The following is a 234,210-nucleotide window of genomic DNA, read 5'->3' as shown; positions in this document are numbered from 1 at the left end:
AAATAGCTTATTATTGTACGGGGTCGTGGATGCTAAAATAGTTTGTGTACAACACATTCAACGTGTGCAAAGTTATTGAAGTTTTCCCAATTGATACCGCCATATCTTTGTCATGTACACCTCTTGCCAGGTATGTTATATGTACGATTTTATATCATGTTATCGCCAGAAGCCCATATGTATATTTACGTTCAAGATATCCAGTTTGTGACTGCACATGTTCTAGAATACAATAATACTTTATGTAAACTTATCTCGCTAAACGCGCACATTCTGGCAATGTCTTATGAATATATGTTCATGTAGTGTACACGCATTATCATGACGCTACGGCGATGTAGTAGTAGTCTAGAATAGTTCAAAATGTACAGGCATTTTTCATTAATATCAGTTTAAGTGTGAAATAATCAGACAGTATCCACTTTTCATTGTAAGACATATATTATTGTAATCATTAAGCCGTCACGGACAGGCTCACACACGGGCGTCAGGGCAGTATGTAAATCGTGAGGCTCAGCCTCATCGTCACCATGGCAACTGTAAACTTAAGTCAGTTATTGCCATGTTTACCAGTTATCGTTTCTTTCAAAAATCAAAACTGCGAATATTTCAACTATATTATCACATTGAAGTATTTACATACTATTGATCTCCATTTACTGTATTTACTCTAAATAGTTGACAATGGTAAAATTGCAGTAGTTGTCACGGTTCAAACAAGTATTCGAGTTACCTGTATTCTTAAAAGTGCAAGGTAATGACTGATCCTTTAGGTTCGTCAGTGAATTATAATTAGTCATCTATAGGTATTGCGCCATAACATCTTTTGCTTATTATTCTCGAATATTCAGTGACTGCAACTGGTTGACCTGATTTATTGATTGTTCTGTTTACTGATTGATTGATTGGTTTATCGATTTATTGGTTGTCTAAAGAATAAAGGATTCCTGCTTTGCCTGAGATCCCTCTCTGTTTGTTTTTGAAGGCGTGGAGATCCCCGAGTTAATTCCCCGCGATAGTTCTAGGCATAAACAGGCCCAAAACAAGCCTGTTTCAACAATACAGTCTTCCCTCAGTCTTCCAAATGAACGGCGCAATTCCCCTTCTCTAAGTCCATTCAAGACTGGTTTAAAAACATTCTTATTTAAACAGGCTTTCCCTTAATGTGTACTTTTCCATCCAATTTTTGTGAGAGAAATGCGCAAAGAGTCCTTTCGGAGATTAGCGCTATATAAATGCTATCCATTATTATTATTAATATTATTATAGAGCACTGACTTGTCTGGTTCAGACCCGATTATTTACAGACCGTCACATAGCTGGAATATTGCTGAGTGCGGCGTAAAACTAACCTCACTCCGGGGTAGAATAGGTTTCCAGCAAGCAATGTTTGCCACAAAATGCGACTAAGCTTGTAAGAGGCGACTGACAAGATCGGGTGGCCAGGCTCGCTGACTTGGTTGACACATGTCATCGGTTCCCAGCTGCGCAGATCGATGCTTATGCTGTTGATATTGTCTGGGCCAGACTGCATTATTTAGAGACCGCCGTCATATGGTTGGAATATTGCAGGGTGCGGCGTAAATCTAAACTCACTCACTCATTGCTGCATAACGGGGGATGTATTGAATGCTTTCATGATTCAGGAAGGATAAGAATGGTTGAACAACTTCTTTGCTGCATCATTCCGGTGCAGTAGGTCCTGTGTTCATTACTTGCTTGGTAACGGTTTTAGAACCAACATCGATATGTCGCCCTCACTGCAATAAGAATTAGTTCACGTCTATACTGTTATCCTTCCTTACTGCTCCAAATTCTAAATGCTTCTAAATACCATTTGCGTAGATCTATGGTCAATCTGTTGATCTCTGGATTGTCTGGTCCAGATCCGATTACTTACAGACCGCCATCACATAGCTGGAATATTGCTGAGTGCGACGTAAAACTCACCCACTCATTCATCAGCCACGTGTTAGAGTTTGCACTTCCTACATGTAAACGCGCCAAACAACTATGTGTCATCAGGTATCTTGTTCCTATTTACATTCACAGGGAGACACGTTCCCAATGGGTGAGTGTTCACAAGGGGAACGGATCATCGCCACAAAAACCAAAGGCCGCCTCTGTATCAGCTGTAAGTGGACAAATTAGTAACGCGATAGATCCCAATCAACTTAATGAATCTGGGGCTCCGGGACTTTTTGTTGGTCATGTTAGTGGTGTATGTCATGGATGGTCGGGATTCGGGCTCAATTACAGCACCAAACATAGCTGGCATGTTGCTGCAGTTAAACAGAAAAACAACAGACAACATTACGGCCGTTAATACCATTTAAATGTGGTGAAAGTAAAGGCTGAAATATCAAGTGGTGCAGGGGGGAAATACCAGTTACCGGCTAAGTCTTGGCATATCTCAAGCTGGACGCTCATCACTATTCAATGTCACGCCGAACGTCCATCTTGAATTCCTTATGTGCGTCCTGCATAGAGGAGGAGGCTGGTTTAGCCGTCTGATGATTACAGACTGAAATACATACACAGACAGCCACAATGGTGTATTTTGGAACTGTCTGCATCTGAGTACCGTATCTGCAGATATGTGAAGCTGTTTATGTAGTTTCCATTTTGTATTGTGTAAGTATCATCCGACGGGCAAGCATCTTGATATCTATATCATCATACTTAGGGTTCCAGTATATTGTATTGGGCACTATACGCTGACTTCTGCAAGCTGTCTGTTTGGCAATGACTCGTCGTCTCTCAGTTCCTGAACCGAAACATTTTCCCGTTCATGTAGTCCTTATCTAGAATCCCTCAGCTAACTTTCAATTTCAATGGCTCTATGTCTCTATTAAACTTACATATTTTCAGAGACTAGGGTATTGTGTATGTGGAAAGGTATAAAAAGTCATCCATTAGACATTACATGTATTCATGTTCGTCAAACTTGTAAATGTTTTTCAAGAACGTTAGGACTTTTACTGAAAGTGGTCATATATTTTCCAGTGGGTGAGTTTTTGTGAGGAAATAGGGCTGGTTTTTCTGTTCTGAGAAAAGCAGCAGATTAAGTTGACCATTTGTTTTGCTTTTATCGCTGATTTATATCCTTAGAACTTGATTAATTTACAAACAAAAACTCCCTATATGTATATATATGTACTATACATGTATTTATCGATTTGATCGAAGTAAATAGGGAATTATTTGTGTATATCTTTGTTTTCTAATTCTGAACCATATTGCGTCAACACGAATTTCGAACCCATAGTCAGTTGGCGTGCTGCGCATTAAAAGGCTAGACCTTATAATGAATACAAACCATCGGAACATGCCACTCGTTAGAATAGTCACAAATTTGATATATCTCTTTCAGTCAGATACACCGATGACACACTCTCAGACAATCGAAGTTTCCCACGACTGTTGTTTGGTCTAAAGATGCGGGGTAAGATGTACCAACTCTTTCTTCAGAATTCATCCATAGTGGAGTACCCATATAGACATGGTGGTTATGTGACATCAGTCATCTACATATCAGCAACACAGACTCTACTTGTGGGGCACCGAGGACCTGACAATATTCTTTCCCACACTTTCAATGGAAGTGTGCATAAGATCTTCCTGAAGAAAACCGCTGCAAGCTTCATGACAGTTGATGAAGAAGAAGGTTTAGTTTTTATTGGACATCGCAGGGGTCTCCAAAGAGTGAAAACAAATGGAAAGCACCTCAGAACTATCTACAAGAAAAATATCCCCGTAATGTCAATGGCTGTGTATTCAAAGCTAAAGACTCTATTTGTTTCGGTTAGAAGCCACTGTTTTTCTGTCAGTTATGGCGGGAAAAACTTAAAGGTTGTAGTGGAAGGACGTGACATGTACAGTATTGCTGTTGATGCATTGAATAACCTACTCTATTATAACGAAGGTAAATATATCACTGAAATGTCACTGACTAATACAAGCATTCAACGTAGAATTCACATAGCCTTTACTCCTTGGGATATTCTGTTTCATGGCGAGAATATGTACATTGGCCCTGGAGGAGGAAGTGATGTTATTGGCGTATTACAGGATCGTCATGAATTTGTCGCTATTGCTAATGTAACCGAACTGAAAACTTCCCGATGTTTCATATGTGTTATTCCGTAAATGATTCGTGACAGTCAGCCAGGACAAAGCACCACGTCCTTTCCTGTTCATTATTTATTTCCCATGTTTGACGTAAGAGGCGACTAACGGTGTCTCGTGACTCGCTAATTTGGTTGACACTTGCCATTGTATCCCAGTTGCGCTGACCGATACCCATGCTACTGATCGCTCACGTCTGGATTGTCTTGTCTCGACTTGATTATTTACAATCAGCTGCCATATAGATGGAGTATTGCTGAGTGTGGCACAAAAGTAAACTCACTCACTAATTATTGTTCATCCAAACGTTTTCGGTGTTACATTTGTATTATTCCATATTTTGGCAGCTAACCAAATACACCACTGGTTGGTCTTGTTATTTTGGTACCATGCAATTATCATTCATCAACCAAAATAACATTACCACATGATTGAACGCATGGCATACATACGATACATGTCCACGAATCATTGCCATACCATCGAGACTGTAAACTATACTCATCAAATGGGAAGACTTGACACTGATAAATTTCGACATATTTCTATTTTCTGATTAACCAAATATATTTACAAGTAAAATACACGGTATTACACAAAGTGAATGCTTTCATTCCAGGAAATGGTCAGATCACGTGCAAACCTGGACTTTGTGCGAAATGTGCAGTGAAAAGCTTAGTTGCTTCAGCTGAAAACTGACTGTGACCTGGAAAGACAAATTCAAGTTTTTATCTTAACGGAAAATGACATGCCCTTCAAATAAAAAACGTCAACGTGCTATTGGGAGGCTTGATGGTGGGAGGCGATCGTGGTCGCTTTTGTTTGCTCACGACAAACAATCTTTAATCTTCGAAACTCTCTGTACAGTACAGGGGCAGATTTTGCAACCTGTCACCCTTCCATTTATGTGGAGACATGGCCCTGAACTTCAAGAAGACAACACTATACCGCACAGGGCAATTCTTACACAGAACGTCTACGACAAGCCTTTGATGTTGATGTCAAGAGGTTCTGTAGACGGCCTATAACTGAAAGTATTCGCTTAAACCCTTGTTTTAGAACTCTAGTTGAAAAATTCCTGAATGTTTCCAGTTTTACTCAGTACATTGAACCCTTGCGTCAGTTGCAGGGTTTCAAGACTCTGGAACATTTCCAAGTCCATCGCCAATTTCAACACGGAAAGAAAACCGTTGTCTTTGCTTCCTGCATCTAATTTATATCTTAGTTAGGATTTTGTAACCGGTTTAAGTCTATATTTGAAGATGAGGCAAAACACACTTATGCACAGTAATGAGTATTTTGATATTATCTGGCTTAATCAATAAATAGTTAAGTTTTTTGAACTTGTATTATTTCATTTGCATATTCATTTGCGAATCATTTCCACCATTTTTTGTTCCCACAATAATGTATGTTTCACAAACGCCAATGTTTGCAATGTTTCACTGAAGAGCGAGCCTGTGTTACACTTGAACTAGTGTATACTGTTATGAGCATCGTGTCGTCAGGTTAGGCGAATGAAGCCCACAAACAGAGAGTCTGGTCACCTTATCTAGTCTAGGTTATCACTGAACTCGTTTGCTGGTATTGTTTTCGTTGCTGGTATTGTTTTCATAGTACCAGTATGTTTCCATTATCTAAACAAAAGGAGCCTATTATGACTCAATGCAACTTACTATTTGCATAAATATACCTTCAAGAAATAATTCAATGGAACATTTATATGCAACCCTGCGGGCAGTTGCTATTTTCTTCTAAACAATGAAATCCACAGATTTTACAAATTGTCGAGCTGTAGGAACAGTGTATTTATGTCTGACATTTTGCACAATGACGGTTATTCGTAGTGCTGGTACGAATAATTCTAACACGGATGCATCGTGCCCCTATCTACATAACATATAGTCTATGCACACAAAACTTTTCTGAGCCTGTGTTCATTTCAATACAAAATAACACGGACAGGACAGGACAAGTCTGACACTGAGTGGGCAACTGGAACGATTTAGGCTCGCCTCCATCGGCTAATTTTGGAACTACCACCAACACAAAAGTTACATTTTAAAACGTTTGCGTCAGACTTTCCTTTGCTACATGTTCCAATAAGTTTTAATCCGCCAGAAACTATATGGCGCTGTGAACTCATGTTTGTGTCATGATGTGAAACTACTGAGAGTTGCTGCGGTCACTCCAACGCCTCAAAGCAGTCAGAAAACTGGCAGCAATTTTAGATCTCCAACTTTTTATTTAGTGATGTATGTTGACAGGGCGTGAGATAGATGAACAAATATAAACACAAACAGGTTGTCTACCCTCATAGATCAACAGATAAAAGCCATTATTACTGAACTAGCTATTATCAGTAGGCCTAGACAGCGACCGCTATCTTTTTAAACATGGCGTGGCAGGGACTCGGCTCAACATACAGTTCATTGTTTTAGGAGAATCCTTCAGACACCAGAACACTAAGGTTATATAACTGACAGTGGAGGGATTTATGTGGAAATACAAGATGCGGAAGTCTGCGCATGAAACCTTAGCATCCTTTTATTCGCAGACTGAGTGAGATAGGATCGTCCTAACATACTTCAGTCCAGTTCCTCTCGCAACTTATCTGACAGTGTGATGTTACGTGACCATGTATTCCATTGTAAATTAGCACTTGTAATCAGTGTATTAATGTGTGAAGATTCAGAAGAGAACATGCATACTCTTACTGTTCCGTTTAAACATTGAGCAGTCTCGAAGATTCTAGGACATAGGGTTATTTGTACCGAAACACGTAAGTGTTTACAGGGGCATATGCTTCTTTTAGTTTAAATTTTAATAGCCCAGTGTGTTCTGCTGATGCAACAATAAAGAATATTGTTCCACTAAATGTAATTCCTATTGCACAGGGGAGAATTCAGATGTATGTTTCACATTTTAAATGTGGGACCAAACCAATATTGAACTTCAGACGTATGATCCGTTTTTGTGTAATTCTATATATACTTGGGGTATTCACCATTCCTTTTGGCGAGGTGAACAGCTTGAGCGGAAAAGGACAACGGAGTCAAGTGAACACTCATTCCAAAGAGGGGCCATTTGTATGTGTCCGTCAAACAGATATTGACACTCAGTGAATATTTCATGTCTACGGGGAAAGTTCACATTCTTGAGGAAAGAAAACCTTAGGTCTAGTATGCTGCTCTGAGTGATAGACCCTCAGAGGAGCAAGGGAAAGAAGAGGCCCCCACCTGTGGGTTAGTGGTATGTTTGTCTGAATTGATATTTCACAGCACTAGTCCAATCGGTCAGTTCCCTAAAGTATGCATGTTCATGATTTTTAAATTTTCCACCAAAGCTGAATTCCTAATCTCGAGATCTGGACTTAATGTGCCCTTCTACAAGCTCACTAACATAAATGTCAGCCTCCAAATGTGTGTCGGGAGGTTGCAGTAAGACACTGCACTCAGATATATTTCCAAGAGCTTCTTACATGTCTTGTACCAACACCTAATACAAGAACGTTGTGTTTTAGTAATATTATTTTTTTTAAAAAATGCCACCATCTGACCTTTTTCTAATTCAACACACAGTGTCAGGCGTCAGCGAACTCTTCAGTGCATTTCTAGCAGCAGGGACTCCGGTAAGGAAGTGACGTTTTTACAACAATACTTGATTATTCCATTTTTTAACTGTGAATGCTGTATTTGACACAATGAGGGAAGAACGTGTTGATGAAATATACCTAAGATTGCCAGTGTGTGTTGTTTTACTTACTGATGTTCCAAAGGCATGTGATGAGTTTTCGTTTAGTTTTCTATGAAGATATGGGATAGAATTGGTTTTCAGTAGCCCATGCTTGTGGTAAGGGGCGTGGTCAGACTTGCTGATCACTGGTCCAGACTTGATTATTTACAGCTTGAATATTGCTGATTGTAGCGTTAACGAACAACGTTTGTAGTAGATGTTTAGCAGTCTTTCCAGTGTTCTGCAATTTTGCCAAACAAATCTGTTCTGTTGTACATGAAAACACGGAGTCCAAAAGTGTCATGTTTGTCGCTATTTATATGTATGAGCATAAACTACAACCTGAAAACGAAAAACCAGTTAAGATGTTAGATACAACATGTTTCATTGGAAATTAATTTTGAAATCAAGAGATGAAAATTATATAGCAGTAATGTCGGAATGTATGGTCACCATGGCAACGGAACAAACACGATAGTCACACAATTCTTACATTGTAATTGCTGTCACTGAGGAAAACCCTGTAGGTGCGCCTTGGGCGGATACCGTATTGCAGGCTTTTCCTTATAATCAAGAATCGATCGTATCAAAATTTTGTGCCATTCCTTATGGTACGCCTGCATATTAAACCGCGCAGATTCTGAAAAGGAGGCTGTCAAGCGTGAATTGAGGTTCATATTCGGACCCCTTGCAGGCATTAGTGTTTTGGGTCCGTTGCTCAGCAATTGTGCTGTGGGGCATGCTCATTCAGGAGTATCGAACGCCTGACAGTGGGCTATTTATCAAAATGTTGCATGACGTGCGTATCCATAACGTCCAGTTAATAACAGTGCCCCCTGACTGTTCGAGGTGATATAACAAGGTCCATCTTGCAGTCAACTCAAAAGAGTTGAACTGCAAGAATCACATTCTGGTGACGCCACCATACTCAACAACTGCCGTCAAAAGATAGTGACTTTCATCAAACCAATGAATTAAATACTATGTCCTCAAATTTCGTTTTTCTCGGCTTGGGTTCGCAATGGCGTGGATTACTGGATTTTCTGGTTCTGACTCGATTATTTATAGATCAGCGCCATGCAGCTGGAATATTGCTGAGTGAAGAGTAAAATTAACTCACACTTGTCCCCTAAAGTCTCCACCACCTCGGATGCTCCTGTCTGTTATGTAAGGAAGACAGTCTGATGGGATGAGATACTTCTAAGATTAACCTTCTGCAGCATCCTTCTGATGGAACTGGTTTTAGCGTTGGACTCTCCTTTGCAATTCTCTGACATGGATCATAGGATTACATCTTGCAACGAGAATCACGGCTGTTGGTCTTCGTTGTATTCCAGATCTTGGACCATCGTTTACTTCACCCTAGGTCATGTGTTTCCTCACAGAAGGACTTTATCTAATACATGTTCCCTGAATGGCATGGCTTGACATCACTGCGTGATTCTTTAAAAGAGATCTAATGCATGTTCATTGGCTATCTTGCTTTCCCATTATGTATTTTCTGAACGTCTACGTCTGATCATGTCCGTTTTAAAACCAGTTCTGAATATATCACCTTCTTTGAGACCAATGAATCATGCGCCATGTCCTCAAGGTATTTCCAACATGGTCTGCTTTAAAACGGGTTTAGAAGAAAACTTACAAATGAAACAAATATATGGGCCATAGTTTTGTATATACTGTGTTAACCACTGTGAATATCATGATGCAAGCCTTCACACATGTTTTTAAATTCAGATGGTGGTTAACTATTTCATGAAGTATCTGAGCAGAAACATTATTTTTAAACAATGAATGATTCAGATGGTGGTTAACTACTATATGAAGTTTCTGAGAACATTTTTGTTTATAAACAATGAAGTCAATTATGCGTGTCAGTAAACTTTGAAATGTTCGTGGAAATACCTTATCATCAATTAATCTACATTTTGCTAATAATGTTCCCAGGTTCGTCAGAACAAGTCCGTGCTCGAAAGTTTGAACGTAGGTGAACAGGTAATATTCTACATAACATCACCATGTTGATCTGGTTTCAACTTGTATCAGCAACAGTTACACTGGCAGTGAGCAACACTTACCACATCCGACCATTTGGATTTCACATGTGTCAAAACCTTTGCCAACAAACCAGGGGGTGTTCCATTTTGAACTTTTCAAGTCTTCATCTTGACTGTAGCATACCTGACAAGGGACAGGAAATGGAACTTGGATCAACATGTACACACTGTTTCAGTCAGACAAAGACGTTGAAGGTAATCTTGTTACGTTACATGTCGCCTTACTGGTTATGCACAGGAAATGGATAGATTAGTCAGAACTCCTTTTCTCTTACTTCTTGACTTTGACGTGCCAGATTTGGGATGCTTACTCTTGATTTCAAATCCGACTTAGTATTTATAAAATTAACATGACCACAGATATTCGCAAAATAAGATTCTCAATACATACCCTAGACCATACAAAATGTCATAAAACTGTAAATACCCAGTGTCAGATAAACTGTTTGAGAGGCATTCTAGAAGTTGCTGAGATAAAGATGACAAGAATTTTTTATGGATGATCAACTTCTTTATTGCAGGGTAGCGACGTTTCGGTATAGATTCTTATACCGTTTTCAAGCGTGTGGGGAATGGCAGGGGGAGTACAATATATATACAGCAGAGATGAGCATGTGATGACAATACAACAATAACAGGATTAACAATAACTATTTGAGGTAACAATACATTAGAGAAGTGTTGAGGTAAGCTGATTAAGGACTGAAGCCAGCGGGTGAGTTGACAGAAGCCAGAGTGAGATGAGTGGATTAATTGGTGGAAGCCAGGGTGAGTTGAGTGGATAAATTGAGACTGGGGGCCAGAGTGGGTTGATTAATTAGTGTTAATGATGCAGTTGAATGCCGGAGAGACAAAGACGCCTTGATACCACTCAACATACGCATCAAAGAACACAAAACCTCCACAAACAAAGGTGACACAAAATCAGCCATTTCGGAACACATCACCAAATTTCCTGACCACAACATCAACTGGGACACTGTCACAACACTTGCTAGCAACAAACATGACTTCAAACAACGCAAACTTGCTGAAGCAGTACAAATCCGCAGACACAACCCAACAATCAACAGGGATCAAGGCGTCTTTGTCTCTCCGGCATTCAACTGCATCATTAACACTAATTAATCAACCCACTCTGGCCCCCAGTCTCAATTTATCCACTCAACTCACCCTGGCTTCCACCAATTAATCCACTCATCTCACTCTGGCTTCTGTCAACTCACCCGCTGGCTTCAGTCCTTAATCAGCTTACCTCAACACTTCTCTAATGTATTGTTACCTCAAATAGTTATTGTTAATCCTGTTATTGTTGTATTGTCATCACATGCTCATCTCTGCTGTATATATATTGTACTCCCCCTGCCATTCCCCACACGCTTGAAAACGGTATAAGAATCTATACCGAAACGTCGCTACCCTGCAATAAAGAAGTTGATCATCCATAAAAAATTCTTGTCATCTTCAGTGTCAGATATTCACGCATGAGCATAAACCACATGTTGTAAATAATCTGAAAACTTGTCGTCACTACACCCGTTGATGCATTAATGGGGGAAGACAACTAATGACGTTAGGCGTGAATTGTTGCCATTCCTGTAGGAAACATTGTTCCAGTGGCGCCGGTAGTCTTCCATGTAGTCCCATAAGTGATCTATCGGATTAGGTGATTCAGTGATCATTGATGTAATGGACATTGATCCACACTGCTGAAATGATCAAAAAAGTCTCTGAACAACAGAAAGGTTATGTACAAACCTCTGCCAAACAATTGCAATATTGCTGAATGCAAGCAGCCTTTACAAGTTTTTTTTCTACTACAAGCACTAACATCTGACACAGTGGTGACGGTGATTGGTGGAAGAGGATGCCGAACAAGGCAAAACAACGGTGTTAGCGTTATGCAGAAAAGGTCGTTTGTTCGTATTGCCTTACGAGACGTTGCGTAATTGTTTTGGTTTTGCCACAGGGATCTCGCTGAATAAATCACAATACAACAGGTAGCAAACGTCATCCCTTCATCAGACTGACATGAATAGTCACAAGTCTTATTTTGAGATTGCCGCAGATCACACCCCACACCACCATGCTACCATGCTACCGGCTTGGAACAGTCGGACCTGCTGAAACTTTCACCAACTCGTCTGTACACGAATCCGTCCGTCATTACAAACAAAACCTAATCCGATCGGTGAACATCACACGTCACCAGACATGCACCTGCCAACGTTGCCAGCCCCTGTCTATCGACGACGTTGTTTTCGGAGAGTCAAATGCAGTCTTCAAAGAAGGGTTGACGTGCTTGAATACCATGCAGTCGGAGTCGTGTAAACACTGTATGTCGAATGATACGTGCCTAGGGCCCAACGGGTGATGTCACCATTACAACACGATTTCTCAGTTGAACTATGGTGGTCAGCACCGTTGTAACACACGTTCGACCACATCTTGGCCTCTCTGACGTCTAGCATGTTGGTCCTTACATCTGTCTGACGATAGTTCCTCGGGTATAGACGAAGGGTTTGGCAATGATGTAGGTAGCCTCCCATGGTGCCATTTCCACAGCTCTCTGTCTTCTGCTCACGTGTTCCTTGACTGTTTCATGCCGTAAGCATGCACATGCATTCCGTGTTACATCAGGTAAAAGTACATGCTATCGACGTAGGCGATCTATTCGCTTGCTTTATATCTGTACGTGTGCGATGTGTCTCAGAATGGTTATATAATCCCATTTGTAATTTTGCAAGTGAGTGAGTGAGTTAATATTTAACGTCACATCGGCAATATTTCAGCCATATCGTGACGAGAACAGATTTGAAATTGAAATGGGATATGTGCATATTATGAAAAAAAACTGTCGTCAAAGGACAGTAAAACAACTAGAACATCACAGTTACGGATAAAACTAGTGTGGAACGGTTAAACTGATAGAGCTATTTGGACAAGACAAGATACAACACGGGCTATATACGTCACCAGCAGCTTGTAATTTTGCGAATGTTTATATGATAGTCTTGTGTGTAGTTTCTTTTCAGCAATAGTTTAGTTTCAACATGACGTAATATCGTGTGAACTATGTCGTCCGTGTCCCTGAATAGTCAGGAGGCACAGTTTAACCATAAACATAACGAATATATATCCTCAAAAACTCTTCAATATTTGTTCCCAGGAAAAAACGTCCGGAGTCAGTGGATGTGCACAAGGCGAACGGATCATCCCCACAAGAACTAAAGGCCGCCACTGTGTCAGATGTAAGTGCTGGGAGTAGTAACAAAGGAGATCCGTGAATATTTGAGGGTAGTTTGTTTGTTTGTTTTTGTCTTGTTTACGTGTGCGTTTAGCAATATTGCAGCTGTTTGCCAGCGATTTGTAAATGCCCATGTCTGGACTAGATACGCCAGCGACAGTGTTGCTCAGCGACCCATTTGTTCATCCATTTTAGCGGCGTGGATCAATGTTCATGATATTTATGTCAATCAATGGATAGTCCGTCCAGGAATCCATTATTTTTGGACAACCCCATACATCTAGATGCAAAGTTCATACGAAAAAATAGATAAATACATCAATGAAATGAAATACAATATTCTTCAAGTTAAGAATTCTTAAGAAGTGCTATACATAATGGTGAATCTACCTGTCACTGACCAAGCCATGACATATCTAAAGGTGAGCATGTGTAACCATGAAATAATGGCTGCAGGAAAGAAGTCCCCCTCGACCTGTTTTTGTCACGTTTTGGTGATGCGTATTGACTATCGTGTTATAACCAATCATGGATAGTCCAGTTCAGACTCCTCAATCATGGCTTACCTGTTGATGGATAAGCCATAACACTCACTCAAACACTCAATCATTTGTCTTGTAAAACTGTGATCAGTACAGTGATGCTAAGATCGCAAAGCCACTATCACCGGCTTTTGTAATGCAGTGGCCATGTCCACATATATGACACAGCAATCATCAGACCCTGGGAATCGTTTAAAAAAATCACAATTGCGATATATCTGTTTCAGTCAGATACACCGTTGACATACCATCAGACAAAAGAGGTTCCCCACGACTATTGTTTGGAAAAGTGTGGGAGAGTAAGATGTACCAACTCTTTCTTCAGAATTCATCCATAGTGGAGTATCCATATGGACATGATGTTCGTGTGACATCAATCATCTACATATCAGCAACACAGACCCTACTTGTGGGGCACCACACACCTAACAATATATATTCCCACTCCCTGAGTGGAAGTGAGCATGAGATTTTCCTGGAGCACGCTGCTGCTACCTCTATGGCTGTTGACGAAGAAGAAGGTTTAGTCTTTTATGGAGAAGACAGAAGTGTCAAAAGAGTTACAACAAATAAACTGCAACTCAAAACTATCTGCAGGACAAGGAATATGGTCATGTCAATGACTGTCCACCCGAAGATAAGGACTCTGTACGCTTGTGTTGGTACCCGTTGTTTTTCTGACAGTTACGATGGGGGGCATCATAAGGTTTTAGACGGAGGAAGTCAGATGTACAGTATTGCTGTTGATACATTGAACGATTTACTCTTTTATAACTTAGATGGGCGTATAACTGAAATGTCATTGAGTGATGAGAACATTTCGCGTCACTTTCACATAACATTTACTCCTCGGAGTATTTTGTTTCATGACGGGAACATGTACATTGGTCCTGGAATAGGTAATGATGCTTTTGGTGTATTGAAGGAACATGGTGAATTTGTTGCTATTAGTAATGCAACAGAAATGAATCGTTCCCGATATTACATCTGCGTTATTCCATAGACCGCGCAGTTTGTGAAGGACAGTCAGCCAGGATTATGTAAGAACTTACTGACGAAACTACAGGAATGCTGCGTCACAATCGTACAAGAATCTGAGTCGAAATGTTGCACTCATGAAATAAAGAGGCTATTATCCATATTGTTTTTCATTATCGTACGTCCCAACTTCTAAAATGCCTCTCAAACAAGTTCCTACTACTGCATTTCCTGTTTGTTATTATGGCATCCTCAAATTATAGCCATAAGCTGATGTGATGGAATAGAGAGCTCTATGTGTTGTAGACGACGAAAGACAATCAGCCGGCGTCCACCACCTGCTCTGTTTATTATTTTGGTTTGATTGCATTATTGTTCATCCATTGATACGCTTGTCCACAAAGTATTGTAATATCTTGAGGCATTAAATCATTTAATATACACCCGTGAAGGTCTGTGATTTAATAGGCCTTCAGTAACCCATGCTTGCCATAAAAAGGCGACTATGCTTGTCGTAAGAGGCGACTAACCGGATTGGGTGGTCAGGCTCGCTGACTTGGTTGACACCTGTCATCGGTTCCCAATTGCGCAGATCGATGCTCGTGGTGTCGATCACTGGATTGTCAGATCCAGACTGAATTATTTACAGATCGTCGCCATATAGCTGGAATATTGCTGTGTGCGGCGTAAAACTAAACTCACTCATTCATTTAGCATAGATCCCGTTCAGGAAGCAGTGAGCAGACAAGCATTGAGGTATTTTGGTATTTTTCAAAATGCAATATTCTTTAGACATTAACCATTTCATTACGTCAGGTATTCATGGTTTTTCTAAATTATGCGTTTGAATTTTACAACATGTTTATGTCTGTTAAGCAGTGACACGACATTTCTGTGTACAGTAATGTACGTTTTCACGTTATCTGTTTTATTCAACAATCAGTGTTTTTGAAGTCGTATTATTTGGGTTTTTTTCATATCTGAATCGTATCAAATTTCTTACAGAAGGATTCCATGTCACAAAATGTTTACATCCACAATACTAAATGCTTGCTTTGCAAAATAGACTTCATATTTGCAGCAGTTACAACATGTTTGTAAACTTAAGCATTGTCACAGTTGATAGCATGAGTATCATGCCCACTGTTAGATATAGGAACATCAAGAATATGGACAAGGAAGCATGTCGTTTAGCTCTTATGACATCCCCTCTCCTTCTCGATCTGCCCAACGGTACTGTGCCGAAACTGCTGGACACTACAGGAGACAAAGTTGGTGACTAAAAGATCAGTGTCTTGGACCATGACTACCGAGATTAGCAAGGCACAATTAACAGGATAATTGCAGAGAGAGTTAATTAAATTAAGATAAAAATGAAGGTTCAACTGCAGGTGTACAACAAGTATCGTTCAGGCAGTAGATCTTGCTATCAAACGAGCAAAACAGTGGTATCTGAATGACAACATCAAGAACAGCGTGAGGGTACAAGAAGCATGAAATATAACGCTCATTAGTTTAGTGAGCAATCCTACAGACAACCCTTTCCCAAGTCATGAGGATACAGATACACTATACTTTCGATACTGTTGATCACTGCAAACTGTTCGATCATCTGATGATTACGTTTGGTATTGACCGCTTTAAGATGGTTTCAATCCAGACTCACTTCTGGGTCACTGCTCGAAGACTGTCATGATCCAGTGAGGAGTCCCACAGGGACCTCTGCTTACCACTTCGTATGTGGGGGTTCTACAAACGACCACCATTGATGAAACATTCAAAAAGGCATTGCTGAAATATCAGTGTCTGTTGTTTTATTACATGATGTGGCAATAGAACGTGAAGATCGTTTCTTGGGTTTACTTTTTCTTTCATTGCAGTCCGTGAAAATCCGAGGTAGAACTAGACTTGGGTTGGGTAAGGTTGGGTACTGAAAACATTTCGTATTGCGATATACTGGGATATGTGTTAGCATATTGTAACATGCATTGCAACATATTGTGAAAGTGTAACGCATGGTTACGCTTTGTCAATACCAGCGAATCAGACCCGTGAAGGGCAAGGGGTAGAATTAGGAGATAAACATCATGTGTTGGCCAATTTCCGGGTGTTATTGAAGCACGGGAATGCATTTGGAACCGACGGCGTCAGCCGGAGGTTTCAAATGAAATATTCCCGTGCTTCAAATACAGCCGTCGGTTCCAAATGCATTCCCGTGCTTCAAATACTCAATAACACCCGGAAATTGGCCAACACATGATGTTTATCGACATTGTAAACACAAAAGTAAACCAAAGGGGCTTTACTGTCTGCACTTGTTTACATCGAATACGGACACAGCAGTGAAGTGTCATCAGCTGGCCGTTTCAGCTGGTTCTCATGGTAGCATCTGGAGTTGCTCATTTGTGACGTCATTCTAACTTTACGTCACAATATGATTTGAATGACGTCACCACTGTTGATGACACAACAAAACAATTGTTTACGTGTCAATACGCGGTGAATAGTCTTTCAGTTTCCGGGAATCTAATACCATTTAATCATGTTTTTCAACCAATCAGATTACAGAACACAGTAACTTTTGGTTTACAAGAGACCTTCAGCAATCCAGGCTTGCCAAAAAGGCGACTAGGCTAAAGGGATCGGGTGGTCAGGCACGTCATCGGTTTCAGTTGCGCAGGTCGATGCTCATGCTCTTGATCACTGGATTGTCTGGTCCTGGCTTGATAGGTAGAATATTGTTGAGTGCGATGTAAAACTAAACTCACTCACTCACCCAGCGAAACAGAGGCTGTCACTACCATGACACGAGTTCCCAGAAGTCATAAATGAAGGACAATATAATATAAGCACAATAGTTACTATGCCTCATGATCATTTGAAAGGTCGTATCCTACTATATTTATATATTTGAACGCTATATGGCTTCCATTCGTGACATGTCATTATATCCCCTTACCGTTTTCTTTTATATTTTCATTTTTGCGGAAACTGAAAATTATTAATGCAAGATTTCTGAAATAATATGTATGGCAGTCTATTTCTTGATAAGAATGGCATTCCACTTGTTAACATGAGACAACAGAGGGAAATAGCCCCGTTGTCGAAAGCTTTTATGTACAACACGAAGTAGCAGCAGTTCCAGGCTCATTGGACAAATAGTGGTTTCTCATGACGAGTTTTTGTCACACACTGGTTCGTGATTGGTCAAAACCATGCACGTGATTTGAGGTAATCAATCATATTACAGCAATGGATACCATCCTGTAATCGAATTATTTCAGATTTAGACGAAAGGTTTGGGTAACATCATGCTTTTTCTGTTAGACACAGAATTCCCACTATATTTCGGTTATGAACGTGCTATGTTACAGCCTGTGACAAAAATGCATCATACATATATACATATACGAATTCCGAATTATACCGAGTCCGACGTCTGTATACATTACTTCCTGTTGAGAACATTGACTACTGGTTGTTCCAGGTAGTATAACGAGGTCCAGCTTGCAGTTATATAAAATGCAGGGCTTAGATTTTTGAAGCTCTCTTAGCGCTAAGATAATCGTAAATGACATATATTAACATTAACCTACGGCTATCTTAGCGCTAAGATAATCGTAAGTGACATATATTAACATCAACTTACGGCTATCTTAGCGCTAAGAGAGCTTCGGAAATCTAGGCCCAGGTACACAGTATCTTTGGGCCAACTCCTAAGGGTTCAGCAAGAATCATTTTCTGGCTTTTCTCCATATTCAAAACTGTAAACCTAAAGTCACAGTGATTTGTAATCACTGTAACCTGACTGGTTGAAAAACACGATCAAATGGTATTCGATTCCCGGAAACTGTAAGACTCTTCGCTGCGTATTGACACGTAGAAACATCGCAAACAATTCTTTTGTTGTGTCATCAACAGTGGTGATGACGTTTGCGAGGGACCTATATTCAACGCTGATAACGTCTCCAGAGGAACGGCAGCAGCAAAACGTGGGTCACAATGAATATGTTATCTTCTCTGATCAAAGTCGGTATTGCATTTCAGTGGCTGATGGGAGGGCCAGGGTCTGGCGTCGCTCAAGGGAACGTTACAATGTAACCAATTTTCAAGCGACGTTTCTTTTGCCTTTTAAGTACATACTCTTCAAAAAATTAGGGGATCTTCATTTTTTGTTATTTACGATTAAAAATATTGAGACGATTTATAGGAGTCAATCAATGTTGACATGATATTGTTGAATGTTTTGAGAGTGTAACACCATTTGCACTTCCTTACAATATAGTTATTTGGAACGTAATCGCTTTTGAAAGATGATTGATGTGTGGTATGTAATTTGCATGTATGCGATTTCCATTTTAAACCAAACGACTAGAAACAAACACTAACAAGTGTGCGATGCAACATGCGTGTAAAAATAAATTTTCTAAGTGATTTCTTGACCTCCTTGAGGAAACGTTTAAATAAAGAACGGGACCCCATGCTCGTGTATGGGGCTACCTGCGTTGTGCATGTGCATATCATGCGTTGTGGTTAGGGGTGGCAACAGAGGGAAATGATGGTTCGTTCATAAGATGTCTGGCCTTGAAATGTTTGTTTACACTTCCTATCCAAATTGAAAGTCCATTATCCCCTACAGTCATAGATCGATAAAGTCTTGATCCTTGTAGATGTACTGACTGTTAACAGTTGTTGAAAGTTCAACATAGACGATTCCTCTTGTGTGATCGGTATTGAAACATCAGTGTTAGCAGACAGATGAGCGTAAATCCAAAGTCGTTCCCTGAAACATCTCGACAACCACGCCTTATGTACGTGTCATACAGTTCCAGAGAATTCTGACAAAAGTCGTGCCACACCACCTTATAGCTTCCATAGCCCGAGACACCGGAAGCAACAAACAAAATACAAGTAACTTATCAGGTTACTCTTAACAGGTGAAAATACAACACAGCCAAGTCTAATGCGTGACCCGTGAAGGTCCCAGGGTAAAATAGGCCTTCAGCAACCCATGCTTGCCATAAAAGGCGACTATGCTTGTCACAAGAGGTGACTAACGGGACCAGGTGGTCAGACTTGGTTGGGACATGTCATCGGTTCCCAATTGCGCAGATCGATTATGATGTTGTTGATCACTGGATTACCTGGTCCAGACTCGATTATTTACAGACCGCCGATATATAGCTAGAATATTGCAGAGTGCGGCGTAAAACTAAACTCACTCACTTTAATGCGTGAGTTCAAATCCACACTCACTTTTTGTGAGCTATAACAACAAAGAGTTAATCAGTGAGGAATTATAAGTAACGAACAATGCATCTTCACAACAATACAAATGAGAGGAATCGTTTTAAAAGGTCACATATCTGTTTCACTCAACGACACCGTTGACATACCATCAGGCAAAAGACGTTCTCCACGATTGTTGTTTGGACAGGTATCGAGGAGTAAGATGTACCAACTCTTTCTTCAGAATTCATCTATTGTGGAGTATCCATATGGACATGGTCGTAATGTGACATCAATCATCTACATATCAGCAACACAGACCATACTTGGGGCACCAAACACCTAATCGTATATATTCCCACACTCTGAGTGGAAGTGAGCATGAGATTTTCCGGGAGCATGCTACTGCTACCTCTGTGGCTGTTGATGAGGAAGAAGGCGTAGTCTTTTACGGAAAAGGCAAGAGTGTCAAAAGAGTTACAACAAATAAACTGGAACTCAGAACTATCACTGGAAAAAAAGATCACATTTACAAGCTTGTAAATCTTTTGTAAAGCTGATGTTTACAAATCATTTACAATTATGGAAAGACGATGTTTACAAGACATTTACAATTTGTAAAGATGCACAAGGGGAGATAACTGGTGGGTGATGGTAAAACGGTTCGCAAGGCCTGAAACTCACACCTAATAAATCCCAAAGGCTAATTACAGTTTGACCCCTCGACATAATTAATGAGGTAATTGGGGCGTGAAATAAGAGTGGGACAGACCACTGTTCAGTGGACAGGGGTCACTCTGTTAGGGGTAGGATGCTGATGCTCTTACTACAGTGTTCGGTGGACTGAAGATGCATGGGTGTTTCTTTCACTATGCGCAAGCTCTTTAGAAAAGAATTCTGACTCAGTATCCCACTTATTTTGTGTTTTGGAACAGTGAATAACAATACCATAAACAACATCACCTAAATGATAGAGATTGCGTTGTGATAATATAACACATAACAGTATATGTTGCTATGAATCATGTGGTCGATCCAACCTTTACCAATAGTACCTGTGATACAGATGGGATAGATCACCTTTTGAAATATTTCACAATCATATTTGATTTTTTTTTTCTGTTGATTCTTCCTTTCTGTGGTCAGCCCAGCAACAATCCGCCATTATCTCATAAAATCATTGAGGCATGAAGTCCCATAAGCCGAATGAACTGTACCTAACTGAATAACTTTAGGCTTCGTGGGACTACACCTGTTGTACACGGGCTAGTTGCAGTTAACACATACTGCTATATTTAACATAACTAAACAATAACCTTCAGGAATGGAACCCCATGACAGAAATGTGCCCTGGACAAATAACAGTTTGGAGGCTGGCATGGGAGGTTAAAGTAACTTGTTGGAAAAGCCCATCCCAACGTTTTCTAGATAATAAAGTTCATGTTGGACTGGAGACACAAATTAATAAATTGAACATGGTGCAACATAGTGCTGGCCAGACACTGCTCCCAAAGAAAAAGAAAGATCAAGACCTCCAGAGAGAACTGCCCACCCTGGAACATATGGCATTATTGACACGTTGTATTATTTTTATACGTTATCTCATGGAGCGAAACTTTCTGAAAGGTCACATAAAAAAGGAAAACACAACTTTGCAGATTCCGATACATTTCGGTATGCAGGTACCGAAACAAATCATAAAAAATGCCAATTCAACCTATAAAGAAAAAAACGCGATGGGAAAAAACCGCGAATTCGGATTTCAAGCGATTCACTAAATTTCCCCCAGCGCTGGGGGAAGAAGTTGTTTCAACAGTTGTGCAGCGCTGCGCCCATAACGCATGCGCAGTGAGTTGGTTCGTGGAGCTTGAAACAGTATGCATGCCCAGAGTATGAGGTCGTGAGCAGTAGTCTAATCTTGGTTATGTACACAAACAAGTAAATAATCTACTCGTTACATAAAAAACATGTTGATTGTAATAAGCAGCCTCTATCACAGAGTAAGCTTAATGTCTGGTTTATTGACACTTATATGTATGGCTGTCTGTCTGCTAAAGACAATATGCAATACACAGCTTCAATCATTGACCACGTGCAATTTAAACTGAACACCTATTAGGCTATACGCCATAAACAAAATAAATTGATTGATGACTCATGCACCCGAGTCCTGTCTCAGCCACATTATGTAATTAAGCAGCTGTGATACTTGTACATATGACATGTTTTTATGTCTATGGGTTGCAAAGAAACTACATCCGTTTTTCTCGGATGACTGGATCTCACGGAAACTGGTGCAAACGCTGGTACAATATATTGCACTTCTGAATCGCGATTGTACGCTTGTAATTTTATTTATTTTCTTACAAACAGCAGAACTGATATAATGGAATATATGTTACTTGTACTTATAGTGGTGGAATATTTGACATGTTGATTTTTTCTTGATGGGTTTTCTCGTGATCAATAATGGTAACGCCAAATACTAGTAAGTTCTTATCCACCTTGTGCCTGTAAAAAACACAGAATGGCCTTCGTTCGACTTTGTGCATTGTCATTTTATTCACATGGCATAGGAACCATATTTGAGGTGTGACTTGTCACACTGCTTCCATTTCCCTCGCTACTCTCCTGCATCTTTGTTGGATAAAAAATTGGATAAAAAAAAACGTTTTGAAATTGTTTCTGATGAGTTGTAGGCTGGTTTGACATCTTGCAGTGTCATCATCGCGATAACGCGCCGAGGAGTGGATTGTTTAGGTGGTGAAAGTTGTTATGTGCTGAATTTGGTTTATGACGCGTGAACAAGGAATTTAGCATATCATAACATTGAAATAGATTTGATGTTCGTTTGATAGTGCTCCATGGTCAATACTGCACTGTTGATGGAAATGGTATTCTATAATGCGGAATTTCTTTCACTTTTATAATACTCCCGTCTTTCATGCGAATGAAACTACCCCAAAACAAATGGACAGTGTCAAGCTTACGCTAGATGTTTATTTACCTTCGGGAAGGAATTATCAGATTACAACAAGAAAGAGGAAGATTAAATTTCATACAAAAACATTCCATTTACAAATTTACGGAAAATATGTTACACATTATTATCAAATATACAATGAAAAACAATGGGGTATCATTGTAGTTGTGCGTTCTTTAATACTTTTTGCCTTATGGCTAGGGAGGTCTGCCTGTCGCATCCCTTCGACTCGATTTCTGAAGAAAACAGTCAATATTATTATACTTGCATTAAGTGAATGGTAAACCAATGTGAAAATAGAATCAATGGTTATTCCCATAATCTCATAGCAAGTATTATTGATACTTGTGTATTTAGTGCATTAGAACACAGGTGTTGTATGGTACAACCTTTTTTCTCCTTTGAAAGATCACACGGATTAATACTGTGGGGTGATTGTTACTGTATCTCCCAGCCTTGAACAAAGCCTCAACACATAACAAGGCCTAATCCCTTGTTCATTGATGAGCAAGTCATGTCAGTAAGGGTTCATTAATTAACAAGGCCTAATGCCTTGTTGATTGATATCATCCCAGTTCAGATTCATCAATTAACATGCCTTCTTCCTTGTTAATTGATGGTAAACCAAGTTACGCAGTGCATCCTCTTTAAACAGCTTCATTCTTGATTCCCGAAAACTAGTTAAATTGGTTTTCATGTTTACTTACTGTAGTTTTTCTGGAATATTTTCTCATGACATCATTGTGTTTGTTTTGGTTGTTTTTCTTTCTTGAGACGGTTTCCTTTTTTGTCTGCAAACATCTTGTCATAGCCACTGCAACAAATAAAATACAATACTCTGACAGAAACTTTATGTTTCAATAAAACTGACATATGTTATACAGTGATTACAGAATTATACCATGAAGTCGTCACCAAACACATGCACCCGATTTAAACGGTTGAACAAAATCACCCATGAACATCACATTTTGTTGCATAATTTTACATTGCAACAAAAGTCACGTTTGGAGCTCAAGAAATGAGCAGTCTTATTTATATGACAGTGGGTTGTGCTCATTTTTGTTGTGCACTGATGCATATGGGACAGAGCATTAAGCAGAACTGCAATACCTTGAAACTCAGCGTGCGGAATAACAGGGAGAGCTGCCTTGGTGTCCTTATTCTGTCCTGTTTCCAGCCTGAAAAAAAATACAATTCTAAATTTATTGTCAGCATAATGAAGATAAATTCTTGTCGAGGTTATTGTAGAAAAACCTGAAGTTTTACTTTTTGGATAGTTTAATGCATTGAAACTCTTTCAGTTACTCTATTTAAATCATATTAAAGTATGTTCTTACATCTGTTGTGGATTTAGGGTTATTTCTCTTAAAGACTCAGCATTCCATTGAGCCTGCCTCACAGTTGTCCGTGAAAGTAAATTCATGGGAAAAATGCAATTAGCCTATCTCTTAAAACATAAATGACTAGCAGGTATTACAACTAAAGTCTTAAATAAAGTCGAATTACTGCTACTACCACGTCGTGTAAGAATATCTTGTCTGAAAACGTTACAAATCTTTACAAAGACATAAACAATCAATTTAGTTTTTAAAATATATTAGTGTTAAATTTGAAATGCCATAGCGATTTTGAAAAGGATGTGTTTTGTGAGTAAATGGGTTTATATCTATTAAAGTCACTATTCCATCCATATAATGACGTGTGATATGGGAACCCAAAATACGTATATGCATGAATACTGGGATTAGTCTGTATTGTCCCGTCATTGTTGTATTTGATGAAACCTATCTCTTAAAACATAAAACAGAACATTTTACGTCTGTAAGAATACGTCCAAAATCAGTCTTATACTAATTATACATTATAATTGAAATTACATGCAACAGGTAATCCTTCAGCTCAACCACAAAAAACCCCAACAAAACAGCTGGTGTTATCTGGGGAATATATTCCACCCCCATAGCCTCATTAAGTCCCAGGAAGGATATTTATGACATGTAATAAACCTTTGATCAGCCAATTAGTCGGGCTGTTGTTCTCATATCGTGATTCAATATACTAAACACTGACTGAATGCAGGGATACTCTACGACTCTGTGTATTGAGCTCCCTCCTAAATGATCTGGTAGTCATGAGTGTAAGATTTCTCAACAACCATGCTGCTGAAGGAACACATGGCGTCATCAGGATTGCCTTACTGATTTTACAAATAATATACTTGCGTCATCTGCAATATACTCACCTGAGCTGAATGTGCCCTCTGAAGAAATATCGCTGACAGACATTCTGAACGGCTTTGTAGATGTAAAGTCTCAAATTCACGATAGCAAAAATGTCCGTATGTTGGTGTGCAGTGATTAACTGCATTTGTCCATCGGTAGTTCATACATTTATTTAGACCTCAAAAGGTCATCAAATTACTTTGAGTTACTCCTCCTCTCTGTAACTTCTCCAACCAAGAAATACAATGGACAGTGCACGTGTACACAACGGTTTGTGAAACATGTAAATAAAGGTATGTCACTTCAATATGAATTTTACCAATTGACCATGTTGTTGAAATAGACCATTGTTCATCAAGACTAAGCGTTATCAAAACACTAACTCAAATCAGCCAAATAATCCCACTAGTGGTATCCTCTTTGGACTGAAATTGTTTATTTAAAGAGTAATAGGATTATAAGGCATGCTCAACTGGGTTTGGTCGTTTAACTAATCCCAACACAGCCATCACCAGCAGAGGGAATGATTTACACATGTCATTTTTTGTGCTTAATTATTGTGTTTGTTTTTTATTGATAATAAATGAAATGGGATTGTGAACACCTTTACAGTTTTTATCGACACCGGTACCATACAACATACAATACAAAATCGTACCCTCTTATCCTAATACAAAATGTAAATGCAGCATGTGTTGTCACATATGTATATAAATTTGAATTACAAACATGGGTAAAGCTTGAAGACAATCATCTTATACTGAAATAGTGAATTATCTGATCTTAATAATGTGTCCATCTTAAGATCTTTCTACCTCTTCGTCACTGCTTCTTTTAGATTTGATACTAAATATGATTGAAGAATTAACCTCGTGGTTTGTCATATAATATTCTTGTATTAAAACATTACCTTTGTAAAGTGCATTCCACACATACAAACTAATTGTATGAATATAGAGCTTTTATGAGTATGTTATTGGTAAGATAATTATTTTTGGTGTCTTGATGGTAAAATTTTGGATGCTCACCGAAGTAACCATAGACTTAAGACAAGAAACATCTTCAAGCAGAAAGGAAGACCATGACAGAGTACGGAAAGTTTTTTCCCATCTTGTTGAGTCAGTTGTGTATGAAGTGAACTATCACTGTTGACACTGATGATGTATGATTGTGTAGCACTTTCAGAATTTCTTATATTTACGCAGTTACCAAATGCAAAGCAGAGTGTACAGTTATGTAAGCAATGATGAACACGGAAAGTTCGTGTGCCACAAATTGGCTCTGAAAATGCATTTCTGCAGAATTGCTGGCAGAATTTTTTTCCTGCAGAAATTTCTGGCGAATGTTTTATTTCACTACCAGATTTATCTTAATTGAATATAAATACAGATCTCAGGTATCTTTGGATATCTTATTATGGACTTTCCTTTGATGATGTGTTCATGATAGTACATAGTGATAGTCATAGTCATAAAACTATCCAGACGAATTCTGTGTAAATACCTGTAATGGCTAAATATTTGGAAGATTGTGTAATAGACCGTCCTTTCACTTTTCCTTTCACGGTATGTTTGCATCAGAATACGAATACCTGATTCATCAGCAGGAAACTGAAAATACACAGTATGTACACTTCTGTGTGTATAAAGCATCCTCGTGATGTTTTGTATGTATTTGTAAACTTATGGTAATAAAAAAAGGATGATGATGATGGTGTTGATACCTCCAAGACCGATATGACGAATTTGAACTATTCATATCATTATGTCAATAGATGTTTCGGTTCAATTCTGTGGTAGACTTATTCCATACACTGTTTCTTGGCAAAGGCGCCAGATGAGGCAGACTTTATCAATCAGCACCCATTCGGTAACTACTGTTTTAGTACTTAATGCCTCCTGATTATTTGCTTCACGGCTGCGCTGTTTGTTGTTCTTAGCTCCCACCTGGCCTGATCCAATTATCTACTCCTTGTTATTCAAGTACAAGATGTTTGTCACAGCATTCAATAACTCTAATCACTTGGTTGTTGTCACTGTCAGATTGAACATTGTGTAAGAACCTATACAGAAACGTTGCTATATGCAGTTAACACGGTGTTGATATTAATAAAAACTGATACCGCGTATGCAACTCTTACATTCCTTATGTAAGTTGGAAGAGAAACTTATGAAAGTCTTGCGCCAAGCTTGAGTTGTGAATCGAGGATTAAGTTATCATTACATCGGTGATGTTTAAAATGACCTGCGGAGTAACACGTTACTGTCCGCCGTCTCACTGAATGGACGGACAAAATCCCATAGGAAAAAAATCCTTGGACAAAATCCCTTTCAAGAACATGGTACAATATCCTGTTTATATTTGTTATTGCTACACTTTTCACCAAGACCCCAGTGAGTTAATTATCATCTCATCATGACAGAAGCTAGTGAGATAAGTTGATTGGCATGTTTTCGTAACAAAGTGTTAAGTTGGCTGAAGTGTTAAGTTGAAGTGTTAAGTGTTAAGTTGTATAAATGTGTCTGTGATGATGACAGTTTATATCAGTGTTCTAGTGTATCATCGTCATATTATCAATGCCATGTTTTTCAAACAGGAATAAAAAGAATTATGCTAGTCACTCGTGGATTCTCACGAAATACTGTGTTGAAAATATTCCAATCATTATGATTCATCCATCCACATCTGAACATATACAATGGAAGAAGTTGTTATCCATAAATATTATATGTTGAAATGTCGGGTTTTGTACATACAGAACTCACAATCTGAGTTTACACCCAGTTCATGTCCGGTCAAGTCAACCAGGAAAAATGGAGGCAGTTTGTTTGCAGCCCACAGACGTAATAACATGTCGTGTGCACAGGAATCGCACCTACCTGTCTGTGTAATTACGTAATGTGCCAGAGACAGACTCCAGGTGCACAAGCCATAAATCAATGCAGTTTGTTTATGGTGTATAGCCTGAGAGGTGTTCATTTGATCAATGATTGAAGCTGAGTATTGTACATTGTCATTAGCAGACATGCAGAGAGGCAGGTGTCAATAAACATACACTGAGTTTTGTCTGTGACAGAGACTGCTCGTCATAATCAATATATTTCTCTATGTTTCCATACACATGATTTAAAACATTTCCATGCTGAACGGTGAAATTATCATTTCTAACACTACACACTTTTTCAAACATGGGTTCCAAATATGCAGGTATTGTACCAGTGTATTGTTGTTACTGCCGACTCAAGGTGTAACCACAAGAAAGATCCCTTGTTCTCACACTCCGACAGCAACGAAAATCCTTGCATACGTCACATCTTGTGTTTATACGAGTTGGCTTCCCGGTTCAGCTAATCACTCCACATGTTCTATGGGATGGTGAAACCACTTTCCCCCCCAGCGCTGGGGAAACGTTAGAACTCCGATTTCGTGGGTTTTGTTTATCGCGTTATTTTTCAAGTTTATAAGTTTAATTGCATTTTTGATAATTTGTTACCGAACTGAATCAAAATCTGCAAAGAACTGTTTTGTGTCGCATGTGACCTTGAACCGACACAAGGTACAGGATAGACTCTATAAGACGTCTATTGTCCATGCAGCACTAACTGGCATTGTTTCAGGGCGTTCCCCGAAGAAGTTACAACTGTGTTATAATGAAACGGGTGGGAATAATGCATTAGCTTTTCAAATTGTAAAAGCTATGATGAAATACGGTCAAATTGACATTGTGAAATAATCGGTTGTCTGGTACTAGTAGGCCTTAAACAAGGGAAAAACAGCATCATTTAAAGAACGTGTACATTAAATTATATAACTGTTACAGTGCATATATTTCCTCATATATTTTTATATTTTTCAAAAATAATTCTTAAACTAAGGGAATCCGTATAGAAGCAATTACTATGCATAGTGTATCTTGTTTTGTCAAGCAAAGCGTCAGGCAATTAGCAAACACGTCCATGCCAGCCTTAACTAATTAATCACAGATGAAATTAGTGAGCTGTGTCGGCGCTGGCCTTTCTTCTCGGCTACATCCCATGGTCAAGCGCAGATAGGTAGGCCCATCTCAGCAGGAGCATCTATACCACCAACTAGGCCGTAATCGAAAATCAACTTTACCATCGTACCACCCTCTTTGTCTTGTCGTAAATGCCATGACCACGTACTGACAGATATTTGGATTAGCAGCTGACACAAACCAGCCATGCCTATACCATAAAGAAAATCAAGTCTTGTTAGGTAATCATCTCCTTACCACCTACCGCGTATAGTAAACCTTGTCAGCATAGGGTAGATAACGCATATGGAAAGCTCCAACATCGGAGAAACTTGATAACGACAAACGGGTAGAGCTGTGGGTTATAAAATCCTGGGTTCTCCCATCTCAGGCACACTTGCTTGAATAAACCCAAGGAACTCACAGCTCTCTCCTTTCTTGTTTCAAGGTTCGCTCCCAATAGCTAATTCCCCAAATCGAGGCTTGACAGCCCCTTTAGCCTAGTAAAGTTAAAGGTTGCCCTAACCGGCACAAGCGAGCTGTCTTAACTGGTGGAGACGTTCGATCCTCGATGCCTCGAGCCAACCCTGAAAACTACAAGAGGAGACTGCGAGGATACCATACACCAGAGTCCCCACTAGCAACCCCACCACCACAGTTTGACACAACACTACGCCTGACGACACCATCACCACCTCTATCAACATACGAGACGAGGTCAGACATCACTTCACAGTCCCTCGCCAGCTCCTCTCAGAACACCCAGCAACACTCAACAGCGATGGCTCAAGTACACCTCCCCAAGTACAATGGACAGCAGGATGCTGAAAGTTGGTGGGCAGATTTTGCCAACTTCAACATCCTCCATGGACACTCTGACTACAGATCCTGTAGAATTCTGCCCTTCTACCTGGACGGGGCTGCGAAGGTGTGGTTTCAAGACCTACCTGAAACCACACAACTGGATATGCAGTTGTTGAAGGCAGCCTTCCATCAACGGTTCCGACGTTCCTCGACCTTCGACATGGGTCTTCTCCACATGGCGCAGAAGGAGCATGAAAAGGTTGAAGACTTCATCACCAGGGTGCAGTCATCAACGCTACATTCCAGCTTGCCTCAATCTGTGATAGTAGCTATTGCAATCAATGGGCTACTCCCACAGATTAAGCAGTGGGTGTACACAAAGGAGCCTGCAACCCTGGACGAGGTTCGTCACCAGGCCCAGCTGGCCGTACAGTCGCAGGCCCCCAGCACAGCAGAGGTTAGTTTGGTCCAACAAGTTGAGCAGTTAACTAACTTGGTGGCCACTCTGATCACAACAAACAAGGCCTGTGCTGTACAGTCAGCCATACCTTCAACTGATCCAGAGCAGCAAGAGCCCCGGGAACACCATCAACAGTCACAACCATACCAACCACCACCACCACCGCCACAACCACCACAGTACCAGCCACCACCACATCAGTACCAACCCGCAACAGCACCACAGCAGTTCCATCCAGTACTACCATCACAGCAGTACCAGATGCCACCACAACAGTACCAGCCACCACCACAGCCGTACCACCCAGCACCACCCACACAGCCGTATCCAGCCTCAGCTCTCCATCCTCAGCCATACAGCCCAGCGCAGCAGCAACCCTTCCCTTACCAACCAGGCTCCAGCAAAAGACGACTGTCAACGCCACAGCATCTTCGAGGCAGATGTCGCGGATGTGGTGAGTTTTTACGGTTTCCTCACAATTGCCCTCACAGAAACACAATTTGTAGTTACTGCGGTCTAACGGGTCACCATGCCAAAGTTTGTTTGCGTGCATATTATGCTCAGGGTAGGCACTCACAATAGGGACTCGCGCCTGATTCTCAGCACCCTGGGGTCAGGCAAGAGTCAGATTTTGTTTCACTTGTGGCACCTTTGACAAAGAACACTGTTCATGTTAAGGTGAGACAAGTCAGAACCACAGCTCTGGTTGACACAGGTGCTTCAGTTAGCTGTGTCAGCATGAGCTACTTAGACAAGATAGGTATCAAACCCTTTCATTTAGACCCATCTCGCCTTACTGAAATCATTGGTGTAGGAGGTGAAAAACATTCTGTTCTAGGCTCTATTTCTCTTGACCTCAACATAGGTCACATCTATCTCTCCCAAACCTTTCACGTCTTCCATAACCTACATCACTCTCTCATCTTAGGCATTGATTTCCTTGAGTCCAACAAAGTTACCATAGACCTACCCTCAAAGTGCTTACACATACATGAAGGTCTTGTGTCTGTCTCTTTGGCATCAATCAATGGAGGTTATGTAAGACCATCCAAATCTGTTGTTATTCCTCCACACTCTCAAGCTGACATTCCAATCAAAATTTCTCATTGTCAACAAGGTCATGTTTTTCTCCTGGAACCCATTCCAACACTAAATGACATGCAACTCCAAGGTGCCAAATGTCTCATTACAAACAACCCTAAGTCAGCTTGCATGAGATTACTTAATGCAGGTGACAGTCATGTCACACTATTTTCGAAAACTGTCATTGCTGTTGCCTCAGAGATTGACCCTACATCTGTCCTTGACCTCCCCGACACTTCTGATTCTGACACTCCTTCTTCTACTACAAGTGCTAACATATCACATTCACAAGATATTGATTTCGATCTCAGCGATGCTGATCTCACACAAGAACAACGACATCATTTACACACATTTCTCCAATCACACAGATCAGTTTTTGCCACAGATTGGTCAGACTTAGGACACACTCACTTACATCATCACAAAATAGACACAGGTGATGCCAGACCCATTAGACTCCCCTTTTACAGACAAAATGCAGCCATTAGGAAAGAATGCTCTAGACAAGTACAAGAAATGTTAGAAGCTAATATCATTCAACCTAGTTCTTCAGAGTGGCACTCCCCTGTTGTCATGGTTAAGAAACGTGACTCTTCTTACCGTTTTGCCGTAGATTATAGACGTCTGAATGCGGTCACCAAGCCCATATTTTTCCCTCTACCACGTTTTGAAGATGTTGTTGATGCTGTAGGTGATAGCCATGCCAAAATTTTTAGTGTTCTTGACTGTGCTAGTGGTTTTTGGCAAATACCACTTCACCCCGATACAAAACACAAATCAGCATTCATTACACCTGATGGCGTTTTTGAATGGAATCGCCTCCCTTTTGGTCTCAAAAATGCCCCAATGGCTTTTCAGCAAACAATCTCAGAAGCACTGAAAGAAATGAATTGGCGTTACATATTAATATATGTTGATGACATCATCATATTTTCCAAAACCTTTTCGGAACATTTGAGTCACCTCAGGGCAGTGTTTCAAAAGATTAAAGATGCAGGTCTCACCTTAAAGCCAAACAAGTGCAAATTCGCCACCAAACAAGTTACCTATTTAGGACATATCTTCAGTAAAGATGGCATCCATGTTGATCCCTCAAAAATAGACTCAGTCATGCAAATCCCACCTCCTAAAAATGTTCATGACGTGCGACATTTCCTAGGCTTGGCATCATATTATCGCAAATTTGTAGCCAACTTTTCTGGTATTGCTTCCCCACTGTTTAACCTTCTAAAAAAAGAAGTGTCATTTGAATGGTCCAGCCAGTGTCAACAGGCATTTGAAAAGCTGAAACAAGCTCTAACAACTGCACCTATCCTTGCATACCCTGACCAAACAAAACCATTCATCCTTACAACTGATGCATCGCAAACTGCAATAGGATATATTTTAGGTCAACTTGATTCACAGGGCAGAGAACGTGTCATTTGTTATGGGGGTCGCTCTCTCCATGCTACAGAAAAGAATTGGGGTATAACACATTTAGAATGCCTAGCTGTCCTAGAAGGTATAAAAAACTTCAGGGTATATCTTGCCAATGGTTCATTTTCCGTCTACACAGATCACAAAGCTCTTACTTGGCTAAAGAAAACAAAACATGACTCTGGTCGGCTTAGTAGATGGTCCCTGATGCTGCAAGAATATGACTTTGACATTATACACAGACCGGGCAAAGCTAACATAAATGCAGATGCCCTATCTCGCATCCCACATGCCAAACAGGTACACGAGCCCAACACTGAAGACATACCTTCCCCACCCATTTCAACAAAACCCATCACTCCAGCACGCACATATGCACAAATAGCTGCCACTGCTTCATCACCACTCTTGCCTACTCCAACTTTACATGTCACACCCCAGTCAAGCATCCCTTTCAAGCAAGTGTCATTTCCACACCCCCACGGCAACATGAGGTCTACACCCTCGACTGCCTCCTCTCAACAGTATGCCCATTCAAATGCAGGCAACATGAGGTCTACACCCTCGACTGCCTCCTCTCAACAGTGTGCTCATCCAAATGCAGGCAACATGAGGTCTACACCCTCGACTGCCTCCTCTCAACAGTGTGCTCATCCAAATGCAGGCAACATGAGGTCTACACCCTCGACTGCCTCCTCTCAACAGTATGCTCATCCAATTGCAGGCAACATGAGGTCTACACCCTCGACTGCCACTTCTCAACTCTATGCTCATTCAAATGCAGGCAACATGAGACCTACACACTCGACTGCCTCCACTCGCTCATATGCACATTCTTTGTCAGGCAACAAGAGCTCTACACGCTCAAATGTCACCTTTCATCCACATGCTAATTCAAAACCAGCCAACATGATGTCCACATCCTCCAAAGCCTTATCGCGAAGACATCAACAAAGTCAAAAAGGCATACCTCCATGTTCAGACAAATCACCACTGTCATCAAAAGACACAATTCTACAGCATACCAATCACACAAAGTCTACGACTACACCACTTTCGAAAATTGCCAATTCAAGACTTCCATCACATGATGTTTCCTCAGAAGACACACAAAGAGATGACATATCATCGTCTATATCTGTAGATTTTGTCTACAAATCAAAGCCACCTCCCCCTGGACCTATGGTCTTTACTATAGGAACTGATCTAGATGAGGAAGGCTTGGCAGAAAAACAGCGTAAGTCATTGGACCTTCGTCCTATTATTGACTACATTGAGAAAGGTGAAATTCCTTCCACCTATACAGACGCTCAAGTAAAGGGTCTTACAGGCCTCTCCCAGGAGTATGACATTCGTGACGGTATTCTGTACCATTTCTATCTTGCAAAACATAGAGGTCAGAAAAACAACCGCCCTCCCATGGTCACACAGCTAGCTGTCCCTGTTTGCTGTCGCAAAGAGCTTCTCTTTGCTTACCATGATTCCAAAGCTGGCGGTTGCCACTTTGGACGAGATGCCACACGTCAAACAATACTGACTAAGTATTATTGGCCAGGTCTATACCAGGATATTGAAGAATATATCAAGTCCTGTGATGCCTGTCAACGATCCAAAAGAAGGACAGGTGCCAAGCCAGCTCCAATGGTACCTATGCCCATTGAAGACACATTCTCTCGTGTCCATGTTGACATCCTTGGTCCACTACCTGAGACTAAAGAAGGTTACAAGTATGTTCTCCTTGCCGTGGATTCCTTCTCTCGCTGGACTGAAGGCTTTCCAATGCGCACTCAAGAAGCTTCTGAGGTTGCATCAATCCTGTTTAATGAAGTGTTTTCACGATTTGGTGCCCCTCGTACACTCCTTACTGACCGAGGTAGGCAGTTCACTTCCAAGTTGGTAAATGCCCTCTGTGAACTCTTGGATATCAAGCACTACTACACTTCGTCCTATCACCCCCAAACTAATGGGATGTGTGAACGGAGGAATAGTGTAATAGAACAGGCTCTCCGAACATATGCTGACCCTGATCAAACCAACTGGGCCAAACTCATTCCATGTGTAATGATGGCCATGCGCAATGTACCTTGTCAGTCTACTGGGTATTCGCCACACTACCTCCTGTTTGGAAAGGAAATGCATCTCCCCTTTGACACTACCTTGCTGCCAAAAGCTACTCTTGGCAAAGATGCACAGGGTTATCTCCAAGACCTTTTGTCAAATCTAAATGTTGCTAAATCACTTGCGAAGGACAACATGTCTGCTGCACAGGACAAAAGCAAGGGTCTCCAGGATACCAGAGCCAAGGAACCTTCCTATTCTGTTGGCGATCAGGTTCTAATGACTGATCCCACAGTCAAAACTGGCCTTTCTTCCAAACTATCGAAGAAATGGACAGGGCCTTACAGAATCATTCGGATTGGTCTGAACCACACTTACAAGCTGATGAATGCAAGCACAAACAAAGAACATAAATCCTTCATACATGCCAACAGACTCAAGCTTTATACAACTCCCACCCCACGTATGCAAGTGTCACAACCCACCCAACATCGGGCAACACCTACTCAGTCAACATCCTCCCAGCCTGACAATCCTCATAGACACACTTCACAAACAGTTACTCCAACTCCTTCAACATCTTCACAGCCTCACAATCCTGGCAAACCTCAACACATGTCAAGCCAACAAATAAATTCACCTGATAATACACCAGACGACACTCACTCACCATCTTCTCAACAAGATGATCAACTATATGCAGTGAAGCGCATTCACAAAACCAGAAGGAGATCAGGAGAAACCCATTACCTAATTGAATGGGAAGGTTACCCACAGCGTACCTGGTAGCCAGCCTCTAACCTTAGTCCTGAACTGATAAGTGATTACCACACTTACAGAACCAGATCGGGTCACAGACGAAAACGGAAACACAGATATTTTGCAAAATCATAGGTCGTGATATTCCATGGTATTCCTCCAGACAATATGTCACCTTTGGTCAAGATAGATGAGCTCTGACCAACCTTTACAGGTAATCAAATTGCCTTGTGTCTTATAAGTGCTACGCTGTGAAATGTTGCGGCCACAACTTTCCTGCATCATGGTCATCCCCTCTGACTTGTCCCTTGGTTTCTTTTTGTCGTAGGTCCATCATGGGGAGCCACAATCCTATCGTTACTGCTGCTATTTGTGAATCACTACCCTAACTGACTACCATGTCTCCATCCTTTTAGGAATCCTGACTGTCCTCTTGACAGTACTTCTCACCTTTGTCTTTTATACACAATATTCTCGACCTAACAACTGCCTACTACTAGAACTCACTTCTGGTCCTGATTGTGTCACTATCCCATTCTTTCCACTCACACTGTGTCCTTCCTACTGGCACATCCAACCTCCTTCTGTAATAGAAAATCTTCAAGTCTCAGGATATTTCTTTCCTACCCTGACGCTCCATTGGCCAGATTTCCATGTTACCAATAAACTAACTGACCGTTCACTCAACATCCCCAGATCCATCTCAGTCTCCTATCTCAGTGCCCGCAAATTGCGCAAAGTGTTTCAGCAACCCTTTACCGCATATATTTTAATCGTCCACCATGGGTATTTTCAAGTTTTGGAACCAAATGGCATGTTTTAAATGTCTTTTAGAGGGCAAATTGTTAGGGAACGCTACAAACTACCTCATCATTCAATCTGCTTCCGTTACCTACCATGTAACATTTCATGTTTTCAGGTTCCTTTTTCACGTGTACATATATTTTAAACTTGTCCTTGATTCTTTATCCTGTCGTATGCCTTTATATTTCAGCTCAAACAACTGTGTTTTACTCCTTATACTGTAATGTTTTTTTTTTTAATGTACCAATCTAATGTCCATCGTATTTTTTCTGTATTTCAATCAATTGTACAAATACGTTTGTCAAGAGCTGTCCTGTGCACCTCTTTGATTCTCATTGTACGCCCTAGGTATTTGTAACCCGTTTTCTTTTTATTTGTAAAAGCTTTTGAGGACAAAAGCTCCACGACGCCCAGGGGTATTGTTACAGTGCATATATTTCCTCATATATTTTTATATTTTTCAAAAATAATTCTTAAACTAAGGGAATCCGTATAGAAGCAATTACTATGCATAGTGTATCTTGTTTTGTCAAGCAAAGCGTCAGGCAATTAGCAAACACGTCCATGCCAGCCTTAACTAATTAATCACAGATGAAATTAGTGAGCTGTGTCGGCGCTGGCCTTTCTTCTCGGCTACATCCCATGGTCAAGCGCAGATAGGTAGGCCCATCTCAGCAGGAGCATCTATACCACCAACTAGGCCGTAATCGAAAATCAACTTTACCATCGTACCACCCTCTTTGTCTTGTCGTAAATGCCATGACCACGTACTGACAGATATTTGGATTAGCAGCTGACACAAACCAGCCATGCCTATACCATAAAGAAAATCAAGTCTTGTTAGGTAATCATCTCCTTACCACCTACCGCGTATAGTAAACCTTGTCAGCATAGGGTAGATAACGCATATGGAAAGCTCCAACATCGGAGAAACTTGATAACGACAAACGGGTAGAGCTGTGGGTTATAAAATCCTGGGTTCTCCCATCTCAGGCACACTTGCTTGAATAAACCCAAGGAACTCACAGCTCTCTCCTTTCTTGTTTCAAGGTTCGCTCCCAATAGCTAATTCCCCAAATCGAGGCTTGACAGCCCCTTTAGCCTAGTAAAGTTAAAGGTTGCCCTAACCGGCACAAGCAAGCTGTCTTATAACGATGTGTTTAATATTATTCAACTAAGATAATTCTGGTAGCAAAACAAAAAAATCAGATCAGTTGATCACGCTGAGTGCTTATTACTTGGACTAAACATGAAGCTACCACTCACACAGGAGTGTCATCAATTACAGTCTCTAATTTTATCCAATTAGATAATTCTGGCCTTGAAACAAAACGTTCTGCCAGAAATTTCTGCAGAAATGCATTTTTCAGAGCCAATTTGTGAGCTTGTTTACACGTGAACACACTGGGACATGAACTTTTCGTGTTCATCTCCTCGAGATCTTTCCAATGATATAAAATATGTCTTTGTAGTTTGCTCCTGTCTGTGTGTCAAGTTAGGACTCGCTGGCCATTCCTAAGTTGTCCCGCCCGGCCTTATCGTTAATAATGGAAAGGAGTGTTTAGGAGTGTAAACTTTAGAGGTTTTATTCACTGTTCTCTATACAAATACTTTGTACAAATTACTGCGTTTTGACGTGGCTATAGTATCTGAATTTGAGTAACTTGTGGAAGAGTCCATATATCATTTATCTTATCCGTTGTTATTTAGACATATTCAAATGGTTTATCATTACATTAATGCTATTATACTTTTTGCTTGTATTATTTTGAGCATAACGGGTCTAAAGCATTATTTGCATTATGTTTAGACTATTGTTTCCCACATGGGAGAGTTTAATATTCAATTCGAGGTTCAGTTCAAATCTTGGAGGTCAGGTATGTTTCAGGTGCATATTTGTTTATTATGAAAACATAGTAGAACTATGTACTTATGTGCACAAACAATGTATTTACTTTCTGCATTTCATCCGTGCAGAATATACCTTGAGACTACATTAAAAGGATATTGGAAGACTCTGCATATTTAGTCATTGTTAATTTAAAACACCACGGTAATCCTTGTGATTTCATTTCATCTACAATTCCCTCTTCAGACATTTTTTAGAGACGCCGTGCACGATCATGTACAATGCCTCGATATGAACTGGGCCTTGAGAGTGAGTTTGGTTTTACGCTGCTTTTAGCAATATTCCACCAATATCACGGCGTGGGACAACCAAATTGGGCTTCACACATTGTACCCATGTGGGGAATCGAACCAAGGTCTTTGGCGTGACGAGCGAACGCTTTAACCATTAGGGTACCCCACTGCCCGGCGTGCTTTGAGATTTTTTTGAGATTGCTTCGCCCTTGCACATTCCACAAGCAAGGAAACAGTACTGAGATAAGAAACGTTCCCACAGTTCCACAGTGCCTTCATTTCACTTTGAGGTAATAATTGGATTGATTTTGAGGGGAGCACCCCGGATTTCAGTGACAACCAGACATCGTGTCCAAGAATCAGTATTGTGTCAAGATTCTTCGTCTTTCTTTTTCAAAGCTAAAAACTGCTGTACAACTTTTAAACATCTCAGTGTGGTTTCATATATACCAGTACATTACAATCATAGGAATTTTCATATATATTTTTTAAATGTTTCTTCATTGGAATATGTTGCAGGCTCACGATCAATATGCCTCCTTCATGGTTCTAGGACGTACACCAGTGTGTACTTGTGTAGCCATCACGTAAACGTATATTCAACATCCTTCTCCCCATCCACTGTAGAGAGTCAAGAAGGGTGGAGTAGCAGTGGAAACCGACTACAACATCAGGGCTACAACAATGTTATACTCCAGCAAAAAGGACACAAGTCGCTTTAATAGTAAAAAAATGTAAAAGGTGAAGCTGGTTCGGCCCACGACAGTTACCTGATGACAAATAGAAACAGGAGGTCATTTGTGCCAGACTGGCCTTTGAGCCAACTTCTTGTAGCATGAGACGCAACGTAATATATCAATCATTTGCACATTGAAATCCGAAAAAGCCAAAACCAAATAATCACAGTATTATGCGCAAATGTATTCACTATGTTCTGGAATGACAGTCGATTGATACAATCGGTCACATTGTTGTTGTGGACACATTCTGCTGGATATCTAAATTTAGAACCTCAAACCACAGACTGCCCATTGAGACTGGACGTTGGTACGGTATAGAACGATGTAACAGAACTTGCCAACATTGTGCTTCATCTGTCTGATGAACTTCACTTCCTATTATACTGCCCAGCATCAGAGTCCTCAGACATAAATTTCTTCCTCAATATTTCTGTAAACACCCCACTATTGACAAATTTGTGTATCTAATGAAATGTGACTATTTACCGCTTAATTTAAAAATTGCCAGATTCATCAAAACGGGACTTTGCTCCATGTCGTAATTTGCATAAAATTGCTGTATGTTCTCTGTGTCACCTTATGTGATTTTTGAGAATAAAATTTTGTTCTGTTCTGTTCTGCTCCGGATCCACAGGAGGGCGGACACATGTTAGCGTTACCCAGCACCCACCACAAGTACGTGGGTCTTCACGGGTGTCGGATATTGATGAATACATTCAAGGATATAGACTGGTATTATTACAACAGCTTTGGTCTGTTTTAATTTAATATGTGCATTTTTAAGCCATTTGTTGAAACAATCAGCGTAATTATTTTTTCGTCGTGAAGTGTAACGTGACAGACAACATGCACTTGGTCGCATTTAGGGCGTGTGTCTGAAATATTACTGACCTTGGCAATCTATGTCGATGCATTACACTTATATTATAAATTAACTACACACAGATCGTGTGCTTTTTATGAGGTTGCCAAATGCATACAAATGCAATCATGAATTAATAAGGATTTTATGATAAAATATAAAGACGTACATTGACATCGTTATTTTTCAGTTCTGACATTTGTACCAATGGTTTCAGTTCTTATCAAATTAATGAAGATGGAAACATTAATGAGTAGAAAAGATTTCATCTTCGGTTATAATTCCACTCCATAATCAATATTACCTTCAGCTTCTAATATATATTGCAATCGTAACACTGGAGAGATAAACAAACTTGGAGGAACAATTAAAATGTTAGTCTCTGGATATATACCTGGAATTACCTTTGTTAGAACAATAACGACCGAACTGGGCTTTATGTGGCAATGGAAAAACAATTTCTGTCATGTGATCTTAATAAGAATGAACTGGGGGAAGTAAATTAAAACATCGTTGCACATAAAAGACCTTTATGATTAATGATGACATATAAAAGGAAATAATATGGGTTAGCATATTCCCTTTGTATATCCGATGTGAAAGGTCAAGATGTCTTGTCAAGAAATAAGCTGATTACATTTTTCATGAAATTATCATATCCCATTTTCTATCGTACGAACAAAATGCACAGTGGCTAAAAGTACAGGTGTGGTACAGTTGGTGCAATCCTTATGATTTTTATCTGTAAATTTCGGTACGTAAGTTCCAAGACATTCAAAGCTAAATTTATACATAACACTATATTTAACAGTTGAATACTATTTTAATTTATGGCTTGATTATCTAAACGTGGTAACAGGTGAAACTATGATGTTAATCCAGCTAGGGTTCATGGAGACGCAAATGTACTGTATGTCCCAATGGTCAATAGTATGGTTGATGAGTGAGTGAGTGAGTGAATGCGTGAGTTAATATTTATCGTCACATCGGCATTATTACAGCCATGTCGTGACGAGAACAAGTAATAATGACATTGTAAAATGAGTGAATATAAGAAGCTAAAACCCTGTTGATGAAGAACAGTAAATCCACCAGTAAATATCACAGATATCCATTTATGACTAGTAACTAAATCTAAAACCGTGTAACTATAGAGGACAATACAATATAAAAAGTGGGTTTATAGATGGCCAACAACTGAAGGTAGATCACCGTACTAAGGACTATGGGGACGTACATTACCTTTGCTACCTGCATGGACCCCAGCTGGATTGACACCATCCCCTCAGTCGTTAGCAATTTAGATACATCTAGCCATACATTTAAAAGGACACATGTACTGCGATTAAAGAGGCGTAGAGTTTAAATTTACTTTGAATGTTTGAATGTTTGTGAACTTACGTATCCCCTCAGGGAACCTTACAGCACTTTAACCCCCCCTCGAAGATACAACCACTATCAATCTTAGTTATCAATTTAAACCTCCAATCATAAAATATTTATCTATTTACAAGTCTGTTATCAAATCTAATTCTTTTAGAAATGCTAGAATTAAACGCGAACTTATATTACTGAAAAGATTCTTCAAAGTTCGAGATTTTAGAAATATTTCTCCCTTGTGATGTAATATTCGACACAGTCAAGCATGATATGCTTGACCGTGATTATTTCGTCACAAGGGATGCAGAACGGAGGATCATCACCTTTAAGTAAATATTCATGAGTATGCCTTGTGTGGCCAATGCGACATGGCCGCATGGTGACCTCTACAAATCTGGACTGACAACACAATTACGTATAATCATTGTAAGGTTTTATTTCATGTAATTTACTTATGCTCACTTGGTTATCCCACTTCTTCTGCATCAGATCACGGATATAGGATCTGATGCTATCTTTGTAATCAGTGTATGGAATAGGACGTGCTGCCACAGACTTGTTGAGGGCTGCCTTGACTGCAAGATCAGCTACTGTGTTCCCAGAAATGCCTACAAACCAACAAAAGACGATGTCGTCTTGACCAGTAGAAGATCATTATATAATTCAATAATTTCAATAAAATGTGGATGTTTACATGATAAATTTTTAATCGCGTGAAGACAATGAAGAGAGTCTGAATAGATTATATACAGTTTATGTTTAGGGTGTCTTTGAACATATGTAAGAGCCATAAACATGGCGTTAGCTTTAGCTGTGAAAATAGAGCTGCAATCTGGTAATCTAGAAGATATTGTCCTGGATCCAATGACAGTGGCACAAGGCACTGCGCCACCGTCCGTGGGCCTATCTGTAAATATGGGTTTGTTATTGCTATATTTATTTTTAAATTTGTTATATTCTTGTTTATATTGTAATTCATTAGTTTAAACTGCGTAAGAGTTAAATCGACTTGTGGCCTTACTTTTGCCAAGGAGAAGAAAGCAAACGTGAAGAAGATATACTGTCTAGCTCAATGCCAACACCAGAATGGAATGGTTTAACTCTACGCCCAAGATGTGGAACAAGAGAAGATTTCTTAGTATATAAATCCTCATAGAGGGGATTAAAGTCACAGTTAAAAGCAGGGTTAGACTTGTCAGAAAAAAAGGTTTGTAATATATTGTACAGATAATTTTATACGGCGTTGTGAAAGAGATGGTTCATCTGCCTCGACGTAAAGACTGTCCGCAGGAGAGGTTCTACAGGACAGAGTCTAAGATCTTGGTGGTGGACTGAATCTAATAGTTTTAAGTTGCTTTTACAGGCTCCACCATATACGATGGACCCATAATCAAGCTGTGAAGGTGGGTAGCTTTTACTTTTAGGAACTCCAGCGCCTTCACGCATGTATTTCTAAGATATTCAATGTCTGGATGAAAAGTTAAATGGGAGTCGAAAATAATACACAAGAACTTGGCCTCCTTGACCACTTTGATGGGAATGCCATTTAAAAAGAGTTCTGGGTCCTTATGTGGCTTATATGTTCTTCGGAAGTGTAGGCAATTAGGTTTTGACTGAGAAATTTTAAATCCATTTTCGAGACATCATTTATTTATTTTGTTTAAACACAACTGTAGTTGCCGTTCAATAGTATGCATGTGTTTTTACCGCGACAAGAAATACCGAAATTATCCAGGAAAAGCGATCCATCGATCGAATCACTCAAAACCTTGGACAAACGGTAAATCTTAATGTTAAACAGTGTGACAGACAAAATACTGCCTTGTGGATCACCCTGATCCTGATTGTAGTGTTCAGACAGATCTGAACCCACTCGGACCTGAGATTGTCGGTCATTTAAAATGTTGGATATACATTGAGGTAAACGACCTCGTAATCCAAAGTCATGTTCATCTTTTAAAATTCCATGTTTCCATGTTGTGTCGTCCATATTTTTCTAAATCAAAAAAGATTGAAACTGCATCTTGTTTATTAATAATGACATTTTAAAGAAAATATTCTAAACGCACTAAATGATCGATAGTACTTCTGTTTTTACGGATACCGCATTGTAAACCTGTCTTTAGGTTATTGGTTTCCAAGTACCAAACAAGTCGATTATTGATCATGCGTTCCATGATCTTACGAAAACAGCTAGTTGGTGAAATGGGCCTCTAATTTGAAGGATTAGTATGATCAAGTCCAGGTTTAGGGATGGGAACAAAAATAGTTTCACTCCATGACGAAGGGAATTTTCCACTTGTTAAAATATTATCAATAATAATTCTGGCAAGTGTTTCAGGAATTGATAATGTATACCATCAGCTTCAGAAGCAGTATAGTGAATAGTATGGTGATGGTTTAGATTTACATGCCACTTTTGTATTGTTATCTGTGATATTCTAGTGTTTTTTCTGAACTTCGTTGACTTTCTTGTTGTACTCTATATGCATCTAGGGTGAATCTATAACTTGTTTTAGTCATTAGACGGCCCAAATAGTGAGACTGTAAATCTTAACTCATTTTATACATTTCGAACGGCGCAAGGTAACCTATGTGTGCTTGTGTAGATTACACTACATGTATTTGACAGTATTCAAAGAAATGGCTAATGCTTAATAAATTTAAAATTGGTAGAAAATATGTGTTTTTGTTCCATGTATAATGATTTTGGGTCATTCATTAAGTTTTAATTACATTTTCAATGATGTACTGGTACTGAAGTAGACATTGACGACCTCATATTATTTCTCTTTGTTTTCGCCAACGAGATGGGTTTTTTTAAAAAGACTTGTTAGATTACAGTCACAGCAAACATTTTTCCACGTTACTGTAAAAACACTGTAAACATGCGGAATCGCGATCATAAAATAATCACTGAAAGCAATAACATTATCTGACTAGGCACTGTTTAGGTTGAATAGAAATAAAGTTATATCCGCGTTAACAAACTTACATAAATAAAATGGATGAACAGATAAATGATGAACAAAGAACAAATGCTTGGCGGAGATTAGTTAAGAATTATATAAAAGGTCAACATACCACCACTATTAGCAATTTTCCTTCGATAATCAAATCAATGGCGGCTGATCTGTGTCTAAATAATGATCTAAGTACAAATTCTGAACTCACTATTTCTTTTCATGCTTTCATTTCACTAACATAAGAGTGAGTGAGTGAGTGAGTTCAAATTTTAAGTCACATCGGCAATATTTCAGCCATATCGGTACTAAGCCAAGACAACGATTTATAAAGATAAGAAAAAAAACTATTTTTTTATGCACCTGTCAACGAAGGTCAGTACAACAACTAGATTTCCACATATACATATTTAAACCCAGTAATTAAATCTAAAACAGTTTAACTATGGAGGACGATACAATATCAAAACGGGCTATAGATCGCCAACTGAAGGTAGATCATGATACCAGGGTCCCTGGGGACTTACAGTACCTTTGCTACCAGCATGGAGCCTGAGTAGACACTGACATAAGAAATAATATGTGCTTTTACGCTAAAACATATCACATTAATTCATTACTATGTGACAACTCTAAATGGATCTACGAAAGATAACCTTGAAATATTAGAATCTGTCCATTCTGTCATGATATTTTTCAGGCAGTTTTGTGCTGTAAGTAGTTCTAATGATATAAGCAGAAAGCTATTGTTTGTTTACTAAAGTACTGTTTGAAATAGGACAAAAGTGAATTTTCACGATAGTCTCAGTTTACGTACTTGACATCCGAAAATGTGAAATATCTGTTACAATACGTTCGGCGTAACTACATTCCCAGTGGTATCGAGATAGGAAACGTGAAATTAGGATTTTACTGACGAGAGATTAGTGCAGAAATGAGCAATGTGGATTGTCCAAAGTCCAAAGCCACTTATTCATATTAGGAACAGAACGTGGGCTTATACAAATCATTGTGCAATGATATTGTATTACAAAGGGTATTTTTAAATGCCCATTTTGATATTAGACTTCATTTTGAACGAGAGTTGTCGAAAATATTAATAACAGTCATGCCGAAAGTAATAAGGGTGTAGCTACCGCGGAGTCTCACTATCATTATGAAAAGAAACAGGTAGGCGACGTAGTCTCTGATGCAAACCTAAAACGGGGGAAGCAGAGGACGGTTGGGGTCGGACTGGGGGTAGAAATATCAGCTAAATTGTGATAATCCCACGGGGAAATGATAACTATAAGGCGTGTCCTAACATATATAGCAATATCCAGTCATCGTCCTGTCGATCTTCGGGTGATCATGCCACCTGTCTATTTTGATAGATGTAATACGATGTTTTTCAATGGACATCACACTCTTTTACTTATCTTAACATAAAGGTCGTGAAAAATAAGATGTTAATAAATAGATGAGACATATTCAACTCACATGAAAAAGCGCAAACTATTTTTACATGGCCCCTTGTGTCAGGCAGTGCATGCGACGTGGATGTTTCTGGCTACATATTGATACTGGGACGCATAATGAAAATCCAAATTCCGACAGGATATGTACAAATTGAAAAATCGAAGATCATTTCACCCTTGTATGTTCATCCTTAAAAAACATTCCAAAACAGTACACTCCGAAAGAATGTACTTAATTCGCCTTCATGTACAATAATTTATTCGACGTAAAGAAACCAGAAACTATCAAACTATTAAACCCTGCTGTGTCACACTTCAAATATGCGTCCAAACTCAAACACGAATGGAAATGGGCAATCTTTCTTAACGTGATCCGATACTCTCATCCAATGAACATTTGAATTTCAGTTTTATACTGTATCGTTTTAGGTAGAAGTACTCAAGAGATATATATTTGAAAGATCTTTCGAGTTCTGACGTCATAATCCCTTAAAGGAGAAAACTATATTTCAACTGTTTGTTTGTGGATAAAGTCACACTCTATTTGAAGGAGGATTGTAAGAAATGAATCTAGGCCTTTGACTGAGGACTCGTTCTCATCTTGATGTTCATGGAATGATAACTTCATTAATCATGGGATGATTGATTTGTTTTGTCAGTCAGAAGATAAGTAATGACTGGTGATATGCACCTGCTCTTGTGTTGGTGTTTTTCGCTGAGTGTAAATTAAAAGGTGAAAATGTAAGTTCTCTTCTGATTTGTATATGTGAATAATGTGATACCAATCTGTCCAACCATGTGGGCGGTCAATATTGGTTGCTTACTTATATAGCAGGCGAGAACAAAATTGTCAGTGATTGGTGCAGACAGTTGAGGTGTATACCTCACCTTATCTCAAGACACAGCCTCAGCAGTTGCAGGTAAGATTATCTGTTTAGAACTCCTTCCAGTCATTATATCTTAACGTGTTCTAGTGGTATTTTATGAAGATTTGTGTTAAAGTTTTCATCCGCTCTCCATATATTAGATGCATATAAAATAATCTGCAGGACATGCTGGTAACCTTTCGGGGTTGATGTTTGGTCTGTGATAATTATAACGCCTAGATTATTTTGTCGCTGAATGAGCTTGGGACCGCAATGCCTTAAAATAACCAAGAGACGCATCCATTAGTGGGCAGTCTTTATTCGATGTATTTCATGAGTGCTTTACATTTCTTGATAACACATCATCAAAATTACAAAGTCAGGCATTTAATATATTCTGAGAAACCTGAATTAAAATGGCATAACCCTTACTTACCATGTATCGTACAATAAACAATTGCAAAGGTTGCACGGAAGTGAAAACACTTCATAATATACTGGAAAATAAAATACGCTTGATGTATCGCAGCTGAGAAGAACACACAGAAATTGGGAAGGACCATGCAAAGCTTACAAAACTTAGACAATTAAGATGATCACTAACTAAGACAGCATCTAGTATTCTCGTTATGGGGTAAAATAAACAAGATGTGCTTTTTATTTCTATTATATAAAGTGACAATTATAAGAAGAGGGGAAAATAGTTGTATGAACTGTGTTGCATACATCAATGTCTTAAGCTTAAATGTGTCCGATTCGGTCGATAATGAACAGCTTTGATTCTCTATATGTTAAGCATCCTCCATTTCGTCACAGCGATAACGTCAAGCATAAGTGTCTTTGGACGCACAAAGGGCAATGTCATCCGGGCAGAGTAATAAACTGAAGACACTGTCCAATATTTTCACTCCACACTCAAGATTGTTCATTTCATTAGCAAGATCGTTGATGAAGATTGAAAAAAGTGTAGGGGAGAGCGCGCAACCCTGTCTAACTCTGGAGGGCACACTAAACGGGCTAGTGAGATGGCCATTGATATTCACTTAGATTATTGTTTTTCACACCTTCGTAGAATTTACCTGTTTTACCTAAGAGTTAACGTTTATACCACATACAGTCTATCAAATTTATCAACAGCTTTCATGGCGTCGATCTCGAGGAGATGAACACGAAACGTTCATGTGCCAGTGTGTTCACGTGTTAATAAGCTCACAAAATGGCTCTGATAATGCATTTCTGCAGAAATATCAAACATAATTTTTTTTCAGCAGAAATTTCTGGCAGATTTTTTTCCCTGCAGAAATTTCTGGCAGAATTTTTTTTTCCCTGCAGAAATTTCTGGCAGAATTATTTTTATTTCACTACCATAATTATCTTAATATAACAAAATTAGAGAGTATAAGTAATGATACTGCTGCGCGAGTGGTAGTTTCATGTTTAGCCCAAGTAATAAGCACTTAGCGTGATCAACTGATCTGATATTTTTGTTATTTTTGCTACCAGAATTATCTGATTCGGTTTGGTAACAAATTATCAAAAATGCAAATTAAAGTTATAAAGTTGAAAAATAACGCGATTAAGAAAACGCTTCCCCAGCGAAATCGGAGTTCAAACGTCTCCTCAGCGCTGGGGGGAAAAGTGGTTTCACCACCCACAGCACATGTGCAGTGATTAGCTTGAACCGGGAAGCCAACTCGTATAAACACAAGTGATGTGTGCAAGATTATCGTTGCGGTCGAAGCGGGAGAACAAGGGATGTTTCTTGTGGTTACAAGCATCCTGGTTAGGCAGTAATAACAATACACTGGTACAGTACCTGCATATTTGGAACGCATGTTTTGAAAAAATGTGTAGTATTAGAAATGCTAATTTCATTGTTCAGCCTGAAAACTGAAATGTTTTAACTCCTGTATATGGAAACATAGAAAATATTTTGATTATGACGAGCAGTCTCTGTCACAGATAAAGCGCAATATATGTTTATTGTCACCTGTCACACTGCTTGTCCGCTAATGACAATATGCAAATACTCAACTTCAATCATTTGACAACTTAACACCTATCAGGCTATACACCGTAAACAAACTACACTGATTTATGGCTCGTGCACCTTGGGTCTATCTCTGGCACATTATGTAATTACACAGACAGGCAGGTGCGATTCCTGTACACATGACATGTTATTACGTCTGTGGATTGCAAACAAACTACCTATATTTTTCCCGGATGACTGGGTCGGACGGAACTGGGTGTAAACTCAGATTGTCAGTTTCAAGGTCTGTATGTACAAAACCCAACATTTCAATATATAATATTTATGGATAACAACTTTTTCGATGTGTATGCTTAGACGTGGATGGATGAATCATAATGATTGAAATATTTTCAAACTGTTTAACACTGTATTTTGTACGAATCCACGAGTGACCAACATAATTCTTTCTATTCCTGTTTGAAAAACATATAATTGATAATATGCCGACGGTACAGTAGAACAGTGATATAAACTGTCATCATTACAGAAACATTTATACAAATTAACATTGCAACTACTGGCGTTTTGTTACGAAAACACGCCTATCAACTTATCTCACTAGCTTCTGTCATGATGGGACGATAATTCACTCACTAGGGTCATGGTTACAAAAAGGTAGGAATAGCAAGTAGAAAGGGGATATTGTACCACATTAGTAGTTCTTGAATGGGAGTAACAGGTGTGAAAACTCGGTGGCCCCTTTGGCATACATCATTGTTTCAACGAGGCAGTTACATTTTCGCGGGTATTGTCACTTTGAACACAGATGCATCGTCGCATAGGTATTGTTTATCATCTCATCTGGTACGCTGGTCTTTTCGGGCATGTTGATGAATTCAAATTATGGCTCACGTGTCTTACATTGTTATTATTGTAAGTATGTAGTATATGTCCGGTTTCGTCTCTATTCGCCTTCAACCCATATCGCATACAAAAACAATGTAGGCTTATTGAGATTGGAAAATGCACCCCAATACTGTTACATTAATCCTGCACGACGTCAGTCCACTGAGAACTTACAACTGTGTTATAATGAAACGGATGGGAATAATGCAAAAGCCTTTTAAATTGTAAAGGCTATAGTGAAATTCACACTGTAAAATATTCGGTAGTCTGGTACTAATAGGCTTCAAGAAAGTCTATATTAAATTATATAACGATGGTGTTTAATCTTATTCAACTAAGATAATTCTGGCAGCGAAACAAAAATATCAGATCAGTTGATCACGCTACGTGCTTAAACATGAAACTACCACTCACGCAGCAGTATCGTTACTTATAATCTCTAATTTTGTTAAATTAAGATAATTCTGGTAGTGAAATGAAACAATTCTGCCAGAAAATTCTGCAGGGAAAAAATTTCTGCCAGACATTACTGCAGAAATGCAGTTTCAGAGCCAATGTGTGAGCTTATTAACACGTGAACACATTGACATATGAACTTTTCGTGTTCATCTCGAGAGATCTTTCCAATGATATAAAATATGTCTTTGTAGCTTGCTCCCTTCTGTGTGTCAAGTTAGGACTCACTGACCATTCCTAAGTTGTCCCGCCCGGCCTTTGGACCACTTATACAGAGCTAATTAAAGGTCACATGCAACGTAAAACACAGCTTTGCAGATTCTGATACCTTTCGGTATGCACCTACCGAAACGTACCATTAAACACGTAAATTCAGCCTATAAAGTTGAAAAAAACGCGATGAAAAAAGCCCGGAAAATCGGAGTTCAAACGATTCACTAAACTGAAAGTGGTTTCAGTAGCTATGCTGCGCTGCACCCATAACGTATGCGCGGAGAGTAGGTTCCCGGAGTTTGAAACAGTATGCAAGCCCGGAGTATGAGGTCGTGAGCAGTAATCTTGGTTGTGTACACCAACAAGTAAATAATCTACTCGTTACATTAAAAAAAACCTTGTTGATTGTGGTAAGCAGTCTCTGTCACAGAGGAAACTCAGTGTCTGGTTTATTGACACCTATATGTCTGCCTGCCTGTCTGCTAAAGACCATATGCAATGCACAGCTTCAATCATTGTTTCTCGCCAGCGGTCTAATTTCGAAACCAAGCTGCAAATTGGTCAGCACTTGACAGACACGGGGATTGGGCTCCTGTCCGCATTAGCAGAATTTCTTCACCCTAAACAGCGAGGATGACCATGACATGCCGTTATTTGAAAAAAATCCCTGGTATTCCTTGTCTGTTTGTAATAAAATGTCCCAGTAGTGTAGTTTTTTTCTGATGCCTAAATGGTATAATGACTGATGCAATTTGATCCTATATCTGTGTGTTTGTCCTCGATATTTACTCATGTCATGTAAAAATATATATGATGTTTACAGGCACGTAGCCTGCAAGCCATTTGTTTCACATAAGTCCGATAGATTGCAAAACTTTATATTTAGATATTTTTGAGGACTAGCCCAGTTGTCATAGCAGAAATCATATGTAAATTTTGGTATTATCTATGATATTATCTATGCTAATATAACACATAATTATTAATTAGAATTGGTAGAGAAATCTGAAAATTTCTGAAAAAAATATTATACCCAAGTACACACCCAATGCGTATATGTATTTCTTGTGTAACAACGAAGTTCCGTTGGTATCCTCAAAACAGTTTCGGCGCATAAGTGTTTTCAGGCTGCATGCGATCCAGAGATTACATCTTTCTAGCTGTACCTCGCGGCTGGTGTTATTTACCAGCATTCACTTGATGGTCAGTTAATGAATTTATAACAGGTGTAGTTAGTGGTAACCCTACTTGGATTATCCGACAGGTACCCCTTTGGCATTTCTCTTGTCTATAATAAATAATCAAAATTATACATTAAGGTCTGGTGTGGCAATTTGTATTGCATGTTATGTAATATGTGCATGTAAGTGATGCAAGAGGGTTTATCAGCTGGGTTACAAAAACAAACATCGATCTAAGGATTAACCGATAACACGCTGATAGATTAATTACATCCACAGCGGATTTGTCAAAAGGCAGTGTTTATGTGTGTGAATTTACTAATCTGTACTGTCTACACCCTGTCGTAAAGTGCGAATGTAAAAACAACATCCCTCCTTCAAAGAATAAACCGCCACTACCTTGATTGATTCATTGATTGGTTGCCATCTAATGACGGACATCATGCAATTAGTTGATAGGTGTGCTATCTTATAATTACCAATAAGACTGTAGTGTAAAACATTCTGAAACGATGTGTCACTTTTTCGCATATTAGACTGCTGAAAGACATACAGCAGGATCATACAACAGCTGCAGGTGAAAGGAATGGCGTTCTTCCATGTGGATTTTGATGGATACATTCCTGAACGAGGAAATAGCCTGACATTGTTGCTATAACTTTAGTCTTTTTAAAATTTAACATCTGCATTTTGTTTTAATTTATTCGTCGTAGCATTCAGCAGAATCTGCATTACAGAAAACATGCACTAGGTCGCGAATAGCGGGTGTGTGAAATATGATTCACGTTGGCAATCTATATAATGTTTAGATATTACAGTCACAATATAAATTCACTATAAGTATAAACCGACCGTGTAAGTTTTTTAAATAACTTACAAACTACATGCAGATGGATCAAGTAACTAATTATGGTTATAAGACAAACTATTAATACGTACACCGACTTTTTTTTACCACTGGCAGATGATTAAATTCAAAGTGCTCCATTTGTTTTCATAATAATGACTTTATTTTTCTTGACCAGTCTATATTTAAACTATCAATTGTGCAAATGGGTGGCGCAACAGAGGTCGCGAACCAGTCACGAATTCTGCGACATCATCCGGGTACTCACGGGAGGAAAAGAATAACAAAAGAAACAAGCGGTCCACGGAAATTGCTTCGCATCAGGCCCCCACGAAGAGCCACTTCCTCGTGGTGGGTGCTGGGTAACGCTAAGTGCTCTTCTCCCTTGTGGACACGGAACAGAGTGTGTCCACAGCACCCCACTGCTGATCGTAAGAGGCGACCAAATTGGGCAACCTGTTGGCCGTGGGTTGCGCCCCTGTGTCGGTGGAGGAGGGGTTCCTGGAACCGTGTTCCTAATGCTCAACACACCACTTTGGCCCTTACTTCACGTAGACGGATGGTAGAATGGGCCCGATGCTATCAATCGGCTGGTCGCGCCTTGCCCTGAGCGTGGAGACATTTATGTTTATAACCATTGCTTATTTTGTTATGTCTTGGTCTGTTCTAATATACACTATCAGGTTAGAACTAATTCTGCCTAAAGTCCTATGCCAGACGGCGGTGGCTTATGAACCGATCTGGCATTATTGACCTCCAGGTTCTCTCTGCCTTTGGGTAAATGTCTGGGGCAGAACCAGCCTTTCTTTTACTCTGTTTGACTATTGTAGCTACCTGTGTCTCTCTTGCTGGAGTATAACATCCCGTAACACTAGTGTTTGTAGTCGGTTTCCACTTCAGCACTGTCCTTATTGACACTCCATGGTGGGTGGGAAGCGGGGATGTTGAACGATTTTCCTTATCATGGCAACCGTCCTCACCACTGGTTCTGGATCGAAAAACAAAAGAAGGCATATTTTAGATACAGATGCTATTTCTTCTTCTGAAGATGAAAGTGCCTCTCAATGTAATATTGTCTCATGGCCACGGTTTCTGGTGGTCAATAGAGCTGATGGAGCACCTCTCAAGATTAACCCTTTTGTTGTGTCCAAGGCTGCTGAAGGGATTTGTGGAGATGTCAAGAATATAACGCGTCTCAAAAATGGAACAGTCAATTAATCTCTTCAAAGCAGATCATTTTGAAACTACTGAGATCGCAGTCTCTGTTCATAAATATCTAAATTCGAGCAGGGGTATCATCCGTGATCGTGCCAGATGTCTTTCTGATATGCCCGACGAAGAGATAGCATCAGAGCTCAAATTTCAAGGAGTCACGTCTGTGAAAAGATTCACCAGGAAAGATCAGGACAGAACTGTCCCAACCACTTATCTTCTTACATTTGCACTTCCCACAGTACCATCATCAATTAAGGCTGGTTATTGCAATATCGGAGTGGGTGTATACATACCAAATCCACCCCGATGTTATAATGGTCAGAAGTTTGGGCATGGGGCCAGGTCGTGTACTAAGTTTCCAACTTGCTCCCGTTGCTGTAAAGATCATGAAGGCACTACCTGTACAGATGCCTTTAGGTGTGCTGGCTGCCATGGCGAGCACTTCTCCTCATCAAAATCCTGTCCTGTCTATCAGAAACAATCACAAATACTCAAGCTCAAGTATACCAATAATACTAGTACTTCTTTTTCTGAAGCAGTTAAACAACTGACTCAACAAACCCCTACTCCTCCCTCCACAATCACGCACTCTGCTGCCATTTCCTCCCCAAAGTGCACTTATGACAGAGCATGTCACACTGACATTTGCTGGGCCACAGACAAAGAATCACTGACTGCAGCTGCTAAGCAAGGTAACAAATTTACCACGTCTGCATCACAGACTGACGTTCATATCGAACATGAGACCGCATCCAAACTAGTGCTTGAATTAGAAACTGATACAACAAAGGTATCACCCAAAAAGCAGAGAAAGGAAACAATTAAAGAAGAAAAAGGCAAGGAGCCTCCAACATACAGAGGTACCTTCCCCCTTAACATGTAGTGGTTCATAACAACCTTGAATCTTTAGACATGGAAGTCAGTCCATCTCCACTAACTCGACGGAGAGGATCTTCCTCAGGACCTCTATCTCCATTTCAACCTCCATGAAATGTCCTTTCAATATTCTTCAGTGGAACTGTAGAGGCCTTAGAACCAACTTCAATGACTTACAAGTATTAATTCAAGATTTCAAACAATCAGCATTGTGTTTGCAAGAAACCTATCTCAAGTCCACAGATACATTTGATATCAGACAGTATGATTCCTACAACTGTTTCTCACCTCCAGGTGATAAAGCAACCGGAGGATCTTCAATTTTAGTGAACCGTAGAACTATACACAGTCATGTTCCTCTCAATACCCCTCTTCAGGCAGTTGCCGTCCGTGTTACTCTACACATGGTTGTTCCTTGCAAGTTCCGCCATCATCGGCTCTACAGCAGTCTGATCTTCAGTTGCTTTATGACCAACTCCCAAAACCATGTCTTATTATGGGATACTTCAATGGTCACAATCCGCTTTGGGCAGTAATGATACTAATGCAAAAGGAAAGACTTTTGAGGATTTTTTCATGGACACTGATTTATGTATTTTCAATGACGGTTCTAACACATATGTTCATCCTGCAACTGGTTCATATTCCTCTCTAGATTTATCCATTGCGCATTCCAGTATATACAATGAATGTGCATGGGAAGCACACGATGATCTTTGTGGAAGTGACCACTTCCCTACCATACTTTCAGCCATAAATCGAAGTGATGCTGCACCATCGTCAAGGTGGAACGTTAAAAAGGCAAACTGGTCTTTATTCCAAATTGAATCAGATTAAAATCTGATTTCTTTCTAAATGAGTCCGATCCTATGCAGACGTTGTCTGATGAATTAAACTTGATTGCTGATGCTTGTATTCCAAAGTCCTCAACGGTTCCACACACTCGCAAGCCATGGTTTACTGACTGCAAACAAGCTAGAAAGGCTAGGAGAAATGCTGAAAAGTACTTCCGTTGGCACCCAACAGTGCATAACTTCAACCAATTCAAAATTTCACATGGCAGGGCCCGTCGTACAGTTAAACAAAATAAACGACAGTCGTGGCGAAACTATGTTTCCAAAATTAACACTCGAGCACCTATTTCTAAGATATTGAATGTGGTGAAGAAGATAAAAGGTAAAGGTTCTAAATGTAGTGTTCGTCATCTCAAGGATGGTGACAGTCTTTGAAGAGAAAAATCTGACATTGCTAATAAACTAGGTGAAACATTATTTAAACACTCATCCTCATCAAAGTATTCACCAGCTTTTCAGAAATTTATAAACCAGCAAGAAAAAAAGACAATTAATTTTAATTCAGATTATGGTGAAGATTATAATGAGACCTTTTCCATTCATGAGCTCCATGCTGCCCTTGAGCAAGCTCATGACACTGCCTCTGGACCCGACAATATTCCTTATCAGCTCCTTAAACATTTCCCTGAATCATGTTTAGAAACATTATTGAATATCTTTGATAGTATATGGACATCTGGTAGTTTACCTCCATCATGGCGAAATGCCATAATCATTCCTATTCCTAAACCTGGCGAGGATCACACAGATCCATCTAATTACAGACCAATTTCTTTAACTAGCTGTGTTTGCAAGACAGTGGGACGTATGGTTAATAATCGTCTAGTTTGGCACCTAGAAACAAACAACCTAATCACTGACATTTAATGTCGTATTACGATCGATCATCTGGTACGCTTGGAATCTTTCGTCAAAAATTCCATGCTAAATAAACAACATGCGGTATCGATTTTTTTCAATCCTGAAAAGGCATAAGGCATATGATACGACATGGAAGCATGACGTTTTGAAGGATCTCCGTTGTTGTGGTTTGAGGGGCCTTTTACCCCTCTTTATGTCGCAGTTCTTAGAAGACAGACAATTTCAAGTCCGAGTGGGATGTACCCTGTCTGATCATTACAATCAGGATCAGGGTGTTCCACAAGGAAGTATTTGTCTGTTACACTGTTTAGCATCAAGATAAATAGTTGATCAAAGGTTTTAAACGATTCAATTGATGGATCACTTTGTGTGGATGATTTTAATATTTCTTGTCGCGGTAAGATTATGCATACTATTGAACGGCAAATGCAGTTGTGTTTAAACAAGATAAATCAATGGTGTTTAGAAAACGGCTTTAAATTTTCCAAGTCCATAACTAACTATATACATTTCTGTCGTAAATACAAAGAACTTAAGGACCCTGAACTATATCTAAACGGCACACCTATTTAAGTTGTAAAGGAGGCCAACTTTCTGGGTCTTATATTTGACTCCCACTTGACGTTTTTGCCGCATACTAAATCTCTGAAGGCCCTCGACTTGATAAAAGTTGTTGCCAACTCAAAATAGGGAGGTGATCAAACCACCCTACTTCACTTATACACATAACTCATTCACCAGAAACTTGACTACGGTTCTATTGTATATGGTGGATCCTGTAAAAGCAGCCCCAAACTGTTAGATTCTATCCATCATCAAGGTCTAAGATTATGTCATGCATCTTTTCGAACTTCTCCTGTTGACAGTCTCTACATCGAGGCAGATGAGCCGTCTCTTACTCAGCGACGTATAAATTTATCTTTACAACATGCTACAAACTATACTCTAACAAATCTAACCCTACATTTAACTTTGTCTTTGACCCCCTTCATGAAGATTTATACAATAAGAAACCTTCTCTTATTCCACCTCTTGGGATCCGAATTAAACCTTTCATTTCTGCTGCCGCGCTTTGAGCTGGACATTTTATGTTCTTCCCGTCTTCTTTCTCCTCCTCCTTGGGAATTTGTTAGACCACAAGTCGACCTAACTTTAACATTAAAAAAAAACAAAACAGAAAAGAATGAATTACAATATAGACAAGAATAAAATCAATTAAAACATAAATATAGGAATTACAAATCCTTATTAACAGATGGATACAAGGATGGTGGCGCAGTAGCTTATGCTACTGTCATTGGATCCAGAACAATATCTTCTAGAATACCAGATAACAGCTCTATTTTTATTGCAGAAGCAAACGCCATATTAACAGCTCTTAAATATATTCAAAGACACCATAAAAATAAACAATTAGATTTGTTAAATGAATTGTAAATAGGTAAATATTTTATAATTATAGATTGAATTCAAAACATTAGTGACTGTGCCCTCAAAGTGTCCTCCTGAGTGGGTACTTAAGTCCAAAAACATTTAATGTAAATTTAAGTCTACCAGGTTTTTAATCGTAGTATTCATGTTATTCTAATTTTGGCTAGGATCTCATACACTCTCCAGCGGCTAAAGGGATAATGTAAATCCAACTAGGGTCCATGCAGGTAGCAAAGGTACTGTAAGTCCCCATGGTCCCTAGTATGGTGATCTACCTTCGGTTGTTGGAGATCTATAGCCTGTTTTTTATATTGTTTTGTCTAGATAGTGATATTGCTTTTAACTTTCCATGCTAGTTTTAGTTCAACATGTGATATTCTAGTTCTTTCATTGTCCTTCGTTGACAGCGTTTTACCACATGCATATGTTTCATTTAAATATTAAATGTTCACGTCACGATATGCCTGAGAAATTGCCGATGTGACGTTAAATATTAACTCACTCACTCACTGCTCTGTGTACCAAAGTGGAACCTCAAATCATTTGGCTATAAGTTCTACCGAAACATGGCACCACTCTAATGTAATTCCCTTCGTGATGATCTCAATCTGTCTCGAATCCTCAAAAGATTTAAGCGATATCTCAAAACCTTTCTCTTCCAAAGGGGCACCCGTGAAGTGTCGATGGAAGTGATGGTACACCCCTCAAAGTTAATCATTTCTTTATTTCAAAATTAATTGTTAATAATGTTACACGTCTCTTCTAGTTGAAAGCAAGGAAGCAACAGTCTCAAAATCTTCTCAAGGCTCATCATTTTGCCAAAACTGAGATTGTCGTATCAATCCCAAAGACCCTAAAGTCATGCAGAGGCATTGTACGTGATCGTACAATGTGCCTCTCAGATATGCCTGAAGAAGAGACATGAAATCTCAAGAAGTACTGTCTGTAAAACGGTTTACTAGGAGAGAAGGTGACAAAACCATAAAAACAAACGAGTACCTTTTCACCTTTGCCCTTACGAAGATTCCATCTTCTGTTAAAGCAGGATATTTCAACATCGGTGTGGATGTGTACACACCAAATCAAATCCGTTGTTTCAAATGCCAACAATTTGGTCATGGTGCAAGATCTAGCAAAAACACCCAGGTATGCTTCCGGAGTAGTAAAAACCATGATGGCACAGACTGCACTGATACCATCAAGTGCGCAAATTGTAAGGGTGAGCACATGACCTCTTTAAAGGCGTGTCCATCTTTCGTGAGACAGACACAAATTCTGAAAGCCAAACATACTAATGACATTTCCTTTGCTGATGCAAGGAAACTGGTTGATAATAAATTATTTGCTTCATCCACTACTCTCACATTTTCCACTGCAGTCTCTTCATCTCCGTGGCGGCGGGGTAGCCTAGTGGTTAAAGCGTCCTCCCGTCACGACAAAGACCCGTGTTCGATTCCCCACATGGATACAATGTGTGAAGCCCATTTTCTTGTGTCCCCTGCTGGGACATTGCTGGAATATTGCTAAAGGTGGCGTAAAACTAAACTCACTCAGTCACTCACACTCCTCATCCCCACTCAAAGTTGACTCTGGTTGTCAAACGATATAAACTGGACCTCGTATGACCAAGTTATGTATACCTAGTCAATGCTGAACATACTGTTATGTCACCAGCGTCATCATACACTACTCTAACAACAAATCCTTTACCACTACCTAATACGACATCTGAGCACATGAACCTGAAAGGAAAACAATGTCCAAAAAATACCAGAAAGAGCAAAGACGAAAGGAAGCTTGGGCCCTTAAACATACTGAGGTGCCTTTACCATTAAAAGTACCTGTAGAGGTTCACAACACCTATGAACCGCTAGCTATGGAGACAAGCCCTTCACAGCCATCTCAGCCTATAGGGACTTCGTCTCGTGCACGCTCTCCTATTAAGCCCCCATGAGTTCCTCTCGTAATGTTACCCAGTGGAATTATAGAGGCCGTAGAAACAATTTTAATGATCTTCAACTATTATCACAAGATTTTAAACCATCAGCTTTTAGTTTACAACAGACATACCTGAAAAATACAGATAGTTTTGACTTGTGCCAGTATAACTCATTTCATTCCTTTTCACCCCCAGGTGATAGAGCCACTGGTGGCGCCTCTATTTTGGTGAGACAGGGTGTTATTATTAGCCCTGTCCCCCTAAAAAGCAATCTTCGGGTTGTTGCTGTACGGCTTTCATTACAAATAACTTTCACGCTTTGTTCCTTGAACATTTCACCATCTTCAGCTGTTGAGCAGTCCGATCGTCAGGATCTGTGTGACCACCTTCCCAAAACCTATATTTTCATGGGTGATCTTAACGGACATAACCCTTTATGGGGAAGTACTGATACTAATAATAAAGGGAAAATACTTGAAGACTTCATATGTAATAACAACGTATGCATATGTAATGATGGATCAGCCACTTATTTACATCCTAGTACAGGAACGTATTCTGCACTTGATTTGTCACTCTCAGATCCATATATATACAATGAGTTTGAATGGTCAGTCCATGATGACCTTTGTGGAAGTGACCATTTTCCAACAATTCTCACAGCTATAAATCCGGCTGATAACCCACCTGCAACAAGGTGGAATTTTAGTAAGGCCAACTGGCCATTATTTCGGACACTGTGCACTGAACACTTGAAAACTGACGTTTTTGTCAATACTCTGGATCCGATCCAGGTATTCTCTGATAAACTGAAGAATATAGCTCATGAAACTATACCCAAGTCCTCTGCAACTCCACACGTTCGTAAACCATGGTGTAATGATGAATGTAAACAGGCCAGAAAGAGTAGGAAGAAAGCTGAGAAATATTTTCGGCGGCATCCTACAGTCCATAATTTAGACAAAGTTAAAATTCTAAATGTTAAGACTCGACGCGCCTTCAAGCAGAATAAGCGTCAATCTTGGCGACGTTATGTTTCCAAGATACATTCCCGCACACCAATTTCAAAAGTTTGGAATGTGATTCAACGAATAAAGTGCAAATGTTCCAAATCTACAGTCCACCGTCTGAAGGATGGTGACGATGTAGTGACAGATAAGGGTGACATTGCCGATAAGCTTGGTGAAACTCTCGTCAAACACTCGTCTCCATCAAATTACGTTTCCGAGTTTCAGAAATACCAGGAACAGCAGGAGAAGGAAAAAAAAATCAATTTTAACTCAGACAAAGGTGAAGATTATAATGAACTATCTTCATTCCATGAGCTATATACAGCATTTGAGCAAGCTCGTGATACAGCAACAGGTTCTGATGATATTCATCATCAAGTCAAGAAACATTTACCCGATTCATGCCTAGAAACATTGCTAAATATATTTGATATGATATGGACTGCATATCTGGATATGATATTGCCATCGTAGTTCCCATACCAAAGCCTGGCCGGGGTTCATACTGATCCCTCGAATTACAGGCCAATCTCTCTAACGAGTTTTGTCTGTAAAACCATGGAACGAATGGCAAACAATAGATTTACTTGGTATCTTGAAACCAACAATATTATAACAAATATTCAATGTGTTGACAGTAAACATCGTAGTACCATTTACCATTTGGTACGTCTACAATCCTTTGTTAAAAATGCTATGGTATATAAACAACATGCAGTATCGATAATCTTTGATTTGGAGAAAGCATACGATACCACTTGGAAGAATGACATTTTAAAGGACTTATGTGATTTTGGTTTAAGGGGTCGTTTACTTCTTTTCAGTACACAGTATTTAAGCAACAGGCAATTTCAAGTACGAGTGGGCTCAACACTGTCTGACTATTATAATCAGGGGATCAGGGTGTTCCACAAGGCAGTACTTTGTCTGTCACATTATTTAGTATTAAGATCAACAGTTTATCCAAGGTTTTAAACGATCCCATTGACGGATCACCTTTATCCATCACAAGGGATAAGTATTTCACAGTTAAAACAATCAAGGATCTTTTTGCCAGCGTTGGATTTCATTTAATTAATTTTTTTTAGGAAATTGATTTTTTGGTTGAATTTTGGAAATATTTTGTGTAAATAGATGTATTTTAATTATTGAAAGTTTGGATTAGTAGCTTGAATTGTTGGTGGCTGTACACTCAAAGGTGGTTGAAGTATTGGAAAAGTATTGTCGTGAAGTAAAACATGTACCTAGTGTTGTGGAAGTCTCGATGGATGAGTGAAGTACAACATGTATTTAATACTGTGGACATCTTGGTGGATGAGTGAAGTAAAACATGTACCTAGTGTTTTGGAAGTCTCAATGGATGAGTGAAGAACGACATGTAGTTAGTACTGTGGAAGTCTCGGTGGATGGGTGAAGTAAAACATGCACCTAGTGTTGTGGAAGTCTCGGTGGATGAGTGAAGTAAAACATATACCTAGTGTTGTGGAAGTCTCGGTGGGTGAGAGAAGTATAACATGTATCTAGTGTTGTGAAAGTCTCGGTGGATGAGTGAAGTAAAACATGTACCTAGTGTTGTGGAAGTCTCGGTGGATGAGTGAAGTAAAACATGTACCTAGTGTTGTGGAAGTCTCGATGGATGAGTGAAGTAAAACATGTACCTAGTGTTGTGGAAATCTCGGTGGATGAGTGAAGTAAAACATGTATCTAGTGTTGTGGAAGTCTCGGTGGATGAGTGAAGTAAAACATGTACTTAGTGTTGTGGAAGGCTCGGTGGATGAGAGAAGTAAAACATGTACCTAGTGTTGTGGAAGGCTCGGTGGATGAGAGAAGTAAAACATGTACTTAGTGTTGTGGAAGGCTCGGTGGATGAGAGAAGTAAAACATGTACCTAGTGTTGTGGAAATCTCGGTGGATGAGTGAAGTAAAACATGTATCTAGTGTTGTGGAAGTCTCGGTGGATGAGTGAAGTAAAACATGTACTTAGTGTTGTGGAAGGCTCGATGGATGAGTGAAGTAAAACATGTATCTAGTGTTGTGGAAGTCTCGGTGGATGAGTGAAGTAAAACATGTACCTAGTGTTGTGGAAGTCTCGGTGGATGAGAGAAGTAAAACATGTATCTAGTGTTGTGGTAGTCTCGGTGGATGGATGAAGTACAATATGTAGTTAGTACTATGAAGACTCGCTGAATGGGTAAAGTAAAATGTAGTTAGTATTGTAGCTGTCTCGGTGGATAGGTGAAGTACAACATGTAATTAGTACTGTGGAAGTCTTGGTAGACGGGTGAAGTAAAATAAGCAGTTAGTACTGTAGACGTCTCGGTAGATGAGTGAAGAATAACAAGTACCTCAGTGGAAGTCTCAGTGGGTGCGTGAAGTACGACATGCAGGTATATCTGTACTGGGCGGAGCGTCTATTCGAATCTTGGATGGTACACAATCTCCTTTTCACACACGTGTTAAAACAGTTATGTCACTGTATATTGAAATATAAAAGATTTTACATCAACGGTTTTCACTTTTTAGGAGTGGATATGTCTTGAAACTGTATATTTAAGGCACTTTACTTCAGTTAGGACCATGAATAGTGTATTACGATTGTCCGTAGAATTTAGTTATATGAAATTTACTTTCAGGATGCGCTTCCTTTTGCTCGGTATGATCCTAACTCTGCACACCTTCGTCAGTACACAAGATGATGGTTTCACCACTGAGGCATTGCAGACATCCGATGATAAAGAAACCCCAAGCCTCGTCACCATGAATAAACATAGATCATGCGAGAAAAAGAGCACCGACGCTGGCATGAGTAGTTCACAGGGAGACGAAATCACCACTAGGAATACAAGTTCTTCTACACCGACGTGCAATTGCACTGATAGTGATGTCAATGTTGAATGTTCTAATGCCCCATCGCCATCACCCGAAGGCTCCATAGCAAACACGGTCATCAGATACGTGGGTTACATCACGGTGCCTGTGTTCTTGGTCTTCAGTCTGACAGGCAACTGCATGACAATCATCGTAATGATCAGTAAAAGGTTCTGGAACTCTCCCTGCAGTATCTTGCTGATTGCCCTGGCTATCTCTGACTCTACCTACAGCATCGTATTCCCTTTCAGCAAACTGTTTGTCAGAGAACTGATTGGGTACGATATACGAGCCCTGTCTTGGGTCGGCTGTCACATTTTCTTCATCGTGCACAAAGGATCCAAGATTGCGTCGTCCTGGTTCATCGTTGCTATATGTGCAGAACGCTATATTGCTGTGTGGTTCCCTTTGAAAGCAGGGATAATATGCTCCAAAAGAAACACAATGATCGTCGTCCTCGTCATCTCTGGTGCAATCTTTACCTTCACTGGGTTCTGGACCTTCTCGACAGTAATAATCAACGGCATCTGTATTCCAAACTACGCTACTCCTGACACTGCTGTCCTCGCCCGGGTTTACCTAATGGCAGGGTCAGCTGTGTTCTCTGTGATTCCGGCTGCTATTCTCCTCATCCTGACTCCGGCTATCTGTTACAAGCTCATAATCCAGATGAAACTGCGAAGGCAGCTACTAAACAAGAAAGTTGAAGACAACACCTCTTCGGAGATGGCTCGCACGAATGCCATGTTGCTGGGAGTGACCATCGCCTACATCGTCCTCGTCACCCCAACGGCCATCGCTCATAATGTCTTTTTCTCTCTGAACATAAATTTTTATGAGACTAACGATCTTGCCATGACCATCACAAGAGCTGTGTTACAGGTTTGAACAAATAACATTTAGACCATTTGAAACCTAAAAGTGTACCGGGAAATGCTCAGCAAAGAAAATTAGATATATACACGCGAAATTTTCAAAACGACACAACAAAGAAAACAGTCGCCGAAGATTTGCAAACCTAAGGTCTACAAACCTACGGCTTTACGCTGTATTTAGCATTGTTTCAGTAATATCAAGGCAGGGGACACCAGAAGAGGGCACCTTTTACCTATGTGGGAATCGTGTTCAAGTCTTCAAAGCGACGAGTGAACGCTTTGTCACATTGGCTGCATGGTCCCCAGTGTGGTGATCTACCTTCTGTTGTTGGGGGACCCATGAAAATCCCGGGATAGAATAGGCCTTCAGCAACCCATGCTTGCCATAATTGGCGACTATGCTTGTCGTAAAAGGCGACTAACAGGATCGGGTGGTCAGGCTCCCTTATTTGGTTGACACATGCCATCGGTTCCCAATTGCGCAGATCGATGCTCATGTTGTTGATCACTGGATTGTCTGGTCCAGACTTGATTATTTACAGATCGCCGCCATATAGCTGGAATATTGCTGAGTGTGGCGTAAAACTAAAATCACTCATTCACTCACTCACTTTGTTGTTGGGGATCTCTAATCTGTTTGTATATTGTATTGTCTAAATAGTGATATTAGTTTTAACTTTCTATGCTAGTTTTAACTGAAATTGTGATATTCTAGTTGTTTTGCCATGAATCTAATATATTTCGATATGGTTGAAATATTGCCGATGTGACAATAAATATTAACACACTCAGTCACTATACAGATAATTCATCAATCCACTTAATCCACTCTTTGGTATTTACTGAGATGCGTTTCACATATAACGCAAGTTAAATAGTTTGTAATGGGAACACCTGTATGCAGTATCATATTAGTTGCAGTGTGGTAGATGGCCTTTATTACTGAACACATTTGTCCGCCTGTATTTATTCATGTTTTACACGTTTCAGGTGATGGAACAGTTGAACTTTTCTATCAACTTCTGGATGTACGTGATGTGTAACCGATCGTTCCGAAAGAGAGCAATGGAGGTCCTCAAGTGTGGGAGACAGAAGACGCCACGAACCAGCAACAGCATCCGGACATGTGTTACAGTCGCCACAAGCAGCCACACCTCAAGATTTTAACACGCTATGCGTTATAAACCCAGCTGTACCAGTGGAAGCGTACACCGTCATTACTTACAATGCACTAGATATATAATATCAATATTCGCGACATGTCAGAAGTAAACTTGTATCCATGGCAACCTAAGGCAGTGTTTACAAAGGATTCACCTTTTGTATCAGTTCGAAAGCCTTATGCATGAAATGTATGAGAACTCCCACATTAGAACTAATATACTTTCGTCTTCTGGTATTAAATCAAAATGAGTATGATTTCATTTTTGTTCTTACTCTTCATCTCACTGTGTGCTACTTGTTATCCATTATGTAGTTGATATAAATGTTTGTTACAACAAATATTATGCATAGAGACCTCTATCCTTATTTGATTGTAGCATCTCATGTTTGATAAAGTTGATATCCATAAAGTTGTATGTTTCCAAATATATGGTGCTAAAAAAGCAGGCAAGTGATTAACCCCAGTATAGGGAGATGTGGCTTCACAAATGCATTGGTCATCTTCCTACTGCAATAGGGCCTATGAACAGCAGTCCTGTGAATGCCACACTGTGTCCGAAGTTGTGGTAGAATGTATTTGATTCATTCTATTATGCAGGCAGAAATGCTATGGGCCCGCCACAAACGATTGAGGATCCACGTATTACAAGTTCTAACTGATAATATAATAAAACAGAAAGAGGTATTTAGTGTATGTGGACAATAAACACAGAATAAATGCAATGGTGAACTGAAAACCTACAAAACGAATTGACATCAGAAGCGGTCTCGGTTTACATTTAACATTTAACGTGGAGACAGAAACATTACACCTATGAGACTCGGGAACACGTGTCTATGTGATCTACACACTCAATGTTTTAGCTAACGTTACAAGAAATCTCAAACAAGACGCGCCAAGATTACTATCTTTTGTCGAAGTATGGGATCCTTGAGTGTGGAGACTGTCAGCGACTCATCAAAGGTGACACTTGTTGGTGCTGTGGAGATGATGATTGCGGTGAAGAAAACCTCAACCTAGAGAAAACAGTCGCTGAGCCTGGGGAAAAATAGTCAGTCTCTTTGTATAACCACCACGGACCAGATAAAAGAAAAAGCATCTTTGACCCTTTCGACACTTGCAGAGACAAAAGAAAGGGGGAGATAAATATATGTTGTTTTAAACAGTCCTCTAACACTCCAATAGACTTCGACACACGCGGTCTCACAAGCAAGTCATTCTTTATATACACCTTTTCACTTTTCCAACGACCATGTGGCTTGAACACTCTGTCAGCTGTGTCATCGCTGGCTGCAGCTGTAGCACCCCCTGCCTTAAAACGATGCAGTCCATAGTTGGAAATCTCAGCAGCAAAGGAGCCAGTACTTCATGAAATACCTCTCGGAATCTTGTTAAGACCACGTTTCTGAGAGCAGAAAGCTACAATATGCAATTATAGCAACCACTGTAACAATGTTACTGTCCTTTAAACATGTATTGCAGCTGGAACTGTTACATGTTCACTTGTTACTGGATCGTCCGCAGCTTCCAAGAAAATCAAAACATCATCTCAAGGTGCTAATCCCTCTCCAATAACAAGAGGGTGTAAAATGAAATTACAATGGTGATGACATGTATGACTATGATATGACTGTGATGAGTGAGTAAGTGAGGTTTAACACCGCTGTTAGCACTATTCCGGCAATATGACGGAGGGGTCTCGTGGTGGGCGTCACACAGTGAACCCATGTGGTAAAGTATTGACTCATCCCTATAACAAGACGTAACAGCCAAGTTGCATATGAATTGACAGGCTAAAGAAACATTACCTCTCTGGAAAGGAAATTGGCAAAACATCCTAATCCAAGTGAAATCACAATCCATGAAAACGCAAAAATGAACTGTTTTACTAGGAAATAAGGCATGAAATACATGTTTTCTCGCCACTCTATCCAAACAGGGTTTGCATAATTCACACGCAAAGTGAGAACATTAAATGACAAACGGGTATAAAACGAATACAAACTGGTTCTCAAACATTCACTCTATAAAGGGAAAAAAAGAAAAATTGGGTATAAAACGAATACAAACTGGTTCTCAAATATTCACTCTATAAAGAAAAAAAAAGAAACAAAACACCAAAACACCAAACGTGTGGCTCGATTAACTTTCAGACAACGAGAACGGGTAATCGGAATGATCAAAATGGGAGTCTCACATATCCACGTTGCCAACACGTCACCGTTACCAGGGTCATTGAGCGATACAGTCCGTCAGACGAGAGACTGACCTCAGACGAGATATTATCAAGGCAGTCCTCGAGTCACAACGCCTCAGGAGGACCGGTATTTGCACCAGCTGTATCTTGGAGGGCGTCATCGACGGCGGATGGATTAGGTCACCATGTTAGCCGATGAACAGTAGCCCAACGACGGATGGAATCCGGGCTTACAGACCTTCCGGGAACAGCAGTTGACAGTCGAACATCGTCGCCGGAGACTTAAAAGAGCCCGGATGTTTCTACGTTGACAGCGGGAGTGACAGAGGGTAATAATCTCAGATGAAAGCCATTTCTCTCTGTTCATTTTGTTTTCTCGATCTGTCTTTTGTGGTTATTTCACAACAGGGTTTTTAATCTATGGTAACGTTTCTTTAGCCCGTCAGTATATCTTTGACGAAAATCTCAATATTTTCTGTCTCACTACTAGCGTGTTGTTTCTTTCTGTGAACCAGGAAGACCAGTACATACAGAGGTACCTTCATTTTACCATATTTATTACCCCCAAAAACATGTATACAAGCTAAAATAAAATGTTACAGAGAATCATACTGCCACGTTTAAAAATATGCTATATCTTTTTTTCTTATCAAGATATTCAGAACAGGAATGCCACGCTGAAACATGTTTACATGTGGGTAGAGGAAAACTCTACATGCGAACGGGTACAACACAGAAAAACACGCGAAACAGTAGATGTGTGACATAATCTCAGAGCGTCATATCTAGCGCTTTTCTATCTGTTGAACAACTAACTTGTGTGTGATGGTGCAAACTTCCCCGTAATAGCCGAATAAGGAATTTATCAAATTATCTCTAATCACTGCATGTCAAGTGCTGGTGACTTCAGGAGCTGGTAGACACACCGGTAGTAGTTGGTCTGGCACACATTCCTTCACTGTGCGCGTCTTGTGTAACGTGACTCATCAGCTCATAGAGACGTTGGAATTATGGGTATAAATGTTTCTTTCTAAATAATTAGAGATTGGTCTTAGCCTTGCTCCTCGAAAAGGTGTTGAATGCGGTGTAAAACAACAATCATACAACAGAAAATCTAAATATAAGTACGAGACAATAATATGGAGCAAAGAAATGCGTTATAAGTAGGTAGAGCGTGCGCATCTGTGCTGTCAGTTCCTGGAGACTGTCGATACCGCTGTTTGCATGAATGTCGCTGGACTCTCCGATCTCCGGGCTACGAGGGAATTGCAGCCCCGTATCTGACCCAGTCGGTGTCGGAAGGCCCGGCTGCACATCACATACATGAAGAAGTTGATGGAGTAGTTGATCTGTTCCATCACCTGCAACAAGCCAGTCACCATTGAGGCAGTTTCTATGCTGACAGTGTGCACAAATCATCAAACATTTCAAGGAAATGCTAAAGTAGTATTATGCGTCTACATTATGAGCACTAAGTAGGAAGTGCTTTTACATTATCTGTACTAAGCAGTTTAATGCCTCTACATTATCAGTACTAAGTGAGTGAGTTAATATTTAACGTCACATCGGCAATATTTCAGCCATATCGTGACCTTCGTTATCAGTACTAATCTGCTAAATGTATCTACATTATCAGTACTAACTAGTATAATGCCTCTACATTATCAGTACTAACTAGTACAATGTCTCTACATTATCAGTACTAATCAGTATAATGCTTCTACATTATCAGTACTAACTAGTACAATGTCTCTACATTATCAGTACTAATCAGTGAGTGAGTGAGTTAATATTTAACGTCACATCGGCAATATCTCAGCCATATCGTGACGAGAACGTTAAATACTGAAATGAAATATATGGATACTATAAAAACCTGTCAACGACGGACAGTAAAACAACTAGAATATCACATTTGGGATTAAAACTAGTGTGGAATGTTAAAACTAATATCACTATTCGGACAATACAACACAAAATCAGGCTACAGATTGCCAAGAACTGAAGGTAGATCACCATACTAGGGGCCATGGGGACTTACAGTACCTTTGCTACCTGCATGGACCCTAGTTGGATTTACATCATCCCCTCAGCTGTCAGCAATTTAGTCACATCTAGCCAAAAATTATAAATACACATATACTACGATTAAGAACAGTGGAAAGTTTAAATTTACTGTGAATGCTTTTGGACTTACGTACCCTCTCAGGAGGACAATAATTTTACAATACTTCAACCCCCGTCGAGGGTACAACCACCAACAATTCAAGTTACTAATCCAAACTTCCAATAATCAAAATACATCTATTTATACAACAAGTTTTCAAAATTCAGCCAAAAATTCAATTTCTTTTAAAAAACCAATAATTAAATGAGACCTAATGCTGGTAAAAAGATCCGTGATTGTTTTAACTGTATAATACTTATCCCTTGTGATGGAGAATTCAACACAGTCAAGCAGGATATGCTTGACCGTGACTCTCTCATCACAAGGGATACAAAACGGAGGATCCTCACCTTTCAATAGGTATGCATGTGTATATCGTGTATGGCCAATACGACATCGTCTTAAAATAACCTCTTCAAATCTGGACTGACAGCCCAAGTAGGTGTAACCAATATACGGTTTCATTTCATGTAATTTATTTATACCTACTTGGGTGTCCCACTTCTTCTGCATCAGATCACGGATGTAGGTTCTAATGCTAGCTTTGTAATCAGAGTATGGGATAAGAAGTGGTGTCACGGATTTGTTGAGTGCTGCCTTGGCAGCAAGATCAGCCATTGTGTTACCAGAAATGCCTACGTGGCTGGGTAACCAACAAAAGACGATGTCGTATTGGCCAGTAGCAAGATCATTATACAATTCAATAATGTCAATTAAAAGTGGATGTTTACATGATAAATTTTTAATTGATTGAAGACAAGAAAGAGAGTCTGAATAGATTATATACACCTGGAAATTAATCAAGCAACACCCCAATTTTTTCTATTGGAGCAACTTTGAAGTGTTCTGACAATCAAAATATGCCGGGTTGATATAGTTTGACACTTTTTTATTCAACAGACGATCTCTGACAAACAACTTAAAGGGAAAAAGTATCAAGACTTTGCTTTATTGCAACGAAATCCAAATTCTTAAAACTGTCTTAAATTCATGAAAAAATGGACACAATTTACTATTCATCCACAGACGTTGTTGTCAGGTGTATTAACACAAATGTCACATGGAAAGAAAGAACAGTCATCTGAGAGTCTGCACACCGACTTTCATCAATATCTAGTGTGTCCTCCCTGCGCACGCACCACCGATTCCAGACGCCTCCTCATTCCTTGGATGAGTCTCCGGATCTGATTCTGGGGGATCCTGTTCCACTCCTCATGCAGGGCAGCCGTCAATTCGTTGAGATTATGGACTGGTGGGTCTCTCTGCCTCACACGACGGCCAATAAAGTCCCACAAATGTTCAATGGGGTTGAGGTCAGGGCTCATGGCAGGCCATGGAATTCTGTCAATTGCATTTTGCCGCAAAAAATCATTTACAGCATGCGCCCTGTGAGGTCTAGCATTGTCGTCCATAAATATGGGTCTCGTTGCCAGAGGATGGTTCTCAAAATGAGGTACCACAGCCCTGTCAAGAACCTCCTGTTGGTAACGAACACCGTTAAGGTTGCCACGGATGGTAATGATATCCAACTTGCAGTTCATGGAAATGCACCCCCATACCATAACGGAACCTCCCCCAAAGGCCACAGTCTCCTGGATGTTCCGTGGAGCCATTGCTGTGTTCCTCTGCCTCCAGACCCGAGTACGACCGTCCACCATGTGCAGCAAGAACCGGCTCTCATCTGAGAAATGGACCTTCCTCCAAGAGGCAATGTTCCAGTGCAAACGGTCATTACACCAGGCCAGTCGGGCTGCCTTATGGGCTGGAGACAGTCTGGGTCGCTTGATTGGCCTCCTTGCCCGGTATCCTGCAGCTTTCAGACGATTCCGAACAGTCCTGTTCGAGATGGGTCTCCCTGGAAGCCACTCCTGTCTCAACCGAGAGCTCGAGTCGAAGGACCTGCGCCGTACAAGTCTCAGTAAAGCTCTGTCCTCCCGGACTGTGGTCTTCCTGGGTCTTCCTGGTCTAGGCAGGTCTTTAACTTCATTAGTGGCCCGGTATTTTTTCAAAAGTTTTGAAATTATGGAATGATGTCGTCCGATTTGAGTCCCGATTTGTCTTAGAGACATACCAGCATTCCTCATGCCGATTATTTGCCAACGAGTGGCCTCTGATAATTTCCTACGTGCCATGACATTGAAATGAATGAAAAACCGAATGCAATCGACAACCTGCGCTTGTAAACACCCCAGGGAAAAAGTGCATTTTTCAAAAGTTGAGGTTAAAGCAATGCACGTGCGCTGTGCAAGCTTCACGCGCGTCATATCAACCCATGAAAAGCTCATGCTGTATGTCAATACATCAAAATTGAATAATCAATCATCAAAATTACTTCGTTAAACTTTGTTAAGTTTTTATGTGTCTTTGAATTTGGTGTTGCTTAATTAATTTCCATATGTATATATTGTTTATGTTTAGGGTGTCTTTGAATATATTTAAGAGCTGTTAATATGGCGTTAGCTTCAGCTGCGAAAATAGAACTATTATCTGGTAATCTAGAAGATATTGTTCTGGATCCAGTGACAGTGGCACAAGCTACTGCGCCACCATCCTTGGACCCATCTGTAAATAAGGATTTATAATTGCTATATCTATGTTTTAATTGATTATATTCTTGCTTATATTGTAATTCATTAGTTTCCGATTTTTTTAAATGTGGTCAATGTCAGGTCTACCTGGGGCCTGACCAACTGCCAAGGAGGAGAAGAAATAAGACGGGAGGCAGCTATGTTTTTCAACTGAATGCCGGCAGCAGAAATAAATGGTTTAATTCTGTGTCCTAGAGGCGGGACAAGAGAAGACCTTTTGTTGTATAAATCCTCATAAAGGGGATTGAACACACAGTTATATGCAGGGTTAGATTCATTAGAGTATAATTTAGTAATGTACTGTAAAGCTAACTTTATACGGCGCTCCTCAAGAGATGGTTCATCAGCCTCAACGTAGAGACTGTCAATAGGTGAAGTTCTAAAAGATCCAAGACAAAGTCTTAGACCTTGATGATGGACAGAATCAAGAAGTTTAAGATTGCTTTTGCAGGCTCCACCATAGACGATTGAGCCATAATCGAGTTTGGAACGAACGAGTGATCGATAAAGATGGAGAAGGGTAGCTTGATCCCCTCCCCATTTTGGATTTGAAACCACTTTCAACAAGTCAAGTGCTTTCAGGCATTTAGTTTTAAGTGATTTAATATGTGGTAAAAAGGTTAAATGTGAATCAAAGATAAGACCCAAGAACTTGGCTTCCTTCACAACTCTAATGGGCGCCCCATCTAGAGACAGTTCAGGGTCTTTATGTGGTTTGTATTTTCGACAAAAATGTATGCAGTTAGTTTTTGATTTAGAAAATTTAAAGCCGTTTTCAAGACACCATTTATTTATCTTGTTTAAACACAACTGCAATTGTAACTCTATGGTATGCATATTTTTACCACAACAAGAAATATTAAAATCATCCACAAATAACGATCCATCAATTGAATCATGTAAAACTTTCGATAAACTGTTGATCTTGATGCTAAAAAGAGTAACAGACAAAATACTGCCTTGTGGAACACCCTGATCCTGATTGTAATGATCAGACAGGGTTGAACCCACACGGACCTGGAATTGTCTGTTATTTAAAAATTTGGCTATAAATTCAGGCAAACGACCTCGTAACCCGAAGTCATGTAAATCTCGTAAAATGCCATATTTCCAAGTGGTGTCATATGCCTTCTCAAGATAAAAAAAGACAGACACAGCATGTTGTTTATTTATCAGTGCGTTTTTCACAAATGATTCTAAACGCACTAAGTGATCGACAGTACTCCTGTTTTTCCGGAAACCACACTGTATATCTGTTATAAGGCTATTTGTTTCCAAGTACCAAACAAGTCGATTAATTATCATGCGTTCCATGGTCTTGCAAACACAGCTAGTTAATGAAATCGGACGATAATTGGATGGATCCGTATGATCACGTCCAGGTTTAGGTATTGGTACTACTATGGCATCACGCCAAGAAGAAGGAAATTTCCCGGAAGTCCAAATATCATCAAATATTGCTAAGAGCGTCTCTAAACAGGATTCTGGTAAATGCTTCAGGAGTTGATAATGTATGTTATCAGCTCCTGTAGCAGTGTCATGAGCTTGATCAAGAGCAGTATGGAGTTCATGAATAGAAAACGTTTCGTTATAAGCTTACCCGTTATCAGAATTGAAATTAATAGTTTTCTTTTCTTGTTGTTTTTGATATTGCTGAAATTTAGGTACATAATTAGAAGAGGAAGAATGTTTAGCAAGAGTTTCGCCCAGTTTATTAGCAATATCTGATTTATCAGTAAGTAATTGATCGCCATGTTTAAGATGATGGACAGTAGATTTAGTACCTTTACCCTTAATTTTCTGGACCATGTTCCATACCTTGGACAAGGGTGTCCGAGAATTTATTTTGGATACATAATTTTGCCAAGATTTGTTCTGTTTAAAAGTACGCCGTGCTTTAGCATTTAAAATTTAAAATTTATTTAAATTATGCACCATAGGATGGCGACGGAAATAATATTCTGCTTTTTTCCTTGCATTCCTAGCTTGTTTGCACTCATCGTTGAACCATGGTTTTCTTATGGGTGGAACTGTAGAGGACTTTGGTATACACTCATCAGCTATGGAATTCAGTTCATCAGAAAAGCATTTAATAGCATCGGGAACGTCAATAAAACGTTCAGGTTTAAGTTTTTCAGCACACAGTGTTTCATATAAAGCCCAGTTAGCCTTTTTAAAATTTCGTCTTGATGATGGAGGAACATCGGATGGAGTTACAGCTTTTAACATAGTAGGAAAATGGTCACTTCCACAGAGGTCATCGTGGACTGACCATTCGAATTCATTTAGTAGTTCTGAAGTTGTCAATGATAAGTCAAGAGCAGAATAGGTCCCTGTACCAGGGTGTAAATATGTGTTGGAACCATCATTATAAATACATAAATCATTGTCAGAACAAAAGTCCTCCAACAATTTCCCTTTAGTTTTTGTAGTTACACTATCCCAGAGTGGGTTGTGCCCATTTAAATCTCCCATTATAATACAGGGCTTCGGGAGCTGATCATATAGAGCTTGAAGATCAGTTCTAGCAAACGTCGAAGATGGCGAAATATAAAGAGAGCATAGCGTAAACGCTACATGTAACGTAATTCTCACTGCAACAGCCTGCATATTAGTATTAAGTGAAACAGGGCTTTGAATAACGTTTTGTTTGACTAGAATGGATGATCCGACAAGCTATGTGCCCTAGAATGGACGTTTTCAGACACGTCCATGTCCTCCAAAGATCCATATTTGTTGTATAGCTGAATTTTATTTTCCGACCCTTTCGGGGCTCTTCCACTAAGTTTTTTGAGGCCTCATGCTTCATTTTAGTTTTGCTTGTACTAACTGACTGCGTATCAGATGACGATTGAGATTGTGAACGCGACTGAGAGGGTGGCTTAGGATCAGAAGATGATTCTGACTGCTTTTGTGACTTACTTGGAAGTGATTCCGTAGTTTGAGATGATGTAGTAGGATAGAAAATCTGGGGAGAATCACATTTGACCCAAGTCAAATTTGTTTGACAGCTTGTGGAAGAAGTAGATATTTTATGGCTTGGTTCAGTTGATGTTTTGGTTATAGAAGCATAACTGTCTGGAAGTTCAGATCTCTTTACAAGTTTTTTGGCATCAGAAAAACTGATATTTTGGGTAAATTTGATCTTGTTAATTTCCATGTGTTCTTTCCAAATCGGACACTCTTTCGAAAAAGAGGAGTGGTTTCCTGAACAGTTGGTGCATTTTTTAAAGGTACTTGTGCAATCTTCCGTTGTATGTGTCTTCTCACCACAGTGAGCACACACAACGGACAATGTACAAGTAGTTACACCATGGCCGTACTTCTGGCATTTAAAACATCTCAACGGGTTCGGAATGTCGACGTCAACCTTGATGTTGCAGTAACCAGCCTTCAATGATTTTGGAGCTATCGGAGATGAAAAGGAGAACAGATACGTGTTGGTTTGAACAGTTTCATTGTTTTTACGGGTTGAAAAACGTTTGACGCAGAGCACACCTTGATCTTTCATTTTGTACCCAATATCAAGTTCTGACATTTCAGCAAATAGTCAATCGCGGTCTCTGACGATGCCTTTGCTTGTATTTAAGGTCTTGTGGGCAGTGACAGTAACTGGAACACCGACGAACGATTCAGTGCTCATAAGGTTGGCCGACTGCTGTCTTTTAGCGCATTCGACCAGCAGCGCACCCGACCGTAACTTTCTTATGTTTTTGACTTCTCCAGCAATGCCCTGAATACCTTTAGATATGGCGAAAGGGTTCAGCTTTAAAGGTGTCTTGTCAATAGTTTCAATTACTAAAAAACGTGGCCAAAAATCAATTGATTTGGACGGTCGCAGGTCATCATCAATAGGATCAGTTTCAAGAGGACGTTTGGTTTTCTTAGTTGGGGTTTCATAAGCCATTTTTAATGTATACATTTTCATCATCCAAGCTTCCCACCCACCACGGAGTATCACAAGGACAATGCTAATGACAAGCGGGTCTCCGACTTGCAGCACCAAGGATACCCGGATGATATACTCCAGCAGAAAAATTATAAGTTTAATTATTCCACCAGATTGGCCCATGAGCCACCGCCTTCTGGGCATACGACTCTAGGCAAAAACATAAATTTGTAAAATGGAAATTCATAAGACTTAAAAATCGACCAAGACCTAATAATACACACAGTACAATTGTCAAAATTTTGTGCACCATTACATATAGTGATGCTCAGGGCTTGGCGTGACCAGCCGATTAGTTGAACCGGGCCAATTCAACCACCCGTCTAGGTGAAGTTAGGGCCGAAGTGGTGTGTTGAGCAATAGGAACAGTGGTCTTGCTCCCATTGCCCTCAACCACCAGGATCCCCTCCTCCACCGACACAGGGCCGCAACCCACGGCAAACGGGTTGGTGGACCAAATATCCCCCCGGGTCCACTACGGGGGTGTCGGCGAGCTCTTGGCGTTACCCAGCACCCACCACGAGGAGGTGGCTCGCCACGGGTGCCATCAGTACTAATCAGTATAATGCCTCTACATTATCAGTATTAACTAGTATAATGCCTCTACATTATCAGTACTAACTAGTACAATGTCTCTACATTATCAGTACTAAGCAGTATAATGCCTCTACATTATCAGTACTAACTAGTATAATGCCTTTACATTATCAGTACTAGGCAGTATACTGCCTCTATATTACAAGTACGAAGTAGCATAATGTCTCTACATTGAACAGAAACAGCAACATACAAGTGATAAAACAAAGGATCTGAGGATGATTTGGTATTTTAAACCCAGAATTACACAGCCACAGTGTGTTAGGTTTGTCTGTCTTCATTAACCCTTCAGAAGAGGTGTAAGAGACATCTGTGTTGTGAGAATCGTATTGTTTTGAAACAATAGGATAATACAGTATGGTTCAAAATTATTGAGAATAGCTAAAGCATTTCATATTATTAAACGAGAACAAATCAGATAAAATTGAATGTATTGTGAAAGTGAACTGACCTTTTCATGTTGTGTAGGTAACAATTTAATATTTTATCAAGTTTCCTTGAGCTTCACGGCACAGTCTAAGACGGGTAGGCATACTTCCTATCAGAGAGGTTAGTGTCTCGTGAGTTATGCTGTCCCAGTATCGGACCACTTCTCTCTTCATGTCTTCAATTTTTGTCAACCCCTTTTGATTCACACATTCCTTCATCATCCCCCAAATGTTCTCAATGGGATTTAAGTCAGGACTACATGCAGGAAATGGTAATGCAGTCACATTTTTCTCCTGAAACCACTGCTTGGCATGTTTTGCGGTGTGTTTAGGATCATTATCTTGCTGCAAAATCCAGTCATTTCCATAAAACACATGTGCACTTGGAAGGAGAAAACTATCTAATATGTTAGTGTAGCGTTGACTTGTCAGATTTCCCTCAAACACCCTCAGCGGGGTCGTTCCTAATAAGGATATCCCTCCCCATACATGAAACTTTGGGCTGTATTTAGGTCGTCGATACAACGGTGCTGACGCAGACTTTGTCCATATTTTCACATTATTGGGATATACCCATATTGAGCTTTCATCAGTAAAAATCACATTTTCCGAGTCAAAGTTTTCATGTGCCAAACACCACTCAACACACCTGTCTTTATGTTCTTGTTTCATGAGAGGAGAAGGAATTCCAGTCTTTTTCTCCCATCCAAGATCAATCAAATTTCTTCTAACTGTACATTTTGATACAACTGTTGATCCCCTTTCTATCATTTCATACCTGATGTTGGAGATGCTTGCCCTTTGCTTTTTAGACACTAAAATTCCCAGCCGGACACGATCTGAGAAGTCCAATTTTCTGGGTCTCCCTGCTCCTTTCTGGTGCCCAAAATCCTTTCCCTCTTTAAAATTCTTCCTAATCCTATACACAGTAGAGAGAGGAGTTCCTGTTCTCTCTGCCAATGTATTTACATCATCAATTCCTTGATTACACAACTCAAAAATCAACCTTCTTTTATCTTCAGCAGACATTGTTGACAGTGCCGAGGAAAATGACGTCTGCTACAAATTCAGGGGAGGTAACTCTAATTGTACTATACTCAGTAGGCCAAGATGAGTTACCTCCCTTATACCATTACTTAGTTTTAAGTATCAGTGAATCAGTTGAGGTGTTAGGATAGCTCCAAGTAAGAAGAAAAATTCTCAGTAATTATGAACCAGACTATAAAAAGTCTTCTCTGTCTTACAGCACACACAGACGTTCTCTGTAGAAATGTGCAATATCGCTAGTCTATGAAACTGAAAACCAACATATGATAGCGAATATCATTCGTAGAACGGCGAATATCATTATGTCAATGGTCGTCCACCCGGAGATAAGGACTCTATATGCTTATATTGTTACCCTTTGTTTTTCTGACAGCTATAATGGTTGATACCGGACAGTTCTAAGTCTGATGTACAGTATTGCTGTTGATACGCTAAATGATTTACTCTTGTATAACGTACGCGGCCGTATAACGGAAAGGACATTGACTGGGAATAAATGTCAACACAGCGCGCACATGTCCTTTACCCCACAGAGTATTTTGTTTCATGGCATGACATTCATGACATTGGTCCCTGAGGAGGCAATGATGCCATTGGTGTATTAAAGGACCGTCGTGAATTTGTGGCTATTAGTAATGTACCTCAACTGAAAAGTTCCAGAAATTACATTCGTATTATTCAATAAACGATGCACTTTGTGATGAACAGTCAGTCGGGCTTCCTGATTCTAGAATACATTTAAGCATTGAGATAAGCTGTTATTTCTTTTAAATGCAAAGTTCGTAAAATCACTGTAAGTAACCTATTGCTCCTTGCGTCATGTCAGTATTATAATTTACGGCTTGCGTCAGTTTGTTTTTGAAGTTGTGACTCAGTTCCTATGTAAACAGTAATGTTCCTTTTCCATTTATCTAATATAATCAATAGTCAACGTTTGTAGGGATATGTCAGTTTTTTTGGTTGGTGTTGGATTTTGTGTTGTTTTATGTTTCTCTGAATCATTTCATTTTTATCTATAGAATGATTTCTATTTTACAAACACCGTTTATGTTTGCAATAATAAACACGTGTGTCGTAAAATAAAGTTTTTGGTTCAGTTATTTGCTTTTTATGGGCGCCATCAACATCCCATTATATCCGTTTTGCTTTATTATCATTTTAGAAGGACCCTGATTCACACTAAAACATGTGGCTGATGTGACTGTCAGGACATCAGAGTATGGCGAATGAAGCACTGGAACTGGCCACCTGATCTGATCTACTGTAACGCAAAACTTGAAATTAGGACCTACCTCAATCTTTTTTGCTGGAATGTTTTTTTCCACAGGTCTCATGTAGAGAAATGGATTTCGATAAAATGCTTAATATTTTAAAAAGGAGATCTGAAATATCTGCTGGGTATCTTTCGTGTTTGTAATGACGACTGGATCAGCGAATCGGTACAGCAAGAACTGGTTCAGGGCCTCCAGGGCGGGGATCATTTCGAAAGCTAACCCCAACATTAGTACTGACACACGTACACGCACACGCAAACGCACACGCAAACGCACACGCACACGCACACGCACACGCACACGCACACAAACACACACATCTCCCCGAACCACCAGTCGAAATTCATTATGGAACTTTCTGGAAGGCAAATGAGTTCCTGTTTATCATGCTGAGAATAAAGCATTACATGTGAAGCAAAATATGACGTGTGTCTTTGGTTTATTTGGGTGTTATTTGTTAAATGAGTACGTGGAGTACAGCCTCGTTCTTCCGTGGGTGTCGTTCAGATCTCCATCAGTTGAGAATGTTGAGTTGATCAATAATCTGAAAAACGACAAATTTGGTTAATAATATGGCAAACGTCTTTATGATCAACATATTTTTTATATGAATGAGAACATTTTAGTAACGCATTTGATAGTCTTTATACTACACTTACTTCCTAACCGAAGAAAGGCCGTGGTGGTATTTTTTTGTTTTGTATGACATTTTATCGAGCTTTCAACAGGTGGGAAATTTGACAGAGGACATTCCTTGTGGGACCGAAGTTGGGAACAAGATGACAATTAAAAGAACAAAATAATGAAAACAGCAATGTTTGTTATGACATAATATTTTCTTTGAATGCAATCGAGGCATATATGTCGCACCACACCAGATAAATATTCGATGTCGGGTGAATTGAAAACGTCGATCCGTTTCATGCGAGATCATCTCTTTGGCGTAAATGGCGAAGCTGACAGCACAGCGAGCACGTTATTCGGCACACGTGTGCGAACTAGCCACTAGCCTGATAGCCCCTGGCTAGTAAAAATCGATCTTCACAATCAGGAGAACTTCACAATAATTTCCTCGACATGTGGTCATTTTGTAAATATATCACTCTCCCCGACTCGTTAAATTATAATACACTTTAAATTATGCAAAATCATGGCTTGATAACATCACGTTAGCAGCTTCACTAGTGTCTACATTTAAATATTGGACTAATTGAGTTATTTTGTGGGCTAGTAATTCATTTTCATTCAAGGCAAAATTGGAAACTATTTCGCACACTGTTGTTTACAAGACTTTTGTCGTGGGTTAGGCTAGTGGTAAAACGTTCACTCGTCAAGCCGAAGACCCGAGTTCGATTCCCCACATGGGTTCAGTATGTGAGGACTATCTCTGGTGTCCCCCGCCGTGATATTGCTTGGACCCGTGAAGGTCCCGGGGTAGAATAGGCCTTGACAACCAATACCTGCGACTATGCTTGTCGTAAGAGGCGACTAAGGGATCGGGTGGTCAGGCTCGCTGACTTGGTTGACGTATGTCATCGGTTCCCAAATGCGCAGATCGATGCTCACGTTGCTGATCACTGGATTGTCTGGTAAAGACTCGATTGTTTATAGGCCATGTAGCTGGAATATTGCTAAGTGTGGCCTAAAACTAAACTCACTCACTCACGTGATATTTCTGGACGTGTAGGTGACAAAATGAGCACACAAATAGCGTGATAATATAATCGTAGAAATAACATTACAGAATTGGCATACAAATATCACGATGACATGGATATAGAAGCAACATTGCAGAAATGACATACAAATAACATAATAAAATGACATACAAATAGCATTACAGAACTGGCATGCCGTTGCAGAAATGGTATCCAAATAGCGTTATGAAATTGGCATACAAACAAAGTGACAAAATGAGCATACAAATAACGTGATAAAATGGGCGTACAAATAACGTTACAGAACTGGCATACAAACGACGTCATAAAAAGGGACGTGTAACTAACGTGACGATGTTAACAGAGAAGTATGTATTTCTTTATGTCTTTTTGTAACTGGTTGTCTAATCACTGGTGGTCTTCTTCAGAAGAAAATGTCTATGAATGTGATTCATTAATTTCACATAATATATGGACTCATTCATACCTTGGTAGTCAAGAGAGTCAGCTCTGCGACGAGCAGCCATTTCATCTCTCTTGCTTCGTAACCCTAGAAACAAGACTACAGTCTGTGTGACACACTTAACACATTTATCACAAATTGCATGAATATATAATCCCATATAATGTAGTTCAGCTGTTCATGACGACTTTTACTTACGTTTATTCATTTTTTCTTTCAAGCTCTGTCCACATACATATTCTGTGAGCTACATGGAACTAAAACAGCTAAATCACATACAACATCACAGTTACATGTATAAATAAATCTATACCACTTTTATCAACTGCATAGCGTTAAAAGCCTGTTAAACGGAAAATCCGGCCTGGAATTCAGCAACCCATCCCGTCGTAAGAGGTAACTATCTTGATCGGGTGTTCAGGAGCACTGACTTGGTTGACACGTCATCGGCTCATAATTAGATAGATCGATGCTCATAATGATGTTGATCACTGGATTGCCTGGTCCGGAAATAATCATTTAAAGAAATGCCACCCATATATACCTGGAATATTGCTAAGTGCGACGTTAAAGATCAAACAAACATCAAACAATGCCCTGGCCACCAACGTGTCATAGTTTCCTCCAAACTTTGTCCTGTCACGGTTAATCATTTTCCTTGACAAAAGGTATAAGAAAACCCTACAGAACCAGCAAAATACTGATAAGTGTTAAATATTCAATAATATGTATTGACCAAAGAGCAAAATACAATGATTCACAATGGACGTTTCTAGTACAATGCAACTGAGTCAAATCTAAAGTAATGAGTCACAAATATAGTATCATTTCACCAAAGTTTTGGTTTTCAGTGAGAAACAGTGCTACTAAATCTTTCACCGCGAGTCATCCTGAATGTATGTCAACGTTGTGGAATAAGCAGACAAATGCAGACAGGCCGAATGATGACACAACTCATGTCTTACTCTAAATGTAAGGCCGTGTGTGTGTCCCGTCAACACATCAACCAGCACTGTCACTGATTCTTGAGCATTCCAGCGAAGTATCGAAGCCTCGTGTTTTCCAACAGTCAAAAAACATACTCATATGCAGAAGAGCACCAAAGGGGAGGCAACTCTAAGGAGCTACCTTTAAAGCCGTGCCGCTAAAATGTGACCCATAATAACTATCACTCGAAACTCCAAACATTGGGACCCAACAACAACTATCACCTAATCAACACTAATACAAATTACAAAAAACACACTCTCATAAAAGTCAACATGAATAGATGTATGTGGACGTGACTAAATCACTTTGCGGACCCATCAGAACCTAAAACGTGTTTCGATATAGACTTCAAACAGGTTCCGTCAATACTTTGGATATTTCCTTACTGAACACCCGTGAAAGTCCCGGGGTAGAATAGTCCTTCAGCAACCCATGCTTGCCATAAAAGACGACTATGCTTGTCATAAGAGGTGACTAACGGGATCGGGTGAGTAGGCTCGCTGACTTGGTTGACACATGTCGTCGGTTGCCAACAGCGCAGATTCATGCTCATGTTGTTGATCACTGGATTGTCTGGTGCAGACTTGATTATTTACAGACCACCGCCATATAACTGAAATATTGCTGAGTGAGGCGTAAAACTAAACTCACTCACTCCGTACTGAACAGAAATTGATGGATGATAGTGTATACTATGAGTCGTCTTGTATGCTTTGTATGAATCGCAAGATAGCACCACCCACTGCCTGACAAGGATATGCTTACACGCCATGTTCTGACTACTCACCGGCGCCGTAGCGGGTGTTCCACCCTGCACGTCTTGGACGAAGTTCTTGTTCTGGTGATCCATCCTTGGCTGCCATTTCAGACGCCATTGCTGGCATTTGAAAACCCAACTCTATAACAAATTCAGTTAAATGCTTTATTGTTTTCAAGGCCATATGGTCCATAATACATTGTTCCATGTTTTATACATTAATTGCTAACGTGCGTATCAAAGATATTTTCCACTTTTGCGTAACAGATTATACAGGTATTTTCCCAACACAAACAAGTGGTTACAATCAGTAGAAATCAATAATAATTTCAAATATTTTTGCTGTGAGTGGAAATATACGGAACATCCTTTAGAAATTCTTTGTACGAAGGACAATGATATATAATATGACATTCATCTTCGATAACTTTACAAAGAGAACACATGGAATCATTATCCCGATAACCGTTTAAGCCTTTTCTAATACATTGTATGTCTAATCGATTAAAACAGAATCTAACAGTCAATCACTCTTTCTTTAAAAGCATTCAAAATCATATCAATATCCCTTACCCCTTGTTGAATCCAATCATGGCCAAACCCGTACGTAAAAAAAATAATAGTTGCATTATATTAGCTGCCTAATTAGACAGTTTTCTATTACAGGATTGTTTCATCATAAGATACGATTGGTGAGGATATATATATGACGGCATGGTGATTAATTTCAACCAACATCTAATACAATTCTTACATGAGTTCACACATAATGGTTATCTCACACATTCGCCATACAGAGAAATATTTGAAAAAGATTTACTAACATTTAATAAAAATCTACAAAATGATCGGTGAACAAATTCTAATTGGTTCATTTCCTTGAATCTCCATATTTCGCTACCATACATTAATATCGGTACAATTTTCGCATCGAACATCTTAAATGCATTTGTGATATCTATATTAAACTTGCGAATAAGACATTTCAAAGGAAACAAGGCTTTGTTTCCTTGTTACGATAAAACGGTACAGGTTCTTATCCATACAAGCTTAGAGATCATCATGACGCCTAAATATTTATATACATTAACGACTTCTATTTGTTCTTCATTATAAGTCCACTTTTCATATCGTGATAATGGTCCCCCGTTTCTGAAAACAATCACCTTTTTGTTTTGTCGATATTGATCTTCATGCCTCATTTCAAACAATAAATGATGTAGGAAATCTAGTTGTTGTTTTTTTCAACTTCAGAGGGGTATCAGCAACTAACAATAGATCATCTGCAAATAGCAGTGATAACACTTTATACATTTCCTCTGACATAAATGCACCTTTGTCAAAAGCTTGACTCATAGATTCCGAGAGCTCATTGATGAATATCGAAAACAACAGGGGGCTAAGAGCACAACCTTGTCTAACTCCTTTAGAGCAATCAAAATTATCAGATAATTTATTAACATCAATTACGACTGCGGACTTCAACTTCTATAACAGATATTACATGGATCAGTCCAACGCAATAACAAATGAATGTAGATGTTGTGGCTTTGTGGATAAAGCATTTGCTCGTCACGTCGAAATCCGGGTTCGATTCCCAAAATATGGGTACAAAGTGTGAAGTCCTAGTGTTTTCCGCCACGTCATTGCTGGGACAGAAAACCACACTCTCCCACTGACTTACTCACTGACTCGCTAGCAGGAGGTAGTTTACTCACGTCAGAGTCAAAACATTGATTACAGAACAATCCCGTTGCCTGTGTTTTCTAGAATTGTTAGACTAATTTATTTAAATGCATTTTATGCATAGATATCAGTCAGTATGATTTGATACGTCCCAGCACTTGTATATTACAATCCTACGCTCCTTCTAATCCTTGGAAACACGTCTTACAGCTTGCTCTGTCATACAGCGAGCTCTGACAAACAGAAACCTGGAAATCGTGGAGGTCTCAAAGCAAGGCTCTGCGGATAGAAACGTTTGCCTGTCAGGTATCTCATTGTGCGTTACAGAACTACACTGAATAAGGGCAAGAAAACACAGGTGTAACGTGTGAGCCAGATGCATTGTGAATCATTTTACGATCTCATCAAACTGAGTCTATGATATCTTAGTTAAGGAATGCTGCCTAAATTTCGACATAAAATATGGACACACGGTGTTGTTAAAGTTTAAATTCAATTTTGATTTTAAACTTTAGCAAAACCGCATTTCACAACCCATGCTTGACGTAAGGGGCGACGGGACCAACTGGTCAGGCTCGCTCACACAGTTGACCCATGTCATCGTATCTCAAATGCGTATATCTGTGCTCATGCTGTTGATCACTGGTCAAAACTCGATTATTTACAGAGCGATGCCATATAGCTTGAATTTTGCTGCGTGCGGCGTAAAACTGAACGCATTTACTCATTCACTGCAGCAGGGGAATGTCTACATATGTCTAGTGTTTAGATGGGAAAGCTGGTTAATCCTACAAAAATGCCGATCAAGATGATTGTTCAATTGGAAACAAACCCGTGAAGGTCCCGGAATAGAACAGACCTTCAGTAACCCATGCTTGCCATAAAAGGCGACTATACTTGTTGTAAGAGACGACTAACGAGATCGGGTGGTCAGGCTCGCTGACTTGGTTGGGCCATGTCATCGGTTCCCAATAGCGCAGATCGATGGTCATGTTGCTGATAACTGGATTGTCTGGTCCAGACTCGATTATTTACAGACCGCCACCATATAGCTGGAATATTGCTGAGTGCAGCGTAAAACTAAACTCACTCACTCCCACTTGGAAACGAGTGAGTGAGTATTACTCGAACCCGGATGATCGGTGTGACCACTATAAGTTGTTCAGTTTGACCTGATCAGGTGAATACTAATGCATTGAGTGAACGTGTCACAACTGGTTGGTTTATTAATGTTGAGGAATGCGCCTTTGTCAGGTGATCGTCAATGTCACAGGACAATTGTTTATGCAATGTGTAGCACAGAACCCCTTGTACATTTCACATTTTGGTCCCTAAAAAATTGCCATACAGATGAGCTGGCTCCCGGCAGGTACATCCTGGGTGTGGCACATGCTGCAATCTGTGCACTCAGATGGTATAAAAGTTGCATGCGCCATGTGCCTGGCACACATCATGCTGGCAGTGACAGCCCTGAACGTAATTTCACAATTGCAGGTATGCAAGTTTGTTTAATTGTTTATCTTACAGCAATGTTAAAGTCAAATGTAATCATGCACTCCAGTAGCTATATTTGATAATGGTTTAGGAAAAATTAAATTTCATAATTGTTTACATTTAGTAATTATGTAAATGTCACACTGGTTTCACTTTATGATATTAATTTATGATGTGACACACCATGTTGGCAGTGGCAGCACTATATGCAATTTCATAATTACAGATGACAAATGGCAAATAAACAAACTGGACACCAGCCCAGGGGTCGTTATACCTGCGACACCAGTATGTACGAACAGCCGAGGCAAGGTCGCCGTTTGACATCTAAGTGTCGCGAAATCATCAGCAATGTCCTAACTTTCTTTAAGCAGTTAGCTTCAGATGGTTTAATGTTTCCTATTCGGGCTTTTAGGCAGCGAGCTCCCTATAAAGTTACTAGTAACTCGACCAGCCGTTTCTGCGGTTTGACCTCCCGTTTTATGCATATGTAGAGTAGGTCAGGTCAAGGCGAACAACCTGTAGGCTACCCTATGCCCACCGCTTCTAGGGGAAACGAATTACTGTTTAAAACAAGAGTGATATGCACAGGAACTTTTCCCTTGCCTTCTGAAGATACAATGTTTCCCGCATGATCTACGATAAAAGTGATACTCCTGTAAGAATGCCCGCTTAGCTGTTGGTCATAGTTTCCTACTGCCCCCTACTGCGCATGTGTACTCACCTGAACAGCAGACCAGGACAACTGAAAAATATTATTATGATGATCAGTATCTGATTCTGAACACATTTTCAGTGACATCATCACAACCACCCTGCAGTTTTGATAACCAAGATATCACTGGGCCACCCACACCAGCCCTTAGTGGTTTTTTTTCAAACTTTCTTAAGGAGAATAAGATCTTATCTTAAACTTAAACAGTTACAGTTTAGTACATGATGTTCCGTCAATCAATGGACGTTGTTCCATTGGTTAAGGGTTTTGAGAAATGAAAATACAAACTACCGTTTTGCCTCCAACCAGATCTCCCCTCGTGTGTCCACCATGCTTAGTGAACAACCAACATCGTGGCACCCATCACAACTCTCATTCAGTAGTTTGCAAAAGCTAATTGAGCCTCCATGAGAGAAACAGTATTATCTGACCGGTGAAGGTCCCGGGTTACAATAGACCTTCAGCAACCCATGCTTGCCATAAAAAGGCGACTATGCCGGTCGTACGAGGCGACTAACGGGATCAGGTGGTTAGGCTCGCTGGCTTGGTAGCTGGAGTATTGCTGAGTGCGACGTAAAACTGAACTCATTCACTCTTACGTGTAGGTCTAGGATCCGGGATCTGTGAACGTACCCAAGAGTAACAGCATTATGCCCTTCATGTTGAAAATTGCCCTTTGATAAATACCGAAGTCAGTTCCGATGCAAGGTCCCTTCCAACACACACCTTAGTGCTCGACGTGCCGTGGATCTGTGATCAATGTCGGTCGAGCATTTTGAGAAATAAAAGGCCCAATGCTAATACCTACCTGATCTCATATGGTATTGACTGCCATGAATATTTAGTATCCTGTGTACCTGAAAACAAATGCTTTGATGTCTTGGTGGATTATGTCCATGTATAAGCTCTAACACAAATGTATTTTTTCTAATTGTCTTCACTATAAAACATTTTCCTCCATATATTCATATCAGTTATATAATGTGAAATCACTCGGGCAGCTCAGGTTTCATCTGTTCATTATTGCCTTTTACTTATGTATCGTCTATGCATGTTTTCCTAGTAATAATGCATTCATTTATGTATACGATAATGTGCAACACTTATTATGCATCATCTATGTACGTATTCTCATTAATATGCATCATCTATGCCAGTTTTCGCATTAATAATAATCCTTTAATTTTTTAATCGATCATGAGCAACACATGTTCTTTCAGCGGGCTACAACAATTGGGAGACTTTGAACAGACAGTGTCTGCCTTGCTTACCCGTAGGACATGGAGATTGGTACACTGATTGTAGTTGTTTATGTAACCACTTTTTTCGAGGCTTCAATCGAGCATAGGAAAATATCTAGTGGGTGCGACCTTTTTATGTATTCTACCCATCCAAAGTTTAGTGTAAATTTAGCCACTTGTTTCTGTCAACTGTTCTAAACTTGATTTTGCCGAACAGCCAATTCTGTTTAAAGGTACTGTTTACACCTGAGCTGATGCATTGTGAACAAGTAGGAACACTGAAACGATTACTGCCACTAACTCCGTTCCCTTGGTCAACTGGCTAACTGGAGGGACAAAATCCAGACCGATAGTTGGTGTCAGTTGACTGGTTTTATAGAAAAACATCTTTGATCCTGTTAGGACTTGTCATATCATTTAGGGGAGGCCACGTGCTGGAAGCCATGTAGCTGTACTTGTATTAATGTTTTGACAACCGCAAACCACACAAGCAGAGATTTGTGACGAAAGCTAGAAACACTGCTGTAAAACCTTCCCCAGAAAGAATGCTATATCCCGCATAAAATATATCTACATAACACATAGTGAATGCTTTGAGTGAGTCTAAACTTGTGATGGGTACTATGCATGCATTGTGATATTCTGACAACTGCAGATTGATGTGGAATATTTTACAGAAATGACTAAATTTAATATTTTCCGGAATGTCTCCGGACAACGGAACGAGCAGTATGTATATACGTGAGGAATATATATAGTGAATATAAGTGAATATACGTGAATATAAGTGAATATAACCGAGGAATGCAGTAAAAGAGTCTAATGCAATGAATTAAACTGTCCAATAGTCAACTTCCCTTTCACGTTGAGCAATATTTCAAGAGTTCCCGTCCTTTGAGGTAAATGGAGAGTGCTCCTTTTATCAGGATTTCACAGAGCGTCGTACCGCTCAGATGTTATTCGATCAAGGTATTCAAGGTCTCAGTAAAGCTTCCAAGCAGTTAATGCAACATGTCGTATTTGGATTTATACCTTCTTATCTATTTAAAAGTACACATTCTTGTACATTTGGGGTTGATTCGAACCCTCATCCTCAAAGTCAGGTACCTAATCGCCAGCAGACAACGTCAGCCGCCTAATCCGTTCGTAATAGTCGCGGTGGCTGAGCGGGTTAGGCGGCTCTTTGTGTGCTGGCGATAGGGTGCCTGACTCTCTAAGGGTGCGGGAACTCAACCCAAAAGTACTTGAAATTCTACTTTACTCAACAAGCGTAGTGCCAAATTTTCAAACTTGATACATCAGTGACAAAAATGATGTTTGATGCAGTTCTTTTCTTTGAATTGTCCCGAATTATTTCATTTGAACAAATGACTAGACTTCGCTCATGTCCATGACTGGTGCCACCGGTGGGGCAGGAGACGTTCACCTACTCGCAAACGCCTGGTATCGTCACTATTTCATACTGATTGAAAAACACACATGTGCTCTGCCGTCTTATCGCATGGGACAATCACTGGATTGTGGGGTCCACCCTCGATTTGTTTCTAAACGACATCGTACACCTGTATTACCGCTGACACAAAATTAATACTCATGATATAGTCACACTTGTCCAATAGACTAAACTCACTCACTCACTCATATCCATGTGAAATCTCTGGTAATTTCTCATGGATATGAGTGAGTGAGTGAGTTTAGTCTTACGCCGCACTCAGCAATATTCCAGGTATATGGCGATGGTCTGTAAATAAGTAAGTCTGGACTAGACAATCCAGTGGTCAACAGGAAGAACATCGATCTGCGCAAACGCAGGTGGGTGTAGACGACTAGCCTATCCCGTGTTGTACTGTAGTTGAAGGTTGGGAGATGGACTGCGTCAAAGTAGACTAATGTGATTTGATAACCTGACGTTATCTTTGTGAGTATGAGTGCCAGTGCATGCATGTGATGTGGACAGAGAGAGGTTACAGTCTTCCGATCCCCACCCCTTGTTTTCGTGACTCAAAACCAAGAAGAATGCAAATTCTTGGCGGAAACTATGGTTCTGTATTTTGAAATGACCACATTTTACGATGCAGTTTTGTAAGCTGACCGGACCACTAACACTAGTTCCGTTGTCCTCGGGATTTTTTTGTTGCTGTTGATTGGAACACCTTGTACATGTTCATGCAGATCACCGCGTAGATAAAACCCGATAAATTACAAATCCATGACGCGTTCACAGTACACTATTTTTCGCTTTGATCGCAAGGTATAGATACCTAGGCTCGAATGCCATGTCGATGACATCTGGTATGTGCTTTCGGGATGGTGTCCGAGTGAGCCCAGATGCAACTGTGCCGTGAAGGTCTGGAGTAGAATAGACCTTCAACAACCCATGCTTGCTGTAAAAGGTGACTCTGCTTGTCGTAAGACTTCTGAATAATTGACCATGACAGTAGGTTACTTTGGTTACACCAACCGTTATCAGCGGTGAGGGGTAACAGTCGATGGTAAATGCATGCAAGCTGATCTCCCTCACCATTCAAAATATAAACAACAGTCTTATTTGGAGTATAATGTATTTATTTTTATAATATTACACATTAACACTTGTATCTAATCTGTCGAAAAGAAGAAGGTAGACACTTAAAACTGGATTTGGTGGCGCAATTATTAAAGCTTTAAGAAAACATTACCTGGCGTATATGTCACAAAAACATTTCTGTACAAAACACAGAGATGCCAAATCAATATTAAATAGCAGAATATCGAAAGAAAATCGGGTCTTTTTGTTTGATTTTAAATCACCTCGCGATTTCCATCCAGAACGTCATATGAACACATTTACTCAATGTGTCGAATGGTCATTATAACTAAAGTAAACTACGTTTAAACCGACCACGCTTGATACGAACTGTCAGATATAACAAACTGTCACGTGTATGTGCCTTAAATGATCGGTTATAACGACCCAGTGTTCATCCTCGTTACAACCGTGTTTTGATATACATTTTTCTACCTTCAACTATGTGCTGAGTTTGGTTGACCGAAGTCTTTTGATCAGGTCTTTCTCGTCCACCACAAGAACTGTAAACATTCGTTACAAGAAACTTAAAAACCAAACTAGATACAGATAGTCCTCCGGCAGATGCATCATGAGCGTTTCTTCTTGATCACCATATAGACGACGAAACCAATGCCGAATGCTAGCACCAACATTCCGACACCTAGACCGACCACGCTCCCTGTGAACAGACACCAGACAATAGCATTTCACGTTTCCCACACCCAGACCGACCACGCTCCCTGTGAACAGACACCAGACTATAGCATTTACCTTTCCCACACCCAGACCGACCACGCTCCCTGTGAACAGACACCAGACAATGGCATTTACCTTTCCCACACCCAGACCGACCACGCTCCCTGTGAACAGACACCAGACAATAGCATTTACCTTTCCCACACCCAGACTGACCATGCTCCCTGTGAACAGACACCAGACAATGGCATTTACCTTTCCCACACCCAGACTAACCACGCTCCCTGTGAACAGACACCAGACAATGGCATTTACCTTTCCCACACCCAGATCGACCACGCTCCTTGTGAACAGACACCAGACTATAGCATTTACCTTTCCCACACCCAGACCGACCACGCTCCCTGTGAACAGACATCAGACAATGGCATTTACCTTTCCCACACCCAGACCGACCACGCTCCCTGTGAACAGACACCAGACAATAGCATTTACCTTTCCCACACCCAGACCGACCACGTTCCCTGTGAACAGACATCAGACAATGACATTTACGTTTCCCACACCCAGACCGACTACGCTCCCTGTGAACAGACACCAGATAGTAGCATTTACCTTTCCCACACCCAGACCGACCACGCTCCCTGTGAACAGACACCAGACAATAGCATTTACCTTTCCCGCACCCAGACCGACCATGCTCCCTGTGAACAGACACCAGACAATAGCATTTACCTTTCCCAAACCCAGACAGACCACGCTCCCTGTGAACAGACACCAGACAATATCATTTACCTTTCCCACACCCAGACCGACCACGCTCCCTGTGAACAGACACCAGACAATGGCATTTACCTTTCCCGCACCCAGACCGACCACGCTCCCTGTGAACAGACACCAGACAATATCATTTACCTTTCCCACACCCAGACCGACCACGCTCCCTGTGGACAGATACCAGACATGTGCTATGTTTACTACGTTAGGTGACCTGCTGTCATGTTTACAAATACAAGTAATTTCATTCAGCTATCAGTGCTGTCCACCTCATCCTCTTCTCCAACGGCATATGTCACGCCTTTCCAACAACACGATTTTCTGTAATATATCTCTATTGGGTTATATGTGCATTCACTTTAGCTTCATGTTGATACAATAAATCGATAACTGGAGACCCGTGAAGGTCCCGGGGTAGAATAGGCCTTCAACAAACCATGCTTGCCTTAAAAGGCGACTATGTTTTTCGTAAAAGGCGACTAACGAGATAAGGTGGTCAGTCCAACTGACTTGGTTGACATATGTCATTGTTTCCCAACTGCACAGATTGATGCTCATGTTGTAGATCACTGGATTGTCTGGTCCAGACTCGATTATTTACACCCCGCCGCCATATAGCTGGAACATTGCTGAGTGCGGCGTAAAACTAAAGTCACTCACTCGATAACTGAAACTTCCAAATAGTCAAACTTGCCACAAATAGAATATAACAGTTTTTTCCGGAATCAGTTAGGTAGTAGCTTCGCTGATAGTCGCTGAGGGCTGATAGTTAGTATTAATGCGAGAAATGCCACATTGGTTTTCAGAGAAGTGTGTCGTGATGGTGTGCCTTGAATCATGAGCTGACACCATGTGCACAACGTAACGCCAGATCTTCCTGTTTTCCAAATGTTGTCTTTTTAGCATAAGCTGATCTTATCCAGTGCTTACACCCTGATCTCACCCTATATTTACGTCGGCTGGTAACAGCCTGCTTATGTGACCCAATATGTTTCCAATGCCATCTTGTGAGCACATCAGATCTTCTCGTTCACAGAATCCTGCTTAGCAACGTTATATCGCTTCATCCTGTGTTTCCAAAGTTGAATGTCTGTAAAATTAGCTGACCTCATCTTGTGATTTCAACTTTATCCCAAACCACCATCTGTTTATAACGTTAGCCATCTTACCGTCTGCTTACTAACGTTAGTCCACCGTAACCTCTGTTTATAAGCGTATCCCAGACAATCCATTGTTTATAACCTAAGCCTATTTCACCCTCTGTCTACAACGCTGGTCCATCCCACACTGTTTTCAATACTATCCCACCTGAATTTTGTTAACACCGTTAGCTCACCCCACCCTTCATTTACAACGTTAGCTCACTCCATCATTTACAACGTTACCTCACCCCACCCACCATTTACGTTACCTCACCCACCCTCCATTTACAACGTTACCTCACCCCACCCTCCATTTACAACGTTACCTCACCCACCCTCCATTTACAACGTTACCTCACCCCACCCTCCATTTACAACGTTACCTCACCCCACCCTCTCTTTACAACGTTACCTCACCCCACACTCCATTTACAACGTTACCTCACCCCACCCTCCATTTACAACGTTTCCTCACCCCACCCTCTCTTTACAACGTTACCTCACCCCATCCTCTATTTACAACGTTACCTCACCCCACCCTCCATTTACAATGTGACCTCACCCCACCCTCCATTTACAACGTTACCTCACCCCACCCTCCATTTACAACGTTACCTCACCCCACCCTCTATTTACAACGTTACCTCACCCCACCCTCCATTTACAACGTTTCCTCACCCCACCCTCCATTTACGTTACCTCACCCACCCTCCATTTACAACGTTACCTCTCCCCACCCTCCATTTACAACGTTACCTCACCCCACCCTCCATTTACAACGTTACCTCACCCCACCCTCCATTTACAACGCTACCTCACGCCACCCTCCATTTACAACGTTACCTCACCCCACCCTCTCTTTACAACGTTACCTCACCCCACCCTCTCTTTACAACGTTACCTCACCCCACCCTCTATTTACAACGTTGTCTCATTCCACCCTCCATTTACAACGTTACCTCTCTCCATCCTCCATTTACAATGTGACCTCACGTCACCCTCCATTTACAACGTTACCTCACCCCACCCTCTATTTACAACGTTACCTCACCCCACCCTCCATTTACAACGTTACCTCTCTCCATCCTCCATTTACAATGTGACCTCACCTCACCTCCATTTACAACGTTTCCTCACCCCACCCTCCATTTACAATGTGACCTCACCCCACCCTCCATTTACAACGTTTCCTCACCCCACCCTCTCTTTACAACGTTACCTCACCCCACCCTCCATTTACAACGTTACCTCACCCCACCCTCCATTTACAACGTTTCCTCACCCCACCCTCCATTTACAACGTTTCCTCACCCCACCCTCCATTTACAACGTTACCTCACCCCAACCTCCATTTATAACGTTACCTCACCCCACCCTCCATTTACAGCGTGACTCACCCCACCCTCCATTTACAACGTTTCCTCACCCCACCCTCCATTTACAACGTTTCCTCACCCCACCCTCCATTTACAACGTTACCTCACCCTACCCTCTATAGAAGGTTTCCTCACCCCACCCTCTGTTAAGATCGTTATCTCACCTCTGTTTAGAGTGCTATGTCACCTCCTGCTATTAACGCCGTTAGATCACGTTATATGTACACCGTAAGTTCTCCCTACCCTGTATGTACACCGTTAGGTCATCCTATCCTGTATGTACACCGTTAGGTCACCCTATGCTCTATGCACAACCTTAGGTCACCCTACCCTGTATGTACACCGTTAGCTCCGGGGTTTGGGCCCTCTGTCAAAACCATTAGCTCACCCACTGTATGCAAGGTTATGCCACCTCTTGTTGTTAAGAAACTGTAGCTCACCTCCTGTATACTCCAGCTTGACATTCTTCCAGGGATGTTCCACTATTACCGTATCCTTAGAAGTCACAGAGTAGGGGCGTGGCTTCATAACGACTCCCTGTATATAACAGTATCAATACTTGTCACTTTTCAACAATCCACAATCATCGCAAAGAGTTAGCAAGAACCAGTAAGAATATTTCAAATTTGTAGTCACCATTTGCGTTTCCGCATCTGTGTGTACCTGAGATGATGACGTAAAATAAACCCATTACGTGAAAATCTTACGTTGATGGTGATTGTGAAGTTGCCGGAGTTAATGCCGTATGTGAGGATGTCCACAGCGTCCTCCAATGAAAGCTGGCTAGCGGGGTTAACAACATCGCCCGGTAGTGGAGCCTTGTCCAGGAGTCGGAAAGACACCAAGATATCCTTGGTATCAAGGAAGCTCACCTGGAACACCCCAGGGGAGGTCACTCTCAGGCCACGATGATTTGTACTGAGGTTTGTTATCCTAATAGGGAATTAGGTGTTACAGATTCCAGTTTTTACACTAATTGGAACACAGAGACTAGACAGAATAGTTACGTTTTCGCAATGCAGAGGAAGCTGTCAAAACCGGCATCTCCCTGATCCAATAAGTTGTCAACACTGACATCTAACTAAAATCTAAGTCCCTTGCATGGTCTGTACATTTATGATCAGCTCTACAATCTGGCACATTATCTAAAACGGATTATTTTTGCTGTCCTAGTAGGTGCCGGATTAAACAGCTTCCACTGTAATAGGGCATATCGGAGTGGTCTAAATACGAAGAGAAGGGCTTGGAAAGCACTTTATAAAGTCATAAACAGGGATGACTGAGATTGGATAGTAATAGGGAACACTGTCCATATAGTGAAAAGAGAGAGCTGGGAGTAGCTAAATATTTGTACTTTTAGGGCAGACAGATGTTGGAATGTAACTGACTGTTTGCTACTCTGATGGGCGTGACAAAGGATTGAGACTGTGTGAATTATGATGATGATCTGATGAAGAAGACATTGGTTTGGAACTACCGGACTGTTTGTTACCCTGACAGGTGAGGCGGGGGTTTGAGAGTACGTGCATTTTGTGGATGATTTGATGAGGAAGACATGGATTTGAGGGTACCTAAATGTTTATTAATCTGAGAGATGGAGGTTGGAGACTATGTTTTTGTTGATGATTTGGTAAGGACGACGTGGGTTTGAGAATACCTGAATGTTTGTTATTCTGATTGGGGAGATGGTGGTGTAACCAGCCACTGTCACTAAGATGAAATACCGGAACATCGTCAGTTGATCCGACACGAGCTTGTTGTACTGAGCTGAAAGATGTACAGGGCATATAAGATATGAAAGTTTTTAATAAATTTAATTTGCATAAATCTCCACTGCCTTTATATGCACTACGAGCGATGTCGGTGGGAATAGAGCCGCTAAGAACCAATATAGAACAACAAGTACGACCACTATTAAGAACAACAGTTATAAGGATAGTAATACTTATGCAAGTACGGCATCCACAACAGCATGTACTACTTCACTTTATACAGCTGCCATCAACATGTACAGCATACTGGACCCGTGAAGGTCCCGGGGTAGACTAGGCCTTCAGCAACCCAGGCTTGCCATAAATGGCGACTATGCTTGTCGTAAGAGATGACTAACAGGAACGGATGGTCAGGCTCGCTGACTTGGTTGACACATGTCATCGGTTGCCAATCGCGCAGATCGATGCTCATGCTGTTGATCACTGGATTGTCAGGTCCAGACTCGATTATTTACAGACCGCCGCCATATAGCTAGAATATTGCTAAATATGAATATAAACTAAACTCACTCAGCTACACTTGCAACATCTACCAGGTATACAGTAGTGAGAGAGTCAGTATAATGTTATGCCCCTTTAAGCAATATTTCGCAATATTTCAGCAATATCACGGCGGGGACACCAGAAATGGGTTTCACACTTTGTACCCATGTGAGGAATAGAACCCGGCCTTTCGACGTGACGGGCTGACGCTTCAGCCATTCTACTTCTCCACCACCCCGATTGTCAGTAGCGTCACTTAACGGTCAAAGTTACCTGGTAGGACAAACTTCATATCTTTCTTGTGGGTGGGGCCGAAACACGGCGTGATGTCAAAGTCGAGGAGGGACGGTTCATCGTCGTCGTATTCGTAGATGTTGTAGGTGGTGAAGAAAGGTACCTGTCAACACAAACATCAGATCAGGCCAAGCGTGGTGACTCGGTCCGACTGTGCCACTGAGGAAGTGGGGAGACTAGGGAAAAGGGGTGGGAGGTGGAGCAACTGGCCTTTCAGAAACCTGAGATCGTGTGTCCCTCTTCATTCTGAATATCCTTGTAGGTTTGTTAGCTGCACAGATGCAAACATCACTTACTGTTCAAACTTGCTATGTATATATAACCATGCCTTTAGTATTATAGACCACTTGCTTGATTACAGTGTTAGCAACCATAGTGAACCGTCGCTCATCTTGTATTAAAGAGGTTGTATATTAATAGGCCTCTCCACGTTGTTCAGTAAAAGTCAGGATTGAACTTACTCGTCAATAACATACTTACTGTTGCTCCCAGGCGGTTCAAATGACTCACTGCATTGTCCACACGATGTTAGAGATATAGCCCCCTATACACGCTTCAAACCATGCGCATTGAAGCACGTTAAGTGAATGACTATTTTTCGGAAATGAAGTAGTTGTTTCACAATCCACTTGAAAACTATAACCCTGTTTTTCTGGCTTTCTTTAAAGACGTTTGATGGATGTCAACTGTCATGAAGACAGTTGGCCCTCAGTTCCAGTTCTCAGTGGCTACAAATCGCATAACAGAACAAACTTGCCAAATGCGCACAAGGTGAGTATACTTTTGGTTTGTTTGTGTTGTGTTTGAGGCCGCTCTCAGAAGTGTTTCAGCAGTATGCCGTCAGTCTATAAATAACTGAATCTGGACTAGACAATCTTGTGGTCAACAGCATGAGCATCGATCTACGTAAGTAGAACACTACTATGAAATGTGTCAGCGCGTCTGACAACCCAGTCGCGTTAGTCACCTATTACAAGCATGGGTTTCAAAGGATAAAAATTCCCACCTGGATAAGAACATCATTAGATTAACAGTATCCTCTGACAAGAGAAGGGGTGGAAATTTTACTTTGTGTGTGCCTTTTGGTGCCACCTGTGTAAATCTTGAAGAACTCTTAAAGGAAGATACAGTTTGACAAGACTAGGAGGTAGTTTTGTAAATCCAGACACCACACATATGCGCGCGCAGATGCACACGTTCATTCGCGCCCATATCCTCATACACTCTATATATAGACAAAGGCCAATCATTCCTACGTTCTTACCGATGCCGCGGCGATTGACAGCTGGACAGGAAGTATCGAGCCGGACCCGTAGCCATGCTGAGACAACCACAGTTGCTGAAGAGATACCAAAATATATTCAAAGCAAATATTCGAAAAGTTAAGATCTCTTGCCGAGAATATTAAGAATTTGAAATACTGAACCATTAAGATTTAAATATAATTTTAGCCCTGCCTCACATCCACTGAAAGAATACAAAAATAGGCTGTCGAACACTATGAATGTTACAAAAGTATCCTTGGACCCTGGCCGCTCAGCGTTCACAGCATTAGGTCATTCGAAAGCCGGTGATATAATATAATGAGTGGGTGAGTGAGTTCAGTTTTACGCCGCACAGCAAACTCAACTAAGTCAACAGCATGAGCACAGACCTGCGCAAATGCGAACCGATGACATGTGTCTCCTTGCATACGCCAGTTTGTTCTTTCGATATATCCGTCAGGTCGTTGTATCAGTGAGATCGTTGTATCCGTGAATTCGTTACATCTGTCAGTTCGTTGCATCCGTCAGTTCGTTGTATCTGTCAGTTCGTTATATCCGTCAGTTCTTTATATCCGTCAGTTCGTTGTATCAGTGAGTTCGTTGTATCTGTCAGTTCGTTATATCCGTCAGTTATAACCGCCAGTTCACTGTATCCGCAAGTTCGTTATATCTGTGAGTTCGTCATATCCGTGAGTTGGTTGTTTCCGTTAGTTCGCTGTCTCCGTGAGTTCGTTATATCCGTCAGTTCGTTGCAACCGGCAGCTCGTTATATGCGACAATCCGTTATATCTGTAAGTTCGTAACATCCGCCATTTAGTTTTGTTCGTCGGTTCATCATGTTCAATTGTTCGTAATATCCGATAGTTCGCTATAAACCTACTTCACTGTACGTAAATGAAGGCCCATCACGAATCAGAAACATGTCAACGTCGCCTAGTATCTCCCAATATGTAGTAGTTATCTCTATCACGTGGTCAGTAGAAGCTTCTGATTAACGACTTTGTTGCTTACGGTGGCGTATAGGAACTCCCATGTCGAGTTCACCCCCGACCCAGCGTTCGGCCAATCGTTCCGTTCCTCCACCCACACGTCACAGTCGATACCACGAATTGTCCTCTGAAACAAGACGTGTTATTAGGCGTGGCTATCGAGGCAATAGCGATAGTCTGTTGCAACCTACTGTTATGATAGCGACAGTCTGTTGCTACCAACCATTGGAATAGGTGTTTTTCCTGGAAATATCTCCTTTGAAGTCATTACCCAAGTAGATGTATCGTTTATATACCAATCCGTCCATCCATCCATCCATCCATCAATCAATCAAAAGCCAGTAAATAGTTAACAGGAATAGGGACCCAGAGCTAAAAGTTGAGCGAATCGGGTACTTCCTGTATTTTGCGCTGCGCATTTTTACCAACGGAAGTCAATTATGAAACTATCGATAGTCACACATATTATCGTTGCATGAACTGTTTTTCGTTTCTACCATCCATTAATCACTATCTTAGACTCAACAACTGCAATCCATCGGTAGTCCGATGCCTACCTACAGCTCAACGTGTCAACGAGAGAGAGAGAGAGAGAGAGAGAGAGAGAGAGAAAGAGAGAGAGAGAGTTTTAAGTGTGTCCAGACCTTTAATGGGTAGTATATATCGCATATAAATATATGAAAAACTCCACACCTTTCACTGAGTTATCATACGACCAACACCTTGCCAACAGAACTGTGTCATTTTTCCAATGCCACCTTTATCTAGACGTTTACAGACATGTAACTTATCAAATACCCTTCCCTTTCTGCTGTGGGAATGAGGGCCCCAATACACACCACCCCGTCGTAGGCGAGGGTTCCGGATTCAGAGTGTTGAAAATATTGTGTTGACATCATCTTGACGTGTGTCGGGTCAACCTTCACGGAGTCCAAAGCATTGATGGCGTGGACAGTGCAGTTGCCGACCACTGTGTCAATAACGTACGCTGTGCCTGCAACATCACCCTATATCTGTAGCAATTATGACTGGGTTTAACTATACTATGTTATATGTTGTTAGCTGGTCGTGATGCTAACATGGGTTGATGCACACTCGATGAACTTAAACGTCTAGGGTACATCAAACCACTGGGCCCCGAGGGACCAGTGAACAACGTATGTATCTTACCGAAGACATCCGTGTTAATTCTGAGTTGTTTGAAGCACGTTTTTTATACGTTATCATGTGTTATACGTGGTAACGAATATATCTCGACGACCACCTCACTAAATACTTTATATCTGGACTGAAAGAATAAGACAGTCAAAAAGATTGTATGTATAACTTTCGTATTCGTGAGCGTACAAAGTTTTTCTTCATTGTCATTCAGCACGAAACGTTCAGTCTAGTGTAGACTGAAATAGAGTATTTATACAAATTAAGCTGAATGGTAGCTGACACGGCGATTTCTTACTTGCGTATGAACGGTCAAGTCACCTCGTGCAGACATTAAACCTTTGAAACGGTGCAATCAAACGTTCGAAATCCACATCATTCATTGTTAAATATTTATGTAATAAGGAACTCAAATGACACACAGCGTAAGAAACGGCTACTCTGTTAATATGGAACTTTCATCAATCTACTATCAAGACTGAACAGTGCTGGATCAACAGCTCCTTACTAGTTGTTTGAAGTAAACATAAATGTACACATAGATTAGCCATTCTGTTTTGACTGTTTTAACACGGGTTCCATCCATTTTGCTATAACAGGGGAGTTAATTGAACACTTAGGCTTCAGTAAACGATGATGCTCTGAACAATGGTGCAGGGATGCATTCAAACGTTTTGGTGGATCGGTTTTCAAATTGCAAATCGATTTCACTTCATTGCCGAAATCATGGAATTTTAGAAAAGCTCATGGTTTTAATGAGATATAATGTATGTGTCATATTTCCGTTCGATGCCTCAAAGCTTTACACTAGACATATAACGGATGGACTGACAATAATGGCGATTGTCGGGATGGATTATGAGAAAACAATATTAAGAATCACTAACATCATCCTTGCAAAACTACGTTACATGTGTAGTCAATTGAATTGTGATCTCTTATAAGAGAGGTATAAGAGATAACTCAAGTTGTTCTTGTGGAAATATTTGTGAAATTAAAAATTAACATTTAAATGTCAATTATATGCTCAACAGAGAACTACCATGATGACTAATTCACTCAGTGTTACCAATGTGACTATAAACTCTGAGTTACTACTATATGACAATGCAGATCTGGCTGTTCATATAAATGAAAACATATTTAAAATTGCTCAAACATATATCTGTCAATCTAAAAGATTTTCCTTATTTTTAGAATTGTTCCATTCTTTCCCATCTTTCTGTCCTTGCCTGCCCATCTTGTATAATGAATGTAAATTATGTTCTATAAATACTACGGAGAGGGTGTTCTAAGTTATATAACTTGTACCCAATCCTTTTCTCATGAATATAATATGTTTAAAACAAAAAAATATATTATACCGATTTCATTCAAACCTTGATGTGACCTGCCAGTTAATTATACTTTCATGGAAATGTTACACTTAGCTTAAGACCTATACTTGACGTAAGATCGGGCGGTCAGACTCGATGTTTTGGTTGACACATGTTATCGTATCTACATTGCGTAGATCGGTGGGTATGTTGTTGATCATTCGATTGTCTGGTCCAGACAGGTGTCCTAATTCTCGAAACGTTCGTAGCCCTAAGATTTCTTACCTTTGATCGTAGCCAAGGTGTTAAGAAAGGGTTGAAAACGTTCGCAGGGCTAACAACGTTTCGAGAATAACTACCCAGGCACCATGGCAGCGTTAAGTAACAAACCAGCTCATGCTCCTAGATGTGGTTGGGTGGGTTCGTGTCCCAACAGTGAAACGCACGGCATAAAATCATATTTTATCATCCGGTCGATCAAGCAGCATCAAAGCCGGAAGCGTTACCTGTGTTGTAGTCGTGTATCTCGGACAGCATATTGGTTGTGTACTTGGATCCCGTCGGCACCGGTCGATACTGGAACTTGGACATCTTCGTGGAGAAGTCATACCATTCCTGTAGGAATAATACCGGAATGTACTGCTATGATGAGTGGTTACAATATAAGTTGTTCACTGGTCACATGTGGGGGTGGACATTGTTGATTTAATAATTCCTGAGCCAGAAGGGACCAGTGATCAACGTATATACATTACCGAACAACTGAATGTTAATTTTGAATTGTTTGAAGCAAAGGTAGAATTCCTTCTGTAGCCATCGATAGATTTTGCTGACAAGATAAACAGATTTAGAGTTATCTCCCTTCCATCGATTTCCATTTCCAAGGCATCGGCAATTTCAGTAAAGCACACGTGACTCATTAGAGTCATGTTTTTAGGGATTAAGGAATTACTACCATGATGTACCGAATAATTTGCCACTGGCAGCGGGGTATATTAAAAAGCTACTCGCTTGCAAACGGGGTACATTGAAAATAGAAGAAGAGCACTCGGCCAATCAGAGAGGTAAGACTGAACACTTAAAACAGTTATTGTTAAAATGGATACTTCAACGGGACAGCTGTTGTTTTACTCTCAGCAATATGCAGAGTGGTTGTTCTAGGATCAGTGGGGGTAGATGACGTACTTTCATACCATGTGCCATGCTCATGCTGTTAATCACTAAACTGTCTGGTCCAGACTCGATTATTTACAGGCCGCCGCCATGTATCTGGTAGGGCGGCGTAAAACTAAACTCACTCACTTACCCACAAGAACGTAACAAAGTTGGATGTTGGGACAATCAGCTCTGACTTCATCTTGAAATATGTGCTGAACGAGGGCGGTGGCTTTGTGTTCTTCCTTCCAGGGCAGACGGTGTAGTCGGGCACCTGTCATACGCGTCATACATAGGTTCAGTTCAACACATTTTGTCTTACTTTTATGTAAAATACTTAAAATTCTTTGGTCAATAACGCTTTAGTAACTTTCCGCGTCATCCCTTCTAAGAGAGTTGCAGTTGGAAAACAAATTACCCGTTTCCATGGTAAGTGCCAAACTCAGCGCCGAGAAGATGTATCACTAATTATCGTATACGGCGTAAGCGGTGCACGGAGTTCGGAAAACGTTCGATTAGCTGTTTTTGAGTTCAAATTGTACAATATGTAAAAAAATATTTAACTGCCGTTCACAGCTTTATTAGACTATTTACATAGTCCAAAACATGTAAAACACTCATTTCGAACGAAGTGATATACATTTTGAGTTTTCGAAAAAATAAATATTTTTATTTTTCATTCTTAGCATATATTCATGATACCAGCATGTTGAATTTTGTCACATTGTTTTCAGAAGTTGGACACAATTTGGTTCCAGTACAATGAAGAGGGTAAATGAATGTGTGTGCGCCGCGCGTGTGTGTTTGTGGGTGTGTGTGCGTGCGTCCGTGCGTCCGTGCGTGTGTATATGTATCTCTCTATGTCACTGTTGCCAGAGAAGTTAATACCTTGGTCAGTAAAAACAAATAGATTAATAGTGCCTGTGACACGCTTTACCTCAAAGACTTTAGGACCGAGGTCAATGTATGGGAGAAAATCCGAGAACTCGTATACATGGTCGAAGTCGTGAGATGTTGTAGCATCAGTGAAGCGTCTTCCGGTCACGTGACATCGCACAGGAACCTGCTTCGTGTTGGACGCCGTCTGCCATTTGTTCTGAGCTTATGGAACAAAATTCATTTTTATCAGTCATTGAAACCTCAGTGTTATCTTTCCAAATTCACACTGGGCGATGGGCTAGCCTTGTGGTTAAAGCATCCCCTCGTCACGCCGATGACCAAAGATCGAATTCTAACATGGGAAAAAATTATGGTGTGCCCCGCCACTGGAATATTGCTAAAAGGGGCGCAAAGAGAAACTGACTCACTAACTCACTAACTTCAATTGCACACAAATGTGTCTTGGTTCAGTCATTAGATGTCCTTAAATAACATCTTACTTTGAAGGCAATTGTGATATGGTATATCGAACATATTTTTTCAACCCATTAAATGGATATCACGCACGCACGCTCACTCACGCTCACGCTCACTCACTCACTCGAGATCTACGTTTTAGTGTCTGTATCGTGTTTATCATAGAAAATCCTCTATGCGTATTGCTGTCTTATTTTGTGCGGCCATCGTATACCTATTTCCTATTTGACCAACCCGTGAAGGTCCCGGGGTAGAATAGGCCTTCAGCAACCCATGGTTGCCATAAAAGGCGACTATGCTTGTCGTATGAGGCGAATAACGGGATCGGGTGGTCAGACTCGCTGTCTTGGTTGACATGTCATCTGCTCCAGATTATTTACAGACCGCCGCCATATAGGCGTAAAACTAAACACATTTACCCACTCACCTATTTGACCAGTGAATGACCTCCACGTACCTGTGTAGTACCACGTGACGTTCATAGTGGCGTCCAGTGACTTCCAGTAGACACATGACCTCCACGCGTCCGTCTGGATGCCCCTCACTGTCACAGTACCCAGGTACTCCTCGGGGATGTTACCGCCAAACTCGAAAGCACTACCTGCCGGGTATGTACCGTCAGATCCATTCCGGAACCTCTGTAATCCAAACAGGAAGTTGTTGTCTGATGTGGCGAGATCCTGGACCTTGCACGTGGGATATCCAGATGCTGGAGAACAAAAGGTTTGAGGGTTGTCATCGAGCTGCACGGTCTAAAGAAACACGTGACATTAATATGTAACAACGTTGCAACTTCAGACGTAAAATCAGCTCTCTTCCTATTGTTCTCTAGTCAATCCTCATGCTCAACCCCACCACCTCACCAATTCCATCATCAGCCTGACCTCCTCATTGCCATCTAAACTCCCCATCCACCCCGTTTAAACTCCTTCAATTCCCCATCCACCCAACCGTCACCGCTATATGTAAAGGTACCCACGCGCACTTCACTCAAACACGTCACAACTATCCCATTTTAAGCCAGATGAACTCTACCCCGTCACCGTTAAGATCACAGCTCAGTCGTCTGTCTTCTCCATCTACCCATGCTCAAATCATCCCCTTTACTCAGCTGCTGTACCGCTGCTCTCTGATGCCAGTTATGTAGCCTAAGCCCATTGTCCATCTCCCTTTCTCAAGGCACACTATCACTTTTCAGGGTTCACTTCTTACCTGGCTGAGGGTTGATGACAAGTAGTTCATTGTCGTTGTAGTAGTAGTAGCCGAGACCTACCAGCCCTTGTGACAGTTCTGATACCAGTGCTCTGTTGTTGATGCCGTCGTAATATTCCTGAGCGTCGACTGTGTATCCACTGTTCAAGATGTTGCACTCAGTATGCACGGAGTAAACGGACGGGAGCTTAGGTCGAGTCGGGCCTGGAGTACATACATGTATATAGATCGATACAAAAACGTATACACCCTGAAGTCATGTCATGACATCCAATAAAGGCTACATATACATACAAAAGACATGTTCACACTCAAATCGATGAACTCATGTGGCAGACAGTACACGAAATTTGTCTGACTTTTGCAATATTATCTCCGGCATCTATCGTGTATCTTACGATACAGACTTGACACCTAGCACAAAGGGCGATTCCAATTTGTGTGAGTGAGTGAGTGAGTGAGTTTAGTTTTACGCCGCACTCAGCAATATTCCAGCTATATGGCGGCGGTCTGTAAATAGTCGAGTCTGGACCTGACAATCCAGTGATCAACAACATGAGCATCGATCTGCGCAATTGGGAACCGATGACATGTGTCAACCAAGTCAGCGAGTCTGACCACCCGATCCCGTTAGTAGCCTCTTACGACAAGCACAGTCACTTTTTATGGCAAGCATGGGTTGCTGAAGGCCTATTCTACCCCGGGACCTTCACGGGTCTCCAATGTGTGTCCTACTAGACACACATATACACGTCGGTGTAAACACTCACTGACTCAATGACTCTCTCACGCGCTAGCTCGCTCGCTACTTCACTCACTCACTTACCTGTGTTGGTGTTTTGGGGCGGAGTACACACACTGTCATCCTTCCCGTGAAGTACCGATAGAGACGGTACACAGAGAAGACAAACGAAGAGGAGATTCAACATTCTACAAACAAACAGTTTAAAATCTGCGTATATCAAGGGTGATCCCGGAAGCACAGTAAGAACCTTATATTACCGATCAATTCAACACATTGATTACAGGGCAGTTCGTTTCCTATTTACGGGGTTCCGTCCTATTGCGCAACTTAGTGCGATAACCAGTGCAGGATTTTTAGACTAATTCATTTAGCTGGATACATAAATATTAATCAGTATGATCTGATACGTCAAAGCACTTGTATATTGTAACACTACGCTCCTTTCAATCCTTGCAAACACGTCATACAACGGAAACTTGGAAACCATGGAAATCTCAAAAAGAGGCTCTGCTGCTAGAACTCCGGTACGGAACTGCTATTACATCAACCTCACTGTGTGTCATAGAACTACACTGCATAAGCGCAAACAACATATTACAGGTGTAACCAGTGAGCCAGATGCATTGTGAATCATCTTACGACCTCATCAAACAGAGACAGTCTGTGTTTCTTACTTAAGGTATGCTGCCTAAACAGGAGTATAGAAACACGGTGCTATTAAAGTTTAAAATTACATACCATTTTCTCATGAAACAAGTATTTGGAATTCAGTGTAACCAGAGTTGTGTTTGGTGGCAAATTTTATTTTCACAGGAAAAAGAATGGATTGGCTGAAAAGTAAGTCACTGTCTGAATAAGTTAATGAGATTCATGTTTAGGTATGCAACATATCGGACCCACGCACACACACCATGACACAAGAGGCTTAAATTCTAAATTTGTCCGGTAAAATGAAGTGGATAGATAAAAGTCCGTTACTTGATGCACCCCAGAACCTCTGGGTTGAGACGAAAGGTTTATATCCTAAGTTTACTATACAGAGCTGTGATCCGTTGACAACTTGTTCAAATCCCATATGAATGTTATTCCTGCTTTGTCAAAATCATGACAGTGTGTTTGTTTTATCCAAATTTTGAAGTACTAAGATGAACGCATGCGCCAATACGTGTGATTGCCTCGAACACATATGGAAAGCAATGACATAGCTTAACATTCACTAAATGGGTGCATGTTGCGCAACGCCGTTTTGAGTTGTGCGATATAGTGAACGAGTCATGATTTATAAGTGGGTGAGCATGTGAGTTGATATTAGGCGTCGCGCGGCAATATTTCACCCATATCGTGAGCAGAATAATTCAATTTATATCAGTATTAAAAAGCAATGAATCTCGAACGCAAAAACCTGTCATCGAAGGACAGGGAAATACTGGAGAGATACATATTTAAAGCTACCAAGCTATTACCAACATTAATACACTAGAGACAACAGTACAAAATAACAATGTGCTACATATCACCAGCAAATCAAGACTGATGTCCATACTAGGGACCGTGGACGTTATGAAATTATAAAAGTATAAAGATCATACGGAAGTCTATACTGTATACAACGGGAATATACACTCACGACCATCTATATCATTCCTGATATCACACACAAACGTTGGAGCACATCCAGCGGGCTTTATGTACAGTGACTAACAATAGACGTAGGTAAGGGTTTCTGACAGTAATGTGTATATTTCCTGTTGTTAGTTGAAATACAAAAATATGATTCGTTTTGTTCGGAAACTACCTTCACACTGGGGTAACGTACCTGTGGGTCGGCCAGTTCGTGTATCTAGGTCATCGTGAGATTGACAATAGATGGATGTACATTGCACGAGAGACGACTTGGTACGGCTGATAACGCTGGTCCTGTTATCAGGACATGCACTGGACCTTTGAAATCTCAACCATACTTAAAGCCTTGTCAAGAAGCTACTGAAGCCTTCTTGTTGAATACGCGAACCTCATTAATGCGAACACTACCGCATCTGGACAGTCGACTTGATTAACAAATGCTATATAGAATGTTTTTAGTGTCCTTTCGCTCCTACCAATATTAATGTTATATAGATGCAATGGCAAAAATTATTCAGGTGCCTAGAATTGGTCAAATGTGGGTGATGCTATCATACGGAATGCAGAAACACCTGATTAACGAGGATCTAATTAATGAGTGAGCGAGTTTGGTTTTATGCCGCTTGTAGCAATATTTCAGCAAATTCACTTTGGGTGACACCTGCAATGGGCCTCACACATTGTATTATTGTGGGGAATCGAACAGGGGTCTTCCTCGTGACGAGCGAACGCCTTAACCACTAGGCTACCCCACCGGACCTCAGATTAAAGGGACTTCACTGTATGTGAGTAATTCCGTTGAGGACAGTGTAACTTAACCTGTTGAGAAAACCTGTTCACTTGAATATTGCATGTGGTTCTAAGAATATTAATGTAACCAAAAGGTTACTAAGATGAAAACACTTAGTGAACAAAATCCGTAACAATCTCGATTGGATCTGTGAAGATGCAGGTTAAAATTTAAATCAAGCATCTCGTGCTTGGTGTAACAGGTGACTGACTCAATCAGGTGATCTGACTCAATGATATGTGTTATCCTAGATAGAGGCACGTGATGTTGATCACAAGATTGTTTTGTTCAGAATCGTTAAACGCCTCTGATTATTTCGCTGGAATATTACCGCGTGTGACGTTAATATTAATAATCGAGTCTGGACCTGACAATCCAGTGATCAACAGCGTCATGTGTCAAGCAAGTCAGCGAGCCTGACCATACATGGTTGTGTCGAACCTTGGCGTGTCAAGCATCCGGTTGTATCGAAGTAAATAAATTCGTTTCTCCCTGCATTGTTTTTTCTTTATCACTGTGCCAATAAACCTGTTAATGGCAGCCAGGATCAGTAGATGTTGGATGTTGGTATTTCACTTGTCTTTTAAAGAAAATTTCGATCATTCTGAACTATAAACTAAGCCACCGCGAGTTATCTCCCTCCCTTTGTGACTGTTCAGAAAGTATGCTGAAACTTTTTGCGTTTCCTTCAGGTTAGCTTCACTTGGTTTTATATAAAAGAGATAAGCTACAAAAAATACGTCTAACTGATGAAAGGTTAACTCAGAATCTATTGTGGAAGTATTCTTTGACTCTATATTGTTTGAGTCTGAACAGATTGTACGTTTCCTTTACTGGTGAAAACTAACATTTCCGTACATATATTAGGTCCTTTGTTGGTGCCTTACAACATATGGGCAGTCTGAAACAAGTTGTCCCATGGATGGTAAGACACGATGATATTTCAATGCTGTTTTGAAGATGTCATATGTTGCTTAGGATTTCAACATGTGCCTGAGCCATTAATCCTGTGATGTCCATTTGTTTAAAGTTCAATTTACATCTTCATTTGTAGTACTGATGTTGTTAATTCTGAACAATATGCTATGACAATGAAAGTGAAGGAATAGATGTTTTGATGGAAAACTACTCAGTGGAAGCTGTAAAAAACGGCATTTGTCTAATCCAGCAAGTTGTCTACAACGGCATACAATCCAAGTCCCTTCCGTGGCTTGTACATTTATCATCAGCTTTGCAATCCGGCACATTGTATAAACCGGCATTGACAGTAATTCAAAAATATCAATATCATCATCAGCTTTCCACTATTTTTTCCATTGTCACCTATTGTTTGTGTCTAATGCCCCTGGCCTACAGTTCAACATCAAATGAAGAACTCAAATGAAGCGGGAAAGAGACAGTTACCGCTGACAGACCCGTCAGACCTTGTCACGGACAAGCACAGAAATGCCAATCGTTGGTCGATGTGCTCCAAGAACTCCCGCACAAAGTACAGAACTGGTGATCATGATGATGATGATGATGATGATGATGATGAATGATGATGACGACGAAGACGACGATGGGCTGGATTTTTCGTGTATTGCAAACCGAGGTAACTCCCGTTGTCGTGCCAGAATCAGGTGAATCCCAGAATCTCGGTCTGTCCTGCGATGCGACACAGCCCGCTCAGACAGGTCGTGTAAGATTTGCCCTGACACTTACGGTTTCCCTGTACTACACCCATGGCTTAACATGGAAGATTTTTAGATTCATTCGTCTCCTATTCCATATGGCTGTACTGGTGAAGATCTGGGTTAGATTTGATCTTCAGTGAATGAGTGAGTTTCGTTTTACGCAACACTCAGCAATATTCCAGTTATATGGCGGCAATCTGTAAATAATCGGACCCGTGAAGATATCCGGGGTAGAATAGGCATTCAGAAACCCATGCTTGCCACAACAGGCAACTAAGTTTATCGTAAGAGGCGACTAACGGGGTCGGGGTTCAGACTCGCTGACTTGGTTGACACATGTCATCGGTTCCCAAATGAGCAGATCGATGCTCATGTTGCTGATCACTGGATTGTCTGGTCCAGACTCGATCATTTATAGACCGCCACCATATAGTGCGGCGTAAAACTATGCCCACTCACTGTAAATAATCGACAATATCCAGTGATCAAAAGCATGAGGATTGATTACCGTGTTAATCAAAAATCAATCAATCCCATATGGCCGACAAGCTGAGCTGTACAGATCTGTGAACCATCAGTGTTATCTTACCGCGGGAATCTACGTGTTGTGAATCGAACCCATGAAAAACCAGGCTGTTACCATTCACCCCAGTTTCATCTTGGAAAAGTTCTCAAACTGCGCAAGTTTAAAGAACACGTTTATTTCGAAGTACATGTATTGAAAAAGTTGTGGTAATTGATTTGTGAATTACGTGTCGAATTATCGAATCATGTAAAAAAATAGCAAAACCTTGATATTTGACGTTAATTACCATTCAAAGCCATGTCTACGGGGGATAGGGGACGGGGTGGAGGGATAGGGCGAGTGAGTTTATTTTACGCCGTTTTAGCAACATATGGTCCATACACTTTGTATATATCTGGGGAATCGAATCCGGATCTTCGGAGTGAAACATCACTACGCCTCCCTTTTAAGCAGAAGAATTGGGACGTGACGGTCCATTACTCATATATGGGACCAATAAAATATCTGTTCTTGTCTCCTGTCAAAGTTCTGTACATGGGTCCTGCATTTAGATGCGGAATGCATGCTGACAGCGTCACTAAGAGAACCTGTTGTGTTTGAATACAGAAATAGCCAATATCATTAGAGCTGGTAAAATTAACGGCACAATGGCCCTTATTCTCTCACTCCTTGTCTGGATACAAAGTGCTCACATTTCCAGGAATCATTTAATTCCATTGCATGTACAGCAGCTTTGATGTTTCATCACCATGGCAGAATATTAGAAATTGGTAGATAATCAAAATGAATTTCATAATGACGTATTGTTAAGAAAAATAGAACATTGGCAACAATACATAAACACTATGTGTGTGAACTTCTATTCACAAGAGACAAAGATGAAACTCGCGACAAAACTTCTCCCGCTAATAAGTCGTTCACGTTTAACGATTACTGTTAAGATAATGGTTAAGATTACAAGTTTCATTAAAAAAATGTGATCATGAATAGTTCAATGTACACTCCAACAATACAATACACGTCCAATATACTAATACAAGACACAGTCGTTGTTCGGGAGAAAACAATCTGTTCAAACGAGATGCCGAAGTCATAAAATGGGTCTCTTTACTGAAAGACGGTGAAACACAGCTGTGTCGAAATTGAAAGGACTTCAGAAAGCAACGACCATAAAGACTCATGAAGCTTCGACACAAGGGGGTTTGACTGCTAGTATTTCACACGGTGCAAGTTTCTATTCCATTCGTTTCACGTTGCTCAGTGTATGTGAACATCCCAAAAGTCGAGTGTCGAGTGTAAACATACTCCCTTGATTTCGAATGGATGGAAACATGACAAACTATTTGAGAGACGACGAAGGCCTGATCACTCCATCTCCTTTTCAACGAATGTTTTCGGTGAGAAACTGTTGGTGAAGGACCCGCCTCTGACTTTGTAAATGGCGAAAAGAATGCCAAAGCCAATACAAAGTCCAATCACTATCATGGCGACACCAAGTCCGGCCATGGCTCCTGGAATGAGAACAGTGAAGACATTTTAGACCAAGTTTGGAAATTAGTGTCCTGCAGTATGAGGACAAAGATAACATTTTAGACCGACTTTAGAAATTAGTGTGCACCAGAAACAGAAATGGGGTCCACATATTGTACCCATGTAGGGAATCGAACCCGGGTCCTGGACGTAACGAGAGAACACTTTAACCTCTAGGCTACACCATCTATGAAAGCCACACTCAAATACTTGATTTTGTGAGTCGCCAAGCATCAAACAAGTTCCCGGCGATATTTAATTCATGCAGTTGACTGGTGTTGTTTTTTTATGCCGCAATGCAGCTATATGGCGACGGTCTGTAAATAACAGAGCCAAGCCCAGACAATCCAGTGATTCACACATCGTGGGTATGGGTCTAAGCAACTGCGTTATGAACGGCATATATACCGTACTATGACATATATCAAACAAGACAGCGAATACCCGAGCATCGATCTGCGCAATTGGCAACCAATGACATGTGTCAACCAGGTCAGCGAGCCTGACCACCCGATCCCGTTAGTCGCCTCTTACGACAAGCATAGTTGCCTTTTATGGCAAGCATCTGTTGATGAAGACCAATTATAACCCGGATGTTCACCGGTTCTTGTGTAGCAAAGAACACCTTGTAATCTGTCCGTACCTCCACTGTAACCGGTTTTGGTGGGTGTCCCATAATATTCTTTGACGACCACGTCCCAAGAGCTTGCTGAGTACTTCTTAGCAGTCAGTGTTTTCTGCGGATGTAGAAGTTGTTAGTAAAACGGACATCACAACGCAGGAACAGAAATCGTGTCTTCCTCTTTTCCGAAATAGAGTCTGACCAAAATATTCTGTACTCAAATAAACTAAATTTAGTCCCAAAACAAGAAAAAACCATTAAGCGTTGTCGCCTTTTCTATTTTTGAATTTAATATATGAAATTTCAAAAAACGAAATCAGTCGTTTATTTGAGTCTCTAGTGAACAACCCTGGTGAAACAACTCATCGCAAAGGAAGAGGACAACCTCTTAGCAATGTATGCTTAATAGATGATGTTAAGGTGAGTGAGTGAGTGAGTGATTTTACTTTTACGCCGCTCTCAGCAACATTACAGCTATCGGCGGTTTGTACGTAACTGAGTCTGGAACAGGCAATCCAGTGATCAATAGTATGAACATCGATCTCCGCAATTGGGAACCGATGAGACCCAAATCAGCGAGTCTGGCCACCCGATCCCGTTAGTCGCCTCTCACGCCACGCATAGTCGCCTTTTATAGCAAGTATGGTTTACTGAAGGCTTACTCTACCCTGGGACCTTCACGGGTAACAACTAACAGGAACAGATATCGCCACTTTCGAATAGTTCATGTTATTCACTAATTATTATCATACGCCGGATCTTCACGGGTCGACGAAGTGAAGGAACACGGGTAGGTCGTGACAGATGAACTAGAGTTATGTGAAAGATACAGGGAGTCCTTCACGCTTCTTAGTAGATATTAATAATGGGCCCATGGATGGAGTATGGTTAATACCATACAACCCAGTGGTCACCCGATTCTGTTAGTCGTCTTCAGTACAGTATTATGAAAAATGCATGCGATGGGTCTCCCTTTAGTTTTTTAAGGTATACTAAAACATACATGAAGTTATATAATAGTTTCGGCGTTGTTTTACGCCGCACTCAGCAATATTCCAGATTTATAGCGGCGATCTGTAAGTAATCGAGGCTGGACTAGACAATCTAGTGATACACATCGTGAACATCAATCTAGGCAAATGGGGTATGACAACACATGTTAAACACTATACGATGACATGTGTCCAACAAGGAAGGGAGCCTTACCCCCCAATCCCGTCAGTCGCCTCTTACGACAAGCATGGGTTACAGTAGATCAATATACACGCGTCGTTATTCATACCGGTGCATTAGGAAACGTTGCTTTGTCGAGAAATATCTCGAACTGTCCAGAATTGACGCTGTTGGTGATTGCGGTGACGGCATCGGCGAGAGGAATGTCAGTGTAGCCAGTCGAGACGTCACCTTGAATTGGAGCCTTGTCCAGGATGGTGAAGCTGACCAGAACATCACCGGTACTGAAATCCACCTGCACGAAATAGGGACAGCTTGTTCAGCCTGACCAGAGCTACACTACACATGCATGATGCGGATGGTCAATATGCGCAAAAGGCAGGTGGAGGACTTCATTAAATAGGGGAGCAGAGAATGGTAGACGGCGACCCTGTCCCGGCTGTTTCGACATGTTGACAATTAGCTGACAAAGGTGCACCCCTTCACAATAATAGACCCTACCAGTTGTGACACGGTCACGCAATGCATTAGTATTCATTTGATCAGGTCAAGCTGACTAAGCTGTGCATATCCTCAATTTGCTAGCCAATCGGGCAAGCTATGCCTGAAAGTTACTAGCCCACATAATTCACTAGCCCAAGACTTGAACGAGCAAACTAAGCAAAGAATTTCAAAAAGGGAAGCAGTTAATAGGAAACACAATTTTATGCCATAAACTTGCATAGGTTAAAACTGCAGTATAACTTAAGAAGTCTGAACTGCTTTTATATTAAGAATGAAGATTTTATGGATATCAACTTCTTTATATGAGAACACAACGTTTCGGAGTTAATGCTTACTCCTTCATCAGGTGATAGAGAATGGGGTACAGAGCTACGTTGTGTTCTCATATAAAGAAGTTGATATCCATAAAATCTTCATTCTTATGCATTTCACTTCTAAATGCCCTTCAAAGACTTGCTTTTATATTCACAAATCACCCTCATGAAAATTCAGTAGCCAGTAACTTGTCACGGGCTAGAAGTCCAGTTGCAACTGACGCATTGCCATACCTACACCTAACATAATTAGCGATGTGTATGGAATACAGAACCAGTAGTTAATATCTACTCAGCCATAGTGTGTTTTCTCTAACGTCTGTTTGTTTCCCACACTACCTGTTTCCAGTACACACTACTTCCGTATTGTCCACACTACATGTATGTTGAACACACTACCTGAGTATTTTCCACACTACCTTTGTGTTGTCCACACTACCTTTGTATTGCCCACACTACCCGTATGTTGTCCTCAGTACGTGTGCATTCCCACAATATCTGTGTATTGTCCACACTACCTGTATGTTTTCCACACTACCGGTGTATTGTCGCCACATCCAGTGTATTGTCAAAAGTACATATAGACTTTCCATACTACCTGTGGGTTTTCCACACTACCTGTGTATTTTTCATATTACTTGAAGTTTGTCCACACTAACTGTATGTTGCCCACACCGCCTGTGTATCGCCCATAATACCTGTGTATTGCCCAGAATACCCGTCTATTGTCCACACTACTTGTGTAAAGTCCTCAGTACATGTGTATTCTTCACACTCTCCCACTACCTCTCTATTGCCCAGACTGCCTGTGTTTTGTCCATACTACCTGTATGTTGTCCACACTACCTCTGTATTTTCCAAATTACCTGTATGTTGTCCACAGTACCTACATGCTGTCCACACTACGACTGTATTGCCCAAAATTGCCTCTGTATTGTCTACACTACCTGTATCTTGTATACACTACTTGTATATTGTCCACACTACCTCCATGTTGTTCACACTACCTGTACGTTGTCCACACTACCTCTGCATTGTCCACACTACCTGTATGTTGTCCACACTACCTTTGTATAGTCCACACTAACAGTATGTTGTCCACACTACCTTTGTATAGTCCACACTAACAGTATGTTGCCCACACTACCTGTATGTTGTCCACACTACGTCTGTTTTGTCCACACTACTTGTATGTTGTCACCATTACCCGTAAGTTGTCCAGACTATCTGTATGTTGCCCACACTACCTGTAGATTGTCCAGAATACCTCTGTATTGTCCACACAACTTGGATTGTGTCCACACTATATGTACGTTGTCCACACTACCTGTATATTTTCCACAGGAACCGTATGTTGTCCACACTACCTCTGTATTTTCCAAATTACCTGTATGTTGTCCACAGTACCTACATGCTGTCCACACTACGACTGTATTGCCCAAAATTGCCTCTGTATTGTCTACACTACCTGTATCTTGTATACACTACTTGTATATTGTCCACACTACCTCTATGTTGTTCACACTACCTGTACGTTGTCCACACTACCTCTGCATTGTCCACACTACCTGTATGTTGTCCACACTACCTTTGTATAGTCCACACTAACAGTATGTTGTCCACACTACCTTTGTATAGTCCACACTAACAGTATGTTGCCCACACTACCTGTATGTTGTCCACACTACGTCTGTTTTGTCCACACTACCTGTATGTTGTCACCATTACCCGTAAGTTGTCCAGACTATCTGTATGTTTCCCACACTACCTGTAGATTGTCCAGAATACCTCTGTATTGTCCACACAACTTGGATTGTGTCCACACTATATGCACGCTGTCCACACTACGTCTGTTTTGCCCACACTACCTGTATGTTGTCACCATTACCCGTAAGTTGTCCAGACTATCTGTATGTTGCCCACACTACCTGTAGATTGTCCAGAATACCTCTGTATTGTCCACACAACTTGGATTGTGTCCACACTATATGTACGTTGTCCACACTACCTGTATATTTTCGACAGGAACCGTATGTTGTCCACACTACCTGTTTGTTGTCCACACATCATGTCTGTTGTCCACACTTACTGTCTGTTGTCTACACAGCCTGTCTGTTGTCCACACCACCTGTATGTTGTTCACACAGCATGTCTCTCGTCCGCGCTACCGGTAAATTGTCCCCACTACCTGTATGTTGTCCACAGTACCTGTATGTTTTTCAAACTAGCTGTATGTTGTTCATGTCATCTGTATGTTGTCCAATATAAGCGTATGTTGTCCACATTACCTGTATGTTGCTCACACAACCTGTCTGATGTCCACGCTACCGGTATGTTCTGCTCACGCTGCCTGTCCGTTGTCTACACTATGTGTTTGTTATCCACACTGTCATCTGTATGTTGTCCAAACTAACTGTATGTTGTCCACACCACCTGTATGTCGTTCTTATTACCTGCATGTTGCTTATCCTGATGGGTGAGATGCCGCCCATAGCCACTATGCTCTGTACGACGGCTAACTTGAACCTGCTCACACTGGAAGCCACATCCTTGCTGTACGTTCCTGAGGATGAATCACAGGAGGCCTGAGTCATATATCACTCCAAGTGTTAATTGTTTTGGGTCACCTTGACATTTTGGGTGAAGTCACCAACATTCGGTGATAGGAGGCAAGCACAGTATATGGGTGTTTCAGAACATATAGATGAAGTCAGTGGGGGCACAGGATTGCACCTGGTGTATGAAAGTAACAGTTGTGTCCGTGTCTCACCTGGAGATAAATGTGGTGTATGAAGGTGACATTGGTCTCTGTGTCTCACCTGGACATACAGGTGGTACATGAAGATGACAGTTGTGTCTACGTCTCACCTGGACATACAGGTGGTGAAGAAAGGTGACACGATGTGTGTCTCACTCGGACATACAGGTGGTGTGTGAAGGGGACAGTGGTGTCTGTGTATCGCCTGGACATACAGGTGATGTATGAAAGTGACATTGATGTGTGTGTCTCACCTGGACATGCAGGTGGTGTATGGAGGTGACATGATGTCTTAGTATCACCTGAACACACGTGGTGCATGAAAGTTGATGTCAGACCTTGATGTCTGTGTGTTGCCTGAACATGCAGGTGGTGTATGAAGTTGACAGTGGTGTCTGTGTATCGCCTGGACATACAGGTGATGTATGAAAGTGACATTGATGTGTGTGTCTCACCTGAATATACAGGTGGTGTATGAAGTAACACTGATGTCTGTATGTTGCCTGAACATGCAGGTGGTGTATGAAGGTGATATTGATGTCTGTGTCTCATTTTCACAGAGAGGTGGTGAATGAAGGTAACAATGGTGTCTGTGTCTCACCTGGATATACAGGTGGTGTATGAAGGTGACAGATTTGCCTGTGTCTCACGGATACATATAGGTGGTATTCATATCTATGTCTCCCTTTTACATACAGGTGGTGAATGAAGGTAACAATGGTGTCTGTGTCTCAAATGGATATACAGGTGGTGTGTGAAGGTGACATGATATCTGTGCCTCACCTGGACAGTCCGGTGGTGTATGAATGTGACATTGATGTATGTGTCTTACCTGGACATACTTGATGGTGTATGAAGGTGACATTGTTGTGTGGGTCTCACCTGGACATACTTGATGGTGTATGAAAGCAACATTGATGTATCTGTCTTACCTGGACATACTTGATGGTGTGTGAAGGTGACATTGTTGTGTGGGTCTCACCTGGACATACTTGATGGTGTATGAAGGTGACATTGTTGTGTGGGTCTCACCTGGACATACTTGATGGTGTATGAAGGTGACATTGTTGTGTGGGTCTCACCTGGACATACTTGATGGTGTGTGAAGGTGACATTGTTGTGTGGGTCTCACCTGGACATACTTGATGGTGTGTGAAGGTGACATTGTTGTGTGGGTCTCACCTGGACATACTTGATGGTGTATGAAGGTGACATTGTTGTGTGGGTCTCACCTGGACATGCTTGATGGTGTGTGAAGGTGACATTGTTGTGTGGGTCTCACCTGGACATACTTGATGGTGTGTGAAGGTGACTTTGTTGTGTGGGTCTCACCTGGACATACTTGATGGTGTGTGAAGGTGACATTGTTGTGTGGGTCTCACCTGGACATACTTGATGGTGTGTGAAGGTGACATTGTTGTGTGGGTCTCACCTGGACATACTTGATGGTGTGTGAAGGTGACATTGTTGCGTAGGTCTCACCTGGACATACTTGATGGTGTATGAAGGTGACATTGTTGTGTGGGTCTTACCTGGACATACTTGATGATGTGTGAAGGTGACATTGTTGTGTGGGTCTCACCTGGACATACTTGATGGTGTATGAAGGTGACATTGTTGTGTGGGTCTCACCTGGACATACTTGATGGTGTGTGAAGGTGACATTGTTGTGTGGGTCTCACCTGGACATACTTGATGGTGTATGAAGGTGAAATTGTTGTGTGGGTCTCACCTGGACATACTTGATGGTGTATGAAGGTGACATTGTTGTGTGGGTCTCACCTGGACATACTTGATGGTGTGTGAAGGTGACATTGTTGTGTGGGTCTTACCTGGACATACTTGATGGTGTGTGAAGGTGACATTGTTGTGTGGGTCTCACCTGGACATACTTGATGGTGTGTGAAGGTGACATTGTTGTGTGGGTCTTTCCTGGACATACTTGATGGTGTGTGAAGGTGACATTGTTGTGTGGGTCTCACCTGGACATACTTGATGGTGTGTGAAGGTGACTTTGTTGTGTGGGTCTTACCTGGACATACTTGATGGTGTGTGAAGGTGACATTGTTGTGTGGGTCTCACCTGGACATACTTGATGGTGTGTGAAGGTGACTTTGTTGTGTGGGTCTCACCTGGACATACTTGATGGTGTGTGAAGGTGACATTGTTGTGTGGGTCTTACCTGGACATACTTGATGGTGTGTGAAGGTGACATTGTTGTGTGGGTCTCACCTGGACATACTTGATGGTGTGTGAAGGTGACATTGTTGTGTGGGTCTTTCCTGGACATACTTGATGGTGTGTGAAGGTGACATTGTTGTGTGGGTCTCACCTGGACATACTTGATGGTGTGTGAAGGTGACTTTGTTGTGTGGGTCTTTCCTGGACATACTTGATGGTGTGTGAAGGTGACATTGTTGTGTGGGTCTCACCTGGACATACTTGATGGTGTGTGAAGGTGACATTGTTGTGTGGGTCTCACCTGGACATACTTGATGGTGTGTGAAGGTGACATGATATATGCGCCTCACCTGGACAGTCCGGTGGTGTATGAAAGTGACATTGATGTATGTGTCTTACCTGGACATACCTGATGGTGTATGAAGGTGACATTGTTGTGTGGGTCTTACCTGGACGTACTTGATGGTGTATGAATGTGACATTGTTGTGTGGGTCTCACCTGGACATACTTGATGGTGTGTGAAGGTGACATTGTTGTGTGGGTCTCACCTGGACATACCTGATGGTGTATGAAGGTGACATTGCTGTGTGGGTCTCACCTGGACAAACTTGATGGCGTGTAAATGTGACATTGTTGTGTGGGTCTCACCTGGACATACTTGATGGTGTGTGAAGGTGACATTGTTGTGTGGGTCTCACCTGGACATACTTGATGGTGTGTGAAGGTGACATTGTTGTGTGGGTCTCACCTGGACATACTTGATGGTGTGTGAAGGTGACATTGTTGTGTGGGTCTCACCTGGACATACTTGATGGTGTGTGAAGGTGACATTGTTGTGTGGGTCTCACCTGGACATACTTGATGGTGTGTGAAGGTGACATTGTTGTGTGGGTCTCACCTGGACATACTTGATGGTGTGTGCAGGTGACATTGTTGTGTGGGTCTCACCTGGACATACTTGATGGTGTGTGAAGGTGACATTGTTGTGTGGGTCTCACCTGGACATACTTGATGGTGTGTGAAGGTGACATTGTTGTGTGGGTCTCACCTGGACATACTTGATGGTGTGTGAAGGTGACATTGTTGTGTGGGTCTCACCTGGACATACTTGATGGTGTGTGAAGGTGACATTGTTGTGTGGGTCTCACCTGGACATACTTGATGGTGTGTGAAGGTGACATTGTTGTGTGGGTCTCACCTGGACATACTTGATGGTGTGTGAAGGTGACATTGTTGTGTGGGTCTCACCTGGACATACTTGATGGTGTGTGAAGGTGACATTGTTGTGTGGGTCTCACCTGGACATACTTGATGGTGTGTGAAGGTGACATTGTTGTGTGGGTCTCACCTGGACATACTTGATGGTGTGTGAAGGTGACATTGTTGTGTGGGTCTCACCTGGACATACTTGATGGTGTGTGAAGGTGACATTGTTGTGTGGGTCTCACCTGGACATACTTGATGGTGTGTGAAGGTGACATTGTTGTGTGGGTCTCACCTGGACATACTTGATGGTGTGTGAAGGTGACATTGTTGTGTGGGTCTCACCTGGACATACTTGATGGTGTGTGAAGGTGACATTGTTGTGTGGGTCTCACCTGGACATACTTGATGGTGTGTGAAGGTGACATTGTTGTGTGGGTCTCACCTGGACATACTTGATGGTGTGTGAAGGTGACATTGTTGTGTGGGTCTCACCTGGACATACTTGATGGTGTGTGAAGGTGACATTGTTGTGTGGGTCTCACCTGGACATACTTGATGGTGTGTGAAGGTGACATGGTTGTGTGGGTCTCACCTGGACATACTTGATGGTGTGTGAAGGTGACATTGTTGTGTGGGTCTCACCTGGACATACTTGATGGTGTGTGAAGGTGACATCGTTGTGTGGGTCTCACCTGGACATACTTGATGGTGTGTGAAGGTGACATTGTTGTGTGGGTCTCACCTGGACATACTTGATGGTGTGTGAAGGTGACATTGTTGTGTGGGTCTCACCTGGACATACTTGATGGTGTGTGAAGGTGACATTGTTGTGTGGGTCACACCTGGACATACTTGATGGTGTGTGAAGGTGACATTGTTGTGTGGGTCTCACCTGGACATACTTGATGGTGTGTGAAGGTGACATTGTTGTGTGGGTCTCACCTGGACATACTTGATGGTGTGTGAAGGTGACATGGTTGTGTGGGTCTCACCTGGACATACTTGATGGTGTGTGAAGGTGACATGGTTGTGTGGGTCTCACCTGGACATACTTGATGGTGTGTGAAGGTGACATGGTTGTGTGGGTCTCAACTGGACATACTTGATGGTGTGTGAAGGTGACATGGTTGTGTGGGTCTCACCTGGACATACTTGATGGTGTGTGAAGGTGACATGGTTGTGTGGGTCTCACCTGGACATACTTGATGGTGTGTGAAGGTGACATTGTTGTGTGGGTCTCACCTGGACATGCTTGATGGAGTGTGAAGGTGCCATTGTTGTGTGGGTCTCACCTGGAGATGCTTGATGGTGTGTGAAGGTGACATTGTTGTGTGGGTCTCACCTGGACATGCTTGATGGCGTGTAAATGTGACATTGTTGTGTGGGTCTCACCTGGACATACTTGATGGCGTGTGAAGGTGACATTGTTGTCTGGGTCTGACCTGGACATACTTGATGGTGTGTGAAGGTGACATGGTTGTGTGGGTCTCACCTGGACATACTTGATGGTGTGTGAAGGTGACATGGTTGTGTGGGTCTCACCTGGACATACTTGATGGTGTGTGAAGGTGACATGGTTGTGTGGGTCTCACCTGGACATACTTGATGGTGTGTGAAGGTGACATGGTTGTGTGGGTCTCACCTGGACATACTTGATGGTGTGTGAAGGTGACATGGTTGTGTGGGTCTCACCTGGACATACTTGATGGTGTGTGAAGGTGACATTGTTGTGTTGGTCTCACCTGGACATACTTGATGGTGTGTGAAGGTGACATTGTTGTGTGGGTCTCACCTGGACATGCTTGATGGTGTGTGAAGGTGACATTGTTGTGTGGGTCTCACCTGGACATGCTTGATGGTGTGTGAAGGTGACATTGTTGTGTGGGTCTCACCTGGACATACTTGATGGTGTGTGAAGGTGACATTGTTGTGTGGGTCTCACCTGGACATACTTGATGGTGTGTGAAGGTGACTTTGTTGTGTGGGTCTCACCTGGACATACTTGATGGTGTGTGAAGGTGACATTGTTGTGTGGGTCTCACCTGGACATACTTGATGGTGTGTGAAGGTGACATTGTTGTGTGGGTCTCACCTGGACATACTTGATGGTGTGTGAAGGTGACTTTGTTGTGTGGGTCTCACCTGGACATACTTGATGGTGTGTGAAGGTGACATTGTTGTGTGGGTCTCAGCTGGACATACTTGATGGTGTGTGAAGGTGACATTGTTGTGTGGGTCTCACCTGGACATACTTGATGGTGTGTGAAGGTGACATTGTTGTGTGGGTCTCACCTGGACATACTTGATGGTGTGTGAAGGTGACAATGTTGTGTGGGTCTCACCTGGACATACTTGATGGTGTGTGAAGGTGACATTGTTGTGTGGGTCTCACCTGGACATACTTGATGGTGTGTGAAGGTGACATTGTTGTGTGGGTCTCACCTGGACATACTTGATGGTGTGTGAAGGTGACATTGTTGTGTGGGTCTCACCTGGACATACTTGATGGTGTGTGAAGGTGACATTGTTGTGTGGGTCTCACCTGGACATACTTGATGGTGTGTGAAGGTGACATTGTTGTGTGGGTCTCACCTGGACATACTTGATGGTGTGTGAAGGTGACATGGTTGTGTGGGTCTCACCTGGACATGCTTGATGGTGTGTGAAGGTGACATGGTTGTGTGGGTCTCACCTGGACATGCTTGATGGTGTGTGAAGGTGACATTGTTGTGTGGGTCTCACCTGGACATGCTTGATGGTGTGTGAAGGTGACATTGTTGTGTGGGTCTCACCTGGACATGCTTGATGGTGTGTGAAGGTGACATTGTTGTGTGGGTCTCACCTGGACATACTTGATGGTGTGTGAAGGTGACATTGTTGTGTGGGTCTCACCTGGACATACTTGATGGTGTATGAAGGTGACATTGTTGTGTGGGTCTCACCTGGACATACTTGATGGCGTGTAAATGTGACATTGTTGTGTGGGTCTCACCTGGACATACTTGATGGCGTGTGAAGGTGACATTGTTGTCTGGGTCTGACCTGGACATACTTGATGGTGTGTGAAGGTGACATTGTTGTGTGGGTCTCACCTGGACATACTTGATGGTGTGTGAAGGTGACATTGTTGTGTGGGTCTCACCTGGACATACTTGATGGTGTGTGAAGGTGACAATGTTGTGTTTGTCTCACCTGGACATACTTGATGGTGTGTGAAGGTGACATTGTTGTGTGGGTCTCACCTGGACATACTTGATGGTGTGTGAAGGTGACATTGTTGTGTGGGTCTCACCTGGACATACTTGATGGTGTGTGAAGGTGACAATGTTGTGTGGGTCTCACCTGGACATACTTGATGGTGTGTGAAGGTGTCATTGTTGTGTGGGTCTCACCTGGACATACTTGATGGTGTGTGAAGGTGACATTGTTGTGTGGGGTTCACCTGGACATACTTGATGGTGTGTGAAGGTGACATGGTTGTGTGGGTCTCACCTGGACATACTTGATGGTGTGTGAAGGTGACATTGTTGTGTGGGTCTCACCTGGACATACTTGATGGTGTGTGAAGGTGACATTGTTGTGTGGGTCTCACCTGGACATACTTGATGGTGTGTGAAGGTGACATTGTTGTGTGGGTCTCACCTGGACATACTTGATGGTGTGTGAAGGTGACTTTGTTGTGTGGGTCTCACCTGGATATACTTGATGGTGTGTGAAGGTGACTTTGTTGTGTGGGTCTCACCTGGACATACTTGATGGTGTGTGAAGGTGACTTTGTTGTGTGGGTCTCACCTGGACATACTTGATGGTGTGTGAAGGTGACATTGTTGTGTGGGTCTCACCTGGACATACTTGATGGTGTGTGAAGGTGACAATGTTGTGTGGGTCTCACCTGGACATACTTGATGGTGTGTGAAGGTGACATTGTTGTGTGGGTCTCACCTGGACATACTTGATGGTGTGTGAAGGTGACATTGTTGTGTGGGTCTCACCTGGACATACTTGATGGTGTGTGAAGGTGACATTGTTGTGTGGGTCTCACCTGGACATACTTGATGGTGTGTGAAGGTGACATTGTTGTGTGGGTCTCACCTGGACATACTTGATGGTGTGTGAAGGTGACATTGTTGTGTGGGTCTCACCTGGACATACTTGATGGTGTGTGAAGGTGACATTGTTGTGTGGGTCTCACCTGGACATACTTGATGGTGTGTGAAGGTGACATTGTTGTGTGGGTCTCACCTGGACATACTTGATGGTGTGTGAAGGTGACATTGTTGTGTGGGTCTCACCTGGACATGCTTGATGGTGTGTGAAGGTGACATTGTTGTGTGGGTCTCACCTGGAGATGCTTGATGGTGTGTGAAGGTGACATTGTTGTGTGGGTCTCACCTGGACATGCTTGATGGCGTGTAAATGTGACATTGTTGTGTCGGTCTCACCTGGACATACTTGATGGCGTGTGAAGGTGACATTGTTGTCTGGGTCTGACCTGGACATACTTGATGGCGTGTGAAGGTGACATTGTTGTGTGGGTCTCACCTGGACATACTTGATGGTGTGTGAAGGTGACATGGTTGTGTGGGTCTCACCTGGACATACTTGATGGTGTGTGAAGGTGACATGGTTGTGTGGGTCTCACCTGGACATACTTGATGGTGTGTGAAGGTGACATGGTTGTGTGGGTCTCACCTGGACATACTTGATGGTGTGTGAAGGTGACATGGTTGTGTGGGTCTCACCTGGACATACTTGATGGTGTGTGAAGGTGACATTGTTGTGTGGGTCTCACCTGGACATACTTGATGGTGTGTGAAGGTGACATGGTTGTGTGGGTCTCACCTGGACATACTTGATGGTGTGTGAAGGTGACATTGTTGTGTGGGTCTCACCTGGACATACTTGATGGTGTGTGAAGGTGACATTGTTGTGTGGGTCTCACCTGGACATGCTTGATGGTGTGTGAAGGTGACATTGTTGTGTGGGTCTCACCTGGACATGCTTGATGGTGTGTGAAGGTGACATTGTTGTGTGGGTCTCACCTGGACATACTTGATGGTGTGTGAAGGTGACATGGTTGTGTGGGTCTCACCTGGACATACTTGATGCTGTGTGAAGGTGACATTGTTGTGTGGGTCTCACCTGGACATACTTGATGGTGTGTGAAGGTGACATTGTTGTGTGGGTCTCACCTGGACATGCTTGATGGTGTGTGAAGGTGACATTGTTGTGTGGGTCTCACCTGGACATGCTTGATGGTGTGTGAAGGTGACATTGTTGTGTGGGTCTCACCTGGACATACTTGATGGTGTGTGAAGGTGACATTGTTGTGTGGGTCTCACCTGGACATGCTTGATGGTGTGTGAAGGTGACATTGTTGTGTGGGTCTCACCTGGACATACTTGATGGTGTGTGAAGGTGACATTGTTGTGTGGGTCTCACCTGGACATGCTTGATGGCGTGTAAATGTGACATTGTTGTGTCGGTCTCACCTGGACATACTTGATGGCGTGTGAAGGTGACATTGTTGTCTGGGTCTGACCTGGACATACTTGATGGCGTGTGAAGGTGACATTGTTGTGTGGGTCTCACCTGGACATACTTGATGGTGTGTGAAGGTGACATGGTTGTGTGGGTCTCACCTGGACATACTTGATGGTGTGTGAAGGTGACATGGTTGTGTGGGTCTCACCTGGACATACTTGATGGTGTGTGAAGGTGACATGGTTGTGTGGGTCTCACCTGGACATACTTGATGGTGTGTGAAGGTGACATGGTTGTGTGGGTCTCACCTGGACATACTTGATGGTGTGTGAAGGTGACATTGTTGTGTGGGTCTCACCTGGACATACTTGATGGTGTGTGAAGGTGACATGGTTGTGTGGGTCTCACCTGGACATACTTGATGGTGTGTGAAGGTGACATTGTTGTGTGGGTCTCACCTGGACATACTTGATGGTGTGTGAAGGTGACATTGTTGTGTGGGTCTCACCTGGACATGCTTGATGGTGTGTGAAGGTGACATTGTTGTGTGGGTCTCACCTGGACATGCTTGATGGTGTGTGAAGGTGACATTGTTGTGTGGGTCTCACCTGGACATACTTGATGGTGTGTGAAGGTGACATGGTTGTGTGGGTCTCACCTGGACATACTTGATGCTGTGTGAAGGTGACATTGTTGTGTGGGTCTCACCTGGACATACTTGATGGTGTGTGAAGGTGACATTGTTGTGTGGGTCTCACCTGGACATGCTTGATGGTGTGTGAAGGTGACATTGTTGTGTGGGTCTCACCTGGACATGCTTGATGGTGTGTGAAGGTGACATTGTTGTGTGGGTCTCACCTGGACATACTTGATGGTGTGTGAAGGTGACATTGTTGTGTGGGTCTCACCTGGACATGCTTGATGGTGTGTGAAGGTGACATTGTTGTGTGGGTCTCACCTGGACATACTTGATGGTGTGTGAAGGTGACATTGTTGTGTGGGTCTCACCTGGACATACTTGATGGTGTGTGAAGGTGACATTGTTGTGTGGGTCTCACCTGGACATACTTGATGGTGTGTGAAGGTGACATTGTTGTGTGGGTCTCACCTGGACATACTTGATGGTGTGTGAAGGTGACATTGTTGTGTGGGTCTCACCTGGACATACTTGATGGTGTGTGAAGGTGACATTGTTGTGTGGGTCTCACCTGGACATACTTGATGGTGTGTGAAGGTGACATTGTTGTGTGGGTCTCACCTGGACATACTTGATGGTGTGTGAAGGTGACATTGTTGTGTGGGTCTCACCTGGACATACTTGATGGTGTGTGAAGGTGACATTGTTGTGTGGGTCTCACCTGGACATACTTGATGGTGTGTGAAGGTGACATTGTTGTGTGGGTCTCACCTGGACATACTTGATGGTGTGTGAAGGTGACATTGTTGTGTGGGTCTCACCTGGACATACTTGATGGTGTGTGAAGGTGACATTGTTGTGTGGGTCTCACCTGGACATACTTGATGGTGTGTGAAGGTGACATTGTTGTGTGGGTCTCACCTGGACATACTTGATGGTGTGTGAAGGTGACATTGTTGTGTGGGTCTCACCTGGACATACTTGATGGTGTGTGAAGGTGACATTGTTGTGTGGGTCTCACCTGGACATACTTGATGGTGTGTGAAGGTGACATTGTTGTGTGGGTCTCACCTGGACATACTTGATGGTGTGTGAAGGTGACATTGTTGTGTGGGTCTCACCTGGACATACTTGATGGTGTGTGAAGGGGACATTGTTGTGTGGGTCTCACCTGGACATACTTGATGGTGTGTGAAGGTGACTTTGTTGTGTGGGTCTCACCTGGACATACTTGATGGTGTGTGAAGGTGACATTGTTGTGTGGGTCTCACCTGGACATACTTGATGGTGTGTGAAGGTGACTTTGTTGTGTGGGTTTCACCTGGACATACTTGATGGTGTGTGAAGGTGACATTGTTGTGTGGGTCTCACCTGGACATACTTGATGGTGTGTGAAGGTGACATTGTTGTGTGGGTCTCACCTGGACATACTTGATGGTGTGTGAAGGTGACATTGTTGTGTGGGTCTCACCTGGACATACTTGATGGTGTGTGAAGGTGACATTGTTGTTTGGGTCTCACCTGGACATACTTGATGGTGTGTGAAGGTGACATTGTTGTGTGGGTCTCACCTGGACATACTTGATGGTGTGTGAAGGTGACATTGTTGTGTGGGTCTCACCTGGACATACTTGATGGTGTGTGAAGGTGACATGGTTGTGTGGGTCTCACCTGGACATGCTTGATGGTGTGTGAAGGTGACATTGTTGTGTGGGTCTCACCTGGACATGCTTGATGGTGTGTGAAGGTGACATTGTTGTGTGGGTCTCACCTGGACATGCTTGATGGTGTGTGAAGGTGACATTGTTGTGTGGGTCTCACCTGGACATACTTGATGGTGTGTGAAGGTGACATTGTTGTGTGGGTCTCACCTGGACATACTTGATGGCGTGTAAATGTGACATTGTTGTGTGGGTCTCACCTGGACATACTTGATGGCGTGTGAAGGTGACATTGTTGTCTGGGTCTGACCTGGACATACTTGATGGTGTGTGAAGGTGACATTGTTGTGTGGGTCTCACCTGGACATACTTGATGGTGTGTGAAGGTGACATTGTTGTGTGGGTCTCACCTGGACATACTTGATGGTGTGTGAAGGTGACATTGTTGTGTGGGTCTCACCTGGACATACTTGATGGTGTGTGAAGGTGACAATGTTGTGTTTGTCTCACCTGGACATACTTGATGGTGTGTGAAGGTGACATTGTTGTGTGGGTCTCACCTGGACATACTTGATGGTGTGTGAAGGTGACATTGTTGTGTGGGTCTCACCTGGACATACTTGATGGTGTGTGAAGGTGACAATGTTGTGTGGGTCTCACCTGGACATACTTGATGGTGTGTGAAGGTGTCATTGTTGTGTGGGTCTCACCTGGACATACTTGATGGTGTGTGAAGGTGACATTGTTGTGTGGGGCTCACCTGGACATACTTGATGGTGTGTGAAGGTGACATTGTTGTGTGGGTCTCACCTGGACTTACTTGATGGTGTGTGAAGGTGACATTGTTGTGTGGGTCTCACCTGGACATACTTGATGGTGTGTGAAGGTGACACTGTTGTGTGGGTCTCACCTGGACATACTTGATGGTGTGTGAAGGTGACATTGTTGTGTGGGTCTCACCTGGACATACTTGATGGTGTGTGAAGGTGACTTTGTTGTGTGGGTCTCACCTGGACATACTTGATGGTGTGTGAAGGTGACTTTGTTGTGTGGGTCTCACCTGGACATACTTGATGGTGTGTGAAGGTGACTTTGTTGTGTGGGTCTCACCTGGACATACTTGATGGTGTGTGAAGGTGACAATGTTGTGTGGGTCTCACCTGGACATACTTGATGGTGTGTGAAGGTGACATTGTTGTGTGGGTCTCACCTGGACATACTTGATGGTGTGTGAAGGTGACAATGTTGTGTGGGTCTCACCTGGACATACTTGATGGTGTGTGAAGGTGACATTGTTGTGTGGGCCTCACCTGGACATACTTGATGGTGTGTGAAGGTGACATTGTTGTGTGGGTCTCACCTGGACATACTTGATGGTGTGTGAAGGTGACATTGTTGTGTGGGTCTCACCTGGACATACTTGATGGTGTGTGAAGGTGACATTGTTGTGTGGGTCTCACCTGGACATACTTGATGGTGTGTGAAGGTGACATTGTTGTGTGGGTCTCACCTGGACATACTTGATGGTGTGTGAAGGTGACATTGTTGTGTGGGTCTCACCTGGACATACTTGATGGTGTGTGAAGGTGACATTGTTGTGTGGGTCTCACCTGGACATACTTGATGGTGTGTGAAGGTGACTTTGTTGTGTGGGTCTCACCTGGACATACTTGATGGTGTGTGAAGGTGACATGGTTGTGTGGGTCTCACCTGGACATACTTGATGGTGTGTGAAGGTGACATTGTTGTGTGGGTCTCACCTGGACATACTTGATGGTGTGTGAAGTTGACAATGTTGTGTTTGTCTCACCTGGACATACTTGATGGTGTGTGAAGGTGACATTGTTGTGTGGGTCTCACCTGGACATACTTGATGGTGTGTGAAGGTGACATTGTTGTGTGGGTCTCACCTGGACATACTTGATGGTGTGTGAAGGTGACATTGTTGTGTGGGTCTCACCTGGACATACTTGATGGTGTGTGAAGGTGACATTGTTGTGTGGGTCTCACCTGGACATACTTGATGGTGTGTGAAGGTGACATTGTTGTGTGGGTCTCACCTGGACATACTTGATGGTGTGTGAAGGTGACATTGTTGTGTGGGTCTCACCTGGACATACTTGATGGTGTGTGAAGGTGACATTGTTGTGTGGGTCTCACCTGGACATACTTGATGGTGTGTGAAGGTGACATTGTTGTGTGGGTCTCACCTGGACATACTTGATGGTGTCTGAAGGTGACATTGTTGTGTGGGTCTCACCTGGACATACTTGATGGTGTCTGAAGGTGACATTGTTGTGTGGGTCTCACCTGGACATACTTGATGGTGTGTGAAGGTGACATTGTTGTGTGGGTCTCACCTGGACATACTTGATGGTGTGTGAAGGTGACATTGTTGTGTGGGTCTCACCTGGACATACTTGATGGTGTGTGAAGGTGACATTGTTGTGTGGGTCTCACCTGGACATACTTGATGGTGTGTGAAGGTGACATTGTTGTGTGGGTCTCACCTGGACATACTTGATGGTGTGTGAAGGTGACATTGTTGTGTGGGTCTCACCTGGACATACTTGATGGTGTGTGAAGGTGACATGGTTGTGTGGGTCTCACCTGGACATACTTGATGGTGTGTGAAGGTGACAATGTTGTGTGGGTCTCACCTGGACATACTTGATGGTGTGTGAAGGTGTCATTGTTGTGTGGGTCTCACCTGGACATACTTGATGGTGTGTGAAGGTGACATTGTTGTGTGGGGCTCACCTGGACATACTTGATGGTGTGTGAAGGTGACATTGTTGTGTGGGTCTCACCTGGACTTACTTGATGGTGTGTGAAGGTGACTTTGTTGTGTGGGTCTCACCTGGACATACTTGATGGTGTGTGAAGGTGACATTGTTGTGTGGGTCTCACCTGGACATACTTGATGGTGTGTGAAGGTGACATTGTTGTGTGGGTCTCACCTGGACATACTTGATGGTGTGTGAAGGTGACTTTGTTGTGTGGGTCTCACCTGGATATACTTGATGGTGTGTGAAGGTGACTTTGTTGTGTGGGTCTCACCTGGACATACTTGATGGTGTGTGAAGGTGACTTTGTTGTGTGGGTCTCACCTGGACATACTTGATGGTGTGTGAAGGTGACATTGTTGTGTGGGTCTCACCTGGACATACTTGATGGTGTGTGAAGGTGACAATGTTGTGTGGGTCTCACCTGGACATACTTGATGGTGTGTGAAGGTGACATTGTTGTGTGGGTCTCACCTGGACATACTTGATGGTGTGTGAAGGTGACATGGTTGTGTGGGTCTCACCTGGACATACTTGATGGTGTGTGAAGGTGACATGGTTGTGTGGGTCTCACCTGGACATACTTGATGGTGTGTGAAGGTGACATGGTTGTGTGGGTCTCAACTGGACATACTTGATGGTGTGTGAAGGTGACATGGTTGTGTGGGTCTCACCTGGACATACTTGATGGTGTGTGAAGGTGACATCGTTGTGTGGGTCTCACCTGGACATACTTGATGGTGTGTGAAGGTGACATTGTTGTGTGGGTCTCACCTGGACATACTTGATGGTGTGTGAAGGTGACATTGTTGTGTGGGTCTCACCTGGACATACTTGATGGTGTGTGAAGGTGACATTGTTGTGTGGGTCTCACCTGGACATACTTGATGGTGTGTGAAGGTGACATTGTTGTGTGGGTCTCACCTGGACATACTTGATGGTGTCTGAAGGTGACATTGTTGTGTGGGTCTCACCTGGACATACTTGATGGTGTCTGAAGGTGACATTGTTGTGTGGGTCTCACCTGGACATACTTGATGGTGTGTGAAGGTGACATTGTTGTGTGGGTCTCACCTGGACATACTTGATGGTGTGTGAAGGTGACATTGTTGTGTGGGTCTCACCTGGACATACTTGATGGTGTGTGAAGGTGACATTGTTGTGTGGGTCTCACCTGGACATACTTGATGGTGTGTGAAGGTGACAATGTTGTGTGGGTCTCACCTGGACATACTTGATGGTGTGTGAAGGTGTCATTGTTGTGTGGGTCTCACCTGGACATACTTGATGGTGTGTGAAGGTGACAATGTTGTGTGGGGCTCACCTGGACATACTTGATGGTGTGTGAAGGTGACATTGTTGTGTGGGTCTCACCTGGACTTACTTGATGGTGTGTGAAGGTGACATTGTTGTGTGGGTCTCACCTGGACATACTTGATGGTGTGTGAAGGTGACATTGTTGTGTGGGTCTCACCTGGACATACTTGATGGTGTGTGAAGGTGACATTGTTGTGTGGGTCTCACCTGGACATACTTGATGGTGTGTGAAGGTGACATGGTTGTGTGGGTCTCACCTGGACATACTTGATGGTGTGTGAAGGTGACATCGTTGTGTGGGTCTCACCTGGACATACTTGATGGTGTGTGAAGGTGACATGGTTGTGTGGGTCTCAACTGGACATACTTGATGGTGTGTGAAGGTGACATGGTTGTGTGGGTCTCACCTGGACATACTTGATGGTGTGTGAAGGTGACATGGTTGTGTGGGTCTCACCTGGACATACTTGATGGTGTGTGAAGGTGACATTGTTGTGTGGGTCTCACCTGGACATGCTTGATGGTGTGTGAAGGTGACATTGTTGTGTGGGTCTCACCTGGACATGCTTGATGGTGTGTGAAGGTGACATTGTTGTGTGGGTCTCACCTGGAGATGCTTGATGGTGTGTGAAGGTGACATTGTTGTGTGGGTCTCACCTGGACATGCTTGATGGTGTGTGAAGGTGACATCGTTGTGTGGGTCTCACCTGGACATACTTGATGGTGTGTGAAGGTGACATCGTTGTGTGGGTCTCACCTGGACATACTTGATGGTGTGTGAAGGTGACATCGTTGTGTGGGTCTCACCTGGACATACTTGATGGTGTGTGAAGGTGACATGGTTGTGTGGGTCTCACCTGGACATACTTGATGGTGTGTGAAGGTGACATTGTTGTGTGGGTCTCACCTGGACATACTTGATGGTGTGTGAAGGTGACATTGTTGTGTGGGTCTCACCTGGACATACTTGATGGTGTGTGAAGGTGACATTGTTGTGTGGGTCTCACCTGGACATACTTGATGGTGTGTGAAGGTGACATTGTTGTGTGGGTCTCACCTGGACATACTTGATGGTGTGTGAAGGTGACATTGTTGTGTTGGTCTCACCTGGACATACTTGATGGTGTGTGAAGGTGACATTGTTGTGTGGGTCTCACCTGGACATACTTGATGGTGTGTGAAGGTGACATTGTTGTGTGGGTCTCACCTGGACATACTTGATGGTGTGTGAAGGTGACATTGTTGTGTGGGTCTCACCTGGACATACTTGATGGTGTGTGAAGGTGACATTGTTGTGTGGGTCTCACCTGGACATACTTGATGGTGTGTGAAGGTGACATTGTTGTGTGGGTCTCACCTGGACATACTTGATGGTGTGTGAAGGTGACATTGTTGTGTGGGTCTCACCTGGACATACTTGATGGTGTGTGAAGGTGACATTGTTGTGTGGGTCTCACCTGGACATACTTGATGGTGTGTGAAGGTGACATTGTTGTGTGGGTCTCACCTGGACATACTTGATGGTGTGTGAAGGTGACATTGTTGTGTGGGTCTCACCTGGACATACTTGATGGTGTGTGAAGGTGACATTGTTGTGTGGGTCTCACCTGGACATACTTGATGGTGTGTGAAGGTGACATTGTTGTGTGGGTCTCACCTGGACATACTTGATGGTGTGTGAAGGTGACATTGTTGTGTGGGTCTCACCTGGACATACTTGATGGTGTGTGAAGGTGACATTGTTGTGTGGGTCTCACCTGGACATACTTGATGGTGTGTGAAGGTGACATCGTTGTGTGGGTCTCACCTGGACATACTTGATGGTGTGTGAAGGTGACATCGTTGTGTGGGTCTCACCTGGACATACTTGATGGTGTGTGAAGGTGACATCGTTGTGTGGGTCTCACCTGGACATACTTGATGGTGTGTGAAGGTGACATCGTTGTGTGGGTCTCACCTGGACATACTTGATGGTGTGTGAAGGTGACATTGTTGTGTGGGTCTCACCTGGACATACCTGATGGTGTGTGAAGGTGACATTGTTGTCTGGGTCTCACCTGGACATACTTGATGGTGTGTGAAGGTGACATTGTTGTGTGGGTCTCACCTGGACATACTTGATGGTGTGTGAAGGTGACATTGTTGTGTGGGTCTCACCTGGACATACTTGATGGTGTGTGAAGGTGACATTGTTGTGTGGGTCTCACCTGGACATGCAAGAGTTACTTGCATGTGGCAGTGTAGGCTTGTAGCATTTGTTACCTGGGAAAGCCAACTGGAAGGACTTCCTGTGAGTGTAGTCGAAACAGGCAGAGATGTCGGTTTGCCAGATGTTGGGGTTGGCCTCGCTGTAGTCGTAGATGTTGTAGATGAGGTTGGTGAGAGGCTGAGGAGAATCGGCAGATGTTTATAGCGAGTTCAAGCCATATGATGTCATATCAATCAAGAAGATCCTAACTCCCATTCTTAAACATACAGCTTTTTTCCTAAGATGATCCTAGCTCCCATTCGTTAATGCAGACAGTCGTATGTTTAGAATATCCTAAACCCCGTTCCTTAACACAGACATACGACAGTCTGTATCTTAAGAAGATTCTAAGTATCATTCTTTAACACAGACGTATGTTAGTCAAAGCGCAGTGACAGTTCCAAGACTCAAACTATGATAGAAACTTTCGAACTTTCGAACTCATGAAGCCGAAACAGGTGCCAGATTAATCCCAAAGCAAGGTCACTATAATGATCTAGGGGTTATGGTTTTGGATTTAAGCAATAACAAGACACGCCATGGACTCACTAAAAGTTGCTAAAATGGCGTCAAACCCTACGCAATCAGTGACAAATGTGTATCATAAAACTTCAGAGGTCTTACCGCCTGTGACGAAATTTGCAGCATGACGGGTAGGTAGAAGTAATTGTTTATCCCAGTGTTCTCCATCCATTCGCTCTGTCAGAACACACTTGAACATTTATATTTGTAGTTCTCATGTTCGCTACAAAAAAAGTCTTATAAAACATGAGTGAGTGAGTTTAGGTTTACGGCGCACTCAGCTAGATTCCAGCTGTGGTGACGGCGGTCTGTAAATAACCGAGTCTGCACCAGACAATCCAGTGATCGAAAGCATTAGAATCGGATATTACCGGATATTTACGGGTGGCAGATGTTTGAGGATGCACTATGCACGTTGACAGTTTTAACGTTTCAGCTGCACCTCGCAACAGAGACTACTTCTGTCAGCTAAAACAATTTAGTGCTGGTCACTGTCAGTTGTCAAACAAGATGATGAGTTTGTTTATTTGCAGTTAACGGTGCTTATTTAAGTTAACGACGTTTGTTTCCCTATATATGTAATTACTCTACCCAGGGACTTGAAACACAAATGCCGGTGTCCTGTAACTCGAACTTATATATGGAATACAATATATATGGGATACATACACTGGCGAAGTACCACTCCCAGATGCTGATAGCGTTGGGCCAGCCAGAAGGGTAGCCGACTCTCCGGGCGGTCCACACGTCGCAAGTGATACCACGCACCACACGCTGTCAACATGGAGACGTGACGTCAAAAGGAGATATGACGTCACAGGGGGATATGACGTAAAATAAAATACCATCATGAGGAGACAGGGCGTAACAGGGAAATACCTCGCACCACACGCTGTCAACGTGGAAACACAGAACTGTGACGGATGTCAAACTGATTCACATATTGTTCCCATGAAAAACCGTACCAGATTTTCAGTTGCGATGACAACACGCTTTAACCCTCAGTTGTCGCGACATGTTTTTTATGCTTTCTAACAGTGCATTCATCTAATTTTCCAGTTATATGGCTGTGGTACGAAAATGATCTGGACCAGACAATGCAGTGATTAACACCATGAACATCGATATACTCAGTTGGAACATGGTGCCGTAAATCATCAGCGAACCTGACTATTCCATTCCGTTATTCGATTCTTACGAGAAGCATGAGTTGCTAAAGACCAACTATAACCCGGATGTTCACGGAAGACAAGCATAGGTTGCTAAAAACCAGTTCTAACCCGGATCTTCTCGAGAGACAAGCATATGTTACCGAAGACCATCCTAAGATGAATCCTCACGGGAGACAAGCACATGGTTGCTGGAGACCAGTACAAACACGGATCTTCACGTGGCAATGGAGAGAGGAGATAGATTAGCGGCCGATTACTTCTGACCCGGATCTGCGATGGTCTCGATACATTTTGAATGGTATTAAATCATATCAAATGATATTAAAACAACTTTCCGTATTGTCCCAGAACTGTAGTTATGGAGTTAGGAACTCTTACCTGACCAGAATATTCATATGAGGAATTGGCGAAATAGAAGAACTCTTTGTCTGTCCTTATCCGAACATGTCCGGCGTCCAAGGATTTTGTGTCGAAACCCGTAGCGCTGATGTTGGTCACCGTGCAGTTGCCGATCATCGCGTCCATGATGTAAGCCACACCTAAATACCAAGGCCATTTAATGTAAATGCAACTTTTTGTGTACTTTATGGGCTGTTTAAAGAACATGTCAGAACTTGCAGAGAAGCAGTGATTCAATATTTTTTTAATTTGAGTGCCATAAAACATTGTCACAAACAGCGAAAAACAAGGGTGCTGCAACAGAATATAAACGACCACACCACGCTCAACTTTATATATGACCATTAAATTTTAGGGTGTTCACACACTTTTGGTTTGTGTTATATATCACGGGTTGGCAGTGACTGGTTGGTTGGTTGGTTGGTTGGTTAGTAATATTCAAGCAATATGGCAACGGGCGTTAAACAATCAGGTTTAGACCACACAATCCAGTGATCAACAACTTGAGCATCGCTCTAAGCAGTTGGAGTACAATGACGTGTCAGTCATGTCAGTAACCCCATCACCCGACCCCGTTAGTCGCCTCGTACGACAAGCATGGGCTGCTGAAGACTAACTAGAGTCGTCACAAGTCGGCTTGTCAATACATACGATGAATTGTTGAGTTGAATGAATTTTAAGTCGCGCTAGCATTATGTCAGCCATATAGAGACGAAACCAAGTCTGCAATTACAAATATTTAGGAAACAAGTGTGTGAGCGAGTGTAGTTTTACGCCGCATTCAACAGTAGTCCGTTTACGCGGTGGGGCACGGTAAATAATCACAAGTGACGATCCAAACCTAGTTACATAGTTTAGTCATAGCAAATGAATAAAGACATGCCTTATTGTATTTACTGACACAATGTAACGTCAATTTAATCACAATAGGTGATGTACGATATTATTGGCTTCACATTAATTTTATAATGTCGATAATCATTAATAATGACTTCCTTCGACGACATTTCCGACTATCGATCTTTCTAATCAGCACAACCCTTGATCAATCTCATCCATGTTTATCGTAGCGAAATATATTCTTAACACCAAAAGAAACGCAACTCTTTGTTTTTGACTCTTTTGTAGACATGGAAAACGCAGATAGCCTTTGGTGTTTCTGGCGAGTTTTCTTATCTACATTTGGGAGTATAGCACTCCCGTAGGACAACGGAAGACAAAATCGATCTGGGATGATCACAACCCACGTGACACCCACGTGACACCCACATGCCCGGCATAACTCTGTTAAAAAGCTCGATCACCCGATCAACAAAATGTTTCACGCTTTTAACAAATACTCAATTTCTCCCCGAAAGACTCGAATCGAAATCTTAGCCCTTGCTGACTGAGTCGCAAACCCTCGAAAAGATTAGAACCAACCTAGGATTCGAACCCGCGAAGATAACATGATACTGTCTCGGACTGCTCAGGGCGGGCCAGTGTTGAGGTACAAGACCTGCTACTCACCTGTGTTGAAGTCGTGTATTCTGATCAGCTTCCCGTTGCCATAGGGACTAGCCTTGTTGGGGTCAATGCTGTAGTCAAAGCGGACGAGGTCAAAGTACCAATCGTAGTACTCCTGAAAACACAGAGAGAATTTTGTTTTACGTCAGCTATATGGTGCTGGTCTGCAACTGATGGAATCTGAATTAGACATTCCAGTGATCAGCAAGTCATTGAGTCTGCCGGGTTTTGTAATGCGAAAGTACTGAAGAATTAGAATTTAGCCTAGACAGTTTCCCAACATATATATGTGTGAAATGCACACGTATGCAACTTCATCAAGAGGTAGATAGTATTCGATATATAAACATTCGAGATTGGAACTTTGTTTAACCAGCCTTCCATTGAAACAACGTGTCCCAACTATAAGCATGCAATCACAGATTACTGGTTGAAATAGAGGGTATATAATAGTATGATATGGCAGAGAGTATAATATAGACATAGAAAATAGAATGTGTACAATGTGTTACCACCCATCCACCCCCATCCCCACCCCCTTCTGTGCATGGTGGCGAATTTCACACTCAGTATGCTCTAGATCATTTAAGAAAATTATCTTGATCCTCTTACGAAATCACGATTCCTTATTCCCAACCGACCCCGTTTGCACCCCGATACGAATAGCACGAGTTGCTGAAGGCCGCTTCAGACACTGGTTAGCTATTCTTGAAACGTTCGTAACCCTACGAACTTCTTAAGGCAATTCCTAACACATTGACCACGATCAAAGTTAAGAATTCTTAGGGCTACGAACGTTTCGAGAATAAGGGCCCTGATCTTTACGGGTCCATACGTCTTCGCAGGTGAGTTAAATGTATCCTGTTCAGATTACCTTTCTTGGACATCCTTGCGAATGTTAACGCCCAAATACCATGACCCTTATCTGTATTCATATCACATTATCCCGATACGTAATTCAGACATGTGCAAGGTATAATACCCTGGGGGCGACGTAATATGCCTACCTTTATCCAGTTGATGTAGTTGGCCATTGGTTCAAATATTTCCGATGTGAATGTGAACGTCTTGGTCACGTTGGGTAGCGGTCGGGTTGACACTCGGTTCTGGCAGTACGAGCCTGGTGGCGTCTGTAACACAATCTGACACAATGTATCCATGGCAACAACACGACGTTCACGTGTTGTCAAGGACAAAATATAGGCATGGCAACAACACAACTTACATGTGGCATCAAGGACGCAATGCAGGCATGGCAAAGACACAAATTATATGTGACATCAAAGACACGCTGTATCCTTGACACCAGCACAACTTACGAGTTGAATGAAGGACACAAGGAGGAACATGTCAACAACACAACTTACATGTGGAAACAGGGACACAAAGTATGCATGTCAACAACACAACTTACATGTGGAAACAGGAAAACAAAGTATGCATGTCAACAACACAATTTACATGTGGAAACCGGGACACAAAGTATGCATGGCAACAACACAACTTACATATGGAAACAGGGACACAACGTAGGAAACAATACAACTGACACGTATAAACATTATTACTCGCCAGTGAAGATATTACAGTGTAAGTGAGTGAGTGAGTTTAGTTTTTCGCCGCACTCAGCAATATTCCACCCATATGGCGGCGGTCTGTAAATATTAGAGTCTGGACCAGACAGTCAAGTGATCAACACCATGAGCACCGATCTGCGCCATTGGGAACTGATGACTTGTGTCAACCAAGTCAGCAAGCCTGACCACCCGATCCCGTTAGTCGCCTCTTACGACAAGCATAGTCGCCTTTTATGGCAAGCCTGAGTTGCTGAAGGCCTATTCTACCCCGGGTAGACCTTCATGGGTCACCATACGCTGACAAGCGCATATTAATACACGATCATATACGCAGCTGCACATATATACCTGTAAGTATGGGGGAGGTGCTGGGGTAGCACAGTGTTTAAAGCGTCCGCTTGTGACGCTTTTATTGGAAACATGGGTTGCTGAATACTGAAGTGTAATATTTCACGGCAAGAGTAGTATGATATCGCTAGACGTATGACGACATATATTTTTACAGGTTAGACGACATAATATCTATTTCACAATGGTATTAGAACTTTCTTCACTCGGGGGAAGCTAAGACCGACAATAAGGAGACACTGTAGGCATCACTAACAACACGACAAGACGCTGTAGGCATGAACCAGAACACAAGATAGAGAACAACAGTACGTCAACTTTGAATATAAAACCGAAATTTACATTTGGGCAACAGTTACCCGATGATCATGGGCTGAGAGGGTTCTTGTGTCCTTAGACATCTGACTGAAGGCTGAGAGGGTTCTTGTGTCCTTAGACATCTGACTGAAGGCTGAGAGGGTTCTTGTGTCCATAGACATCTGACTGAAGGCTGAGAGGGTTCTTGTGTCCTTAGACATCTGACTGAAGACTGAGAGGGTTCTTGTGTCCTTAGACATCTGACTGAAGGCTGAGAGTTTAGTTTTACGCTGCTTCTAGCAGCAACATGGCGGCGAGGGACACCAGAAATGAGCTTCAAACATTGTACCCACGTCAGGAATAGAACCCGGTTTTCGGCGTGACAAGCTGACGCTTTAACCACTTGGCTATTCAAACGGTCCCGTTTCAAGTGATACTCCCTTCCACGTTAATGCGCTTATGGTGAGTGAGTACAGTATGAGTCTCTCGCTTTTAGCAATATTCCTGCAATAACTGGTCGGGGACTCCAGAAATGGGCTCTTCAAGTGGCATCAATAGTGAGAATTAAACCCACGTCTTTGCGTGGCGAGCAGCGCTTTAACCACTGTGCTACCCCAACGCCCTGCTGCACTAATAGAATTACTTACCTCAAATGGCGATACGTGCTCGTCACTGACAAGTGGTTTAAAGTCAGAGAACACATACTCTCGGAGGATGGGGAGGGTGAGAGAGCTGTTCACGTGATACTTCCCTTCGACGTCCAGCTGCTCTGGGGCAATTACATTCTCAGCTGTCGTCCACGTATTGTTAGCACCTGGTAACCATAGCAACAGAGCCAAGTTTTAAACATTTCATAAGAATGTCACTGAGTGATGACAAGATGTACCATCAAGATCATATACACCATAAGACCAATGTTATGCTGCAATGAAAAGATGAAACGATGTACAAGCAAGATCATATGCACCATAGCTATAACGTCATGCAATGCTGATTACGATAGCTCATTACTGATTAGGCTATTTCATTTTGGAGTTGAAACGGGAATGAATATTTAAGATTCGCTGGGTTAAGCAAAGTGAAATATGTCACTATCTTTCGGCTCATTGAAATGGTGAAAAGGTTGAAGTGGCAGACAGGGTCAAACTTACTGAAATGAACTGAATGAATTTTATTTACACTCCGGTCACGTTCAGCGGCATCAGAGCTACAAGTTTACATCACAATGTACAATTTAAATACAGGTATGAAGCATAAAAAGGTCATAGATACATGTCGCTTGGTTGCAAGAATGAGCCGTACGTCCATACATTTAACCAGTTAATAAACAATTTTACACTCGTGTGTTTTTTATTATCTTTTGTGGTGGCATTGCTTATAATGAGACATCATTATTTTGCAAAATATTTACTAATGGTTTCTAGTTTGTTTGAGCGTGAAACCTGGTTCATTTTTTGCATATTTGGGTGTCTGCAGAAATAGCTGGTAATATATTTGTTTCCTTTCTTTGTAAAAGTAGAGCAAATGAACAAAAAGTGAAAACGTTGGCATTACAGAGAGTACAGAATCTTTCAATCGGGGGGTGTTGGGGGTGGGGTGGGGGCTTTAAATATATCAAATTGTTAGATAACGGTTTCAGGTTCTGAAATTAATTAACGCCCTCCCATTATTATATTGTTTCGATATATTACATTGTCTCCATGTTTTACAGTATTTATCGAAGCAGTCTGACATATGTTGTAAATCATTTGGGTGTGACGCTAGTAGAACGGTGTCGTCGGTATATGACAAAATAAATAGATTTATCATAGTTTCTAATCGCTTGTTAAAATCATCGGGTTGTAACTCGACTCCTTTGTCATTTTTTAGACTATATTCGAGATCATTACACAGGGCTTCGTCGGAGTCGCCCCACGGAGTATGATTATCAGAAAGATCAGCTTTCGTCACGGATAAAAAGCTCCACTTGAGGTCCCAGATACCGTGGACAGCGTCATTCGACTTGCATATAATGACTGAATGAACGTCAGATTATCGTTACCTAGTTGTCTTGTTTTTTTCCAAAGATTCTTTACTTGTCTTATTTTACAGATTATAACTATTTCAATGTCTCACTGACATCATCAATAAATATCAATTATTTTACACCAATATTAGTTTATGACATTTTATGATTCTGCATGGATGATTCCATTCCCTGTCTAAGGTACTAGGTGATTATCTAGCTGTGCTTTCCGCGGAAAAGTATGTTGCTTTAATCTGTCTAACTCCTAGCTGTCTAACAAATGGGACCAAATCTGATCGTCTGTCATGTGTAATCCCACCCCACACCATGACACTACACCATTTCTAAACACATTTGAAGGTATGATCATGAAACTCACTAAAAGACCATGTCAGCTTGAACGTTGCATTTTTTTCTTCCCAGTAAATACAGGACTCCCACATGTCAACAACAATTCCGTCTCGTGCTTCCCCGCGGCCAATATACACTTCCGGTATTCCTCCACCAAAACGCAGAGCAGCGTTGGCCGAGAAGATGTGTTCGGATCCATTATTGTACTGAACCACGCCAAATATGTTTTTTGCGCTGCTTTTGTCGAGGACGTCCACATGGCATCTCGGAGGGGCGCCTGTTGGTCAAAAAAGGTGTAGGTTGGCGTATTGTAAAATAGTGTTTCTGACTAAGGGGAGATAACTACTTCCTGTGTGATCGTTGTACGATAATAACTGCAGGGGGTTAAATGTTTCTTGCATGTACTTTTCAAAAAAGTAAGAGAAGTTCATTTATAATTTCCTACTGAAAAATTGGGAGATATATCGGAGTCAGTCCATGTTCATGAGAAAAGAATGGACATTACCACTTGCACTTTCTTATAACTATAGATTTCTGTACAGTAATCGCTCTTGAAAAGAGAATGGCGTATGGCGTGAAATTTGCACGTATCCGGTTTTCATTTTCAAACAAAACAAAAAAAAAGCTAAAAAGAACGACTATCAATTATGTGAGGCATGATAATTGTCAAAATCATTGGTCTACAGTGATGTATGGGCCTGGAAAACCTCCCAAATCACGAATAACACCCCAGGGACGTGTATGGGACCACTGCGTTGTGACTTGTGATAGGGAACATTGGCGGTGTGTTCATAAAAGTCTGTCTTTGAAAAGTTTGTTAACGCCCGTACTTCCTGACCCGTGAAGGTCCGGGGTAGAATAGGCCTTCAGCAATCCATGCACCCCATAAAAGACGACTATGCTTGTCGTAAGAGGCGACTAACGGGATCGGGTGGTCAGGCTCGCTGACATGGTTGACACATGTCATCAGTTCCCAAATCTGCAGATCGATGCTCATGTTGTTGATCACTTGATTGTCTGGTCCAGACTCGAATATTTACAGACCGCCTCCATATAGCTGGAATATTGCTGAGTACGGCGTAAAACCAAACTCACTCACGCATGTGCACAACATGAAGATAAAGTAAAGAGTTCTCTCCCTTTAATATACTACCGACAGAAAATAAGGGAACCAAGAAATTGAATGTAGATGACTTTGACTGTGACAGGGTCCGTTATCGTGGCGTATCTCCCAAACGCAACATCCAATGACAATGGAATTTCGCATAATGCATGCCCAGCACGTGCTACACGTGCATACAGAAGTTAACTCCTGTAAATGTACTGGAGAAGTCGCAATCACTAATGCAATAGAGATTGACACTTACTGACAGAAATGCCTCCGAGGCAGTATCTCGGTGAAGCAACAAAATGGAGAATTGTGGGGATGATAGAGGGAGGGGGGGGGGGGGGGGGGGGACATCATTATGTGAAGTTGCCCGGCAGATGGGTAAATCAATAAGTGTAATTTCACGCCTGTGGGATAAGTACCGTCAGACGGGTGGGGTTGCAACGAGACCTGGGCGTGGTAGACCAAAATCAACGACACCACGACAGGATCGTCTCATTACGTTAATTGCTCTACGTGATAGGTTTAAATCGGCCCCTGCCATCAATAGAGAATTCCGCACACTCACTGGAAGACGCATTTCAACCTCAACCGTTAAAAGCCGACTCTATCAAGCTCGTCTGAAAGCAAGACGGCCTTTTAAGGGTGTCACCCTTTCAGCTCACCATAAGCGCCAAAGATTGGCATGGGCTAGGCAGCATCGGGGACGGGCTATGCGCCACTGGCGTTACACCATATTCTCTGATGAGTCAAGGTTTTGCCTACGATTCACAGATGGCAGAAAACGTTGTTGGCGTCGGAGCAGGGAGCGATATGCCAGAGCAGCAATTCTTGACCATGATCGATATGGAGGTTGTAGTGTCATGGTGTGGGGTGGGATTACACATGACAGACGATCAGATTTGGTCATCATTAACGGAGCCATGACTGGTCAGCGATACGTTGACCAAATCTTGCGTCCTGTTGTGGTTCCATTGGCTAGAGCTATCGGCCGAAATTTTGTATTCCAAGATGATAATGCCAGACCACATCGGGCCCGAATTGTCTCCGCGTATCTCCGACAAGAAGGTATCCAGACATTGGACTGGCCCTCTAAGTCCCCAGACCTGTCCCCCATTGAACATCTCTGGGACGTTTTTGGTGGCAGGGTGTACGCCAGGGACCCAGGACCCGCCAACCTGGCCCAGCATGGTGCAGCTCTCCAAGACGAATGGCGGGCAATACCACGGGCAACCATCCGGAAATTGATTAACAGCATGCCATCAAGGTGCCGTGAATGTGTTGCCCAACATGGTGGACACACCAGATATTGAACTTGACACCTAAAATTGATTTAGAGGATATTTAAAGCAGTTTCAAATTCGCTGTTATTTCGTTAGTTCCCTTATTTCTTGTCGGTAGTATATCATTAGAAGGGAGCGGTGATTTCTCTTTGTCATCTAAGCAGAATCACAACACAAGAAAAGGGTATTGTCTCTAACTATGTATGTGACATGAAAATAGCGAAGCAGTTACGTCCCCTGGAGTATGTACACAACAGGCAAGTAAATTGAAAAGTTCTCTCCCTTTGGTCAGCTGGCATAAAGACAACACAATACATACTGACATGAGATAATTCAAGAAACACTTAGCTGTCTTTAGTCGTGTACAGAACATGAAAACAGAGGTAACAGTTATCATGAGTTAAAGGTCACATGCAACAAAAAATCAAACATAATTTAAACACATTTATCACTTATTCATGACACATAATATACATTGCTGCTTTAAAAACACAACAAATAAACAAAATTATAAGCGTACAGTCGCGATTCAAAAGTGCAATGTTTTGTACTTGGACTTACTTCCCTCGAAACGAAGCCCTCGGGAGACCGAACCCAGTCAAAGCGGGTGGATGTGCACTCAAGTGTAACGACGGTTTCCGATTGGCTGTTTCAATGCTGATATGCTGAGGGTTCATTGTGTGTACAGAAAGATGATCTGTTTGATGGGCATTTTAGAAGTATAGCGAGTCACAAGAAAGTAAGATTCTTTATGGATAACAACTTCTTTTTGTGTACTTGATGTGACGTTTCAGTATGGACTGGTATACTGTTGTCAAACAAAATCATATACACTAAAAGAAGTCCATGAAGAACGTATATAGAGATGTTGGGTGTTGAAAATACGTGTTCTCTGAATTTGCGCTCGATCCAATCAAAAATCATTTCAGTAGAGATGGTAAACTACTGTGTGGCTGGAATCTGTCATTCGTCCAAGTACAAAGCAGGACTTGATACTGACAAGAGTTTGCACCAGTTTCCGTCAGATCCAGTCATCCGAAAAAAATGAATGTAGTTTGTTTGCAACCTACAGACATAAAAACATGTCGTGTGTATCACACGTGCCTAATTACATAATGTGACAGAGACGGGACTCGGGTGCCTAAGTCATAAATCAATCTATTTTCTTTATGTCGTATAGTCTGATAGGTGCTAAGATCAAATTGCAAGTGGCCAGTGATTGAAGCTGTGTACTGTGTTGTCTTTAGCAGACAGGGAGGCAAACATATAGGTGTGAATAAACCAGACACTGAGCTTTCTCTGTGACAGAAACTGCTTACCACAATCAACAAGTTTTTTTTACGTAACGAGTAGATTATTTACTTGTTTGTGTACACAACCAAGATTAGACTACTGTTCACGACCTCAGACGCTGGGCATGCATACAGTTTCAAGCTCCACGAAGTTATTCACTGCGCATACGTTAGGGACGCAGCGCTGGGGGGAATTTTGAGAAACGTTTGAACTCCGATTTCGAGGGCTTTTTGTCATCGTGTTTTTTTTCAACTTTATAGTTTGAATTGGCATTTTTGATGATTTGTTTCGGTAATCTGCAAAGTTGTGTTTTACGTTGCATGTGACCTTTAATGAAGATCAGTAACCTGGATTCATGGGTCGTTGTGCACATGAGAATGGGAGGTAAGCTCTCGCTGACAAACATGAAAACGCTATTACCCGAGTTGTCGTACTGTAGAGTTATCAGTTCACCAGTACCATACAGGAAAAGCATCTTGGTTTCCTGGCCCTCTATCCACTCATGGACTGCACCCATGTTTGCGGTCGAGTCGAAGTACTCGTGTATGTCCTGGGTGTAGTTATGCTCGATGATGTTGGCTTCAATTCGCACAGAATATTGCTTTGGCAGCTGCGGCTTCGGTGGACCTAGAAGAAGCACAAATGACAGTTACTTGCCCTCAACTTATACTGAACTCAGTGGTTAAAGACCATCCCGGTGTTCAATATTTATGCATTATATGGATGATAATATGCACTATCAAATAACTTAATATGGAAAATTGGGGTGATCCTATTTTTCTTGAGTAAATCAATGTGTGGTGCGTCTTTAAAGATTTGAATATTGTATGTTCTTTGGCCTGTTTGTATGTTTTTTTTGTGAATAGAACGTGATCAAGTTGCTCTTGCTCAGTAAGAAACAGGCTTTATATAAGAGGTGATGACAAACAGATGACGTCACTCGTTTCTGGACACTGAACCTTAATGACAACGACAGGGTGTTTTTGCAGGCGAGTCCTGGTTTGTAGAAAAAGATGGACATAACCTGAACTGTTCAGGCAAATGTATTCGAAGCGTGCCATACGGTTGATAATGGCACGATGGAAGATATATTCCATTTGCAATTACAAATGCGAAAACGAGACAACCTTTTTTTCGCAAGAAACGCACTTTCACAAACGTTGTTTTCCTTCAGCCAGTAAGTTTTTATGAATGAAAAATACGTTGGGGGATCCAAACTGAGTTCATCTTTTTCTGCTAAATTGCTAAGATCACCGCAAACGGACATAACTCTTCATGACATCCTTCGGAGAAGTTCTCAAAGTAATACCTGTTGTGACTTCTTTCTAGAGCCTTGTAATCCTTTACTACTGCACTACAGATGTGTTAATTGAAGTTTAGAAAAGGTGTTTTTGAATGGCATTATGTAATTTACTAAATAGTCATCAACATTAACATACAAGGAAAATCACCAATGCCCAAGAGAAATTACATGCGTTAACGATTGGTCCATTTAGTGACTGAAAACAAATGTTGGTGTAGGACGACACGTATTGGTCGAGACATTACTCTCGGTAACCACTTGTATTGATGGACAAGTTTCGATGGTATTAGGAATTTACTTTGAAGTGTTTACATAGCAAAACTGATCTTCACCTGTAGTACTTGCTGCCCTCTGTGCAAAATCGACTTGGCTACAAACGCTCAAATCTTCACCCACAGCGGCGACAGCGACTACGCACGCGGCCAAAACGAGGAGTGATGAGATTCTCATTGTAAGTGACCTGAAACACGACACTTCTGTGAGCAGGTAGCAATCATGTGAGTGTGCGCGCGTGTACGTGTATGTGTGCATGGTTATTTGCATAGAGTTTGTGGCTGTCTTCATATTTGTGTAAAAGTGTTTTGGTGCTTGTATGAGGTTATGTGTGTGCCTGCGTCACACTGTGTGTGTGTGTGTGTGTGTGTGTGTGTGTGTGTGTGTGTGTGTGTGTGTGTGTGTGTGTGTGTGTGTGTGTGTGTGTGTGTGTGTGTGTGTGTGTGTGTGTGTGGTGTGCGTGCGTGCGTGTTCGTGAATATCCCTTTACATGCAGGGTGGTAAGTTTGCTCTGCAAAGAAGGTAGAAAAAATATTATCTTAGTCACAGTGCACACACACACACACTCTCACACACACACATCGAAAGTTTTTTCTTACACAAGTATAATTTTCAACCACTTTTTTCACAGACACCTCGTGATATGACTGAACTACTATGTCAATCTTGGCTAACTTCCCCGAGCCACACATTATTGTTATCAGCATGAACGAGCTCTGTAAGAGGGTAAGATTTCAGCCCATAAATAAAAATTGGAGGCTGAGATAGCCTTGTGGTTTGCTCGTGACGCCAAAGACCTGGGTTCGACTCACCAGACGGTTACTATGTGTGAAGCTACGACGGCTTAAAAGTGCACTCACTCATTTTGCACATATATTTCATGTGTAACTCGTTTTGTCTTACACGTGCACCGCATTTACCCTCAAATATGGGAATGGTGCTGACGGCTATTAAGGCTCAATCGGAGCCAGCCCGGGAGATGAGTATACGGGGGAAGCAATGCACGTCATCAACTACGGCGCCCTTTGAAACAACATCAGCAACATTTTTTTCTGTAAGCTACATCAGTTTAATATTGAACATGTAACGTCTTATTAAATTATGTGTTCCTGCTTTGCATCAGCAAATAATGTACAGGTAAATCATATGTACTTTCTTACCTGTCAGTATGCCTCCTATTGTCGTCCATCTTGGTTCATCACACCTCTGATAGCGTCCAAAGGTCACCGATTGGCCATGTGACCGTTCGGCGCACGTTGTAGGTGTACATTGCTCTGCATGTTTGTCGTGAATGATAACGCCTAACTATGGAGGCAAATACTCTCCACCTCCTACTTCATGTCATAATGTGGGATGAATATGAACCTCACAATTTTCAAATCTAAACTGAAAATATACCTTTTCTTAAGAAAACCTACATATTACAGAATCAACTTTTTGCTCTCGAGTTGTTCGGAGAGTGCTTCTGAGCAGTACTTTCGGACTGAAACAGGTCTTAGGCAAAACATTTTCCATGATGATAATGATGACTTCTTTATCATTAATGGGAACGATGTTTCGGTTAGCTACCAGCCCCGTTATCAAGCCACTGATGTCGTATTTGCTACACAGCACTGTGCGTGTTTATATCACTGTATCTGTCTTGTTGTAATATATCGGGATATGTTTCATAGAATAGTATGTATTTCTTGAGTAATACGCGTACTTCCTATTTATAGATGAAAATCAGTCGTAGGAAAATATGGATTCCACAAAGAATATGCGTTGTGTGGCAGTTAGTGGGTGGATTTAGTTTTACGCCGAATTCAGCAATAACCCAGCAATATCATGGCGGGGGACACCAGAAATGGGCTTGTAAACGTTGTATTCATGTGTGGCAATCGAACACGGGTCTTCAGCGTCAAAAGCGGGCGCTTTAAACACTGTGCTACCCCACCACCTCCCCCATACTTACATGTATATGTGTGCAGCTGCGTATATGATCGTGTATTAATATGCGCTTGTCAGCGTATGGTGACCCATGAAGGTCTACTCGGGGTAGAATAGGCCTTCAGCAACTCAGGCTTCCATAAAAGGCGACTATGCTTGTCGTAAGAGGCGACTAACGGGATCGGGTGGCCAGGCTCGCTGACTTGGTTGACACAAGTCATCGGTTCCCAATTGCGCAGATCGATGCTCATGTTGTTGATCACTTGATTGTCTAGTCCAGACTCGATTACTTATAGACCGCCTCCATATAGCTCTAATATTGCTGAGTACGGCGTAAAACTAAACTCTCTCATTCACTCACTCAGCGTATGGTTATTGGTATATGTATGTTTTAGCTTGTGCATATAGCTATGGGTATTGGACTGGGTATATGCAAGAGCATTATGCTTTCCAGTTGAATGATGTATTTGTCACTATCTAACCACGTTATTTTGTCACTAGCACGTTACTGATAGAGGTGTCAGTGCCGTATGTTGAATGTATCATGCTGTAAGTAATATGTGTGTGTCTGACGGTTTAGGTGATAACGCACCGTCCCGTGGCTACCTATCTTCACCTACATCAATGTAACTTTGGACACTTCATGAAACTCACAACAGAAGATAACAGGCCTTGATAACAAATGTCTGGACCGAAGATGATCAATGAAAACATAAGGCGTAGTTACAAAGGAACTCACCTTTATGACTATCCTCCTGAGCACATGCCATCTTGTGAGGAAAATAAGGTGTGTAAATACTATGAGTGGATCAATGAAGGTCCTTGCAACTGAAGATTTTGTGCAGTACTATCATTGTGATAAATGAATGACTTTAGTTTTATGCCGCACTCAGCAATATTCCAGCAATGTGAGGACAGTCTGTTGTATCTAGACCAGACAATCTAGTGATCAACACCATGGTACGACCCTGAACATGTTTAGAGCGTCCTGGAAAATGATGCTTTCTCTGGGATATACAGCCTTGGAAGAATTCCAGCCAACAAACCCGATCTTGTCCTTTGTTTTATAAAACTATTGAATTTATTTATATCATTGAATTTTCTGTTCCTTTTGACAGCAACGTGACAAACAAGGTTTAGTTTGGTACCTCCCGATCTCTTGGCGCAGATCAGGACACTGACCCGGTTCTCCACCGGGAGCACAGCCCTTCTGACTCTGTAGTAATGCAGAAGGCTGCATTGCTGGGGAGCCTCCATATTCTCCTGAAAGTTTTTGGTGGGTTCGATTAGGCAGTGTTTCATGGGCGTGTAGAGGTGGTTAGGACCCCGAGCTGATGATGAGCCTTACCAGCCATACTTTGCCAGGATCACCCGAACCTTATCTACAGCAAAATATCTTTAATCTGTAAAATATAATAATAGTGGACATTTGTAAAGCGCCAGTGACCACCCACTCATGCATCCTCATGGCGCAGGAGGGGAAATGTCACTTTAGTAAAAACGAACATCTTTTGAACCTTCTTAAGAGAGACCAGGTTTGTGTCGAGTTTGATTTGGAACCGTGGAGAGTTCTATAAGAGAGGCGCGACATAAGTAAAACTCTTTCTAACAGCCGAGCTTGAGGTACTATCATGAGCCGTTGATCTTGGGAACGTAGAGCCGGGGAATGCACATACTGGGTTAAGGGAGATGAGAGATATGGAGGGGCAAGGTTTTTGAGACACATAGAGGCTGTGCACAGAACTTTGACGTCTGAGTAGCAACCCAGTGCAAGCGTGGGTTTCAGAAGATGAGTTTCAATAACAATTCCTAATGACTTTCAATGTTTTTAATGTTTCGTTGCGTTTTTTATTCGTATTTCAGGACATAATTGTGCATTTGTACAATGTCGAGAGTGAAACCAACACTTCCGCCATGGAATGATATCGTAAACGTACATGCAGCGCACAAATAATTTACTGCTTTGTGTATGTGATATTTTAGAGAGGGTGAATAATGGATTTTCACCGTTTTCAGTAATACTCCAGCAGAAAACAGCGGAGTTGGGTTTCACATATAGTACCCATGTGGGGAATACAACCAGTGTCTTCAGCGTGATGAGCGCACATTCTGATCATTAGGCTACCCTACTGCCCCTGTTGTACAGAAACGTAAAGATATCCATTCCAAATACAATGATTGTACGTCCACCTTTAAATAATAATAATAAATATATTGCGCCACAAGGTGAATGATCATTGGGCTAACAGTCAAACAGGCATAGTATTACCCCGGATAACCCAAGCTACCTGTTAGGAGCTAGAAGGTTATAATTACATGACTTATCCCACCGGGTACCCCTTTTCGCCTGGGTGAACAGAGGCAATTTTGGACAAACTCACTTGCCTAAGGTGAGACCACTTGCGTCATGTGCTTCGTTGTGGGGCAGGACTGGAGTCCTAGAATGTCTCATGAGTCAAGCTGCTGGTCACCCACCCGAGCACTGTTCTTATCAAAACCTGTGTTTATCGGTAGTACATTGTCCACGTAACTCGCAGCACCACCCCGGAGTCGTTCATGCTGTTGCGTATGCCACTGATAGCGTTGATAATAATGTTATCATGTGTAAAAAGAGTGACCTGTTTATGTATCTGCCTTTGAATTAAATACTTAGCCGCCTTAGAAGACGATCTCTGTGAGTTGATGTCTGAGTGAATTCCAGCTGGTAGACCGGGTAGGTACCGTTAGAACACCCTTTCTCTCACTCGTGCAGTGTCAGCTTATATCGCAGACTGATTGTCTGTTGGTTGAGAAAGATTACATGACTCGCAAAGCAACTGCACTTTAACGATGTGAATGTACTTTGTACCGTTCTGTGTGAACACGGGATGAAGTAACCCACGGCATTTATTAAGGATCACATATACTCTAGGTGGGTACAAATGCATAAATCATTTATTGACATCGTTATAAATGAAACCTCAACATCGAAACTACTCATTTCGTCATTACGTTAGATTGACCTTTTTGACAACAGTGAACAATTTTCTCCCGCGAAAGAGATTTCAACCAATAGGAAGGGAGGGCCTCCGTGACGTAATATAAGGTATACCCACATGGGTTGCTGTAGTATTTATATACATTTCCCGTGGTAGAATATCTTGCTTGTCTAAACCTGCAGTGGTGACTTTTGTTTTGAAAAATGAAAGCTGTATGTTTTCACAATCTACTGCCATATACTCTTGCCACCTTCATTCATTATTTTCCGAGATACAACTTGTTTTCAAAGACGATTCTGTCAAAATCGCTTGTTGTTATAATTGTTATAAATCGTTCTTGTAGTTCTGTTACAAGCTGTGTCATGCAAAATATTTTAATCATGATTAAAGAACATGTTTAACTACGAGTGGGAAACAGTTTTGATCTTTAACTCGATGAAAACAAACCATAACCTAATTGATTCTCAAACTGTGTTTGACCGTGACGCCAAGATTTTCAATAGTGACCGTGCCCTGTCGCGTTCATCCGCCGATATAAATGCTATTTAGGATTGTTTTCACAGAGTTACAAAATGAAAACTTTGTTCCCTGTAAATGCTCGGGACTTAAAAAAAATGTGAAACTAACCGCTGCAAGTGCTTCAAAAATAAAGTCGAGTGTTCAAGCCGCTGTCATAATAGTTTGAACTGTAAAAATAAATGATATAAAGTACATATGATGACAAAGCGTACAGTTCAACAGATCTGAGTTGTAAATGCTTTATCCAGCTTCACGAATTGTAAGTGCGAAATGAATGCAATGTAACATGTATGGTCTGTAATTGAATAGAGTATTGTTGTTAGTCATTTCACGTAATGTCTTAAATGTCTGAAGGATGCAACTTTTTGGCAACATTTTAATCACTCGGTATGAATCAACCATGAATTGTTAAATAACGAGTTATACTAACCACACGGCATTCATATGTATAAGAGGAAAGAGCGAATAAATGTGGGTTTATTTGTATTATATTTAAAAACGTGATTGGATGAGTTTAGTTTTACGCCGCTCTCAACAATATTCCAAAAGGCGGGGATGGGGTAAGGTGTTAGGAGTGGGGGGAGAGACATCGGTTCCCAATTGCGCAGATCGATGCTTATGTTGTTGATCATTGAAGTGTCTGGTCTTTACTCGATTATTTACACAACGCCGCCCAAATAGCTGGAATATTGCTGAGTGCGGCGTAAAACTAAAGTCACTCACTCACTTGTAAACAAGTGCAAATTAAGTTATGAACCTGTACGTATGTTACAAGTATAAATATCATTGTGAAAAAACCGTATGTCCTTATATCTATCATTCTGAAAAAGCGTATTTATGAATATACATGTAATTCTGGAAGATATGTGCATTTGTAGTTTTTACATGTGTAAATACAATTATTATCTGGGAAACACGTGCCCGTTACGTCATCATTCTAAAGACACGTGCAGTTCTAGTCATCATTCTGAAGACACGTGCAGATTGTGTCATCATAATGAAGACACGTGCAGTTGTAGTCATCATAATGAAGACACGTGCAGTTGTAGTCACCATTTTGAAGACACGTGCAGTTGTAGTCATCATAATGAAGACACATACAGTTGTAGTCATCATAATGAAGACACGTGCAGTTGTAGTCATCATTCTGAAGACACATACAGTTGTAGTCATCATAATGAAGACACGTGCAGTTGTAGTCATCATAATGAAGACTCGTGCAGATGTAGTCATCATTCTAAAGACATGTGCAGTTGTAGTCATCATAATGAAGACACGTGCAGTTGTAGTCATCATTCTGAAGACACGTGCAGTTGTAGTCATCATAATGAAGACACGTGCAGTTGTAGTCATCATAATGAAGACACGTGCAGTTGTAGTCATCATTCTGAAGGCAGGTGCAATTGTAGTCATCATAATGAAGACACGTGCAGATGTAGTCATCATAATGAAGACACGTGCAGTTGTAGTCATGATAATGAAGACACGTGCAGATGTAGTCATCATTCTAAAGACACGTGGAGATGTAGTCATCATAATGAACACAGGTGCAATTGTAGTCATCATAATGAAGACACGTGCAGATGTAGTCATCATAATGAACACAGGTGCAATTGTAGTCATCATAATGAAGACACATACAGTTGTAGTCATCATAATGAAGACACGTGCAGTTGTAGTCATCATAATGAAGACTCGTGCAGATGTAGTCATCATTCTAAAGACATGTGCAGTTGTAGTCATCATAATGAAGACACGTGCAGTTGTAGTCATCATTCTGAAGGCAGGTGCAATTGTAGTCATCATAATGAAGACACGTGCAGATGTAGTCATCATAATGAAGACACGTGCAGTTGTAGTCATGATAATGAAGACACGTGCAGATGTAGTCATCATTCTAAAGACACGTGGAGATGTAGTCATCATAATGAACACAGGTGCAATTGTAGTCATCATAATGAAGACACGTGGAGATGTAGTCATCATAATGAAGACAGGTGCAATTGTAGTCATCATAATGAAGACACATACAGTTGTAGTCATCATAATGAAGACACGTGCAGTTGTAGTCATCATAATGAAGACTCGTGCAGATGTAGTCATCATTCTAAAGACATGTGCAGTTGTAGTCATCATAATGAAGACACGTGCAGTTGTAGTCATCATTCTGAAGACACGTGCAGTTGTAGTCATCATAATGAAGACACGTGCAGTTGTAGTCATCATAATGAAGACACGTGCAGTTGTAGTCATCATTCTGAAGGCAGGTGCAATTGTAGTCATCATAATGAAGACACGTGCAGATGTAGTCATCATAATGAAGACACGTGCAGTTGTAGTCATGATAATGAAGACACGTGCAGATGTAGTCATCATTCTAAAGACACGTGGAGATGTAGTCATCATAATGAACACAGGTGCAATTGTAGTCATCATAATGAAGACACGTGCAGTTGTAGTCATCATAATGAACACAGGTGCAATTGTAGTCATCATAATGAAGACACGTGCCGATGTAGTCATCATTCTAAAGACACGTGCAGTTGTAGTCATCATAATGAACACAGGTGCAATTGTAGTCATCATAATGAAGACACGTGCAGATGTAGTCATCATAATGAAGACACGTGCAGTTGTAGTCATGATAATGAAGACACGTGCATTTGTAGTCATCATTCTGAAGGCAGGTGCAATTGTAGTCATCATAATGAAGACACGTGCAGATGTAGTCATCATAATGAAGACACGTGCAATTGTAGTCATCATAATGAAGACACGTGCAGATGTAGTCATCATTCTAAAGACACGTGCAGTTGTAGTCATCATAATGAAGACACGTGCAGTTGTAGTCATCATAATGAAGACACGTTCAATTGTAGTCATCATAATGAAGACACGTGCAGATGTAGTCATCATAATGAAGACACGTGCAGATGTAGTCATCATAATGAAGACACGTGCAGTTGTAGTCATCATAATGAAGACACGTGCAGTTGTAGTCATCATTCTGAAGGCAGGTGCAATTATAGTCATCATAATGAAGACACGTGCAGATGTAGTCATCATAATGAAGACAGGTGCAGTTGTAGTCATCATTCTGAAGACACGTGCAGTTGTAGTCATCATAATGAAGACACGTGGAGGTGTGTTCATCATAATGAAGACACGTGGAGGTGTGTTCATCACAATGAAGACAGGTGCAGTTGTAGTCATCATTCTGAATACACGTTCACTTGCAGTCGTCCTTCTGAGGACACGTGCAGATTTTGTCATGATAATGAAGACACGTGTAGTTGGAGTGATGCTTCTTGAAGAAGTTGCACGTTCATACGCAAGCGACCCATTTTCACCTCAAGGCCAATATTGGTATCAAACAACGTACATTTTGTGTCACCAGCAACAAGGTCTATTCACACAGCTACTGTAAATCAGGTTCTGAGATTTGGTTAACTTAGGGTCATAGTATCCCAATGTTACGGGTGATTGATTTAAACATATATTGAAGACAAGTTATCCGACTTAAAGTACCTGCTCCTTTATTAAACTCGCATAATTTTCAAGTGTGTACATCTATGGACTGAATAGAGAAAGTGTAGGAGCGTCAAAGAGAGCAGAGATGAAGGGACACAACTTCTGTGATCACTCAAAACGTTTTGATGGAGGAATAAAAGTTTGCAAACATTTGTAAACGTATTCATTCTGTGGAATACTTGTATCAGGACTTTCATGTTACATTAATGACAGTGTGATTGGAGAGCCACGTTTTGCAATTTTATAAGTTATTTTTTATTTAAAATTTAACAGTAATATGGTGTGGGTCCTTACTCACTTCAAAGATATCTGTTTTACATGAACCAGACTGTAACCTCCCGTGCTTCACCTTCACCAGAACAAGCGTAAACAACAACATGCAGTCATGCCATACAAAAGTCAGAACGTTATTATCAATACGGTTTTCCTTCTGCATCAGATAAAGAGATGAAGACGGTGTTGTTGGCGTTGTTGATGATGCTGGGGGCCGTGAACGGAGCCTACAACAGCTCGGTGTGCACCATGGGGACCACCCCACCACCAGGTAACACGGATACTGTCCTACCATCTACCTTGGAGTCGAAGTTGAAGAGACTATATCGACTTATCCGATGTCCCACGCTGTTGAAAATGATAAATGAAAAACGGTTATGACGGTTTCGAACGTTTTCCTTCGAGACAATCGTATGTTCGAGACAACAACGTTCGACACAAGGGAGTTTGACAGCATTTCACAGTAATTAATTGTTTGGGGGAGTTTTTTCATAAAATGCTGGTAAAATATTGTTTGATTGCAAAAAGGACTGTCTTTAGATGAAGCTATCATTTCACTAACTGGACTAGGATTTCGTTATTACAGGAGAACGCAAATTTAGAGTGTCTTACCCTCACCCACCCCACCAGCCATCCATCAAATCATTGTGTATTTGGATTGTCATTGTAATCCATACATTCCATTCAAATATCAGACATAATGCGGCCATGCTACCACTGCGTGAGGGCAGACTGATCTGCGCAAGAAGAGATAAAGGTGATTAGAATCACACCAACTCTCCATACTGAGAACACATGCAAGTTCACATCGTTCTCCAACTCTTTGCAACTGTTTATGAAAATATCAGAAATATGTAAAGCTAGATCCAAATAACCAAGTACCCCTTCCTGTACGACATTTCGTATTGAGAATATATCAGTCAGAGCTAGGGTGATACTGATCGGGTCGTAACGTGCTTCCCTGCTATCTATACTGGACATAATTAGTGACGGATATTGTTATTTTTATGACTGATATTTCATCAGTATGTCGGTAAATACGTACACCATTTCTTTGAAGGGCATTTAGAAGTGAAATACATGAGAATGAAGATTTTTATGGATATCAACTTCTTCTTTATATGAGAACACAACGTCAGTAACATCAGTAACATCATAGGACATGATGGTCAAAGGATATGCCACAGAGCTCGTCCAGTGCACATGTGGGATGTGTCCAAACAAGCTCTGTTCATCAAGAATGGAGCGCAATGTGTCAACGTCAAACTGAACGCCTGATACAGTGAGGAGGAGTTCCTGGTTGACATTACACCAGATGTTTGAACTATGTTCGGCTACTGATTGTCATATGACGTCCTGGGGGCTATATGTCAGAAACTTGACTGCACTTGTTCACACGATATGATTATAGTCTGTTATCAATACTGCGAAAATAAATGGTTTACTTTGCCACGTTTGCGTCTATGAATAAACAACAGTTTCTATTCTTTTTGCGTTACAATATGCTAGTTGATTGTTCCTTGAAGTCGCTTATCCAGAATGTAAATAACATTGACGTTTGGATAACTTCCATTGCTGAGCTTAATGGCAGTGTTGCGATATTTTTTTCCATGAGTATATGTCCATTCGTGTTCCGAGTGTTCCCTCTGTATGTAATCATTATGTATTTCGCTCTTTTACACATTGTTCTAGGTCCGTGGTTTATCATATATATCCCTCTTCCATCCCCACAATATATCTCCCATAATTCCCCATCAGTCCTGGTATCCACTTCTATATATATCCCGATGTTTTCTCCCATCGCTCCCCATCAGTCCTGGTCCCCACTTCTTTATGTATTCCCAATGTTTTCTCCCATCACACCCCATCAGCCCTGGTCCCCACTTCTTCATGTATTCTCAATGTTTTCTCCCATCGCTCCCCATCAGTCCTGGTCCCCACTTCTTTATGTATTCCCAATGTTTTCTCCCATCGTTCCCCATCAGTCCTGGTCCCTACTTCTTTATATATTCCCAATGTTTTCTCCCATTGCTAGAGGTCTATAGTTGATACTGCATTTTCCCCATTAATACTGGCGTCTCCTATTCTCTCGGTACTTACGAATATCAGCTGAAAAAATAATATAAACGGTTCTTTTCGTATGTACGTTTGTTTTGTAATGAAGAAATCCCCCTCTAACATCTGCTTCTATCAACTGCTTGATCCATCATGTGTATTATCTCACTTGAGCTCGATGAAAAACATGGTCGTCTGCCGCTGACTTTTCGAGGCGTCTCCTGTTCTCGCGGTACAACGAGAAAGTAACGTTATTAGGTGTAAGGTAGGGGAATCTTATCGGGAAGGGCGGGGGAAAGTTACGATTTTTCCAAGTTGGTTAAAACTCACGAATAATCGCTACACTGCAAAATTTTGATAATTCACAGACTTCGGCCACCTCCTAGTTACTGGTTAATGATGTAAACAACCGCTAAGTATCACTCATCGGCGACCTCGGCAGAAAATGTGTTTACCGCGAGAATAGGAAACCCGCGAGAACAGGAGACGGCCCTACACTGTCCGACCCACCTAGGTCCTCAATAGTGTTCTTTCTATTCCTCATGAACCTTGGTCCCAATTATATTACATGTGTTCCTTTTTCTTCTCTCTCTCGAAAATACTAAGCTTAATATCAATATTTTCCCACTTTCTCTCCGACCTAGCTTGGTTCTCAGGATGTTTCAGGTTATTTCCTATGAACATTGATCCCCACTTCTTTATATATTTTACACCCTCCGGCTTAGGTCGTCACTTCATAAATAATTCCCCTCCTTCTCCCTAATTCAGCAAGGTTCATAGTGTATTTCTCTCTATGATTCTTGGTTCCAGTTTTTCATACATGTCCTTTTTCCTACTACCACCGCTCCAGACCCTCACTTCATTGTTTTCACCCTTTCTCCCCCACCCAGCTAGCCCCTCTGTATGTCTCTCTCAGTACCACGTGAATCTTCCCCCTCCCCAGTTTATTAAACATGTTCGTTTTCTACTCCTACCTGACGTTCGAAATAATCGCAGGCCGGATATTTCATAATTAATCGGACCAACAGTTTCAACTGTGTTGGCCTTGTGGCCTTCAGTAAATTAGCTGTCAGTTTGATCTTTTCAACTGGAATCTTTCTTATAATTGTGTTTTTCATTTCCTTTCATTTTCTTTCGGGAATCATCCATGATGTTAAATGACAGATATCACCAGTCTTTAATACATAAGAACTTCTCTTTGTGCCAAAGACTGGCTTCGCTAATTGATTTTGCAGAAACAGTGTGAAACTATGCAGAGTTAGTGACTTCAACAAAATGGGCCTGCAGATTTCATTCCTGCAGATTTCATTCCTGCAGATTTCATTCAGGTCCTATAGATATCAAAGACTGGAGGCGTCGGCAGGCTCTTCTGTCAAATTCGGGTATTGCAAACGCTGATACCACCGCTCCAGACCCTCATAGTTTCTACCTTTCTCCACGATTCAGTTAGGTCCTCAGTATATTCTTCTATATTCCCCGTGAATCTTGGTCCCCTGTTTATTATTCATGTCCTTTTTCTACCCCCACCGCTTTACACCCACTGTTGATAATCGTTTTCTTCCTTTCTCCACGACCGGGGTAGGTCCTCAGACGATGCCCCCTCAGCTTCCGCCAACTTTCGAGGTCCACATCGAATGTATCTTCGTGGACAAGAACATGTCTGTGGAGGTGCACGAAATCTTTGACTACAGCGTGAACATGGGCGTGATACGCCAGACAACGAAGGGGTCGACGTTCTACGGCTACTTCGACTACAACAACAACGAATTTATCCGGATATACCCATATACTAGTGAGATTATACGTTCTGACGATAGACGGGGTAGTATGGGTAGCCAAATGGTTACAGCGTTCGCTCGTCACGCCAAAGACCCGGGTTCGATTCCCCACTTGGGTACGATGTGTGAAGCCCATTTCTTGTGTCCTCCGTCGTGATATTGGTGCAATATCGCTAAATGTGAAAAGTTAGATGATGAGTTTACTATAATTTTACACCGCTATTTCCAATATTCCGGCAAATATCACGACGGGGTACACCGGAGATACGCATCACACATTATGCTCATATGGAGAATCGACCGCAAGCCACCCCCGGGTTTGCAAATGGACCAGACAAGCCGGTGATTCATTGTGAATGGGTTTGGTTGGGTAGCCTAGTGGTTAAAGCGTTTTTTACCTCAAGTGGGAATATTGGGCGTAAACGTAACTTCACATCCATTTATTGCGAATCGCTATTACAGAACAGTTGTTTCCCAGGTCCTCTCCGGTCGAAGTTCTAAGAAGATGCAATGTTAATATATATGTTATGTAGATTTGTTCGACCGCTACGTACATCGATACCAGTTGTGAATTGTCAACAGCAACCTAAAATAATAAATAGACTGCTGTTTACTCCTGTACAGAGACATGTTACGTCACGGACATATCCCGAGCCAATGACCGCTTCCTGTTCGGGTACCAGCAGAACGGCCAGGGCGGACACATCTACACGGCGGCAGGTGCACTTCATTTCTCCGGGACTGGCGTGCAGGAGGTCAACCTTGGGTCAGACACTGTCCGAGGCATCAACGTTCAGAAATGGCATTCTTGTCAGTACTGGCAGAACATGGATGCCACATTGAACGTCACATGGTATTTTTCAGGTACGATACAGAGTCGGCATTTCATCTGGGTCCAGAAGGTGGTCGATGGTATCTAGTAAAGTATTTATTGGTGTCCACTGAGGTAGTCGCTGGTGTCCAGTAAGGTGGTCATTGGTGTCCAGCAAGACTAATATTGGTGTCCAGTAAGGTGGTCATTGGTGCCCAGTAAGGTGGTCATTGGTGTCCAGTAAGGTGGTCATTGGTGTCCAGACTGTCATGTGTCCGTTCGCTATGCTGTAATGTCCTCAGAGTCAAATAATGGAGACAGTAGTGGTTAGTCTGTACCACAGTCCAATAACTTTTCCCTTCCTTTAATGGGTTTATTTATCACTATTAAAACTATATGGAGAAACTATATATTCATAAACTAAGCTTTAGTCTATAATCATCAGTGTTGTCGCAACACATACAGTCGGTCAGTTTTGTCCAATATCGAGATGCATGTAAGTTTGAATTTTGAGAATCTTAAGACAAACCATATTCTATTCTTCTGTTCTGGTGATAATTAGAACTTTTTGATACCCTCTCGTAAGCATGCCCATAAGCGCCTTGCTGAGAAATATTCCAGCTACATACGGCTGGTCGTACATACACTAATACTATCAAACAATCCAGTGATTGATAGCATATGTGTAGGTAGGATACGGTCACCTACATCAGCAAAGTATCACCTGACCACTAGATATCACACCTGACTACTAGATATCACACCTGTCCACTAGATATCACACCTGACCACTAGATCCCCTCACTAACCTTTAACGACAATCGTGAGCTGCAAAGGACCGTGTGCGTTGTCGTGACTGGACACAAATCTAAACAATATCTGCAAAAGGAATATAAACATTATCTGCAAAAGGGAATTTCATATTCGCTTCATCTGACATAAAATCCTATTATGGGAATGTTTTGTAATTGTTAGTGGATACGCGTTTACACTTGGTTTACACTCGCGTTGCCGGTATTGTAAACTGTGTTCAGATGATTGGTGACTGGGATTTGTCTGAATGTGTTCTGAGATTGCTGATTTATTGTCGGATTTGTATGCTGACTATCCCTTTCACTATCCACATCGGTGTTTGAGTGAGTGAGTGTATTCAGTTTTACGCCGCACTATGTAGCAACGGTCTGTAAATAATCGAGTATGGACCAGACAATCCACTGATCAACACTATGCGCAGTGATCTGGGCAACTGGAAATCACTGACAAGTGTCAACCAAGTCAGCAAGCCTGACCACCCGATCCCGTTCGTCGCCTCTTACGACATGTATGGGTTACTGATGGCGAACGTTCTTGCCCGGACCTTCACGGGTATCAACTGAGACAAACGATACAGTAACTTAATTCCATCCGCGTTTGATGGTAGCGTTAACATGTGTCATGTGTTATCCTTCAATCAGACCCAAACACGTGGGACATGGCCCTAAATATCCCGGATGTGCCGGTCAGAGCCCACGTGATAGGGAACGTGGGGACGCAGGCAGGCGGCCCCGCCCACTCCTTTGAACACATCTACGACTTCATACACTTCAAGAACTACGTTGAAACTCCAAACGCATTTGAGGTAGGTATGGATGAAAGAGACATGAGTTGGCAACTTGAACAGGTAGTTACGAATGTAATTTCATGTCAGTGTGAGGTAAGTATTATGTCCGCGTAACCTTTTGGTCCGCTTGACATTGTGGCACCAAATCTTCAAATGGAACAACCTCAGTGAACCAGTGAACAGATTGTGTTTCTAGGAGAGCGGCAGTCGGAGATTGCTGGGAGAGCGGTGGTGGGTGGTTGCTTTGAAAGGGTCAGTTAGTGGTTCCTAGGAGAGCGGCAGTCGGCGGTTGCTAGGGGATGGTTGCCAGGGAGCGGATGCCATTGGTTTCTAGGAGGGCGACCGTCATTGTTTGTCCCTGGGGGTGGGGGATAGGGGAGCGTTATCGATTAGTCCGACCTTTTGGCGGAATGAACTTCTCAAACGGCAACGACAGGAAAAGCGTCTTTCACGGACTGTATTGACTTGACACAAATCCGTAAAATCTCACATGACCGTTTGAGTAGCCTAGTGGTTGAAGTGTTTGGTCGTGTTCCTGAAGACCTGGATTTGATTCCCCACGTGGGACAATCTGAAACCCATTTGTGGTGTTCCGCGCTGTGATATTGCTGAAAGATTGATAGAAGCAGAGTAAAACTACTCTTACGCACGAAAATCACAAATTATGGCAACCCTGGGAGATATATGTGTTTTATATTGAATAGGCATCTCAGTTATGTCAAGCAGTGTACCAGGGGATTATGAACCAGGAATCAGACTCTGAACGAAAACTGCATTACGACTATCTTCAGTAACATTCACTACGTAACACAGTTTATGTTTGGTTTAAATACTACCTATCAAACGTTTAGACTCACTTAAAGCTCTCACTTTATTTCTTGTATGCATGCATGTATGTATGTATGTATGTATGTATGTATGTATGTATGTATGTATGTATGTATGTATGTATGTATGTATGTATGTATGTATGTATGTATGTATGTATGTATGTATGTATGTATGTATGTATGTATGTATGTATGTATGTATGTGTGCGTGTGGGCGTGCGTGCTTGAATGGGTTTCGTCATTTTTTGACAAACATGACAATAATCTTAAGCTTCCGATTTTGTATTACAATGCATCCGGTCGCATTTAAACAAAGACTACCTTTAAACAGGAATACACGACACGTTTTATTGCTAACAACTTACTTTTATTCTTTACACGACGGTTCAGGGCTAATTCTTGTTCTTTCATCAGCTGACTTGTCGGTGCTAATTCTTCATCACCCGATGAAGGAACAAGCATGAGCTCTGACCAACTCGCTCACTTAAACCAATGTTCACTTTTTGAAGGATTACGTTGTTGATATTTAGACGCCAGCTGAAGTATCATGTCCAGGACGAGTTAACACCAGGGCGTTTCCATACGTCGCCCCGGCTTTCCACCAGACTGTAGAGATTATCGACAAGATTAATCAGGAGGTCACGTATATGAAGGTGAGCTCACTGTTTATTAATGCAGAAAGAGCTTTATTCAGCACCCCTTCGTATAGCTCACAAATGAATGAGCCCACATCGTAACCCTTTGGAGAATAACTGGGACAGAACCTGGCCCACCTGGAAGCTGTTTCACACGAAAAATGGCGTAGACTGTCCCTTCAGAGAATCAGGCAGAGAGGGGTATGAGGAGAAGAGTGCTGACTGCCATGTATTCACGTAGAGTTTACTCTTGACATTGACCCTGAATCGTGTAAAACATATTTGAATGTACTCATTCACTAATGATTTCAACATTAAACAATCCGGGTCCATACCTGTACAGATATGGTTTTGTATGAAAATCTGTGTTAGTTTTTTTTCAGATTTGTTTCGTTTGATTTTATTGCTGTTTATGTAAATTAAGCAAATATCAACATGGATTTTGATCATTTTGTCGGTTTTATGCGTCAAAGGATCATATTGGTCAGAAAAAAATTACGTTTTCATGGTCACAAGAGAAACTGTATGTGCTTGTTGAGAACCTATCATTGTAAATATAAACGGGTGCTTATTTAAGTTCTCTGTGTATATGTTTGTGTTTCTATGTGTCTAACACTGAACGTCGTTTTGGACCATCTGTGATATTGTGGGAACAAGCGGATTGTATAAGATTGCATTCCGTTACTTGAATGCATATTAAACTTGTAGACATGTTAGCACATCGAGCATGTGAAGGTATACTCTGTCTATGTGGCTGTAGACATGTTAGCACATCGAGCATGTGAAGGTATACTCTGTCTATGTGGCTGTAGACATGTTAGCACATCGAGCATGTGAAGGTATACTCTGTCTATGTGGCTGTAGACATGTTAGCACATCGAGCATGTGAAGGTATACTCTGTCTATGTGGCTGTAGACATGTTAGCACATCGAGCATGTGAAGCTATACTCTGTCTATGTGGCTGTAGACATGTTAGCACATCGAGCATGTGAAGCTATACTCTGTCTATGTGGCTGTAGACATGTTAGCACATCGAGCATGTGAAGCTATACTCTGTCTATGTGGCTGTAGACATGTTAGCACATCGAGCATGTGAAAGTATACTCTGTCTATGTGGCTGTAGACATGTTAGCACATCGAGCATGTGAAAGTATACTCTGTCTATGTGGCTGTAGACATGTTAGCACATCGAGCATGTGAAGGTATACTCTGTCTATGTGGCTGTAGACATGTTAGCACATCGAGCATGTGAAGGTATACTCTGTCTATGTGGCTGTAGACATGTTAGCACATCGAGCATGTGAAGGTATACTCTGTCTATGTGGCTGCAGACATACTAATACTTTGTGAATGAGTTCGTGGATATATTACATTTTGTCTATGGTTGGTGACACATTGATACTAATTATATGTGTTTCGGCCCACGTATTGGCTTTGTGTGGGATTTAGGACACATTGGCACTCTGTGTATGTGGTTGCAGATAGAAATACGGTCATGTGTAAACCGCCACGTGTAAACCGTCACGTGTAAACCGTCACGTGTAAACGTTTTGTGACGTTCTGCTGCAGGAATGGTTCGACTACGGCACCAAGTTGACCAAGTACGTCTACACACCAATACCAGGAGCCAGCATGTTTGGAACCCGATCGTTGACAGAAATACACGACTTCAATACTGGTAATGTCTCACACGTTGTTGTTTGCAGTGATACCTGGTTCTAGCTCTGATTATAACGGGTTACAGAATACATAATTATCTTGATGATTTGGGGATATATCTTAGTGATTTGGATATTGTACAATGATATATATTCCGATATATTCTGTGGAATTGCTATAAAGTAATGATTTGTTACAAGCTGTAGCACAATGGTATATGCCCTGATGGTTTGAGTATCGTAAGCTACAGTGTAAACTTGTCTAGAACGGACGATTTCTTCAGTCCCCGTGAGTGCCGGATTAGACAGCTTCCACTGTATGTTGTTTTAGCTATAGCACAATAGTTTATGTCCTGATGGTTTTGGTATTGTTGCAAGCTGTATTGTTAGATTTGAGTGACTGGGTGAGTTTAGTTTTACGCCGCACTCAGCAATATTCCAGCTATGTGGTGGTGGTCTGTAAAAAATCGAGTCTGGATCAGACAATCCACTGATCAACAACAAGAGCATCGATCTGCGCATTGAGAACCGATGACGTGCCAAACAAGTCAGCGAGCATGACCACCCGATCCCGTTTTTTACGACAAGCTCAGTCACCTTTTATGGCAAGCATGGGTTGCTGAAGGCCTATTTTACCCCGGGACCTTCACGGGTCCTCTTTTGTTTCAAGCTATAGCACAATGATATATGTCCTGATGGTTTGGGTGTTGTTGCAAACTATATTGTTCCAAGCTATAGCACAATGATATATGTCCCGATGGTTTTGGTGTTGTTGCAAGCTATACTGTTTCAAGCTATAGCACAGTGATATATGTCCCGATGGTTTTGGTGTTGTTGCAAGTTATACTGTTTCAAGCTATAGCACAATGATATATGTCCTGATGGTTTTGGTTTTGTTGCAAGCTATATTGTTTCAAGCTATAGCACAAAGATATATGTCCTGGTGGCTTGGGTATTGTTACAAGATATATTGGTTCAAGCTAATGTATAAAGATACAAGCTAATAATGATGCATACCCTAATGATTTGGGTAGTCAAAGCTTCAAAGCTGCAGACCAATAGCGAATCTTCCATTCATATGCAAAGGTCTGGAAGAGATAGTGACACGTTAGACTGAGAATCATCTGACTGAACATGGACTGAGGGACCGGCACCAGTCTGTCTATAGATTATCTCATAGCACAGAGACAGCACTCGCACAACTTGAAGTTGTCTGTAGATGATGGTAACTTCGGAATGCTTGTTCTATTAGACTTGTCTTCCGCCTTTAATACTGTGGATCATCAAATTCTGATAGATCGTTTGAAAAAAGATATCCACGAGACTTCCCTGTCTAGGGATCAGAACCCATTCTTCATGTATACATAACACTACGTCACCTGCTACTGAAGTGTGGAGTACCTCAAGGCTCTGTCCTTGGACCAGTCATGTTCACCCTTTATATCAAAGCATTGTCCACCATTTGTACGCTGACGACTCACCTCATGGAAAGTTTCATCAGTGACACCAGAGTCAGACTCAGGTCTGTGCCTGGATGGAGACGTGTGTGAAAGATGTTAAGTGTTGTATATCAGTTCAATAGCGCAAAAATGAACTCTTGCTTCTATATTCAGATTGCAGAATCTGTCCCCAGAAAGGCATGTTAACCACACATCGAAGATCTGCCACCACCACCTGAGGATAATTTGTGCCATCCATCACCTCCTCACCAGAAACACCACAGCTACAGTGATGAGATCCTTCGTATAGTCGCGGTTAGACTACTGCAATAGTCTCTTAGTTGGTATTACCAACGACCAGCTTCACAGCCTGCAGAAGCTGCTGAACAGCGCCGCCAGAATCATCACACAAAAAATTCTAACAAGTCATATCCAGCCTGCATTGAAGTCCCTCGACTGGTTGAGCGTCAAACGAAGAATATATTTTAAGATTTTAACTCTAACCTACAAAACCCTAAATGGAACTGCTCCACTCTATCTGAAAAGCTTTGTTTCACACTATGGCCCACAGAGGAACCTCAGATCTGCTGGTCAATCACGTCTTGTTGTACCTCCAGATATACGGAACTACCTTCGGACATAGAGCCTTAGAACATTCAGCTGCTTTCTTCTGGAGCCCTCTCCTTACAGATATTAAATCTACTTCAACTTTCTCAACTTTTGAATATCACCTGAAGGCATTCATATTATTTTTCGCTACTGATTGTCTTGTGTTTGTGCTTAGAGCATGACCAAGAAGTGCCAAGCGCTTTACAAATAGCCTATCTTTGACAGATTTAAACTTGCATGCGGAACAGAGAGTTTGGGTGATCCCGATATTGCCAGGCTGGTAAGGCTCATCATCAGCTCAGGGCTCTTGCCCTCTACATGCAGCTCAGACTGCGAGTGGGAGTTCTCCCATCAAACGCTGCCTAGTCGAAACCACAAAAACTTTCCAGAGAATATGAAGGCTCCCCAGCACTGCAGCCTTCAGCATTACCCAGAACGTAAGAATGTCTGAGTTCCCGGTGGAGAATCTCGGCACTCTAATGATCTGCGCCAAGAGATCAGGAGGTACAAAACCAAGGGCACCGAGAACAATGCGGAGCTGACGACAGTGCACAGTGCAAGACAATTTAGAGGCGAAGTCTGCATATGTATCGTGCTTTCCCCGATTCTTGCCAATCACGTTCCGTGAAAAAGGACAGAAAATTCAATGATTATGAATATATTCAATAGCTTTATCAAAAGGACAAGATCGGGCTTGTTGGTTGGAATTTTTCTGAATCTGGAAACTTGCTTTTTCGAAAGAAGTTTGAAAGTATTATTTTCCATTACACTCTGAAAATATTCAGGGGCCGTACCATGGATGGACCTCGGAGTCAAAGTCACAGGCATGGAGAAGACGATAGTAGAAGCATCGAACTGTGCCATCATGTCTTTTGAGATATGCTATTATTATGCTAATTATTGCAAGCTGTGGCATAATGTCATATATCGTGAAGTTATACCTATTGTTACAAGGTATGGTATACTGTTATATATCATGAATGTCTGGGTATTGTTACAAACTGCCACACACATTGAGTACTGTCACAATTAATGGTGTACATGACTATTATCTTTTCAATGTAGGTACTGGTACAAAGCGTGAATCACGTGATATGGATCCTCAGTCGAAAGTTTCAAACTATGTTGGACATGACTAATACCGCCTCTATATGGACATTATTGCACAGCATGGTGTACTTAGGTTGGGATGTGACAGGTATTATTACACGGTATTAATTATCTGTATCCTCGTGGTGTGGTTTGTTTACTAGGTATGGCTTACGTGACGGACAACGAGCGAGGCAACTGCTCGTGGATGACCATAGAACACTCTACGTTCGATGACGAGAATGCCGGACCATATGACGTCAGACAGAGGACATCTAGGGAATTCTTCTACATGAACGCCAACACAACTACGTATGAGGGTGTGGTGAGTGAGATAATAATAAAGACGGTGTCACACACATCAAGCCTGGCTTGTGTGTAGGTCACACCCGAGAGTGTGGAAAGTGGGATAGTGTGGTGAGTGGGATAATGTGACTAACTTCAATGCCTAAGTTTTGTGTAGATCACATCTGAGGGTGTAGTGAGTGAGATTGTGTCACATACTTCATTGTCTGACTTGTATGCAGGTATCACGGTCGGGGTGATGAATTCCATGGTGTGTCATGTCATGTCATGTCATTTCGTGACGGTACGCTGTTGACTTAGTGACGTTGCTAAAATTTCGTAGCTTGCATAAAGTTCAGATTAATCAATGACATCCTCACAAATATTTTATCTGTTGTAGAAAAAAACACGTAATATCGATGCCTACACTTGGGTGGGTCGGAGGAGCGATTATCCCCTCAAGAACCCAGTCAACTCAACGTGGCAATGGTTCTTCAGAACGGTATGTCTTTTTTATCACATGGTACTTGGTACAAGGTTTCTGTTTTCTGATGGTTATCGCATGGTACTTGGTAGCATGGTTCCTCAGAACGGTATGTCTTTTTTATCACATGGTACTTGGTACAAGGTTTCTGTTTTCTGATGGTTATCGCATGGTACTTGGTACAAGGTTTCTCATATCTGATGGTTTTCACATGGTACTTGGTACAAGGTTTCTCATATCTGATGGTTATCACATGGTACTTGGTACAAGGTTTCTCATATCTGATGGTTTTCACATGGTACTTAGTACAAGGTTTCCCATATCTGATGGTTTACACATGGTACTTGGTACAATGTTTCACATATGTCGTGATTACCAGATGTAACATGCTACAAGGTTTTACATGTGTCATGATTATGACATGGTACGTGGTACTAGGTTTCTCATACGTGATAACTATCATATGGTACTTGGTCCAAGGCTTTACATATATCATGATTATCGCATGGTAATAGTACTAGTTTCCACGTATGTAATAAATATAACATGGTACTTGGTACACGGTTTGTCATATGTCATGATTATCAGATGGGACTTTTTACACGATTTGTCATACGTCATAAGTATCTCTTGGTAGGTGGAACAATGTTTTACATACGTTATGATTATCACATGGTACTTGGTACAAGGTTTTACATATGTCATGATTATCACATTGCACTCGGTACACGATTTCTCATATGTAGATTCTAAATAAATATATTGTAAAAGATTCCACGAAATTTGGTTGGCACATTTTATATCGAGTGTGTTTTATGTCTTCGCACGAAGCTGACATGACTTTTGAGATATTGTGTGAACACGTGCTTTACAAATATGCCTGGGTATAATCGAGTATAACACTTACAATGTATTTCAGTTTATGCCTAATCAGTGCACATAAATAAATTGAACTGAGATATTTTACTGCAGGATGAAGAGTTCCCTTGTCATTCGGAAGACCCGGGTTCGATTCCCCACATGGGTACAATGTGTAAAGCCCATTACTGTGTTCCCAGTGGGCACATTGTTTTTAGTACCGCTAAAAGCGACGTAAAAATACACTCACTCGCTCACTCACTCACTCACTTACTACCCGCTCTGATCTGTATTTGTAGGACGACTACTCGTCAGCTGAGGACCATGAGGCCATGTTTCATCTAGGGGTTCCCCTCCAGTTGACAGTGTCGATTAGTGTTGTGAGTTGATCCCTTTCCCTTTCGTTTCCGAAAGTTACTTTCCTGTGAAAGTTGAGTGCATTGGATACTAAGTCAGTATCTGAAGGAATATTTCTATCGCGTCAGTGGAATAACTAGATAGTACATTCCACTGTGTGGTAGTTTTATGGTCAAAGCGTTTGCGTATAACGCCGATTACCCGAGTTGTATTCCCGACCTGAGTTCAAAATTCAAAGTCTATCTTTTATGTCCTCCGATGTGTTGGGACTAGTATATGGTCAATAGCGGTGCACAAGCCTGACTCATTGCATGGATTTTCTTGACAGGCGAAGATCCGCGTTGAAATTGGTCTTCAGCATGCTTGTCGTAAAAGACGACTAATAGGCACAGGTGGTCAGACTCGCCGACACATATCGTTTTATTGCTGTTGATCACTGGATTGTCTGGTCTAGATTCGATTATTTACAGACCGCCGTCACATAACAGGAATGTTGCTGATTTCCGTACGCTTTCACGTTAAAGTACAAATTCTAGTACTTTTTGGGATTGAGTCCGATCTGGGAGTAGAACCCACACCCTCAGGGTCAGGCACCTGTCCGATGTCTTACCCGCCCAGCCACCGTGGAATATCGGATGGGACTTAACCCAGCAAAAGAGCTAGAATCTGTACTTCACTGCGAATGTGTAATCCCTGAAATAACGTGTCATATTTGACCACTTCTAAATGTCAGTGTGTAGTCATAACTAGTGAACAAATAAACAAATAAATGTTTACAGTATGAGTACGACTACAACATCTTCGACTACACGCAAAGCCGCCCTGACCTCCTCAACTGGGACATCAGTGCCTGCTACGTAAACCTAAACAGAAGGAGCTTTGACTTCACCGTGCCAGGTAGGAATACGGTATATCAGAAAACAATATGTGTCTCATAAATTAAGGAGTGAGTGAGTGAGTGAGTGAGTGAGTGAGTGAGTGAGTGAGTGAGTGAGTGAGTGGATAAAACGAGCTGAGCGTATGCCACGAAGTGTCAGGTTTTAGTGACATGATACGGTGAACTGTGAGTGACTATGGTTTTACGCCACTTTTAGCAATATTCCAATATCAGCAAAAGTAATTCCTCTGAACAAACTATAAGTAAGGAAAAGTCTTTTTAATAAAGCTTGCATGTTCGCGCGTGTGAGTGGGTGTATGTTCGTATGCGTGCATGTTTGCGCGTGTTTGTTAGCGTTAGTGTTTTGTCCTGTGTGTATTGTGTTCACAGTTGTTGTCTGTTGTCCAGGGTCGTATGCTGCCACTATTGACAGAGATAGAACAACCTTCGCTTACACAGTTCTGGAGGAGATTGTGGTCATCACTGGGGCATCACCACTCCGAATATCCAAGCTCAGGGTACACTCATGCATAACCGACACAAAATAATGATAAGTACTGCTTGACAAGTATTGCACGGGCTACGACCTGACAAATGACCCCTATTTGCATATATGGGAACGCCCTCCAGAACATTCCAATCAAAACATGAGGGAAACAGGTTCTCGTCCAAATATGGGAAAGTTCAATTTCCTCGTGCGAATCGTGTCGTGATGGTGTCTTTCTGAACTAAATCGCTCCACGACTTACGGGTTAGACAGTAGTGGTGTTGATTTCCAAGTGCTCATCCAGATTACGTGCTCCGCCTGCTTGGCGCAAACGCGTTCACTGCACTGGCTCATCTAACACTTGTCTACCAATAGTCCTTGTGCATTGCGCTAAATCCACACCGACCCCGTGCTCATAGCGCAGACAATCTTACCCAAAGCAAGACAAGGGGCAGTTTAGCCTGAGGTGAGACCACATGTATCACATGTGCTTCGTTTTGAGGCAGGAACTGAAGTTCTAGAAACTCTCATTAGTCAAGCGGCCAAACACGGTCACCCATCCAAGTATTCTCTGTGCCCACTGCTGCTTAACACCAAGTGATTTGTGACCTGACCTCTAAGCACATGACAGCAAGCCACCGCATTCTCTACCAATGACAACCTAACACCTATTAAAATCAGTCTTTCTTTCTCTTAAAAGAATCGAAATATCGGATAAGATAATTTGATCCTAAATTCCCAAATTTGCGTTGTGAAACACTAACAGTGATTGTTGTCCTGTAGCTAGTATTCGAGGATGATGTCCACATCCGGTTTGACTTCCTGGATACCGCACCGATGCTGGGAGACGTCCACAACGAGTCGAAGGAGGTGTCGTTGGACGTTGCCGTCGCTTCCTTCATGTCCGCTGTCAACAATGACCAGTTTATCATCCCATTCACCCCACTCTCGATTGGACTGGTGAGATAATTTGATGGAACCTCAAGACCTATCTAGCTAGACACCGGTCGAGCACTTGCTATTTAATGAAAACACACAACCACCCATCCATTGACGGGAGAGATACTTGTTAGGTGAGGGAAGCAAACGATTCAGACGCTACATCCTTCGACACAGGTGGGGCACTTGTTAATTGACTGAAACATACTACATACAGCCACCAGGTACACATGCAACCTCTCGCGACCCACGTGCAAGTGACACATGACCCACATACGACCAATATGCGACTCCGATACGGCCCACGTACGACCCACACGCGATCCACAGACTACGCACACGCGTCCATTATGCGACCTACACATGACAGATAGTCGACCAACATGCGACCTACACATGACAGATACTCGGCCAACATGCGACCTACACATGACAGACTCTCGACCAACATGCGACCTACACATGGCAGACACTCGACCAACATGCGACCTACACATGACAGACACTCGACCAACATGCGACCTACACATGACAGACACTCGACCAACATGCGACCTACACATGACAGACACACGACCAACATGCGACCGAACCCATTCTCGCTAACTGAGGGAACACAATATTCACAGGCCAGCAATTAGTGACAGGTACGGTTCTTGCTAGCTGAAGAGGACAAACAACCAGCACTCTACCTAACCGGCTACTGGGGAGGTATAGGTTCGATGAAAGAACTTATGAATCACGACACAATCACCTGACACAGTTTACTCTGAGACTTCACAATGTGTACTCATTTCAGAATCGAACCCAGACCTTCGGACCGGTAGATTCATGCATAAACCATTCGGCCAACCTAATGGCCCCTCTGTACATTATGGGTCTGTTGCATATAATAGTAAAACAATAGTTCCGGTCTATGTATGCACTAAATGTTCCGCTAAAAAAATGTATTAAGTACAGATCGTAAGTATGTTAGTACATCATGTAACACACTAAATCACTATAGTGTCTAAGTTAGTGTTTGATATGGCGAATTAAACGATGTTGCCAACGTACGATTTTACTATCCATTTAAAGTGGCAGTAGGGTATCGTTCGCTCCAAAAGGCGGAAGACTCTGGTCCGATGTCCCACATGAGCACAATGTGTGAAGTCCATTTCTGGCACCGCGTTCTTATATTGCTGGAATATTGCTAAAAGCGGCGCCCAACTGAAATCGCTCACTATTAATTATATCATCGGTTTCGTTACACGTTGGTTAACTTGAAGTATTAGCAAAGATCCCAACAACTTCGACGGAAGGGTGTTTGACAGTAGTCGGTTTATTTCAGCCAATCAGCATCGCCGTGACCCCCAACTCAATCCGCGAGTACACGTACGAGGATGAGCTTTATCCAAAGGACAGCGGCTACAGTGACGGTATGTCAGTCCCTGCGTCTCTCTCTACACGTTACAGCCCGTGAATATCCGTGTTAGAACTGATCTTCGGCAACCCATGCTTGTCTTAAAAGGAGACTAACTGGATGGCCAGGCTCGTTGACTGTGTTGACACGCCATCGTATCATGTGTAGATCACAGGATTGTCTGGTCTAGACTCGATCATTTACAGACTGCCACCATACGGCTGGAACATTCCAAAGTCCTGCGATTAATCTACACAGAAGACGTATCTTTTACCTTAATGAAACAATGAAACGTAAATGTGAAGGGTGGGAATCGATATGGCTTCATTAAAGACAACAATCAAACAAATTGTTATGTAAATTCCCGTCTGTTTTGTGTTTGCTGCAGGTGCAATGGGTGGACTGGGCTTCGCCATGCTGGTTGTCGGGGTACTCGGTGGTGGGGGAGCGGGATACTTCTTTTTCAAGTAGAGTGAGTTTAGTTTTACGCCGCATTCAGCAATTTTCAAGTAGAATAAGGTGACCATCCATAGCAATCACTATTCACTACAGCTGGGACGGGTCCAAATTTTCTACCCAGCTATCCCACCCCATTACCCTACCCTACCCATATACCCATTATGTTAATACCCGTTATGTTAATTCCTTTCATAAAATTTGAAGAAGGGTCAGTGTAATTTTCAGCCCGGGGGCAAAAAGCTTGAGTTGTCAATAACTCAACCATGTATTATTTTCCAAAGCCTGTAATTATGCCTATATCTTCAAAGACATTACAACGTTTTAATCATGAAAGAAAAACATATTACGTTAATCTGTTGGTCACATGGTTATAACGGGTCTGGTTATTGAGATGGGAACCGGGTCCAACTCATTACCAACCCGGGTATCCTAACAACTAGTCACCGCTAACGTATGTACACTAAAGTGTTGTCTTTCATGGTTCACGAACCGCATTTGTCACTTATGCTGCCCTTCCTGCAACACCACAGCCTAACTAATAAATACATGGTTAGATTTCCTCAGGTTCAAGAAAATAACCCGTCCTTTCCTTAGGTTTATGTGCCTGAACCTGGGGAAATCTGGTCGGAAATGCCGCTTTGAAAGTAAACAAGTGTAACATATGTTATGTTTGCCCTTACACTCTCTCACTACAACAAATTCTAGTATCTTGGTTTGGTCGAAACAGCATGCAAAGTCAGCCGTCTAACCCACTTAGCTACTGCTTGTAGACCACCGACTTTGTGTACCTTTGATGAGTGCGAGTTTGCACATTCAAACTCACTCACTCACTCTCTCACCGACTCACTCTCCTACTCTTCTACTCACTCACCGACTTACTGGTTTATCCACTCCCCCACTCTACCCAGGGAACTCACCCATCAACCCACTCACCAACTCACCAACTTACTTAGTCACTCCACCCAGACAACTCACCCACCAACGCACTCACCGAATCACTCACCCAGCCAACCATAACTCACTGACTCGTCTATTTACAGGTATCAGAACGCTACTCCTCCGGGGAAACTGAAACACTAACATCCCAAGACAAACGTTCAAAATTCATCACTTCCATATTTCCAGTTCAAAGGTATCATCACTTTAAAGCATAAAATGTTTCATACTTTCATATCGTACTTTCATATCATTCCCCACGGTAACTTGTCACTGCACAGATACCCTGTAACGCCCTAACATCATGTAGCGCCTCGCATGTCACTACTGTTGTGTATCACAGATACACTAATCTTTCTTTGTTCGGTTATCATGGATCATCAAACTAATTTGATAAACCTGTTATCAGATGAGTACACCTATGAGGTCACGTAGGTAGACTCCTCTCTCAGTAAGTTAGGTTCACAATATATGTAAAATGATCGGTCCCCTATTGAAGGTGTTTACCCAATATGCAATTGGTTACCATATAACACCCCCCAAAAATATGCAATTTGTTACCATATAACACCCAAATCAATATGCAGTTGGTTACTATATAACTTGCATTCCTGCTCTGTGTCTAAAACCACATTACTGTGTGTACTTCCATCGAATTGTTAGACCGACACATCACAAAGAGATTGTTAAAGCATGGTTTTCATGTCGTTATTACTGTAATATTGGGAATACAATTGTACAGACTGGACCTTTAACCGAAAGGCTCCCTTGATACAAATCGGGCAGTTGTGTGATTACAATGTGATTAGGCCGATTCTGTTTAATCTGAGCCAAACTGTCACTTTTCATAAAGCCCGAATAAACATTTGTTTGTTTTAATATCTGTTCTGTTCTATAGTTTGTATTGCTTTGCTTGTGTGTTTGTTTAAGCGGCAGTACATGTTGCACCATCGGGTATCGGTTTGAACCAGAAAATACAGTGAGTTGGGTCATGAGTGAGTGAGGGAGTGATTGGGTTCAGTTTTACGCCGCACTCAGCAATCTTCCAGGTATATGGCGGCGGTCTGTAAATAATCGAGTCTGGACCAGACAATCCAGTGATCAACAGCATCTGAGTGGGTCGTTCACCTGTGGGAATTTTAACCGGTCTACAATTCATCGTTTACTGCTTTTGTCACTAATGTTCTAATAGAGAGGCGGTACTCCCGATAATAAGCGGTTCTCCACTCCATTTGCGGACGCCAACTTGCTATATGCGAGACGGGGCCCAGCTTACTTACGGTACTAGATTTCTGGTGACTTTACTAGACCGGACCCAGTGTACGTTGTGTCACCGAGGTATCAAGGTATCGCGAGCTGCCGGGCCCTACATACAAGACCTATTACTAAAGCTGGAACACTTGATTACAACGACCCTTGAGTTTTCCTTTTCGAAAAAAGCCAAAGACGTGCTTCAAACCTTGCAGGTTATCATCCAGCAACGACTTCGTGGATTTGAAATCTTAAATGATCTTCATCCGACACCGACTTATTTCCGTAAGGAAAGAAGATGAACTCCAATAGCTAAGAGAACATGTTTATTTTAAAACACAAACATAAAAATAATGAGTATTTATTAAGTTGGATTTTTAACCGTGCAGCGATGTTTTGACGTAGTAGTGCAGAGGTTGATTGGAGACATTCACCTAGTGACCGCGGGGTTTTCGTCAAGCACATCCTGCAGCTCTTCCAATGTCACGTGGGCACCTGATTTCGTGTGGGTCGAATATGCAAATGCAAGAGTCTTTGGAATGTGGAAAACGTTTTGCTCGAAAACGCAAATAACCGAAGAGAATCTGACATGTCTATGAAACGCTTTTACTTCTATGGATCCTGAAAATAGAATGAAATCAAGTTACTTTTGAATCAACGTTATGAGCATTTGAACGTTATGAGCAGCAACAAGGAGCGCTATTCACCATTGTTCATTTAAATGAGTTCTCCTTGAGTGAGTGTTATTTGGTGAGTGAGTGAGTGAGGTTCAGAACCTTAGACACTCATACAGACCCAGACAGCAACAAGTAACAAGTCTTGATTGCTACAGTCACTTTATTATATTTCATATTAAAATTTTATCAACCGTTTTTTCTGTAAAATATGTCTTATTCAGAGTGATGGCAGTATTCCAACAATATCACTACGAAGGATACCTGTGATAGGCTTCACGCATTGTACCCATAAGAAAAATCTAACCGGGGTATTCGGCGTGACGAGCGAACGCTTTAACCCCTAGGCTACCTCACCTCTCATGTTTCATTCATGAGAGTAGACGCTAGTCTGTTACATCAGGTGGTGGTACGGTGGTGATGGAAAAGCTGGGAACACACACAGTCAGGGCAAATGTAGGATTTGAACACATGATAATATACTGAGTCAAAAAAGAAACTTCACATTCTTACTTCAGGTCACTATAAAAGAACAAGGGACTGTAAGATGGTTAAATTGTTATTATTTCATTGCTGAGATCTGTGTGATGTACTCGATACACTGGCAGTTCTACTAGGCTACACCGCCGTTCCAAAACATGGGTATACAGAATGTCAAGTCACAATATGGAGGTCGAGAATGTATACTGGCAGCCCGCAACCGATTTCGAATGGTCTGTGAGGACAGTCGATATCTAAACATCTCAGCCCTGGTTCGTGAAGATGGCAGAAATCTGTTACGTAGGTGACGTGGGACGATTAGACGGTCTTCTGCTCGTGAGGTCACACGTGGACGACCCGACCTTGGGCGATCAGAAGTGGTGCCAGTTTGTTGTGGAGGACCTCGCAAGTCATACAAAGTACGACGGACTGCATCCCATTGCTCCTGCGACGTCAGTAACTGATCTTCTCGCTTGCAACATGCCAACGGCACGTTCACGTTGCACATTTGACAATCGTGGCACTTAAAGCGTCATTAGAACTGTGGTTTAAAAGTGAATGAAGAAAACTTCGATGCGAAGATCACGTGATCGACTGCACGTGCAAAACCTAATTTGGCACTAACGTTATTTGCAGGACGAATGGATGGCTTTGAGTGGGTATTGTTAACGTGGAGTCGAAAGATAGGGAACCCATTTCGGATACATAGATATATCATCAGAGAAAAATTATTCATTATTGATAGAAATGACATTTTGTGAAGTTCTTTTTTGAGTCAATATAGTTTCCTGGCATGCGTACTGCAGTCAACATATGAACCGTGATCAAATACAGACGATCAGTAATGGTCGTCTTACCTCACTTGAAGAAGAAGTAGGACAGCCCCGCGCCTCCACCCCCTCCAAGTATCAGCATTCCAATAGCCAGGCCACCCATAGCCCCTGTATACATAGAACACATACATACAGGGCGACCAGCACAGGTAGAACACACAGGTATAGTGGCCAATGATGTTATGCATCTGTTTAGCTTGGGGTAATCACGTCATTCGTGTGTTTGGTGAGAGAACATCACGTCATGCGTGTGTTTAGTGAGGGTACATCACGTCTTACGTGTGTTTGGTGAGGGTACATCACGTCATACGTGTGTTCGGTGAGAGTACATCACGTTTTACGTGTGTTTGGTGAGAGTCATCACGTCATGCATGTCTTTAGCGTAGGTGCATCACCTCATGCACCTGTTTAGCCTGTGTCGACCACGACCTGCGTGTGTTTATTGTGGGAAGATCACGTCCTGCACGTGGTTAGCGTGGGTACACCACGGCATATGTTTAGTGCAGGCACCTCGAGTCATGCACGTGTTTAATGTGGAAACATCACGTCATGTATATGTAATATTCCCCCTTTTCGGCCGTCTATGAACACTTGAGTCTGGCATTTGGGATTTGATGACATATCTCAACCATATCAATAACCAACTACCCCGTTAACCACATTTTACACCAAGCATGGCAAAGATAAAAAAAATACTATCGTCAGAGATAAAAATAAAATGTCGTATGAGAATTGAAAGGCTCGAAAAATATGCCGAAAATATATTCCATTTGGCGTACAAGACACATAAATGGGGTAAATGATTTGAAAGCAGAGACGACACCAATTGTTTGCGAGAAGGTTACCCAAGCACGAACAACCGGTCTCTGGACGTAGTCTTAAGACTCTTCTAAAAGCAGAGCAGTTTGCATGATTGTCTTTACATGCCCATGGACCAGATCACCCAGTGATGAACAGCATGAGCATCAATCTACGCAGATAGGATACGATGACATGTGTCAACCACGTGCGTGAACCTGACCACCCCGTTAGTCGCCTCCTTCGGCAAGCATGGGCTACTGGAGACAAATTCTAACCCAGAATTTCACGCGTGCGTCATATCAAATCATACCTGAAACATATTCAATTTTATCATAACAATACAATTATGATATTAATAGATATTTGTTAATGTTACTTGGAACTAATGCCAGTCATCTGTCGTGCCGCTGATACCATTATGGGTCTTACTCAGATTAGAGTAACCTCTAAAGAGTTGTGTAGGTGTGAATGTATTGTTGTTTTATACTCCACTTATATGGCGACGATCTGTAAATAACTGAGTCACAACCCGGATCCGGAGCAACATGATGGCCGGGGTCCACTTGCACAATGAGTGAGTGAGTGAGTGAGTTTAGTTTACGCCGCACTCAGCAATATTCCAGCTATATGGCGGCCGTCTGTAAATAATCGAGTCTGGACCAGACAATCCAGTGATCAGCAACATGAGCATCGATCTGCGCAATTGGGAACCGATGACATGTGTCAACCAAGTCAGCGAGCCTGACCACCCGATCCCGTTAGTCGCCTCTTACGACAAGCTGAGTCGCCCTTTATGGCAAGCATGGGTTGCTGAAGGCCTATTCTACCCCGGGGCCTTCACGGGTCCCACTTGCACAAAGCGATCTTAGCGCTACAATGAGTGTAACTCCCTTTCTCCAACAAAGGCTTAAGATAGTAGTAGCGCTAAGATCGCTTTGAGCAAGTGGGCCCTGAACTGACCAAATCCTGAAGACATGCACAAAGCACTAAGGTGATCGTCAGTCACAAAGCTAGCCTTAGTGAAATGTTAAAGAATGGGTGTTAAGGTTAACCTTAGTAAAGGTTGCTTCGTGAAGGGAACCCAAGTTGTAAACAAGATCTTCACAGATACTAAACACTAACGATGGGTGTATAAGCGGACGCGTAGATAATTAGAACCGAATATTGAAGAAGGAACGATACGTTATTGTACATATATAAATACATACACGCATCGTACAAAATATGTTTTGTTTGTGGAAAGACTTCTGTTTGGCTTGTACCATAATATTCCTGCAGGTGAACAACTGGCTTTTAGGATCACATTTTCGAAAACTCTTGCAATCATCAGAACCGTACAAAAAAACCTTTCTGGGCAGAAACATTTCACGATTGTAAATTGTTATTTATGAATAAAGACATAATCCGAGCCAATGTTCTTGCTTGCGTGCGCATAAATTAAGTGCTAATAATTTGAAACAACCTCGGTCTTTTTTTAGAACTCGGAACTGATTGGGCTAGCACCCAAACTGCAGGACTAAGTTTATGGGAAAACATAATCGCTAGAGTTGCCAATAGTTAGGCATTGCTGTCTGACCAATAGAGACACAGCTTTTCGTTATCCGTCCATTTATCCTCTAGTCAGCTGTAAGAGTAGGTATACAATGCTATCAGTTCCGAAATATAATAGAATTGTTATCATATCAATTTATCCTTACAAACTAGATTTTATGATGTTTTTGTTTGCATTTTACAATACATCCGTCTTATCAGCACCTCCATGATTAAATTCAGGATAATGAAGCCTTTCCTCATTATCAATCCTTCAAGTAAAGATATTTCATCAAATCATAATTTCGCGAATGTTGTTATCAGTGGATAATATGACACTTGTTGAAATGTTCGAACTGAAAAGTCACGTGACTTTGTCTCCTGCTTTCCATTTCCGTTAGAGACTTTCCTCATCAGCGGAGGAAAATTTACATATAATAGTTTGTATTTCATCCCCTTGTTTAATTCGAGTAATGTTTTCCTCTACATGAATCATGCAAAGTTCCGCCTCAACCTTTCCTAGTCAGGAAAGTCATCTTTTCGAAACGTCTTACGTACTATCAATACGCGAAAAAAAAAAGATTTCCGCGAAATTCTTGTCAACGCCTTACTCGTTCTCGCGGAAAACTCACTCATTTAGGATTTCGCATTTATAGTTAAACATCTGCAAAACGAAATGTTCATGGCTTGTAATCTACATCAATATCGTGTCATTCTCAACGCAATATTGAAAGATGGCATGTTCAATATTGATGCCTCTGCAGTGTAGTAACATACACATGGCAGTGATGTGTTTATGTAATATACACACGTCAATGTATGATATGTGCACGAAAGACACTGATGTCTTTTTTCGGATATGTGGATTGCCAATTGTTGTCTATTTATGCTGTATACATCACAAATAGAGTATGATATTTAATGACTTCTGCGTCCTATGTATCGTACATGAATGATAATGGTGTCACATGTATAAACTATAGAAAAAACAAGGATCACATGAAAGCACAGATGCTTCCTTATTTTATTCCATTTTTTTCACAAGCTATGCGATACAACGTTTGTGAAGAAACATGGACAAAAATAAAGGAGCACTTGCCGTATTTTTTTCCTTCAGTATATATATGACAATGATGTAACGTTACATGGTACATAAATAACAGAATTAATGGTGTCCTTTCTATGATATATCATTTACTGTAGGTCATGTTTATGATGTACACCCCACTTTTTTTCGAGACAGCCTGCGTCCGTGTTTCTTTACGCATCTATTCAGAAGACTTCAGTGTATTGCCTAATGTATTTATTCAATGGCTGACATTGCCTTTTTGTGCATCTGTTCAACAGATGCCCGTGTGACAGTCAGTCAGACGCCAGTGTGTTGTCTATATCTGCTCAGTCTAATGCGTCTGCCGGTGCGTTTTCATGTATCTAGTCAGTGGACATCAGTGTATTCCGCAATGCATCTATTGACTAGACTTCACTGTTTCTTAATAGGTCTGTTCAGTACATATCAGTGTGTTTCTTAATGTATCTATTCAGTAGATATCAATGTGTACCCTTATGCATCTCTTCGGTAGACACCATTGTAATCCTAATGTATCGAGTAAATGTGAGTAAATATACTTGTGTTACGTGTTGTATCTGTTCCGTTGATTTCGGTGTGATTTCTTCTGTATTCATTCAGTCGACATCAATCATTGGATAGCTGAAGACTGGTTGTAACCCGGATGTTCATGAGCTGCTCTTGACTACCTGGCCCAGTAAGTGCGGCTTTGCGCCACTTTTTGCGCAAAATTCACGCAATACCACGGCGGGTGACACCAGAATTGGGTTTCACATATTGTACCCATGTTAAAAATAGAAAGCGGGTATTCGGCGTGACGAACGATCAGTTTAACTACAAGGCTACCCCACCTTCCCTGGTTGATTCTGAAGATGTCTTACGTACCTGGAGTATAGTCCTGAACGGGTGGGGCCAGCTCATCTTCATAGGTATACTCACGGATGGAATTTGGCATAGCAACAACATTAGAGATCTGAAAGTAATAGTTTATCACTCGATGTAAAGTCACGATGTCTGTCTACCTCAGACTCGCAAAAGAAGGGAAAAAAGAAACATTCATATATAGAACATTTATGAAGCTCACCACGAATGTTTAAACCGCTAACACATTATTACCCCTGATAACCCACGTCATGCGTTTTATCCCACCGGGTACCCATTCACTGCTGAGTGAGCAGTGGCAATTTATAAAAAAATTATCTTGCCTAAGGTGAGACCAGATTTGTGCTCCCTTGTCGGACAGGGCTGAAGCTAGAAGCTCTGAGCACACAGAAAAACAGTTACCCATCCAAGGGCACTACCCGAGAACGGGTCTTGGTGTCTTTGCGAGGGTTAAAGAATAACTGAAAGAAAAATACAAAAAGTGGAGATATGCCCCCGACTCGAAATGCTTCACAGTACAATACACCATGATCTATTGTACTGTGAAGCATTTCTATTTCTGGGGTCATCTCCAAATGTGTTTATTTGCTTGTTTGGGTTATTTTTATCATTTAATCTATAACTCTTGCACAAACACAATGGCCTGTATCCGTGACTGCTTCACTTAAGCTGATTCGTGAACAAGGTCCCATGGACACAATTGTCGTCATGCAGGTTAAATTCATGAAATCTCCAAGATGGCATGAAAATATTGTCGATCAACTCACGTCGGCCAGGGTGTCGTAGTCAAGGGGGATGACAAACTTGTTGCTGTTGACGGCGTCCACGAGAAGGCTCGCAGCCAGGTTCAGAGGAGTCTCCGTTATATTAGTCTTGACGTCACCGATCATTGGTGCGACGTCCAGCAGCTCAAACCGAATGTGTACATCATCTTGAAACACCAGCTGACAAAACAACGGTATTTCAGTTAATTACCTATATACACCTTGTTCTTTACAATGAGGAACATAGGTGTCGGTGTATATTCTCACTCATGCAACGGTGTACTCATGTGGGGAGTCGGACCCGGGTCTTCGTCGTGACCATTGGACAGTTTAACCACCAGGCTACCCAACCGCCCCTCCAGATAGTACTGAAATCTGGATTTGACCCCCAAATGACAAACGTTCTAAAGATGTTACTAAAATGTATTACTTGTTGAGACGCTCAACACCTTAATCCGAACCCAACCTTATATAGGAAATGAAATACATCCCGCTCAAGATATAATCCCTGTTTGACTTATTTTCAGCAACCATCTATTTTGTTTGTTCTTTATTGGTGTTATCAGGGACAATCAAATACGCTTTCACTGTGTATTTGCTCCATTGAGGCAGTGTCCGTGTGCTACTTAGCTAATCTCCTGTAAACAACAGTCATTTCAACAGTTCAAAAGATGGCCTGAGAAATGAGAGCAATGCTACCTCTGTGATTTTTTTTTCATACTGTTGGTTTGTTTAACGTCGCACTCAGTAATATTCCAGGGGTCTGTAAATAGTCGTTTCTGGACCATAAAATCCACTGATCAACATCATGAGCATCGATCTACGCAACTTAGACACAAAGACATATGTTATCCACGGTCCTTTGGTCATCTTTCACGACAAGCATGGGTTGCTGAATACCAGTTATAAACCAGTTATGTCATGGGTGGTTATTGATACTCACCTTGAGATGGGCGATTCTCAGAGGTGAGATGGCGAGGTAAGACATCAGTGACAGCATGATGGAGTAGCGAAATAGTTCGCGATTGTCATCTATATGAGCAGCATAGGATCCTGCAACCAGTGAGCGAGTGAGTGAGTGAGTGAGTGAGTTAGTGAGTGGATAAAACGAGCTGAACACATATCACGAGTGAGTGGGTGAGTTTCGTTTTACGCCGCACTCAGCTATGTTCCACCTATATGGCGGAGGTCTGTAAATAATTTGCACCAGACAATCCAGTGATCAACAGCATGAGCATCGATCTGCGCAATTGAGAACCGATGACACGTTTCAACCAAGTCAGCGAGCCTGGTCACCTGATCCCGATAGTCGCCTCATACGACAAGCACAGTCGCCTTTTATGGCAAGCATGGGTTGCTTAAGGCCTCTCCTACCCCGGGTAGACCTTCACGGGTCTCATACCACAAAGTGTCAGCTTTTAGTGGCATGATATTGTGGGCTGTGAGTGACACCGCTTTTACACCACTTTTAGCAATTTTCAACATTAGTGAGTAAGTGAGTGAGTTTAGGTTTACGCCGCTATTAGCAATATGCTGTACCCTAGAAATTAAACAGAGAACTCGTCACGGCGAGGACCCCGGTTCAATTCCCGACATGGGTACAATGTGTGAAGCCCATTTCTGCCGTCCCCCGCCGTGATATTGCTGGAATATTCCAGAATATTCCAGAATATTCCAGAATATTCCAATAATGTTGTAAAAAGCAACGTAAACCCACACTCGCCCACTCGTGATACAAAATGATCATATTCGGAGAGATCATATGATTCTGTGGAACACCCAAAGTTTTGATTTTTTGTTTGCTGTTCAACGCTGCCCTTGCTGTGTGTCTGCACACAGTCCATTCTGTGATAGACAACGTAAGTGTCAAGCTTAACAGTAGCTCAACCAAGTCAGCCGTTATGATTATCGACCGGTTTGGTAGCATAATACAACAAACATCGGTTATTGAAGGTATGTTTCAACTCTATGATAACAATCTCAGTGCCAGTGACGTCATCGGTGACATCACTGTTCATATGCACACACATGAAACAGTTCACCTGGAACAGTAAAGTCGAACTTCCTCCTATCCAAGTCAGCGTAGCAAGCACTGATGTCCCAGGTCAAGAGGTTGGCCTTGGATTGGGCGAAGTTGTAGATGTTGTAGTCGAAGCCGATGTCGTACTGCAGTGACACAGAAATAGACTTATGCACGCACTCCAAGCTATGTTGGCTTCGAAACTTGTACTCAGCTATGTAATATGTATACGTGCTAAATTTCAGTACGTAGATTGTTTCGACGTATGAATATTCAGACAATATCCGCCTCATAATACACTCATGAAAACGTGTATGTGTATGTGTGTGTGCGTGTGTGCGTGTGTGTGTGCGTGTGTGCGTGTGTGCGTGTGTGTATATATATACAGATCGATCGATAGATGGATAGATAGATAGAGGGGGAGAGAAGGGGGGTGGGGGTGGGAAGGAGGATATTATATGAGTTATTTTAGGTTTACAAAAGTGCTGGCACTGTCGCCGCATATAGAACGCAAAGTCACAGAAGAACCGTGACGTCATGGCATTGTTCATGACGTCACGTTACCATGACAAAGTAGCATTTTGCCTTAGGACATCGTATGAAAAATATGAACCCCGATATGTTCGCCCTCATGTATATGTATTGCATTTGAGAACGAATGATTACTTCTGACTATTGTACTTTAGTGATCGACAATATTCGCCTTTAAACATAAGTAAGTGTGCTTATGAATACATTTCTGAACTGATAAATTGAGGCTGTCTGTACTAAAATTCACTGTATACTAGTATACATAAGTGGATAGAATGTACGTGTGTGATTTGTGTGCGCGTGTTAGTACACATACATACATACGTACGTATATACATACATACATACATACACACACACACCTACGTATGTACGTACGTACGTACATACATACATACATACATACATACATACATACATACATACATACATACATACATACATACATACATACATACATACATACATACATACATACATACATACATGCATGCATACATACATACATACATACATACATACATGCAGACAAGAAAAAAAGTGGGAGCTTTAAGTGAGTCTAGTATTTAAACCAAACATAATCTGTGTTACTGTCCGTTACATGAACTGTACATATTTGTACACAGTTAATCCTCCATATACGTGTTGAAATCTACGTGCGAAGGATAGATCCACCTACATTCCAGACGTGTATACAGGATGTCCATCTACACATACATTAAAACCTGGTATAGTTTAACTTACTGTACTTCAATCAATACAGGTATACAGGTAGATCAGCTGTTCCTGTATTTATATACATATCACGTAGATTGACTGGACTTACGCTAGGTATTGAGAGTCGAAGCTGAACCGGTACACCGCCATTGTACATGTTGGTCCTCGACTGTACTGTCTGGTAGTCACTCTGCAACATAGACACCGTGCTAGACACGTGAATAAATACATGAAGAGATACACCTCTCCTGTCATCAACCAGTGAACGTCCGGGGTAAAATACGTCTTCAGCAACCCATGCTTGCCACAAAGGGCGACTATGCTTGACGTAAGCGTTCATTGGATCGGTTGGACAGGCTCACTGACTTCGGTGACACAAGTCATCGATTCCCAATGACGTAGATGGATGCTCATGCTGTTTATCACTGGATTGTCCGGTCCAGACACGATTCCTTTACAGACCGCCGCCACATAGCAGGAATATTTCTGAGTGCGGCGTAAAACTAAACTCACTCACTTACTCCTGTCATCGGTGTTTTAATTTCCGACTAGTGCGCACATTCAACCGACGTTCTTCTGCCAACAACAACCCGTGAAGATCCGAGTTAGCATTGATCTTCAGCAGCCTATGCTTCTCGTCGGAGGCGACCCGGGATCGGGTGATCATGCTCGCCGACTTGGTTGACACATGTCATGGCATCCCACTTGCATAGGTCGATCGTCATGATGTTGACCAGATTGTCTGGTCCATGTTATTTGCAAAACTTAGCCATATTGCTGAGTGCGACTTAAAAACTAAAGTCACTCACTCACTGAAGTAATCGGTTAACGTATCGCAATGTTGAAGATTCTGAGGATGTCAGTCACATGATTGTATGTCCCATATATAGATTATTTCACAGACTATTGATAAAATAGTGCTCTACCTACCGTTAAATAACAGCAGCATAGTAATCATCACACACATGGGCGGTGGGGTAGCCTAGTGGTTAAAGCGTTCGCTCGTCTCGCAAAAGACCCGGGTTCGATTCCCCACATGGGTACAATGTGTGAGGCCCATTTTCTGGTGTCCCCCGCCGTGATATCGCTGGAATATTGCTAAAAGCGGCGTAAAACCACACTCACTCACTCACTCACTCACTCATCACACACATCATCATTACCACCACCTCCATCAGCATTATCAACAATACGCAGATCGATGCTAATACTGTTGATCACTGGATATACAGACTGCCGCCGTATAGCTGGAACATTGATGAGTGCGTAAAACTAAACTCGCTCAACGTACCGTGAGGAAGTGCCACTCGAATGTAGAGTTGAGAGGTGTTGCAGGAGGGAAGTCAGATCGCCTTCCAACATATGTGTCGGTTTTAATGTTCCGTGAAAGTTTCTACAACGGAATTCGCATTATCATGATAGTGGCACGTAACAAAAAGGCATTGTCTGTATTGTGACTGAAACATGTCTCTACAAACATACTTGCAGGTTGGTATATACGTGAAATAACACTGACAAAGACTTCTTTCAAGCGGGTGCGGCTCCTCACCCATCCCACGTGAAGATCATCTATTCATTCTTATGGTGTTTTGTGTTAAAATTGACCTTCAGGAACCAGTGCTAGTTACAGGCAACGAACGGGACCGGGTGGTCACGCTGGCTGATCATTGCGTTGATATCACACAGTTGTCTGGTCCATATTATTTACAGATCGCCGCCATATACACTGCAATATGGCAGAGTGCGGCGTAAAACTACTAAAGTAAAGTCACTCACTCACCGAATTAACTGGATAACTTGTAATATTTTAGATCGATTCTGAGGATGTCAGTGACATGATTATATGGTCCAGATTAGATTATTTTAGATATAACATTGCATAAACTATCGATAAATACCACCACCACCATCATCATCATCATCACCATCATCATCATCATCATCATCATCGACATCAACTGCGACAACATTAACAACTTACTATGCCCTCATACGTGACGCTTGTGGCATCCATATAGAAGAATTGCTTCGCCGTCTTGATGCGCACGTTGAAGGCATCGGTGTCAAGGTCATCAAAGTTGTTCTGTTCGATAAGTTGCCAACTGCAGTTTCCGCGTTCATTATCGGTGATATACGCCATGCCTATATGGCAGAAAATCAGTCAAAATTTATACTATGTCCAACAGAACAAATGTTACAAAATATGCCTTGCCTAACAGAAAAGAAGCAACAATATACAAATAAGCAATGTCTAGTTGAACACTTGTCATGTCTTGTAGAGAAGTAGTCAAAATATAGACAACATCTGATATAATCTTTGTCAGGGTATATGATCCGTCTAACAGAACACAGATCACATAAAGTGTCATGTGTAACAGAATGTGAGGCCAATATATGCCTAACAGAACATTCGTCACAATATAAGCCTGTCAGAAAATACGTTACAATATATGCCGAGCATAACATTTGCCACAGTGTACGCCATACCTATTAGAACACAACTCAATACGCCACCATGTAGAAAATCGAACCCGGCCTTTGGCATAATGAGCAAACGCTTTAACCACTAGGCTGCCCACACCCAACCCCACCCTACCCCCTAAAATAGGTCTTGAAGATACGTTTGTACTTGTATGACTTGACTTCAGACCAAAATTATGCTCACTCACTCTGCAAGGATGTGGTTAAACGTACCGGTGTTAAAGTCATGAATTTCGGTGAGAGGCCGATATCCGAACTGACCGTTGCTGCTAGCAACAGCGGGGGTGTAGACATACTTCGTCAACTTCATCTGATCGTCATACCACTCCTGGAACAAGGCATCATCATCATCATCATCATCATCATCATCATCATCGTCGTCGTCGTCGTCGTCGTCATCATCGTTGTCATCATCGTCATCATCGTCATCATCGTCATCGTCATCGTCATCATCATCATCATCATCATCGTCGTCGTCGTCGTCGTCGTCATCGTCGTCGTCATTATCGTCATCATCGTCATCGTCGATATGACGGAATGCTGTGTAATGACTTCATCAGCTACACAACCAGGACTTCTTGGATAAACAACGAAAGCGAGGGGTTTAAGGAACATCTAGTCACGTATTTCTTCAGATCATACAGAACCATAAGTCAAACCTTTTCATCAGATCATCTAGAACATCTACTCACACACTGCCCTAGGAAATATAGAATATCAGTCACACACTACTTCAGGTCATATAGAACATCTACTCATGAATTATCTCAGGTCATATAGAATATCGCTGACACATTAATTACAATCACATAGAGCATCTATTCACACATTATCTATGGTCATCCAGTCACACGTTACTTCAGGTCATATAGAACACCTACTCAAACATTACGTCAAGTCATATAGAAAATCTAGTTACACAGTCCTTCAAGCCATATGGAACATCTAGTCACATATTATCTCTGGTCATAAACAACATATCTAGTCACGTATTCCTTCAGATCCTATAGAACATTAAGTCAAACATCAGATCATATATAACATCCAGTCACACACTGCCTCCGTCATATAGAAGAACATCTACTCACATATTACCTCATGTCTTGCTCAGCATCTACTCACATACTATGTAAGATCATATAGTACATAAAAACATATATTTCACCAGGGTAAATGTCACCAAGAAAGGAATCGTGTATGTTTTGAAGTCGCTGCCCGTCGATCTATTTCAAGATGTTAAATGGGCTAGTTTTATGGAATTCTAGTCAATTTTCAACAGACCTGCATGAACCGGACATCTTCGCGAACTGAGTCGATTATTTCTACGGTGAAGGAAAATGCAGAAGAGATTTGTGGAAATGCCTTGGTCAGCTTCCGCCCTGGGCATGAGATCAAACCCGGTGTCTGTGGTAAACATGAAAATATACATTTTGTCAAGTCAAATGTTCATAATAATAATGTTTGAACTGTTTGTCGTTCTCGCCGAGTCAGCGATATTCCATTACCATGGCGACGTCCTTTAATTTTCTGAGTTTGCCTTGGTAACGTAGTGCATGCTACGCATGACCATCGTCTTACGTCACCCTACGTTACGTTACGATACGTTACCCTACGTTACGTTACGATACGATACGTTACCCTACGTTACGTTACGTTTCGTTACGATACGATACGCTACACTACGTTACGATACGATACGTTATACTACGTTACGTTACGATGCGATAAGTTACGTTACACTACGTTACGTCACGGTAGAAAGCACGTTACTGACGTCAATTCAGTCGAATTCAGTTTGATTAGAACTTGCATATGATCAACTGTCTGTGGTTATTGGAACATCTCTTTCTCTACAACTTGTTTTCATGACATGGACGTATTAAATGAAAAAAACCCCATCACATCTGCATGATCTCGTGTATGCAATATAGTTGAAGGATCCCATTGGTTGGTAACGTTCAGCCAAATCTAATCTTTTCAGGCAGTAGTTGATCCGGAAGAAAATGCAATTTTAATGCGCATACATACACAGGAACACCTTCTGAACTCACGGACGACTTACTTCAAATGCGTCGGTCTTGCTGATGTAGTTTTTGAAGTGGATGAGGTCGTAGATGTGGTCGAAGGGATGTGCGGGCCCGTCTGAGGACGCCCCTCGCGTCCCCGTGACTCGCGCCCTGACTGGGATACTAGGGAGGTTGAGGGCCATGTCCCACTCATTGGGGTCTACAAGGACAAGTTAAAACTCTTTGCCACCTTACTGCTCCATTGATAGCGTTTACGACGGTGTAAGCAATGTTTTAAAAATATCTAGATGGTGGCACGGGTTTCAAATGTTGAATATATACAGTCAAAGAGGCTTGTCTCAGTACCTTGTGTCAACCCTTTGGCATATCCGATTGGATCTTGTGCCAACTCTTCCATCCATCCATCCATCCATCCATCCGTCCGTCCATCCACCATTCGTCTATCCATCCATTCCAAAACACATTCATATACGCAAATGCACACACACACGCACACATGCGCACATACACGCACATATACATTCGAGAATACCTGTCTATATTATCATTTTATCCCTATTAACGATTCGAAGCTGAATCAAAATTAAAACTAAACGAATATCCTAATATCGTGAATTTATAAGAATGAAGATTTTTATGGATATCAACTTCTTTATGAGAGAACACAACGTTTCGGAGTTAATGCTTACTCCTTCATCGTGAATTTCTCTATCGTTTTTCCGTTTGTAACAAACTGAAACGGATCAACATTAAATGGTCTAAATAGTCGGCAGATACGAAGCTACATACAGGTCATTCCTGTGCCTAGCGAACACGCCCATCCCATAATGCACCTACCTGAGAAGTACCACGTGACATTCATGGTAGCGTCCATGCCCTGCCAATACTGACACGAGTGCCATTTTTCCACGTTGATGCCCCGGACAGAGTCCTTCCCCTGATACACCTCCACGATGCCGCTGCCGAAGTGGAGCGCACCGGACGGGGAGTAGATGCGGTCGCCGCTCCCTGTGACGTTGACCCCGAACAGGAACCTCTGACCTGACGTACTCAGGTCTGACACCTGACACGTTTCTGAAACGTTAGATCATCACTTGCAGTGAATTTGTTTGCCTCACACACAAATGTCAAGCGAGTAACATTTTCTATTGGAATGCCGAACTCTTCGTGGCACTTCGTGGTAGTAATTATTCATCTCGAATAACTTTAAATCACGTATGATGTAAGGAAATTAACCATGGTTTGCGAATGCAAGTCGTTGGAAGATAGACCGGTTTTTACTGTCTGCAACGGTGGTAACAAACATATTTGTACCTGTGCTTCAAACAATTCAACATTAACATTCGGGTGCTCGGTGAAAAACTACGTTGTTCACTGTCCCATGGGTAGAAACATCCTTCGGTTTCAGGGAACATAAACCGACATCGAGGACCCATGTCGCCCTCGTCACCAGTGAACAACTCTTAGTATTCCATGGCCTAGATTTTCGAAGCTTTGTTAACGCTAAGACAGTCGTAAGTGCAATACATTAGCGTTAACTTACAACGATCCTAGCGCTAAAAAACCTTCGAAGTTCTAGGCTCAGATGGTTGACAAGACCAGCTTGAACAAGCAATCTATTGTGAGCAATCGTTTTAGTTTTGAGAATACCTTGCAATTAGTTAATTCACCCAGCTTAACTCATTCCGTTGCTGAGTGCAACACTGACAGCAAACTAAACTAGCGGTGACGAAAGCAAGTTCCAGCTCTTCAAGATCTGTCCCCAGTTGAGCACTTTTGGGAATAACTGGGACGTCGTATTCGGAAACGCCAAAATCAGCCATTGGCGAGGAACGGTTTGGCACCTGCTCTGCTACAAGAATGACGTCTGACCCCTTCTCGAGACATCAGAAAACCCAGCTACTCAATGCAAAGCCAGGTTCGGGCGTACACCAGTGCTAGAGGGGGTCACACCGGGCAATGAACAATATTTGCTGTCCAGAAAGTTTTAAAAGCTCCCAATCCATTCTGCATCAGTGATCGAATATTGGAAAATACAAAGCAAAGTCATCCATGTGACCTTAGATCAAGAGCTGCGTCGTTTTTCATCTTGTTATCCATTAAATATTGTTGCTGAATGATTGATTGAATTTAGCACTGGAACATTTAATGTTACAATATAAAGCTTCAGTTTTGTTTTAGACAAGCGTTTCTTTGGAAGCTAGGATACAGTCGCGATGACGCAAAACTACATCGTTGCAATAATGAGAGAGTTTAGTTTTACGCCGCACTCAGCAATGTTCCAGCTATATGGCGGCGGTCTGTAAATACTCGAGTCTGCAACAGACAGTCCAGTGATCAACAGCATGAGCATCGATCTGCGCAATTGGAAACCGATGACATGTGTCAACCAAGTCAGCGAGCCTGGTCACCCGATCCCGTTCGTCGCCTCTTACGACAAGCATAGTCGTCTTTTATGGCAAGCATGGGTTGCTCAAGGCTTTTTCAACCCCGGGTAGACCTTCACGGGTCTCGTTGCAGTGACATCTTCGGTGAAACGGGTGATTGGGGCGTAGTGGTTTAAGCGTTCGCTCATCACGGCGAAGACCTGCACCTGGGTTCGATTCTCCGCATGGGTGTAGTGTGTGGAGCTCATTTCTGATATCCCTCGCCGTGATTTTTGTGTAATATTCCTAAAAGCGGCGTAAAACCATACGCAGTCACAATTAAACTGAAACGCCAGGCACTTCACAGACTGTCCCATATGTAAGCTGGACAGAGGCTACAGATTGCAACAAATACCAAAGGTACTGTGCTAAAAGATGCAGAGCTTTTCAGTTTCCCCTGAAATAGCATGGATATTTGGTTAAGCTTACTTTCAACTTCCACCAAATACTCAGAGTTTGTACCCCCGCCGTGATTTTGGTGGAATATTGCTCAGGTCATCTGCACAGAGCAGTCCCACGCATGACTTGCCACTTTATGTAACAAATACTGGGATCATCTACTACTGTTATCGACCATGTGGTTTATCGTGGCGTCTATTTTGTCGTACATTCCGTCCACCAACAGCTGCAGCAAGGATGAGGAATCTCATAAAACTCAGTTCATTCCCCAACCCACTCACATACTTGTGGAAGAGTACTTACTTGCGTCAGGATCTATGCCAAGGAACTCGTTCGTCGAGTAGTCGAAGTAGCCGTAGAAATGTCCTCCAAGTAACGTCTGGTGGACCGCAGCAGCCTTCGACGCCTCGTCATAGTACTCATGCACTTCAGTTGACATATTCCTGTTGATTATGATGCACTCCACGTGCACCTCGAAAGTGGACGGGACAGTAGGCCGAGGAACATCTAAACAGATTCATCTCAGAGTGCATCCACAAACTGACATCGGAAATAGATACATACCAGTATGTGCATAGCCTGTTGATATAGAAATGGATAAATTTGCCATCTTACTCCTGAAACAAGCATTTTATTCCATAATGTTTAGTTTCGTGCGTTTGGCCAGTGCATATGATCTTTCTTTCATTGCAACTGATTTGAGCATAAACATGCAACAACAGCTGATTCGTCTATGGCAATCTTCTGCCAAAATATTTGACATTGTGTATGTAAACGGCTATTGCCAGAGATCAGAGCGTGAAGAACTGCTGCAACTGGAATTGTTGTTTCAGATGACGAGTGCCAGTAAATTTACGTTTGTTTCCGATGACGAGTGCATGTAAATTTACGTTTGTTTTAGATGACGAATGCCAGTAAATTTAAGTTTGTTTCAGATGACGAGTGCTAGTAAATTTACGTTTGCTTCAGATGACGAGTGCGCATAGATTTACGTTTCCTAGAAATGACCAGTGCGTGTACACTTACTTTTGTTTCAAATGACAGGTGCCCGTGGAGCTACTCTTGCATCAAATGGCACCTGTGTACAGACTCACTCGCAGTCGCCACTGAGTAGCGTATAACTGTTCCAGCAAATGCCAAGTGCTTGGAGAACTACTTTTGCAGCATTTGGTCTGCGCATTGATACTTACGGCTGCGGCTTCTAGAAAGTGGTTGGAGACTTACTGTTGGTCACAGTCCCAGGAACGGTGCAGACAGAGTAGTTCATGGCTGCCATGGTGAGATGGAGAAGAAGCGGGAGGAGAATGAGATTCCTCATCCTTGTTGCAGTTGTTGGTGGACGGTCTGAAGAAGAATATAGAGGCCACTATACACCACATGATCACTAGGAGTCAGTAGACAGTAGAATTATTGCCCCAGTAGTGGTTACATAAAGCGGTAGACCATACGTGGAACTGTTGACCTGAGCAATATTCCACCCAAATCACGTCGGGGACACCAGAAACGGGCTTCACACATAGTACCCACGTGGGGAATCGAACCCGTGACGAGCAAACGCTTTAACCACTTAAGATTAAGTGAGGGCTACGACACAGTGCAGATCTCTCAAAATGTTGTGTGACAGGCACGTAGAAGTCGTTCCCAACTTTGACGCATTCGTAGCTACGTATACACTTCCCAGTACGCATGTTACCGTCTTTGACAGCGTTGAAAACGCCCCGCAATGACAGATCATCACATTGCCTTTTCGTTGAACACGAAAATGATATCGAAAACGCACCATCGCGACATAATGACAACTCGACAAATGACAAAAATGCTGCGTTACAATATCGCTCCTTGTTTGATTGTAAATTAGTGTTTATAAAGTTATGCATATTCTGTAAAACAATAAGGAAAACTTCACAAGTTTACAGGTAAACCATCTAGTTATCCGATGTACTCCTAATTATATGTGTATCTCTTATGCCGATTATAATGCCACGAGCTTAATAAAAGTTCTGTTCTGTTCTGCTAAACTCTTTGGTTAATGTTTATAAGTTTTGCTAGTTTTTTTCCCCCTCTTTTCTTATTTTTTGAATGCGACATTCCGATCTGACAACGGGCCAATTGCCGCTGCTAGACAGTAACACTACAAGTGGACTATCTGGAAGTCGCGTTGGCTGAGCGGGCTAGGCGACTGCGTTTGTGTGCTTGTGATTTTGTTTCCTGACTCTCATGGTGCGGGTTTGAATCCAGGATGGGATTGTACAAAAAAAAAAAAAAAAAAAATACTAAAATTTGTGCTTTACTAAGTAAGCGTTATCCCAAAATATGACATCTGACCCCTTTCTAAATGGCAATGTGTAATCATACAAGTGGAACAGATGAAAAATCTCTACAATATCACGGAGGAAAACGAAAATCGACGCAGAAAGAATACCAGATGATATTCAATATTTTATTCGTTACATAATAACCTGCCATTTTAACTTCAGAACAAAAACAATTATACATGTCGACACCAGCCCATCGCCATATTGTTCCGTAAGGCTCACGTGATGAGGGGTAATGTCCCCTACGCACACAAGCATGCAGTAACATACCCCTATGGTTAATATAACGTTCCATGAACAATAACAGAGCATTATAGATTTTATCTAAAATACGCCTGAATAATTGTGAGCAAAGTTGTTGATGAGTTAACTAACCTGACACGATGTCTTCTCTCTGTTCATCGGTTGGAGTGTCTGGTTGAAGGGTCAAAGTCGTGATACTGATACAGAAGGGAGGCCGACCTCCTGGTAGATAATGTAGATATCTCAGGTCGGGAGGTGATAACATCCACTAGTGACTGGATATCTGACCTGATCGGGGCTGTAACACCGTCTGTTCAGTACGTGAAGCATTTAAGTCCAGCACAGAAACCTAGCTACCTGAAAGCCAGTACGTGCTACAAGCCCGGAGTAGAACTATCTGTAAAACACAAACTGAATAATGTCAGATGCACAGTTGCCTGGAAAACACAAACCGTATTTCGTCTGGTGCAGAATTACCAGAAAGACACAAGCAGTATTCCGACTGTCGCAGAATTACAGGAAAGACACAAACCGTATTCCGTCTGGCGCAGAATTACCAGAAAGACACAAACTGTATTCCGACTGTCGCAGAATTACAGGAAAGACACGAACTGTATTCCGTCTGGCGCAGAATTACCAGAAAGACACAAACTGTATTCCGACTGTCGCAGAATTACAGGAAAGACACGAACTGTATTCCGTCTGGCGCAGAATTACCAGAAAGACACATGCAGTATTCCGACTGGCGCAGAATTACAGGAAAGACACAAACTGTATTTCGTATGGCTCAGAATTAACAGAAAGACACAAACAGTATTCCGACTGGATTTCGACTGGATTCCGACTGGCGCAGAATTACCGGAAAGACACACTCCGACTGGCGCAGAATTACCTGAAAGACACAAACTGTATTCCGACTGGTGCAGAATTACCTGAAAGACAAAAACTGTATAAGTACCCGCACAGCACACACTGTGGTATATTACATGCTCAGAATGCGGTAATACGCCTTTGGTAGAATGTTTTTCGACACTTCGACCTGGAGCGCCATTCAGAACAGACCCCGGATAGTCTGTAATAGATACATTGACATTGGCCTAGAATAGTATTGCGGTAGTCCAGCGGAAGGAAAGCTTGCCTTTACTTCTTGAGGCCCTACCGTGATATTACTGAAATATTGCTTAAAGTGGCGTAAAACGAAACTATCACTCTTTTGGGAGGGTACAACTGCTTTGTGGTACGTTTATGCCGTGGCTTTGCTGAATGTCGCAATGTCGGGTTTCTGATGTGGTGCTTTTAATCCGACAAGAACCATTAGGTCGACTTATTTCACTTTCAGTATATTCAAATTCAGACGTGAAGATCCTGGCTTTTGAGATTTGTCTTAAGCGGCAGATCACGGGATTGTCTGAACCTCAATTATTTACAGACCGCCTCCATATATCTGGAGTATTTCTGAGCGCTGCGTCACTACCAACCGACCATACAAGTTCACAATGAAGTTTGTCATTTAAGGCAATCGACAGTTGGTTATTTTCACGGCATTGTAAAGAAAGAGAGACAAGTCTACTTATTCGGCAACATGAAAATAAACTCAAGCTCCCTGGAGGAGCGATGTAAGTGCCCGTAAAATGATTTTGACAGACACGTGAAACTCAATCCAATGAGACACGGGTTGAGCTAACTAGTGCCAGCGACCCAAACAAAGTTAGGTGAAACGTTTTCGTCATGCCCAGTTGAGTATTCTCGAATAACTCAAATTTTCTTTTATTCTTGTATGAGGACCGTCATACAGTAAAAGTCTAGGCCTTCAGCAACCCGTGCTTGCCATAAAAGGCGACTATGCTTGTCGTAAGAGGCGACTAAGGAGATCAGGTTGTCAGACTCGCTGACTTGGTTGGCACATGTCATCGGTTTCCAATTGCACAGATCGATGCTCATGTTGTTGATCACTGGATTGTCTGGTCCAGACACGAATATTTTCAGATTGCCGCCATGTAGCTGTAATATTGCTGAGTGCAGCGTAAAACTAAACTCACTCACTCACTGTTGGAAAGCAAAGCAAATGTTTCATACCCATTGCTTGTTATGACTGAAGACACAAGAAAAACAGATGTAGAGTTGTCTCCCTTCAATCGATTTCCATTCGTAAAACTCGGTAATTTCCGTGCATCATGTGTGATGCGATGTTATTCGAGATAAGTACCACGAAGTACCGAATGAGGTGCTCTTGGCGTGTATTGCAATGTACTTCTCTTGTACACGGAGTGCATTGAAAATAATAGAAGAGAGCTCAGCCAATCAGACAGCGACATTTATATATGAGGGACGGTAATGCTCATTCACTCATACAAACAACTCGGGTTTTACTTGTATTTGTGTTTGCTATGTTGCCTTAACAAAGCCACAACTGTAGAAATAGGTGTCGACAGACTGTTGTCTGGAATAGGTAGCAGAAGAAACAACTAACAACGGTATCGATCCATTTGGTATGATTTTGTTTTCAATTGGTTTGACTGTAGTCCGTTATTTGGTAAATATGAGATTTGTTTGCCATGTTTCATCATGTTTTGCACATCCGTGTTACAAATTGCATATGGACTAGATATTCGCTTCAGAAACAGAAATACATTGTTATTTTGAGAATTTTGAACACATGTAGCTGCGACAAAACCAATACAAGTATGCTATTTCTTTCCAAAACGTCAGCTTTCAGTGATTGTAAACAACTTCAGCGCCAAATTCAAACCTTTTTTCCTATTCTAAGAAGCGTTTGAAGAAATATTTGCCAAAACGTTACCAAGACAAACATGCAATGGAAAATACACGTGTACGTTATCGGAAACGTATGCGGTATCGATCGTTTATACAGGCGAACGTTGTGTTTCATTTTGTCTTTCATGGAAATCATCATGCTCCGACTGAGTTCCGCCAATCGGAACACCGTCACAGGCCACCTTGAAGCTGGGGAGTCGCAGTGTGCAGCTGCCCGACATTTCAACGTTCATTAGAGCAATGTATCTCGCCTTTGGGACCCGTGAAGGTGCCGGGGTAGAATAGACTATGCTTGTCGTAAGAGGCAACTAACGGGATCGGGTGGTCAGGCTCGCTGACTTGGTTGACACTTGTCATCGTTTTCCAATTACGCAGATCGGTGCTCATGTTGTTGATCACTGGATTGTCTGGTCCAGACTCCATTATTTACAGACCGCCGCCATATAGCTGGAATATTGCTGAGTGCGGCGTAAAACTCAACTCACTCACTAACTCACTCTCGCCTTTTGGGATTGTTTCCTGTAGACTAGTTCCACCTGAGGTCGCCCGAGAAGCAGGCGTCAAGAGACACCACCCACGCACAGGACAGCTACATCCGGGTTGCTCATTTGCGTCATCGTCTTGGAATCTCCGACCAGACTGTCAAAAATCGCTCTTTTTATGGGTAATAAATGACCATGAAACTTTTTTGAAAATGTTTCATGGCCTTTCTCTTTTGGCTAATAAGCGGTTTTACATAAAACACGCCTTAAGTGTAGGGCGATCTTCTGCGGAAGTTATAACTCGCATGTGTGCTGAACTTTTGAGTTCAAGTCACGTGGTAGACATGGGTTGAGGTAACCTCGTTGTTTGGTTATGTCACCTGAGTCCAAACATCGCGGGTCCCCCAACCCATGGTCCCCAGGGGCCACTGAATAAAGTATTTATCTTACTGAACACCCCAATGTAAATTTTGAAATGTTTGAAGCAGTGACATCGGATCGTATACTTTAGCAAACCTGTGTGAATCAAACGATTCGAATCTTGCATCTTGCTGTTTCATCCAGTAGGCATTGTCTCAGTAAAGTCGTCGCCATATAATTCCACTTCTTAATCTTCACAGGGACTACATTTGAACTTTTATCGAAATATATTTATTGGAAACAGAGTCAAATGCTTACGTATAACCATCGCTAATTTTTGCACAGATTCAAGAGAAACAGATTTAGAGTTATCTACCTTCTATCGATTATCAATCTCAAACAATCGGTAATTTCCGTGCATCATGTGTCATTTAATGCTATTCATGATAAAAAAAATAACTACTACGAAGTACCGGCAGCGGGGTGTATTGCAATGCACTTGTACACGGGATACACTGAAAATAATAGAAGAGCGCTCAGCCAATCAGACAGCGACTTTTATGTGTGAGGTAAGATAACGAATCACGTGCATTAAAAACGTTGCAGACATTCATTAAATAGATGTAAGTGAGTTCTATTCTTCGCCGCTTTTAACAATATGAATGTCAGCAATGTCACGGCGGGGGACACCAGAAATGGGCATTGTACCCATGTGGGGAATCGAACCCAGGTCTTATGCGTGACTAGTGAACGCTTCAACCACTAGACTACCCACCGAACCTCATTAAACGTTGTCAGGAGTATTGATATTGTATAATTATGTAAACAATTTATCATTGTAATAGCGCCATCTGACACAGATTGGCATGTGTACGTTCGGCGGCCATAGATTCTACCCAAGGAGACATGCTGTTCATCGAAAGTCAAACTGGTCAAAATCGCATCAATCCGCCCCTGTTCTAAAAACAATCCCGAATTGTCAGTAACGTGACCCGGACCTTTGACCTGGGACGGGGACCTTGGGCGGGTAGCCTCAAATGAGTGACCTTGAACTGGAGTCAAGTCCTTACAGATTTAGGACCGATCCTAAAACGCACTAAAACAAATCCAGCACGTGACGTCAACGGAGACAAGGTACAATTCGGAGGGATGCCAATCCCAATGTAACCCAGCATATTCGCCAAAGACTGATGCAAAAAAATGTTTTGGCCAAATAAGCATGTTTTGGCTAAATAAATATTAACTTTTCCAAAGATAAAATATTTAGTTAAAATAAATATAGATGTTCTAAGAACTTGTTATTTTCATGCTACTAATCATCTATTTCAGTATTAAGTATCCACATATAGCTTGAATAAAATGTGGTTGACACGTATAGTGCATGGTACCTATGCTATTTGATAATTTAATGTACATTAAATTTTCTAAAACGGTTTTTTGGTTTTTGTTGATAATTTCGTGTTTTTACTTCGTAACGGATACGATAAAATCGTATGGGTTGGCATCTCCATTGCCTCCAAGCAATGAAAGGAGACACTTTGCAGAACGTGATTAAATGAAATACATGTTTTGGATTACTTTTCCCAAGTAAAGTAGTATTTTGAAGTCGTTTATTAACCGGGATTAGTGTTGCAATTTTCATAGAAGACACACATCATATTACCACAACTAGTAAGGGCACCGTCAATGCTACTAGTAGTAGAAGAATAGTACTAGTGGTACTACTACTACTACTACTACTACTACTGCTGCTGCTGCTGCTGTTGCTGCTGCTGCTGCTGCTACTGCTGCTGCTACTACTACTGCTACTGCTGCTACAACGTCGCGGTGGTAAGAACTGTCGTAGTAACAGCCGTAGAACAGTAGAATTACCACAAGCAGTGTTTTTGTTTTGTTTAGTGGAATTCTTGGCTGCGGTCTGTAAACAGTCGAGTCCAGACAAACCAGTGATCAACATCATGAGCATAGATCTACTCAACAGGGATATAATGATATGTGTATCATGGTTACGACAAGCATGAGTTACTAAAGACCAATTCTAAACGGAATCTAGTAGTAGTAGTACTAGTAGTAGTTGTTGTAGTAGAAGTAGTAGTAGTTGTAGCATTAGTTGTGGAACTAGTTGTTGTAATAGTAGCAGTAGTAGCTCTAGTACTAGAAATTCAAGTACTAGTAGCAGAAGCAGTAGAATTTCTAGTAGCAGCAGCAGTAACTGCAATAGTAGTAGTAGTGACGGTAGTAGTAGTAGTAGTAGTAGCAGCAGCAACAGTAGTAGTAGTGGTAGTAGCAGCAGCAGCAGGAGCAGCAGCAGCAGTAGTAGTAGTAGTAGTAGTAGTAGTGCCGTGATGGGTCTGGAAATTTGAGTAATGGCCTTCGTGTAACGGCTGAAATGACGAGCAGCTTGCGATAGTTGAGGACACATCGAGTCTAGCTCAGTCTGATGAGGTCAAACGCGACGAGAGTTTTGTTCTGCAATGAGAATGCAATGACGATAAGATGTCAGTTCCATGTGGTGGCATCTCCATTCATCCACAACATCGTCACAACACAGAAACAGAAGTGGGGTGAGAAACAATTACATGTTGGTGAAGACGGAAGAACTCGAAGTATTCAGTTGCACATCTGAGCGGAATAGTGTATTTACAATTATAGTCGAGCAAGACACAGTAAAGTCAGATGCGATCATTGCCTTTATACTGAACGTGTCAGTTTCAGTGTCTGCTTGTAAGTGTGTGAGTGAGTGAGTGAGTGTGTATCTGTGTGTGTCTGTGAGTGTGAGTAATCTCCTCTGTGTGTGTGACTGTGCATCACTGTGAGTGTGTGTACGCGTGCCTGTGTGTGTGAGTGTGTATCACTGTGAGTGTGTGTACGCATGCGTGTGTGTGAGTGTGTATCACTGTGAGTGTGTGTACGCGTGCCTGTGTGTGTGACTGTGGACCACGGTGCGTGTGTGTACGCGTGCCTGTGTGTGTGAGTGTGTATCACTGTGAGTGTGTACGCGTACCAATGTGTGTCTCCTTGTGTGAGTGTTTGTGAGAACGACAGGAAAATATAACCTTGGGACACAGTACGAGGTTCCACACAATCATGTAATGATGATTAGAGAAGGAAATCGACGTATGAACATTCGACAAGAAGGTGTTAGCTATTTATCCATGCTCTATTCCAAAGACCCTCGAGCGGTTCTAAACCAACCTGTCCGAGAGGTATGACAAAACGATTTGCATCAATGTCCCTGAACAGCAGGCCTTGGGATTCATCCACCGTCATAAAGGGCATGTTCCTCCGCATGAACGGAGACTCTTCCAGGTACGTGTAGGTAAATTTGCCGCTGACAGATGACTGTGTCGGTATTATCTAGAAAACAGCAAGAAGAAGCACGCAAATAGTTTGGCAGTTATTCCGCTACCCGAGAAATTGCATTTACCTTCTGTGTTTAGGTTTTCATGACATTGCGTATTGTGATGCAATCTGTAAATACTCCAGACTGGACAAGACAAACCAGTGACTGATACCATGACCATCGGTCAACGCAATTGGAATCGATGACATAAAAACAAATGGGCACTGACCATTCGATCTTTCAGTCACCTCCATGGTTGGCTGAAGGTAAATTTAAGCCGTTTAGTCTTATTGTGTTGTTTAACGCCTCAGTCAGCAATATTACTCAGCAATATTCAAGTTATATGGCGAACATTGTAAATCGGATCTTTACGATGTAAATGTGACACAGTCAAGTTAAAGAACTGTGTAAGTTCAGGAGAGTGAGTGAGTGAGTTTAGTTTTACGCCGCACTCAGGAATATTACAGCTATATGGCGGCGGTCTGTAAATAATGGAGTCTGGACCAGACAATCCAGTGATCAACAACATGAGCATCGATCTGCGCAATTGGGAATCGATGGCATGTGTCAACCAAGTCAGCAAACCTGACCACCCGATCCCGTTAGTCGCCTCTTACGACAAGCTGAGTCGCCTTTTATGGCAAGCATGGGTTGCTGAAGGCCTATTCTACCCCGGGACCTTCACGGGTCAAGTTCAGGAGAAGCACAGTAAGTGTGTCCTGTAAAATCATCATCAAAGCACATCAGTGTGTTCAAGGTCTGGTCCCTATGTATCTAAGAATCCATCACGTTCTTTCAGGTCTGAACATGAACAGAGACTGATAGTGCCACCACGATATAAAACATCCTTTGGTTAAAGGTCCCTTAGTGTTGCAGCGGCCGGAAATGGACCTCATTGCCAGACTCTCTTAAAGAACCTCAGTTGTTGGAACACTTCAAGTGTCTCTGAAAGATTCATCTGTGCCGTTTCTATCTTTAGAATGACCATGTACTGTCACCAAAATTTGTCTTACTCTCGTATGCGCTATCAGGACGGCCCTTGGGAGTTAAGCGCCTTATAAAAGGACATACACACACACACACACACACACACACACACACACACACACACACACACACACACACACACACACACACACACACACACACACACACACACACACACACACATACACACACACACGTACGTGCATACATACATACATACATACATACATACATACATACATACATACATACATACATACATACATACATACATACATACATACGTGTGTGTGTGTGTATGTGTGTGTGTGTGTGTGTGTGTGTGTGTGTGTGTGTGTATCTGCCAGCGATTTGTTACTTACCTGCACGTTAGAGATTTGCATGGGGGACATGTTGCCATGTTTGTAGATCGCCATCACAAAGTTCTGTGAAAACGTGCCCGGGTCCGCCAACACCTCGGCAACATGGTTGCCTAGAGACGAAAACATCAATATACTCATGTGGAAATATAACGGAACAGGATATGTTTTTGCCCAGCTGAAATGATTGAGTGAGTTGTACGTAAATGGGTACGTTTTCATACCGCTTTCAGCAACATTCCTGCAATAAAGCGACGTGGACACAAGAGTTGGGCTTCACAGACTAATACATATGTGAGGAATCGAACCCCGGTCTTCAAGGCGAATTTTTCAGCCACACTGCAGCCAAGTGTCCGTTTGAATATGGGGAATGAAGTGGACACAACGCTGCGACAGAGATGTATACAATCAGTTATACAGTGAGTGAGTGAGTGAATGAGTGAGTGAATGCGTTATATGCCGCACTCAGCAATATTCCAGCTGTATATCGGCGGCCTGTAAAGAATCGGGTCTAGACCAGACAATCCAGTGATCAACATCATGAGCATCAATCTACACAACTGGCATAAGATGACACGTGTTAACCAAATTAGCGAGCCTGATCACCCGATCCTGTAAGTCCCATTTTACGACAAGCATGGATTACTGCACACCAATTATAACCCGGATCTAGTTATAGCACACTACTGCCCTTAATGAATATACATTAGTGAATGAATGTCCAGTAGCACCATGGCGGGAGACCAGAAATGGGCTTCACACATTGTACTCATGTTGGGAATCGAACCCGCGTGTTCGGCGTGACGAGCGAACGTTTATAGGCTAACCACAAGCCTAAACCTTACGAAACAACAGGTACACCTTATCGAACACAAACTAATGTATTCACAATAGTTGATCTATCGGGATAACTGCCTACCTTTAAAATAGATTATGAAGTCATATATCTGTGACGGATCAAAACAGGCACTCAAGTCTGTTTGCCATATGTCGTGCTGGTCCCGATTGTAGTCGTAGAAATTATAGATTGTTTTATTTCGATTCTGAAACAACAATAATCATTCTCGAGCGTGGCACATGAGGAACAACAAACAACAACACTATCGTAATTTGTATCGAAACATCGCAATCATGACATAAAAAAGATATTATCTTTAAAATTTATCAGTGTCAACAAAAGACATCGGGGGAAATTGATACATTTACATGTCTTAAAGAATCAAACACAAACTTACATCCTCTTAATTGTTTTTATTTCATTCTTATTTTGAGTTGATACCTTCAGATTCGTGACTTCCATTCTAACTGGCGTATCAGACATGAAACTGGAGCCTGCGCTTTCTTCCCATCCCCGCTGCAAACAAACATATACCAATAGTGAGTGAGTGAGTGGCTGAGTTTAGTTTTACGCCGCATTCAGCAATATTACATCTATATGGCGGCGGTCTGTAAATAATCGAGTCTGGACCAGACAATCCAGTGACCAACAACATGAGCATCGATCTGCGCAACTGGGAACCGATGCCAAGTGTCAACCAAGTCAGCGAGCCTGACCACCCGATCCCGTTAGTCACCTCTTATGACAGGCATAGTCGCCATTTATGGCAAGCCTGGGTTGCTGAAAGCCTATCCTACCCCGGGACCATCACGGGTCACATATACCAATATTGGATAACTGTGAAATTCTAACACTGTAATTGCAACTCGCGTGGGATTTTTCATTTAGTCGTTGGTCATGGAAATCTTCTCAGTCGTCTTGTATGAATTTAACTTTAACAAATCTTTAATTTACCTTGCCAAATGAACATTTAAAACTCAAAAGTATATTCGAATTAGGGTAAATGTTTCATTGTTTAAATCGTTATAAATGGTTTGTATTAGAAAGGGATGTGTGCGGTAGTTGGAGCAGTGAAACAAATGCACGTGCGGTACGTGATGAGATTTAACTTACGCCACTTGTTCTCGGTGAGTTTTAACTGTTCAGTTGGCAAGGTGAAACATTGATTAAGGTTGGCAGTGTTAATTTCACTTTATTTTTTTGTTTGAAGTGAAATTCATCAATACGTTTTCACTACAGACAAACTATACAGGGCTCTAGTTCAGTCAAACATATTTCGACTTTTATCCATTATACAACGACGTAGATCAGCTAGGAGTCACAGAACCTGTCAAGAGACTTCACCTTGGGAATGCAAGTCACGCTAGGCGCTACTAGCGATGCTATGATGGTCCCTAAATCCCGTTGCGCGAGCCAGCTCGAGATATATGCGAGACAGAGACAAGCATTTTCCTGCCTACAGATTTGCGGTGACAAGCGTGTATTCGATGTACGTGTACAACCATGGCTGTTATATGTTGACAATCGTAATATGTGGCTAACTTGGGCATCGGCAAAGTACAGTGACCTACTTGCAGGCCCTGTGGGCATTAGAACTAGAGACTAGGTTTCGTCTTACCGCAGTCACATAGAGCTCTGTTACGGTGTGGGGGCGGACGAGATTAGGCAGCACGACCTCGAACACGTTGCACCTGATACCACGTGACACATTCTGAAGAACAGGACACTTCAAGATATGTGAAGGCAACATATTCGCTAATCAGAAACACTGAGCTAGTCTGTTTCATAGACCTGAGAAAATACGTTTATCACCCGAAGTTGTTAACTAAAATGAAAAACACGATCGAATAGCATTCTATTCCCGGAAATTGTAAGACTGTTTGCTGTGTATTGACACATACAACCATAGCACATAATTGTTACGTCATCAGCAGTGGTGACGTCATTCAAATCGCATGATGTCATAAATGAGCAGTTCCAGATGCTACCATGGAAACAGCTGAAATGTCAAGGTGATGACACTTTAGGTAAGCTTACACCATTATGCCCAGTCATTACAAACAACTGAAAGTTAATTTGTGAAATTTGTTAAGCATATGGCCACAGTTACAGCACAGGGACATTACCACCGCATCATAGTACATACGTAACGGAAATATAAAGAGTACAGTAATATACTGAACATGACTAATACAGTAGCGACACCTGTCCCTCTGTGTCACAAGACTAGTCACGTGATTACAGTTCACCGTTGTACCCGTACTCTGTTTAGTGCAGACATAGACCCCAGTGTGTCTTTTTGTGTACTTTTGTGTTTACAATATCGATTTCGATAGACAGCATGCGTTGGCCAATTTCTGGGTGGTGCTGTGTATTTGAAGCACGGGATCCATTTGGAACTGACGGGGTTACTAACACTTATACGTTATTCAGTGTGTGTAAGATTTCACACATTACACCTATAGGACTCACTTCGGCATTGTATTGAATCCTGGGAGGGACGTTGTAGCTTGTAGTGCTGGGGTTAAACTTTATTTTATTTTATTTTATTTTATTTTATTTTATTTTATTTTATTTTATTTTATTTTTTCATTTTATTTCAGTGTAATAATTTGTGTGTATATCTGAGTTCAGACTATATCGGCAGAAGGAAGCATACCAATTTAAGTTGCACGTGGAAAGGTAATCTACCGTGAAGAGCTTGTCCCTTGACCACATCACCACTTAAGTGCAACAAAGACTATGACGTATGTTGCTCACCAACACTGTAGAATAATAATGACGAATTTTGGAACTGAAGTTTCTGTCCAGTTAAACGGAGGGAACTCCACTGAATAGCATCACACCAAGGTATACCCGTTGAGCGTAAAACGCTCGTCAAGCATATGGTCACTTACAACGTAATAACGTCAGCCCGACTCGCCGAGGTTCCAGTTTCGTTTCCCCAATGTGCAATATGTGGAGCCGGTTTCAACAACGAGTGATTGAATGTGTGTTACGCCGCTTTTACAACATTCCAGCAATATCACGGCGGTGGACACCAAAAATGGGTTTCACACATGTGGGGAAGCCAAACCGGGTCTTAGACGTGATGTGCGAACGATATAACCACTAAGCTATCCCGCCGCCCCTCCACGAGGTTATTGCCTGAATATTTTCAATATTTTGCCTAAAGCCATACACACTTTTTCATAAGGGGTTAGCTAAGGAATCCTAGAAGGGACATTTTCGCCTTGTCGTGCATGTTAAGTCTTTTCTTATACAGCATGGATGGGACGACAATGCTACAGCAAGACGTGTCATGACGTTGAAAATTGTCGCAATGTCGAATTTAGAAAGAATGTAAAAATATTATTCAAAGCGTGAGTTCGCCATAGTAACAATGCGACATGTGCTCAAAATTACCAACTGTCATATTGACACTGTTGCACTGTCGGGCTTTGGTTAATTTAGACACTTTCTGTTTGTGTGTTTGTGATGCAACAATGTCCCTTTTAAGAGTCCATAGTAAAGTGGACGGGTTATTGTCACTCACCTGGCCTATGTAGGTGAAAGCATTTTTCAGGAAAAGATTTGATTCCGGTTGATCATAAATTTCATTGTACTGATTGGTCATCGATTCTATAGTACAATTGCCTTGTACAGTGTCAACCGTGTAGGTCCAAGCTGAAAGATAATAAAGGCAGGTACTCATGTTATCAACAAAGAAAGCAAAGCACTTGCTTGGCAGCGACCTTTGTCATTGTGCAATGACATTTAGACAGTGGTCAAATGTAACATGTTTCATTTAGGATTACACATTCTTAGAATAGTACACATTCTAGTGCTTTTATGAGCTGAGTCCCATCCGGTGTTCGAATCAACACCCTCACCGTCAAGCACCTAATTGCCAGACGCCAGCACACAAAGTCGGCCGCCTAACCTGCTCAGTCACCGCGTGGAAGTCGGCCGCTGACTCTGAGGGTGTGGGTTCGAATCCCTGGTGGAACTCAACATACGAGAGTAATAGAATTTCTACTTTACTAATAAAGTGTAATCGCAATTATAACACAAGCTACACAATGGTCTTTGAGTCTACGGTACACTGACTTCAATATAAACTTCTTTATTTTAAAAAAAGTTAACTTTACTTTTACATTTATTTTCAGTGGAAAAACTTGGGAGATAATTATATCGGTGTCAATCAATGATAATATTGAATGTTTTGAGACACTTGCACTTCCTTAATGACCATGGTTGTTTACATAGTAATGATTGGTATGTGACGTGAAATTTGTATTTTCATTTTCAAACACGTAAACACACTAACTGTCAAAATTAATCGTGTACGGTAATTTAATGACTTTCTTGAAAACAGCTGAGATACACAAATGACACCCCATGCACGTGCATGCAATCACTGAGTTGTGCACGTGCATCCCATGCGTTTGGTTAAATGGTGATGATAAAGAAAACATTTACAGTTCCAATTCAAATTGAAAGCTCATCTCCCCTACTTTTGTTATATGTACAGAAGCTTTCTGTGATGAAACCATATCTCCTCGGAAATATCATTTTGACATTTGCTTTTGCACAATGCCCCGCCATCATCAGTCACGAGGCAGACATATGTCTGCAGAAGTGACGTTTAACCGATTAAAATTCATATTCTTTATTCATTTCGACTGTATCCAGAAAGATCAGATGATAAATTTGTTTCAAAATACTAGAAAAAGCTCCCTTTACAAAGTAAACACAATTATCATTTGTGGTTTAAATGAAAACATCACACATCTTGAGTGTGAGAACATTGAGTTTATTTTGCATATCGAGTTTTTTGTTCAATTTAAAAGTTGATTTGATTTAGTTCCTCAGTCTTTGAGTGAGTGATCGAAAGTTCAGACAAACATGTGTGATGGAGGTGCTTCACTACAAATGCAAACGAGAAGATCCGAAAGCTCAAAAACAGCCGCGTTGTTTGATTTATGCTACCTGGCGATTCTGAATGCCACATGACTCATGCTCTGTAGCCAGTTTGAGTATACTTAGTGTTTGAAGTATCCGTTGCCCTCCTACACTGAGTCTCACAAATCCTGGCACGCAGTCTTGACTGATGAACAAATCACGAAAATGGCCATGCGTACATGCCTTTTGAACGTTTACCTCGAAACTGTTTGTATTCGAACGATTCCGAACGTTAGTTTTCGTACGATCGTTACCGGGTGATGCACATAGAGCACACAACAATACTGTCAACAGTGGATAAAAGTCGCTGAAAATACCGTTTTTGTCTATAGTCAGGGACATCACCTTGTTGAATAATTTGGTAATCATGTCATCAGAAGCCCTAAGTATATACTGCAGGTCAAATATCTGTGTTTTATGCGGATTGTCGTGTGTTGAAGGATCCGAGTCAGTGACTGGGTAGTTTTGTAAGTCCCGTCAAACCCTAAACAGTCACGGTTGTGTGACTGGTTAAATCCGTTCTGCCGTCTCGCGTTTGATTGGATGGTCATTGGTCACTCAAAGGGTACGTGACGCGACCTCATATGCATGCTCCGTAGATCGAGGAGCGCAACGAATAATACTGACACTAAGTTTACTTAGATATATTCTGTAGCTGTCTCTGAAGAGATAGAAATGCCCGCATGCGTTGTAGACAGTTAACATTGAAACAATATTGTCTAGCCCTAGCTCGAGCATATACTCACCGCCGTTATTAAGCTTGAAAATTTAAGCACCAAACAAAACTCCATCCTGTGTATGATGACGTTGTTTTGTTTCCGTGTTTTGTAAAGTACTTGAAATATCTAGATGACTACCTGTGTTGAAGTCTCGGACATACATCAGTTGGTTATGGCCGTACGGGGACGGCTGGGTGACGTCAGGTGTGTAGTAGAGTCGCATCACCTTCAGGTCGTCGTCGTATGAGAACTGTAACACCATAACGAGTGAGTGAGTGAGTGAGTGAGTGAGAGGGTGTGTCAGTCAGTGGGTGCGTGAGTGAGTGGGATAACGTGTGATAGAGCTGGAGAGTATCCAAGTCAGTGACTGAGTTAGTGAGTGAGTGAAGTTGTGACTCAGTAAATGAGCCACTCGGTCAGTGAGTGAGTGAGTCATAAAGCAAAAGAGATTTCGTCCGACTCTTTTCCTGGCGGACAATTCACTCCTCTGAATACTCCTTGCTATCCACAGAGTGAGTCAGTGAGTCAGTGAATCTGTGAGTCGGTGAGTGGGTGGGTGAGTGAGTGAGATAGCTTGTGAGCGAGGGAATGAGTTAGTGAGATAATCTATGAGACAGTAAGTCACAGAGTGAGTGGAAGGGTGAGTGAGTAATTGATAAGAATGAGTTTTAGCAGTACTGAGGTTATGACATCAAGTAAGGTGAGAAAAGAGATTATGTGTGTCGTTGTAGTTTTATGGTGTAGTCCGTGCGCATGCATGTTGCTACTGGTGCCGAGTTGTGCCAACAGGGATCTAGTTAACGCAGCTGAACAGTCAACTACAAACTGTTTATTAACTCCGTGCACATCAGGTTATATCTTCGGCATCACATGCTTGTCGTAAAAAGAGTCTAACTTGATTAGGTGGTCAGGTTCACCGGCGTGGTTGACACATGTCCGCGGTTTCCAATTGGGATCCATGCTCATGCTGTAGATCACTGGATTGTTTGGTCCAGACTCTAGTATTTATATAACGCGTGCCATTTAGCTCAAATATTGTTGAGTGCAAAGTGTATTTCACGAATGTGTTTACGATATGGCTGAAATACTGCCAATGTGACGTTAAATATTAACGAACATGTATCAATAACACGGGAACTTGTTTTAGTTTAACAGAACAGAACATAATCTTTTGAATTAACATACAGGAAACATGATACAGTCGCAGTCATATAATAAACATGAAGCGCCTAATTACATACGACGTAAAAACACCTCCACGTCAGCAAAATCTTCCAGGCAAGGATGTCCTTGTTTGGCAAGAAAGAAAAACAAAACAAAAAGTGAAAATAACAGCAAATTAAAGAAAAACGTTGTGTCTCGTGGTGAGCAAACCGTTGACGCCATAGTGCCTTTTTGTCAAAAACGTCATCATGTCCCTTTGTTTCAGAAACCGACCCCATTTTTCCTCGACATCTAGAGATCGTGATTAATTATTGGCAATTGTAATTCTGGTTGCCCTTTGCGACTGTCACGTGATGTCGTGACCCACGTCATTGAACTCACCTGTCTCCACTGCACGAAGTGACGTTGAGGCATAACTATCTCACTGGACACAGAGTAAGAATTTGGTACTGAAAGGCTCAGGGTCGACACTCGATCCAGACAGTATACGTCTGATGGTGGCTGAAACCACCAAAAGGATCATTGTTATGGTTGGAGAGAGTCACATTGAGTGAGGTCAGTTGTACGCCGCTGTTAACAATATTCAAACAGTTTCAGGGCAGGGACCACAGAAATGGGCTTTTACACATTGTACTCCCCTGTGGAATCAAACCCGGGTCTTCAGCGTGACGAGCGAACACTTTAACCGGTATGCTACAGCTTAACATATCACATATATGATTTTCTACATATTGTTGAGACCAAGTGAAGCATACTGCGAAGAGGGGTGATTTTAATCGAGCTCCCTAGCGACTGTCCCCACTCCAACGCACCCCGTCCAACCCACCCCAAAACCCACCCAACACCCACCCCTCCCCATCCACCGTCTCCATAGTATTTTGATCCACGTCACTCCCAATTGCGAAAACCGATGCTCATATTACAGTTACTGGATTGTCTGATCAGTTCTAACCCGGATCATGGGTATTAGTCAACCACTTTTGAACACTGGAAGATTTGTACCATAGAAAAATGTAGGGTTCTACTGCGAGAGTCGACCAGACTTGACAGTCTCACTAGCAGCACAATAGGCAGCTCTTAATTTGTGTTGTTTCTACCATTGTGTATTGGTATTTCTTCTTTAAGCTGAGTAGCCCACTGGATCGGGTGGTCAGGGTCCCGTTCGCTTATCGCAGCGCTTAGGTGATTGTAACTCCCACACTTAAACATAGACGTACGGCAATCGTAGCTACGGTCTCTTTGAGGAACGGGGCCCGGGTTTGCTGAGTAGATCGCTCCATGTCACTGAATCCCAATTGCGAAAATCGATTCTCGCATCACAGCCACTTGATTGTTTGATCCATACTGGATGAGTTACAGACTGAGTGCGGCGTTAAACAACAACAGCAACAACAACAACGACAACAACAACAACCCAGCCAACCGAGTCACTCGGATACAGTAATGTAATTGTAAAGCTTACTGTGAAGGCGTCAACGGGTATTGTGGTTTGGAAGTCGGTGAAGATGTACTCGTTATTGAGGTGATACGTGTAGGTAGAGTTGACGTGGACGGCGCCCTTTTCGGTGACCTTGACCGGCACGACGACGCTGCTTGCTGATATCCAGCCAGTAGAAGCACCTGTGTCAGGCAACGTGAATGAGTGAGTATGGTTTTACGCCGCTTGTAACAATATTCCAGCAACATCACGGCGGAGGGCACCAGAATGGGTTGCATATAGTGTACCCATGTGGGGAATCTAACCCGGGTCTACCGAGCCAACGCTAAATGAAGATTGACTCCAGCTTTAACAATATTCCAACAATATCACAATGGGGTACCAGAAATAACTGTCACACTTTGTTTCCGGACCCCAATACCGATCTTCCGCAAGACAAGCGAATGCCACAACGATGCATCAACACTAATGATTAGCATCAATACATTAAAGACAAGAGGCTTTGGAATGGGTTTCGTGAAATAACTTTGTCTTTCCAAAAGTTGTTTGATTTCATGTCAAACATTTGTTTCGCAATCATACTTAAAAAAAAACAATTATTGATATTTTGTCATTGGTACAGCGTTACAAGCGAATGTAACACACCAAACAATTCCTGACATACGAGTGTCATATTTGCCAATATTTGGCAACTGCCTTTGATTGGTTGCATTGGTGTTTAGGGCACATTCAACAAATTTCCAGACAATCCAGTGGTCAATATCTCGAGCATCGATCTACCGCCGAGTCTGAAATTCAGTTGTAACCCCGGTCTTCACGGGTATCTTCTTTTGAACACTGGCACTTTTGTACCAATTGAAATGCATGGTTTGACTGATGGAACCGATGTTGACATTACAGTCACTGGATTGTCTGGTCCAGACTCGAGAAGATTCAAACCATCGCCAAACAGCTGAAACATTGCTGGGTATGACGTTGAACAAACACATAAACAAACAAACAGCATTCCTCTTGACCGCAACTGAATAATGTCAAAGAGGCAATACAACTTACTAAACTGTTGCTCAGTCAGCAGGGTTGCATCTCTGTCGGGGAGATAGGAACAGGATTTCCAAGAATCAACTCTTATACCGTCTTCGGTCTTAGTCTGAAGGTGCGGCACTGCCGGTGCGTCTCCACCAAATCGCAAAGCCTGATGGGGAGGCAAAATTCGCTCTGTGCCATTAGCGTATCGCGTAATTCCAAATATGGTGTTGTCAGAGGTCTTTGCCAGGTCGTTCACGTGGCAGCGTGGTAACGAGTCTGGGAGGAACGTAAAGAGGCTGTCGTAATTTTTGACCACATGATACTTCTACAGAGGGGTACATTCTGGAATTTGTGTTCACAAATACTTGTCTCCTAACTCCCGAATATACTGGTTCAGTGATAATTACGAAGGTCTTTTTAGAGGGTTGCAAATAAATAAATAATGTCGATAATAATATCTCTGTTCAGGTATTATGTTTGTCGAGGCACAATTAACATTGGGAAGCAATGTTACCCTCTGAAAGGTCGGTATTTGGTCTTCCCTTTAGATAGGGAATCAAACCATCCATCTGCCACAATTCTGGCAGACGATTCTGGCAGACGGAGTTTCTCCACTATGCTTGCAAGGCCTTCCAACTAAATCTAGCCGAACAGTATTGATTTGAAGCCTTTTCAAGTCTAGACTATATTAGACACATACCTTCATTGTCGTATTGCACGATGATCAGTTCATTTGTGTTGTACAAGAAGATCATTTTCGTCTTAACGTTTTCCATCCAGTATATGACGGAGGCGCGGTTGCCAATGTAGTCGTAGTACTCCAACATGTCCATGCTGTAGTTGCCGTCCAGGATGTTGGCCTCGACTCTAACGCTCCACTGGTCAGGCAGGTCCGGCCTCTTGGACCCTTGACATGAATGTTATAGCTTTATGTGGGAGTGTGTCTCTCATTGAACACTCATTATAATGCTTTGCTAGTCTTGACATGCAATGACATTTGGAATAACAGAAAAGCCCAGTCACGTCTTCGTTATAGTGAAGGAACATCCGATTCCCAGAAAGCCTGAAAGAGATCCAAACCCTACCCACTTTCATATGTGGGATTGCACTTTCTTAGTAGACTAAAGATTCTAGTACTCTTGTGGTTTGAGTCCCATCGGGGATTCGAACCCGCACTCTCAGCGGAAGCCCATGTGACTGAGCGGGGTAGGCGGTTGGGAGTGTAGGTTCGAATCCCGAATGGGACTCAACCAATCAATGGTAATAAAATCTCGACTTTACTTAGAAAGTGTGATGATAAATATAAAATGTGTGGCGTTTGACCATTTTCTAATGGTATTGTGTATTGATAGTGACATGACGCCAGAGACTACCAGATTCGTAGTACCGGTGTAAGGACCCACAAACCTAACAGATAAGTAGAACTAGTGAAAGAACGTCCAAATCTACCAGAAAGGTAAAACTAAAGAAAGGACGCCAAAACCTACCAGGTATGTAGAACTAGTGAAAGAACGCCAAACCGTAAGATGTAAGTAAAGCTAGTGAAAGGACGCCCAAATCTACTAGATAAGTAGAACTAGCGAAAGGACGCCCAAACCTGCCAGCTTCTAGAAGTAGTGTAACGACGCCTAAACCTATCGCAGAAATATGGAGAGCTCCCTAATCTCCAAGTTTATACTGTCCCTAGGAATAACAGAGAACTAGCGGAGGGACACCCTGATCTACATCATTAGAGAAACAACTGCGGAAAGCCTGTCCACTTCACAGATAATACTATGAGAACCTTCTCACTTTGTACACGTGCGCTTCTATGAACGCACCTGGAGACTTTAGGACTGGGTTTAAATATTTGTGAATTTGATATTGAAGGCAGTAGTAGCGGGTGCTTACACTGATTGTTCAGACCAACTCAACGATGGGACCTATAATAGTGGGTGCCGGCAGAAAATATTCATGTATATACTGACAGTGATTTGGTCCTACATCTTACCGTGGTGCTGTTTGGCTTGTTGCAAGAAGTCGTTAAGATTACAGATTGTGTAATCTGGTCCAAAATTTGCAGCGGCGACCGTAGCACACAGAACAGCACACACAGCGTGAAGAACCATAGCGAACATCTGCAACATGGAGCCATTTATTTATTTATTTATCTATTTATCTATTTATCTATTTATCTATTTTTTGTCGTAGGTAGCGAGTAACGGGATCGGAGGGTCAGACCCGTTGACAAATGTATCTCAGTTGCGCAGGTCGATGCTCATGTTGTTGATCACTGGAATGTCTGGTCTCGACTTGATTGTTCACAGACCGTAGAACTGGAATATTGCTGAGTGCGGCGTAAAACTGAGCTCACTCACTCAGTCTTTGTAGTAATGTAATCCGCAGTGGTGCAAAAGAAATCAGATTTTCAAGAGAAAATTTTACTCTCAGTATTCCTAGTTTCTAAAGAAAACTGACAGTAACGGGAGAATACTTGAAATGAGAAGAAAATGCTCGAAGTATAGAAGCAAATCAAGAATGAGTGCTATTCAAATCTGGACCTGAGAGGTGGAAAATTCAAGAAAAACTTAAACACATTCTCTTTAGAAATTTCACTTTGATTCTGAAATTATTCCTTGTTTATATCATTTAATTATATATGATATGGTGAGTTATGCTATTATGTTATAGGTGCACATATTTCGTTGTATTCTTAAATGCATGAATGCCATAAATGCATAGACAGGAAATCTGTTGCGGAAATGTTATATTATGTTAAGGTTAAGAATTTACCGTGACAACAATTTAAGAAATCCCCTGTGAAGCAGCAAAACAGAACAGAGACAAGTCGTTTGCGTTCAAATGCTGTATTATTATGCAACGAGAGAGAGGTATACAAAGTTACAAGTCAATATAGCAATGGAAATGTCAAATACAATTCAAGAGAGATAATATCTAAGTCAATGGGTCACAAAATACAATATGGCAAACTCACCAAAGTCTTGGTGTGAGAGAGAATCATCTATGGCAGAATGTCAACACAGCGATCGGTGCGACAGCAGATAATATAGGTCAGGCACTGACTGGTTTTGATGATCAAGCGTGGCAGAGATGTAACTCCAGCAAATATTAATGAATGTGAGTGTGAGTGTCGCCCTCAATACGTCCACCAGCCTTTATATATATTCTAAGTGATTTCCCGAAAGTTCGGGCACTAACGAACATCGTCAACACTTTAGAATGCCCTCGAATAAGTCTCCCGGAAGTAAACACATAGAAAACTAGGAGCAGATAAATTCCGGTAAACCAGAATCCTAAAAGTGTTGACCAGCTATTAAAACGAGATGTGACCCATCGTAGCTATTATTCAAAACACGAAATCCTGTGGTCCAGTAATAATTATTACTTAATTAATAACAAAAATATATAGAAAATACATACTCGTAACAATAATTATTAAAGATGTAAATTAATAACTCGTCCACAAAATTAAACTTTAGTGTATGAAATTTTACAACAGTTTAGAAGAAGATAGTCTATACAAACAAGTGGATACTTTTAGATAAAGATGAGCGAGATGGTGACATCGTAGCACGACCCCGAGGTCGGGTCTCCTGGCTCTCATCTCAGACTAATCTCTTTCAACCTGTTCCGTGCAGTTTGACCAGATATCCTCTGAAGTCCAGGCACCCTGGCTGCTGTGCTCTCACCCTAGGGAGTATGATCACACAAGTGTTGTACCCGAATATACCGATCTTGGGCTGCAGGGGTAACTCGAAGTCTGACCTGTGCGGGGACGGTCATTTGGTTTACCTGTTTGGTTGCTACGAGCTGCAAGCCATGATATCTTGCTCAGACTAAATTTCAGAAGCCTGGTAGCTGAAGATTTGCCATCTCCAGCATGTGTTCTTTCAATGGCGATGTTCCGTGTTGCAGAGTAAGGACGTGAGGTAGTGATTTGACCTTGAAACTCCTTCAAAACGAATGCCAATTTCTGAAAGTAATCTGGATTTTTTGTTGCCAGACAATAAATGCTTTTTGTCGCACAATTTCAACTGGACTGTGATTTCTGTTGCGTTGTAAGAAACCTCATCACAATCAACATATTCGTGTAAGATCGATTTTTACGTGTGTAATTGTGCAAAATCATGTTATCAACAATTTGTTAGATAACTCATGACTGTTTAAACACAATAGGTAATTAATAGAGTTTTTGCCTATGCGTTTCTTTTGAGGGATAGTATATTTAAGAAAGAGCAATGTATACGCAGTTGGTCAGCTTGACCTGAGCTACTCTGCATATGCATGACCCGGGAGGTCAAATGACACAAACGGCAGGTCGATTTAACTTTATTAAACAAGGGTGCAGAGAATGCATACATGGATTCGTTCGAGAAGCTGTAACTGAAAACATCACTTCTGAAAAAAGCAATGCATTTATAAAAAAATATAAAAAATAAACAAAATAACTCGTTCAATTCATATTGTAAGTGAACTGTTTTAAAGTCATATGTTATCTTTTAAGTTTACTTCATTACAGTGAACAGACGTCAGTTAACAACGAACAGACGTCACGAACAGACGTCACTTTATAACGAGGAGACGTCAGTTTACAACGAAGAGACGTCAGTTACTTTCACAAGCCGATTCATTCTCGCTATCACTCTCTACATCCAGTTGCTGCTGCTCGCTGTCCGAAACAGAAACATTAAATCATCTGAAGATTCATTTTTGAAAGAAAGTTAGGACATTGCTGACGATTTCTCAGCAATGAGATGTCACAAGGCGATCTTGTCTCGTCTATTTGGACATGTTGACAATCAACTGACAAAGATGCACCCCTTCACAATAATAGACCCAAACAGTCGTGACACGGTCGCGTAATGCATTACGTATTCACTTGATCAAGTCAAGCTGAACAAATATTCTGTACCAGTTTCTTTTATAAAAAGATCTAACATGTTAAACTTTTAATCACTCTTTATCAAAAATAAAGTTATCACACGTGACGTCTCTGTTTGATGAAATTATTCTCCACTTGGTTGAATTCAGGTTTAGCTGGTTTCAACTGAGTCAAATGACTCCGATGACATACCGACTAACACACATCCCCACCCCCAACTCCCCTCTACCACCCTCACACACACACTCACACACACACCAAAAAAAACCAACAACAACATCACCAACAAAAACAACAAAAAACAAAAACCCAACAAATTTTGTAGTCACGGGAAATTGAATAATTTTGGATACCCAAATTATTTCGTTATCACCTTTTGCTATTTTTTAAGAAGGGGGATCACTTGTTGCTAGAACAGTCAGATGTGCCAGTTGCCAGTTCCAGTTGTGGAAATGAAATTTCACTTCATGCGCAATTACTCACTCTCAAATGAAATTAAACGGACTGTAGGAATCTCCACCCATGCGCCGCCACAACAAACAAACTGTTGTTATTCATTATGTTGTACTCGTCATCTCTTTAAGTCTTCTATCAACGTCTTTGATCAAACGGAAATGATCCACTATAAAATATTTCTAACGAAATTAAACACAAGCCATTGTTTGTTATAAATATTCATTACTTATCACCTACCTTTCGGTTCTGTATCACCTATATAAAGGACACCTCGCTAATCCGGACAGTTGAAGCAGATGTAAGAACTATCATGTAACTTGGATTTACGAATCTAATTATTCTGATTGAAGGAATACGAGTGTCGTTCTGAAACTCGGCGTCTGGAATGTAAAGATTCCGGTCTGACGAGGTCCTGGATACTGATCCTTCAGATGGACATGAAACGTTTAAATGTTGACTACAACTTAAGCAAGTTGTCCTGTCGGCTCGTGCAAGACGAGAACTTCGTGAACTGATAGTGTCATTTCGGTGTATTGTCATCGTAGGTACTGATAACAACCATTGATACTACGGGGTCGAAACGAGATAAATATGTGGAAATATCTAGACGTGGCTAACGATAATACATTCACACAGTTTGTCCATAACCTTGATTTCTGTTGTATGTGCAATGCCTTCCATACTATTAGCTGTACCCTTCTCTCGAATCAGACTGTATTGCTTGAAGGAGACACAACGTATTTATCTTACCGTCATGTTAAATGTCTCCGTGGAGAGTTTGGCGGTTACCATGACAGCAGGTAATATATTTTTTTCTGGGAACGCAGACTTGTTACAGCGCCAGTGACTAATGAATTCTTGATAAGCTGTAAATAGGAAGGGTGAAACTTGTTTTGATAGCGAGGCTACTGATGTATGGTCTACACAACGTCAGTTTTAGGGCATGAAATGCATGTATATACTGTCAGTAGCAAAGAGAAATTGTAGGCACGTCATCCAAAATAATAGTTTAAAGTTTGTAAAACAGGTAATAACAATAACATGTGATGTGACACTCACTTAAACGTGGCACGGAAATAGAACAAAGAAAATGGGCTGGGATAAATTTTTACTTTCAAATGAGAACCCATACAAATTGATTTGCTGCACACCAAAATAATAAGTATTTTTCTGCCATTTTAACACCACAATAATACAGTTTTCGTGTCATTTGCGCAATAGATAAGTGGGTTCGTCCAATTCAGTACTCGATGGTTGTTTCTTGTATTCCAGCATGCAGCTTCAGGGCATGTCTCCAGCATGAGGAAACTCCCTATACTGAATCAAACAATAAACGAAATGAATTAATGTATTACCACTCGTGTCCAATCAACCGCCAATTGTTTTGTAAGAAATCACTGTACAAAACAAAAAAAATCCCAAAGCAATCAAACACATATCGCAAGCACTGACTCACGTGATATTCAAATTTCCGATAAACGTCATAATTTTGGTTCGTAATCAAAATCCCATTGTTCTCACTATGAAGCAAAACGGCAGAGAAAAAAAACGGTAACAGAATTTAAACCGGTCACACCCCACTTTTCCGGACATCTGATGTGATGATAACGGATTAAAGATGATGGTCTGCTAGTTACAGCCAGTCAGCCAGCTATAGTCTGTTTTCAATGAGTAGGTGTCACTTACAGTCTTCGTTAACTCAGTCTTCAGTAAAGGGATAATTCATTCAGACAAGTATGATATCAGACACTTATGTCTGAGTGAGACGTTCGTGTCGGCGAAACAGTACTTTGTCTCAGTGGGATAAATAGAGGGTGTCATACGAGTGTCCATGTCATACTATGTTTACGACACGAGTGTAGAAATGCTATACACATGTGTATACACACAAACCGTTTCAAGTGGTTTGATTACTTTCTACTCTTCCAGCTTATCTGCCATCGATCTTGACAAGATCATTGACTTTGAATGTCAGCGGTGACACCGGTCGGGCAGTCATATTGTTTGTTTTTCATGTGAGTAAATCAGTCGATAAAACACTAAGTGAAACTTAAATGAATTTTAATTGTGCTCTCAGTTAAACATCATTGTATTAAAAACAATACCATTGCAGGCGAATCTCGAGGTGACGTTATCTCCGAAATGTGAATCTGTGAATGAACGTAGTAAAGTAAACGGTAAAACGCCATGAATAATATAAGTGGTTCCTTTCGAAAGGGAGGCCTGACATGGAACCCTTCCTCTTAAACTGATATTTTGTCGAAAGGTATCGTGTAAAATGTATGGACGTATTTATCCCCGAAGAAAATACTGTCACATCAAAAGAACTATTACCACTAGCAGCCATACACGCACGCATTACGTTCGACATTTTGAGCTTGTAAACGTGTCCTTCACCTCCCCCGTTGTGTCATTCCGAGGCAACTCGAAAAAAAACGGGCTTTGCAGAAAAACAGAGTGAGACATGTGCAATTACTTTGTACATAAAAAATCCCATCTGAAACTCCTAAATATAATATGGGAGGAGTATGTTCTTTTTAACAGTTTAACATGGTCTTGTGCTGAGAGGGAAGTGTATAGAGCGTTGTATGAGAGTATATGAAACATTTCTAATTATTACCAAGACACACTAAGCGTAGAAGTGAATTATCCAACTCTGGGAATAAGAAGAAATCATTTGCTGCAAGATCAGGGTCCAATTTCACAAAGCTGTCGTAAGTCAAAGATCTCGTAGCATTCGAACTTCATTGTCACAATAGTAGGTTCGAATTCTACGAGAAAAGTTACGAGATCTTACCCTTAGCGCTTAGCATTTTCTTTTTTTTTGCTGCAAACCTTTAAATTAAGACAGTACTGGGAGCTTGTCCAACCTTTCATGCATCAATCATGTGTCAAAGCTTTCCTCATAACGGAAGGTACATCCCTGGAATTACGAGCGCTTCGTGAAACCAGGAAGACTATGTGACAATGTAGATGATCCATGTTGAAACGGGCCCAGGTGGACAGATTATCCCTGTTGAAACGGGGCCCAGGTGGACACGTATGATTTCGAGTCCACGTCATCTTGCCTCCAGCGGCTGCTTGACACGTGTGTTCTGGCGCATTGTCAGCTAACCGTCACAGTCCTTTGAGGGCATACGTGACGTCTCTGTTTGATGACGTCCCGTAATCTGCTTACAAGGTTGCAGTAGCGAGATCCAGCGATGGTATGACAATTTCCAACGTAGTCTTTTGGAATGACTCCACGACAGCAGAAAACGGACATCACGTGACCATGACCTTGCCTGTTGATTTTAGCGCCCAGATCTTTTTTCGGACGAGGTAACTTCTTCCCCCTGTTTACTTATCTCTACTGTCTCAAGTTTCTCCATACATGTATTTGGGTTATTCGTGTTTAGAATCAGCATGCACAAGATTGAATAAAGTGAAGTAAATAGATTTTGGTGCATTACCCAGATAAGGATCAAAGATGTTACCTGCAGTCTTTCATCATAATCTCTCTATAAATTTCCCCTCATAGGTACAATATTTGAAGGCCATTGCTGACCTCCCCCACAGTGATACTGCAGCAATATTTCTAAAACCTGCATAACACTATACTCGCTCGCTCACTCACTCACTCACTCACTCACTCACTTCTCTCACACCCAAGACAGCATCCCATTTCAAATGCCCTCTCACCGACATAATCCTTGTCAACAAACAAAAACATGTGTATGTCAAAGAATCTGCTGTTTGAAAAAAAATATATTATGCAGATTACAATCGTGATTACACTGCGTCATTTGTGTCCAATCCTATAAGACATAGCTGAACCATTAGGCTCAGAAACAATACAGATAAAATCTTCATGGGTTACTGCAGATCAAGTCAAAGAACAGCATACATGTCAAAGAGTCACAGACAGATGTACATTGAAGGAAGAAGGACTGGTCAGTATAACCAACAAGTAGCCGTCAGAATTGCCTTAGTGTATGACAAGGGTGGCATTGTGCCGTAATGTGTGCAAGTGCTTCATGCTACAAGTCCATCGCGCCCGGACGCACGTACACTTCTTGGGGACTACGGCTAAGAATGGTCTCCTGCAGCAAACTAGTCAGGTCCTAGGAGGTTATTTAGTGGATCGGTTGGTCAGGTTGGGCAACCTGGTTGATTGCACGACGTCATATGCTAACGTTAATTGCTCATAGAATAATATTGGTATCGATCCATAAAAATATGGGTGAGAACTTGTTTTCAGCAACCTATGCCTGTCGGAAGAAACGTTGAACAGGATGTCAACATATCCCATTTGCGTACATCGATGCCCATGCTGTTGAGCACTTGGTCGTTTAGACCAGACTCGATTACCAGAAGACCGTACCTATATGACAGGACTATTGGGTTAACCAAAATAATATCAAGAAAGCTCCCCAAATACCAAACCAACGCCTCCATGGTACGATATCCCATAGACTGGGAGACGTTTGCTAAATGCGGCGTAAAACAACATACAAGCATACGTGTCTTCCCCACATACTGACCAAACATTAGATGTTGTATGCAAATGATCAGTTTCTTCACCTGTTGCCTGGACAAGTTGACCACACACGTGAGATCTGACCTGGAGAAGTAGACATATGGACACATTACAACGTCATCGCACACAAGGACACACATCTTGAAGCCGAAGGGAACAGCGTGGAGTCTGAACGACGTCTCGGTGGGTGTGAGCTTTAAAGTCCACACATACACACACATCCACAGAGAGAGCGGAGACACCATCGTCCAGCAAACTTCAGCTGCTGCATCAATATTCACTTGAACACAGGATGACTTCCACATCAAGTATATTTCCACCTTCATTCTTGCAATTCTGAAAACGGCATTTGAAACCATCAAGGTATTGTTGTCTCTAATTGCTTTTGTATTGTTATCCGCGAAGAACTGGGATAGAATTCACCTCAGACAACACATGCTTGTCGTACATGGTGAATCTCACTCACACACTCGCTCACTCACTCGCTCACTCACCTTGCAATGACAACGCCATACTGGTGAACTCTGCCCATTTCACTTAACCTCACAACCGAAATAAGTAATATTCATTTGGAGAAATATTTCATGAAGAGTACAAGTGTATGTGACATTGTACTGCTGCCATTTGTCTTAAACCTTGAAATATCACAAACGGAAGTTTAAAGATTTTTTCAGTGGTTATTCGATCTGATAGCCTTTCAAAGAATGCATAGTGTAGATTTGTAGGCATATTGGCTTCCCATTCAAAATATGGTTTCCGAACATAAGACTTTTAGAACAAAAGTAACCGTACTGAAGCGATTTCAGTATCGGTGTGATGACATAGCCTCGTGGATAAGATTACGCTTTGGTTCCGGGTTCGATTCCACAGATGGGTATTTGTATGAAGTGTGAGTTGCATACGATTTAGATATTACTCAGACTATAGAATAATATAATCATGGAACTTTACCCCAAAACAAGAAATGAATATGATCAACACGATTCCATTTTACCAGACGGAAATGCTCAAACTGGAAAGTGTTGACGCAGGTACAAGAAGTCTATATTTACTATATGGTTATTGTTGCTTTTGTTTCTGAGTGTACGTGTTTGTGTGTCTCTGTATCTGTGTTTGTGTGTCTGCATATGTGTGTTTGTGTGTCTCTGTATGTGTGTGTCTGTATGTGTGTGTTTGTGTGTCTCTGTATGTGTGTGCCAGAAAATGTGAGCATGTCTCTGTGTGTCTGTGCGGGCACGTGTGTGTTTGTTTTTAGCGTTTGTGTGTCTTAGCGATAGTCTATTGATATCAACTATTGCAATGCCATTTTATTTAGTTTTCATCGCTTTAAATTGTCTCATTGTGAAGTCATTTCCCATATCAATGTATAGAATATACGGAAAATAACAAAACAAACAAGCAGTTTCAGTTTCTTTTTATAACTGGCAAGAAACTTGAAACCCAGATAAAGAGAGCAGGCATGTTTATTTCAGAGGTAACAGGGGTGGATCAGTCTAAACCACGAACGAATCTTGTGCTTCCTGCATTCTGCATGGCACATTTATCAACGGAAGTCAGTAACTGAAGTATTGATAGTCACACAAATTGTCGTTACAGCTCTAGTGTCTATACGAGTGAATATGTGCCTGTGTGTATATGAAATTGTGCCAATATATCCACAACCAAATCTACCGGCAACGATGTTTCTTTGTGCTCTTTTTTCTGTCATTTATCAGCAAACTCCTATCAAGTGTGCATTAACTTTATTAATATTATATTATTATTTCTTATAAATATTATTATGTTTTACAGATTAGGATAGAAATACAGCAGAGAGGGTTCGGGTGATCCTGGCTGGTAAAATCATCAGCTCAGGGTCCTCCCCCCTCTACACGCAGCTGAGACAGCGAATGGGACTTCTCCCAGGAAACACTGCCTAGTCGAACCCACCAAGAACTTTCCGGAGAATATGAAGGCTCCCCAACACTGCAGCCTTCTGCATTGCCCAGATTGTCAGAAGGGCTGTGCTCCGGCTGGAGAACTCCTTATCTGCGACAGGAGATCAGACGGTACCAAACCAAGGGAACCGAGAACAATGGGGAGCCTGATACTTGGGATGCAAGCGAGACATTTCAAAGGCGAAGTCCGCATATTAATCATGCTTTTCCTGAGTCTTGCCAGTCACATTACTGTCAAAGGGCAGAAAATTCAATGATATAAATAATTTTTATAGTTATTTGTCCACTATTGTGATTCTTTCAAACGTAGCGAAATGCATACAGTATATCACAGTACAAAACTGTAATAGGATTATATACATACGATATGACATACAGCTAGTCCAAATAAGACATTTTGGCAAGATGGAACAGACAGGTTCAGGGAAATTAGGCAATAACTGCCACCTGGCAACATTATGCTGGGCGATGATGAATGACAACATTCCTCGTCTACTGATTGTTTGGTTGGTTGGCTGATGTTTTGGTTGCTTACTGTTTAACGCTGCACTCAACGATATTCCGGCTGTATGGCGACTGTCTGTAAATAGTAATCTGGACCAGACAATCAACATCATGCACATCAATCTACGCAATTGGGATACGATGACAGCTAGCGTCAACAAAGTGAGCGGGCCTGACAGAAGATCAAGTCAGTTGTAGCTTACGACAAACATGGACTGCTTAAAAAGACTATTATAACCCGGATAGTCAGGGTTTATCTTCTGAAGTCTAGGAAACCTGGACTTTGGCGATAAGTCAGGTGTTAAAAGGTCAATGAAACTGTGTCGCAACATCGTTGCAATTATCGAAATAATTATGGGTGCCACATACATCGTGCACGTCACGTGGTGGTCTGTGCTTGGTACGTTTGGGATAGACCCATCTGGCCCATGACTGTGTCAGCATACTGTGTAGTGTTATCACTGAACTGCTACATGTTACGACACAGCGAGTGAGTGAATGAGTGAGGAGTGAGTGTTTGAGTGTGTGTGAGTGTGTGAGTGGGTGAGTGTGGGGGCGGGGGGTGGGGTGGGGGGTGGGGAGGGGTGGGTGTATTTCAGTAGCAGTTGAACGGGTGAGGTAGGGCGTTGACTGAAAACACTTTACTGAGTTGATTCATTGAGTCTGGACCAGACAATCCAGTGATCAACAGCATGAGGATCGATGTGTCAACCAAGTCAGCTAGCCTGATCACCCGATCCCGTTAATCGCATCCTATGAGAAGCATAGTGGCCTTTTTATGACAAGCATAGTTTCAAGCATGGGTTGCTGAAGGCCTATTCTACCCCGACCCTTCACGGGTCACATTTTACTGAAACGTACGATGAAGACAGGTATGCTGTTGAGAAAGCAGGAAATAGTACAGAGAATCTCTCTACCATCAACAAATCCTGGCGTGACAAAGGGGCATAAACTCTGCATATCGAAGTGTCACACTCCATAAAATTGTGCTACCTTTAGGTTGTGACCTGAAATAACACATTATAAGACAACTAAAATGTTACATTGATTTTAAAGTAATAAATTTACTGGTAAAGCAGAAAAATGTTTATAAAACATTTAAATGAATACAGAACAAGACACATTTTTATACGGGTGACTTCAAACAGTTTACTAATAGCTTCAGCTGTAATGAGTATTGACAGACGTCATGTAATACATATATCAATACACATCAAGACGCATGGCATTGTACAGATAGCTACTCGGATGTTTGTCACATTTAGTACATTCGTAACTTCAGCTGTTACGGGAAATGTTCTGTGTCATACATTATATGAGGGAAATCACATCCGCTTCAACTGAGAAAGGCTGCAGTTGGGTAGCCCAGTGATTAACCTGACATGTACTCTAGGTTGACACAGATACATAAATCATTTATTGACATGGTTATAAATGAGACCCCGTCATTCAAACTATTCATTTCGACATGTAATTACCGTAAATCGACCCTTTTTACAGCAGTGTCCGCGAACGACACCAATCAGAAGGGCGCGTCTCCGTGACGTAATGTGAGGCATGCCTATGTGGGTCGCTGTAGAATTCGTTTACAATTTCATATGTGATGGTTCAAAGAGTACAGAAAACAAAAGTGTATTCATTCTGCAAAGCGTGCCACGTCAGTTACGGGTACGATTCCCCCCATAAACCCTATTTTTGTTGTCCGTGATATTGCAGGAACATTGTTCAAAGCGTCGTAAAACCGTACTCACTCACTCACGCAAGAGAATGGAGTTAAAAATATTTGATGTTATTCATTCAATCCGCATTAACACCTTACTTAGCCGTGAAGATTCAGGGTAGAATGGGTCTTCAGCATCCCATGCTGGCCACAAAAAGGAGACTTTGCTTGTCAGAAGAGACTTACTGGTCAGACTCGCTGATTTGTTTCACTCATGTCGTCTGTTAAGGAATGAGCACTTTGATGTTCATGTTATTGATCACTGCATTGTCTGGTTTGGGTCAATTATTTACAGACAGTAGATGGAATATTCCTGATTTTGGCGTAAAACTAAACTCACTCACTCACTAACACCTAATAACAGGTGTTAAAGATAGAATTACCATAATCAGAATTCTGTGTATCCGACGATATGCCTTTCTCTCCGAGTTACTGTTCAGCCACACGTGTCTATGATAATTCATACGAGCATGTTCAAAACAAATGAATGTAACAATTCCCATCTAAGTGATAATGCGTTAGTGCCTGATGTATGCTTACGAGCCTGTATGCGTGCGCATTGTAATTGTGTAATTCTGTTATAATCATAGAACATAGCCACATGCACGGTAACTGACGAATGGTGATGTCGAATGTGATCATGGATATTCTTATAATGTTATAAGTGACTACGAAGCTAAAAATAAATATGTGTGTTATCAACCATCTTCACCATATGTACCCAGTGTTGTCAGTCCGATGATAACGCTATGAAAACTAAATCACGGGTTGTGCAAATATCATAGCCATTGCCAAAGGCTTCGCGAATATGGTGGAAAAGGAGTGTATCTTTTGGCCGAAGTTTATATGCGATAATACAAATATTTGACACCGACGACTGATCCGAAAGTTAAAACACAAGCTTTCAGGTATCAACCAAAATAACGGTCTGTTACTATCAAGTTAAGGTGAGTGGCCTGTCATATGGAGACATACATGTTCTGTGTTAAAAGTGTTAGATATATGCTCAATAGCAAAAGAAACGCAACTCTGTTTTTAAAGAAGAGATATAAACATACACACTTTAAGGAAAATTTCACTATTTCGAAACTTACGTTTCTTTTACTGTTCAGTATATTACACATGTATTATCTCGAGTGTTTTTGCTGATTTGGATGACAGTAAGAGTTATCCCCCTTATGAGGGTGGCATATCATGTTTGTTTGTCTCTGCGTTACTCAGAAATATTCAAGTTTAATGACGTCTGTGAATAACTGAGTCTGAAACATACAACCTAGTGGTTGATATTGTCAGCACCTATTCAGTGATGATCGTTGTCAAACGACAAGCAAGTTAGCGAACATCTACATCATTTTATATGGTCGCCTCTTACAAGCATGAGTAATAAGATACATCTGTGATTTTGTGTCATCCAAAACTGTTTTTCACAGGAGATATCGCTTCTTTAAGGTGAGTAAATTTTGCACAATAACCTGACAAAAGCATGAGCTTGGTGGCGTCACAATGTCACGGCATCGCCGCGCTGCACGTCAAGTGCCGTGTTGGAGATGTACGTTTTCAATGAAAACCAATGAAAGATGATTTTAATGATAAATTGAATCTCACCCTCGTGTCTACCTATAACTATTAAATTAACGCTCCTTGATAAATGTAAACATAACCTCAGTTGTTTGTAACACTATCATCTCGTGTTGATATTATTAATATCAATAGGCACGTGAGAGACATTCAGATAACCAACAATAATAGTTTATCCAAGATGTGAACAGATAGGTCTTGTAAACATGGTATTGAAAACGATCGCCACTAATTAAGCTACACGTGTTCGTTGAAAGTAAATGTGTTAAGCTCTAAACACGTTACATCTCTATTTTCTTTCAAATATAACTGAAATGTTAT

The 234,210-nt window shown here is 41.7% G+C and overlaps 5 protein-coding genes across 5 annotated transcripts; 1 reads left to right on the top strand and 4 right to left on the bottom strand.

The window, feature by feature from the left end:
* Window positions 1-91,388: 91,388 nt before the first annotated feature.
* On the bottom strand, window positions 91,389-109,110 carry LOC137260498 (uncharacterized). The gene is made up of 15 exons (XM_067798172.1): window positions 108,942-109,110; window positions 107,207-107,310; window positions 106,381-106,584; window positions 105,626-105,877; window positions 104,750-104,913; window positions 103,964-104,086; window positions 103,164-103,272; window positions 101,023-101,177; window positions 100,206-100,310; window positions 99,194-99,268; window positions 97,909-98,032; window positions 97,038-97,147; window positions 96,088-96,252; window positions 95,821-95,917; window positions 91,389-92,068 (listed from the first exon to the last, which is right to left on the bottom strand). The coding sequence occupies exons 2-15, from the start codon at window positions 107,307-107,309 to the stop codon at window positions 91,977-91,979; spliced, it is 1,878 nt and encodes a 625-aa protein (XP_067654273.1). The 5' UTR covers window position 107,310; window positions 108,942-109,110; the 3' UTR covers window positions 91,389-91,976.
* Window positions 109,111-111,899: 2,789 nt separating this feature from the next.
* Window positions 111,900-150,827, bottom strand: LOC137260496 (uncharacterized). The gene is made up of 15 exons (XM_067798170.1): window positions 150,760-150,827; window positions 149,659-149,786; window positions 148,444-148,650; window positions 144,368-144,616; window positions 142,631-142,797; window positions 140,769-140,891; window positions 139,765-139,876; window positions 138,235-138,395; window positions 137,354-137,458; window positions 136,787-136,861; window positions 136,177-136,300; window positions 118,337-118,446; window positions 115,175-115,360; window positions 113,914-114,007; window positions 111,900-113,251 (listed from the first exon to the last, which is right to left on the bottom strand). The coding sequence occupies exons 1-15, from the start codon at window positions 150,786-150,788 to the stop codon at window positions 113,106-113,108; spliced, it is 2,016 nt and encodes a 671-aa protein (XP_067654271.1). The 5' UTR covers window positions 150,789-150,827; the 3' UTR covers window positions 111,900-113,105.
* Window positions 150,828-154,094: 3,267 nt separating this feature from the next.
* LOC137259262 (uncharacterized) lies at window positions 154,095-179,299 on the top strand. The gene is made up of 16 exons (XM_067796893.1): window positions 154,095-154,241; window positions 158,996-159,100; window positions 162,467-162,676; window positions 163,287-163,526; window positions 164,928-165,091; window positions 166,434-166,556; window positions 168,109-168,217; window positions 171,499-171,659; window positions 172,020-172,121; window positions 173,261-173,341; window positions 174,098-174,215; window positions 174,604-174,713; window positions 175,466-175,642; window positions 176,952-177,039; window positions 177,412-177,495; window positions 178,523-179,299. The coding sequence occupies exons 2-15, from the start codon at window positions 159,004-159,006 to the stop codon at window positions 177,492-177,494; spliced, it is 1,863 nt and encodes a 620-aa protein (XP_067652994.1). The 5' UTR covers window positions 154,095-154,241; window positions 158,996-159,003; the 3' UTR covers window position 177,495; window positions 178,523-179,299.
* A 681-nt stretch (window positions 179,300-179,980) lies between these two features.
* On the bottom strand, window positions 179,981-200,102 carry LOC137260381 (uncharacterized). The gene is made up of 16 exons (XM_067798052.1): window positions 199,991-200,102; window positions 198,525-198,644; window positions 197,604-197,807; window positions 195,313-195,549; window positions 194,511-194,674; window positions 193,730-193,852; window positions 192,662-192,776; window positions 191,949-192,109; window positions 191,259-191,360; window positions 190,077-190,157; window positions 188,742-188,865; window positions 187,643-187,752; window positions 186,703-186,879; window positions 185,939-186,026; window positions 181,681-181,764; window positions 179,981-180,290 (listed from the first exon to the last, which is right to left on the bottom strand). Exons 2-15 carry the CDS (start codon window positions 198,616-198,618, stop codon window positions 181,682-181,684), a joined length of 1,863 nt encoding a protein of 620 aa, XP_067654153.1. The 5' UTR covers window positions 198,619-198,644; window positions 199,991-200,102; the 3' UTR covers window positions 179,981-180,290; window position 181,681.
* Window positions 200,103-205,071: 4,969 nt separating this feature from the next.
* Window positions 205,072-224,179, bottom strand: LOC137259926 (uncharacterized). The gene is made up of 14 exons (XM_067797577.1): window positions 223,869-224,179; window positions 220,284-220,410; window positions 218,994-219,200; window positions 218,321-218,569; window positions 217,292-217,449; window positions 216,211-216,330; window positions 214,804-214,915; window positions 212,538-212,668; window positions 210,621-210,713; window positions 209,444-209,518; window positions 209,084-209,207; window positions 208,168-208,277; window positions 206,671-206,832; window positions 205,072-205,944 (listed from the first exon to the last, which is right to left on the bottom strand). Exons 2-14 carry the CDS (start codon window positions 220,408-220,410, stop codon window positions 205,903-205,905), a joined length of 1,710 nt encoding a protein of 569 aa, XP_067653678.1. The 5' UTR covers window positions 223,869-224,179; the 3' UTR covers window positions 205,072-205,902.
* Between the last annotated feature and the right edge of the window lie 10,031 nt (window positions 224,180-234,210).

The sequence above is a fragment of the Haliotis asinina genome, chromosome 13, assembly GCF_037392515.1.
Source record: "Haliotis asinina isolate JCU_RB_2024 chromosome 13, JCU_Hal_asi_v2, whole genome shotgun sequence".
Taxonomy (NCBI): Eukaryota; Metazoa; Mollusca; class Gastropoda; order Lepetellida; family Haliotidae; genus Haliotis; species Haliotis asinina.
Note: the sequence above shows the minus strand (reverse complement) of the source record. Positions and strands in the feature narration are given on the sequence as shown.

What these genes read in the sequence shown, in the direction of transcription:
- LOC137259926 (XM_067797577.1), bottom strand. Translation starts at nt 220,410, where the DNA reads ATGTTCGCTATGGTTCTTCACGCTGTGTGTGCTGTTCTGTGTGCTACG. An exon ending in ACAAGCCAAACAGCACCACG is followed by an intron (nt 219,201 to 220,283) that starts GTAAGATGTAGG and finishes ATTCATGTCAAG; the next exon opens with GGTCCAAGAGGCCGGACCTG. An exon ending in CAGAGCTCTATGTGACTGCG is followed by an intron (nt 209,519 to 210,620) that starts GTAAGACGAAAC and finishes GTTTGTTTGCAG; the next exon opens with CGGGGATGGGAAGAAAGCGC.
- LOC137260496 (XM_067798170.1), bottom strand. Translation starts at nt 150,788, where the DNA reads ATGGACGACAATAGGAGGCATACTGACAG. An exon ending in GAGGGCAGCAAGTACTACAG is followed by an intron (nt 148,651 to 149,658) that starts GTGAAGATCAGT and finishes TGCTTCTTCTAG; the next exon opens with GTCCACCGAAGCCGCAGCTG. An exon ending in AGCACGTATCGCCATTTGAG is followed by an intron (nt 140,892 to 142,630) that starts GTAAGTAATTCT and finishes ATTGTGTTACAG; the next exon opens with ACGCCACCAGGCTCGTACTG.
- LOC137260381 (XM_067798052.1), bottom strand. Translation starts at nt 198,618, where the DNA reads ATGAGGAATCTCATTCTCCTCCCGCTTCTTCTCCATCTCACCATGGCA. An exon ending in AATTCATGACTTTAACACCG is followed by an intron (nt 192,110 to 192,661) that starts GTACGTTTAACC and finishes TCTGCCATATAG; the next exon opens with GCATGGCGTATATCACCGAT. An exon ending in TGAGAATCGCCCATCTCAAG is followed by an intron (nt 186,880 to 187,642) that starts GTGAGTATCAAT and finishes TTGTTTTGTCAG; the next exon opens with CTGGTGTTTCAAGATGATGT.
- LOC137260498 (XM_067798172.1), bottom strand. Translation starts at nt 107,309, where the DNA reads ATGTTGAATCTCCTCTTCGTTTGTCTTCTCTGTGTACCGTCTCTATCG. An exon ending in TCGGTCCTAAAGTCTTTGAG is followed by an intron (nt 104,087 to 104,749) that starts GTAAAGCGTGTC and finishes CGCGTATGACAG; the next exon opens with GTGCCCGACTACACCGTCTG. An exon ending in CCCTCGCCTACGACGGGGTG is followed by an intron (nt 100,311 to 101,022) that starts GTGTGTATTGGG and finishes GTCTTGTTTCAG; the next exon opens with AGGACAATTCGTGGTATCGA.
- LOC137259262 (XM_067796893.1), top strand. Translation starts at nt 159,004, where the DNA reads ATGAAGACGGTGTTGTTGGCGTTGTTGATGATGCTGGGGGCCGTGAAC. An exon ending in TGACAGTGTCGATTAGTGTT is followed by an intron (nt 173,342 to 174,097) that starts GTGAGTTGATCC and finishes AAATGTTTACAG; the next exon opens with TATGAGTACGACTACAACAT. An exon ending in TCCGAATATCCAAGCTCAGG is followed by an intron (nt 174,714 to 175,465) that starts GTACACTCATGC and finishes GTTGTCCTGTAG; the next exon opens with CTAGTATTCGAGGATGATGT.